The sequence below is a fragment of the Oryctolagus cuniculus genome, chromosome 3 (assembly GCF_051225735.1).
Source record: "Oryctolagus cuniculus isolate XC-2025 breed Fujian yellow rabbit chromosome 3, ASM5122573v1, whole genome shotgun sequence".
In the NCBI taxonomy this organism is placed as follows: domain Eukaryota; kingdom Metazoa; phylum Chordata; class Mammalia; order Lagomorpha; family Leporidae; genus Oryctolagus; species Oryctolagus cuniculus.
In genome coordinates this window covers 120,742,629-120,986,421 of record NC_142869.1, presented here as the reverse complement: position 1 = coordinate 120,986,421, position 243,793 = coordinate 120,742,629, and the positions used below count along the sequence as shown (strand labels likewise).

General features: G+C 55.7%; 1 protein-coding gene across 2 annotated transcripts; it reads left to right on the top strand.

The window, feature by feature from the left end:
* The first annotated feature begins 15,368 nt into the window (after positions 1–15,368).
* On the top strand, positions 15,369–234,364 carry GLI2 (GLI family zinc finger 2). 2 transcript variants are annotated; one of them, XM_051848775.3, is made up of 14 exons: positions 15,369–15,597; positions 71,427–71,590; positions 186,700–186,805; positions 203,554–203,756; positions 206,310–206,495; positions 213,991–214,192; positions 215,842–216,052; positions 216,401–216,523; positions 219,195–219,329; positions 224,091–224,240; positions 225,746–225,910; positions 226,730–227,011; positions 228,757–229,096; positions 230,182–234,364. In XM_051848775.3, the coding sequence occupies exons 2-14, from the start codon at positions 71,455–71,457 to the stop codon at positions 232,668–232,670; spliced, it is 4,728 nt and encodes a 1,575-aa protein (XP_051704735.3). In that variant the 5' UTR covers positions 15,369–15,597; positions 71,427–71,454; the 3' UTR covers positions 232,671–234,364. The 2 variants fall into 2 exon arrangements, with proteins under 2 accessions (XP_051704735.3, XP_051704734.3); XM_051848774.3 differs by having other exon boundaries at positions 15,369–15,797.
* Positions 234,365–243,793: the final 9,429 nt, after the last annotated feature.

Sequence of the window (243,793 nt, the reverse complement as noted above, 5' to 3'; positions counted from 1 at the left end):
AATGGCTTCAATGGCCAGAGCTGAGCTGATCCAAAGTCAGGAGCCAGGAGCTCCTTCTGGGTCTCCCACGTGGGTGCAGGGGCCCAAGGACTTTGGACATCTTCCACTGCTTTCCCAGGCAATAGCAGAGAGCTGGATTGGAAGAGGAGCAGAAGGGACTTGAACTTGCGCCCATATGGGATGCCAGCACTGTGGGCTGTGGATTTACCTGCAAGGCCATGGTGCTGGCCTCTTTTCACTGCCTTTAAAATACACTTTAAAAGATTAATACTCAAAAATGTATTTATTTATTTGAAAGGCAGAATTACTGAGAGAGAGACAGAGACAGAGACAGAAGGTGAAGAGTCTCATCCACTAATTTATGCTCCAAATGCCCACAACAACCTGGGTTGAACAGATCCCAACCTGGGATTCCAGGCTCAATCCTGGTCTCCCATATGGGAGGTAGGAACCTAATTATTTGAGCTATCACTGCTGTTCCCAGGGTTTGCCTTAGCAGCCAGTTAGGGTAAGAAGCTGGGGCCAGGTACAGAGCCATGTCACTCTGACGTGGTCTGGGGATCTTAACCAGAGTCTTAACCACCAGGCTAAACACCTGCCCCCAGGACCTCATTTTAACTTTAGCTAATTACCTCTGCAACAACCCGATTTCCAGACCAGACTACATCCTGAGAGATAGGGTATCAGGACTTTGTCCTATAGAATTTGGGGGACACGATCCAACCCATAATGGGAGAGAACCAGAGGCAGGGAAGGGAGCGAGGCCTGTGAAGAACGTACTACCAAACAGGTCTCTGTGTGGGCAGCTGGAATCCCATGGGAACCTCTGAATAAAGTGAGGGTGCAAGAGATAAGGGGGCAGATGCATTACCGGAGTGGCCAAGGCCCTCATTCCCTGGGGTTGCTGGCTGGCGTGCAGGCCGGGTGGCCTCCAGTGTCCTGGGGTCCCCAGACAGACATAGGTGCTGGCAGTTGGAAGTTGGGCCTAGGCCAGGGTGCACAAGATGGAAAGAAATGAATGACGGGATATGGACAGGGCACCGATACATCACGCTTGTCCTTTGCCTCACCTCCCAGCTCCTTCCTGGTCACCCACATCTATGCGTGTGATGGCAGCTGGCCTGTCACGTGTCACCCGTCTTCAGTGACGATGGGTCTCAGGGTCCCCACCAGCTCTGTCTGGATTTGATAGATATTCACCATCTACTAGGTCACACCTGGGAAGATGCACCTCCGTGCTGTTTGCATTCCCCGTCTCCACGGCGAGCTGCCCTCTTGCTATGATATGATACGTACTGTTTGAAACCTACCTTTCTTTTTGGATATGTTTCCATATCGCCAGGTAGATGGCTACCATTTGTTCTAAGAGCTTCCTAATAGCCCAGGATGAGTGTGTGACACGACGTATTTAACTAGTCTTCCACTGAGGAACGTACAGATTGTTCCATTTCCTCTATTGCTAGGAATGCCACAAAGGACACTTGGGTGCACGATAGATTTCTAGAACTAGAGTGGCATGTGCCTACATTTAATTTCTTTTTAAAAAAGATTTTATTGCCGGCGCCGCGCCTCACTAGGCTAATCCTCCGCCTTGTGGCGCCGGCACACCGGGTTCTTGTCCCGGTCGGGGCACCGGATTCTGTCCCGGTTGCCCCTCTTCCAGGCCAGCTCTCTGCTGTGGCCAGGGAAGTGCAGTGGAGGATGGCCTAAAGTCCTTGGGCCCTGCACCCCATGGGAGACCAGGATAAGTACCTGGCTCCTGCCATCGGATCAGCGCGGTGCGCCGGCCGCAGCGCACCGGCCGCGGCAGCCCTTGGAGGGTGAACCAATGGCAAAAAGGAAGACCTTTCTCTCTGTCTCTCTCTCTCACTGTCCACTCTGCCTGTCAAAAAAAATGTAAAAAAAAAAAAAAGATTTTATTTATTTATTTGAGAGTTAGAACTACAGAGAGAGAGAGAATGTTCCATCCACTGGCTTAATCTCCAAATGGCCGCAATGGCTGGAGCTGGGCTGATCTGAAGCCAGGAGCCAGGAGCTTCTTCTAGGTCTCCCACATGGGTGCAGGGGCCCAAGGCCTGGGGCCATCTTCTACTGCTTTCCCAGGCACAATAGCAGGGAGCTGAATTGGAAGTTGAGCAGCTGGGGCTGGCACTGCAGCTCAATAGGCTAATCCTCCGCCTGTGGCACAAGCATGCGGGGTTCTAGCCCTGGTTGGGGCGCTGGATTCTGTCCCGGTTGCCCCTCTTCCAGGCCAGCTCTCTGCTATGGCCCGGGAGTACATTGGAGGATGGCCCAAGTCCTTGGGCCCTGAACCTGCATGGGAGACCAGGATAAGCACCTGGCTCCTGGCTTCGGATCAGCACAGTGCGCCGGCCGCAGCGGCCATTGGAGGGTGAACCAACAGCAAAGGAAGACCTTTCTCTCTCTCTCTCTCTCTCTCTCTCTCTCACTGTCCACTCTGCCTGTCTAAAAAAAAAAAAAGGGAAGTGGAGCAGCCGGGACTTGAACTGGAGCCCATATAAGATGCCAGCACTAGTGATGGTGGCTTCGCCTGCTATGCCACAGCACCAGCCCCTTTAAGTTTTATTTTTGACAGACACATCATAATTGCGCATATTTCTGGAATGCAACGTGATGTTTCAATGTGTGTGTACATTGTATTATGATGAAATCGGGGATAATTAGTGTATCTATCACTCAATCATTTCTTTGTGATGAGAACACTGAAAAACCCTCTCTTCCAACTACCTTCTGTACCATGTGCTCTTGTCAGCTTTAGTCTCCTTGCTATGTAATCAAACCTTGTCAGTCCCATCCAACTTTAACTGTGTACCCACTGACCAGCCTCTCCCACCCCCACTCTAACCCCTCCGCAGCCTCTGGTAACCCTCTTCCACTCTCTGCTTCTATGAGAGTGCACAGATGAGTGAGGTCATATGGAGTTTGTCTCTCTCTGCCTGGTTTATTTTGCTTAGTGTCCCCCAGGTTCATCCATGGTGCCACAAATGACAGGATGTTACCCAACCTAAGTTTTCTGAAGGATGTCCGCTGTGTGTAAACACACATTTTCTCAGCCTGTTTCTGTATCTTGCCTGTTGAGAGTGCTGACATTTCTTGGCCTCATTTCATTTTCTTTGCATATACTCGCTCAGGAGTGAGACTGTTGTATCTTATGGTAGTTTTTTTTTTTTTTTAAAGATTTATTTATTTAGGCCGGCGCCGCGGCTCACTAGGCTAATCCTCCGCCTAGCGGCGCCGGCACACCGGGTTCTAGTCCCGGTCGGGGCGCCGGATTCTGTCCCGGTTGCCCCTCTTCCAGGCCAGCCCTCTGCTGTGGCCAGGGAGTGCAGTGGAGGATGGCCCAGGTGCTTGGGCCCTGCACCCCATGGGAGACCAGGAAAAGCACCTGGCTCCTGCCATCGGATCAGCGCGGTGCGCCGGCCGCAGCGCGCCAGCCGCGGCGGCCATTGGAGGGTGAACCAACGGCAAAGGAAGACCTTTCTCTCTGTCTCTCTCTCTCACTGTCCACTCTGCCTGTCAAAAAAAAAAAAAAAAAAAAAAGATTTATTTATTTATTTGAAAGGCAGAGTTACAGAGAGGCAGAGGCAGAGAGAGAGAGAGAGAGAGAGAGAGAGAGGAGAGAGAGGTCTTCTATCCTTGGTTCACTCCTCAAAAGGCCACAACAGCCAGAGCTGGGCCAGGCTGAAGCCAGGAGCCAGGAGCTTCCTCCCACATGGTTGCAGGAGCTCAAGGACTTGGGCCATCTTCTACTGCTTTCCCAGACCATAGCAGAGATCTGGATCAGAAGTAGAGCAGCAGGGTTTGGAACCAGCACCCATATGGGCAGCTTTGCCCACTATACCACAGTGCCAGCCTCTTGGTAGTTCTATTTTTTAAAATTTTATATATGTATTTGAGAAAGAAAGAGGGGGGGGGGGAGAGAGAGTGCGCTCTCAACCTCTGGCTCACTCCTTAAACACCTGCAACAGCTTGGGACTTGGCCAGGCCAAAAGCAGGAATTTGGAACTCCCAGGACTCCCACACTGGGGGACAGGAACCCATTACTTGAGCCATTACGACTGCCTCCCAGGGTGTGCACTAGCAGGAAGCTGGAGTCAGGAGCTGGAGGTTGGACCTTGAACCCAGACCCTCCTATAAGGGACACTGGCATCCTAATTGCTGTTTTTAGCTTTGTAAGGAAATGCTGCACTGTTTTCCCTCACTGCTGCCTTCATCTCCAGTCCCATATACATGTGTAAGAGCCCCTTCTCCACGGCCGCCAACATTAGTTTTGGTTGTTTTGGTTTTGGCTTTGGGGACGGTTCTCTTATTTGACAAGCACTTCTAGACCTCTACTTTGTGGCAGGCTGTGGGCTAAGTGCTGTGGGTAGGGAGAAAGCAGTGCAGTCAGCAACGCCTCTGAGGAGTTTGCGATCTCAGGGCAAGGTGGGTAAACACAGGGTAAGCTGCCTGGAAGAAGCATCTAATCTTGTCCAGCCAGGGAGGGAGAGTTGGGGAGGGGAGTTCTGGGTGGGGTGCTCCCCAGAGCAGAGCGATGCAGCCAAGGCAAGGTGCATGGTGCGTGGGAGACACAAAGTGTGGAGGCATGGTGCTGTGTTTTGGTGGGTAAGTGTGGAACCAGCAGCAGGGACCGGCTTGGGGCAGGGGTGCAGGGGTTAGCGGGGCTGGGATGGGCTCCCCAGACTTCCTCATTCCTAAGCCGCCACCCTGGCCAAGCCTGCAGGGTGCCTCTGCAGACAGGCAGCAGCAGGCATGGGAGGGTCTAGGATCCTGCCAGCCCCGTTTCTTTTTCAGATTGGGCCCCCCAGGCAGCAGACAGTAGATGGGCACCTTCCCAAGGGCTGCTGGCTCTCACCAGGGTTCCGTCCTGAGCACCAGCCTGGAGAAGGGGGAAACCGAGGCAGCCCAGAGTCTCAGAGAAGCAGGACTTGAGGCACACAAGGTTCAGTTCAAGGCGTCCATGCTAGACTTGGAAACAGGGGTCCAGAGTGAGACATGAATCTTCCAAGTCCGCACAACAACCTGGAGATTTGGGGAACACCGTTGTTACCGATTCAAACTTGACATTTCTCGTACATGTGCTTGTGATACGCCAGACGCTGGCTTATTAAGCCCTCATTGGTAAGATTGTAAAAGCCGGCTCTGAGATAGGCACTGTTTCCTGTCCCTCTCTGCTGGACACAAGAAGTTGAGGCTGCCTTCTGGTGGGGGCGGGGGAGGGGATGCACTACAAGAAGGGGCCCAAGCTGTGACCCTGGCCACACCGGGATGAGGCGCGCAGCTTGGGCGGGGTGGGGGCCGGGAGCCACCCAGGCCTCCCACATCTCGCCTTGGCTAAGGCCCAGAGACAGGAACAGACAGGAGCTCCTGGGAGTTGGTGGGTGGTGGTGGTGGTGGTGGTGCCTGTCTGCGGGGGAAGTGATCAAAGGGCAGGGCAGGAGGCTGCTGAGTGGTGCCGAGTGAGCAAAGGAGCGAGCAGTGGCTTGAAGGCCAGAGAGGCCTGGCAGAGGGCCACCAACCCACACGATGCCCACCTTCTGCCTCAGTGCCCCAGCCAGGACACCAAACCAAGGGCAGTGACTGTCAGCCGGGTCAAACCCACTGGCCCCAAACTTGCCCTTGTCTCCCAGTCCCACACCCAGGGCTGCCCGCAAACCAAGGGGTGGTCTATGAGCACCCAGTGAGTCCCTGCTGACCTCCCCTGGAAGCACAGGTCCATGGCTACCTGAGGCCAGCATGTGGCTTTCCTGGCAGCTCTGGGACAAGGAGGCCTTGGGCCTCAGCATATCCTTGCCTCCACCAGCACCTGAGACTGAGTCTGATAGAGGAGGCTGGGGAGCCTGGGTTCTTCTGTTCTAGATTCCAGGGCCAAGAAAACACATACAAAGACAGAGAGAGTCTAACCCTAACCCTAACCCTAACCCTAACCCTAACCCTACCCCCCCCACCAGCCCCTGTGCCCTCTGGGTGGAAGGAGCCCAAGAACCCAGGGCTTGCTGAGGGTGCCCAGACACCTCATGGTAGAGCCAGCCTGGACCTCCCAGCCAGGGCTTTGTCCACGCTTGTGTTAGTTTTCTGCAGCTGCCATAGCAAACTGCCACAAACTGAGTGACTTACTGTGACACACGTTTGCGCTCTCGCTGTGGAGCAGCAGGGACTGGAACTGGCATCCATTGGGGATGCTGGCACAGCAGGTGGTGGCTTTACCTGCTATGCCATAGTGCTGGTCCCTTGTTTTGATTTTTGTGCTTTATTTCGTTGGTCTTTTCCCTCATTCACCAACACCAAATAGTTTTCACTATAGAGACTTGACATATATTATGTTCGAAAAGTTGACAGACTTGGGACCAGTGTTGTGGTATGGTAGACTAAGCCTCTGCATATGTGCTGGCATCCTGTAGGGGCACTGGTTTGAGTTCCAGTTGCTCCTCTTCTGATCCAGTTCTCTGCTATGGCCTGGAAAAGCAGTAGAAGCTGGCCCATAGTGTTTGGGCCGCTGCATCCATGTGGGAGACCCAGAGGAAGCTCTTGGCTTTGGATCAGCTCAGCTCTGGCTGTTGCAGCCATTTGGGGAGTGAACCAGCAGATGGAAGACCTTTTTCTCTGTCTCTTCCTCTCTCTGTCTACAGTTCTGCCTCTCAAATAAATAAATAAACCTGTTTTATTAAAAGTTGACAGACCTGATTGGGTTCTCTCCCCGAGAAAAGATGCTTCTCTTTTTGAGAGTTTTCCTCACTGTTCTCGAGTCTTTGTTCACCCACATGAGCTAAATAATCATGAGCTTGGGGCCAGTGCCATGGCTCACTTGGTTAATCCTCCGCCTGAGGCGCCGGCATCCCATATGGGGGCCAGTTCTAGTCCCGGTTGTTCCTCTTCCAGTCCAGCTCTCTGCTGTGGCCTGGGAAAGCAGTGGAGGATGACCTGAGTGCTTGGGCCCCTGTACCCACATGGGAGACCAGGAGGAAGCACCTGGCTCCTGGCTTTGGATCGGCACAGTGCTGGCTATAGCGGCCATTTGGGGAGTGAACCAACTTTCTCTCTGTCTCTTTCTCTCTGTCTATAACTCTACCTGGCAAAAAAAAAAATAAAATAAAAAAAATAAAAAAAATAAAAAAAAAATTGTGAGCTTGTGTAGCCCACTCTAAGGTATTTTTATTTTTATTTTAGTAGTAACCATCTATGTATTAACTTGGAAGAACTGTCTTTGTGGTGCTGAATCTTCCTAGGTAAGCACATAATTTCTTTTTTTCAAGACTACTTTTAGGGGTTTCAGTAGAGTTCTTTGGTTTTTCACATCTTCTAATGTGTAAAAGTTTTTATTTATACATTTTCATTTTATCTGAAAGTCAGGAAGAGGTGTGTGTGTGTGTGTGTATGTGTGAGAGAAAGAGAGAGAGAGAGAGAGAGAGAGAGAGAGAGAGAGAGATCTTCCATCTGCTGGTTCACTCTCTAAATGCCTGCAATAGCCAGAGCTGGACCAGACAGAAACCAGGAGCCCAGAACTCCATCCAGGTCTCCTGAGTGGCTGGCAGGTGCTTGAACCATCATCTGTTGCCTCCCAGGATGCACATTAGCAAGAATGCGGGATCAGAAGTGGAGTAGGTGGTACTCCAGCCAGGCACTTCCACATGGGATGCAGATGTCCCAAGCAGTGATGTAGGCTGATTTGCCAAGAGCCCACCCTGAGCCTGCCCTTCATTTAGCATTTAAACCTGGATAGTTTATACTTCCTTTGCTGTTGTAATTGAGGCCTTCTCTTCTATTTCATCTTCTAATTGCTTTCTGCTTATTTACGGGAAAACCTTTGGTTAATATGTTAATTTGGGTGGGGACAGACTTGCTATTCTATACAGCCATGTGGGCTAGCCTCGGCTACTGCTCACCTGCGGCCTCTGTCAGCAGGTTTCCTGCCTCCATTTTGCCATCTGGGAGTCTCCACCATAAGACTTGTCAGGAAACACCTTCAAGCCACCTCTGTCTTAGTTTGAGCAAAGGCTGGGAGACCTGGCACCTCCACAGTTGACTTCTATCAAAACAAGGCCCATCGAGTGACACAGGCACAAAACAAACACCTGACACCAGACATGTAAAAAGACAAGTGGCGAGACAAGGGTTTGGCCTAGGAGTTAAGTCACTGGTAGGGTTGTTCACCTCCTACATCGGAGTGCCTGGATTGGAATTTATTTATTTAAAAGACAGAGTTTCAGAGAGAGAAGCAGAGACACAGAGAGGGCTCTTCCATATGCTGCTTCACTCCTCAAATGGCCACAAGCCAGGAGCCCAGAACCCTATTTGGTCTCCCACATGGACAGCAGGGGCCAAAGTACTAGGGCCACCATCCGCTGCCTTCCCAGGTGCCTTAGCAGGAAACTGAATGGGAAGTGGAGTAGCTTGGACTCGAACCAGTGCTCTGATATGGGATGCCAGCATCATAAGCCATGCTTAACCCATGGCACCACAACACCAGCCCCAAAATGTGCTGTTAATCATGTCCTCAAGTGACTTCTGCTGGAGACAAGGAGTGGAGTGGATGGGATACAAGGCTGAAGATGTCTTAGAAACTGCCTGGCTCCCACTCTGCCTCTGCGTGGCTTACAGAGACCTCCTAAGAGGGACGAGGGATGTGGAATGATGCTTGATGGACCCCGATGGGCAGGGAGGGGCCGGTGCACTCTCTCACCAGTTTCATCACATGCTAACCACATGTCTGCAATCAGTCTTTCTAAATGTCTTGCAAGAATGTCTTTCATGATGATGGGGCTGGTGAGGACTATTGATGTTTCTTGGGCTTGTTCTTGGCCAGGAGATGATGCTGTCTCTTTCTGTTTGGTGATGAAACCCATGTGTCTCTTGTGACAAGTCCTGGCCCTGATGGGAAAGAAAGAACTTCACTGCCACGCAACCACTGGATCTCCGAGCTTGGCTGACTCTGCTGCCTCCTCTCCACCTCCCTTCCCTCCCTTCCTGCACCCTTCCCAGCACCACTGCATTGGGGCCCCATGGTTCCTACCTCCCCAGCCCCTTCCTGTTCCAATCTTTCCTCAAAGTCTTGTCACCCCGTGCTTCTCTTGGACGTGTCACCCCAGCCAGGGGATGAATGGTTATAGGACGGACCAAGATGGTGCCTCATTTATCTTTTTATTTCTGAAGTGAATGGTGCATAGGAGGAGCTCACCAGGGAGGAATGAAGGCAGGCACACATGCATATGCCAATGAAGCAGTTGGCCCAAGAGCTGTGTTCTCCAGGGCACCCCAGCTTCTATGGGAAGAGGCTCTTTTTATTTATTTATTTTTTGAAAAGATTTACTTATTTATTTATTTGAGAGGTGGGCTTGCAGAGAGAGGGAGAGACAGAGAGAGAGAGAGGTCTGCCATCTCCTGGTTCACTCCCCAAATGGCCACAACAGCAAGAGTTGGGCCAATTGCCAGGAGCTTCCTCCGGGTCTCCCACATGGGTGCAGGGACCCAAGTACTTGGGTCACCCTCCACTACTTTCCCAGGTGCATTAGCAGGAGGCTGGATCAGAACGGAGCAGTCGGGACTTGAGTCGGCATCCATTTGGGATGCTGGCACTGTAGGCAGAGGCTTAACCTATTACACCCCAGCGCTGGCCAAGAGGTTCTTAACATCATTCAACTGTACACAGTCCCTGGTGGGCATCTCTGAGCCGCTTGGCTCTACAAGTTGTCTGGGACAGGATTGATGATCTGGGGTAAATCCTCCCTTTGTGCACCTGTCCCTCTGGCCGTGCAGTTCATTCTTGGGAAAAGACCTGGGGAGGAGTCTTGTTATGGAAAGGGTCTGTGTTAACCCTCCCCTAGGGTATATTTGCACTGTAACAACAGACATGGTCTTAAGGCACAGGTGTGACTCCAGAGCCTGTGAGTGAGATGCTGGGGGTAGAGTTGGCGGGGGTGGGTGGTGGTGGCAGCTGGGGTGGTGGTAGCGTGGGGTGGGGGTGGTGGGAGGGCTGAGGGCCCTATCACAAGTCTTGAGAGAACCTCAGATTACAATCTACTTTGGAGACTGACTTTATCTGTTAGACTGATGCCCTCACCATCTCTCCTCTCTGGACACTGCCTGGCTTGTTACTGTCTGCAGTGCAGGTGGGACCTGGGCTCCCAGCCCACTCCTCCCTTAGCGCAAAACATTTTGTATCCTTCAGTTCTGGCCAGATTTGTGTGTGTGTGTGTGTTTCTCTATTTTTTTTTTAAGATTTATTTATTCAAAAGTCAGTTACACAGAGAGAGGAGAGGCAGGGAGAGGCAGAGAGAGAGAGAGAGAGAGAGAGAGGTCTTCCATCCATCCGCTGGTTCACTCCCCAGATGGCCACAATGGCTGGAACTGCGCCGCTCCGAAGCCAGGAGCCAGGAGCTTTTTCTAGGTCTCCCACATGAATGCAGGGGCCCAAGGACTTGGGCCATCTTCTACTGCTTTCCCAGGCCATAGCAGAGAGCTGGATTGGAAGAGGAGCAGCTGGGACTAGAACCGGCACCCATATGGGATGCCGGTGCTTCAGGCCAGGGCTTTAACCCGCTGTGCCACAGTGCTGGCCTCTCTCTTTCTATTTTTAAGTTGATTTATTCATTTGAAGGGCAGGGTGACAGAGAGGGAGAGAAAGAGATAGATTGATAGACAGATATCAGCTGATTTACCTCCAAATGCCTTCAATAGCTTAGGCTGGACCAAACCACAGTCAGGAGCTGGGAGCTCCATTCTGGTCTCCCCAGGTAGTTGCTGGGGCCCAAGTATTTGGGCCATTGCTTGCTGCCTCCCAGGTGCATTAGCAGGAAACTCGATTGGAAGCTGAGGCAGGACTTGGTCCCAGGCTGAATCTGCTGGGCCACAGCCCCGCTCAGGCATCTCTTGATGACATGTAGGGTTGGGTTTGGGCCTCTCTCTTCTTTGCAGTGCACAGAAAGTACCAGCTGTGAGGCAGAAATTGAACCCTCAGCACAGAGCGAATGTGCTGGCTAGTGGATCTGGGCCTTCCCAGCCTCAGGAGCTGTAAGCAAGGCATTTGTGTTGTTTATAAATGACCGCCTACGATGCGTCGTCCCAGCAGCTGGGACAGACTCAGACACAGGCCTTGTGGCCAAGCCACTATAACAGCCTGTGTCCTAGCCTTCCCTGGGCCTCTAGTAAGCTTTGAGTACATTTTCTTTTTGTTTAAAGATTTATTTATTTATTTGAAAGAAAGAGTTAGAGAGAGAGAGAGAGAGAGAGAGATCTTTCATCCATTGGTTCACTTTCTTTTCTTTTCTTTTTTTCATTGGTTCACTTTCCAAATTAGTGCAATGGCTGGGGCTGAGCCAGGAGCCTGGAATTTCATCCAGGTCTCCCATGTGATTGTCAGGGTCCCAAGCACTTGGGTCCTCTTCTGCTGCTTTCCCAGAAGCTTCATCAAGGAGCTGGATGGGAAGCAGAACACCAGTCCTTGAACCAGTGCTGGTGGCTTCACTTTCTGGGTCATAACACTGGCCTCCTGGTTGGCTCTTGTTAAGCTTACCCTTGTTATCCAATTACCACCTTGCCAGGAGAGACCCCAAACCAGCCTATGTAGAGCGGCCACAGGGAGAGCAGACAGCAAGGAACAGAGGTTCCCCCAGCCAACAACCAGCAGGGGCGGCCGCCTGGACATGTGGGGTGCCCGAGTCATCAGACCATCCGAGCCCCAGCCTTGTAGCCTTCCAGCTGAGGGCCCCGGCGCTATGAGCAGAGCCACTCCGTCCCTGTTATGCCTTGTCTCTAATCCTGACCCACGGAAGGCAGCAGCGTTGTTAGTGGTGGTTTCATCTCATTGAATTTGTTCTTAAACCCTTATAACTGGAGCTCGGTGAATGAACAGGCAAGATGCTTCTCTTTGAGCCTGGATTTTCTCATCATTCCAGCCCATTCTACAGAGTGAAGGAAGAACTGGAATACAACCACCACCTCCTCTGGGTCCTCCTTCGCGTCAGTGTCACCTCAGTGCCCCCAGGGGGACTTCTATGCACCTGCTCCTCACCTTGCTCCCTCAGCTCTCCATTCATGGGCTCTCAGCACCTGATTTTTTTTCTTTATCCAGTGTGTGATTATAGTCACGCGCCACTTTAGGGCTGGGACACATTCGGAGAGATGCATTGTGAGGCCATGCCATCGCTATGAGGACCTTGCCAAGTGACTCACACACACCTCGGTGGCATAGACCACTCACTACATGTGGCTACTTGAGGTGGTCAGGAATCCAGGTAAACGTGAGATGGATAAAAGGCTGCTTCCACCCTTGGAGTAACCCAGCATACTGGTCTACCGGGAACTTCCTTCTAAGTAGGAGTCTGCTCTAAAATAATAATAGAAAGCACAGTCCAGTACAACCAGTAACGTAGTCATTTAGTGCCAAGTCCTATACCCAATTGCATGTGCTATAGTTTTACGGCACTGTCAACAAGTAGCTTTCTTCGCACCAGCATCACTCCCAGCTCCTGGGTAATGTGTTGCACTCTGCTGTTGCAATGAAGAGGGATTTTTCAACTTTGTCACAATTTTAAGGGACCACCACAGTAAATGTAAGCAAAGCATTGTTTTTGGGGTGCACGGCTGCTTATGCTCTAGTATGGGGTTATTTGTGAAACGCTGCTGTACGAGCAGTGTTGCCTGGCACGTGGAAAGAAGTTGGACTTGATCAAGGTCACACAGGGAGTTGTAGATCTGGGGTGCGTACCTGCTGTCCCGGTGCTCCATCCAGGGCTTCCTCTGCCACACCACATGCCCCCACTTCAACACAGCTCTTGGATTTTGTGTGTGTGTGTGTGTGTGTGTGTGTGTCCAAACTTCTGTGCTTCTGGAGTAAGGCACAGCGTCTCCAGAACTCCCCTAAACCAAAACCATCCCGCCGTCTTCTCCACCACCACCGTCCTGCCAAAATAAGCCAGGATGGGTTATATGAGTGCCTGGATTCCAGCAGGAGGGGGGCTGGTCTGAGAAGAAAAACAGAGAGAAGGGAAACAGTCCCCAAATGTCGATTTGTTTAAACTCTTCCACCAACTTCACAACACAAGGAAACCAACAGAGACGAGGTGGTAAGAAGCGATCAGTCGGCGGTGCAAATCCGTGCCCGCTACAAGAGCTGATTCCCAAATCCGCGCCCACTACAAGAGCTGATTCCCTGCGTTCCACGCGGCTGATATGAATAGGGTCATTAAAATATGGCCAGCGAAGGGAGGGAGAGTTTACTTTTTCTGTCTCCTTCAAGTCTGTATCCTGAAAGCTCAGCAGGAATTTAAACAAATAGCAGGGAGGAACGGTGACTCTGATCAGATTGAAGGCAAAAGCCCCTGTCACCCTTCTCTTCCTTCTAGTACATTCACTGCCTTCTGCATGTTTTGCTTTTTCAAAGTTTTTTTTTTTTTTTAAGGTTTCACTTTTTAAGAATGCTGCCACTTTTGAATTTCTTCTTCCCGTCTGGACAGCCCACTTGAGGAAAACAAAATTAGCATCAAATTGTTCTCATATTTTTCCACCTTTTTTTTCTCTCTAGGTCAAGAAGACATGGCTGTTTCTCCCATAAAGGAATGTCAGGAGAAGGGACAGAAGGAGGGTAAAAAGGAATCTGGTCATACTGCCTCCATTTTGAGTAAAAAGTAAAATATAGGGCTGGTGCTGTGGTGTGGTGGGCTAAACCTCTCTGCCTGCAGCACTGGCATCCCATATGGGCGCTAGTTTGTGTCCTGCTCCTCTTCTGATCCAGCTCTCTGCTAATGCGCCTGGGAAAGCAGTGGAAGATGGCCCAAGCGCTTGGGCCCCCGCAGTCACGTAGGTGATCCGGAAGAAGTTCCTGGCTCCTGGCTTCTGATAGGCTCAGCTTTGGCTGTTGTAGCCACTTGGGGAGTGAATCATCGGATGGAAGTTTTTTCCCTCTCTCTAACTCTACCTCTCAAAACAAACAAACAAACAAACAAAAAAAACAACCAGTAAAATATAGAGTTAAAGGAAGGTGGAAGGTGGAAGTATCCTGAGAAAGTTATGGATAAAAGGGATCTCATGGGCATGGGTACTTGCTGTCATTTGGGGAGTGAGCCAGCAGATGGAGAATCTCTGTCTCTCTCTCTGTAACTCTGCTTTTCAGATAAAAAAGATTATTTGTTTATTTCAAAGTCAGAGGGAGAAAGAGAGGTCTTCCATCCACTAGTTCACTCCCCAGATGGCTGCAATGGCCAGAGCTGGGCCAGGTTTAAGCCAAGAGCCAGGAATTCCATCTAGGTCTCCCATGTAGGTGCAGGGGCCCAGGGACTTGGGCCATCTTCCACTGTTTTCCCAGGTGCATTAGCAGAGGGCTGGATGGGAAGTGGATCAGTCGGGCTGGAAAGGAGGCAGAGGCTTTACCCCATAAGCCACAGAGTGCCAACTTCCTTTGCCTTTCACAGAACAAGGAGTTGCTGTGGGACGCCTAAGACTCCTGGAGGGTGGCAGCTCGCTGCTCTGATCTCGGGCAGAACTCAGTCTTCCTACCTGAAGAAGGGGGCGAGGGCGCACACACTTTGGGAGCCGCGAAGGTGACGTCACACCAAGGGGCAGCCATCGCTGGGGTCAGGAAAGAAATACACAAAATTCCCCAGCCACTCTTGTGGGAGGCTCCAGTGCCCAGGGGGTGGGGGGAACAGCGGCTGGAGAGCAGGATCCCGCCCGCTGCCCTACCGCTGAGGGGTTGTGCTGGGGACCAAGGACCCAGGGTCCTTCTCTCACAGGCCCCACACACCTCGGCCCCAAGATTCACTGTTTTGTTTTTTCCCCCTTCCTTCTCCCTCTGTTGCTGCTGGGTCCTGATGACTTCCATCTGGCCGCAGGGGCGCGAGTGGAGCCTCTAAAAAAACCAAACCAAACTAAACCCAACCCCTCCCTGAGGAACACATGCACCGGGCCCCCGCGGCTGGGGACGCCGGCAGGACCCCCGGCACCTGCAGGAAGAGTTCCGCGTGGAAGCGGCCCCCGCCCTGCCTCCCTCGGGTCGCAAGCTTCCGCCCCGGAGTCCGTGCACGCGGGGCACGGCGACCTGGGCAGCTGCCGACTGAGGGAAGCGGGCGCGGGTAGCGCGGAGATGGAAAACAGAGCGATTCCCGCGCCTCGGCTCGGCGTTCATCTGACTCGAGTTAGCGTCGTGCCCCACCCCCCAGCCCGGCGCCGGGGAAAAACTTTCCCCGTGGCTGCGCCGCGGCCCTCAGCGCTGGGGGGTGTGGGGGGGAACCCCGCCGCCCCTCCCCTCCCTCCCTTCCCCTCCCCTCGCCCCACCCCCACCCCAACGCCCGGCCCCGGGCGCGGTGCGCTGCGCGGCGCCCGCTGTGCCCAGGCCGAGCGCGCGGGGGCGCTGCGCGGTCCGCGCGGCGCTGCTGGATTGCGCGAGTGCGGGCGCTCGCCAGCCGAGGCAGCACGGCTCCGCGGACTTTTTTTCAAACTCCCATCAATGAGACTTCGAGGAGGAGCGCGAGGCGGCGGCGATCGCCGACGCGGAGGAAGGCGACGAAGCGCGGGAGCAGCCGGAGGGAAGAGCGCGAGCCGCGCGGCGCGCCCGAGCCTTGCGGAGCTGCCCGCTTGCTGGCGGTAGGGGCTACCCGGCCCCCGCGCGTCTCGGCTCGGGCCCCTCCCGGGCGCGGCCCAGCCCGGCGCTGCCCGTCTGAGCCGCGGCGCACGGCAGCCCGCGGCGCGCCCTTGCGCCGGCCGAGTTGGGATGGGGACCCGCAGCCGCCGCCCGGCGCCTGAGAGGCCACCTGCGTGCTAGAGGCAAACTTTTGTCTCCCTCGGTAAAGTTGCGTCGGCCTTCTGTGTGGCTCGCTTGTCTTTGCGGAGCGCCGCCTACCCCGGCCGACTGGGATGCTGCGCCGTCTCGAAGGCTCCCTTGGTCGGGGGCCGGCGCCGTGGCGCGGGGACCGGGTACTGGGCTTAGAGGGACTTGCAGACCAGCGGGGGGCGGCCCCGCTTCCTCCCCTGGGGTGGAAGGGGTTTTGGGTGATGGGACTCGTGGCCGAAAGGCGACTTTCCCTACCCGGGGGCAAGCTTCTGTCTTCTCGGTGTGCGCCCGGGCCGGGGGCTGTTGGTGCGGGTGCGAATGAGCGCGGGGCTGGATGTCCACAGCTCGCGTTAGGTGGGCGGCGGGAGCGTGTCGGTGGCAGCGCTGTGCCCAGGGCCCGCGGCGGCCACTTGTACGAACTTCCAACTGCACTTCTCCGCGGCGCGCGTCCCGCAGCCCGGCCTCTCTTTCTTCCTCGCTCCTTCCTCCCCCTCGCTGGGCCCTGTCGCCCCCTCCCCCTCGGCCGGCCTCTCCTCCTTCTCCTCCTCCTCTCCTGCCCTCGGCCCCGAGATCCGCTTGACTTCCCCAAGAGATCCTCACGTAATCCTTGGCCCGACCCGCAGGTCCCCCCCACCCCTCACTTCCATCCCCGCCCCCACCCCCCCATCCCGGGACAGTCTCTCAACAAGTATATTTGCTGAGGAATTTGAAAAATCCACTACTGCAACTTGATCTGTGTGTGATGGATGGGGAGAGGCGCGGGGAGAGTTGGGCGCCAATCCTATTAAGGGTTTAGAGAGGGGAGCGTTTTTCCCCGACGGGGCGGGGGCGGAGGCCGGTGGGGGGAAGGGCGCTCGCGCTCGCGTGCGGGAGTCGGCGGGAGCCACGCCGCAGAGCTCAAGTCCGGCCCGGCCGTTGTGGGTGTCCTTCCCCGGGAAACGCGGCTTTTAGGGCGCGGGGAGCTGCGGGTGGACCCGCGCCTCACCCCGGGTGACCAGAGCGCGCGGGCCTGGGGTCCGCCTTCCGCCTGGATGCCTCTTTTGTGTAGTTACTGCGCGGCTCCCGGAGTGAACCGCAGCGCTTCCCCGCGCGCCTCCCCTGGCTCCCCATCCCGGGCGTCCCGTGCGGAGAGCGAGGCCCGTGTAGTGGGCTTCGGCGCTCAGCGGCCACCGCAGCGTCCTGGGCCTGGGGCCCCGGCGCCCTTGCCGGGCGTGTGAAGGTTTTAATCCCAACAGCTTCAGATCAAGGCAGAGGTCGTAAAACGCTCACGTGCTGTTTGCGGACGGGGCTCTGGGGGCTGGCGGAGAAGTTGAAAGTAAACGTTTCCCTCGCGAGTGGCATAAAATAGTGTTTAAGCAAATATTGTATTGGCATGCTCCGGTTGGGGGGGGGGCGGTGCCAGAAAGTAAAGGCAATAAACTGTGAAATCCAAAATATACAGCAGGGGATCGCGGCGCAACAGGCGGGCTTCTGAGCAGCTGGCCTGATGCGAGCTGTTTGCTTTGGCCGCCTTGCCTCCCGGCCGCTCCGTGCCCAGCTCCTTACCTTGCTACTGCTCTCCTGTGCTCCTCCCTGGGGCTGGGAGCTGCCCGTCTTGTGGGTATATGGGGTCGGGAGAGCGAGCACCCTGGCCATGCCTGGCTGCTTTTAAGTTTTGAGGCCTTCTAGACTTTTCCCAGCTTCTGGTCTGTCTTGAAGGTGATCATTTGGAAATGTCCAACCCGAGACCCTGAAGATGCCCCGGCCTGGGGTCTCCCTCCAGCCTTCCTACCCCTTCTTAGGTCTCTGTCTTCATCTTGCCTGCTCTTCTTTTCCTAGGAGTGCGCATCTGTCCTGAGCCGGACAGGAAATTGGGTGGGGGGATGACTCTGGTTTTCAGATCCCACTCAGACTCAACAGTCCAGAAAGTTATCACTCCTCTGGTGGGTCTGGAAGTTAATTATATTTTGTAAGATTGAGGGTGGTTTTGTATTTCCCCTCTGCTTCCAGAAACATGCCAGTTTCAGGAGGCTATTTTGCCATTCATGGGGGAGGGGGTAGGTGGGATTTAAATGAATGCCTGGGAGATCCAGCCCACCTGCCCAGGATGAAGAAGAAGCCTTGTGTTGGTCTTGAGTCTGTGTGAGGGTCGGAGCAGTCCCTTGCAAAGTCAGTTGGCGAGAATGAGAGGGAAAACCAGGGCAAGGCAGGGCTTACCGAGGAACAACGTGGGTTTGTTAAGAGATGTTTTTTTAGCCTTCGTGGGAATTGCCAGGGATTGGCATAGGGTTCCCACTGTTTCGGGAGACTTCCAAGGGGCTCCCAAGCTCACAAGGCTTCACCCTGGTGTGCGTGTGGGGCGATCTGTGGTCTTGGGGCTGGTGGCCTTGGGATGGAGTGCCACTTTCTCAGGGATGTGGCCAGTGTGGGCAGAGCACACAGCAGAGAGGAAATCCTCTGAGTTGCTTGGTCACAAGAGGGGGCCCCAGGGCTGCTGGTCAGCGGCTCCTGACCGGTCTGCGGGGGTCTTGGGGGCTGTGTACTGTAGCGGGCTTGTTTGCATTGCAGACTGAAAAATACACAAATACTTCACGCTTTTTGTACTCCCACAAGTGCCCTGTACACAGTGCAGCCCCCGGGGCTGGATTAGCAAGCCAGAGGATTCAGCAGGCAGGCAGACAAAATTGGATCTTTGCCTAATAAACACCCTTCTTCCATGCGTTCCCCCCCCGCCCATCCCCCCCTCAGCCACCCCAAGGGAAAATGTCCCTGCACAGATGCCAGCAATTCCCTTTAAACGAGCCCAGGAGGCTGGCGTGTGCACATTGAAAGCTGATGTGACCCCCTCACACCCAGCTGGCTTGTTAAAGCTCAGAACTGGAGCCCTGCACCCTTACGGGCTCTGGATGGGCAGGGCAGCTGGTGTCTTCCTGGGGAAAGCGTCCAGCCCTGGCGGCCTTTCAACAGCCTGGCAGGCGCTCCAGGAGGTGGGGGCAAGCCAGCCCCTCTTCTCTAGGCTGGGGTGGGGAGGGGGTGGGTAGGGGTGTTCTACCTGTGCCAGAGCCTGTTTCCTCTGTGCACAAGAAGGCAGCCAGGCCAGGTGGACCTGGCTGCAGACAGCTGCAGCTGTTTCTGCCCAGCCGGGGCCCTTTGAAAAGGAACCCCGGGGGCTGCCTTTACCCCTTTCTCCTTTTCAGTAAGTGTCAGAGGCACGGACGCTGGAAACACGTGAAGAATGCCAAAGAGAGAAACGGCATTCTCAGATTCCAGCAAATTCAGGGCGACTGAGTGAGCAGGGGCTTGGCCCAACAACCAGGCCCACCCATTGATTCCAGTGGACAGGGTTCACTTGCTGCTACAGACTTGGGAGGGGGCTCTGCTTCCTCAGGCTGGTGGAAAAGCTTTGGGAAAGAATCACCCACAGGGACATATCTTAGTGCCCTTCTGTGGGCAGTAACGGTGTTGACAGTTTTGGAGATTTTTCAGATCCGCCCGTAGCACCAGATTCGACTTTAATAATTTTTCTCGAACATTCATTAGAGTGTTCGCATAGAATATGTCACGGATTTTAAGAAGGAAGTCACTGTTCATGGCTTTGAGGGATGCATTCACAACTCTGGGATAACCGCAGACTTTGAGCCTGTTTTGTGTCTTCCCCCAACCAGAGAAGTCCCAACCATCCTGTCTGCATTGTGGCTCGGGTTTCTGGAACTCTACCCACAGGGGAGGGAAACACGCACATGTTAACATGGTTTTGAGATTTGGGTGGTTCTGGAGTGTGATTTTGCGTGTGTGTGCGTGCACGCGCGTGCGCATGTTTGTGTGTGTGTGTGTTTTTAAAAATCTACCAGGTTCCTGGGAAGTGCATTTTAGCTGTAAGGGCCGGGTTTCATCCATTAGCATAAGAAAAAAAGTTTTAGTGCGTTTGCTATTGTCCTGCTTGGAGACTTGCAGAAAAGCGGAGACTGGCGGTGAAAGGGTGATGGCCTATTGAGAGTCCTCGCGGCTCCTCAGCTGCCTCCGAAATCTGCCTCAGATATCGCTTTCATCTCGCACGTCCATTCTTCGGCCTGTTTCACACGTTCACTTTGGTCAAGCTTTATCGATTATGTTTTCTTCTCTGCAAATCTGTGGAAAATTTAATGAACCAAAAACAGTCGTGAAATAAGGGGGACTTTTTATTCATTAGCAAGGAATTGGCCTTGATTTCCACCCCCCTCGTCGCCCTCCCCTCCCCCTTCCTCCGGCCCCCCACCTCCCTTGGGGCGGTGAGGGCCCCAGTTCGCTGCCAGGGAGCTGGGGGGCGGAGTGAGGGTGGTCCCGTTGCTTGCCCGGGTGTGTGTGGGGGGCCTGTCGACAGCAAGCGTGGCTAGCGCCTCGGCGGTGGTGGCAGCGGCAGGGCACGCGGGGAAGCCTGCGCCTGGGCACGCTGCAGCCCCCAGCCCCGCGCGTCCTCCAGGATCCCGGCTCCGAGGGCTTGAGCGGCGGGGTGTTGGGGGTGGGTTTCCATTTCCCAGCCTTACAAATCGCTGGAGTGCCTGGGCCTTCCCGGGACCCGGTTAAGTAGCTCCCTTCCTCCAGACCCAGCTCCCAAACCTGCAATTAAGCAAAGCCCCTGGTGTGATTACGCTTTGCTGACTCGGCTGGGTCTGGAGCCGGTTCCCTGGATGAAACGACGACCTCTCGACCTGCGCACCGGCTTCTCCGGGCAGCCGGGAGTCCTTCCTGCCGTACCGGTGTCTGTGCGTCCGGCCGTGCCTCCCTCCCCCTCTCGGTCCCTTCCTTGCCCTCCTTGCTCCCTTTCCTTTCTCTCCTTGCGTCTGCCTCGCTCCCCGCTCTCCTTCTCCCTCTCCTTCCTCTCCCATCTTCCCCGGCCCCCCTCCCCGGCCGCTTTCTGCCCCGCCGGGGCTCGCCCGCCTGCCCGCCTGGGGCGGCAGGGAGGCCGCGTGTCCGGGCGGCGCCCTCCGTGCCCGCGTCCGAGGAACATTCCGTGCCCCGAGCGCCCTCCCACCTGCGCGCCCGCCTGGTTTGCGGCGCCTGAACAATGGCCGCATTGTGGGGGCCCGCGCTCGGTCGCCGCTGGCGAGCATGGCCGGTGGGGACGCAGGCCAGCGGGCCCGAGCCCCCCTCTTCCCTGCCCTGGGCTCCTCGCCCCCCTCCCCCTGTTTAATCAGCCCTGCGCCCTGCAGAGGGGACGCAGAGCCTTGCACGGGAGCCCGTCTCCGAAGTTTTGGTGGTAGCTGGAAGTTTCCTTTGGGCCCTGGCAGGCTCCAGGCAGGAAAGCCCCCTTGGCCCGTGCGCCCTGCTCCGGCCCCGAGCGCCAGGGAAGAAAGTGCTATCGTCTCCTCCTTGGGAGTTGACCTGCAGGGACCCTCTTAACGTGCAGAGAGAGAGAGAGGGCTCCTTGAATGTTAAGGGTGTTAAAAGAGCATCGTCCGCGTCCGCGAGAGCCCAGGATAGTCCGCTTTTCAGCAGATGCTTAGCGCTGCTGCTTTGTGCGGTGGACAATGCAATAAGTCAGGCCGACTCTGAGCCACGTTATAAGGGCCGCTCAAGTACACTTCTGCTAAGTTGAATTGATTGAAATTTAATGGCTGTTAGTGGCGCTGAATGGTAATGATTTTCGGGCGTGTCTTTGGCAGATTTGACATTAATAACCAGAGTGTGTGTTCTTGCAGAGAGCCTGCCACACACGTGAGGCCCTGGTGTTACTCATTTTCCAGAGATGCCAGGCCTTCCTGCTCCTCAAGTCCTTTCCCCTCTTGCCATAATTCAGTTGTTCGGATGATTTAAAAAAAAAAATAACACCAAACAGGAAAGAGAAAAATCTTTCTCAGTTGAGCGCGTACATCATGTCAACATGATTTTGAGCTCGTGTTTTTTTTCAATTCCTACATAAATCAGCTTCTAATGTACAGAATGTGATGAATTTGTTTTAGCTGCCGCTGTGAATTAATGCTATGCAAATAGAAGCTTTGCAGGTGAAATGATTTACTTGATCATTGCAATTTCTAATATTTAAGCTCATTCATTATGTTGGGGGGGGTTCAAAAACATAATCTGTGTTTTTCACGTCTGAGATCCGATGCGAGTATAGAGATAGACCTTGATGGTTGGGAAATAGCTCTTCATGTGTGGATTCTTCGAGAATCCAAAGTTGACAGAGCAGAGGCCCAGGGAGCAAGGGGTGCAAGGCCTTTGCAAGTTCTGTCTGAGTGAGCACCCAGAAATGCATTTAGGAGATTGCAGCAAACCAGTTCTGCTTTGGGAAGTAAGGACCGAGTCCCATTCCGCTGGGAGCTCGGCAGGTGGAGGGAGGAGGGTGCAGGGGCTGTGATGCCTCCTGCCCCCCGCCCCCCATCTTTGTTATCTGCCGATTAAGATCATCCTAAGAGCCCATCATTAAGCACCTGCTTATGCAGGGGACAGTGGTGTAGGAAGTTGGGCCAGACCCCCCTCCCGCTGCAGGGTGACTGCTGGGAAGATTTTCTTACTTAGTTCATCTTTTTCTGGCTACTTCCCTCTGGAGAGCTGAGGGAAAGAGTGAGGGTGGGCTGGTGCTGCGGCTCACTAGGCTAATCCTCCGCCTGTGGCACCGGCACCCCAGCTTCTAGTCACGGTTGGGGCGCCGGATTCTGTCCCGGTTGCTCCTCTTCCAGTCCAGCTCTCTGCTGTGGCCCGGGAGTGCAGTGGAGGATGGCCCAAGTGCTTGGGCCCTGCACCTGCATGGGAGACCAGGAGAAGCATCTGGCTCCTGGCTTCGGATCGGCGCGGTGCACTGGCCACAGCGTGCCGGCCATAGTGGCCATTGGAGGGTGAACCAACGGAAAGGGAAGACCTTTCTCTCTGTCTCTCTCTCTCACTGTCCACTCTGCCTGTCAAAAAAAAAAAAAAAAAAAGAGTGAGGGTGATAAAGTCAACCTGAACTTCTTGGGGTCACCTCGGGGAGAGTGAAGCCCAGCTGGGGGCCCCTGGGTAGGTTGCTTGGGAGGGGTCTCTGTGGAAGGAAGAGTTCCGTATTCGTGACTCCCTCTAGCTTTAGAATCCTGGGAGCCAGCACATCCCACCCCTGGGTGACCCACTCCGAGTCAGACAGGCAGGGCACAAGAGTGGGGTCTTTGGCACTTTCCTGGGGAGACTGAGGCAGGGGGCTTCATAGGCTTGTGTCCCTGCCTTGCCCTGCTGGCCACTCTCCCCAGCCTGCAGTGCCAGGGCCACTCTGGGATGTGGTCCCAGGGTGAGTGTGGGCAGGGTGAACTTGGGGACACTTGTGGGGGTGGGGAGAGCACTCAGCCTGTGGTGGCCTCTTCAGGAGACTGAAGGCAGGGCTGGATCATAAATATGTCTTGGAGCTCAAAAGCGAAGAGTAGAGTTTTGACTTCTCAAAAAATTGAGGTCATGGCGGTCTGGTGACAGGCTGGAGGCTCATCACTCTGATGTTTCTGAGGACAGCGGTGGGCAGGGCTGTCATAATACACTGTGTGCATCCCGACAGTGGCAGGTCACTGTCTGTGGAGGTGAAGGGAAGGGGACGTGTGTGGTGGCCACTGGCCAGGGGTGTGCACATGTCGCCTGGTCTGTGTAGGGGGAGAAGCAGCCAGACTCAGCAGTGGCTCAGCAAGTCAAGAGATAGAAAGGGGGTTAGGAGGGGCTGCCGCTGTGGCTCACTAGGCTAATCCTCCGCCTGCGGCACCGGCACCCCAGCTTCTAGTCCCGGTTGGGGCGCCGGATTCTGTCCCGGTTGCCCCTCTTCCAGTCCAGCTCTCTGCTGTGGCCCGGGAAGACAGTGGAGGATGGCCCAAGTGCTTGGGCCCCTGCACCCGCATGGGAGACCAGGAGGAAGTACCTGGCTCCCGGCTTCGGATCGGCCATAGCGGCCATTTGGGGGGTGAACCAACGGAAGGAAGACCTTTCTCTCTCTCTCTCTCTCACTGTCTATAACTCTACCTGTCAAAAAAAAAAAAAAAAAAAAAAAAAAAGAGGAAAAAGGAGGTAGGAGTTGGGTGCCCCAGTTAAGTTCCAGCTTGGGGTACCTGCAGCCTGTAATGGGAGCCTGGTTCTAGTCTCAGCTTCTCTGCTGCTTCTGACATAGCGTCCTGCTGATGCATTTCCAAGGCTGCAGGTAATGGCCTAAGTATCTGGATCCCTGCCCCCCAACACAGGAGACCTGATTGAGTCTTGGCTTGAGTCTGGCCCAGCCCTGGCTGTTGGCTGGCATTTGGGCAGTGAACCAGAGGATGGGAGATCTCTCTCTCTCTCTCTCTCTCTGCAGCAAATAAAATGAAAATAAATTCATAAGTATGTATAAAAGGAGTCAGAACAGGATGGTAGGGTTGCGATTTGATTCTGATGCAGTCCTTTGGAGAAGATGAGTCACATGTACAAGCCAAGTACAGCACGAGAGCACTTCAGAAAGTTACAGGAAAATGGAATTAAAGTTTATTTCTGTGCAAATAAATTTTGAAAGCCATTACGTATTTTTAAAATAATCCTCGTTTTCCATAAACTTTTTGAAGACTCCTGTGTGCATGGATTTCAAAACGTTTTGCACCAAAATAAACTTATTTCAACTCCATTTTTCCATGAACTGTTTTTTTGGGGGGAGGAATTTATTTATTTGAAAAGTAGAGCAACAGACAGAGGGAGAGAGAGGAGAAGGAGATTTTCCATTTGCTGGTTCTCTCCCCAAATGGCCACAATAGCCAGGTCTAGGCCAGGCTGAAGCCAGGAGCCAGGAAGTTTGAGTCTCCCATGTGGGTAGCAGATGCCCAAGTGTGTAGACCGTCATTTACTGCCTTCCCAGAAGCATTAGCAGGAAGCTGGATTGGAAGTGGAACAACCAGGGCTTGACCATGGGATAAGCAATGACCCAACCCAGTTAGAGAGAAATCTTCCCTCTACTGGTTCACTCCCCAAATGTCTGCAATAGCTGGGCCAGGCAGAAACCAGGAGCCTGGAACTCCATCCTGGCCTCCCACATGGGTGCAGGGTCACAGGTACTTGGGCCATCTTCCAGGCTGCTTTCCCAGGCACATTACCTGGGAGCTGGATAGAAAGTGGAGCAGTCGGCAGGTGGCAGCTTACCTATTAAGCCACAGGGCAGGCAGCTTGAAGCACTTTTTTTTTTGTATTTTTTTTAAGATTTATTTATTTATTTATTTGAAAGGCAGAGGTAACAGAGAGGCAGATGCAGCAACAGCCAGAGCTGAGCTGATCTGGAGCCAGGAGCTTCTTCCAGGTCTCCCCTGTGAGTGCAGGGGCCCAAGCACTTGGAACATCTTCTACTGCTTTTTCAGGCCATAAGCAGAGAGCTGTATTGGAAGAGGAGCAGCTGGGACTGAAACCCGTGGCCACATGGGATGCCAGCAACAGCTTTACTCACTATGCCACAGCACTGGCCCTGCTTGAAGCACTTAAAAAAAAAAAAGATTTATTTATTTATTTATTTGGAAGTTAGAGTTACACAGAGAAGGAGAGGCAGAGAGAGAGAGGGAGGGAGGGAGAAAGATAGATCCTCCATCTACACTGGCTCACTCCCCAGCTGGCTGCAAGGGCCGGAGCTGTGCCAATCCAAAGCCAGGAGCCAGGAGCTTCCTCCTGGCCTCCCACGTGGGTGCAGGGGCTCAAGGACTTGGGCCACCTTCCACTGAGCCTGTATGGGATTCTGGCACTGCAGGCAGCAGCTTTACCCACTATACCATAGCACTGGCCCCTTGAAGCACTTTTAAAGTTAACATTTACTAGGTTTGTGTAGTATCACATGATGAGCTTGGCACTCTTTTACAGTGTAATCCCTTTAAGCAGTTTTAAATGAATCAGCTCTTTCTATTTTCAAAAATGAAAATATTGAAATCAGCAAACTTAAATAAAAACGGATACTCGCTCCTCTTGTCCAAATGGCTGCAACAGCCAGGGCTGCGCCAGGCCCAAGCCAGGAGCCAAGACCTCCATCTGGGCCTCCCACGTGGGTGCAGGGGCCCAAGTACTCCAGGCATCCTCTGCTGCTTTCCCAGGCAGATTAGCAGGGAGCTGCATCAGATGTGGAGCAGCCGGGACTCGACTCTGCACTCATATGGGATGCTGGTGTCACAGGCGCTGGCTTTACCCACTGTACCACAACTGCTGGCCCATCTGGGAGCTTTTTGAAGTACTTGTGTGTAGCGTGTGAGGTCCATCTTCACGCTGTAAAGCATGAACGAAAGATGTGTGACACATGTGTATACGCTGACACACATGTCTATTAGTAAAACTTGAACCATCAGCTTTCTCTGTGAATTCGATTTTCTTCCTCTCAAGGTGAATTTGCACACAAAAGAGAAATAGGGAAAGAGAATGATAGCACCACTGGAAATGACTTAAGTGGGGCAGATCTGGGAACAAGACCTCACCTCAAGTGAGCTTCCTGGGCCTTTGGGATGGTATTCAGTGAGAGACTTGTTCAGTATGCAAGTTCTCAGGCCCTGGGGAGCCTGTTGAATGTGAATTCCTGTGGAGTGGGATCCGGAACCTGCATTTGATCAAGAATTTTTAAGGTTGCATGATAGGGATGTGTGTGTGTGTGTGTGTGTGTGTGGTGTCCCCCCAGTCCTGGGCCTGGAGTGCAGGCACACGGTGAGACTGTCAGCCCCTGGTCAGCTCATGCTGAGGCTAGGCAAGCAAGCTGAGAATCCAGTTGCTTCCGCTCCAAAGCGGGCCCAGAGAAGTGGGCCCCGAGGGGCAGTGGTGGGCCTGGTGACCCTCTGCTTGGGAACGAGAGAGTCTTAAACCAGCACCTTGGTTTGTGTGGTTGTTCCGTCCTCAGGGTCCCTGGGACAGGCTCGCTCTTTCCCTGTGTTGTGACGGCTGTCTCTCAGCTTTGTGGCAGCAGTGGCCGGAAGTCAGATGCTCCCTGGGATCAGTCTGAGTAGATGTTCTGGAAGTGTGAGTCTGGTTAGAGGGACACCCTGGGATTGTGGGTGGGAAGGCAGTGGTAGTGAGCTGGGCGGGCGGTGGGAGGGACCTGCCGCACCCACCCAACCCACGCTGCCATGGGGTCAGGCCTCTGAGTTGCAAGGAGCCTGCCACGAGGGTGAGCAGATCGGCTGGTTGCACTGGGCAGTGCTAAGGAGGCTCCAGGCTGGACCACCATTGCCCTTGGCCCACCCCCCCAACTCTCCTTTGTCCCCCCCACTGCCTCCTGCTACCCACACAACACTAGGCTGCTTGGGTCCTGGAACTTCAGGCCCTGGATGTCGGACTCGGGCCCCTGGCTGAAGCTCTGTTTTCTTGGTGTCTGGTTTTGAAGGAGGGGATAACCTCTCTGTTCAGGGGCCCAGTGAGAGTTCCAGGAGAGAATGTGTTCTGAATCCTGGAGCCTGCGCTGGGCTCCCCGTTCCTCCTCTGGGGGTCCCTCCTCCGGGGGTCCCTCCCAGATCTGAGTCCAGGATCCAGTGGCACAGTCTGAGTCGCAGGTGCAGGGGGTTCTTGCCCGCCATGCCTTTGTTGTCATGTTCTCCCTTGGTTTTTGGTAGCCTTGCCCCAGGCCCAGTCTGGCAAATGGAGTGGGCATGGGGGCCACAGTCCACGCTGTCCTGTCCTCTGTGGAATTGTCCCATTAATTAGGCAACAGGCTGCGGGCAGAAAGGGCTGGTTTGAACCCCAGCCCTGCCATTATTAGCTGTGTGGCCTTAGGCAAGTCACTTGACTTCTCTGAGCCTTAATTCCCGCAGCTATAAATGGAGACACCGCCTTTCGGAGGGAGGTTGTAGAACTGGTAGGTGAGCAGGCTGCTGACACGTGGCTGGCATGCTCCTTGGCACAGAACTGAGAGTTGACTATTTCCTTTAAAAGACTCAGGGGCCAAACAAAAGGTCACACAGCTTGGCAGGCCCCCGCCCCGTGCCACCTGGTGAAGCGTGCTGTTTCTCTGCGGAATTGCAGCTGGCACTGGCTGCAGGCTCCCAGCTCCTTGTCCTGTCGGGTGGGTGACCTCAGCCTCCCTCCCTTCCTTGTGGTTTTGTCGGAGGTTGTGAGAGTCATAGGAGCCACCTGTGGGAGAAGGGGCCGTGGATACTTTTTCTTTTTTTTTAAGTTTATTATTTGAAAGTCAGAGTTAGAGAGGGAGAGACAGAGAGAAAACTTCCATCCACTGGTTCACTCCCCAGATGGCTACAATGACTGGAGCTGTGCTGATCCAAAGCCAGGAGCTAGGAGCCTCTTCCGGGTCTCCCATGTGGGTGCAGGGGCCCAAGGTCTTGGCCGTCTTCCACTGCTTTCCCAGGCCATAACAGAGAGCTGGTTTGGAAGTGGAGAAGCTGGGACTTGAACCTGCGCCATGTGGGATGCTGGTGCTGCAGGCCAGGGCTTTACCTGCTGTGCCACAGCGCTGGCCCCTGTGGATACTTTCCATGCTATTCAGGGGTGACCAGAAGTCCAGAGCCACTTTGCACTTGTCCTGCTGGGCCTGAGTGGTGGAATCTCTCATGTGTCACACACAGGGTTACCAACAGGATCACCCCTAGAAGGGCCAGGGAGACCCAGGCCCTGTGCTGTGGGAGCAGCGCCTCTGCTCAGGTGGCCCTTAGGCTCAGTGTGCGTGGGTGCCTCTCTGTGGGGCCAGGGTGCCATGCCCGCTCCACCCACCCTGCTTCTGGGAGGGAGCACTGTGTGCCTGTCTTCCCGCTGGGTCCTTTCAGCCTCACCGTCTCTGTTTTTCTCTTGTATTTCATGTCCTGGGCATCTGGCATGCTGAGATGGGGGCGGGCCTCCAAACCTCAGTGTCCTGTCCCATAGGCTTACCTGGGGTTGGAGGTCTCACTTCTGATCTGCGCAGTGCCTGCTCTATGGGATACAGCGGGCCAGGTCCTGCTCTTGCAAGGGGAGAAGGAGCCTATGGAACTGCCCCACCCCCTGGCTTTTCCTTGCTCTGTCTGCTTACCAATGTCTTGCTCCTTCCTAGAAGGAGTCTGTTGAGTAACGTACATGAGGTGCTGTAGCGTCAAGACTTGTGCTGTGGCCGGTGCCACGGCTCACTAGGCTAATCCTCCGCCTGCGGCACCGGCACCCTGGGTTCTAGTTCCGGTCGGGGCACCGGATTCTGTCCCGGTTGCCCCTCTTCCAGGCCAGCTCTCTGCTGTGGCCCGGGAGTGCAGTGGAGGATGGCCCCAGTGCTTGGGCCCTGCACCCCATGGGAGACCAGGATAAGCACCTGGCTCCTGCCTTCGGATCAGCGCGGTGCGCCAGCTGCAGCGCGCCGGCTGCGGTGGCCATTGGAGGGTAAACCAATGGCAAAGGAAGACCTTTCTCTCTGTCTCTCTCTCACTGTCCACTCTGCCTGTCAAAAAAAAAAAAAAAAAAAAAAGACTTTTGTTGAGGCGCAGAAGGTAAGACACTGCTTGGGATGCCCGCGGCCCGTATGGGGGTGCCTGGTTTGAGTCCCGGCTACTCTGCTCCTGATCCAGCTTCCGGCTCATGTGCACCCTGAAAAGCAGCAGGTGATGGCTCAAGCACTTGGGAGGCTCCGATTGAGTTGGGGGTTTCTGGTTTCAGCCCTGGCTGTTGTGGGCATTTGGGGGAGTGAACCAGGCGATGGAAAATTACTGTCTCTCTCTCTCTGTCTCCCTGCCTTTCAGATAAAGTGGAAATAAAAGACTTGCACTTGATATTGGTTTCTGTCTTTGGCTCCGGCCTCCCAGCCCATTGTTGGGATCCCCACAGCTGCCTTCCCGGGTGTGTTTTTACACACAGCAGATGGGGCTCTGAGTGGGAGCCCTAGTGGAGACTTCCCCAGGGTCAGAGTGCTGGGAATGGTGGCCTTTGCTTTCCCCATCATCCTGCTGCCTGGGAGACCTGGGTAGACATGGCTGGCTGCATGGCACAGCTTTAGGGGCCTTGGTGATTTGTACCATCCTGAAGATCCAGCATGCTGGAATTGTGACACATGGAGTGGTGTGCATACGGGCAGCTTCTCTACTCGGAGGCAGCCCTGTAAAGTGATCAAAGGCTCTTAGTGGTTCCCAGGGCCTTGCAGGAAGGGAAGCCAGAAGCGGGCTGTGGGCTGCTGGCATTTCCGTCTGCTCTGGGGCTCTGGTATGCAAGTCCTGGGTATCACACTTTTCTGCAGATATAGCCTTGGCCTGCAAGTCCCCAGCACCCAGCCCAGAAAAGGAGCAGCTGAGGCCCTCCCTGTGCTCTAGTAGGAATACTGCTTAAAGGTTTATGTTTTTGAGGGGCTGGTGCTGTGGCATAGTGGATAAAGCCGCTGTCTGCAGTGCCGGCATCCCATGTGGACACCGGTTCGAGTCCCGGCTGCTCCTCTTCCAATCCAGCTCTCTGCTATGGCCTGGGAAAGCAGTAGAAGATGGCCCAATTCCTGCACTCATGTGGGAGACCTGGAAAAAGCTCCTGGCTCCTGGCTTTGGATCGGTGCAGCTCCAGCCGTTGCGGCCATCTGGGGAGTGAATCAGCGGATGGAAGCTCTCCCTCTCTCTGCCTCTCTTCTCTCTGTGTAACTCTGACTTTCAAATAAAAAATGAAAAAAAAAAAAAAGGGATTTATGTATTTGAAAGGCAAAGTGAGAGAGAAAGGGAATCAGCCAGGAACCAGGAACTCCATTTGGGTCTCCCATGTGGGTGGTAGGGACACAAACACTTAGGCCATCTTTCGCTGCTTTTTCAGGTGCATTAGCAGGAAGCTGGATCAGAAGCTGAGCAGCTGGGAGGCACTCGTGGGATGCTGGTGTTGCAGGCGGTGGCGTAACCTGCTGTGCCACCACACTGCTCCAGTGGGGTGCTGCCACTCCCTGTCTTCTAGGATTCACCTTGCATGGGTGGTCAGTGGCCATCAGGAGCCCAGCTTGGCTGGGCTTCTGGGTCCTGACCCTCCCCTGGCGGTGTGGGCTTTTCTCGTGCAGATGGGAGGGAGAATTCCAGATCCCTGAGCAGTGTCTGGCCTTGGGCTTCAGCCAGCCAGCCTTTGGAGCTGGCAGAGTGAGCACTATGTGTCCCCCTGGAGCTAGCTGTGTGACCTCCGTCCCCCTGGGGCAGCTCCATGGTCAGGGCCAGGCCAGCCAACTCCTGTTTTGGGAAACCCTAGCCAAGTTGGGGTTCTAGTACCGGAGCAACTAGCAACCCTGCCTTGTTGGGAAATGAGAGGGAGCTGGCCTTGGGTGTTTACCTAGTGCCTTTGCACAGGGTGCTCCTTTTACAGGGTAGACTAAGGCTTAGTTGTCCAACCTGTGACGGGGGAGGGGAGTTCCTTCCTTGGGGAAACTTGTTGATACTGGCAGTGTGTCCTGTTTCTGCTACCTGACCTGGCACTCGGAGCTGCCCTTGTGTTTTCCCTGCTGTGCCTGGAAAACCTGGCCTGGCGTAGCCCCTGCCTCTGCAGCTGGAAGGTACAAGCTCAATAGACCGGTGCAGTAGGGAGCAGGTGTAGAGATGTGTGACAGGCCTCAGTCTCCAGGAAGGAAGAGTCAGGCTGAGACGGAGGTGGAGTGGGGGAGAAATGTGCAGCTAGCAGTACATAAGGGAATAGGGTGTGGGGCATTTTATATTCTTAGGCAGATGCCTGGATGACCTGTTTAAAGCAAGCAGTGGGGAAGCGGGGAGCTCAGTCTGCTAGGTTGGGAGAGCTCCCAGTAGGCCTCACCCTGGTCACAGGCTTGAGCCCTTGGGTGTGATGCTGTACTTCTAAAATGCAGGCAGCATCCTTGGCTATGTCATCCGGGACACAACCCCCAAACCAGGACCTCCTGCTGAGGCTGGCTCCCAAGGGCTGCCCAGGGAGCAGGTTAGCCGTCACAAGAAAGGGCTGTGGCCCTCACTTTCAAGGGGACGCTTGGCAATAGGGGTGATGACACTGTTGGTTGTTCCAGCATGGCTGTTGCTGTTGTTGGCCTTGGGTAGGAAGAGGCCCAAGAGGCTGCTCAGCGTGCTCTTGTGCACAGGATAGCCCCACGATGAGGGGTTACCCAGGCCCCGTCCCTGGTAGCAACAGTGCAGCCACTGAGAAACTCTGGGTGGAGGGAAGTCACCCACTGCTGTAGGGGTCCCCTCCCCAACTGCCGTGTCACTGGGCATCCTCGGGCAGGCTACACGGGCTGTCACAGCAGGCAGTGGTTCCTTTTTCATGCCTTATACCCACACTGGGCAGCAAACCGTTAGCCACTTTTCTTGTGCCTTGCATTCGAAATGGTGCAGCAGGTGCCATCAAGCATAATTAATTGCTTGTGCAATCCGTCACTCCATCAGCAGCACTTACTGGAGCATCTGTTAAGTGCTGGGCGCTTGTTAAGCTCACTGCCGTGGGTCCCCCATGCTAACTGGCTTTTCCTGAAGTCCCAGCAGGTGCACAGATGCACCGCCTCCTCTGTTATCCTCCGGTGCCCAGGAGGGAGGCCTCTGTAGGCTGGCTGGATAGTGGGCAGCTTGACCTTGAAAGACAGTTCCATGGGAATGGTGGCTGGGAGCAGGCGTTGCCCCAAACTGTTCTCTCAGTGACTCTGGACATGGCTGTGTGCCTGGCCCCAGGCTGACACGTTTCTCACTTGGTGGTGGGTTTTGTGTTGGGTTGTTCCTGGCAGTGCCTGCCCAGGGAACGCAGTCCTGAATTAGAATGATGCAGAGCCCTGGTGTGGGGCCTCCGGCAGCAGCTCCTTCATTAAACCGCAGAGTTGAGCTTCAGCAGCTGGGGAAGCCTTCCTGCTGCCCAGGGCTGGCCTGGGCCTTCCAGGGTGAGGACTTGCCCACTGAGGGGCGGGGGGGGGGGGTAAGGGCTGTCCAGGCAGAGGGGCTCCCAGGGACCAAAGATGGAGCCAGTGTGACATCCTCCGAGCCTCCGGAAGTGGGCCCCCTGGGGATGCCTCAGAGGGGTGGCTCTGTGTGTGACCCCAGGGGTGGTGCCCGCTGACTCAGGGCATGCCTGTGGGTTAGCTTCAGGTAAGCTTGTAGTGGACCTGTGTTCTCTCTGGCCTGGAGCATTCAGAATCCCGATTTGCAGCAAAGCAATTACCAACTTTGCCTTTTCATTCTCTGACTCACGGGTTTGGGCTGACTCAGCTTCCAAGGTTTATTTACCACCTCCCCCCCCCAATGTGGGGTGGGTGTAACTGTGAAAAGGGGAAGGAATTGCTAGCACAGAGGCACATGGCTGCTCTCATGCCCCTCTGTGCCTCCACCTGCTCCTGACCTCCCTGAAGATAACTCCCCATCCCCTGCAGGACAGTCTCCTCTGGGGCCTGTCGGAGGACATGGCTGGTGGCAAGGGGGAGGCTGAGACTGGTTCTTAGAATGCTCTGTGCTGTGATCCTTGGGAACACAATTAGTGCTTTTTTAAGAGTAGTAGTGGATGGGGCTGGCGCCATGGCACATGGGGTTCTAGTCCTGGCTGCTCCTCTTCCAATCCAGCTCTCTGCTATGGCCTGGGAAGGCAGTGGAAGATGGTCCAAGTGCTTGGACCCCTGCACCCGCATGGGAGACCTGGAGGAAGCTTCAGATCAGCGCAGTACTGGCCATTGCAGCCATTTGGGGAGTGAACCAACGGAAGGAAGACCTTTCTCTCTGTCTCTCTTTCTCACTGTCTGTAATTCTACCTGTCAAATAAATAAATAAAATATTTTTTTAAAAAAGAGTAGTAGTGGTGGTTAGACATCCAACCTCCATTCATTTCATGCATCATCATCCATTCATCCACCATCTATCCGTCCATCCATCTTCCCAGCCCACCATCCATTCATCATTCCTTTCTCCTTCCCTCTCCTCCTCCCTCCATGCATCTATCCATCCATCCTCCATACATCTGTCCCTCCACCCTTCTTTCCATCCATCCATCTTCCCTCCCTGCATTCATTCATCAATATATCCATCCCTCCTTCCATTCACATACCCATCCATTTTTCATCCCTCCCTCCCTCCATCCATCCATTAATCCATCCTTTCTTCCTTCCACCATCTATACATCTGTCCTCCATACATCTTTCTTCATTCCATCTGTCCATTTGTCCATCCATCTTCCCTCCCTCCACTCGTTCATTGATATATCCCTCCCTCTCTCCATTCATCCATCCTCCATCTCTCCTACCTTCCCTCCCTCCCTCCCCCCTCCCTCCATCCTCCATCCCTCCTACCTTCCCTCCCTCCCTCTCCCTCCCTCCATCCATATATCCCTCCTCCATCCCTCCCTCCATTCATTCATCCATATATCCACATCCATCCATTCATCCATCTGTCCTTCATCCATCTTCTATCCAGCTATCCTTAGTTCATTGACTACAAGGTTTTCAAAGGCCTTTGCTGTAGGTCTTTGCTGTACCCTCCCTCCCCCATTCATAAAGCCACTACCTCAGTACTTTAAGAATCACCTCCTGTGGAGCCTTCCTGCCCCAGCCCTAGGCTCTCACTTGTCTGTAGGGCTGCCCTTGCTTGTAGCATTCATTACTACTGCCTTGCCATTGTCTGTACTTAGTAAATGTTTGTTGGTAAGTGACTTTCAGGAACTTTTTCAGTGGGAGAAAAATGGCTTTGTTCATTTTTGTTTGGTGTCCCTCTTAAGAAATAGGATCCAATCAGGTAATCTCCAGATTGGTGACAGTGATTTGGGAGAGCAAGAGCGATGGTTAATGATTAATTTCAATGTAGCAGAGTTGTATTTTCATAGTTGTATAATAAGAGAGTGTTATAGTTCATTTGGACCCTACACATAGTCTCTGTGTACAATGTATTTATACCCACTTTGGGATGGGGGCTAGGTTGGAGGCAGGAAGTTAGGTGGATATGGCATTGAAACATGATGGAATTGGCTTTGCCTGTTACTTAACGTGAGACCTCAGCCAGGCCATTTTCCCTCTGAGCCTCCTGGTTTATTTCTTGGAACAGATTACGCCAGCACTCCACCCCCCCTTTTTAAAAATTATTTGCATATTTGAGAGGCAGATAGAGAGACAGAAAGAACAAGAGAGAGCTGTCTTCTGCTGCTTCACTCCCCACATGCCTCAATCAATAGCCAGGCTGAAGCAAGAGCCGGGCTTGTGATCCAGGTCTCCCAAGCGGGTGGTGGCAGGAACCCAATTATTTGAGCCATCAACCACTGCCTTCCAGGTTCTGCAGACAGCACATTCAGCTCATGGGGGAGAGCAGGGTGTGCGTCAGCTACCTGGTGCCTAAGTAAGCTTGTTACTGATGAGACAGACCACGGGAGCACAAGGTGTTGGGCAGAACCCTCACCCCTGTGACTTGCTGTCCCTCTGTGCATGCTGCACCCAGTCCCCTTTGTGCTGGGCCTTGAGGACTCAGTTTCTGCTGCGAGACCTTGGCAGATAGTGGGGCCTGTGCATCCCAGAACCCGCAAACTCTGTGCCCTAGCCCTGGCCACAAGAGGAAGGTGATTTTTTTTAAAGTCAGAGTTCCACAGAAAGAGAAAGAGAGACAGGGGTCTTCCATCCACTGGTTCACTCCCCAGTTGGCTGCAATGACCCGAGCTGAGCTGATCTGAAGCCAGGAGCCAGAAGTTTCCTCTGGGTCTCCCATGTGGGTGCAGGGGCCCAAGGGCTTGGGCTATCTTCCACTGCTTTCCCAGGCCATAACAGAGAGCCAGACAACTTTCACGTGGCTAATGATTTCAAAAAGCATCAAGATGATGTGTGCATTAGCAAGTCTCTACCCCTGTTGTAGCCCAGTCACCCACACAGCTCTCCCCAGAACCAGCCAGTGGTATTTGGATTTGTATAACCCTCCAGAGATAAGCTATGTGCAAGTAGCATGGAAATGAATATATAATACTCATAATATACAATATATATCATAATAATACTCCTTTTTTCCCCTCCTTTTTATAACAAAATGGAAGCCTTGTTACACGGCCTGTGTCACAACTTGTCTTTTTCACTTACCGGTCCATGTGAGCACATAAAAAGATTCCCCATCTGTTTTATTTTTTTAATTTAATTTATTTGAGAGGCAGAGAGAGCAGGCGAGAGAGGGTTTCCATCTGCAAGTTCATTCCTCAAGTGTCTGCAACTGCGCCAGGCTTGGCTGGAGGCAGGAGCCAGGAGCTCCATCCAAGTCTCCCACGTGGGTGGCAGAGACACAAGGACTTGGGCCCTCCTTCCTCTGTTTCCCAGGGGCGTTAACTGGAACCTGCCTCAGAAGCAGAGGAACTGGGACTCGCGGTGGCTTGACACACCTTGTCACAAAGCCTGCCCCTCAGTGACCTTTTTAAAAAGGTACCCTTCGTTCAGGTTTGACTTGGGGATGCAAAATGTTTGCCACAAACCAGGTAGTGGGGCTTACAGGTCATTTCTTGCTGTCCCCAGGTGACTGTGGATCAGCGTTCTGTCTCTGTAAGGTAGCTTGCATTTTCTGAAGTTTCATGTAAATAGGGCTATGCAAGATATGTTCCTTTTTTTTGGGGGGGGGGAGGGTGTGACTATTTCCGGCAGGGGTGTGACTTCACTCCTGTGGTTGTGCATATCAATTGCCCTTTCTCTTGCTGAGTAGTATTCCTGAGTAGATACTCTGATTGGTTTGTGCCAATGCTTGCCTTTAGGTTATTTCTGGTTTGGGGCTGATACAAATAAGGCTGCTAGGAACATTTCTGCACAAGTCGGTGGTGGTGGTGGTGGGGGTGGGGGTGGGGTGTGTGCTTTATTTTCACTTGGGTAAATCCTGAGGCATGGACTATCTGTCTCACACGGGAGACACGTGGGTAATTTTAAAATTCCCGCTGGTATTTTAACTTTTTAAGAAACTCCACATGCTTGAACACAGCGGTTGCCATTTTGTATTTCCAGCAACAAAAGAAGAGAACTCTGCCTCCGCCTTGGAGACACTTGGAAAGGTCTTGACTTTGAATTGCATCCATCTAAATAGGCCGGGTGGTGCTATCTCTTTGTGGTTTTAATTTGCATTTTCCTAATTGGTGTTGTGGTGTGGCTTTGGGAGTGCCTCAATGCCTTATGTGTCTCTCTGAAGGATCTGATGGGATCTGCTGCCCGTTTTTTTTTTTTTAATTTTGGTTGTGTCGGCTCACTAGGCTAATCCTCCGCCTTGCGGCGCTGGCACACCGGGTTCTAGTCCCGGTCGGGGCGCCGGATTCTGTCCCGGTTGCCCCTCTTCCAGGCCAGCTCTCTGCTGTGGCCAGGGAGTGCAGTGGAGGATGGCCCAAGTGCTTGGGCCCTGCACCCCATGGGAAACCAGGAGAAGCACCTGGCTCCTGCCATCAGATCAGCGCGGTATGCCGGCTGCAGCGCGCGGGCCGCGGCGGCCATTGGAGGGTGAACCAACAGCAAAGGAAGACCTTTCTCTCTGTCTCTCTCTCTCACTGTCCACTCCACCTGTCAAAAAAAAAATTTTTTTTTTGGTTGGGCCATCCTGCACTGCACACCCTGGCCACAGCAGAGAGCTGGACTGGAAGAGGGGCAACCGGGATAGAATCCGGCGCCCCGACCGGGACTAGAACCTGGTGTGCTAGCACCGGCCGTCAATTCAATTTTGAGGGTTTTTTACATATTCTGGACACTGGTTCGCTGTCAGTTATATACTTGGCTGTCTAAGGCTTGTCCTTTTTCATTCTCTTAACAATGTCTTTTATAGTATGACATATTTTAATTAAAAAAAGATTAATTTTTATTTGAAAGGGGGAGAGAGAGAGAGAGAGAGAGAGAGAGAGAGAGAGAGGCAGAGAGGCCTTCCATCTGCTAGTTCACTCCCCAAATGCCCACAACAGCCAAGGCTGGGTCAGGCTGAAGCCAGGAGCCAGGAGCTCCATCCAGGTCTCCCACATGGGTGGCTGGAACTCACATACTTGAACCATCTGCTGCTTCTCAGGCACGGAGTAGATGGGACCCGGGTGCTGCTGATATGGGATGGCAGCATTCATTGCAAGCTGCAGTTTAACCTGCTGAGCCACAATGCTGGCTCCCATTGATTGGCTTTCTTTCTTTCTTTTTTTTTTTGGACGGGCAGAGTAGACAGAAAGGTCTTCCTTTTTTCTGTTGGTTCACCCTCCAGTGACTGCTGCGGCTGGCATACCTCGCTGATCTGAAGCCAGGAGCCAGGTGCTTATCTTGGTCTCCCATGCAGGTGCAGGGCCCAAGCACTTGGGCCATCCTCCACTGCCTTCCCGGGCCACAGCAGAGAGCTGGCCTGGAAGAGGAGCAACCGGGACTAGAACCCTGCATCCATATGGGATGCCGGCACTGCGGGCGGAGGATTAACCAAGTGAGCCACAGCGCCGGCCCCTTATGTTCTTTTAAATATTTGTTTATTTGAAAGGCAGAGTTACAGAGAGAGGGGGAGAGGTCTTCCACTTACTGGTTCACTCCCCAAATGGCCACAACAGCTAGGGCCAGGCTAGGCCAAAGCCAGGAGCCAGGAGCTTCTTCCCTGTCTCCTACATGGGTGGCAAGGGTTCTAAGCACTGGGGCCATCTCCCGCTGCTTTCCCAGGTGCATTAGCAGGGGGCTGGATCGAAAGTGGAGCAGCCAGCCCCCACTTTTTGAACACATGGACAACATTTGTAGTAACTGCATCAGTGCTCAGATCTGCCGATTCTAACCTCCGGGTCTTTTCTGGCTCATTTTTGATTTATTATTTTTCTCATTATGGTTTATAGTTCCTGTTTGGTAATCTGTGATGGATGCTAAGTATTATAAATTCTATCTTGTTGAATATTTTTGTTTCCCTATAAATATTTTCATGTTTTCTCTGGGCCATGGTTGCTTTACTTGGAAGGTTTAAGCATTCTTTTGAGGTTTGTTACCTGGGTGGTGGGGGGTAGGCATTGAGCCCAGCAGCTGAGACACCTCTTAAGATGCTGCGACCCTCGTGGGAGTACCTGGGTTCCATGCCAGGCTCCACTCCTGATTCCAGTTTCCTGCTAATGCAGACCCTTTCGCTGGGGGGCAGTGATGGTGGCCCAAGTAGCTGGGTTCCTGCCACCCGTGTGGGAGACTTGGATTGAGTTGCTGGCTCTTGTCTTAAGCCCTGCTAAAGCCATTTGCTGTGGGCTTTTGGTGTGTAAACCTCTGGACAGAAGATCTCTCTCACTTTGTGTCTAGGTCTCTCTCTCTCTCTCTCTCTCTCTCTCTCTCTGAAACTTTAAAAAACCAACCAACCTGGGGCTTGCGTTGGGCATAGGAGGTAAAAACTTACCACCCAGTTGCTCCGCTTCCAGTCCAGCTCTCTGCTATGGCCTGGGAAAGCAGAGGAAGATGGCCCAAGTCCTTGGGCCCCTGCACCCATGTGGGAGACTCAGATGACGCTCCTGGCTCCTGGCTTCTGCCTGGTCCAGCCCGGGCTGTTGTGGTCATTTGGGGAGTGAACCAGCAGATGGAAGGCCTCTCTCTCTCTCTCTCTTCCTTTCTCTGTATCTCTTTCAAATAAGCAAATAAATCTTGAAAAAAATTTTTTGATGGAAGATTTTTCTCTTTGTATAGCTCGTCTCTCTCTCTCTCTTTGAAACTTAAAAAAAAAAAAAAAAATCTCCCAAACCAAAAACACAACATAAAAATTTTGGCACCAGAGCCTCAGGCTAACTCTCACTGGCAGTGGAGGGAGACTCCTTCCGGCTTCTCCCCAGTGCTCCGTGAGGTTCTGCAGCCTGGCCTGGTGGCCACAGGCCCTAGCCCTGTGGGCGCCAGGCACTGTTGATGCCTCCTCCTTTTGACTGGTTCTTCACTGTGCGCTGATTCTACACTGCAGCGCCCCAGGGTCCTCTGTGGGTCTCAGATGGGTTCCCCTCTGCTCAGCTGCCCTCTCTCCGGGACTCTTTCTTGCAAACGCCAGCCACCTACCCGAGTCTCCCTGCCTCTGGAATCCACCATTTCTGCTGGGTGCTCCCCCACGCCATGCCATGCCACGCCAGCCACGCCACCCAGGGTCTGAGCTGGGGTGGGCTCCAATTCACCTTGTGTGTTTCATCGTCTGGGGCAGGGTCCCAAGAACCCAGCGTTTCAAATGTGTTTTGTCTGGAATTTTTGGTGGTTTCATGGAGGGGCGGGGGAGAGAGAGGAGCAGCCTGAATCTGGTCCCTGTTTTTTCATCTTGGCGGGAAGAACTGAGTTTCCTTGACTTTTTCTTTTTTCTCTCACTCCCGAGGACTTTTCCAGTTTTCAATGGTTCGAAGTATCCCGCAGCACGGGTAGGCCTCAGCCTGAGTGTGTCCCTGGGGTGTGTGATGCTGGGTTCCACTGTGGCCAGGGTGAGTGGCCAGGGGAGAGGGGCCTGAGGACCCTGGGGGGTGGAGCACAGGGGCCAGACCCCAGGGCCCAGCCGTGCACCACACACGCTCTCAGCTGTGTGCATAGCCTGAGCGTGGGAGCTGCATCAGGACAGAAAACCCCAGAGTGCTCGGGCTTGCCAGCAAAGGCACTCGTTCAAGATGTTGTCATGGGGAGAGAAGGGGGGAAGCGGAAGTGGGAAGGGCCTGGTGTGAAAGCCGCTGGCCGGGAGGCCTGGCTCCCGCCCCGACCAGGCCTCTCCTGCCTGGCCGCAAGGCCCTGGGCTTTGTCTCACCCTCCCCCTGTGCCGGGGTGCGGGGTCCTGGGCACAGATGTATGGCCTGGGCTCTGTGCCTGCCTGTGTGCTCAGGAGCGGAAGCCAGTGGCCTAGGCCCCAGACCCCAGACCCCAGGCCCCAGGCCCCCAGCCCCAGGCCCCAGGCCCCAGACCCCAGACCCCAGGCCCCAGGCCCCCGGCCCCAGACCCCAGGCCCCAGGCCCCCGGCCCCAGGCCCCAGGCCCCAGGTCCCAGGCCCCAGGCCCCCGGCCCCAGACCCCAGGCCCCCGGCCCCCGGCCCCAGGCCCCAGACCCCAGACCCCAGGCCCCAGGCCCCAGACCCCAGGCCCCCGGCCCCAGGCCCCAGGCCCCAGGCCCCCGGCCCCAGGCCCCAGAACCCAGGCCCCAGGCCCCAGGCCCCAGGCCCCCGGCCCCCGGCCCGGATCTGGGGCTCCCTGGACCATGTGAGCTGGGCTGCAGCTGTGGAAAGTGCTGGGCCTGCAGCCTTGGGAAGGGCTCCTGAGATGATCATAAATCACCCTGCCGGCTGGGAGGGCTGCCTCCGGCCTCCTTGGCCTGCGGAGATGACTGTGGGCGGGCCCCTGGGGAGCCCACCCTTCAGAAGCCAGGTCAGGCCAGGCCAGGCCAGGCCAGCCGTGGCTGCTCCATGGAGCCAGAAACCCAGAGGGAGAGCTGAGCGAGGGTCAGTGGGCCCTGGATTACCACAGTCGGGGCCTCTGGCTGTGCTGGAAGGGGCTGTGCATTGGTGGCCACTTAGGCAAGGTCAGGCAGCCTGAACTAAGGCTGAGGCCCACTGTGGGAGGGCGGGAGGACAGGGACATGATGGGGGCCAGGCCCTTTCTCCCCCCCTGAATTTCCCCATGCTGCACATCCCGCAGGTCTCCCTCCTCACTCCACGGCACTGGCAGACTGGGCAACTCTGCCTGTGAATCCTCTGCTGAGTCCCGATGGAGAGCCCTTGGACAGGCGAGGGGGCCCAGTCCTTGGTGGCGGGGGCTGCCCTTTGTGGCTTGGATGTCTGCCGGTGGCATTTCTCCCTGGGCTGGGCCACCTCGGGTGAGGCCCCCATCTCCCTGGGCCTCCTTTGTTGCACCTGTCAGTGAAAAGGATCCCGTGCCCAATGGCCCAAGAAGCTGTCTGGTGTCACAGGGCCTTTGAAGGGATCCCTAGGAGAATGTGAATGTTCACAGGATCCCAGGGGAACCCCAGAGGTGATTGTGTTGGAGTTGGGGCACCTGTGTGTGGCAGTGTGTCTTCAGGTTCTTTTGGAGTGAGGTGGCTGACTTGTCTCTTGGGAAGCCCCTAAGGGCACCTGCTGGCCAGGCCTGGGATGAAGCCTCCCCTACCCAGGCCTCAGCCCCATGTGCCCTGTGCTCCTGTGCTCGGCGCTGCTGAGCCTGGCCCAGCTCTTGGGCCCCAGTGGTCAAGCTTTTCCCCTTGCCAGTCTCTCAGACTTCACCCCCCATCCCTATTGGCTTTGCGCTCACATCCCGAATTTCCTGCATCTGCCTTCTTGCAAAAACCAAAACCAAAAGACTCTCAGGTCTCTCTGGAATGGCTCCTGTTCATTCCTCCTCGCCGGACACGCTATCCTCCTCCTCCAAGCCTGTCTGGGAAGGTCCTCCTGACCCTGAGTGCCCTCTTTTGCAATCCAGACAGGGCGGCCGTGAGGTCTGTTAGGCGGGCCTTGTCCTGCAGGGAGAGCCGGGCAGACGGGGAGGAGGGAGAGCGCCTTGGCCTGAACCACCTTTTGGGGCTGCTGTGAGGAAGGCTGTGGGTGGAAGCTCCTTCCCATCCACGGCTGGCTTGGAAGCTTGGTCACATTTCTCTGGTTTGCAAAATACAGGAGAATGCAGGGAGCACTGGAGAGGTGCAGGTCACCTTGTCTGCTGGACTCCACCAGCTTCCTGCAGGCTGGGGTGTGGCCGAGGTGGGGGAGCATTTCTGCGATGGCCCCGGGGAGGGGGTGGGATGTTAGTGGAGGGAAAAATCCGAGGAGCAGCCCCCAGAGCAGGGAGGCAAGAGCCCAGAGTGTGCCCATGGCCAGGCATGTCCGCGCCAGCCATGTGGCCCAGCCAGGGCTGGCTGCTCCGATCACCTCTTTTTCCCCTTTCTCAGGTGAGCTGTGGCCAGGGCAGACCGGGAGGTTGCTGCACCCCAGAGCCGGTGTGAGTGCAGAGCTGCAGTGGGGTCGTGGAAGCGGGGTGGTCAGCAGCAGAGGAGCCTGGGACCCCTGTGGAGCACTGGAGCTGCAGGGGTGTGGGGAGGAGGGGCTTAGACGCCAAGGTTGGGGTTTGATAGGATGGAGAGGAAGGAAGTGGGGCATTCCAGATGGAGAAGCTGCATGGGCAGAAGGTTCTAGAGAGCTTGGCACAGCAGGCCTGGGGCTCTGGCCTTGCTGCTTTCTCTAGCTTTGTTGTCCACTGTGTCAACCTCTCACTCCAACTGGACAGGTCTCAGTTCCCAGAGTGTTCTATCCTCACCCCTGCACCCTCACCCTGCTTTGGGTGCAGCTGGCCATGCCTCTCCCTCCCGGAGCGCGGGGTCCTGTTACTCTGCTGTCATACGCTGGGGCTCGGGGCTCTGTGCCCCCTTGATCCACAAGAGCATCTGGTGCCCATGTTTGCTCAATGAATGAATGAATGAATGCATGGACGGATGTCTCTGTTGGCTTGAGGGGATCCACCGTGCCTGGCTGCTGGGTAGAGGAGGTTCCAAGAGGGGACTTCTCACCTGTCTGCTGGTGGGAATCCAGTTTATGAAGAGCTGTGGATGGATGGCCACAGCCAAGGCCAAGGCCAAGGCCAGGCGTGCTCTGGGTGCTGGGGTCTGGCTGCCATCTGGTCCTCTGCGGAAGCTTGCAGGAAGGGGCTGGTGCAGTGGGGCAGTGGGTCAGCGGGGGACCCGTCTCCCGGGATGGGCAGGCATGCATCCGTGCTGGCGTGTGCCATCTTGTCTGCCCCTCGCCCTGAGGAGGTTGGGATGGACTTTGAGCTCTGCCTTTTTTCCAGGAGCAGAGCGTGGCTTTTGACGTGTTGGAAACATGTCTGCGAGGTGGGGCTGTGGAAGGCAAGTCGGGGCCAAAACCCCAGATCATCTTTTTCCAACGGTTTTGCAGGAGGCAGGTTCTGTCGGTGTTGTGTGGGTTTTGTCCATGAGGGCGCCTTGCAGGCTCTCCTCCGCCTTTGTCCTGGGGGAGAATCGCATTGCCCCAGGAAAACGTCTTTTCTCCCAGGTCCCAGGAAGAGCCACCCTAGTGACTGGCCCCTGGGCACTCCTGGGGCCTGTGTGGTCACCTGAATGTGTCTCCTGATCCCCAGGGACTCAGAGAGGACATTCCCTGCTCCGATGGTGCTAAGCCCAGAAAAGGAGTGAAAACACAGCACCAGAGCTGGCTGTGGTCTCCTGGTGCAGCCATGTTCCTGTCACGCCTTTGGCCACGGGTTGCAGTGGATACCTCCCGTGGGGCCACATAAAGTCAGGCAGGGATGGAGTGGCACAGGTGTGGGAGCCTGCGGCCCAAGCTGCCAGGGCTGGGCTTCTCAGCATCAGGATCTTGACCTCTTTGGGAAGTGTGTCCCCTGCAATTTGCTAACTACGCTTGGTATGCCACAGGTGTTTATTTCAACTTTTTTTTTTTTTTTAAAGAACTGATTGTTTCCTGTCCAGCTTTTTCAGAATGTCCCCCTCACTGGTACCCTCTGCCTGAGTAGGAGCAAGGGGCTGCATCATAGCTGGGGCATGGGGTGCAGGTCAGGTTGCAGGGAAGCCTGGCCTAGCATCACTGTGTCGTGTGTGGGAAGCTCCACAGGCTGCAGCAGGCAGGCAGGACTGGTGCCCGAGTGAGCAGGGAGAAGTCCCATGCGCTGTGACTTTCCTGCATCTCAGAAGTGCGTGTTGCCCTTTGGAAGGCGGCTCTGAGAAGGGCTACGCCGAGGAAGTTTGCTTTGTGTTGACCCAGTCTTTTGAAAGCTCACTGGAGGTGGAGCATCTGACTCACAGCAGGAGCTGTTGTTTCCCAAGCGGGTGTGGGTGTGTGTTGGGGGGGTGTTCCGTGCAGGCTTCTGTGCCAGCTCTCTGCTGGATTTACCTTTGTCTCTGGGGAAATGGAGAATTGATGCATTTTGCATCTTGTGCACGTTCATTCCTGCAGCCAGCGTCCAGTAGAAGCCGCTGTGCTGGGCGCTGTGTTGCTGCAGTCAGTATGTGGTGAGCACCTTCTGGCTTCCAGACTCCGTGGCTCCTCCCCTCCTGAAACCTGGGCCAGTCCAGTCCCTCAAGCCAAGGGCTCCTCTCTGCCAGTCCCTCCCTTCCTCCTCCCCTCCCTCCCTCCCAGCCTGGGACCACAGGCCCCTGGCACATGCTGCCAGGATGCACCTCCCCCCCCAGCCCTGCACCCCATTCTCATCATGACCCCAGTCCTGTGTGCCACCGGGGGACGGTGTTCAGCAGGTGACCTCGGCTGTTCTCTGCACCTTGGGGCTCACAGCTTCCATTGAGTGATGACCGATCCCACTGTGGATGAACAAATGGCTTAAAGAGAGTGGCTGTGTACAGACCAGGGCTGCTGAACACAGAAGCAGGGCTGAGGCGGGAAGGGAACTGGAGGCTCGCAGGAGAGGCAGGTGTCAGGTGAGGGGAGCAGAGGCGTGGGCAGCGCTGGGAGGACCCTTAGCAGCTGCAGGCCCCTGAGCACAGGGACATCTGTCAGTGATACCGTGGCACTGACTCCTCTCCACTGGAGCCCATCAGCACCTGTCTGGGTGACAGGATTCGGGGAGACATGGGTGCAGCGTCTCCACTGAAGCCAGGTGGCTCAGAGACCTCTGCCTCCCGAAGGTTCTGGAGCTCACCGCCTGATTTCTTCTTGGCGTGTATTTCTCGTTGTTGCCAGAGGAGACTCGGGGTCCCGAGAGAGGAGATGGTGATATGGCAGGAGAATTTGGAATTTGTAGATCAGCAGAAAAATACCCCTGTGGATATGCAGTGATAACACTTGTTCCTGGACAGAAGGCCCTCTGTGGCAAGCTCTTGGGGATGTCCTGGTGCCCACCTGGCTCCAAGTGCTCACGGCTGGATAGTTTCCTTAGCTCATGGCGGCCAGGCTGGGCTGGGCTGAGTGCTTCCTGGAGCTGGCTGACCCTTGGTGACCTCGTCGTTTGCCGGTCCAGCCACAGCGCCTCGGTCTGGACACAGCGGTGTGGTGTGGGCACTGACCCCAGCTTCTCACCGGGGGCAGGAGGATGGTCCCCTGAACCATCTTTGCTGAACCACAGAGAGCAGAGTCAGGGGGACCCTGGGGTCGGAGGGCAAGGAGGCTGCCCTCAGCAGAGAGGAGCTGACATCTTCTGACCTGGCACCGCTGAGGAGGTGGCTGCAGCGTGGCTGCCTCTGAGCACCGGGCGCTTTTCTGAGGTCGGAGCAGAGTGAGAGGCCAGGACCTGGGAGAGGGCTGAGCAGGGTGCAGCGCTGCCTGGGTGAGCACGTTCAGCCTGAGGAGGGGGTGTTTTGCTTCTATTCCGGCTTGGCCTCTGTGGAGCCAGCCCCTTCCCCGCCTGCGGCTGGTGAGAGGGTCAAATAATTACGGGGCTCCTCATTTCCCAGCCAATTGGGAAATTAAATCGCATCTCCATCCGAGCGCTATTAGTGACTTTCAAGATGTGGTAATTGAAAAGAAACTTTTTTAATCCACTTACCAAATTGGCATGGGGGGGGGCTCGGGAGCGGCAGGGGGCTTCTCAGCACCTTCCCCGTGGCTCCTGGCCTTGAAAGGCCGTGCCCCTCTCCCCCTCATCCCTGCCCCAGCAGGCTGCAGCACACACACACCCCCCTTGCCCACAAAGCAAGGCCTACCTCCATCTGTTGGATCACTACCCCCCCCCCCCCCCGCCCTGGTTCTAGCAAAGCCAGGGCTGAGCCAGGTTGAAGCCAGGAGCCCAGGACTCCATCCAGGTCTCCTGTGTTGGGGTGGCAGGGGCCCAAGTACTCGAACCATCATCTGCTGCCTCCCCTCCCAGGATGCGTTAGCAAGAAGCTGGATCTGAAGTGGGGGAGCTGGGACTCACACTGGCACTTCGATATTGGATGCGGGCATCCCTAGTGACAGCTTAGCTCCCTGTGCCACAACGAATGCAGTGTTCTAAGGGACTTCAGGGCACAGGTGAAGGAGAGCTGGTCTCAGTGATGGGGTGAGGGCGTTGGTGTGCTGGACGGTGGTGACAACCTGAGATTGCTTTTCTGGAGGAAGAAAGTCAAGGCCTGTGGCCCGTGCATTGCCTGTGGCAGCGGGTGGCAGCTTGGGCAGGGTGCTGTATGGCTGGGAGAGCCATCGGGGCTCCCCATTCAGGCTGCTCAGCCTGACATGCCACATGCTGCTGGGTGCCCCCTTCACAAGAGAGAAGACAGATGTCACGTGTCCCTTGGGTGTCGTGTGGGAGTCTCCTGGGCCCAGCCTGTAGTAGCTCCCAGTTGGGTTAGCGCAGGTGGCATGGCCTGGGAGGTGCAGCTGGACAGGATGGAGACTTTCACAGAGACAGAGGAGCTTTTAGGGTGGTGCTGGGGGACCTTGGGGAGCTGGCTGGGCTGAGTCTTTTGAACAAAGGGACTTCACTTCCCCCTCTCACTTCCCACTGTGGCCTTAGAAGTATCCAAATTTGGAAGTGAGGAGCAGCCTCCTCCCCGAGACCCCATAACAGTTTAGGAGAGCATCACAGGCAACCTGACTGTGCCCCCTGCTCCCTGCCTGCACCAGGCCCTCGCTGCACAGCTGCTTTGCAAGAAATCTGGCAGCTGCTGGTGCCTTGGAGGGAAAGACCGTGCCTTTTTTTTTTTTTTTTGGAGGTATTTTATTGAACTATAGAACACAAACCATAACATTCACTTTAAAAAAAAAAAAAAGACTTATTTTGGCCGGCGCCGCGGCTCACTAGGCTAATCCTCCACCTTGCGGCGCTGGCACACCGGGTTCTAGTCCCGGTCGGGGCGCCGGATTCTGTCCCGGTTGCCCCTCTTCCAGGCCAGCTCTCTGCTGTGGCCAGGGAGTGCAGTGGAGGATGGCCCAAGTGCTTGGGTCCTGCACCCCATGGGAGACCAGGAGAAGTACCTGGCTCCTGCCTTCGGATCAGTGCGGTGTGCTGGCCGCAGCGCGCCAGCCGCGGTGGCCATTGGAGGGTGAACCAACGGCAAAAAGGAAGACCTTTCTCTCTGTCTCTCTCTCACTGTCCACTCTGCCTGTCAAAAAAAAAAAAAAAAGACTTATTTATTTGAAAGTCAGTGTTACAGACAGATAATCTTCCATCCATTGGTTCACTCTCCAAATAGCCACTATGATGCGTGAGGCCAGGCTGAAGCCAGGAGCCAGGAACTTCCACTCCCATGTGGGTGGCAAGGGCCCACGTACTTGCGCTATCCTCCACTGCTTTCCCCAGGCAAGCTAGCAAGGAGCTGGATTGGAAGTGGAGCAGCTGGGACTTGAACTGATGTAGCGTTGCAGGTGACTTAACCAGGTATACCATGATGCCAGTCCTAACATTCACTTTTTAAACTACGCAAGTCAGTGATTTATAGAATATTTACAAGTTGTACAACCATCACCACCATCACATTTTAGGACATTTTTAACACCCTCAAAAGAAACTCTGCACCCATTAAGAATTGCTCTCATTCCCTGGCAACCCTTAATCTGCTAAGTTGACACTGTTTGGTGTGTGTATTTGCACAAATTCCTGAATAAAAGGTCCAAAAGTGATAGCCCTGTTAGCCACAGTCCACACCACTCCTTATTGCCCCAGGCCTGACCCGCTCCCACTGTGTGACCCTATGGGCCTGGGAACTGGCAGTCTTTTGCTTCCTCCAGCGGATGGTGGGTTGTCAGCCACTCCAGACGCTGTTCTGACTGCAGTCCAGGTCCCGTGAGAGCTCACCTGACTTGCGCCAGGCTTCAGCTCTCTTTTCCCAAGTCTGCATCTGTGGGGAAGGTCGGTGAACCAGCCTCCACGTCCTGGTCTGCGCCTGCCAGTGCTGCCCCACGCGAGGACTGGCAGACACTGGGATGGGGGTGGGCCAGGACCTCACCGCCGTGCTGCCCACTTCCCTGCCCGCCACCTCCCCCTCCACAACAGCTTCTGCATGCCACGCTCATTTCGGCACTGTGTCGACATGAGCCGGCTCAGTATTTCAAACCGTTTAACCCGCTGCGATGGAAGCCGTAGCAATTAAATTTTAATTGAGATGCACGCTGCTCAAGCAGACACAAGACAGCTACAGCTATTGCTAATTAATTTTCTTCCGAAATGACAACATTTAATAATTATGCTCCGTGACGCTCGTGTTATTTACGTGCGTTGGTTGTGGTGGTGGTGTGTGCGCCCTCTGTGAGCTGTGATGGCCTCACAGGCTGTGCCGGGAAGGTGGGACAAGATGCCCCTCGAGACCTTAGAAGGAGCCTGGCTCCTGGCTCCCCTCACCACACACCCACCCCATGCACTTCTCTGCACAATTCTCAGGGCTGGTCACTGGGGGGCTTCCCCTCCCCTCCACGGCGTGAGAGCCCCTGGTTCGCTTAGCCAGGGATTCGCTTAACAGATCTGCCCTGAAGAGGCAGGAGAGCAAAGTGGTGGCGTGCCTGGGAGGTGGAGCATCCTGCAGGCATGGATTTTCCGGGAGAACTTGGGGCCGGCCATGTCTGCCTGCTCACCTGGGAGGCGGGAAAAGCAGGACCTCCCATCTGGGGACTTCCTGATTGCCCACCCCCAAACGCCCAGGACATCACCCCTTTCCAACTCAGGTATAGGTGAGCCCACCAGGGACCTCTGCCACCCCACATAGGGCCAGGGAACATGGCCCCAGCATAGCAGGTGTCTCAGGAGAAAGACAAGGGGCCCAGAACTGGACACGAGGCATGCCCACTGCCGTCAGATGGTTCCAGCAATGGGGCTCCAGTTTCTGCAGCATCTCCATGTCCTATTGCCACAGAGACTGTCCTGGACCAGTGCCCTGGGTTCTAGAAACTTGTCTGACCCTCTCAACAGCAGGGCTCCCCCCGCCCTCGACCCTGCCTGAGCCTTAGGCTGCAGGCTGCCTCCGCTGCCCACCGAGCTCCCTGGAAGGACGCAGCCTGGGAATCTGAAAGGGCTGGATTCCAAGGTTGCCAGTGCCTCATACAAGTTGCGTCCCCCAACCTCTCTGGGCCTCAGTTTTCCCCATCTGGAAAGTGGGAATAATGTAGCCTGCAGGGGGAAGATGGAATACGTCCACGTGGACCCGAGGGAGGAGCAACTGGGAGCCAAGGTGCATTTCATGGTACACGTAGGCCTGTGCATTAACAGGAAGTTGGGATGGAGAGTGGAACTGGGGCTCTAAGCTGAGGTCCCAAGCATCTGCTTAAACCCCGCGCCAAACACTCACCCCCGCAATGAGCTCAGGATGGAAGGCGGGGTTGTGTGCGTGGGAAAGGGAGAGGCAGGAAGCCCAGACCCAGGCCTTGTCCCTCGGCTCCGACTCCAGTGCAGCCGGGTCCTCCGTGAGGTCCAGAGGAAATGGCAGAGACATAGAAAGGGCAGCGGAGGCCTGGGGCTGAGCCGGGCTGGAAGCGTCCTGACAGTTATTCTCTCCCCAGGGACCGAAGGGTGAGCAGGCCAGGACCGGAGGGTTCAGCTGCTTGGGGGTGGCCTCTGGGCCAGCCTGGGTTACTGCCTGGGGAGCCGGGAGCCAAGGCTTGTTTTCATGGTTGGGTGCAACCCACCCCCAGCACTGAGAGGATGGTGAGCATGGGTTGGGGGGCAGTGATGTTTGTCACTGGGGGTGTGTGAGCGAGTGTGCGACTTTATGAGCTGGCGTAATCATGTGCAGTTTGTGTGAGTGTGTGCACGAGTGTGTGTCGTTTCTGGGTAATGTGTGGCTGTGCAATGAGTGTGAACATGCAAGTCTGGGATGGAGTGTGTGAGGGAGGAGTGCCCCAATGACATGAGTGACGGGGGTGGGGGCATGAGTCCCGTGTGGGCTCCTCTGAATGTCTTTCCTGCTCTGGGGGACCACAGACCCGAGACCTGTGCTTGGCAGAGCCTAGTGGGGAGGGAGTGGTGGCAGCAGCTGCACATGGAGCCTGGGGGTCCTGGCAAGGCCTCCCTGTCGGTGTGTGATGGGGGACCATGGTGAGTGGCTGGGTCCACGTGCTGCCTGAGCCTTGGGTGTAGATGTGAGGCTTGGATCCCCATATGGTTGGCTGGGGAGGACAGAGGCTCTGGGGTGCAAAAGTTGCTGGGTGGGGGACCTTTCGGGGTGGTAGCTCCCAGCAGGCAGGACCTGGGCTGCCCAGCCAGGCTGAATGTCCGGCGCAGGAGTAGCGCAGCACAGGCCTAGGTTTGTGTGGAGGAGGGAAGGGGGCTGAGTTGGGGAGTTCTCCTCCCCGGGGTCTCCTGAGCTGGTGGCCATAAGCCTGGGGGTTGTTCTGGCCCCTCTTTTCCGGGGCCCGCTTCTCAGCATCCCTCCCCTCTCCTGTGACTCAGAATGCAAGCCTTGCCTGTCCTGATTCAGTCGCCACACCCACACAGCCAGAGAAAATAATTAGGGGAGCGCATCGTGTTCTCTGCCAGGTTCCCAGGGCTGGGCCGGGGGCGTGTGAAGCCGCAGGCTGGGGTGTCCCAGAGGCAGGCTGGTGGGTGGAGCTTCATACTCTTCCCGCGTGGCCGGTGGGGGAGAAGGCCCCTGTGGGTCTGTGTTGGTGGGATCTGCAGCAGGCTGGGGGCATGAGCTGCGGGTGTGTGTGTGTGTGTGTGTGTGTGGCATGACAGGGAAGGTGACCGCGTGGCCAGGTCAAGTGCTGGGTGGGGGACCTGGCCTCTGGTTGCTTGCTCGGCTCGTGGGAGGCATTTCCAGACTGACATGGACTGCTGCCCGCCCTGTGAAGTCAGCACTGCAGTCATCCAGCTCCTGGGGTGGGCGTATGGCTGAAGGGTTAAGTGTCTGTCTTTGGTCCCTGATTCTGGCTCCTGCTAGTTGAGACCCTGGGAGGCAGCAGTGGGGGCTTACGTAGTTCATGTGAGAGACCTGGATGGAGTTCCCTGCTCCCAGCATTGGCCTGGCCTACCCCTTGCCATTGCAAGCAGGCAGGCATTTGGAAAGTGAATCAAGGGGCCGGCTGGCACTGTGGTGTAGAAGGTTAAGCTGCCGCCTGCAACGTGGGTTTCCCGTAAGGGCCCCGGTTCGAGTCCTGGCTGCTGCATTTCCAATCCAGTTCCCTGCTACTGAGAAAGCAGTGGAGGATGACCCAAGTGCTTGGGCCCCTGCCATCCACATAGGAGACCCGGATGGAGTTCCAGGTTCCTGACCATTGCAGCCATATGGGGAGTGGACCAATGGATGGAATCTCTCTCACTCTCTCTCTCTGTGACTCTGCTTGTCAAATAAATAAATCTTTAAGTAAAAGGCCATAAAAAAGAGAAAGTCAATCAAATAAATAAGTTAAAAAAGAAGAGCTGGCTGGCTCCAATGCTGCTCGTGACTGGTTACAGCCTTTGAAATCCTTGCACAGAGTGTGCGTGTGTGTGAGAGCCCAGCCAGGACCTCCTTCAGCGAGTGCCTGGCCTACCTGCTGCAGGTGTTAAGGAGGAAAAGTGCCACAAAGTCCACACACCTGACCTGGGCTGGACCAGCCTGCACTTCACCGTGGCCTGGAGCTCAGAGCTGCTGCCCACACAGGTCTGGCCTAATGCACACTCTTTCTCCAGCAAGGGGACTATTATATTTTATGATGAAAAAGTTTTACTTACTTGTTTATTTCAAAGACAGTCAGGGTGGTGGGGGGCGGGGTCTAGACACACAGAAAGAGATTGGCTTCTATCAGCTGGTTTACTCCTGAAATGGTTGCAGCAGCTGGGGCTGGGCCAGGCTGAAGCCAGGGGCTAGGAACTCCATCTGGGTTTCCCATGTGGGTGGCAGGGGTCCATGCACTTGAGCCATCACCTGCTGCCTTCGCAGCATGTGTGTTAGCAGGAAGGGGAGCTGGGACCACAACCCAGGTGCTTTAATAAGGGATGCGGTGACTTTAACTGCTCAACGCCGGCCTCAGCCTGGGGATTTACTCTCATTGCTCAGTACTAACAGCGGCTGACATCGACCGAGAGCTTTCTCTGCTAACCATGCCTGTCCATTCTCCACCTTACCCTTTAGAGAAGGAAATGAAGAACTTTTACTTATTTATTTATTTAAAAGGGAGGTGGGGTAGAGCCATAGAGAGAGACTTCTCTGTCTGCTGGGGGAACAGTAGGTAAGCGCTAAGGTGGTCTTTCTACTGAACCCTATGCCTTACCCACCGAACTTCCCTGTCTCCAGCCCAGGCCCGGCTGCCCCAGGCTCCCTTCCCATTTCCAAACCTGGGAGTCAGTGCAGGTTTGAGCTGTCTGGGCTCACAGAGCGTGTGCAGGAGTGCATGCGTGCGTGTCATGGGTGTGTTTGTGTTTGGGCAAGTGGAGAAAGCAAACAGCTCACGCATCCTGTTCCAGCCCAGCAGACATCACTGCATGGGGAAGGAATGTGGATTCGGCATGCAGTTTTTTTTTTTTCCCTCTTTGTAGAATGTAAATACCTTTGAGTTTCTGCAGGCTCCGGAAGGCTTCTGCTCCTCACAGCTCACTTGGAGGCTGTTGTGCAAAAGAGAAGGCTGGTGCGATGCAGGCTCGCGCATGCGCACGCACGGGCACACTCTGACAGCTGGGGAGCAGGCGCGCCTTAAGTATTGAGATCAGGAAAGCCGAGTGCTGGGGTGGGGGAGGCTGAAGCTGCACCCTGAGCAGGGCCATCTTCTGTTCATGCTGCTGCTGCCTTTTTTTTTTTTTTTTAAGATTTTATTTATTTGAAAGGCAGAGTGACAGAGAGAGAGAGAGAAGAGAAAGAATCTTCCAACCGCTGGTTCACTCCCCAAGTGACTACAACAGCTTGATGCTTGGAACTCCATCTGGGTCTCCCACATGGGTGGCAGAGACCATCCTCCAATAACTTTCCAGGTGCATTAGCAGGGAGTTGGATGGGAAGTGGAACAGCCGGGACTGCAACTGGTGCTGGTGTCACAAATGTCACAAGTGGTGGCCTAACCTGCTGTGCCACAATGCTGGCCCTAAGGAGGAAAGGAGAGCTGCAGGAACAAGACCCTGCCCCATGCAGGGCAGAACCTGGGGAGACTGTGGGGAGGCCTGGCCATGTGTGGTGCTGCCCACTGCTCTCAAAGAGGTTGAGCCTCCTGCCAGGGTTCCTGGGTGGTGAGTGGCGGAACAGAGCCTGGGTGCTTTTGCACTTCCGTTAAAGATGTCAGGGCTGTAAGCTGGCCACAGCTTTGGGAACCCCAGCTGTCTTCCCAGCCTGCAGTGGGCCCCCCACCCTGTGTGCCTGTGGGGTGTCAGTGACTCTTCAGAAGAATGGGCTGGGGATTTGCAGCCAAAGTGAGGTGGGCTAGAGGCAAGCATGTCCCTGCCATGTCCTGCAGGAATCAGGGTGGGAAGCAACACTCGTCCCCTTGTCCCCCATTCAGGGTCCCAGGGGGCTCCCCGGGGACTAGAGGAGCACAGGGTCTCACACACACTTTTCCTTCAGGGTCAGAAGGAACGCTGGCTAGGTGCGGCCACGTTTTCATGTTTTCTCTGTGTTTATCAATGCATAGAGCTTTTCATGCAAAAGCAGAAGGACCTATTGTTTAAAGATTATGACCCCAAGAGGATGGTGTTGTGGCAGAACAGGTTAAGCCACTGCCTGTGATGCTAGCAACCATTTGGGTCCCAGCTGCTCCACTTCTGATCCAGCTCCCTGCTAATGCACCTAGGAAACTGGAGGAAGATGGCCCAAGTGCTTGGGCACCTGCACCCATCTAGGAGACCGGGGATGAGATTTTTGGTTCCTGGTCCAGCCCCAGTTAGGGAGTGAACCAGTGGATGAAAGACACTGCAATTCTGGGACAGAGGATCCCACTCCCTGTCCTGGCTGTGGCTGCAGCCCTCGGGCTAGAGGGTCCCTTCAACCTGTTACTGTGCTCTGTGGCTGCTTGCAGAGTTTGTCAGCTTCCTGTGGCGTGGCATCCTGGCCTCTCCTTAGGCTGGGAGCACTTGGGGATGGCTTTCTCGGGACGGTCCTGGGCAGGGATCCCAGAGCTGAGCCTACCTGGGGCATTTGGCTCAGGAACCCCCGGCCCCAGAGACGGATTTGCAGGGCTCCGTGTAGCTGGGCTGTAAGGCATAGAGAACAAAAGGGACTTGATTGTGGGCACCTTGGAGAGCATGAACCGCAAGAGAGGCTGGCAGATGGCGGCAGGTTGGGAATGGCGGAAGTGCAAGTACAGGCTGGGGCCAGGCTGCTCTTATCTGGGGGGTGCGGCCTGCCGCCAGGGACAGCCAAGGACAGCCAGCAGCAAGCTGATGCAGGGTTTTTAGCAACTCTCTCCTTACCTCCCTCCAGCCCTCTGAGTACCTCATCCCCCATCTGAGCTTTTTGTATGAAGACTACTCAAGGTCTGAGTTTGCATTTTAATAGACTATTCTTGAAAAGCTTCCAACAAGTGACTCTCTTAATGGTAGAATTTCAGGTAGAGTCCGGGTGGTTTTATTTTTATTTTTTAAGCCAATGGAAGACTTATTTGTTTGAAAGGCAGAGATACAGAGAGAGGGAGAGAGAGAGAGAGAGAGAGAGAGAGGTCTTCCATCTGCTGGTTCACTCCCCAAATGGCCGTAACGGCCAGAGCTGAGCCAATCTGAAGCCAGGAGCCAGGAGCTTCATCAAAGTCTCCCATGCAGGTGAAGGGTCTAAGGACTTGGGCCATCTTCCACTGCTTTCCCAGGCCACAGCAGAGAGCTGGATTGGAAGTGGAGCAGCCAGGACTTGGACCGGAGCCCTTATAGGATGCTGATGATGCAGGCGGATGCTTAACCTACTACGCCACGGTGCCGGCCCCATATCTAGCACTTTCCAAGGTGGGCTGCAGCTTCCTGGCAGGCTCTCTGGGGTCGGGTAGCCCTCATCACAGGCTGTCTGCCGTGCTGCAGCCACCAGTAGGCACACAGGATGCAGCATTAACAAGGTGACCCCACTGTGTCCTGGGGATGTGTCAGGGGCTGGCGGTGACTGTCAGAGAGCTGACGGATCCTGGCTGTGGGCAGGCAGAGTGCGGGGCCGTGTGGGAGCACACGGGGCTGGCAGACGACTCTGGCTTTTGCTCTGGGTGCTTCAGTGCAAAGAGCGAGGCCTGAATTGGTGGGAAATGAGGCCTGGGAGATAGGGGCAGGGAATGGCACAGGCCCGACAGGCTCCATAGGGGCAGTGGCCACCTGTTGCCCAGGAGTCTCCGGCGTACTTTGCCTCTCTGCTCCAGTTCTTTTGCAAATGCTTATTTACCTCTTCCTCCTGGAAGCCTTCCCTGACCTCCCCCTCAGGCCGACTGAGGCCTCCTGGCAGCCCCCTGAGCTTGTCTCTGTTAGGAGTTTCAGTCTGGGTTGGCGTTGCCAGTTTCTCTTGATGCTGTTGCATGGGACAGGACTGCCCATGCTGTTCTGTAGGCATGGCTCACATGTAGGGGGCCCTCAGGAGAGCCGTGTGGCCCCGGATGAAGGAAGGATCTTGTGCTCACCCCAGTCCTGGAGACGTTAGGTGCCCAGGCTGCAGCTGACCCACAGAAGGCTGGGATGGGCGTGTGGTCACCAGGCCAAGGGGTCCAGGCACCTAGCTCAGGCTGGGATATGGACTCCAGGAGAGGTGTGTTGGCTCCTGGGGATGCAGGGGGGAGGTGGGGCTGGGAGAGCCTGGACCCAGCTTGGCAGGTGAGCCTGGGGTGCCTGCCTCCTCCCACCTGAGGTGCCAAGATCCTGGCTGATCGATCCTGTTGGCGTCCCTGCAAGACAGAGATGGTGTTGGCACCCATCAGGGTGGTGCTGGCTTGGCTGCTGGCAGAGGGTGAGGAAATCCAGTGGCTGAGGCTGGCACGGGCAGCACCCACAGAAGAGTCGGGGGCAGGCACTGCTTAGGAGGTGGAGGACAACCACGGCTCAGCAAGTCGGAGCAGGGGGCCCAGCCAGATGGTACCAGGGCCACACACCGGCCCGGTTCTCCCTGGAGCCACCCCTGCCCTGCACCCCTGTCCCAAGCCTAGCGCCACCCATGGAGACAATGGCCTCAGGCTGGGGAGACTGTTGGTGCCTGGGGTGCAGTTCCCCGGTGCAGGTGGCTTGGGTACCGCCTGAAGCCCCACACACCCAGCATTCCAGCTTTTCTTCCCAGTCGGGGCCCCACACTGTCCTCCCTGGGGGTCCAGCCTGCCCGGCTCCTGGCTGAGGCACCAAGCCCAGAGATGGGGGACACTAGCCCAGGGTGGCACAGCCAGTGTTGGCTGGAGTAGGGATGTGTATCTGTCCTGCTGGCTGTGGTTTATACTGCGCTCTGGGCTTGGCTCGGGGCTCGGGGCTGGGGGATAGACTGTTTTCCTCATTGACAAGGGACTGTCTTGTGTCAGCTGCCTGGGCAGGGGACTGGATGAGATGACCCCTGAGATTCCCTGGGGTCAGAGGGAGAAACCCTGCAAGAATTGGGGGTGGAGGCATAGGAGTGACTCCCCACAGGCCCTGGGAAAGGCTAAAGTAGGGGAATCTTAGCACCATTCTTTCTGTCCACCGCCTGGGGCAGCTCAGCAGATGCCCGAGTCCACCCCTAAGGTTCCGAGGAACCAAGGTGGGGAATGGGGGGCACCCTCCTCCCGGCAGCCTGACCAGGACTCCTGGCACCCAGGCGGGGACCCAGAGCAGCCTTTGTGACTTGGTGTCATCATCTGTAATCGCCTCTCCCCCACTCCGCCCCCAAGAGGGTGTGGGAAGGTCACCAGCACCATGCCCTTGACCCTGCAGAACCACCCCTAGCCACTTTGAGTGTGTGATGGCTCAGCCAGCCTTGGGAGCACTAGGCTGTCACTTTTTTGTTGATCCTGGATGGGTTGTGTGCCTTGGAAAGCCGATATGTGTAGACTTCCCTCCTATGTCTGAAAGCCTTTGCTCGCTGGGAGCTTAGAATTTGAGGCAAGGAGTGCTTCCTGCCAGCAGCACTTTTCCCTGAAGGCCTTAATTGGCAGTGCTGGCCGGCACTGCCCAGGGCAGACATTACAAGTTGATTACTGCACCTCTCCTGACCTAAGAGATAGCCTGATGCTGTCCAACCCAGCCCTACCCCAGAGTGCTGATGGTCACAGTGGCTGAAGCCTGCTTGCCCCGACTCTGACCTCATGGGTATTGACGCCTGCAAATATTTAGGCTGTTAGTCTGTGAGTCAGTCATCAAACACTAAGTGACGCTGGGGTGCACATCAAGGGGTACAGACAAATAAGCAAATATTTAAAATACAAGTCGAGCAGAGCAGAAGTCTTGACCTCAGGGGGCATGGAGATGGGACTGAGCCCTGCCCTGGCCTGCTGTTGGCAGCGTCCCAGGGAGCCTTCCTGGAGGAGGTGATGCTAGTAGGTGTCGGGGAATTAGGGTTCCGGACAGCGGGGTTGGGCTGGGGAGGAGGGGAAGATAAGTGACCAGAGTCACCAACTGCACCAGCCGGTGGGGGACTGAGGTCAGCTGATGATGGGGTAGAGCAGGGGCCCTGCAGGGCTTGGTGCCAGGGTGGGACTCAGCCTTCATCCTGTGGGCACTTTGCTGCCTTGCTGGCCTTTGTTCCTCTAGTTTGGGGGGTTCCCCACTTGGTCCTTGCCTACCCCAGCCCTGAATGAAGGGGTCTTGGCCGGGAGCAGTGCCTGGCCCGCATGCCCGTGCCGCCCTGGCCCCTGCCCGCAGCTTGCCCTGGCCGGTCGGTCCATGGCCCCTCATCGGGACAGAGGCCAAGCTTGTTTTTGCTCCCCGATTCCTGGGGAGTCGCGCCTCAGCGGTACACAATGCAGCTGTGAAAATATCTGGGTCTGGCGTGCAGACTGCACACTGGGCCCCTTGTTTGCTCTGCAGATGGTGCAGCCTGGGAGCTCACCCCAGCCCTTGGCTGGGAGGGTGTGTTGGTGGGGGGAGGTATCAGGGAGAGACCCCAGCCCTCCGGCCTTCTGGGCTGACCAGGGAGGAAGGTGACGATGGGAGTTTGGAATTGAGCAGCCCAAGACCATTCGCATCAGAGGCACAGACTCTGGGGGTTGGGGCCGTCCTGCCTGGCCCCAGGGCTCCAGGTTCTTGTTGGTGGAGTGGCCTCCAGCACTGCCTGGGGGCAAGCCCTGTTGCTCCTGTGGCCAGTGGGCAGGCTGTTTGGCTGTAGTGATGACGCCAGGCCCCTGTGTATGTGCACGCGCCAGGCCCTGTTCAGTCCCATTTTCCAGATGAGCAAACCGAGGCCCAGGGAGAGCTTGGTTTTTGTTGACAGCTCCCAGTGGAGCTCTGAGACAAACCTAGAGGCTCCCTGGAGCCCGCAGGGCAGGTGTCCGGGTTTTAGAGCAGGGCCTGCTCAGTAGAGAAAGGAGGAGACAGGGAAGGGGGGGTGCAAACCACGGGGTGCAGGCAGCCTGGTTTTCCCATGAGGAATAAGTAGATGGTGTGACGTCATCTCAAGTGTGGACCATGACATGCATGGGTCTTAGCCGGGGCCTCGCAGGAGCCAGAGCCGTACCCATCTCTTCTGGAGGGAGGCTGGCTGCCGCAGGAGGGGCCTGCCTTTCCCATCAAGGGCCCTGCCTGGCCCCTGTTCCAGGCCCGTAAGTCAGGGAATTAGGGTTAATTATCTGTTTACCTGAGCACCAGGAAGCCCAGGGGCTGGGCAAATTAGGGAGCTTTCATGCTTGGGAAAATAAATTCAAGGAGCGGTAAAGAAGCAGGTGCACCTGTTAGGAGGCGGATTTTTGTGTGACACCTGTTTCTAGCCACAGTGCAAGGCCAGGGCTTTGCTCCTCCTTTGCCTTGCAGGCCCCTGGGCTGAAGCTCCTGGGAGAGGTGGGTCAGTGGGCGCCAGGCTGGGGATGCTGTGTGGCTATGTCAGAAACCAGGGGGCTGAGGCGTGCCCTTATCCTTTCTATACCTCTCTCCTCCTTACCTAGATGGCCCCCACTGTTCCTCTTCCTCCTGCTGGTTCCTTCTCTGCTTTTTCTCCCTGCCCCGGCCCTGGGATGTGCCAAGAGCCTCCGCTCCCTTGGCTCATGCCTTCCTAGCCCCCGCAGTGCCCTGCAGGTCAAGTTTCAGGCCCTTCTGTTCCCTGTCTTGAGCCACAGGCCTGGTGCCGGGTGATGGGGAGCCTCCCCGGATCTCCCTAATTGGCCGCCCTCCCTTGCAGAGCGCCAGCTCTCTGCTGCTTGTCTGACGCGTGGCATATGCTACTGCATGCACTGATGCTTTCCCTGCCGACCTGTCTGCCTCCGTGAGGGCAGCAACTGGGCTCCGATCCCTGATCCCCAGAGACAGCTCCTGCATGCGGCAGGCATCTGCAGACCGAAAGAGCTCAGCCGAGATGGAAAAGGAAAAAGGAGATGCCTGCGCACCTGCCCTGGTCCACTGGTGCGGCTGCATCTTAGCTGTGTGGCTTTGGTGAGGGTGCTGACCCTCTCTGGGCCACTGGTTGTAAAGCCAAGGTCATGATTTGGGCCTGGGAGGAATCTCCTTTCATGATCCCAGGCCACGTGCCACGTCCATGCAGAGACGGGGCAGGATGGTGGTGGTGGTGGTTCTGTGTCTGATAAGCAGCAACTGCTGTTGCTGTGGAGTCTGCCGCCAAGGTCAATGTCAGGGAGCCCTAGGGGTCAACCCCACCGTGCAGGGGCCCAGACATGGATTGTGGCAGCTGGATTCCCCTTCTGAGGTCACCCTTTCACCCCGGGAGCCAAGGTTGAGGCCAGGGGCTCTTGGAGACCCTGCTTGGGGCAGGGGAAGAGGGTCCTGCCCAGGAGGAACTGTGTGGTTCCCCCTTCCCCATGCGGAGTTTTCCGGGGAACTGAGCAACCATGGGGCCAGGCTTCGACCAGCAGCCTCCCCTTCCCCACCTCTGGGAGGCCACATGTTCCTGAGTGCTGCCTTTGTCCTGCCTGGGCCCTGTTGGAGCTGTGACAAGGCTCTGGTTTCTAGTACAGAGCCAGGCAGGTGGTAGGAACAGGTGAAGGCCCGCCAGACCCCCCCTCCCTGACCTGAGGGCCAGGCCAGACCCCACGTGGGCCAGCGGCCATGATAGGTGTCACTGACTGTGCTGGGAAGGCCACTGTCTTCTCAGTCACCCCGGGATGGGTGCAATGTCCTAGAAGAGCAAACTGAAGTTCAGAGAGGGCAAGCAAGACAGCCAGGGACACACAGCAGGTGTGGACTGTGCTGGTCTGAGCATATATGTGCTTTTTCACCTGGGAGAATTCAGATGTATTTGTGTGTGTGTGTGTGTATGTGTATGTGTAAGATTTATTTATTTGAAAGAGTTACAGAGGCCGAGGCTGAGAGAGAGAGAGAGAGGTCTTCATCCGCTGGTTCACTCCCCAAATGGCTGTAACAGCTGGAGCTGTGCCGATCTGAAGCCAGGAGCCAGGAGCTTCTTTCAGGTCTCCCACATGGATGGAGGGGCCCAAGGACTTGGGCCATCTTCTACTTCTTCCCTAGGCCACAGTAGAGAGCTGGATTGGAAAACTTCCCTAGGCCACAGCGGAGAGCTGGATTGGAAGTGGAGCAGCCAGGACTTGAACCAGCACCCATATGGGATGCCGGCACTGCAGGTGGTGGCTTTACTCACCGCTACACCACTGCACTGGCCCCCAGGAGAATTTTTAAACTGGATTATTTTGCTACTAGCTATTAAGAGTGAGCCCAGGGGCCGGTGTGGTGGCATAGTGGGCTAAACCCCCGCCTGTGGTGCTGGCATCCCATATGGGCTCCGGTTTGAGTCCTGGCTGTTTCACTTCTGATCCAGCTATGATCTCTGCTATGGCCTGGGAAAGCAGTGGAAGATGGCCCAAGTGCTTGGGTCCTTGCACTCATGTGGGAGACCCAGAAGAAGCTCCTGGTTCCTGGCTTTGTATTGGCTTAGCTCCAGCCCTTGCAGGCATTTGGGGAGTGAACCAGTGGATGGAAGACTTCTCTCTCTCTGCCTCTGCCTCTCTGTAACTCTGCCTTTCAAATAAATAAATAAATCTTAAAAGAAAAAAAAAGTGAGCCCAGCTCAATGTTGTCCTTGGAGGAGTGGCAGCGTCGCGGCAGTGCCCTCTCTCCAGTATTCTCCTGCGGGGAGCCAGAGTCCCACCTTGGCTGCCCACTTCATACTGTGGTGCTGTGCAGGTGTCTGCCGGGGGTGGGGGTGGGGCGCCCATTTTCCAGATGAAGGCACTGAGCCACTGGCCACTCGGGCTGAGTATGATGGGATGAGTCCTCGGGCCTTTGGGGCCCCAGGTTGGCTGCTGTGTGTTTAGCGATAATGAGGCTGTAATTATTATCACCCTGCATCTGTGTGTGTTGGCACCGTGTGCTTCATGGCTGCAGTGTTCATGGATTTGATCTCATCTCATCTCAACAGCAAGTCTGCGATCAGGGCAGGAAGTGTTGATTATTTATCTCCAGTGTCTGTGGGTTTGGATCCATGTGTATCTCTCTCTCTTTTTTTAATGATTTATTTGTTTATGTAAAATGGGAAGTGACAGAGAAAGCGGGGTGGGGGGATCTTCCATCCACTGATTCACTCTCCAAATGACTGCAACAACCAGGGCTCGGCCAGGCTGAAGCCAGGAGCCAGGAGTTCCATCTGGGTTTCCCATGTGGTGCAGGGGCCCAAGGACTGCGATCATTTTCTGGTGCTTTCCCAGGCGCGTTAGCAGGGAGCTGGATCAGAAGTGGAGCAGCCAGGCACTCCGATACAGGATGGGGGCATTCCAAGCGGCAGCTTAACCTGCTCTGCCACAACGCCAAGCCCCTGGTGCATGGGCGTGTGTGACTGTGAGTGTGCACACACGCGTGGCTGTGTGTGTATGGTATGTGACCATGTTTGCACATCTTGGTTTTCTACTGCTAATGTGTGCATGTGTGACCATGTGTAGTTTGTGTGTGTGCACATGCCTGTGCGTGCCCCTGCGTGTGGTTCCCGGGCAGGCATGCCACATGGCTGAGATCAGAGAGGAGGTGAGAGCGCGGGGCCCTGCGGTGGCGGCGATGGCTGCGAGGCGAAGTTTCGTCTCTCTTCCCCGAGATTGATTTTGCCCCGGGAAGAATGCTCTAATTCCTGTGACTCACTCGTTAGCAGAGTTCAAAGCAGCCAGGTGGCGGGAGGGTGTCTGGGATTCCGGGTTTCAGGGTGATTCGCTCATTCTGCTCTGATTATGAATTTATCCTCCAAGGCGGGCCTTTAACGCAGAGCTGTTAACCTTTTCTGTGCCAGGGACCCCTTGGCCATGGTCTCCTGCTCCGGACAGCACGGGAAAGACCTGGAATGAAATACAAAAGGATTGTGAAAGATGCCAGCTACACTGAGTGTCTGGGATAGAGCAGTGCCCGGGCTTCCTGGCTGACCCAGCAGGTGACAGGGTCGTATGTGGGAAGCTTGGTGTGTCTCTGACACCACCAGAGGCAGCCTCCCAGGCCCTGGAGGGTATGGCACAGGTTCGTGCCTGAGGGAGACACCCTCTTCCAATGCCAAGTTTGTGAAGATAAAAGTTACCGTTTCCATTCAAGTTCCAGTGGTCTTGTTGTAACCGGAGCTTATAAATTGTTTGGAAGCCAGAAGGGAACTTGTCGGCACCTCGTTCTGTTTTTCCTGCACTGGCTTGTGTGACAGAGACCCCTGTGTACGGGACAGGTGTTTGGTGCAGTGGGTAAGGTGACGCTTGGGATTCCTGCTTCCCATCTCAGAGAGCCTGGGTTCCAATCCTGCCTCTGCTTCCGACTCCAACTTTCTGCTAATGCACACCCTGGGTGGCAGCAGGTGATGGCTCAAGAACTTGGGTCCCTGCCACCCACTTGGGGGACCTGGAAGGAGTTCTGGGCTCCTGGCTTTGACTTGGCCACACCCTGGCTGTTGTGAAAATTAGAGGAGTGAACCAGCCGACCGAAGACCTCTCTCCCTTTCTCTCTGCCTTTCAAATAAGAACTTTTTTTTTTTTTTTTTAATAAAAATGAAGGCTTCGGATCGGCACAGCGCGCCGGCCGTGGCAGCCATTTGGGGGGTGAACCAATGGAAAAAGGAAGACTTTTCTCTCTGTCTCTCTCACTGTCTAACTCTGCCTGTCAAAAAAAAAAAAAAAAAAAAAAAAAAAGCAGCTATCTTGTCCCCTACCTCCTCCTCAGAGCCCAGACCTACAACATAAGCCCGGGGGGAGGGCCCAGGAATGCTGCCTGTGCTTCTTGGTGCCACCTTTCGCTCCTCCTGAGATCCCAGAGGGTGCAGCTCCTTAATGCGGGGGGGGGGAGGAAGGGGTGTCCCCTGGGCCTTGCTAAGGCTCCGCCTCCCCTTAGCAGAATCCTGGACCGGAGATGAGTTGATTAGGAGCTGAAGCTATGCGAGTTTCGGGGTAAAGTGTGGCTGTTAACTCTGCTCTGTGACTCCTGGAACCTGTGGCAGGCAGCCCCCCAGCTGAAGTCTGGAAGCCAGGAGCCAGCCTCTCCCTGCTGCCCCAGGTGGCCTCTGGGGGGACCAGGGGAGGCCGTGGTAGAACAGCTTCAAGGAGTGAAAGTGGCTGCCTGGGACCCTGAGCGCCTGTGTTTACCCAGAAATTGTGCTAATCCCGCTAATTCCCAGATTTACGCAGACTTTTGGCTCTGTCTCCTACCTTTCTCTCCGAGAAGAGGAGGAGGCAGCTGATCTGCAGAGGGTGGGACCAGGGGCATGATGGGCACTGCCTGGGAACCTGCCAAGCCCATCCCCTCCAATCCCCAGGCCCGATCAGTCCCCCACAGGCATTCAAGGAGCTCTGGTGCTTCCACGTGTGTATCTGTTTCCTGAGCCCCAGGAGCGAGGGCTGTAGTCTGGACAGTGGGAATCTGCACAGATCCAGACCCCCTTCTGCCCCCAGCAAGCTGCAGTGACTGTCCCCGCAGGCCTGGCGGGCTTGGGCCATTCACCTCCCTGTGGGACCCAGGGCTGCTGCTTCTTCCCCGTGTCAGGATCCAGGGGTGACGTCTGCTCTGCCAGTGTAACTGGGTGGACCGTTGGCAGGAGGGACCTGCAGCTGCTAAAACCAGCACCACGGACCCGGCCACTTCTCAGCAGCACAGCTCTGCTGCTCACAGTTCTGGAGGCTGCCAAGTCCAAGGTCACGGCTCCGGCAGCTTCGGTGTCTGCGAGGGCCTGTTCCCCCTAGATGGAGACTTTTTTTTTTTTTTTTTTTTTTGACAGGCAGAGTGGACAGTGAGAGAGAGAGACAGAGAGAAAGGTCTTCCTTTTGCCGTTGGTTCACCCTCCAATGGCCGCCGCAGCCGGCGCGCTGAGGCCGGCGCACCGCGCTGACCCGAAGCCAGGAGCCAGGTGCTTCTCCTGGTCTCCCATGGGGTGCAGGGCCCAAGGACTTGGGCCATCCTCCACTGCACTCCCGGGCCAGAGCAGAGAGCTGGCCTGGAAGAGGGGCAACCGGCACAGAATCCGGCGCCCCGACCGGGACTAGAACCCGGTGTGCTGGCGCTGCAAGGTGGAGGATTAGCCTAGTGAGCCGTGGCGCTGGCTTTAGATGGAGACTTAGCAGCTGCGTCTTCACCTGGAGAAGGGGCTCCCCCAGCCTCTTTTTAATTTTTTTAAAGATTTATTTGAAAGGTAGAGTTACAGAGAGAGAGAGAGAGAGAGAGAGAGGAAAGGAGGGAAGGAGGGAGGGAGAGAGGGAGGGAGAGACAGAGAATCTGTCTCCAAATGGCTGCAATGCCAGGGCTGGGCCAGGCCAAAGGCAGGAGCCAGGAGCTCCATCTGGGTCTCCCGTGTAGGTGGCAGGAATACAAGTATGTGGCTGTCTGCTCCTTTCCCAGGCACATTAACAGGGAGCTGGATCAGAAGTGGAGCTGTCAGGAGTCAAACCGGTGCTCATATTGGTATGCCTGTGTCATAGGTGGCGGCTTTACCCACTACACGTGATGCCGGCCCCACCGGCACTTCTAAGGAGTGGGACTTTGGGCATGTTACCCAAGCCTCTCTAAGCTTTGGTTTCCTTCTATATCAGGTGTTTGGAGGATTTAAATGAGCTCACCGCTGTGTAGTGCAGGGCACACAGGAAATGCTTGGGCAAGCTTTCTTGTTCCAGCTGTTAGTTTGATTTTTGTTCTTGTTCAAATTCAAGGTCTGTTTCAAAGTTAGGCCTAAGCGTCCTCCCCTGAGTCTGCTGGGAGGCAAGCCCAGGCTATCCACGAAATCACTTGCATTTTAAAGAGCCGTGATTGGCGCCTGTGTTATGACGCAGACATCCTGTGTGAACGCCAGTTGGAGGCCCAGCTGCTCCCCTTCTGATCCAGCTCCGTGCTAATGGCCTGGGAAAGCAGCAGAAGATGGCCCAAATGCTTGGAGCCCTGCCACCCATATTGGAGACCTGGATAGAGTTCCAAGCTTCTGACTTTAGCTTGGCTCAGGTCTGACCATCACAGCCATTTGGAAGTGAACGAGTGGATGGAGGATCTCTCTCTCTGTCTCTCTTTCCCTGCCTCTGTCTCTGTCACTTGCTTTCAAATAAGTTTATAAAAACAAAGAGAGCTGTGATTTTCTGCCTCAGAAGTCCACTCATGGCCTTTTTTTTTTTTTTTTAAGAATTATTTTTGTTTATTTGAAAGACAGGGTTACAGAGTGAGGTAGAGCCAGAGAGAGAGAGAGAGAGAGAGAGAGAGAGAGAGAGAGAGAGATTCCATTCTGCTAGTTCACTCCCCAAATGATTGCAATGGCCAGAGCTGAGCTGATCTGAAGCCAGGAGCCAGGAGCTTCTTCCAGGTCTCCCACGCGGGTGCAGGGGCCCAAGGAGTTGGGCCATCTTTTGCTGCTTTCCCAGGCCACAGCAGAGAGCTGAATCAGAAGAGGAGCAGCTGGGACTTGAACTGGTGCTTTCCCAGGCCACAGCAGAGAGCTGAATCAGAAGAGGAGCAGCTGGGACTTGAACTGGTGGCCATATGGGATGCCAGAGCTGCAGGCTGGGGCTTTAACCTGCTGTGCCATGGTGCTGTCCCCCACTCATGGCCTTTTTAAAATTTTACATTTTTTTCTTTCTTCCCAAAGATGTATTTAGTTATTAGTTTGAAAGGCAGAGTGATAAGGGAGAAGAGAAAAATCTTCCATCCACAAATTTACTCCTCAAATGGTTGCAACAGCCAGGGCTGGGCCAGGCTGAAGTCAGGAGCCTGGAACTTTGTCTGGGTCTCCCACATGGGTGCAGGGGTCCAGGTACTTGAGCCATCATCTGCAGCTTCCCAGGTGCATTTGCAGGGAGCTGGGTGGGGAGGGGAGTAACTGGGACTCAGTCCAGCGCTGTGATATGGAATGTGGGCATGCCAAATGGAGGCTTAACCTGCTGTGCCACAATGTGCCCCTCATGGTCTTTTTTGATGGCTTCTCTGAGCAGCTGCTGGTGGCGGCTGGACCAGGCGATGGGGCTGCTGCGGGCGAAGCTCCTCACCTGGAGCGCTTGGGACACAACGTGACTGCTTGCAGGGCTCTGACTGGGAGCGGGAGGGACGGTGTGAAGGAAAAGTTTTTCAGATACAGAAGGGGCAGGTGGGCGGCATGGCTTATGGCCTGACAGTGTGCAAGGGTGGAGGCCTGCTGTGCTGGGTCTGCAGATAGACACAGGAAGGCTTTCCCTGAAGGCCTGGAGGTGGGGTGGGGTTGAAGGGCGGCTGGTGAGCCACGCAGGGAGACTTGGTTTGGGGGAAGTGCCTGGCCGTGGGGTAGGGAGTGATCTGGTGGGCACCAGTGACGTGAAAGGTGCCCAGATCGTAAGGAAGGCCTGGTGGACGGAGCCAGCAGGGAGAGAGACACTGCTGGTGAGGTGTCTTGGGGACCAGAGCATGGTGATCGCAGCTAAGTGTGCATGTGTGCGGGTGATAGCAGAGGAAGTCGGGGACCCCAGGGTGTGGCACAGGTGGCTGTGTGGGTGGGTGCCCGTGGCCAGGCTAAGGGAGCAGTGCAGGAGGGGCCAGCCTGGGCCGTTCCCAGAGCCAGGGTCTGAAGGAACAGACTGAAAAATGGGCTGAAAAGAACTTGCAAAAAGCACAGGGTGATCCCTATATCTCTTGATCAAGTCTGGAACCCTGCAACTCCCCAGAACCCTCAAGGAGACTTTTCTCTCCCCCATCTGCCCGACTTGCTTGGGCTTTCTGGATGGGGAGTGTGGGGAGATTGTGGCACAGGGCAGAGTGGGGTGTGCAGGCAAAAGCTGGAGCTAGTGGGGGCTGCGGAGCTGTGGAGCGTCCTCCCTGTGGTCATTCACACCATCATTCAGCGTGTTCCAACTACCTACTTGGACATGAGGGCCTACATTTGTGGGCTTGGCTTTGAGGCCCCCGGAGTGGAGCTGAGCATTGCCTTTGCTGTTCCCCACGCTGCTACCCCCATGCTGCTGTCCCCAAGCTTTCCGTGTCCCTTTTCCATAGGCCTGCAGTCCTGACCCCGCCTCCTTTCCTGCCCTGCAGCCATGAACCTTCTGAATTGCATGCCCCTGTCCAGTTGTGGTCCCATCTTTCTGCTTCTTTGATAGCGCAACTTTCTGATAAAAAGGTTGGACATTCGGTGCAGGGTTTTAGATGCTGTGTGGGCCACCTGCATCCCATGCTGGAGTGCCTGGGTGCCAGCCCCGGCTCTACTTCTGATTCCAACTTTGAGCCAGTGCACAGCCTGGGAGGTAGGAGGTGATGGCTCAAGTAGTTGGACCCCTGCCACCAGTGTGGGAGACCTGGGCTGAGTTTCTGTCTCCCAGCTTTGCCTGGCTCAGTGCTGGCTGTGGTGGGGTTGAGGGCATTTGGGGAGTGAATCAGTGAATTCTCTCTCTCTCGCTCGCTCTCTAATAAATAAATGAACATAAAATTAAAAAAGATGTGATACAATTGTGTGTGCCTTGGTTTCCCACTCCTCCCACCTCTCCCTGACCCCACCCAGGCCCTGGTAGCCACCATGTGGCTGAAAGTAACAGCCTAACCCATCGGGCTGTTCTCCATTCTGGGCAGACTGTGATGGAGCTGATCGGTCTGCTCCCTAGAGTGTTTCTGTCTGTTGGTTTGGCTTCCAGGGTCCCATGCTCTCTTTGGCTTCCCAGCTCCTCCTTCCTCCCCCGTAGCCGTCCCTGCTTCCTGTCCTTGGCTGCCTCTGGCTTGTTTACCCGTGTCTCGGCATTGGAAAGTTCTCATCTTCTCCACCTTCACTCTGTGCCCTGGGGTTCTCGCCCAGCAGCCGTGATGCTGCTTCAAGCCTGTAGCATCTCCAGTGTCACGTGGTCCAAGCCTAACTCCTGATTTCTGTCCCAAGTCTGTTCCCTCTTGGTCAACAGACAGCGCCCCCCACCCCAATCATTCCTCTGGGTTCCCCAAAATATCACTCCCACCCTCCTCTTAAAATATTGTACTTTTTGGGGATAGTGCTGTGGCACAGTGGGTTAAAGCCTGAACTGCAGCACTGGCATCCCATATGGGTACCTCTTTGTGTCCTGGCTGCTCCTCTTGCGATCCAGCTCCCTGCTAATGCACCTGTGCAAGTAGCGGAGGATGACTGAAGTCCTTGGGCCCCTGCACCCACGTGGGAGACCTGGAAGAATTACAGAGGGCTCTTCCTCTCACTTCACTACCCAGAAGAAGCTCCTGGTTCCTGGCTTCAGATCGGCTCAGCTCCGATTGTTGCAGTAATTTGGGGGGTGAACTAGCAGGTGGAAAGACCTCTTTCTCTGTGACTCTACCTCTCTGTAACTCTTTCAAATAAATTAATCTTGAAAAATGACATTTTAAAATATATTGTACTTTGAAATTTCTGTTCTGCAATGTTGGATACAAGCACTCTCTTCCTTTTTTGTTTTAAAGATTTATTTTTTAAAAAATTTATTTGAGGGGCTGGTGCTGTGGCGTAGTGGGTAAAGCTGCCACCTGCAGTATCAGCATCCCATGTGGGCACTGGTTTAAATCCTGGCTGCTCCACTTCCAATCCAGCTCTGCTTATGGCCTGGGAAAGCAATATGATGATCCAAGTCCTTGGATCCTTGCACCTGCGTGGGGGACCTGGAAGAAGTTCCTGGTTCCTGGCTTTGGATCTGTGCAGCTCCAGCCGTTGCAGCCATTTGAAAATGAACCAGCAGATGAAAAACCTCTCTCTCTCTCTCTCTAGCTCTGCCTTTCAAATAAATAAATAAATACATCTTTTAAAAAAATTACTTGAAAGGCAGAGCTAGAGAGAGATCTTCCATCTGCTGGTTCACTCCCCATATGGCCAGGGCTGGACCAGGTGGAAACCAGGAGCCAGGAGCTTCTTCCAGGTCTCCCACACGGGTGCAGGGGCCCAAGGACTTCGGCCATCCTTCACTGCTTTCCCAGGCCGTAGCAGAGAGCTGGAGTGGAAGTGGAGTAGCCGGGACTTGAACTGGCACCTTTATGGGATTCCAGCATTGCAGGCAGAGGCTTAACCTGCCACGCCACAGTGCCAACCCCAACATTATCTTTCTTAGCTGTGTCTGAAACATACTGGAAAACTGGCGGCTTCTGACCCATCGCTCAGCTGGTGCCCTGCATCCTGCTGGGCACTGCTGCAGCCTCCACCCCATCTGCAGCGAGGTCTGTGGCCTCTGTCTTCAGAAAGCTCCACATCCTCCCGGTTCCAGTGCCCGCAGTCCCAGCCACCACCATGGCTTCCTGGGTTTAGGGCTGCGCTCTGCAAGCCTGCCTCCCTGCAGCAACACAGGGAGCCTTTTCCCCTGGAGCCGCGGCCTGGCCTCCTCTCTGAGGACCCCTGGATGCCCCTTCTTGCTCTCCTCTCCCCTGCCCTTGCTCCCAGCCTCCACCTTCTGCCAGCAGCTCCACCCCTCCCAGCTCCCCCAGCTGCCACTCCATCTTTCCTTGCTACCTCCCACTCACTGAACTTAAATGCACATTTATTTTGCCTCTGGTTTGTCTCCCAGGTAGAGTGGCGACTTCCAGGTTTATTTATTTATTTTTTTAAGATTTATTTTTATTTGAAAGTTACAGAGAGAGAGAGAGAGAAAGAGGTCTTCCATTCTGTTGGTTCACTCCCAAAATGACCACAACGGCCAGAGCTGAGCTGATCTGAAGCCAGGAGCTAGAAGCTTCCACCGGGTCTCCCATGTGGGTACAGGGGCCCAAGAACTTGGGCTATCTTCTACTGCTTTTCCAGGCCATTAGTAGAGAGCTAGATTGTAAGTGGAGCCCATATGGGATGCTGGCACTGCAGGCTGGGGCTTTAACCTGCTGCGTCACAGCACTGCTCCCCCTCTCCCTTTAAGATTTATTTATTTATTTGGAAGTAGGAGTTGCAGAGAGAGGGGGGAGGGGGAGAGAGAGAGAGAGTTTCCTGCTGCTGGTTCATTCCCCATATGGCTATAATGGCCAGGGCTGGGCCTGGCTAAATCCAGGAGCCAAGAGCCAGGAGCTTCATCCGGGTTTCCCACTTGGGTTGGCAGGGGCCCAAGCACTTGAGCCATTTTACACTGCTTTTCTCAGCCATTATCAGGGAGCTGGATAGCAAGTGGAGCAGCCGGGACATGAACTGGTGCCCATATGGGATGCTGGCAGTGCAGGTGGTGGCTTTACTTGCCACAGCACTGGCCCTCGACTCTAAGTTTTATACCTTCAGCAGCAGGTGTCATGCTGGATGCCTCATAGGGGCTTGGCATGTGTGGCCTGAGTGTATGTGAGCTGGCACATGTGGAAAACTTGTGAATGGGTGGGTGAATGAATGAATGAGCAAGCGAATGAATGAAGGATGGGTTCTAGCCAGCAGGGAAAGGCTGTGTGGGTTTTCCCTCCTGATTTCCTTTCCTCTGTGGCTTCTTTCTGCTGCTTACCCATCTCGTAGGTGACAACTTGTTGCTCCGATTTTAAAACTCCGGGTAAAGGGCGGCGGTGGTGCACAGCTGCCGTCTGTGCGGCCGTTCAGAAGCGCAGAAGGCTCTCAGGACGCGCGCTTTTCCAAATTAATTAAACCCTGCTTCCCTGGCGATAAGAGGCCGAGAAGGAAGTCGGTGGCTGCGGGAGCGAGCGGCGCGAGAATCTGGGTCGGTGTGTCCCGGCTGGCTTGGGTGCCGCGCCGCTGAGTCTTTGTTTTCTCCTGTAGGTCGCACCCAGGACGATGAGCGGCTGAGATGGAGGCGCCCGCCCCTGCCACTGGCCCGGAGAAGAAGGAAGCCAAAGGAGGGACCCTAGAGGCCAGCGGTCTCGCCGACCTCGGCACAAAGACTTCTCCACTGGCGGTGGCCGCGGCCGTTGCCGCCCACGGAGGTACTTTGCGCGAGCTGTACGCCCAGAGAGTGGCAGGATTTAATGAGAAATGAGAGTGCCAGGGGTGGCCCGCGGCACCGGGGAGTTGTGCGGGGTCTGTGGAGGGCGCCCTGCCCCAGGGAGCACCATGCACACGGAAGGTCGCCTGCGGGATTGCCCGGCACAGCCAAGGGTCAGGGGCCTGGGCTTCCCTAGACTGCGGCTCCCTGCTGCTGGGTGCGTTCAGCTGGCACATTTGCCCTGTGCCCGGACCCCCTCTTCACGCCCCTGCCCGCGAGAACTATTTTGGAGCGTTAATTGTCTCCCGATGCCTCTGGCTGTAATTAGAGGGTCAGGTACAGAATTGGAGTGTCTTCGGCGAATTTCTGGCCAAACTTAATTATAACAGAAGGGACCACGCCAGCCGCAGCCTCTCATTTCACTACCCCGGAGAGAAACGCTCTCTGGTTTCCGCTGGTCCGTGCCAGCCTCCCGCGGGGAGGGTTTGGCGGGAAGGCGAGACCTCCCCTTGTGTCTGCGCCGTCCATCTGGAGGCCACAGGACTATTTCTGTCTCAGAGGAGTGCAGAGCCTGAGATTTCTTTTCTGTGCCTTTTTATTCAAGTGCATTTAGTCATGCCCTGTTGCTCTCGCTGCTGCTCAGCCCGGAGGGGTAGCAGGGAAGGGGCTGAGGCTGAGCCTGGCGCTCCCTTCGGTGCGCGCGCGCGCGCGCGTGCTCCCAGCCGGTGTGGGGTCTCCAGCAGGGGCTGTGTTTGCGCATTTTTGTTCCTCGCTGCGGGGCTGGAGCCCAGGGAAACGGAGTGTGTGTGTAGGGCACAGGGGCCAGTGTTGCTAAGAGTGTACTTGGGGACCTCTAGGTCGCTGTCGTCATATTTATTTTCATTTTCCCCGTGGTTCCGGGTTGAAGGTTGCCATTGCTGCGTGTGGCCCAAATGAGGAGACAGAGATTGGAGGCTCCCTTTGGGATCCCTCGGGGAGGAGGAGTGTTTGATCTCCTGATCTGTTTTCCTGGGACCTGGGCTCTGCCACGGGGATCTGTGGAGGGGGTGGGGTGGGGTGGAGTGGGAGGAGCCAAAGCTGAGTACCCCTCCCCCCCCACTCAGGGAGGAGTGGAGGACTCTGAGAGGGTTTTAGTCACATGGTGTCCCAGGGTCAAGGCCTGACCTGGGGTGTGCCTTTAGATGCTGCTGAACTCCAAGGAGCCTGACCTCCCTCTAGCTACCACCTTGCCATGCTGGCCTTGCTGAAGCTGCCCATCAGAGCAGCAACCAAGAGCAGACTTGGGTAGTCCCTTGGCCATACCTGAGGGTGGGGACCCTCCTGAAATGGAGCTGATGGTCCCTGTTGGCAAGAGCATCTAGCACTGGAGGGAGTCTTGACTTGGAGGCAAAGTGGTGGGCCCATGTTCCTAGCTTGGAGCATAGCCGCTCCCAGGGAGGTAGCCACTACCCCGGCAGGCCCTCTGTCCCCTTGGTGGCTGGCCCAGGGGAGCTTGGCTGATGAGGCTCCAGCAGATGGTGGACTCAAGTGAGCCTGGCTGCTGCAGGGTGGCTGGCTGTTGCCTGCAGAGCGGTCTCAGCCAGGTGCCCCTGCTTCTGGAGATCACCTGGGATCCCAGAGCCTCTTCGCCCATCACTGCTGCCTGTACCTCTCTCTGAGCAGCTTGTTGGGGGAGGGTCTTCCTGGAGTCAGGGAGGAGCAGCTGTTCCCGCGTGGAGCAGAGCAGCGTGTTGTGGGGTGGGGCTCCCCGTGCTGGTGGACCATGGTGGTTGCATTCGTGGCAGCCCAGAGGGGCATGGCCTGGACCCTGGCTTTTGAGATCTGTGCTATGAGGGGGTTTCACAGATGTTATCTGGTCTCCCTGATCTCAGGACATTGGATTGTCCTTAAGTCTTACTGAGCCGTGGCAGATCGTACTGTGGATGAGAGTCCTCGTGTACTCAGCACTCTGAATCCCAGGAGTCTCCCAGGAGCCTCTGCCCTGGGCCTGCCTGTCAGCAGGTGAAACTTTCCGTGGAGCTACTGGGCTGGGGGATGCCCTTTCCCTCAGCTGTGGGTCTCAGTGTGGGGTGCTGGGCCTGGCGAGAAGGCAAGCAGGGGTCTCCTGGGGACCTGAATGGGGCAGGAGAAAGTGTGAGTTGGGAGTTCCAGAGCAGTTGCATGGAGCCAGCAGCATTTGCCTGGGACCCCTGGGGAGCTGGGTGCTCAGCCAGCAAGGGTGGGGCTGAGAGTGGACAGCGGGGGCTACACAGAGGCCTGGGAGGGGGACAGTGCTGCAGGACCCTGTCTTTTGCACGGGAGAGTCTCAGCCACAGCCTCTCTATCCACAGGGCATGGGTGCCAGGACCCTTCCTCATACCAAAGTCCACAGATGCTCAGGACCCTTTTATCAAATGGCATAGTATTTGCATAGAACCTATGTGCTATTGCTTTTTCTTTTTTTTAAAGATTTCTGCATGGGTAGAAGATGGCCCAAGTCCTTGGGCCCCTGCACCCGCGTGGGAGACCTGGAAGAAGCTCCTGGCTCCTGGCTTCTGGCTTTGGATCAGCACAGCTCTGGCTGTGGCCAACTGGGGAGTGAACCATTGGATGGAACACCTCTCTCTCTCTCTCTCTCTCTCTCTCTCTGCCTCTGTCTCTCCCTCTCCCTCTTTCTGTGTAACTCTTTTAATTAAATAAATAAATCTTCAAGAAAAAAAAAAGATTTCTGCATGTATTTTGAAAGCATTACAGAGAGAGAGAGAGAGAGAGACATCTTCCATCTGCTGGTTCACTCTCCACATGGCTGCAATGGCCATTACTGGGCCAGGCTGAAGCCAAGAGCCAGGAGCTTCTTCTAGGTCTCCCATGTGGGTGGTAGGGACCCAAACACTTGGGCCATTTTCCGCGACCTTTCCCAGGCGCATTAGCAGAGAGCGGATCAGAACTGGAGCAGGCGATATGAAGCAGCACCCATATGGGATGCCGGCTCACAGGCAGTGGCTTAACCCACTATACCACAAGGCCCGCTTCTGTGCCTCTTATCTACTTTGAATCATGTCTGGGTTATTTGTCATACATAATACAATGCAAATGTTATGAAAATAGCTGTCATACTGTATTGTGTAGGGAATAATGACAAGAAAAGTCTATACAGAGGGACACACTGTGATTAAAATGTATTTTTGGTTCATGGTTGGTTGGGGACATAGAAGGCTGATTATATTTGCTTTTAAGTTGTTATTTTACGTGGTTTGGGAGTAATTATTTTTCAAAGATTTATTCTATTTGAAAGGCAGAGTTACAGAGAGAGCAAGATCTTCCAATTGCTGGTTTACTCCACAAATGGCCACAATGGCTGGAGTGGGCCAGGCCAAAGCCAGGACCCAGGAACTTCTTCTGGGTGTCCTACATGGGTGCAGGGGGCCATGACACCAGCCCCTTGATTGGGTGTTAATTTGAACCCAGCTGTTCTGGTACTCTGGGGAAGCCTTGGAAGGAGCCCCACGTGTGGCTCCATGCCTCAGTTCCCTCCTGGGGACCAGGGGCTGGCAGCACCTGCTCTGGTCCAGACAGGCAGGCAGACAGTCTTGAAGTCACCTGGCTGGGCCGGCCTTCGTGTTGTGTGACTCCGCTTAGGACTCCACCTGAGGCCGGCCTGGCAGGGGTAGGTGTTTCCACTCCACTGCATGTGCCGGTGCCGAGACGGGCGTCAGAAACCCCTTTCGCCCAGCGGAGCAGCCAGGACCGGCGGGACTGCAGGAAAAACCAGCGCTGTGGTCAGACTGGGGCAAGGTTCCTTTCACCCTTGGGCGGGAGCCGCTGTGGGCGACGCGGACCCTGCTGCCAGTGGTTCTTGCCCAGCCTCTTTAGCTGTTGTGCTAACACTTTGGAGGCCGTAAATCTTCCAGAAACATATTTTAGCCCGAGTTCCCCCCGCCCCCTCATTTTTGAAGCGGTGTAATTTGAAAGGCAATTTGATTCAGATGTTTCTTATTGCTGTGCACCCAAGCCGCCCAGAATGCTGTGTCTTTTCCTCCGCTGCCGCCGCCGCCCATGAGTTTTCTTTCCAAAAATATTTCTGCACCTCCCTGTGGTGTGTCTCCATGGAGCATCAGTGGCCCTGCCACTCCGATCCTCCGGGACACCCGGAAGGGCTGGACCTGGGACACTTGGAGCCGGGTCTGGGAGGCGGGGGTGTTCCTGGCTTCTGAAATCTGGCTGTCACACAGGCGCACGCTGAGTGGCCACTGTGGCCAGGCTGGGAGCCTTCCCAGCCTGGACCCCGCCAGCAACTTCATCTTCCCCCACTCCTGGCTCTGGGATGAAGCCCACCCCTAGACCTGCTAAGTCTGAGTCTGTGGGGTGGGGCCCAGACAGCTGTGGTTAAGTAAAAAACTTCTGGGTGATGCCGATAGAGTCTTTTTTGAAAACAAAACGAAATAAACCCTTAACTTTATTTCTTTATTATTTTCATTTTCTTTGAAAGGCAGAGAGACAGAGACACAGACTGAGTTTTCTTCTTTCTTCTGGTTCATTCCTCAAATGCCCACAACAGCCAGGATTGGGATAGGTTGAAGCATGTGGGTGGCAGGGACCCAAGTACTTGAGACATAGTCTCCTGCCTCCCTGGAGGTGCATTAGCAGGAAGCTGGATGGGAAGCAGTGGAGTCAGGATTCGAACCAGGCACTCCCATACTGACTGACTTAAGCTCCTGTGCCAAATGCCCAACCTCAAATCGGTCTATTTATTTATTTATTTATTTTTAAAGATTTATTTATTTATTTGAAAGTCAGAGTTACAGAGAGAGAGAAGGAGAGAGAGAGAGAGAGGTCTTCCATCCACTGGTTCACTCCCCAATTGACTGCAGTGGCTGGAGCTGCGCTGATCCGGAGCCAGGAGCCAGGAGCCAGGAGCCAGGAGCTTCCTCCGATTCTCCCACACAGGTGCAGGAACCCATGGACTTGGGCCTTCTACTGTTTTCCCAGGCCATAGCAGAGAGCTGGATCGGAAGTGAAGTAGCCAGGTCTCAAATCAGTGCCCATATGGGATGCTGGCACTGCAGGCGGCAGCTTTATCCGCTACACCACAGCACCGACCCCGGTTTATTTATTTATTTTTATTGATTTATTTGAGAGGTATAGGGAAAGAGAGATACATAGAATGACAGACAGAGCTCCTATCCACTCGATCACACCTTAAATGCCTGTAATGGCTAAGGCTGGTTGGGGCCAAAGCTGGGAGCCAGGAAATCAACCCAGGTCTCCCCTGTGGGTGGCAGGAGTCTGGTTATTGAGCCATTCTCACTGCTCTCCAAAGTCTGCATTCGCAGGAAGCTGAAGTTAGGAGTGGAGCCATGAGTTAAACCTAGGCACTCTGATATGGATAAGAGGCATTTTAAGTGCCAGGTGCATGTTGGAGTTAGGGTTAGGGTTTTGTGTGCTTTGGCTCCATGAGGGAAGGGGAATGTTTTCTTCTGTGAAATGGGAGTCCTACACAGCTGCTGAGGTCTGCTCATACAGACCTGACACTGGGAGCTACTTCACTGCCCCTCTTACCGCAGGCAGTGCAGCGTGCAGTAAGGCTTGTCCTCGATTCTGGAGCTAGACTGCTGGATGACGTCCCAGCTCTGCTGACCTCCGGCTGGTCTGTGCCTGTTTCCCCTTCTGTAAAATGGGTGGAACAGTGGTGCGTGCTTTGTAATGCTGTGAGAATTACCTGAGTCAGCAGGTGGAAAGTAGTTGGTAAATAAATATTTTTTTAAAAAAGAAAGGGGGCTTGAGCTGTGGTGTAGTGGGCAAAGCCACCGCCTGCATATGGGTGCTGATTCAAGTCCCGGCTGCTCCACTTCCGATCCAGCTCTCTGGTATGGCCTGGGAAAGCAGTAGAAGATGAGCCAAGTCCTTGGGTCCCTGCACTGGCTTGGGAGACCCAGAAGAAGCTCCTGGTTCCTGGCTTCGGCCAACTGGGGAGTGAACCAGTGGATGGAAGACCTCTCTCTCTCTCTCCTTCTCTCTCTGTGTAACTCTTTCAAATAAATAAATAAATATTTAACAAAAAAATAAGAAAGTAGTTGGAAGAGAGCGCTGGGTACTGAGTTGACTGTGAGGTCTGGGTAAAGTATTTGCTTTAGTAACTCTTGCTGTTCTTCCTATCAAGTTTTCTTTTTCTGGGCTTAAGTTGGTCTCTCTTTCCCTGGTCACCCTTACTTGACGGCTTGGTGAGAAGCCCAAGATTCTGATGTCTTCCTGCTCCAGTGGTGCAGGAGTGTGGGCTGTGAATCAGGACTGGTTTCCTGCCCTGCTTGGCTTTGCTCAGCCGAGCAGGAGCCTGACGGGTCTCAGCCTTCTCAGCTGGAGGGTGGTGCCAGATCAGAGGTTGCTAAGGCCGCCCAGCCTTAGAGTCTCATGAGAGGACTGTGATAAATGCAGACTCCCGGGGCCCGGTTGTGTGGACCTCAAACAAATTTCCCAGGTCATTGGGTGCAGGTGGTCTTGGGGGCCCCTGTGTCCCACCAGCTACCCTTTTCTCTTGTCCACTGGCCTTGCTGGCTTCTCGGCAGGGTTCTGGGTGGCCCAGTTTGCTTAGTGGTGAGGCCTCCACCTATGTGGTAGAATGCAGATCCCAGAATATTCCCACGACCCAGACTGCGAGCGTTCCCAGCAAGTCACCCAGGGTTAGAAAATCGTCCTTACCCACAACCCCATCCACCTTAGCATACCTAAAGATCTGATACCCTTCCGTGGATAAAGACCCCAAAGTGCCCTGTGTCTTTGCCCTCTGCCTGCTCCCATGCCTACTACCTCCCATGCAGGGTGCTCACGTGGGCATGGTGCTGTTGGCTCCTCCCTGTCCCCAGCAGACCTCCCATACGGGACTAGAGAGTGAGCCTGTGCCGTGTGTGCCCTCAGAGCTGGTGTGCTCAGTCACCTTTGCTGGTCTGGGGTCCCCTGGGCATGAGGCTCAGTTGGGGCTGGGCCTGCTCCTTGAGTCCGGCTGTGCTCCGGCCCCCGGCCCCTGTGAATAGCAGGGGACTTGCCAAGTGGCCTATCCTGGCCAGCTCACTTGAGTTTCACTGCTGGGCCACAGACTTCCACGGCAAGCTGGGGATGCACTGGGGTGTGACTCAGTGGGCGGTTAATCCTGGGGAAGTCGTCCCAGGCTTGCTGTGGACCCTGCTGCTTGGCTGGATTCATGCCCCAGCCACCCTGAGCTCCCTGTCGATTCAGCAGAGCCCAGGGCTTGGCAGCCTGGCTGTGACAGGCTTAGGGTGTCTGGGGCAGAGCGGGGAGGTTCCAGGCTCTTCCCTTTCCACCGTGGAGTGTTCTTGGGAAGAGTGGGGCTCTTTCTGGAGCTGTGCATATCAGCCATGTGCTGTGGGCAAGTCTCTGGACCTCTGTGACAGATGGAGAGAATGCAGTCTTCCCTCACCCGGTTATCTTATTTATTTATTTTAAAGATTTATTTTTTTATTTACTTGAAAGTCAGTTACACAGAGAGAGAAGGAGAGGCAGAGAGAGAGGGAGGGGGGGTCTTCCATCTGCTGGTTCACTCCCCAGTTGGCTTCAGCCAGATCTGCGCTGATCTGAAGGTAGGAGCCAGGAGCTTCTTTTGGGTCTCCCACATGGATGACGGGGCCTGAGCACTTGGGCCATCTTCCATCGCTTTCCTAGGCCGTAGCAGAGAGCTGGATCGGAAGTGGAGCAGCCTGGACTCGAGCCAGCGCCTGTATGGGATGCTGGCACTGCAGGCATGGCTTTACCTACTCCACAGCACCAGCCCCCAGCACACAATCTTGTTGTGCTTTCACTTTTTTGCTTAAAGGAAGCCCTTTGTGGCATCTTTTTGGCACATCCAAATTACGAGCAGCACTGCCTTTGTGCTTTGGAGCCGTTTTTAAGACAATAATGATGGGCCGGCACTGTGGCTCACTTGGCTAATCCTCCCCCTCCAGCGCCGGCATCCTATATGGGTGCCAGTTTCTAGTCCCGGTTGCTCCTCTTCCAGTCCAGCTCTCTGCTGTAGCCGGGGAAGGCAGTGGAGGATGTCCCAAGTGCTTGGGCCCTGCACCTGCATGGGAGAACAGGAGGAGGCACCTGGCTCCTGGCTTCGGATCGGCACAGCACGCCGGCCGTGGCGGCCATTTCGGGGGTGAGCCAACAGAAGGAAGACCTCTCTGTCTCTCTCTCTCTCTCTCTCTCTCTCACTGTCTAACTCTGCCTATCCTATATATAATGGTTACGTGAACACAGTCATCGCTATACAGTGACAGTTTGGTAATACCGTCGGCTACCAGGTGCCTAACAGGCTTATACAGCATCGACACGCTGGACGTAGGGTTGATTCATGTCCCAGGTGGGACTCATTTTTGAACTCTTGACATTTATTTCTGGAATTTTCTGTGTCACATTTGCAGATCTTGGTTGGCATGAAAAGCAAAGCTTCAGATATGACTGCCATATAGTTGTGATAGTAACTGTTTCTGGCTACTGCAAGTTTATGTGGAAAAAAGTTTGCAAAGTGGCTTGCAGAGTGTCTGGACACAGGTGGTGTTAAGTGTTAATGTGACATATATCAGCATTTGTGAGCATTCCTGCCTGTCTTGACCTTCTACTCGATGGTACAACCGGCTCAAAAGGTGGCCATCTGAAATCAGACTGGACCCGCTTGCATCCCGCAGAGCGGGTTGACTTGCTACCCCTGCCTGCTCGCTCCCCTGGGTCGCAAGTCATGTCTGTGTGGCTCCATGTTCTGCCTGGCATTCCTGAGTTGGCGCGCTCTGCCTGCCCTATAAGAGAGCCCAGCAGGACTGTGCGTGTCTCCTGGCTTGCTGCGGATGTCTGAGGCAGAGCTGGGGAGAGCTTCAGAGTCACGAAGCTTCTGCCACCCAAAGGGCAGAAGCCACGAGGTGCCACTGTGTGACACCGTCCGGACCAGAAACTGGGTTCCCATCAGGTGGAGCACAATTGTCCCCGAATGCAGCCCCCGTCCCGGCCCAAAACCCGGCTCCCCAAATTGACGGTGCTTATGTTGGAAACATTTTTCTGATGTTTGGTTCTGTCAGAAGTAATTTTAGCATTTCTAAAGCTCAGTGAAAATACTGCCTCATTACTTTGATGTCAGCGCCTAGTTTACTATTAGTATATTCTGGGGTTTATCATTTTAGTCATGTTTAACACGGCTGCAGCAGGCATGCACTATTAAATCTGGCTTATTTTACATTCCTGTCCGGAATTATTTATTTGGAACAATTTCCTCTCTATCAAAAGACACGGCTAATGCTGTGTTTTAATGTGTTATTTACACACAAAATAACCTATTTACAGCTCAGTGTGTGCCGCAGGCAGAATGGATGGGCCCCAGTTCTCAGTTCTCCGTTATATCGGAGTTTAACAATCTGGATTGCTAATAGAACCATTTGTCATGGCTGGGGTGGGGGGTGGGGGATGATTTATTTTATGTCTGTGGCCGGGTCTCACCGCCTCTGAACTTGGGAACATTTTGAGGATAATGAAGTGAAGCCCAGTGTTTGGGATGCATGGGGAGTGCCCACGGTGCCGGGGCGCTTCTGGGCTCCCCGTGTTCATGCGTGAGTCCCGCAGATGCTTCTGGAAAGTGATCACAGGTGTGGTGATGGCGGAGACCCTGCCTCTGCCCTCTAGGCATGTCTTGTTGGGGGTGACACCCAGCAAGTCCTGCTCAGGGAACTTTGTGAGGAGCTGTGTCTGAGCTGGCCTCAGGAGCAGCAGGGTTTGCCCAGGTCGGGGGAGGAGCAGCAGAGTGACTGCTGGGAGTCTGGGGCCTGGTGGGGGTGTGTGGGCTTGGGGCTCAAGGCCTCTTGGGCTGCCCTGAAGAGAGGCCTGGTGTGGCTGGGGTGCCAAGGTGGGTGCGTGGCCACTGGGCCGTGTAGGTTGGGGTCCTGAGAACTCCTTGGAGCCTCTCTTTTCAGGGTAAGGAGGGAACACAGTTCATCTGGAGCCCTGTGGCCACGTGGAGAGTGCAGGAGGCTCGGGGGAGACATCCAAGAAAAGCAGGATCCATGGACCCTGTCCCTGAGATCTGGTGCCCACCCCCGGAGACAAACCAGACACACCCAGGGGAGATGCTGGCCTGGGTGGTGCCTGCTGCATGGGGTGGCTCAGGAAGGCAGCAGGAAAGGGGCGGGGTCTGAACAGGGCCCTGACAATGCGTCCTGCAGCCCTGTGCCCTTGAACCCAGTCAGGGCCCCTCTGGAAGCCACTGCTCCCTCGGGTCAGGTGGCTGGGAGGAGTAACCAGAGCAGACCTCATAGAGCCTGGCTTGGGGCAGGCCACAGGGGGACAATGCATGGGGCCCCAGCCCCCTGGTTGCCCAGCGTTGGGCAGGCACAGGTAAGGTGTGAACTCTTGCCCTGCCCCTTCCTGGTTGGGTTTCCTTGGCCAGGGCTGCACCCCACCCAGGGCCCTCACTCAGCCTGGCCGTGGTGCTGAGCTTCCGCAGGCAGGGATTGGCAGCCTCAGCGGGAAGTGCCTCCTGGCCCCGGCACACACAGGCAGCCTTATGGAGTTCACAGAGGTGCGTATTGTAAGAAACTGCATGCATTTCAAAAAGTCCTGCACTCAAATAAAACTTAACCTTTTCATTTCATTTTCTATGAACCTAGAAACTTTTTTTTTAAAGATTTATTTATTTATTTATTATTTGAGAAGTAGAGTTACAGAGCCAGAGTTACAGAGAGAGGGGGAGAGAGAGAGAGGTCTTCCATCCACTGGTTCACTCCCCACGTGGCTGCAATGGCCGGAGCTGGGCCAATCTGAAGCCAGGAGCCAGGAGCTTCTTCCTGGTTTCCCATGCAGGTGCAGGGGCCCAAGGACTTGGGTCATACTCTGCTGCCTTCCCAGGAGCATTAACAAGGAGCTGGATCAGAAGTGGAGCAGCCAAGACATGAACCAGAGACCATATGGGATGCCAACATTGCAGGCGGTAGCTTAGAGCACTCTGCCACAATGCTGGGTCCCCCCAAATTTTTTTTTTGATTAAAAATTTCTTTCTTTTCTTTTCTTTTCTTTTCTTTTTTGACAGGCAGAGTTAGACAGTGAGAGAGAGAGACAGAGAGAGAGGTCTTCCTTTTTCCTTTGGTTCACCCCTCAAGTGGCCGCTACGGCCGGCATGTTGCAGCCATCGCGCTGCGCTGATCCGAAGCCAGGAGCCAGGTGCTTCCTCCTGGTCTCCCATGCGGGTGCAGGGCCCAAGGACCTGGGCCATCCTCCACTGCATTCCCGGGCTACAGCAGAGAGCTGGACTGGAAGAGGAGCAACCGGGACAGAATCTGGCGCCCTGACTGGGACTAGAACCTGGTGTGCCGGCGCCGCAGGCGGAGGATTAGCCTAGTGAGCCGCGGTGCCGGCCAAAAATTTCAACTTATTTATCTGAAAGACAGACAGAGAAGGACAGATAGAGTTGTTCTCATCTGCTGGTTCACTCCCCAGATGCCCACCTCTGCTGGGACTGGGCCAGGCTGGAGCTGGAAGCCAGAATCTCAATGTAGATCTCCCTAAGGGGTCAGCAGGCACCCAATTACTTGAGCCATCACTGCTGCCTCCCCGGGTCTGCATTATCCAGGCATTGGACCCACAGTACTCCAGTGTGGGAAGTGGACATCTTAAATGCTAGGCTAAACACTCTGTGACTTGATTTTTAATTTTAATTGTATTTATTTGAAAAGGAGAGAGAGAGAGACAGAGAGACATCTTCTATCAGCTGCTTCACTCCCCAAATGCCTGCAATAGCCAGGGCTGGGCCAGGCTGAAGTCAGGAGCCTGGAACTCCATCTGGGTCTTGCATGGGGGTAATAGACCAAGTACTTGAGCCATCATCTGCTGTCTCCCAGGGTGGGCGTTAGCAGGGACATGGACCAGAAGCAGAGGTGGAACTCAATCCCGGGCACTCCAATAGGGGTTGCAGGTATCCAAGGGGCAGCGTAACCCACTGCCTCACAGCCTCCCCTGCTTCCTGAACTTTGGGATGCTTTCTGGCATTCTGTAAACAATTGGTACTGTCTTGCTATTGCTGTCCTTGCGATGAGTGTGAATATTACTCTAAGAACCGTTTGCTGCGAGTGGCACGTTTGTTTCCAGTAAATGTTTGAGAGAGTGAGTGGAGGAGCTGAGATTTCAGGGTGAGCAGCAGGGTACCTGGGACAGGCAGGGCACAGCATGGACCCAGGAACTGAGTGCTGAGAACAGTGCAGAGGGCTGGGGCTGCAGGGCTGCATGGCACGGCTGACAGGGCAGGAGGCTTCCTCACTTCCCCTGTGCTGGTACAAGCTCGTGGCTCAGGCCACGTCTGGTGTCCCCTGGGGGCTGTGTGCCCTGCCCCAACATCGATGCCCGGTGTGTGCTGTCGGCCCTCAGCCCCTTCCCTGCGCGTGTGTCCCCGCCGGAGCAGTTCACGGAGGGTGTGCACCTGAAGCGAAGCCAATCTGAAATGCGGGCTGCAGCCTGCTAATCTTCCGCCTGCCCGGCTGTTCTGCTTTCAGCAGTGTTACTGAGATCTGGTGAGGGTTTGGGCGGTGGGTAGTGGACAGCATTCTCGCACTTTCTCCAAGCCCCGTGATTATGGAAGTGGAGGAAGGGCCCGGGGAAGGCTCGGGCAGGGCGGCGTGTGGTCACTGCTGCTGTGTTGGTGGCCTTATGTACCCTTTCCCTGCCGATGCCTTTTGTCCTTTACCCTCCTGGGACACCCCCCCCCCCACTTGCACCCCTGCTGTGACCCCTGGTACTGAGGTGTCTGGGCTAGGGGAGCCGCCTGGGGGCAGAGAGGGAAGCTGACTTTTTGTTAAGGCACCCCTTGCTGCCTCTGGGGACCTTGTTCTGTTTCCGGTCCCCACACTGTGAGGTTGGCACCCTGGCCACGCCCCTCTGCAGCGTGTTTGCCATGAGCAAAGGAACAAGACGGGCAGCTGCTAATTGGCCCAGCTCGGGGAACGGGCGGCCCCTTGCCTCCTCTGTGAAATGGGGGTCCCGAGGTTGACCTCGGCCCACTGTGCAGGGCAGGGCAACAGGGCTGCCCCCCGTCCTTCTCCCTGGACACTGGGGAGCCCATGGCACCTCCTGGTGACAGCTAGAGCAGTTCGGAGCGTTGCACCTGACACATGCTGGGTCCCCAGCTCGGCTGGCTCAGGGCTGCACTGCTGGATAGTTGAAAATGAACATTCTGACAAAAACTGCTCCGTGAGTGTTTATAGTTCATAACTCCCCCTGTGTGAAATTATCCAAATGGCATCAGCTGCTGGACATGGTGCAGCCCCATATTGCTTAACCATGGGGTGTTTTGTTCCTTGTGTTGGCATCCCAGAGAGCCCTTGCGCCAACCCAGAGGCTGCAGCCTGCTGCCCATGTGGCTGTCAGGTATCACTGGTCGTAGATGTGTTCTGTTGTTGGCTGAGACCTCGTTATGCGGTGCCTGCCTGTATAGCTGCAGTGGAATATTACTTGGCCATAAAAAGGAATGAAATTCTGGAAAATGCTGTGCGCAGAGAGCCTGACAAATGTGACGCTAAGGGGGCAGACATACAAGAGCCAAATGCTGAGTGGCTGTACTGTAAGAACCATCTGGAAGAGGCAGAACCCTAGAGACAGGAAGGGCTGAGGCGGGGCAGGCAGCTGGAGGGAGAGGGGGGTGAGGCGTGGTGGCTCCGAGTATGGGATTCCTTTTCGCGGTCAAGGAAACATTCTGTAATTAGACAGCAGTGAGGGTGGCACAACCCTGTGGTACACTGGAAACCACTGGATTGTGGACTCAAAAATGGTGAGTTTTACTGTGTGTGAGTTGCATGTCCATTTTCAAAAGGAAGGGAGGGGGCAGGAGGGAGGCTGTTAGCCTTGTCACCGTCCCCATGGCCCCCTGTATTCCCCCCCCAACCCCAGGCTGCCTGGAGCATCCTTCCTGGTTGCTACTATAGGCTGCAGGAGCTCTAAAAATAACTGGAGTGGAAGGAGACTGTTTAATGACAGAGTAAATAATTACATTAAGGGTGCGAGTACGGAGGGGAGCTGAGTAAATCACTTTAGAGGGAGCTGCAGCCTGCAGCCCACTCCAGCCCTTTATCAGCCGATTACATCCTCCCATGGACTTGCGGTAATTGATGGCAGGCAGAAGGCCCCCGTGGCGGCGGGGGCTTCGGGGCGCGGAGGGGCTAGGCTCTCCTGGGTTCAGGGCTCAGGGCTTCCCTCTCTACCTTGCCATCTGGGTCTAGTGGGTCTGATGCTTCTGGGAGGAAGGGGCTTCCTGGGGCTGCCTGGGCTCCTGAGGGCACCCTGTGAGCATGTGATAGATCCTGGTAAGGAGCAGATCTGGGACAGTGACTGGGGACAGAGGGCATCAGGTGCTCAGTGGTGGTCTTTGCGGGGTGCGGGTAGTGTCCTGGTATCTGTTTGGGGGCCAGCACCAGGCAGATCCCAGCTCCCAGGAAGTGGCAACTCTGGTGCAGGAGGGCTGTTTGGTGCACCACCCCCCTTCCCCGAACCCTGGCAAGAAGCCCCTTGTTACTCCCTTCCTTCTAGCTGGGGCCCCACCCTGTCCTCAGTGAGGCCTGGCTGGCCGCCAGCTGCTGCCTGGGTGCCCTCGCTCCTGTCCCCAGGCCTGTGCCCGCCCATCAGTCCTGGAGGCTGGACAGGCACCACACTTTGCAGGGCGCCCTGCTGGGGCCACTCATCATGCATCAGGACGCAGGAAGGTGGCAGCCCCTGGCCTGAAGAGCAGCTGTCCTCCAAGGGAGCATAGTCAGGATGCTGGGTTGGGAGGGGACAGAAACCCACCCAGCCTCTCCGAGCTGCGTGGAGGTCCCGGCCTCCGTAATGGAGAAACTCAGGGTAGGATTTGCCTTTAGGGCAAGACCACATGTGAGGGCTGCGGTGATGTTGCTGGTGCATGGTTTCTGTCTGTGCCCTGGGCTGGTGTCCAGGTGGGGCCAAGTCGCTGCAGGTGCATGTGGCCCTGGGTTCATTGCAGGTGACGTGAGCAGAAGGGTGAGGAGCTGCTCAGTGTCCGGGTGTGGTCCCGGGAACCCAATGACCCCAGCTGCTGTGACCAGGCCAATGCTGAATTCTCGCAGTCCTGTGACGTGGTGGGCATTCAGCCTCTGCTCCTCGGGGGCTGTGCATGGGACGCTGAGCAGACCAAGTCCAGACGTGCCCCGCTCCTGGGTGACCAGTCTGCAGGAGGAGTGGGCACCACACTGCGAACATTTGCTGGTGGCTACTGGGTCAGAGCTTTCAGAAGCAGTGAGGACTCTGGTCACTCGGTCCCTGGGCCTTGTGCTTTGCGCTTAGCCTGCAGTGACCAAGCCTGCTGCCCTTCCGTAGTTGGTCTTTTGAGCTCCCCGGCAAGGAACATAAAGTACCCCTGAGAGGGGCCAGATGAGAGGACATGCCAGAAGGGTCCAGGGTGGCACAGCTGAGAAGCGGGTTCCCTGTAGGGCACAAGCAGAGGCCTGTGGGTGGGGTGAGAGGGGACGCTGAGGGCAGGGCAGAGGCCTGGTACGAAGCGGAAGGAGCACAGAGGCAGTTGGATGCCCTGCAGAGGAACCTGAGCTGTGGGTCATGGGGAGCCTCGGACAGGCATTGAACAAGGGAAGTCCCTTAGGAGGGACTCGTCTTTTTGCTGATGGGCTTGAAGACTCAGACACAAGGAATGCAGGTGATTCTTGCTGGATTCCTTTGTTTTTCAGGTTATTTTTTTTCCTGTGGCCTACTTTCTCTACTTTCCTACTTTCTCTCTCTCTCTTAAAGATTTATTTATTTGAAAGGCAGAGTTATAGAGAGAGACACAGAGAGAGGTCTTCCATCCGCAGTTCACTCCCCAGTTGGCCACAACAGCTGGAGCTGGGCCAATCTGAAGCAGGGAGCCAGGCGCTTCCTCTGGGTCTCCAATGTGGATGTAGGGGCCCAAGGACTTGGGCCATCTTCCACTGCTTTCTCAGGCCATAGCAGAGACTGGATTGGAAATGGAGCAGCTGGGACTCGAACTGGCGCCCCTATGGGATGCTCACACTGCAGGGGCAGCTTTACCTGCTTTGCCACAGCGCCGGCCCCTGCTTCTTTCTCTTTCTTCCACAAATATTTGCTGAAGGCCTCCTGTGCCTTGGACGACGTGCTAGCTACCAGCTGCAGCAGGGAATACGCAGGCCAGGTCCCCTGCTCCTGGCACTGATGTCATAGTCAGGGAGACGCAGGTGAGCCCTCATCTCAGCGTCCGTGGAGAGAAGAGTTCTGTGACGTGGGCCTTCTCACGGGAGACACTGGTGCTGGCAGCCTGGCCTTCCCCAAGACAGGCACGCGGCTCCCGGGGATGTGACGTCACCGCCTCACCCAGTGCTGGCTCCACACCATGGGAAACGGCTTCCCCAGCTGAGCAGAGAGCGGAGACTCATCCCTGAGCCGGCTGCAGCAGAAGACCGAGCCCAGGATGGCCTGGGGCAGGGCTGCAGAGCCCCGTGCCTGTGCCATGCACTGGAAGCCAGCCCCTCCTGTCCTTGACCTTCACCTGGGAGCAGCCACGACTTCCTCCTAGGGCTGTGCTTAAGGCTGAAGCTGGGACGCAGGCAGGGCCATCCTCACAGGGGCTTCTGCGGGACCGACTTTGGCGCCAGTGGGAGGGGGACCACGCTGTCCTCAGGGGCTGTCTCTGGCTCTCTCACCATCCTCCACAGCCTTGGGGAATCGTTGCGGACCCCGTGGTCTCTGTCTGGGGACATTGCCCTTGCTGGTGCCTCAGGCTCCTGGGAGCTCCCGTCTCCTGTCCTCACCACGATATGTAGGCCTTGTGCCCTGTGTTGGTGGAATTTGCCCTGCTAAGGCATATTGTTCAGAGCTTTGCACCTCTGTGGCTGCCCAGGTGAATGCTCACCTGTCTGTGAGTTCTGGTCTCCCCTTTTTAAAGATTTATTTTGAAAAGCAGAGTTACAGAGAGGGAGAGAGATAGAGATCTTCCATCTGCTGATCCACTACCCAGATGGCCACAATGACCTGGGCTGATCCTGGCTGAAGCCAGGAGCCAGGAGCTTCTTCTGGGACTCCATGTGGGTGCAGGGTCCCAAGCACCTGGGCAGTCCTCTGCTGCGCTTCCCAGGCCTCAGCAAGGAGTTGGATCAGAAGAGGAACCGGTGTCCCCGTGGAATGCCAGCCCTGCAGGTGTTGGCTTTACCCGCTATGCCACAGCACCGGCCTCTTGTTCTCCACTCTTAACACCCGGGGAATAAAGTGCAGTTAAGATGACAGTCCTGTGTGTGTCAGTGTGTCACCAGGTCCCGATAAGGCGTGGGGCCCTGGCTATGAGTGGAGGCTTTATCGGGCAGGGCCGTGGGTTCAGCCAGCCTGGGATGCCCTGGAGCGTGGTGACACCCTGGGGACAGCTGTGGAAGGCTCCCGTGGAGCTCCCAGTGTGACCGTAGGGTGCCTGAACATCACCAGCGCTGACAGAGTGTCCTGGCGGGGCTGCGGGCAGTCCCAGATGTTCCTGTGCCCGTCCCCTGGGAGGAATCAGAAACTTCTGGGAACTTAAAAAGGCAAAACCAAACCAGAAAGCCCGAGTGCCTGCTTCCCTGGCTGTGATTCCAGGCGCTCCTCTGTTGCTTTGGGGCTGGGAGGAGGGCATGAACAGCCTTTGAAGGCTCTTCCCAGAGGAAGTGGGGGTGGGGTGGGTGCCGTGTGGACACCCCCTCCACCCCCTCTTGATTCCGTGTGTGGCTGCCACATGTCCTCAAACACTCTCATCCCAGAAGCACACAGTGGAGCAGTCTGACTCCCCCGGCTGCCTGTTCTCAGCAGGGAGAGGGCCACGCCCTGCCTGTGCAAGAATCTTCCAGCTGGGTGGCTGCCGTGCGCAGGGGGCGCCACCCGCCAGGCTGCTGCACCCTGGAGGTGGCTTTGCTCTTGTAGCTACGCCTGGTCCTCCCTCTGCAGGTGCCCTCTCCGTTCTGGCCCCCCGTACTGCCCACTTTGCCTCCGCCTCCTGCCTTCCTTCTGTGCTGCCTCGTCCCCACCAGCCCGACGCCCATCCCAGGTGCACATAAAAAAAAAAAAAAAATTGGGGGCCAGCGCCGCGGCTCACTAGGCTAATCCTCCGCCTTGCGGCGCCGGCACACTGGGTTCTAGTCCCGGTCGGGGTGCCGGATTCTGTCCCGGTTGCCTCTCTTCCAGGCCAGCTCTCTGCTGTGGCCAGGGAGTGCAGTGGAGGATGGCCCAGGTGCTTGGGCCCTGCGCCCCATGGGAGACCAGGAAAAGCACCTGGCTCCTGGCTCCTGGCTCCTGCCATCGGATCAGTGCGGTGCACCGGCCGCAGCGTGCCGGCCGCGGCGGCCATTGGAGGGTGAACCAACGGCAAAAGGAAGACCTTTCTTTCTGTCTCTCTCTCTCACTGTCCACTCTGCCTGTCAAAAAAAAATTAAAAAAAAAAAAAAAAATTGGGGCCAGCATTATGGCTTGCTGGGCTAAGCCACCACTTGCAATGCTGGCGTCCCCTATCAGAATGCTGATTGCGATCCCAGCTGTGGATGTGGATTCAAGTACTTGAACCCCTGCCACCCCCGGGGTGGGGGGACCCTGGAGGGGGTTCTTGGCTCCTGGCTTTGGCTAGGTCCAGCCTTGGCCATTGTGGCTATTTGGGGAGTGAACCAGCCAAGGGAAGATTGCTCTCTCTCTCTCTGATGCTCTGCCTTTCAAGTGAATAAATAAATCATTTTTTTCCACATCTCTGATCCACACAGGATCTGATTAGCTTATTCCCAGTGATATCAGATATAAACTGCTCTGACTGTAGCCAGGCAGGTGGATCCCTGCTGGGGGCATCCGCTGACATTTCTGAGCCATCAGAATTCATCCTGATTGATGGAACCATCCACAGGGACACAGGGAAGGAGGTACAGACCTCTCTGGTCTCTGAGTGGCAGCCGCTGCGGGTTCCTGCTCAGATCTCGGGCCTGTGTAGTACACACAGCCCACTTCCAGTCACCAGCACCGGGGTTCAGATCTGAGGATCTTCCCTTCCCATCCCCTCCAGCTACCTCTCCAGCCATTCTGGGCGTTTGGATATTGAACCAGCAGATGGAATGTTTTGTGTGTGTGTATCTGTCTCTCAAATGAATACTTTAAGGATTGATTGATTTGAAGGCCCACAGAGAGAGATGGAGTGAACCATCTACTGGTTCACTCTTCAAATGGCCACAGCAGCCAAGGAGCCAAAACCAGGAGCTCTGGACTCCCATCTGGGTTTCCCATGTGGGTTGCAGGGGCCCAAGCACTTGGGCTGTCCTCTGCTGCTTTCCCAAGTGCAAGCAGGGTGCTGGATTGGAAATGGAGCAGCCAGGACTCCAGCCAACTTTCCTGCTGTGCCACAATGCTGGCTCCAAGTTTTAAGAAATTTTATGCATTTGGGGCCAGTGCTGTGGTGTAGAGGGTAAAGCTGCTGCCTGCAGTGCCGGCATCCCATATGGGCGCCCGTTCGAGATCAGGCTGCTCCACTTCTGATCCAGCTCTCTGCTATGGACTGGGAAAGCAGTAGATGATGGCCCAAGTTGTTGGGCCCCTGCGCCTGCGTGGGAGTCCCGGAGGAAGCTCCTGGCTCCTGGCTTCGAATCCGTGCAGCTCCAGCCGTTGCAGCCAATTGGAGAGTGAACCAGTGGATGGAAGACCTCTCCCTCTCTGTCTCTCCTTTTCTCTGTGTGTAAATCTGACTTTCAAATAAATAAATAAATCTTTTAAAAAAAATTTTACACATTTATGGTTAGAGGGTGATACGAGAGAGATAGACAGGCAGAGCTGTCATCTGCCAGCTCACTACCCCCAAATGCCCACATCTGCTCCAGGCCTGGGCCGAGGAATGTAACCCAAGTCTCTCACGTGGGTGACAGGAAACCAATCCTTGCCATCCTTGCTGTCCCTGGGAGAACCGGAAACGGAAGTCAGGTGGTGAGATGGCACATGCAGGTGTCTTCACTGCTTGGTTCGGTGCCCTCTCCCAAGGTCAGGGTTTGTTGAGGTGGAGAGTACAGGCTCAGAGGTTGCTTCCTGGGCCTGCAGGTCGTGGAGACCCCACATGGGACAAGTTGAGACAAGGGCGTGCGGCCTGCTTTTCTGAAGACTGTCCAGTGCCAGAGCCCAGGGGCCCGGCACAGGGGGACCGTGATGGCTCTCCCAGCTGGCTCTTGGAACATGGAAGCGACCTCAGCGCCTGAGGCTCAGGGATGAGCCTGATTTATGAGTAGTCACTGGAAATATATACAGTGGAATGAAAGCCTCGCCATCCGGCGGGCGCTCCCAGGCCGTTGTAAAGATAAAAGTAACAGCAGTTTGCAGGCCACTTAAACCTTTACCTTTGGGGTATAGATGGGTCCATGCAGACAGTAAGTCTTTAGTGGAAATGTTTATTCGTAAAAAAACACGACAAAACCCTGGAGAGAAAACGCCCTGGACTTGTGGTCCAACCAGCCGCTGACAGACCTGGTCCAAAAATTGGGGTGGGGTGAGACGTGAACCTGACCTGCTGCCTTCCAGACAGCATTGCTGTCCCACCCGCGCCCTTCCTCCACCTGCCCCATCCATCAAGGGAGGCCCGTGCTGCTCCCTGTCTGGCTTTGCTGCCTGCTGTGGCTCCCAGGTCCCTGGGAACAGATACATAGGGCTTCCCCCGTGCACCTGGGCTTGCCCTGGCCCCCAGAGCTCTGGGGTGCTGGGAGAGCTGCCTGCAGCCTCCACCCCACAGACCAACGGGGGCCTGATGCCAGTGGTTCCCAAAGGTTTTGGTTCCTGGACTCCTGTACGTTTAAACGTTGCCAAGGAAACCCCAAACTCTTTAGCTTACACGGTTCTATCTGTTGTTCTTTACCTACAGGAGAAAATTTGTAAGTATTTTCTTTTAAAGTTCATTTGAAATTAACAACGATCAACCCAGTTTTTTAAGTGAAAAAAAAAAAAAGGTTAATGAGAAGAGTGGGAATGTGCTGGAACTCTGTAGACCTCTTTAAATGTCTGGTTTTAGGGGTGGGGACCCTTTTTTCTGCCAAGGGCCACTTGGAGATTTAGAGCATCACTCGCAGGCCACACAAAATTACCAACTTGAAAATTAGCCTTGGGGCCAGCACTGTGGCTTAGTGGGTAAAGCTTCTGCCTGGGGTGCCGGCATCCCATATGGGTGCCGGTTCGAGACCCAGCTGCTCCACTTCTGCTCCAGCTCTCTGCTATGGCCTGGGAAAGCAATGGAAGATGGTCCAAGTCCTTGGGCCCCTGCACGCCAAGCGCGAGACCCAGAAGAAGCTCCTGGCTCCTGGCTTCGGATTGGCTGTTGCGGCCATCTGGGGAATAAACCATCAGATGGGAGACCTTCCTCTCTCTCTCTCTCTCTCTCTCTCTTTCTGCTTCTCCTTCTCTCTCTGTGTAACCCTTTTAAATAAATAAATAATAAAATATTAAAAAATAAAAAAATTAGCCTTTTCCCATTCTGTCTGCAGCTGGCTGAGCAAGGCCAGAGCAGATGATTCCTCAGCTGCACGCTCCCCACTGCTGGGATTCTCCTATCTACTTCTGCCCTTAATCCCTTGCACTATGCTGTACATTTTAGTTTTTAAAGAAAGATTGATTTATTTGTTCAAAAGGCAAAGTGACAGTGGAGGAGAAGCAGAGAGGGGGAGAGAGAGACAGAGAGAGAGAGAGAGGGAGAGACGTTTTCTATTTGCAGGCTTACTCTTCAAAGTGAGCAACAGCCAGGGCTGAACAAGGCCAAATCCAGGAGCCTGGAACTCCATCCGGATCTCCCATGGGGGTGGCAGGAACCCAAGCCTTTGAGCCACCATCTGCTGCCTCCCGGGCACATTAGCAGGAAGCTGGGTGGGAAGCAGAGTAGCCAGGATTTGAACCGGCTCCCTGACAGTGAGCTATGGGTGTCCTAGGCAAGCTGCTGCTCCCCAATGCCAGCCCTGCGTTTTTTTTTTTTTTTTTTGGATGAGGTCCTTGTGGTGGTGGTTGCTGCTGCCCTGGTGTTGTTAGTGCCCGCCCCATGGGCGGCAGGTGGCTCGGAGGGGTCTCAGGCTGCAGATCAGGCTGTCCCGCCTTTCCAGCCCTATGAGCACCAAATGGCCACAGGCTTTTGTGTAGCTTTCCCTCCTTTTTTTTTTTTAAAGATTTTAAAAATGTTTTATTTATTTGAAAGGTAGAGTTACAGAGAGGCAGAGGCAGAAAGAGAGAAATCTTCCATCCGCTGGTTCACTCCCCAATTGGCTGCAATGGCTGGAGCCAGGCTGATCCAAAGCCAGGAGCCAGGAGCTTCTTCCGGGTCTCTCATGCAGGTGCAGGGGCCCAAAGACTTGGACCATCTTCTACTGCTTTCCCAGGCCATAGCAGAGAGCTGGATCAGAACCAGCACCCATATGGGATACCAGCACAGCAGGTGATGGTTTTACTTGCTACGCCACAGCGCCAGCCCTAAAGACTTGGGTTTAATGGGGTCCTGGGTCCAAGTCCCTGCTTCTCTCCTCTGTCCCTTCCTGGAGGAAGTGACCCTTGGCCCTGAGCTTGCATCTGGTGGAGATCAGAGTGCTTGAACCCTGGCAGACAGTTGATGAGAAGAGCCAGAAGCCCCCCGGGGCTCCAGCCTGCATCCCCAGCACTGCCCTGTGCCCGCAGGCTTGAGTCTGCTACCACGAGGCCAATGGGTCTGTGCAGGACTTTGGTCTTCCATGTTAGAAGAAATGTCCAGGGAGAAAGCAGCTTCTGCCTCTCCGAGCCGTGCCTGGGAGGCAGAGTGGCCGAGCCAGTGGCCTGCAGCAGCACTTAAATGGTGTGTGCTGACCCGTTCCACTGGCCGGGCCCAGACTGCTATGCGTGCTGAGCAGACAAAGCCCAGAGCCAGGGCGGCCAGAGCCGGGCCAGGCCCTGGCCTCTGCCAAGTGCGTCCAGGGTGGGGGCTGGGCGCCACGGGGAGGAAGCACGGAGTGTTTTGCTGCAGAATCTGGTAACACACTCTCACTATCTGCTCCTCTGCCTGCTCCCCACACCCTACCCCGAGCAGCCAGCCTTGTGAGTTCCTCTGAGTCCCCCTGGAGGGACCCTGGGACCCCCCCCGCCACCTGCCCCCACCAGGCCCCAGTGCTGGCTCCCCATCAGGCTCTCTGCCTCTCCAAATCCCAAGGCTCCTTCAAGGCCAAATTCAATCAGTCGGTTCTGTTTAATTCAAAAAGCATTTCGATGTTTATGGAAGGCCTGCTGGTTCACGTGTTGCCAAGGCCACCCGGCTATTAAGTGGCTTAGGCAGGATCTGAACTCGAGTCTGTCTGGCCCCTAAGCTCAGGCACCTCTTCCTTCCCACCTCCCCCAAAGCCCCTCCCTCCTCTCACCTGCTGATAACCCGAGTGACCACACCCCCTGCCTTCAGAAACTCACGCCCACTTTGGGTCTCTTTGTCAGAATCAACCTAGTGCTGGGCCCCTGTGGGTTTTGGGGCACGGGTTTCTTGGCTGAAGTTGGTGGGCGAGGTGCCTGCCTTTTAGGGATGAGTAGCTTCCGGTGGGTGTGGTTTGTGGTGCACTTTGGAAGTCCTGGTAGGAGAAGATTCCGGTTGATGGAGTGCTGGTGACAGTGCGTCTGTGTTCTCTGTCCCTTTCCCCCCTGCCGTCCTGCCATCAGCTGCTGGCCCCAAAGGCAGGCCCAGAGAATTCCAGAACATGAACCTCCTTCTCAAGAATAGGAGACTTGAGGACTTTGCAGTAGGCCTTCGCCAGTTCCTAGGCCAGTCACCCTACTGGGGAAAATACGCCACCCTCCAACTCGCCAGGGAGAGGCATCGACGAGCCCAGGAACAGCATCTCAGTGTGGTGTCCATTCCAGGAGGGGTCATTTCCAGATGCTGCTTCCTGTCCCTGGGCGTAGAGAGGCAAGGAAGTCTTCCGGGAAGAGGCGTGTCTGAGCTGGGTGTTGAGGGATGAATAGGAGTTCACAGGGCAGCAAGGTGGGGGCATACAGAACAGAACAGGGACCCTGGCAGAGGAGTGGGCGGCAGCTATTCCTGAAGTCTCTGTGCCAGGAAGGCTGGGGACGCAAGGCCCTGGTGGATCCCTTCTGCCCTCTGTTTGACTTCCTTTTGGCTGAGCCGGGCTGTCTCTGGCTGCCTGGGATTCAGGACAGTGGCGTGAGGGGTGGGCTCTGGGGTCAACATCTCTTCCCCACACCCACTCCGCTAGCGCTTGCATCTGTTCCAACCTCTCAGCTGCTGCCCTTGCCTTAGCTGTCTTCCCCTGGGCCTCCGCTCCGGGGGCCCTGTTCCGGGGGCTGTGCGTGCGCGTCTCCGTGGGCCGCTGGAGTTGTCCGGAAGCCGGAGAGGGTTAAAGCCCCACACCAGCTGGTGAGCATTAGTTCCCCGTCTCCGGCGACAACATCAGAGACTGATGCAGGAGGCAAAGGGAAGCTGGTGGCAGGAGGAGGCGGGGAGCGGCCGCGGGCTCTCCGGGGTGGGCTCTGGCCTGGGGCCCTGCCCTGGCACCCCCAGGTAGGCTGGTTGCAGGCAGGGGTGTCCCAGAGACTACCAGGGACAATGGGTGCGTGTGTGTTTGGGGCACCCCATCTCTTTGAGAGTTTGCTTTAGGGGCCCAAACTTGAGTGCAAAAGAAGGGGTTGGGGGTGGGGTGCTGTTTTCTTCAACAGACTCTCGGGAGGCCCCAGGGCGGTGGCAGGAGGCAGGGCAGCCTTGGGGTCTCTAAGGAGGTGCCCTGGTCTGCCCGGAAGCTCCAGTCTCCAGTGCATGTTTGCCCAGCGTGTGCCCAGCAGGCGTGCAAAGGGGATGCTGCGTGCCGACTCGGTGGCCGGCGTGTGGCTTCCCCATGGTTTCAGAGGCTTCACCCTTGGTGCGGCCACCACCACGAGGTGGGGGACAGCATCTCTGGAGGATGAGGGTACCAGGGTGGGGCTTGTGGGTGGCAAGGTGCAGACCGGCCTGGGAGGAGGAATCCAGCCGTGGGGGCTTCCCCGGCAGAGTTTTTGGGGACGGAGAAGGCTCGCAGGCGATGTGTTTGTCTATTTTGATTGAGTATTGGTAGGGAAACAGTATCCAAGTTAGGCATGGGCTGGTGGTCAGCTGACAGCCCTGAGGGGGGTGATTGGCCTCAGCCCCTGCTGGGTGATGGGGATGGGGAGGGAGGACTGGGGGGGGGGCCTGTGGCGGGACCACTCGCGCTGTCTGGGACGTGTAGCCTGCTCACCCTCCTTGCCCTTCCTCCTTTCCAGGGGAGGGCCTGTGCGGCTGCCGGCTATAAAAGACTCCATCGTCTACTTTGTGCCCACCAGCCCTTTGTAAGATTGCCCAAGCCTGTGCTGCCACCAGCAATCCCATTTTACAGACGGGCAAGCTGAGGCTGTTTCCCATGAGGTGGCCCAGCTGGTCTCGCCGGGCCTTTCCTATCTTTGAATCCATGTGGTATTGGAAATGGTGCTGGTGGTTCCAGGCCTGGTTGTGTCTCATGCCTCTGACTTGGGCCTTGGTGGCTGAGACCCCAACCGGTGGGCTATGTTCAGGTTCCTGCTCGGCCAATGAGTGACTTGGCTTCTGGAATGAGTGACTTGGCTTCTCATTGCCTGTAAACACGAGAGAGTGCAGGGTTTATGGCAGGGGTTAGAAAAGCAGTTATCAGCCAAGTGCCTGGCACCGGGCCTCGCAGAGGACAAAGTCAGAGCGTGCCCGTGGGTGGGACTGGGGCTGCCTAGCCCCTGTGTCCCCCTGATCCTGACCCTGCAGAGGACTCCCTGGCACACGTGTCATAGTTACTGCCAAGTGAGTGAGAGAGCGAGAGCTCACCCACCTGCCGCTTGTCCAATGCTGATGCCCATAAGGACGGCAAACGGAGGTGCTGGTGCAAATGACAGGCTTGCTTTTCTTATTTGAATCATTCATGTGGTCAAAGATTTGGTGCATGCAGAAAAGCACAATCAATAGGATTGTGTTCTGGGGATAATTGTCATTCCTGTTAGCGTAGATCTTTTTCTCAAGATTTACTTTATTTGTGTGCAAAGCAAAGTCAAACACACACACACACACACACACAGAAAGAGACTTCCCATCTTCTGGTTCATGTTCCAGATGGTCATAATGACCGGGGCTGGGCCAGGCTGAAGCCAGGAGCCTGGGGACTCCATCCGGGACTCCCACGTGGGTGCAGGAGCCCAAGCACTTGGGCCTTCCTCCACTGCTTTCCCGGGTGCCTTAGCAGGGAGCTGGACGAGAAGTGGAGCAGCCAGGACTGAAACCGGCACACAGATGGGATGAGGGTGCCGCAGGCAGTGGTTTCACCCTCTGTGCAGCGTGTATTTCTGCATGCCTTCTTTTCCTTTTCCAATGATAGTTCAGTTAAGGGAATTAGAAGCTAAACAAAACGAAGAAATAACTCCCAGGGCTTTTGGAATTCAGTGTCAGAGGAAATGGTATGCACAGAACGAATGTGATGTTAAGCCTGCGTCTGATTCTGTTTTAAATACATTCTCAACCCATCTTCCGCCTCTTGCCTTGCCCTGGAGTTCCTTCTCGTCCCTCGGTGGGGCATCTCCATGGAACGGTGGAGGGGAGTGGCAGGCGCTGAGGATGTCGGGGAGACACTGGGGCAGGTGCACGCTGCATCTGAGCACAGAGGTGGGCTTCCCAGGGGCGCTCTGCTCCTGCCCCCGCCGGTGCCCCATGCTTCCCAGGCGAGCCAGGCTATGTTTGACATGCAGCGGGCGCGCGCCGTCTTTGGTATGCCGTTTGGTCCCTGGACTTAATGAGTTCTTCAGGGACGCTGCACTGTAGCTAAAGATCATTTACCTGAATTGCTTTTTAATTTCTGCCATGGGAAGCTGCCCCGGTGCAGGATAATTACATTGTAATTTACAGCAATCCCAAATCTATAAATTTCACTGTGGGGGGGAGGGGCTGCAATTGTATGGGAGCTGGGAGAAGGGCACCCCGCCCTCCCCCTACATCCACCCCAGGCATTGTGAAATTAACCTGCATTTCTGAGTGCGAGTCACAGTCACCGGGCAGGCGTGGGAGAGGCCGAGGGAGGGCCGCTTCTTGCCCCGTAGGTGCCACTGTGTGTTTAATGCCAGGGAGTGTTTGGTTCTTGGGAAGGGGGAATGGGTGATGTCACAGCCTCTGATCTGCGGGCTTACAGCACTTGTGCTGTGGGACACGGGGAGCCTCCTGGAGCAGGTGGCCTGGGTGTGGGATGCCTGGCGTTGGAGGGCAGTGCTCCCTGGAGCTGTCGCTGGGCCGGCTCACAGGGCGTTGCTGGGTTGATGAGAAACAGACGCCTTGGGGGAGGATCCCAACAAGAAGGGGACAGAGGGGCAGTACCTCTGAGGGTGGGAGGGGCCTCCCCTCATACCGCCACCACAGGATGCCCTTGGTTTTCCCGCTTGCCCTGCCGCTCACCCAATTCCCTGAAAAACCACGCAGAGGGCAGAGTCATCCGTACCCTAACCAATGCTGAGGCTGTTCGTGGAATTCTGGGGTGAATGCCGTTTACTTCACAAAGAAGAAAAAAAATTGGCTTTTCTGATTAGTTGGCTTCTAGGAATCTAACTGTTCGTATCTGGGTCAGTTTCCTTTGGGAAAGTTTCCTTTAGGAAGCGGGGTGAGGCATAAATTTGCAGCAAGCTTAGGAACCTAGGTTCAGAGAGGTTAAGCCACTGACTGTACCTCACACAGCAAGGTGGGAGATGAGGTACACAGGTAAACTCTGAGTGGAGGGCAGTCAGGTGGGGGCGCTGACCAGAGTGACAGGGAGGCAGCGGCGGGGGGCAGTGTGTCATCGTGATTGCTGCCGTGGCTGTGTGCGGTGGCGCCCCTGGCCCGGGCCCCTCCCTCACACACCTGGTCCCCCGGGCTCCTTGTGCCCTGATGCCTGTTCCCTGTCCTTTGCCACCATCTCCAGGAAGCCCTCCTTGATCACAGCCCCCCCTTCCACAGCCAGCAGAGCCCAGCGTGGCTCGTGTCTGATGACTTGTCCGCCCCACGAGTGGGTGGTGTGCTGTCCCCTGGGCCGAGTCCTGCTGGCCAGATGTTTGGAGAACTGGGTGAGAGATCACAGGGATGCTTCTTCCTGTGTCTGCTGCTGCACAGATAGGCTCAGAGCTGTGCGCACCAGCTGTGGCCCAGCGGTGTCCCAGGGAAGACCAGGATGCAGGGGTGGGGGGAAAGGGGTGCTCTCACTGCTGGGCATGGTGGGGGGGCCGCCTTTGTTATGACACAGGGGAGCCTGGGGCAGCAGCCAGGCCTTGTCCAGAGATAGCCATGGTCAGGCCGGCTGGCCGTGGGTGGGAGCTGCAGCCGGCATCTAGCATATTTGCATGGACTCAGTCTAGCCTTCAGCTCAGGGCTGCGGACTGGGACCGAGGGAGAGGGAATGCATCTCCGTGGAGAGGAGATCCCTGGCTCCCAAGGAAGTGTCCTGGACCCGGCTAGCCTGTCGCCGCCAGCAGCTGGGATTCCCTCATGTCCCTGTTTTCCAGAACCAGAACCTAGAGACCCAGGGAGAGCAGCTGTGGTCACGCAGATGGGGAAAGCGGATCGAGACCCAGGCCCACTGGGTTCCACAGCCCATGCTTCCATTTGAGGGGGTGCCATTTGAGAGGCAGGCAGTTCAGTCCCTCCGCCTTTGCATTGGACACCTGCACCCCACGTCCCGGCCACAGGGTGCCGCAGTGACTCCCAGGACCAGTGACAATGCCAGGGTGTCCTCTAGGCATGGCTGTGTCCACAGCTCCTAGGACATGCCCCTGTTGGGAGTCAGGGATAGATGAGTGGCCTCCTAGGAGGTGAGCCAGCATTCCCTGGCTAGGACCTTGGTGAGGGCTCAGTGGGGATTCACACCCACCAGGATGGCTGCTGTCAGAACAGCTGCAGAGAATACAAGAGAGCCGCTGAGGATGGGGAGGCGTGGGTCCAGGGCAGTGCTGCTGGGAGCGCACACAGCAGTGCGATGCTTCCTCAGGCGGTGACGTGGGGCTCGTGCCATGGCATAGCACGCTAAGCTGATGCTTGTTGTGCTGCATCCCGTGTGGGCGCTGGTTCGAGTCCTGGCTGTTCTACTTCTGATCCAGCTCCTTGCTAATGCACCTGGGAAAGCAGTAGAAGATGGCCCAAGTGCTTGAGCCCCTGTACCCACATGGGAGACCCAGATGGAGTTCCTGGCTCCTCCTGGCTTTGGTCTGGCCCAGCCTTGGCTGTCAGGGCCATCTGGGGGAGTGAACCAGCAGAAGGAAGATCTCGTTCTCTGTTGCTTCCTCTCTTTCTGTGACTCAGCATGGCATAAAGTTGCCATGGGACCCAGCAATTTTTTTTTAAAGATTTATTTATTTATTTGAAAAGTAGAGTTACAGAGAGGCAGAGGCAGAGAGAGAGGGAGAGAGAGAGAGAAAGAGAGAGAGCAAGGTCTCCCATCTGCTGGTTGACTCCCCAAATGGCCACAATGGCTGGAGCTGCACCTATCCCAAACCAGGAGCCAGGAGCTTCTTCCGGGTCTCTCACGCAGGTGCAGGGGCCCAAGGACTTGGGCCATCTTCCATTGCTTTCCCAGGCCACAGCAGAGAGTTGGGTCAAAAGTGGAGCAGCTGGGACTCAAACTGGTGACCATATGGGATGCCGGCACTGCAGGCGACGGCTTTTCCGGCCACACCATAGCACCGGCCCCCTGCCCCCAGCAATTCTGTGTGTGGGTGTTCAGTCCTCCGCCTTGTCTGTTGAATGAGTTCCAAGTCTGCCAACGGATACCTGCAATGGTGGATGGTCTGAGCCCTACCTGCGTTGTGTTTTCTTAAACAGATGCACCTATCGTAAAGTCTAACTTACAAGTTAGGCCCAGGAAGGGATTACGGTAACTACTAAGGAAATAGAACAGCTGAAATCATATACTATACAGATATTTCCAACCAATGGGATTTTGATTTTGATTTCTGGAATTTTCCATCACTTCTTCCTGGACAGTAGTTGACTGTGGGTCACTGAGGCCCTACCTTCAGGGAGACTTCTATAAAGAAAGGCACACAGGGACTTGGAGAGACCTTGGTGCACCCCAGGTCATTGCAGCGTGGCTCACAGGAGCCACAGAAGTGGGAGCAGGCCAGGTGTGTGCGGTGGATGAGTGACTCCCCAGGGGTTGGCCCAGCTGACTCAGGGACAGCACTCAGCATGGAGTGGGGGGGCACAGAGTGGAGGACCCCTGAAGATGCTGTGCTCAGCGAAAGAAGCGAGACCCGAAGGTCCAGGTGCTGATTCCGCTCCTCATGTGGTCAGTCACCTGCATGGAGAGTGGAATCGCGCTTGCCAAGGACCAGAGGGAGGAAGGAACCGGGTGCAGAGCTGGGACAGAGATCCAGGTTGTGCGGTGTGCAGAGATGGAGCAGTTCTGGAAGTGGATGGTGGTGGTGGCCGCACAGCCGTGTGCGTGTTTTGCAGGGGTGGGGGACGGCTGACTTGCAGGCCATTGGAGGCCCACAGAATCATTTGGTTTGGGCCTGCCCAGTAATGCTGGGACTGGCGCTGTGGTGTAGTGGGTAGAGCTACCACCTGTGATGCTGGCATCCCATATGGGCACTGGTTCAAGTCCCAGCTGCTCCATTTCCAATCCAGCTCCCTGCTGGTGGCTTGGAAAAGAAGCAGAAGATGGCCCAAAGGCCCCTGTACCCACATGGGAGACCTGGATGAAGCTCCCGGCTCCTTGCTTTGCCCTGGCCCAGCCCTGGCTGTTGCAGTCAACTGGGGAGTGAACCAGAGGATGGAAGATATCTCTCTGTGGAGCAACTGGGAATCGAACCAGTGCCCATATGGGATGCTGGCACTGCAGGTGGCAGCTTTATGCACTAAGCCATAGCACTGGCCCCAGCAGGCTAATTCTTAAGTTAATAATTTTGTGTGGTTTGTAAATGATTTTATAAATATGCACATGGCCTCAGGCAGAAAAAAGGGTTTCTACCCCTGGTAATGCTATGGCATGATAACAGTGACAGATGATTAAGAGGATGCATTTTATGTTTTGTGTATTTACTGCAATTTTATTAAATGAAATGATTGAAAGCGAGTCTGTAGGGAGCAGGTCCCAAGACCCAGGGACTTTCAAAAGTCTCACAAACCTCAGGGCTCCCCGCTAGTGCCACCCCAGTATTTCTACAGCAGGAGAACCTGCTGGGGTGCAGCTCTTGGCCACTGGCTGTTCTCAGGAAATGTGCTCTGAGATCTGAGGCTCCTGCGCCCCTACTCCTCCCTCTCTCTCCCTCTCTCCCCCTCTCTTCTTCCTTCCCTCCACAAGAAAGCCACTTGGAGGCCAGCCTCTTGGCACCGTCCCTTGCCCCGGGGGGACATCTGATTTTTGAGCCCTCCACCCTAGTCACTGAGGGCAGAACCTTGGAAAATAGCTTGGCCTCAGAAATTTAAATCTGATTTTTTCCCCTCCCTCTTGTGAAAAGGTTTGAAATCCAGCGTAAGCTTATTCCAGGCGGACCGAGGTTATTTTGGGAAGCAGCAATTAAAGGTTTTATATTTTTCCTCTCCCTTTTGCCCTTGTCGCTTGCACAGGTCTGGGAGGCTGCTTAGCCGGCCCCCAGCCCGCAGCCCACAGGACTCGGCCCTGTCTGTTTCTCCTCTCGTTCCGTGCCTTTGGAAGGGAAAGAAGTTAAATTCCTATTAATTACCGCCAAAGCCGCTCCGTAAGCACTTGCTGAGTAGGCTCAGAGATGAGGTGGGGAGTTTTCCTCCCAAGAAAATGACGAGATGCAAGGAAGCCTTGATTTGGCCAGACGCTGTAATTTGCCACGTCATCCGATTCTTCTCTCTGACTAAAGTGGATCCTCTGCTGAGGCCGTGCCCTCTTCCACCTCCCCAAGATCCATCTCCCCGGTCACTGCTGTTCATACCTTCTCTGCATGCTCTATCTTGGCCCAGGGCTCTCGGAGGAAGCACAGGGTACCTGCTGCTCACACACTGTCACCCGCAGTGTCACACACTCTGACACGCTTGCACAGATCCTTCATACACTGTCACACCTGCACACACACACATGCACACACTATCACACAACCATCACGTATGTGCACATTCGCACACTGTCACCTGCAGTGTCACACCCTGACACACTTACACATGTCCCTCGCAGTCACACCACACACACCACCATGCCACCATCACATGCATGCACACCCGTACACATGTGCACACACAGTCATACATATGTATGCTGGAGATCCCACAGAGATAAGGTGGGAGAGCAGGCTTGCGCTTCTCCTCTCTCTCTTTCTCTCTACCCCCCCCCCCCAGCATCTTTGGCAGAACAACATGTTGTGGGCGCCTGGTTCTGAGCAAGTCAGTGCCTTGTGGGTGCTGACCGAGCTCCCGGGGGAATTTGGTGACTAGGATCTTGGACGTGGGAGTTGGACACTGCTAGGGTTGAGCGGTGTGCAGTTGGGTGAGTCAAATCTCTGGATGGAGACAGCAGGGGTGCACCAAGGACAGCAGGGGTGCACCAAGGAGTGAGTGTGTGCATGCAGCCATCCCACTGGGGGTGAGGGTCTCATCATCCGAGCTGGCTGATGGCACTGTCATCACCATCCCGTGACGCTGGTGTCCCTCCCCACCCCCCACTTCTCCCTGTGCAAGGGTGGCTGCAGCTGTGGCTCAGGGCTTCGGAGGAGACTGTGTGAGCCTGGAGATCCCGTGCAAGTTTGCTGTGCCCCTTTGCTTTGGGGGCTCCACCCCGGTTACTGCAGGGAGTTCCTGGGGCTTTGGGGAACTTGGAGGTGAATCCCTGGGAGTCTCTCAGGCAGGCAGTGACCTCGGAGCTGCAGCCCCTTGGAGTCAGCCACTCAGATGCAAGGGGGCGTGGCCAGTGTGTGTGTGTGCACATGAGTGGGGTGATTGCTTAGAAGAGGTGTTTTTGAGTGTTAAGCGCTCTGGCTGAAAATTGTGGCAGGTGTGGAGGTTGGTGTTTTCTGTCCAGAAGTGGTTGGCGGGTGGTCTTTCTCACTGGCCCCAAGATGGGCAGACTGTGTGCCTGTCTCTGCCTCTCTGTGCACCTGCCATCCTGTTGGGCGGGGTGCTGGGTGGGCTCCTGGGGGGCGGCCATCTGGCCCCACAGTGCCATCATCGGGTCCCTGAGTCCCTCCTTGTCATCTTGTTTCAGGGACTTAGCTCTCCCTGACTTTGAAGGGTCTTGCCGTGCCCCCTGCACTGGGCACTGTGCCCCAGCTCTCAGCAGGCCCGGGATCTGGCACAGGGAGGCGCCTGTGAATGAAGAGCAGGTTGGGCTTGTTCAGGGGCAAGTGTGTTGTGATCCATGTGGGTGCGAGCATGGACAGGCGGGTGGACATCACCATGCACAGATGCACAAGGGTGCCCACCGTGGGGAGAGCTAATGCTCGTTAACATGTTCCCTGGGGGACAGGGGCCCTCGTGGAGCTGCAGGGTGAGGCTGATTGAGCTCAGGGCGGAGGGGACAAGAGGCCTATGAGGGCATGGGGTGGTGGGGTGTGTGAGACTCCTCTGTCCCAGCACACTGTCTGCTCTCCAGGTGGCTGTCACTACCTCCCCTCTGGTCCTCTCTGCCCCACTCACCCTGCCCCCATGTGGTCTCTGTCACTCTCATTCAGTCCTGGCCCCTGTATCTCTCTCTCTCTGTGTCCCCAGTGTACTCTCTTTCTCTCTTTGTCTGCTGGGTCTCATTGCTTTGGGGTCCCCAATTCTCTGTCCTGGCCTCTCCACGCGTCTCTCTTCCTCTTCTATCTCTCTCGCTCCCTGTTTGTCTCTCGGAGCCCTGCCCTGTTTGTCTCTGTACACTGAGGTTGGCCCATCTTGGAGCCTGCCCCCCTGCCAAGGGCTGCTGGACAGACCTGAAGCTTTCCCAGGGCACTCAGTCTGGCCCCTGGTTAATGGCACTAAATGGGCAACTGGTTGGTGTCCCCCATCCTCCCCCAACTCCCCCCAAACACTTGTGGCACAGTGGCCTCCGCTGTGGGACAAGACCTCCCTGGAGGTTGGCAGGGCTTGTGGTATAGGGACAGGTGTCGGTGGGAAAGGGGGCTGGGGCGCCTGCTAGGCTGCTGACGTCAGATTGGGGGACAGCTGTGTTTTCCTGGGGAACCACAGGCATTGGGATGGCTCATACCCTGGTAAATGAAATGAGGCTCCGAGTATTTTTATTCCTTTTTTTTCCCCATTGAGGGGATTGTTCAGTGCAAACAGAGTCTTCATTTTGCTAGCATTTTCAGCATTCTGGAGCCTTTGAAGAGAGCTTCCCTTGTGCTCTTTTTCTCTTCTTTAAAAATGAATTTGTTTATTTGAAAGAGTTAAAGAGAGAGAGAGAGAATCTTCCAACCGCTGGTTTACTCCCCAAATGGCTGCAATGGCCAGAGCCGGGCCATGTTGAAGTCAGCAGCCTGGAAATCCGTCCTATCTTCCCTGTGGGTGCAGGGGCCTAAGCACGTGGGCCATCTCCTGCTGCTTTTCCCAGGCACATTAGCAGGGAGCTGGGTGGGAAATGGAGCAGCCTGGACAGGAACCGGTGCCTATATGGGATGCTGGCGTCCCAGGTGGTAGCTTAACCCGCTACGCTGTTACAGCGCTGGTACCCCTGCCCTGTCCTGTTTCTGATCATCCCATAGCCCCAGTGCTGCGCCCTTCCTGTCCTATTGTCCCATGGCAGGCAGGAGCAGGAACAGAGGTTGGTGCCTGCTCTGGTGGCCTGCTCTGGAGGGTGGGTTTGCACCTGCTCTAATACTTACCAAGTCACCTAACCCTGCAGGCTCTGTTTTCTGCACCGTAATCCTGCCTCCTGGAGTGATTGAAGCTGGCAGGAGGCCGGGCTCATAAAGGCTCTCAGGGAGGAGGAAGGATCGAACTGATGCTGCTGGTGTCAGGGGTGTCCCCACCCAGGGCTAGTGCCCAGAGCCACAGCCGTCCAAGTGGCCAGTGAGGTCTGGGGCTGTGGAGCGGCATCACCCTGCCCCGTCCAGCGCCGCGGTGAGTTTCTTAGCTGGTTCCTGCAACCAGCAGTGAGAGCCAGGTACACAAGTGTGGTGTTTGCTTGGTGGAGAGGCGTTGGTGTGGCTTAGGGCCCAGGCTCCCGCTCCGGGGGTGTGTCGACTCGAGCCACAGGGAGTGCTGAGCCCTCGGTCTCTGAATCTTAGGAGCCCAGCATCCCAGGCTTGCTCCGCCAAGTGTCAGGGCTGGCGCTGCGGACACTTGGGGCTCCATGGGATGAATAGGAATTCCCCCTTCAGACTCAGGATTTCAGCGACTTGGCCCAGAAAGGAGGGAGGGGTGGCAGAGGCTGCCTGAGGCAGGAGAGCTATGGGGCTGAGGCTCAAGCTGTGCCTTGCCCGCGTGGCGAGAGCCTGTGATCCTTCTCAGTCTGCCCCGCCCCCACCATGTGAGCCTGGTGGTGGGGGTGGGGGCTCTGCTGGAGCAAGTGTGGGCATTTGGAAAAGCATGACTGTCTGCTCTGAGGGGTGGTTCTGCCGCTGCTGAGCAGGTGGCCTGGGCTGGACATCTCACTCCTGGAGCACTCGGGCTGCTGGATCTGTAGGTGGACTGCCGGGTCGTGTTAGGTAGTGGCAGGCCAGGAAACAGACTGGTCCCCAGGGGCAGCAGCAGGCAGTGTAGGGGCCCTGCCTGTCCCTTTCCTCTCGGAGATGCTTCTTCTTCAGCTGAGTGGGTCTCCTCCTATCCTGATGCTCTGTGCTATACCACCCCTGGAGGTGCTGGCCGTGGGCAGTGGAAAGACTCCTTGCTAAGGAGGGGCTCAGTGGTGGTGTGGGTAGCATTAGGGAAGTGGTGGCCCATTGGGTCTTTTTTTATTACAACATTTTTTTTTTTTTATTTTAAAAGGCAGAGTTACAGAGAGGCAGAGAGAGAGAGAGAGAGAGAGAGAGAGAGACAGAGGTCTTCCATCCGCTGGTTCATTCCCCAGGGCCACAATGGCCGGAGCTGTGCCGATCCAAAGCCAGGAGCCAGGAGCTTCCTTTGGATTTCCCACACGGGTGCAGGGGCCCAAGCACTTGGGCCATCTTCCACTGCTTTCCCAGGCCATAGCAGAGAGTTGGGTCGAGAATGAAGCAGCTGGGATTTGAACCGGCGCCCATCCTTGCTGCTGCAGTCAGGACGCACGGAGGCCATTCGGGGACACCCGACATCCAAATGTCCGGTTCTCTTTCAAACAGACTCTGCAGAGCAAGGTTGAGGATGCAGCTGGGAGCCAGTGGCCAGGCCATCCTGAGGCATCTCAGCGCTGTTACTGCATCTGCCATCGGCTTGGCTGGCTCAGCTGAAGTCTGAGCTCGCGGTACGTGGGCCTGATGCAGTGAATTTCAAAGGCGCCATCTTGCCCCGATCCTCTGCGCGCTGTAGAGCGGTGCTTTTTGCTGCATGGTTCCTGCTGTTCAGCTATGGAGAGGCCTTGCTGTGCCATGCTAGCCTCAGAAGGCAGAGAGACCAGGGGAACTGGGAAGGGAACTTGATTGTGGCTTTTGGGGAAGGAACAGGTGAGGTAGGGTCCACAGGCTTAGGCTTGGGCTGGTTAGAATTGCTGCTGCAGTTTCTGGGGTATCGGAGCTGTTGTCTGGTTCATGGCCGCGTGCTGATGGGGCAGAGGAATGGTACATTGTGGAGGCTATAAGAGCTGGAGACAGAACCGCGTGGGTGGAGTGGCCTGCACAGGAAAAAGCTCACTCCTGGGTGAGTCCTTTGCTGCCTGGCCCTGCGAGGGGCCGGGGTGTCCTGGCAACCAGAGCACTGAGCATACGGAGAAGTAGGAGAATATGGTTAACACAGATAATCGGCAGTGAGGAGATGGGATCCAGGCCCCTGTAGACCTTTCCCTGGGCTTCTTTGGCAGGCTGTTTCTGATGTCTGTTCCAGGAGGCAGTTTCCCACCACGTGGCACAGGTCCACGCCAGCTTCCTGCAGGAAGTGGTACATTAAGTATGGTCCTGGTGCTGGCCTGGTGTCCGAGGCTTGGTGGGTGACGCGTAAGGAATGACCCTGCCTCCCACACCCCTTAGGGGTGCATTTCAGTGGCTCTGCACCCCTGGGCTTCCTGGCTCAGCCCACGTGGGCTCCCACTCTGCAGCTAGCTTTCCACTCTGCTTGTGACCAGGCAGGGAAGCCTTTGTGGGTTTGGAGGGAACATTATTATTTTGCTATATTGACTGTGCTTTTGGATCAGCATATCAAACGGATGAGAAGGAGGTCCCTCTGAAGCAAGGAAGGTGGTTGTGAGCTGGGGGAGTCCAGGATTCAGGAGGTGGACTTGTAGGCATAGGTAGCTCAGACAGAGTGAATGAGCGCTGGTGATTCCGATGGTGGCGCTGAGGGGTGTGAGCCGGGTGAGTGTCGGGGAGGGACTGTAGCATTAGTTTCCTCATCCGCAATGCATGCAGTGTGCACACGCCTGGGTGTAGAGTCCACTGGTACCACTTTGTTGGGTGTCGGCCTGGCCCTAGCATGAGGACACTCTTCCACCCACAGCCAGGCCCTGCTTCTTCTCGGCAGTCACTGCTGGGCCCCCATATGCCTGTGTGGTTTCCTTCTCTGGTCTGTTGTCCATTTGATCTGCTTCCTGCTTCTGAGATAGAAGGAATGTTGCTGTACCCATTTGACAGACAAAGAAGCTGAGGCAGAGCCTCAAGTGCTGCCCAACCCATGTGAGGCTTCGGTGGGAGCTGAGCAGGTGTAACCCTAGGGAGACGGGGACCTGAGCATTGTCGCAACGCTCAGGTCATTGTTTTGGGCCTACATCGCCTCCCAGGTGACATGTTGCTGAGCCTTTCTGAGTCCCAGCCAACAACAAATACCACACTGTGTTTGACTTACATAGAATTCAGCCCTGGAAGTACCTTACCTTGACACATCTGGTGTTTGGAAAACACCACACACACACACACACACACACACACACAGACTTAAATATTTGATTTTTTAAAAAATAATCTATTTATTTGAGAGGTAGAGTGACAAACAAAGAGAAAATTCTTCCATCCACTGGTTCTCTCCCCAAATGGCCGCAACAGCTGCAGCTGGGCTGATCTGAAGCTAGGAGCCGGGAGCTTCTTCCACCTGGGTGCAGGGGTCCAAGCAGTTGGGCATCTTCCACTGCTTTCCCAGGCCATAGCAGAGAGCTGGATCGGAAGTGGAGCAGCCGGGACTTGAACCGTCACCCATATATGGGATGCTGGCTCCACAGGCCAAGGCGCAGCCTACTATGCCACAGCGCCAGCCCCAAATATCCTCTTGGTAGCACAGTTTATATTTCTATTATGGCAATGAATTGATTCTTGGGAGACTCCTGATTGAGTTCCCGTGGTTGAATTTAGTTGATAATATTTTCACGAAGACTTTTTGGATCCCTGTTCAATAGTAGGATTGACTTATACATTTCCTTTAATTCTGTCTTTATTCAGTTGATGTTTCAACCAAATTGTAGATTTGTGTCATGTGCTAGAACATTCCAAGTATTCAAATACTGGCATATGTTGAGGATTATCTGAAGTTATTTGTCTGTGTCTACATATTTGTATATGTTCACATTTGTGGATGTCCAATATATGTTAAGGATTGTCTTAAAAATACTTGTGTATATTTAGGATTATTCATTCCTTGAAGGTTTGGAGAGATCCAGATTTCTCAACTGCCTCAGCCTGGTTGCTTGGGTTTGGTTTTTTTTTTTTTTTTTTTTAATCCTTTCAAGATTTATTTGATTTATTTGAAAGGCAGAGTTGCAGAGAGAGAGAGAGTTGGAGATTAATCTTCCATCTGCTGGTTGACTTCCCAAATGGCTGCAACAGCTAGGGCTGGGCCAGACTAAAACCAGGAGCCTGGAACTTCATCAGGTCTCCCACATGGGTGGGAGGGGCCAAGCACTTGGACCATCTTTCATCTGCTGCTTTCCCAGGTGCACAAGCAGGGAGCTGGAGGGGAAGTAGAGCAGCCAGGGCATGAACAACTGCTCCCATATAGGATGCAAACATCGCGGGTAGCGCCTTAAACTACTGCACCACAATGCTGGCCCCGAGTTTTATTTTATTTATTTATTTTTTTTTGGTAATTACTAATTCAGTGTATTTAGTGTTTATAGGTAATTCCAGCTTTCTCTTCTCTTTGAGCTGTGTTTCATTAAATCAATCTCTTTCTCCTGTTTTCAAACCTATTGTCAGTGTTTAACTTGAGTTCCCGTCTCAATTCTTAATCTTACCTGTTGGTGTCTTCTCTGTTCTGGATTGTTCTGATCAGAAGTTTATAAATCCTTGCAGATGGGTTCAGCACTGTGGTGTAGCAGGTTAAGCCAACACCTGCAGCACCAGCATCCCATATGGGCGCTGGTTGCAGTCCTGGCTGGTCCACAGTGATTTTCTGTACACCTGCCAGGTTTTTCATAAATCACACAGATTTGGGATCAGTTTTCTGTTCTTTTCATAGCTTGCTGGGTGACTGGTGGTGGTGGTGGTGGTGTTCTAGGCCACATCAGGGAACCATTTGACCGCTGGTCTGCAATGCACGTGGGGCTTCCTACCACCATCTCCCATGGGTTCAAGGCCTCGGGTCTTCTCCCTGTGTGGTCACCAAGGACCAGAGATGTACACTCACGGGCTGCCTAGCCTAGCCTCGTGCCTGGCCCCTGCCCTGGTCTTCAGAATCCCTCTGTTTTCTGTTCCTAGTTAGTCTCTCTTTGCTTTTTGGTCTAAATGTGCATCTGAAGAGATGTTCCTTATTTTGATGGAACCTTGTCAATTGGCTTGGAAGTCACAAAGCTGCACCACTGAAAGCAGAAAGCAAGGTTGTTGGTGAAGGAACCTCCCCTTTGGGGAAAGAACTGTAATCATTATCTACTCCTGGCAAAAGACCCATGAAGTGGTCGGTTTTCCGGGGAGGTAATCTTTGGCGTCTGCCTTCTTCTAGCATCCATGGGCGAGGTCATTCCCTGGCTGAGCTGTGTTGGAGCAAGACCAAGGCACATGCCCTTTGCACTAAAGACACAGAGTTTGGGGGTTATGAGGAGGGCCTGGTGAGCGGGGAGAGGAGGCCTGTGCTGTCAGATTGAACCTGGAGCCTTTGGGTCCTTGGTGCTGCCTGGCTGGGTCATCTTTGCAGGCCACCTGACCCTTCTGCGAAGATGTCTTTAACCTGGCAACCAATGTCTGTGGTGGTGACACCCCACCCCCGGTTCAGAGGCTTAAGGGAACCTTAACTGCTTGATTCTTTTTTTTTTAATTTTTATTATTATTATTATTTTTTTTTGACAGGCAGAGTGGACAGTGAGAGAGAGAGACAGAGAGAAAGGTCTTCCTTTGCCGTTGGTTCACCCTCCAATGGCCGCCGCGGCCAGCGCACTGCGGCCGGCGCACCGCGCTGATCCGATGGCAGGAGCCAGGAGCCAGGTGCTTTTCCTGGTCTCCCATGGGGTGCAGGGCCCAAGCACCTGGGCCATCCTCCGCTGCACTCCCTGGCCACAGCAGAGAGCTGGCCTGGAAGAGGGGCAACCGGGACAGAATCCGGCGCCCCAACCAGGACTAGAACCCGGTGTGCCGGCGCTACTAGGTGGAGGATTAGCCTAGTGAGCCGCGGCGCCGGCCAACTGCTTGATTCTTTCTTGCTGGATTTCCTCTTTGTCTTCATTCATTCAGACAGCGTGTACTGAGGGGCTGCTGTGCGCCTGGCACAGTTGCAGATGCCTCTTCATTGCCTTTGTTCCATTTGAATCTTTCAGGCAAACTATTGGAAATATTGGCCTTTTGGTTTTGCTTTCATTTCTAGTGAAACTTTAAGTAGAGGGACTTGTGTGATCCCACGGTCCCCAGTCTGAGATTCTCCCAAACTGGAAATTTTGAGTACCGATATGATGCCACATGTGGAAAATTGCATGCTCTCAAATTTTGTTTCAGGCAAAAATTTATTTTTTCTGTGCTTTCAAGTGTATTTTAAAATTTAACAAATTTCAATATTTCATCATATCTACTTCCTATGTCGATATTTTATGCATATGCATATATGCTCTTTGTTCTTGAAAACAGGAATATTTATCACATAATGTGGGATTCGTAATGATGATCTTGAATTGAGGAAAGGGGCGTATGCTGTGACGTAGATGGTATAGTTAAATGTACACAATAGTCATGGTATAGTTAAGTGTAGACAATATGTGTAACCATGTATATGTGACATAACGTGACAGCCACATAATTTTTTAAAGATTTATTTATTTATTTAAAAGTCAGAGTTACACAGAAAGAGGAGAGGCAGAGAGAGAGTCTTCCATCCGTTGATTCACTCCCCAATTGGCTGCAACGGGCAGAGCTGGGCCTATCCAAAGCCAGGAGCCAGGAGCTTCTTCCAGGTCTCCCACACAAGTGCAGGGGCCCAAGCACTTGGGCTATCTTGTACTGCTTTCCCAGGCCACAGCAGAGAGCTGGATGGGAAATGGAGCAGCCGGGACTTGAACTGGTGCCCATATGGGATGCCAGCACTGAGGGTGGCGGCTTTACCCACTACACCACAGCGCCAGCCCTGAGCCACATGATTTTTATGCTCACTTCCACATTTGAGAGAAAGCAGGTGATATTTGTCTTTTTGTCTAGCTGGCTTATTTCACTTAGCTTTATGATGTCCAATTCCATCCATTTTGTTGCAGATGTCAGGATTTCATTTTTTTAATGGCTGAGTAATATTCCACGGTGTCTTGCACAAATGTATTTTAAAAACATTGGTAAGGTGCCTGCGTGCTACCTGTATAAGGTGTATGTGAAACATAAATGAATTTCATGTTTAGACTTGGGTCTCATGCCCAGCATGTCTCATTACGAATGGGTGAATCTTCCAAAATCCAAAAAAAATTTTCTGAATTCCAGAACACTTCTGCTCCCAAGCATTTTGGATCAGATAATCAACCTATAGCTTCATGGTTGTGAGTTTAAAGCACAAAACTAACCTCTTTGCTTATAGTTGCTGAGATTGAAAAAAAAAAATTGAACAGGGAGAAAAGGGTATTTGATGAAAAATCTCCCTCGCATTCCTGCCTCCAGTGGTTCCTCTCCCGGGAGGCAGACACTGTTGCGAGATTTCCTAGATGTGCATACATAAATAATACAGATGGTGGTGAGTATTTATATATGTGTGCTTATCTATAAATTCACATGCATGCATACATACATATGCTTGTTAATGCGATTGTCAACCTCCGGCTGGCTCTGCTTGACAATGCGTCTTGGAAATTGGTCCCCATCAGAGCCGAAGTGCTTCTTCACGCGTGTTTATGGCTGTCTGGTATTCCATTAGAGGGACACACTGTGATTTATTTAAGGGGTCCCCCTCTGATGGATATTTCAAGTTCCAATCTTCTGCCATTTTCAAACAGAGCTGCAAGAAATCGTCTTGCGTGCCCGTGTTGCTTTGCGTATTTGATTGCATGTTTGCAGTGTACAGAATGCAGCTCACGGTGAGTCCCAGTCTCTTGAATAAGAACCAATGCTTCATTATCAAGGGTGCCCATCATGGGATGGGCTGGCCTGGGCCTTCTGGACTTCCTGTGGGTTCCTCCTAAAAGACAGAGTCACAGAGAGAGGTAGAACCAGAGAGAGAGGTCTTCCATTCACTGACTGGTTCACTCCCCAGATGACTGCAACTGCCAGAGATGAACTAATCTGAAGCTAGGAGCCAGGAACCTCTTCTGGGTGTCCCACATGGGTGCAGGGGCCCAAGCACTGAGCCATCTTCTACTGCCCTCCTAGACCATAACAGAGAGCTGGATCGGAAGAGGAGCAGCTGGGACTCAAACTGGCGCCCATGTGGGATGCTGGCACTGCAAGTTGGGGATTTAACCTGCTGTGCCACAGCACCTGCCCCACAATAGATACTTTCTGAAGGAATGGAAATACCTAGACTTCAAGTTAGTGGCAGCTAGCAGAGGCGTGAGAGATAGTTTTGTTACTTTTATAGGCCATCTGGAAATGAATTCAAAGAAGGGCTTTCTAATTGTGCTTGAAATGAGTGCCTTCCTTGAGAGCTGCTTCCCAGGCCTGCGGTGGTCCAGGTGGAAGGCTGGTTAAGGAAGCCTTCTGTGCAGTGGAAGCTCACTCAGTACATGCACGGAATTCAGGGTGACACTGGAGCCACGTGAGCAGCACGCTCGCTGGAGATGACTTCTTCGATGGCCCCAAGGCAAGTCGTTTGGGTTCTAAGTGGCTGGGACGGACCTTTAAGTACAGATCTGGTTTTTGGTCCTTGTATTCCAGAACGCCGGTGACAATGAATGCTAGGAGCCAGCTTTTACTGGGTTTGTATCATGGGCTAGCCCAGTGCTTCCCCACAAGCCTGTTGCTGTCACTGATGCCCCGACACCTGTGGTCCGGGTTGTGCTGTGTGCCGCCCGAGCTGCTTGCTGCAGCCACACTTCACACCCCACTTGTGCTGGAGGGAACTGGGTTCGTCAGTGTGGCACTGAGAGCACAGGACCAGCCTGAACCCACAGCGGCAAGCTCTGGCTCAGATCTCCTATCTTCACAATGGGTTGACTTAATGCTTTGATGACCTTGCAAAGATGGGAAAGCAATACGCATTCAGTAGAAACCATACTTGAACATTTTAAAACAAGTGAAAATCTTTTTATATTTGTTCATGTTTTATTTATTTGAAAGGCAGAGGCAGAGACACAGAGAGATCTCTTCCAACCCCTGGGTCTTTCCCCAAATGCCGACAATAGCCACACCTGGGCTGGGTTGAAGCCAGGAGCCTGGAATGCAAACGGGGCCCCTGTGTGGGTGGTAGGAATTCAAGGACTTGAAGCATACCTGTTGCCTCTCAGGGTGCGCATTATCAGGAAGCAGGAGTTGGGAGCAGAGCTGGGACTTGAACCCAGGCCGTCTGATATGAGATAAAGGTGTTGTCCCAAGTGGCATCTTCACCCTGACACCAAATGCCTGGCTTTGTCCTTTGTAACAATTTTTTTTAAAGATTCACTTATTTATTTACTTGACAGTCAGAGTTACACAGAGAGAAGGAGAGGCGGAGAAAGAGAAGTCTTCCATCCACTGGTTCACTCCCCAGTTGGCCGCAACGGCTGGAGCTGCGCCAATCCGAAGCCAGGAGCCAGGAAATTCTTCCGGGTCTCCCACGCAGGTGCAGGGGTCCAAGGACTTGGGCCATCTTTCACTGCTTTCCCAGGCCATAGCAGAGAGCTGGATGGGAAGTGGAGCAGCTGGGACTCGAACCGGCACCCATATAGGATGCCGGCAGTGCAGTCAGCAGCTTTACCCGCTATGCCATAGTGCCGGCCCTGGCCTTGTCCTTTGAATTTTGAACTTTTTCTTGTAGTGATGCCAGGGTCTGATTGTCTCTTGAGAGCTTGGGCAGTGGCTACCTCCTGATTCCCAGGGAGAAGAGCGGACACCGTGTCGTGTGCCGGGGTGTACCGTGGTGTAGCGTTGTTTCACCAACTTCTGATGGTGCCCTTTTTGGAGTGAGCAAAGTAAGGCTGCAGGGCTGTTGTGACTCTCTCTGGCCCTTGGACTGTAGTTTGCTGCATCTCACTCTGATTGGCTGATGGCGTTAGACTGAATCTGCATATGATTAGTGAATCCAGACCTACTGGTGCAAGCCTCAGTTTGGATGTCTTCAGACGGCCAAGAGCAGCGGTAGAGTGATGGTTGGGTAACTGATTGTGCAACCTGGAGCAGCCTTTGTTGCTCTGAGCCTCACTTGGCCCATCTGCAAAATGGCAAGGTTGGACTGTGTTTTCTCAAAAGCTCTTCCCAGCGTTTAACCCATTTTTGGTTAGAAAGGAGATTCATAGTTTTTCCTTGGAGGTTGTGGTTTCAGTTTGTGTCTGTGGTTACCAAAGCAAATGGGAGATGGAGATTGCAATGTGGGCCCCGAGTGGCACGTACCTGTGGGGGCACCCTAGACCCTCAGGAGCCAGTCGGGCAGCGGCAGGCCTGCACAGCGTCGGGAGAGGAAGCCTGCCCTTGGGAGGTGATCCCAGGTGTGGGACATGTTAGCAACCCTGGCTTCCTGCTCTCCTCCTGGCCTTGTGCCCAGCAGGAGAAAGAGCTGCTTGGGAAATGTGAGGGCCAGGGCGCTCACAGGGGTTTCCTGTCTTTTGGGTGTTCCCTGGGGAAGGACTGCAGTAAGGGCAGGAAACTCTGCACTTGGATTCCAGAAGCCAGAAAGAGATGAGACCTGGGCCGCTCAGCCGAGGCCCAGACACGCCCACATCGGTCTGGCCCTCCTGCCTGTGCTCACAATATAGCTGCCAGTGGCCTCTCCAGTCTCCTTCTCAGACTTCCCGCCCAGCCTTGGGTGGCCTGGGCGCTCCCTGGGAGAGCTGGAAAGGAAATGCACGGCAGTAGGGTGCCCCAGCCGGCTCCCTTCTGCCACCCATGAGCTGTAGGCATTGGTTTCCGTGGTGAGTCATGCCCTTAGTCAATTTTCCTTGTCTTGGGTGCCAGGCATGGCGTTTGGAATATGCGATCATGTTCTTGATAGTAACATAACTCAGGTTTTCCTCGCTGCCAGGCATCAGGTTGAATATTGCACGGATGAGCTCATTTGAGCCTTACACTGAGTAGCTCCACTTTACAGAGAGGAAAACTGAGGCTAAGGGTGATTACCCAGCTGTGGTGCTGTAGCTGCTGAGAGACAGAGCCAGCATTCAAGGTCTAGGGGACCTTTTCCCAGGCCAGTGGCGGGGGTGTCCTAGGTGGGGCCCTGAGCAGGGACGACCCTGTCTGTGTGTTGTCACTGGGGGAACATACATGAGGTGGATGGGCCCAGGCAGCCATTCTGCTTCCTTGCTGTGGATGGAGCCAGCCAACTGGTTTCCTGGTCCCCGTCCCCTCCAGGTGTGTGCATATATAGAAGGAAAGGTGGAATCTGGGCTCTCTGTGGCTTTGCAGGCCTCAGCTGTGAGTGGCTGCCTGTGGGAGGGCTCTGAGATGCGTGTGGTTAGAGAGAGCTCTCCAAGGCACTGCTCCCAGCTGCTGGGGCTCTGGTGCCTGGGGGGTTAGGTGCAGGCTGGGTCATGGGTCGTGGCACTATCCCCTCCTGTCCCCCTGGTCATGCCAAAGCTCCCTTCCTGCCCTCCTGGGTCAGGTCAAGAGGCTCCCTCTCCTAAAGCATCCGGTCCCAGCAAAGCCACAGTCGCAGCCCTGATTCCTCGGTTCTCCCTCTTCAAAGCTGGTGACCTTGGGTGAGCTCCTTGAGGTCTGTGAAGTCCCTGTGCTCACCTGTAAAATCCATGTTCCCAGCTGCATCTCAGACTTGCTGTGTGGACGAAGGGTCCGTGTGCTCCCACACGGCCGTGTCTTCCTCCCAGCCCTGCTGTGTGTTTCTAACTCCCATCCATAGGCTCCCTGGAGGAGGCAGGGGTTCAGCTGCGCCTCCTGCTCCTGGTGGGATCCTGGCTCCTGGTGGGAGCTCAGCAGCTCTGGTTTGTCTCCGGGTTTGGTGCTTTTGATGGGTGCTCCGTCTTGGCTGCGCATGCTTTTGGGGTTCTCTGAGCCTGGAACAGGATGGAGGGTCGCCAGCTGGCCTGGATTGCCCAGGAATAAGGGTCCAGGCCTGTCTGAGAGCTCAGTGGAGAGAACACTGGCCGGTGCTGAAGCTCAATAGGCTAATCCTCCGCCTACGGCGCCGGCACACCGGGTTCTAGTCCCAGTCAGGGCATCGGACTCTGTCCCGGTTGCCCCTCTTCCAGGCCAGCTCTTTGCTGTGGCCCGGGAGTGCAGTGGAGGATGGCCCAAGTCCTTGGGCCCTGCACCCGCATGGGAGACCAGGAGAAGTACCTGGCTCCTGGCTTCAGATCAGCGTGATGCGCCGGCCGCAGCGGCGGCCATTGGAGGGTGAACCAACGGCAAAGGAAGACCTTTCTGTCTGTCTGTCTCTCTCTCACTGTCCACTCTGCCTATCAAAAAAAAAAAAAAAAAGAGAGAGAGAGAGAGAACACTGTGGATTCCTTAGCTCAGTGAGTGGGCGCGGTGCTGAGGACACCCCAAAAATTAAAGGGGGTGCATGAATGTTTTAGCTTCTTTTTTCAAAGGGAAGAAAACAAGTGAGTAGAATCCGGCTCAGAAGTCTGAGTCTGGTTTATCTTTACACCGCTGCCTTCGTGCAGGGTCGTTTCTGATGGTTCTTATGATGGGGGTCCCAATGACAGAGTGATTAGGGAGTGGTGATGTGGCTTAGGGGAAGTCGCTGCTCCAGGTGTCTGGCTGAGGGCAAGACAAAGGGGAGATAGAAGGAGAAGGGGACGTGGGGCCAGCAGGCATTAGAGGCCCCTCCTAGGCTCCCTCGATGGACAGGAGGTGGAGTCTTGGCTGCTGGGCGACTGCCAAGTGCAGAACTTTGGTTGGGAGTCAGTGCAGAGCGGGCAGAATTTTGTCCTTGGATGTGCCTGCTCGCTTGCCCTCCCAGAGAGAGCTGGGAGAGCCCAGCCTTCTGATGCCCCGCCCCACCACCTGGGGGGCAGGGCTGGGGGGTCCTGTTTGGAGCCAGGGAGTTGATTTAACACAGCTGAAGCCAGCCCTCCCTCTCCCCCAACCCCTCTCTCCATGTGGCTGCCAAGCCCAGGAAAGGGGGAGGAGACCCGGCAGTGGTCTGGGAGAGGAGGGGGAGGGGATGGGAGGAGGGGGCAGGGTGGAGGAGGGGAGGAGCAGATGTTGCTGTCCCTACACTGCACCAATGCTTCTTGTTTATCTTCTGTGGAAGGCAGACGCCAAGGCGGACCAGACCCTGGGGAGGAGGGAGAAGGTTGCTTGGTGGTGGTGCCTGGTACGCTGCTCAGGACAGCAAGGCGCACACCTGAATGCAGGCTTCCAGTGCTTCTGAACTTGCCATGATGGCTGTGCCCGGCTCCCTGGAGGAGTGGGAATGGCAGGCCCCTGCCCCCCCATCAGCTGGGATTTGGGGCTCCTCCACTTAGCTCAGCGTTGTGGGGTGTGGGGTCCTGTGTCCCGCCCCTCGTCTCGGCACACCGGGACACCCCGTGTCCAGGGCAGGAGTGCGACTCCTGACTCAGGCTGGGTTGGTCTCCCCCTCCCCAGCCGTTCTCTCTGGATCTGGGGCGGAGGCAGGGTGTTCAGGTCGGGGAGGGAGACTTAGGTCTGGTTCTCATTGTTCGTCCTATTCTTGGTGACATTTGCAGAGCCTGGCAGGAAGGGGACAGTGGGGAGGGAGGGGCTGGGGGAGGAAGACGTTTCTTTGGCTCCTTTGCTCTTCTGCTAGAAATGGTGACGGCGCCATGTTTCCACTAAAAATAGCTGGGGCCTGCTGTCAGCAAGGCCACCCACGCCGATGCATGGAGACTGAGGGGACGCAGGGTGTGGGTCTTTGGGCCACACCATCACGGGAGAGGCCTGGGAGTACATAGCCAGGCGCTTTCCCTGGGAGAGAGGAAAGGAGAGAGAAGGGGCTGGTCGCTGTCTCTGTGTTGCAACCTTGCCTTTGTGACTCCGGTAGGCCTGAAGTCTTGCTCAGGTATTAGCCACTGTTAAGAAGAAATGGGTGCTGGAGTATAGCCATCCAGTAGAACACAACTGAGCTCTGAAAAAGGAGATTCTGACCCCAGTCTGCAGTGTGGGACTTCTGGCTAGGTTCCCTGTCGTGTCTCTCGTTTCCGCATGAAGGCACGTCCCTAGGTCTGGCTGTCTGAAGACAGGCTGCCACCTTGCAGCGTCAGCACAAACACCTGGGGAAATGGAGCCCCCGAAACAGCAGAATTCAAGAGAGGATGAAATCACAAATGGACAAACACGATCTCCTTGGCATCCTCAGGTTTCAGAACAGTGTTTGCTTCCATGAAGCAAGAACAGGATGCTATGAAATAAGAGTATTCAGGGGGGCCGGCGCCGCGGCTCACTAGGCTAATCCTCCGCCTAGCGGCGCCGGCACACCGGGTTCTAGTCCCGGTCGGGGCGCCGGATTCTGTCCCGGTTGCCCCTCTTCCAGGCCAGCCCTCTGCTGTGGCCAGGGAGTGCAGTGGAGGATGGCCCAGGTGCTTGGGCCCTGCACCCCATGGGAGACCAGGAAAAGCACCTGGCTCCTGGCTCCTGCCATCGGATCAGCGCGGTGCGCCGGCCGCAGCGCGCCGGCCGCGGCGGCCATTGGAGGGTGAACCAACGGCAAAGGAAGACCTTTCTCTCTGTCTCTCTCTCTCACTGTCCACTCTGCCTGTCAAAAAAAAAAAAAAAAAAAAAAAAAAGAGTATTCAGGGGGCCAGCATTGTGGTGCACTGGGTTAAACCACTGCTTGCAACACCAGAATCCCATACGGGCACCAGTTTGAGTCCTGGCTGCTCCACTTCCGATTCAGCTCCCTGCTAATGGCCTGGGAAAGCAGTAGAGGATGGCCCAAGTGCTTGGACCCCTGCACCCACGTGGGAAACCTGGAGTTCCAGGCTCCTGGTTTTGGCCTGGCCCATCCCAGGCTGTTGTAGCCATTTGGAGAGTGAACCAGTGGAAGGAAGTGTGTGCGATCTCTCTCTCTTTGCCTTTCAAACAAATCTTACCAATAGAAATAAGAGTATTCAGAGAAAAAAAAAAACCACAAAGCTTTAGATTAAGAATATAAGTGAAAGTAAAAAAAAAATCCAGCCAAGGAATGAAAGGTGAAATTTCACCTTTCATTAATAAATCTCACAGAAAGAATAAAAATGCAAACCCAGCAGCATCTGAGAGGAAAGTTGAAAAAGCTGGGTGATGAAGGCAGGTGAGGGGGGGGTGTGTGGCCAGCGGGGGTTCTGGAAACAGACGAAAGATTTCCTGGATCAGGAGGGAAAAACACCCTCACATTAAAACGGTCCTCTGTGTGTCCCGCACTTGAAGAGAAAAATCCGATTCAGACACACGGTTGTGAAATTCCAGATAACCAGGCATAAAATAACATTTCCAGATCATTCCAGAGAAATGGAAAACATACAGAAAGTCCAGGTGCTTCCCCCAGGGGAGGAGACTCTGAGGATCCCGCCCTCTGTGGTCAGCAGCAGCCGGCACATTTGCCTTTGGAGCTGTCAGTCACCTCTCTGCCACTCTCCGTCAGTTGTGAGCTGGAGAGAGGACGTTGTCAGCCCCGCAGCAGAGACTCAAAGCTTTCCCCTTCCACACACCTTTCTTAGGCAGTGATTCCAAGATTCTCTCTTGTGAAGTCATGGTGTCCAAGAATGCACAGAGACCTCAGCTCCCAGAGGGGGCCGCAATGGCCAGGTTCCGCAGCTGTATAGCTGGCCCCTGCAGTTGAGCCACCGGGACACCAGGGGAGTGCTGGGAAGAAGCGTTGGCAGGTGTGACTCGGGAGCTGGCCGTGGCGCCACGCCTGCCTGGTGCACCTTGTTGCGTGTGTGGTGGGTGGGAGTGGTCTGAGTGGCTGGAAGTGTCCTCCTTATAAATAACTGATAAATCAGGAACACTGCTCTCGGAGGGTTAAAGGATCAAAGCATGCTATTTTAATATATTCCTTATATAGATCAGATAGCTTCCAGAGGAATTAAAAACAGAATATATTTTTTTAAAGTTAGAAGTGGTTGCCTTGAGGGCATGGGGAGGAGACCATTGCTTTTCATTATAAGTCTTTCTGTGCTGTGTGATTTGGTTTTAATCACAGGCAAGGTTGCTTAGATTGGGGGGAAAAACAGTAAAAAAAAAAAAAAGCATCATGAAAATGAAGCCGCTGGAAGAGAAGCCTCAGCTGGCAACCAGAGTGTGCTGGGAGTGAACTCAGGGACATTCAGGATGGGCCCAGGGACTGTCCCCTGGAATCCAGCATTGCTCCTGGGAGTGCAGGGCGGGCCACTGTTAAAAGGGACGCGGGACAGCCAGACTGGGCTAGAACTGGGGTGGCAATTCTCCGTTCTGTTCCTTTGCTCCGTTTTGAGTTTCAGTTTTGGAAAACAAATAGGTTCCCAGGCAAGTGCAGAGCTGGTGGCTGGTTGTGGCCTTGTTCCGGCCACCTGTGGCCCCTGCACTTGCTTTTCTGACCTGGAGTGCTGTGCCGGAAGCCTTTGGCCTGACTGCCATGTGTCCAGGGGTCGTGAGGTCCAAGCCTGTGTCCCGCAGGCAGCTTAGGCCTGGTCCCTGCTGTGGCACGTGTCTCGTACTGGTTCAAGGTGGGGTGAGAGAGCTGCCTGTGGAGGTCTCCACGCTGTGCCCTGGAGGATGGAGGAAGGTTGCGAGTGCCAGCCCAGCCGTGGTATGAGAGCCCCATGTGTGGGGACAGCGTTGTGCTAGCCACAGCTGGGGCCGCTTGAGGCCAGAGAACGTTCTGGAACACTGAACCCTCCTGGCAACCACTCTGCTTCCCACTGACAACATGAGGTATGGGTGCCAGAGAAATGGAGGCAGGCCTGAGGGGTGAGTGTGTGTGTGTGTTTGTGTGTGTGTGTGTGGGGGGGCATTCGGCCTGCTGCCAGTGCTCCTCCAAGCACAGACAGAGGAGGCAGCTGTTTACGTGGTGGAATGGAGGTCTCTCTGCCCGCAGACACCCGTCTCCTGCCTCCCCAGCCCACTTGAGGCCGATGCCTGGAATTCCACCATTATGGATTCATTCCTTTGGCTTGGAATACAGAGCTCAGTGAAGAGGCCCTTGAGCCGTCACTGGTCCCGAGCACTCCGTGTGCCTCTCTGAGCCTTTGCCCTGCCACAGAACCGGTGGTGCTCCTATGCGCTGTGTTCTGGGTATGCCCAGCCATGCTCTGGGGAGTGGGGGAGGGGCAGGCACGGGGTGAGGTCCCAGGGGGTCCTGTGATGAGTGCTGTGGGGAAAGAGTGGCTGGAAGTGCAGGAACACAGCCGTGTTCTGGGCACCATGCAGATCCCACCATGCTCTGTGGCCCCCATGGAGTCCCCCAGGAGTTGGCTGGTAGTGCCATCTCTGCACAGAGGGTATGGACCAACAGTGGGCTGACCCGTGTAGGGTGCTGGGTAGAGGCATTTGGAGGGCAATTGTGAGCTCAGCTGGGCTGAAATGATGGCCAGGAGACCCTCAAGGGGACAGAGAAGGCACGGGTGGGCCAGGCCAGGGAGCAAGCAGGCATGGGGTTGCAGTCCAGGACAGGAGCTGGAGGGAGGTTGGAGTTCAGAGAGCGCCACCATCTGCCTGGCAGCCAGCACCACAGTCCTGGGCTGAGAGGAGGTGGGCGGCGAGGTGGGGGCCCGGAGGAGCGGCCATGTGACTGCTTCCCCCAACCACGGGATCCGGGTGGAAAAGGCCTGTGCAGCCTAGGGCCCATCCTTGTGCCTGGCTCAGGCCTCAGGCAGGTGGAGACCAGCGGGGCGCTGAGGGTGGGAGGGACTATGGGGCCTGGTGTGGGGCTGGCCAGAGACTGCCATGCCGGGGCTGTCTTGACTCTGGGGGTTTGTTTGTGTTGCAGGAGAGAGAGGCAAGGCGGGGGTTGGTGGGGCTTGGCGTGGTGTTTCTCCTTTGTTTGGCCTCCCTTTGCTTGATAGCAGGAGGCAGAGGCACCCTGTGTGCTGAGCCCCTGAAACTGGGGACCCCTCCTGGGCAGCTGGCCCAGGTGGGTCTGGGGGCTGCCAAGGGCTGCCATGCACAGTGGGATATCTATGTGTGGCCCCCAGCCAGGCTCTTCTTGGGCCGTGGTGGCCCAGGGCTCTCCCTGAACCTATTTTTATCTTCTTCATTGTTCTTGAGCACCTGCTGTGTACCAGGAGCTACACCTGCCTACAGGCTGCTCACCTTCTGGTAGAAAAATCCACCTCTGCACCTGTAGAGGGAGTTACAGTAGGGGGATGGGACCAGCCCCATCATGTGCTGGGAAGAACAATGCTCACCATCTACATGGAGCAGGATCTCCTTAGGGCTGTCAGATTTCCTCCTGTGGTTTCAGAGGAAAGTGTGGAAGGTGCCGAAGGGAGGAGCTTGTATAGACTCCGCTGCTGTGAAGCCCGAGGGTCCCTGGGACCTGACTCCATGCTGACACGGGAGACGTGTCTCAGCTCGATGCATTGTGGCTGGCCCCCACCTGGGAGTTACCATCAATGCCCGAAGCTGTCCCCTCCCGCAGACTGGTCAGCCACACCCGGCTTTGGACTGCTGGGCCGTCCCCTGGCAAGTGTCGCAGGGGAGGGACTGGGCGGTCAGTGTCCTTGTCTGACCCCACGCCTGTGCCCCGGGTCTCTGTGCTGGCCCCCTGTGAGGCACACGTGTGTTCTGTGAAGGCCCTGCAGGAGAGAATCAGCCACGCTGTCCCGCACGCTGACCACGCTGTGTGTGCCGTGCCCACCCTGCCTCCGGCCCTCGTGACAGCAGCTGTGACGTCATGCTCATGCCCCACTTGCAAGCATTCGTGGGGAGGCAGCTTTGGGAGCCCCGGGGCAGGGGGCTGAGCTGCACACCATCCTCCTTTCTCTGCCTCTGCAGGTCGGGAAGCTCCACCCATGCCCCCTCCCCATTTTCCACTCTCCTTGCTTCCCTGGGGGCTGCTCCCATGCTGCTACCCAGAGTGCTAGGGGGCGGGGGGTGGTGGTGCTCCCCATTTTGCTGCCCGTGATCGTCCCTTCCAGCTCCTCCTGGAGGGGGTTCAAGGTTGGGATTTAGACCATCTGTTTGGTCGACTGTGATGGGCCAGGAGGGAGAGATTGGGCTGGGGTTCCTGGCAATCATAGTGGGACCGCCCCTGCCCCTGGAGCTCTGTCTGCAGCCTGAAAGCTTTCCAGGGTGCAGGCCTGGCGCAGTGGCCCATGGACACCCCACGGGCCCTCTGAGCCCCAGGAGCCTGAAGCCCTGAGCCCTATGTCCTTCCACTTACCTGACCTGCCCTTACCCTTGTTCTGTGGACCCGAGTGAGTTTTCCTGGGCCTCTGCTGTTGGCTGTCTCTCAGTGCATTCCTCAGGGGCGTCTGAGGGGGCCTCGTGGGGCTGGGATGGAGATAAAGACAAGACAGAGGGGCCCCTGCTGGATAACCCTGTCCTCAGTTGGCGGGCCTGGCTCCTGTTCAGGCTGGAGGGAAACAGGCACTCTCTTAGAGGCCTTGAACTGGGCCCAGAGGCCTTGATTTCTATCTTGTCTGGAGCTGCCTAGGCAGGCAGAGGTGTGGAGGTGTGGGGGTTGGTGGCTTAGGAAGATGAGGTTGGGAGAAGCCAGGAGCAGAAGCCCCTCATGTGTGCCTCTGGCTGTGCTAGTCCATGACCGGGGGAGGCTGCGGGTGCGCACCCAGGCACACAGGCCTGTGGCTGTTAGTGTGTGAACCACTGCCTGACCTGTGGGGCTGTCTGCCAGAGAGGCAGATCTGAGCCAAAATGCAACAGAGAGGCAAGGGGGCGGGGTGGGGATGAGGGGAAGACACAGAGAGGTGAGAGGAGGGAACATCCTGACCAGAGATCCTCTGCCCACCCACGCACCCACACATCCATCTACCCACCTACCCATGTATCCACATTCCTGTCCAGTCATCCACCCATCTTTCCATCCACCTAACCCACCCATATACCCATCCATCTGCCTACTCACCTACCTGTGTACCCATGTACACTTCCATCTATCCATCCATCCACCATTCATCCATCCACCATTCACCCACCCACCTTACCCATATACCCTTCCATCCTTCCATCCATCCATCCACCCACTGTTCATCCACCCACCTACAATATACCCTTCCATCCATCCATCCACCATTCATCCATCCACCTTACCCATATACCCTTCCATCCTTCCATGCATCCATCTACCATTCATCTATCCACCAACTAATTTACCCATCTACCCAGGTACCCTTCCTTCCTTCTACCCTCTATCCACTCATCCACCCACCTACCCACTCACCTACCCATCTACCTGTGTATCCATCCATCCATCCACACATCCATCTATCTATATTCTCATCCAGTCCTCCATCCAGCATTCCACCTAACCCACCCATTTACCCATCCATCCACCTGCCCACTCAGCTACCCATCTTCCCATCTACCCTTCCTTCCTTCCATCCACTAACCCACCTACCCATCCACCTAATTCATTTTTTATTGATCAACTGCTGTGTTCTAGCCATTTCTATCCAGGTCTCACCACAATATATTCGTCAATAGACCACCCTGCCACACTGCCAATCTTTCTGGTCTCTTCACGTTCCATTTCGATCCTGACTGTTGGCCCTTGCAAAGCCCCCCTCACCACTTCCTTATGATGTGGCTGGTTTTCCTTGCTGACCTACTCAGTCAACGTGAGCACCTTCATTCAGAGTCTTGCTTGCTCCTCGTTGTTTTGCACCTCCCTTAGACTTCTCCTTGGGTCCATGACCTGGTTGCTGTGAAACCTCAGATCCTTGAGATTGAGCTTGCCTGGCCTCTGTCTAGGGTGGTGAGGTCGGTGGGGGAAGGGAAGGGAGTTCATATTGGATGTACACTTGCCAAATGCTTGTAGGATCAGAGAGAGCCACAGAGCATAGAGCAAGAGTGGTGCTGATACTGGCTGTGTGACCTTGGACATGTCATTTAGCTTCTCTGAGCTTGTAGCTTTCAAGAAACAAGATATAAACACATACTTGTGCACTGGTGATACCCCTTGTGGCACTTGGCACAACAATGCAAGTGGCCTCCCCACCCCGTGTCCAGGGACTTGAAGGCTGATTGAGGCCTCTTTATTGAGTTGGAACGGACAGAGGCTGAGGAAACAGGACGCCCCTGGGCCAGGGCCAGGCAAGTGAGCAGCAAAGGGCCCTTGAGTTTCCTGGCCACTGCCTGCTCCTGGCTCCATCCTTGTCATGTACATCCTGTTTTCCCTCTTGGCTGCTGGTGCCCTGGTTTCCAGGGCAAGATAAGGGTGGAGATACCTGCTGAGTTGCTGGGCTTGGGGGCGGGCAGGATGGCCTGGGTTCATCCTGCTGCCTCTGTGTTGTGTAGCCCAGTGTTGAGAGAGTTATCAGCATGCAGGAAAAAGTGAAGAAAGCTGAGTGTGAGAAGATGTTAGGAGGTGAGGGTTGGAGGCTGGGCTCTGGGGAGGTCATGCAGTGCTGGGGGCCACAGCATTTAATCAATTGAATTCCCTCTCCCCTTTCCCTATCTCCATTATTACTTATTAAATAATTATCTCATTTGGAGGGTGTTCCTTAATGTAGGGCAGACTCCCGCCCGGGGGCCATGGCTTTTGCACTGAGTTGTCTCCCGCGTGCGTGCGTGCGTGTGTGCGTGCAGGGGTGAGAGAGTACGTGTTCCAGGCTCGGGCAGGGCCAGCTCGCACGTTCCTGCCCTGGCTGTGCCCCCGTCTGAGCCCCACTTGGCCCAGGCACAGCAGAGCCAGGCGCCACCTCCCCGTACCCTGAGAAGTCCTGGCTGGTAGCTGCATTACAAGGATTTCTTGAGGCCGTCTTCTAAAGAGGCTTGCTGAGGGCTGGGCTTCGAAGCTATAATCTGGAGCCCCCTGCCTCAGGACGCCCATGACATCTGAGAATGTCAGAAACATGAGCACCTTTGTCGTGGTGTTTTTTTTTTTTAACAGCTGAAGCTGTCAGGCCCGCAGGCCATACGCTGAGTTGGTTGCAGAAGCCGAAGTCCAGGCCCCTTCTGCCTGCAAGCACAGAGCTCTCTCCACTGCCTTCTTCCTTTGGCTGGGAAGGCACTGCCACCCCAAAGCGGCCCCTTCCCCTCACTGTTCCTGGAAGCCGGAGCAGGGAAGCTGTGTTGAGTGAAGGCAGTTACGCCTCGTACCTACCCTACAGATTCTTTTACTTTTTTTAATATTTATTTATTTATTTGAAAGTCATAGTTACACACAGAGAGAAGGAGAGGCAAAGAGAGAGAGAGAGAGATCTTTCATCTTGCTGGTTCACTCCCCAATTGACCGCAATGGTCAATTGCTACAATGTGCCAAAGCCAGGAGCCAGGAAAAAGGAGCTTCTTCCAGGTCTCCCACATGGGTGCAGGGGCCCAAGGACTTGGCCTGTCTTCTGCTTTCCCAGGCCACAGCAGAGAGCTGGATCAGAATTGGAGCAGCCAGGACTTGAACCAGCGCCCATATGGGATGCTGACACTGCAGGCAGTGGCTTTACCCACTGTGTCACAGCACTGGCCCCACCCTATAGATTCTTACCTTGATTGTTGTTGAGCAGTTTTGCAAACTTTCTAGAATCTGTGCCAACTGTCCTGAATCCCCCCCCCCCCCTCCCCCAGCACTGCAAGCCTTGGCTCAGCCCTTCTGCTCTCGAGGATCCTCATGCTGGCCAGGGTGGGTGTGTGCCCTCCTGTCCTGTTTTACCTTACCTGGCTTCCCTGCCTGCACCGTGAGGCTCGGCATCCTTGTCCTGCCTTGGTCACAGGTCCTGAGATGTGTGCAGGTCCCTGACCCAGGCTCCGGAGCTGCCTGTGCTCAGGCCATGATCGCTATCCGTTTCAGCAGCTCGGAGATGGTGGGAGCCCATTCAGCCAGCAGCAGGGGCTATAACCTGGAATCTCCTTTGGGGAGGTGGCTGGGTTGAAGGATGAGTGGCTGAGTGACATGGAGAGACCCCAGATGGGTCCGCAGTCCTGGTGGGCCAAAGATGAATGAGAGGCCCACCTAGGGCAACCTGTTTGTTTGGGAGAAGGACAAGAGGCGTGTGTAGGGGCTGGCACTGTGGTATAGTAGGCTAAGCCTCCGCTGGCATCCCATATGGGTACCAGTTTGTGTCCCAGCTGCTCCTCTTCCGATCCAGCTCTCTGCTAATGGCCGAGGAAAGTAGTGGGAGATGGCTCTGGTGCTTGGGCCCTTGCACCTGCGTGGGAGACCAGGAGGAACCTCCTGGCTCCTGATGGGCCCAGCTTCGGCTGTTGTGGCCAATTGCAGAGTGAACCAGTGGAAGGAAGACCTCTCTCTGTGTCTCACCCTCTCTCTGTCTGTGGCTCTGCCTCTCAAATAAATAAATAAATCTTGTTTAAAAAATAAACATACGTAGGCATGGCTCATTATGGAGCCAGAGCCTGGCATCCTTGTTCATCGGGAGCCATGGAAGGCGCTAGAGCAGGGCAGGAGCAGCACAGGTGTGGAACATGTGGCGGTGAGGCAGGGGTCTTGACTCTACCCCTGGTACTTAAGGCCCTGGATGAACTTACCTGACTCCTACTACAGCAGGGTTTCCTGTCCCTGCCTGACAGGATTGTGGGTAATTCATTCAATGTCTGGTGTGCAGTGGGGGTGCAGGTGATAGAGAGAGTTATCAGGGGGGCTGAGGTCCTTGACATCCTGGACCCTAGGACCCCATCACCGTCATCTGGGCTTTCACCCATGGTGCACCAACTGGATGGGGGATGGGTTAAGACTGAAGCAGCGACTTTGTAGACAATGTCCCCGCAGCCACATGACCTATGACGGGTGGGGCCTGAAGTCCATCCCACAGTGGCCTGGCTCTGGTGCTGCCCCTGCCTGCCACCTTTGTATGCCACCAATGCCAAGGACAGGTGCACAGGCTGAAGGCCGGGAGGCCCCCGGCAGGCTTCCCGGCAGTGTCCTCAGCAGCTCTGGGCTGCTGCCCTGGGATTCAGCTCCAGGGGAGACCAAGCTGGGCAGGGGGTCTCAGAGCTGGGCTTGGCGTCTGGGGGGCCCATGCAGCCTCCTCCTGTCAAGGCCTTTTGCTCATTTGCCTGCTTTTGAAAACAAAAACGTCTGCAAAGCCGTTCAGTCCCCCAGTCTGGGCTGTGCCCGGCCCCTTTGGGGAATTTGGATGCAGCAGTTTGCCACGGCAGGATCAGTACTCCCGTGCTTCACGGCCAGTGACATTCTGTGGCCTCTGACCCTGGTGGGTGCTGGGGCCTGCTGCGCTGAGCCCCTTTGTTAGTACAGATGAGAAAGGCATTAGCCTGCGGGTCCTGCGGCCACCTGCTGTGGTCGGTGACTTCCCCGCCTGTGTGTTAAGCGCCGAGACCCTCCCACGCTGGCCCGTCCACCCCACAGACTCATTACTGCTTGACCACAGAATTGCCGAGCCAGGCAGGGGCCGTGTCTGCAGGCGCTGGCAGCTCGGCGGATTTCAATGAGATGATCGCTTGTCATTTTTTATTAATGAGCGAGTGCCTGATTCATTATACATCTGAGGGGTGAGCCACCCCGGCTGGGGGAGGAGGTACACGGAGACGTGCAGCTGCCACCGAAGGGGTGACGTGGCCCCATGTGTGCCAGTCTTGTCTTTCTCTCTCTTCCCGAAGGGAGATGAGGAAGGCAAGGTGCAGGCGAGGCCCCGGGTGACCGCCTGTGTGATGGTGACGGGGCAGATGGCCCGGTGGCAAAGAAGGCATCATATAGACAGCCGACATCGGTACCCAAGGGCTTCAGCACACCTGGAATGAACTTGGGGGAAGCCCTGGCCAAGCTGTTTTTGAGGAATGCACGGGATCTTCCTCTCGCTGCTTCACCACTGCCCTGCAGAGCGGAGCTTCCGGGTGAGAAGGGAGGTGCTGGTGGCTGGTGGAATTGTGGGCCCATCAGAGCGGGGCCCCATTCAGCCCACGAGGGCAGCCTACGCGGGCTCCCAGGTGGCACGGCACAGTGGAAATCGTGTTTTATGCTTCTTGGTAGCAGGAGGCTGTAGCTCAGTTCCATCCTTCCTCTCCCGGACCTGAAGGCAGAGGCGCTCCCTAGCGCCCCCTGTGGGCAGGAAGTTTGCGAGAGCGTGCTACAAGGGAGACCAAGTGGCTGTGTGTGTGGGGCGGTAGCGGCGGTGGGAGGGGATGGGGGGGCTTGTAACTTGAGCACCTTCTGAGATGGTGGGAGGTCCTAGAAGTGGCCTTTGCTGGGTTGGGCGTTTGGAGGACATGGCTTAGACCACTTATAACATGACCTCATAGAAGGGGAGCGGCTGTTCTGCCTCAGTCAACGGGACAGTGAGAAATTAGCGTAGTCGCCCCTGGATTCCCAGGAGCCCTGGGGAGCATAAGATCTGCTTTGAATCCCTGTGAGAAGAGCTAGCACAGGTGTTTCTCGGGCATCCCCCCACCCCTACTGCCCCCAGTGTCCCCAGGCTGACTGAGCTAGGGCCCACGTTGCCCCTGGCCAAGAACTTGGCCAACCCCATGGGTGCCTGCTTCTTCCTCCTCACTGCAGTAGCTGCCCTGGCCCTTGGGAGGACGCAGCCCACCGTGGGCTGTCACCGCTCTGATAATGAGTACGCACAGTGCTTCCTTCTGTTGAGACAAGGGCGTAATGGCCCTCCGTCTGTGCGTGGGCACCAGAAGCTGGAGCTGCAGACTCGTAGCCGCGATGTGGCTCACCTCTCCCGCCCGCCTCCTAGTCCTTGCATGTTAAGTTCCAACTCATCGATCTGTAATATGCCTGGCTTTAAGAATGTAGCTCACTTGCCAGTGGGAGTGGTCTGTGTTCAGAATAAAATAAAAGGCCTGAGATGTCCCAGAAGGGCACAGGTGGCCAGAGCCATGGGAGGCCGAGGCCCTCTGGCCCAACCAGGAGGGCTCAAGCCTGGAGGAGGCAGCGATGGTGGGGCCAGGGACAGGAAGGAGCCTGGTGTTTTGCACACCTGTAGTCAGAGGAGGCCAGCGATCGGGGTGGGCAGTGGCAGATTTTGTTTTCTTTCTTTCTTTCTTTCTTTTTTTTTTTTTTTAATGTGCCGTGGTTTTCCTTTTTTAAAAATATTTATTTGAGGGGGCTTGTGTTGTGGCACCTGTTCATTGTCCCGGCTGCTCCACTTCTGATCAGGCTCCCTGCTGATGAGCCTGGGAAAAGCAATGGAAGATGGCCCAAATGTTTGGGCCCCTACCACCCATGTGGGAGGCCCAGATGAAACTTCTGGCTCTCAGATCAGTTCAGCCCAGCCCCAGCTGTTGTGGCCATCTAGGGAGCGAGTCAGCGGATGGAAGATCTCTCTCTCTCTCTTTCTCTGTAACTCTTCCAAATCAATAAATAAAAATCTTCAAGAAAAAAGTGGCAGAGTTACAGACAGAGATCTTCCATCCACTGGTTCACTTCCCAAATGGCTACAACAGCCAGGGCTGGGCCAGGCCAAAGCTTGAGCTCCATCCCGGTCTCAGTGGCAGGGGCCCAAGTGCCTGGACCCTCTCCGGCTGCTTTCCCTGACACATCAGCAGTGAGCTGCGATTAGAATTGGAGCAGCCCGCACCTGGTCTCAGAGGAAGGACAGAGCTGATGAACAGACAGGTGGTTTCAGCCTGGTCCCCATGGACAGCACTGCCTAGACTCTGAGCTGGGGGTACCCCAGGACTTCAGGGGATGAGCTACTCATGCTGAGACAGATCCCAGGGAGGACCGCGGTGCCCTGGGGCAGACTCCTTCCTGCCGCTTTGTTGTGCTCCCCAGGGAGTTTGTCAGAGGGGATTGGGGTTTCCCAATCAGAGGGTCTCATTTGGAGACACAGGGTCAGAGGCCTTGAAGAGGAGTGGGACAGGACGGGTCTGGATGTGGGAAGGGGGCTGTGGACTCTGGAGCCTTCTTCCTGGTCTGGGCTCCTCTTCCCTCTGCCTGGCCTGGGGTGAGTCTCTAGCACGTTGAACTTAAGCTGATCCCATTATGTAAGACAGGATCTGCCCTGTGTTTCTTTTTTTGAAGATTTATTTATTTGAAAGTCAGAGTTACACACACACACACACACACACACACACACAGAGCGAGAGCAAGAGAGAGAGAGAGAGGGGTCTTTCATCCGCTGGTTCACTCCCCAATTGGCCACAATGGTCGGAGCTGTGCCAATCGGAAGCCAGGAGCCAGGAGCTTCTTCCGGGTCTCCCACGCAGTTACAGGGGGCCAGGAATTGAACCATCTTCTACTGCTTTCCAAGGCCATAGCAGAGAGGTGGATCAGAAGAGGAGCAGCCAGGTCTCGAACTGGCGCTACAGGTGGCACCTTTACCCGCTATGCCACAGCGCTGGCCCCTCCCCCTGTGTTTCTTGTGCGTGGGGCCCTGGGATTCAATGGGAAGGAAGAACATGATGTCCTTGGGTCGGGAAGGGGTGGAGGTGACAATGGCAGTGACCCTGTGCCACCCATCAGGACAAAGTCCAGCCTTCCTACACCCACCCGTCAGCTGTCTGGTCGCTGCCCCCTGTGGAAGAGAAGGAATGGATGGTCTATGCTTCCTACCCCAAACTGACTTCCTGAAATCCTTCTGCGTCTGAAGACTCAGTACTGACAGTTCAGGCTGGGGGGGGGTGCCTGCGGGGACTCCACTCCCCTCACTACTGTGTTTCCTGGAGCTGAAGTCCGATCTCTTACATGACCTTGCTTCCCGGGCCTCAGTTTCCCCTTCTTCCCCAGCAGGCCCCGTGGCCAGATGGTCCCCAAGGTCTCATCCAGTTCCCTCTACGTCTCTTGTGCTCCTCAGCTCCTGGACTCTGATCCTGGGACAGTCCCTACCCCTGCAGGAGTTTGTGTGGGTCCTATCCTGGGAGAAGTCCCTGCAGGGAAGGCAGCAGGCAGCTGCAGACCCACCCAGGTCCTAAAGCCTGGCGCCCCCCCCCCCCCCCCCCCCCGCCGCTCCCGCGCGCAGCTCCCCTGCAGCCCCTCCCTGCCTGAGCTGGAGGAGGGGGGCGACTTTTCCTGCTGCCCTTCTAGGGAAGTGAGGAGGAGGCAGCTCTGGGGAGCTCCTGCTGGGGTGCTCCCAGGTTGAACCCAGGAGGCCTCAGGGAGCAGGAGCTGGAGGGAGGGAGGCTGGGCGGACAGAGAATGGGACGGAGGCCAAGCAGCCCAGCATCTTCTGGGCTTGGGCGTGGTTGTCAGAGAGTGGCAGAGAGGCAATTGCTCCCCATGGTAGCCCCCCCGCCCCTGCCTATGCTCTGAGCCCCTCACGCAAGGTACAGTGTCAGCCGCAACTGAGTTTCTTCTGAGAGCGGGGACTGCAGTGGTGCAACTCCCTCGCGGTGGGCGCAGCCAGGAGGCTTCCAGACAAGCGTCTTTATTGTCTGCCTTAGACAAACACGTGTGCGCTCCAGCTCAGCCTCCCGGGGGACGCTGCTGTTTCCGCAGGAGGAATCAGTTGGGGGAAGGTTTGAGTTTTAGGAGAGAAGGAAACGAAGTCCTGTTGGAAAGGAATGTTCTAGAGACTCGGCAAAACCTCCGAGACACTTTCTTTTGTTGTCCCTTTTCTTTTTAACATCTTTTTGAATTTCTTCTTCTGCTGCTTCTTTTTTTTTTTTTGCTTCCCAGGAGGCCCCTGCCCCCAGCTGCCCCTAAGGCCTATGAGCTGCTCCGCCATAGAGGAAACCACACGTGCAGGGGAGGCGTGGGGAGGTGCATAGGGTCCCCCCCACCCCTCCTTATTTGTGCTGGGCCCCCTTGGCCACTCAGAAACAAAGTTAGGTAAGGCAGGGTGTGGCCTTTAGGGAAATGGTAGCCGTGAGAACTGAGTGTGACCGTGGAGGAACAGAGGAAGGGGACAGTGTGGCTGCATCCCCACTGGTGGCCGACAACAGGGCGGTGCTGGCTGACTGGCGGCTGGGAAAAGCCCCACTCTGCATGACTGAGGGGACAGATACCTGTGCAGGCAGAGGTTGCAGGCAGAGAGCCGGTGGGCATGCAGGGAGCAGGAAAGCCAGGAGAGTTGGAGTCGGGCAGTGGGAAGACCTTGAGACCAGGCTGCTGTCACAGGAGGACATCGCGCAGCTGCTGTGCAGGGACAGGGCTGGAGGAGGGGCAGGGAGGTCTTGAGTTGCTGCTGATGGTGGTCCTGTGCAGAGTGGGGGCGGGGCCAGGAGAGACGCTGTGGCCTGGGCTGGCAGCCTGGGCTGGCGCTTCCTCCCTGGCCACCCCGCTGTTTGTTGAGAGACAGCGCCCCTGCATTTGAGTACCAAGTGTTGGACCCTGCTCCGCCTCAGCTCTTGGTAGCTTTTAAACAAATCATAATCGGTGCCTGCCAAACAATCAAGATTTTTTTTCCCCCTTCGCCAGCCCCATCGCAAACTTTTGAAGCATGAAATGAATTTTGCGGGCCCCCGCCACCAGGACCCTTTCCCCAGATGATGGGTTTTATGAAATGGCTATAATCCGCCCAGGTAATGAGCGAGAGCTACACTCTCCACATGGGCCCGGCATTCCTCTCGCTGATTTATGATAGATTGGTTAAAATAGTAAACTGATAGCACTTGCAAAATAGTCATCCATCACCAGGCGGTGCGGCTTTAACCAATAGGAAGGCTTCCAGAAGTGAGGTGCACTGTGGCAGTCCCCAAGGCCCCTGCACCAGGGAAAGCAAAGCTGGGGATTTGCATTCTGAAGTCAGAGCAGAGGCAGGAGATGCAAGCAGACCCAGTCGCCTCCCCCAAGGTCAAAGGACTTCCCCTCCTGGGCCCAAGGCTGCAGGGACCCCCCCCCCCCGCACACTACTTTACTTCTTCTAGAATGTTCTAGAAAGTTGTCCAGTTCCTAGCGTGTTGTGGGGTATGTCCAGCTAAGGTGTAGGGAGAAGTTTTAAAGCTGAGTTTAAAATGTAACAGGGTTGGAGCACAAAAGCACCAAGTTTTTGCTGGTACAAATACACATACTAATACAAAAAAACAGTGAGATCTCCGGCATTGCTTTTTTTTTTTTTTTTTTTTTTTTTTTTGACAGGCAGAGTGGACAGTGAGAGAGAGAGACAGAGAGAAAGGTCTTCCTTTTGCCGTTGGTTCACCCTCCAATGGCCGCCGCGGCCGGCGTGCTGCGGCCGGCGCACCGCGCTGATCCGATGGCAGGAGCCAGGAGCCAGGTGCTTTTCCTGGTCTCCCATGGGGTGCAGGGCCCAAGCACCTGGGCCATCCTCCACTGCACTCCCTGGCCACAGCAGAGGGCTGGCCTGGAAGAGGGGCAACCGGGACAGAATCCGGCGCCCCGACCGGGACTAGAACCCGGTGTGCCGGCGCCGCTAGGCGGAGGATTAGCCTAGTGAGCCGCGGCGCCGGCCTCCGGCATTGCTTTTATGGGGCTGCTTTGGCCTGGGTAAGTTGTTGCATAGCTGTAGGTTTTCTTGTAGGAATGAATGTCTCATTCCTTGGATGGGTGGACGCCCCTGAAGCAGAACATGGGCAGGGCTTCAACCCTAACCCACCTGCGGCAGACATTCATAGGCATCCCCAGCCAAGGCTGGCCCCTGACGTGGGTGCCTGAGGGGAGCCTCCTTACCCCAGGGCCATTCTTCCTTCTCTCAAAGACGGGGCTGCATCCCTGAGGCAGAGGGGAGGTGTGCAGCCTGGAGAGTATGGGCTGGAACCTGATTCTGCAGGTGCACAGCCCCCCCCCCCCCCCAACACCTGGCCAGCCCCGCCCCGCCCAGGACAGACAGAACTTTTCTCTCCTCCCGTGCTCCCTGGGCTAATCACAAGCCCATCTGTGTTCTTCTCAGTGTGGGATTGCAAAGGACGTCTTTTGTTCTTGTTAGAGTAGCTAACCTCTAAATCTATTTAATACCCCTTCCCTGGTTGTCCATCATTATGACACATGATTTTCCAAAGGATTTACTATTAGTTAGCAGCACAGGCCTTTCTCCCTGGGGTAGCAGCTACTTGCAGTGAAGAAAATGCATGTTCAATGTAGCAATTTGTCTTTTTTTATATATTTATTATAAGAGTAAATGAGTTATTGTTGGAGACTTCAATATTATTGCAAATTAGGTGCTGTGAGTGGAGTCGGGCCCATTTATTATGTTTCTCAACTCCCGCAGCAAGCAATACCAGTTCAGACGTCAGCGAAGAGTTCCCACCTTCCCAGGGTGAGGGTGGAGGGATTGGTAGGGCTGGCTGGGACCGTGATGACTTTACATCATGCTGGTGGCAAGGGGAAGTGGGGGGCCACCTGCACAGGTGGGCAGGGGGCCTTGGATGAGAAGCACAACTTTTGCCTTTGGGCCAGGGGGTCTGTGGTGGGGTCCGGGGCGGTGGGACCCCAGGCTGTAACGCCTGCCTCTGTGACCTGCTCTAAGCTGATAGCTGTGTCCCCAGCAACCCCTTAGGCATGACCTCACGGCTCGAAGCACAGAGGCGGTGTCTGGACTCTGATGTGGGGTGTGCCCTGTAAGAGAGAGAGGCAGCCTACAAAGGGTTTCCTGGGGCCCAGGTCCCACCCTGGAGTCACCTACCCAGACCAACCGTTGGTACAGGTGCTGCAGGATGCGTGTGATACTGTGCATGGGAGGAACGGTGTGCTGCAGACTGAGCGAATGCAGGCAGTGCCGAGCCCCCGCCATACAACCACTCTCCGAGGCCACCAGGTCTATGCCTACGTAGGGTCAGGACCATGTGCTTGTGGTAACAGAGCAGCTCACATTGCAGTGGCAGTCTGTGTCACCTGCTGGTCGCCTGCTCATGGCTAAGATCCTCCTCCTTGTTCTCAGCCCAGCGTCTCTTCTGTGAAATGGGGCTGAGAATCAACCCATAGGTAGTACTTGGTTTCAGTGAGCCCCCTGTGTGTTTGAAACACTCAGCAGTGTCCCTAGCCTGTAGCAAAGGCCCAGGAGTGTCACTTGTTCAGTTGCTGCGCTGCACACCTCTCTGAACATGATGGGCTAAACTGCAAGCATTCATTAGTCACCTCATCTGCTTGCACTAGTAATGGATGTGAATGACAGGTAGGAACGCCACCTGTGCCACCCAGAGAGGGCCAGCATTGAGATTTTGGACTGTACACTTGCAGTCTTGTTCTGTGGTGTATACATTATACATGCAAGGTTACACACCCATGTCTATTTCCTGTTTACAAAATGGGCTCCTGCTGTGTTTGCTACTTTGCAATCTGTCCTTCTGTCCACTCACTGACCCCTTATCACCAGAGTTCTTCTTTTTTTTTAAACATTTATTTTCTTTATTTGAAAGACAGACTTACAGAGAGAGACAGAGAGATCTTCCATTTACAGGTCACTCCCCAGATGGCTGCAACAGCTGGAGGTGGGCTGGTCTGAAGCCAGGAGTTTCTTCTGGGTCTCCCACGCAGGTGCAGGGACCCAAGCACTTTGGCCATCTTCCACTGCTTTCAGGCCATAAGCAGAGGGCTGGGTTGGAAGTGGAGCAGCCAGGGCTCAAACTGGCACCCATGTCGGATGCTGGTGCTGCAGGCAGGCAGCTTAACCCTCTAGGCCACAGTGCTGGCCCCCAGAGTTCTGTTGCTACCACAGTTCTCAAACTTTTAGATCTCAAGACCCCATTACACCCTGAAAAATTTTGGGAGCTGCAAAGAGCTTGTGTTTTGATGCTGTTATTTGTCACTGTAGAAATTAAAGCTGAGAAATATAAAAGAAATTTTAAGCTACTTTAAAAATAGCAATAAGCCCATTTCATGCTAATGATGCAAAATATATTTTTAAAAGATCTATTTTATTTATTTGAAAGGCAAAGTAGCATGGAGACAAAGCTATCTTCTACCTGACCGTTCAGTCCCCAAATGGCTGCAATGGCTAAGGCTGGACCAGGCCAAAGCCAGCAGCCAGCAACTCCATCCGGGTCTCCTACCTCCGCATTAGCAGGGAGCTTGATCAGAAGTGGAGCAGCTGGGACTTGAACCACTGCTCTAATATGGGCTGCCAGCAGTGCAGGTGGCAGCTTTGCCTGCTACGCCACAACAGCAGTATTGAAAACTGCCACAAAAGAACCAGAGAATGGCATTAGTTTTCAATTTCACAGATCTTTGCACTGTCTGGCCTACAAGGAGGTGGCCTCTGCCTACCTTTGCTGCATCGGAGCTGAGGCATGGTAGCTTCTAGAAGCCTACGCTGTTTTCAAGAGAGTAGGACAGTGCAAAGGACAAATCAACAAATTGGTAAGAAGGTGGTTTCCATGTGCACTTGCCCCAGAAGGGTCTTGGGGAGCCCCGGGGTTCCTCTGCCTCCACAACTGCCTAATGTTTAGAATTTCCCACTTGAGGCTCCCGGGCCCCCTCATTTGGCCACACCTGTGTCCACAGAGCACCTGCTCAGGGCACAGAGGGCGTCCTTGCTGGACACTCAGATCTGGTGGTCTGCTCCCTCGGACATAGCTCATCCTGCAAGGGAGCAGCCCCGCTTCCGCCTCGGCCTCCCCGACCGACCCTGCTGGCCATGGCCCCAGCTGACCAGAGTGACATGTTGGGCGACATGAGTGCTTCATTTCCAGAAGCATCCCTCACAGCCAATACAGCCCGGTATGTGCCGGCTCAGCGGGCGGCTGCGCCAGAGCCCCTGTTTGCCTTGGCTATGGCTTGGCTTTTCCCGATCGGCTGGCCAGCCCTCTCCACACCACTGGCTGTTATGTCTCAAGAACTTTGATTTTTCAAAGAGAAAAATTCCCAGCTTTAGCAGAGGGGGAAAAGAAAGTGTTCATGCAACTCAGAAGAAGCAGCAGTCGTCTAAGTAGAAAGGGGCAGGAAGTCTTCACGAACCAGGGGCAGCTCAGCCATCAGCTGAGGGGTTGATGGAACTGGCGGGTGTGGGGAGGCCCTCGCTCACCACCCCGTGCGCTGAGCCCAGGCTGAGCCGACGTCTCCCTGCGTCAGCATTTGGGGAAAGACAGATGGGCAGGGCAGCGGGCCTCGCGCCTGTCTGTGTGAGCGGGGGTCTGCAGAGCCCGGCTGCGGGGGGGCACATTTATCATCTGTGACCTGTGGCGTTTGGGCTTGTTGTTTATGGTCTCTTGGCGGGCATTGTTTTCTCGAGACTGAAATATAGTGCGCTAATGAGGGATCTCTGCGCGGGAGCAGGCAGACAGCTCCGAAGGATGCCCCGGCAGCTCTCGGACTAGTTTGTCAACAGCTGCGCGCTGTGGCAGCTGCTGTCCTGGCCAAGGAGGACAAGGAGTGGGCGATGTGGCAGCTGGGGGTGGGGGCGGTGTGTGCCCAGGGCCCTCCGCTCAGTCAAGGGTCTGTGTGTGGCACATCCCCTATCAGCCAGCCCCTGGCGTTCAACTCTTGGCTGCTGTGCTTCTGATCCAGCTCCCTGCTAATGTGCCTGGGAAGGCAGCACGAGATGTTTGGGCCCTTGCACCCATGTGGAAGACCCGGATGGCACTGGCTCCTGGCTTCAGCCAGGCTCCTGGCTTCGGCCTGGCCTAGCCCTGACCATTGAAGTTGTTTGGGAAGTGAACTAGTGGAAGGAAATCTCAATCTCTCTCTCTCTCTCTACCTTTCAAATAAATAAATAAATCCTTAAAAAAAAAAAAAGAAAGAAATGGGAGGTAACCCCCACCTCTGAGTAGTTGTGAGACCACGTGGCAGCCTGTGCTCTGTGCTAGGCAAATCGGGGAAAGAGGGCTTGTTGGTGGTGCCCATGCCTGGCATGGGGCTCCCTTTGTATCATGAAGTCCCTTCACCAGCTGGGGGCCAGGAGCAGGCCTGGGCTGCACCTGCCACTTGGTATCTTCAGTTGGCTCTCAGTGCTAACAGGAACCTGGGAAAGCAGACCAGACTGAGAGGAATGGCCAAAGAATGCCCTCAGGCTGGCTGCCTTGGCTGGGGACTTGTGCTGCTGCCTTGGAGGAGGGCTTATGGGAAAGGAGTTCCAGGAACGGAGTGTGTGTGTGTGTGTGTGTGTGTGTGTGCGCTGGGTGAGGGGAGGTGGCCCATGAGGGGACAAGCAAGGAAGCGTTTTCAAGAAGATGCAGCCGGTCCTGGGGGCCCGCCCTGCTTGTCACAGTAACAGCAGTGACCGTGGCTGCTCCTGGCTGTGGCCCAGACCGTCTGCAGACTCTATCCCTCTTCTTTTTCTTCTTCATATTTATTTATTTTTATTTTATTTGAAGTGGGGGGGGGCGAGCGAGCGAGGGAGAGAGAGAGAGTCAGTCTTCCATTCACTGGTTCACTCTCCAAATGCATGCAACAGCCAGGGCTGGGCCAGGCTGAAGCCAGGAGCCAGGAACTCAGTCTGGGTCTCCCACGTGAGTGGCAAGGACCCAATGCATTTGAGCCGTCACCTGCTGTATTGCAGGGTCTGTGTGAGCCAGAAGCTGGATGGGAAGTGGAGTAGCCAGCCCTCTGCTATGGGATGTGGGCGTCCCAAGCAGAGACTTAACCACTGTGCCTAACACCCACCCATCTGTCTGGCTTCCTGCGCTCAAGATTCCCCTACACGTGCTCTTACCTGGAAATGCCACACGGTCAGTCATGTTCCAAATCCCAGGCGGATTCTGGTGGACCTCTCCAAGCTCATTGTCAAGTTCAAGTTCACACGGAGGACAGAGTAACCCCACAGAGTCATGGCTGTTTTGCAGTGATGGGGTTCACGGATGTGTGTGGGGTTACACTGCAAAGCTGCAGTGAGGGCAGCCGAGCATCAGAACAGGGCGGAGAGTCCAGAAAGAGGTGAGAGACCTGGTGGGGGGAGTTTAGCCTGTTTCTAGCAAGGCTGGCTGTTCAGCTTGGGAGGGAAGGAACAGGCTGTTTTGTGGTGGTGTTAAGACACCAGGGGGGATGTAAAGGCCATGCCACAAATGCCTTCCGGAGAGAGCAGTTCAAAATGGATTCAAGCCTAAACTTTTTTTTAAAGAGCCAAAAACAAATTTATTTTTTAGTTTATTTTAAAGTCAGAGTTTCAGAGAGGGAGAGAAGGAGAGGTGGAGAGAGGTCTTCCATCCGCTGGTTCACTCCCCAAATGGCCGCAATGGCTGGAGCTCCGAAGCCAGGAGCCAGCAGCTTCCTCTGGGTCTCCTGTATGGGTGCAGGGGCCCAGGGACTTGGGCCATCTTCCACTGCTTTCCCATGCCATAGCAGAGAGCTGGATGAGAAGAGGAGCAACTGGGACTCCAACTGGCTTTAGTATATTTTTAAACATTTCTTATTTCATTTGAGAGAGAACAAGGGAGAGAGCACTACCATCCACTGGCTCACTCCTCACCCAATACCCACAATGGCTGAGGCTGGGCTAAGGTCAAAGCCAGAAGCTGGGAACTCAAGCCAGGTGCCCCATGTGGGTGGCAGGGACCCAACTCCTGGAGCCGTCACCACTGCCTCCCGGGTCTTCATTAGCAGGAAGCTGGGGTTAGCGGCTAAAGCTGGGGCTCAAACCCAGGCACCAACACATAGCAGGATGTGTCTCCACTGGGGTCTTGACTGGCAGGCCCCTGCAGAATGTAAACTTGATAGTGGATCTATGATAAATGAGATCACATCTTTCCAGGAACTCAGGTGTTAAAAAAAAGAAAAAAAACAGTTACTCTGGCTTCCAGCAGTCACTGAAGAAATGAGGCGAATGGGGAGCAGTGGAGAGGGCTTTGATTTCCAAGGGTTTGAGGCTGGGCCACAGAGAGGGGCAGGTGGGAGAGGCGGGCCCTCTTCCTGGGCCCCCTGAGTACAACCACCTTGAGGTGGCTTAAATGCATCCTTCCAAAAAATGTATCACAATATAACATACAAGAATAAACTTCAGAAAGTTCTTGGGAAATGGAATCCAAAGATGAGTATATTTTGGTGCCCCCTTCCAAATGTGAGGGACCAGTGCTGTGATGTAGGGGGTTAAAGCCCCAGCCTATAGTGCTGGCATCCCATATGGGTGCCTGCTCAAGTCCCAGCTGCTCCACTTCCGATCCAGCTCCCTGTTAATGCTCCTGGGAAAGCACTGCTTTCCCAAGTCCTTGGGCCCCTGCACCTGAGTGGGAGACCCGGAAGACGCTCCTGGCTCCTGGCTTTGGATCAGCACAGCTCCAGCCATTTCGGCCATCTAGGGAGTAGGGAGTGAACCACCCCCCCCCCCCCCGCCTCTGTAACTCTGCCTTTCAAATAAATAAATAAATCTTTTTAAAAAATGTGAAACCTACTTTTTCATAATGCACATTTTCCACGAATTTTTTGAAGACTCCTTGTACATAAAGACAAGTCCATGTATTTTTTTTTTTTTTTTTTTGAAAGGCAGAGTAATGAGGGCGGGGCTGGGGGCAGAGAGTCTCCCATCCACTGATTCATTCATTCCCCAAAGGGCTGCAGTGGAGCCAGGAGCTTCACCCTGGTCTCGCCTGTGGGTGGCAGGAGCCCAGGTACTTGAGCCAGCTCCTGCTGCTTTCCCAGGGGAATTAGCGGGGAACTGGATCAGGAGGGGAGCAACTGGGATGCTGGTGTCCCAGGCGGCGACTCAACCTGCTACACCACCACACCAGCCCCTCCTCACAGGTCTTATATGTGGAGCCTCATGCACTTGTGTCGTTTGGATGTACCCAGGTATCCAGTACCCAGATCCAGAGACCATGGACACGCGCCCAAGTGTCCCAGTCACTGGCCACCCCTCTCCTAGCCAAGGAAGGCAGGCCCCTGCCTTCAGAGAGCACAGTTTAGTGTTGTTTGTATCAGTGGGGTCATGGCTTCCTTCTCAGTGTTCCTCCCTTGTCATTTCCTCTGCGCTTGGCCCTGTGCCTCCTTATGGCAGACTGTGGCCAGACTAGAGGAGTTCGCAGGTTCCCAGGGGGACTGGAGGCTCTTAGTGGCAGTGCTAGGGAGTCAGCGGCATCCCACTCTGGAGGGGGCGTGGGGCTCCCACTGGGGAGTTTGCACTTTGCCTGTTGCCAGTCTCACTCTGGTGGATAGGAGGGACACCTGGGCAGCCACGTGGCCACGTGTTAGGAAGCCCTTGTGGGCTGTCTCCAGGCAGAGCTAAGGGCTCATCCAGGGCATGGTTCCCCCGGCAGTGCATGGGATGAGACACATAGGTAGGGGGAGAGGAGGAAGGCAGTGTAGACGGCGGAGGGATGACTGCCCAGCAGAGCCATGGCTGCTGGACAGCACGATCAGGTGGGTGTGTGACCACCTGCCTGCCCCTGGCTGCAGACCTGTCCCGTGCCGGACCTCTGGCTGGAGTCACTTAACGGCTCGGCTGTCAGCTCGCAGCAACCTGTAATTACTGCTTCTTAGCTTTTGGGTGCAAACCGGTCCATTCCAATTCCTTGTGCTAAGCTCTGTGCACATCGGTCCTGATGCGAGCCTTGTCCTTGCCCGTGGGAGGCTGAGCCCTGGTGCAGCAGAACAAGCCCGTGTGTTTCATCCAGCACCCCGCTGAGCCTCCTTGCCGGCTGTATCTCTGCATTTAGGATCTTAAACGCAGTGTGTATTTGCAGATTGATCAGCGTGTTGTGCTGGAGACCAGGGCAGGGAGAAGCTTGCCTCGCTCGCCTTGTGCACTGCACTGAGCTGGCGGCGGGTCTGACTTCTCACTCTTGGTTCTACCGGGGTTGGGGTGGGGGGCTTTTCCCCCGGCACTGGTGGGCAGGAAAGCGTTGAGGACCCCGGGGTGAGAGGCCTGGGACTGCAGAGTTTGTTTTTCTGCAGGCGGGCGGCACGGAGCAGTTGCCAGCTCGCTCCCTGCCACCCAGGCTCTTGTCCTCTCTCTGTGTTTTTGGTGAATTTCGAGTGCTCAGACCTCAGCGTTCTGCTCGTGGGGAATTTTAGTTAGAGAGCAGGGCACACGTGATCACTTTGCACTCAGGCCTGGAGCAGGGGGCTGATTAAGTTCCCCAGCCTGCTTGTCCCCTGCCCGCCGTGCTCCAGGCGTCTGAGGTCTCCATCCCGCCCCAGCCTCCTCCTGGCCCGTCCTCACAGACCTGGCTCTTGATCCAACTGCTGCCAGCCATCACCATCACCGCCACCACCCTGTCCCAACCCCCCACCGCACCCCCCCAGCTCTGCCCTCAGCAGGGGAAACCAGGTCACAGTCGCGGTCTTTAGCAAACAAACACGGAGCTCTGACTCCAGGAGAGAGTTGCCTCCTCCAAGGCAGAGCCTGTGGTGTGTCTGCAGGTCCTGGGGCTCCCTAGACCTGGAGGGGCAAAAAAGGGAAAAAACAAAAACAAAACCAGCCAGAGGCTAGGCTGGGACTGCTGAGATATTTGTATGTCAGAGACTATAAAGCGTTCCCCTGGCTACATGAGGTCTTTCCCGAGCAGAGTGATGATTCCGACTGCTTTTGGAAATTGAAGCTTTTGTATGCAAGGGGCCCGTGAGTTTAGTTTGGGGGTGAGTGATTGTACACAAGATTCACAGCCACATCTGCCCACTGAGTGGCTGAAAATGCAAATTTTTCTCCCCACCGCTCTGCCCCTGCAAAACAGAAAACTCGCTGTCCTGTTACCATGGTAACAACATGACCTCAGTTTCCAGTTCTGTAAAATGGGCACGAATCACATTAACCCTTTGGGATGGTTGTTGGTATCAACTAAGCAAAGTCGTATGAAACATCTGGTACCCTGTCGGGCACGCAGGGGATCCCGAGATCTTGAAAGTGACTTTTTTTTTTTTTTTTTTTTTTTTTAATTTAAGAGGTAGAGTTAGAGACAAGGAAAGGGAGAGAGAGGGAGAGAGATCTTCCACCTACTGGTTCACTCTCCAAATGGCGGAATGGCCAGAGCTGGACCCATCTGTAGCCAGGAACCAGGAGCTCCCTGTGGGTCTCCCACCTGCTGATTCCGGGATGGGTGCTGCTTACCCATGCCAGCTAAGGGAGGCAGGTGGCGGAGGTGGGAGGAGGCCCCTGGATCCACGCTGCTGCCAGTCCCTAAGGGGCTTCCCTTCCGAGTCAGAGAATCTGTGCTTGGGACTCTCCATTGGAGATCAACGTGTTGAGGCGTGAGTTTCAGGAACAGAGAACCCAAAGCTTCTGAGGCCACCCTGGGTGGCCTCTGCTTCAGGGGGCATCCCCGCCCTGGCCTTGCAGCCACAGACCGTGGGCTTTCGTGTCCTGGGCCCCCCTCTGCCCCACACGCTCCACATCAGGGGCCGGGGCCTTATGGGCCCCCCAGCTGGGCTGCAGGGAGAGCAAGGCTGGCGTGAAACCAATGGCGGTGTGGACAGGAGCATGCCGGCAGAGCGGCGAGCCCGGCTAGAGGACAAGAGTGCAGTCTGGGGAACCACGTGGCACTAAACCTTATGGGTAATGGGTTTTTCATCCCCTGGGTAATAGGAGACACCAAAAAATGAGGACATTACTTAGCGAGTCCCTCACCTCCCTGGCCCCATTCGGCAGAGTCGGAGGAAGGACATTGCCGGGCACCGAGCCGCGTGCGGATTTAATGGGGTTTCCAGCCGAACCTTCCATCAAGTTTACGGCCGTGCCTGTCTCCTGACCTTCCCCCTCCCTCCCACCCCCATTCTTTTCGGAAATGAAGCCGGTGTGCAGGCTGGGCCGTGTCACTTCCCCTGTGTTGTAGATATACAGCTCGGCCCGGCCCGACTCACTCCGTGCATTTCGGCAGGCTGGGTGCCCGCGGCCCACCTGCCCCTGACTCTGTGGCATGAGGACAGCCGGCGAGGTTGTGGGGGTGGGCGGTGCACAGCCAGTGGGAGGCCCACGGTCGGCTCACACTGACACGGGTTCACCCCTATGGCCTGCAGGGGCCCAGCGCACTGACTTCTCCCCTGGCCCTCCTGCCCTGCTTGCCTGGGCTCCTGGGGTCGCTTCCGGCTTCCTCCTCCATTCGGGCTGCTGTGCTGCCTGCCAGCTCTCACCGCCCCCTCTTCTCTGCCTTCTTCCTTGGAGGTGTTCAGCACCTTCCCTTGAATCCTCTACCCTTCCCTACCTTTCTGTCCATCCAAACCATGCTGCCTTTCATGGAGCCACTGAAATGTCACAGCCTCCAGGAAGCCTGCCCTGATTGACCTCACTCCCAGAGGGAAAGACTGCCCTTCTGGAAATTGCAGGCCCTGGGAAGTGGATGTCGCAGCTCTGCCCTCACGGAGCCTGCCGTCTGTCCGCGGCCCTGAGCGGACCCCGGGGGTTCTCGAGGGGAAGCCTCTCTCTGCATATCTAGTTGCTCCTGAGAAGGCTTGCAATGTCTCCGTCACAGAGTGAGAGCTAGTTAGGGTGCCCACCCTGTGATCTCAGTTGGCGCAGGCTGCAGCCAGGGTGCGGGCCTCTGTGTGAGGGGGGCTGTAGGAGCCTGAGGTGGCTCTCCTGCCCCCGGCCTCGCTCCCTTCCCTGCCCCTGTGCTGGACAGGTGCCCTGGGCTTCTCCTGGGGTGGGGGATGTGGTTTTGCGGCCCTTCCCTTCTGACTGCATTTGTGTCACCACCAGGGCCCTGTAAGGCAGCAACAGCCAGCGGCTAGTGGCCACTAGGCCAATCAGGACGTTCAAGGTGGCCACGGGCACAGTTAGCATCCAGCAGGTGGGCAGCTGGCTCAGCCCGAAGGCTTGGGAAACAGCCGCCCCTGCTCCTGGAAGGCAAAGCCGCTGCGCTTTGCCTTGGCGGGCGACAGGCAGGCGTGCAGGGAGGAGGCAGCTGAGGGCACCCCGTGTGGGAGGAGGTGCTTCCCACAGGGCCGCCATCCTCTGCCTTCAGGTGGTTCTCAGTTTCACTGGGGGCCATGAGCTGAAACCAGGCTTTTCTCACTCTGCGGGTCCGAGAAAGCAGCGAAGGACTACCTCTGCTTCCTGGCGCCTGTTCTCTGAGCTCTTTCTGCACCAGTCTCCCCTTATCCTAGGTTTCTTAACTGCTGTCAACCGAGGCCTGAGGATACTAAATGGAAAATTCCGGAAATAACTCTGGAATTTTCTGCCAGTTTCAGTCGCACGCCGTTCCGAGGAGCGTGGTGAGATCTTGCACTGTCCCCGCCCGCTCTGTCCAGGGTATCCATGCTGTACGCGCTGCCTGATCATTGGTCACTCCATAGCCGTCTTGCTTAGGAGACTGACCGCTTGGCGTTGTTCATAGTGGCCCCAAAGCATAGGAGTAGTGATGCTGCGAAGTCACTGCTTCAGATAAGCCAAAGAGACAGAAGCTGGAGAGAGAGAGGAGAGACACACACAGAGAAAGAGATCTTCCATCCTCTAGTTCACTCCCCAAATGACTACAATGGCTAGGGTGGAGGCCTGGGCCAGGCTGAAGTCAGGAGCCAGAAACTCCATCCAGGTCTCCCCTCATGGGTGGCAGGGACCCAAGCACTTGGGTCATCTTCTGCTGCTTTCCCCAGGTGCAGTAGCAGGGAGCTGGGTCAGAAATGGAACAGGGGTTAGCGCTGTGGTGTAGTGAGCTAAGCCTCCGCCTGTGGTGCCAGTATCCCATATAGCCACCTGTTTGAATCCTGGGTGCTCCTCTTCCGATCCAGCTCTCTGCTATGGCCTGGGAAAGCAGTGGAAGATGGCCCAAGTGCTTGGGCCCCTGTACCTACGTGGGAGACCTGGAAAAAGTTAGGCTCCTGGCTTTGTATCTGCCCAGCTTCGGACATTTGCAGCCATCTGGGGAGTGAACCAGTGGATGCAAGATCTTTCTGTCTCTCCTATTCTCTTCCTCTGTAACTCTACCTCTGAAATAAATAAATAAAAATCTTAAAAAAAAAAAAAGTGGAACAGTCAGGACTTAAATCAGCGCCAATATGGGATTCTGGCATTGCAGGTGCTTAACCTGACTCCCACTTAACTTTTAATATTGTACATTATTATAATTCTCTTACTGTGCCTCATGTATCAATTAAATTTGATCATAGGTCTGTACGTTTAGGAAAAAGGGTTCAGCCCCATCCACCGTGGCCAGCATCCATTGGGTATCTTGGGAAGCATCAGATAAGGGGGACAGCTGTGCACCTGTTGGGCGGAGGTCCTGGTATTGCTGACATCGGCTTTAGGGAGGGTTGTGGTAGCATCAGACCTGGCTGTGCAATGCTTGCTTTGAACTTCCCGAGGGGTAGGGGGATGCCTAGGACCAGGGGCACAGGTGGCAAGGCCAGGAGGCTGCTTGGGCTGAGGCCAGTGAAGGAAGGGGCCGGAGGAGGCCCGAGGTGGCCTCCATACTGGCTGTGGGCTGCATTTGGCCATTTGATCCGACAGCATGGAGAATTCCAAGGTGGCTCTTGGATCAGGCCCCCCCACCCCCACCCCAAGGAGAAGCAGGTGCAAGACGTGGGGCATGAGGAATCCTCAGTGCCTGGGGCTCATGCAGGGAGGGGGCAGACAGGGAGCTGTGACGCTCAGAAGAGGTATGTGTGCCTGAGAGGAGAGGCAGAATCCCACGGTGACACCTGCGTCCCTGGTGGGGCTCTGTGGGCCCCTGCTGACACTGTGGGAAGATGCATAAGCCCAGCGCAGAGGCTGGCCCTGCCAGATGCCTGGGGTGTTGACAGCAGGTGGCCGGACATCCTGTCTAAAAAGCGCCCCCCCCCCCAGGTGAGGGACCCCTTCCTGTAAGCACTCAATGACCCCAGGGCTGGTCCCCCACAGTGATCGTGAATGGAAAACTCTGCAGATTGGATCCGTCCTGGCCTGAGCTCCCAGCCTACGATTGCCTCCTCCCTCCCTGTGTGGGATTCCCTGCGGACTTGTCCCCAGCGGCAGCCGGAGCTGTGTATTGCCAGCTCACCCCGCGGCACCCGCCAAAGCCCAGAGAGGCCACTGTTTGAGGTTAGCCTTGAGTCAACTTGTAACTTGTCCCCGAGTGCTTGCGAGCGGCTCGAGAGGTGGGCGCGCGCTCTAATCAGAAGTTGGGGTATTCAGCGGCTGTGTACACAGGGATCATTGTTGCCAGCCCCTTGCTCCTGGAGGAAGCCTTTCTCCCGGAGCCCGGTGCTGTTTGCCTGGTTTTGTCCGGGCCACGATTTGCATTCACTTGATGGATTGTCAGGGTCGGGGGTCTCCTCCTCAGGACAGAGTCGAGTGGCTGCTCAGGAAGCTCAAGAGGAAAGCAGAGTGCTAATACCAGCGTTTGCCCAGCTCCTTGAAGGGCTCCCCCCCTGGAATCCCAGCGCCGTGAGACTAGATCAACATGACAGGCGCCTGGGAAGCCGGGACCACGCATTCACAGCCCTTTCATTGCCAGCAAGTGCTCTCAGGGGCCCGCAGCCGCCGGGCACAGCTAGCGGGACTCGGCCCTGTTGACTCCTGTGTTTGCTTTGCCAGCCATGGTGGCCTACGGTTCAGTTCAAGTTTGCCAAAGTGATTTGGAGTGGCCATCCCCTCGTCCAGCCCTGCGTGGGCCCTCTTAAGCCCTGGCCCTGTCCCCTGCCTGTTTTCTGTCTGGCTGGATGCTGAAGAGGACCCTCCAGGGGGCGAGGGGCGGGGGGTGGGGTGGTAGGGGGGGAGTGGCATTGTGTGCTTACACGTGTGATGGCCGGAAGCCCCTGGAGCCTGGAGTGGCTGCTGCCTTTTGAGGCCTGTGATGTTTTTGGTTTTCTTTCTGGTGTTTTCCTGGGACGTCTGTGACACTGGTTGACTCTGTGGATTCCCTTGATGAGAATTTGATGCTGAACACTGAGAGCTAAATCCATGTTTCCCACATCCTCTCCTTTTGAACAGTACGCCAGCACTTTTTGGGGGGGGGGGTAAAGATTTACTTATTTATTTATTTGCTAGGCAAAGCGATGCAGAGGGAGAGACAGAGAATCTTCCATTCATTGGTTTACTCCCAGATAGCTGCAGCAGCCAGGGGGATGGGCCAGGCTGAAGCCAGGAACCAGGAACTGCATCCTGGGTCTCCCACATGGGTGGCTGGAACCCAAGCATTTGAGCCAGCAGTTGCTGCTTTCCCAGGTGCGCATTAGCAGGGACCTGGATCGGAAGCAGAGGTGGGACTCGAACCCAGGCACTCCGATATAGCATGCAGACATCCCAAGTTGCAGCTTAGCCTCCGATGCCACAGTGTCGGTCGGCCACATCGCCATCACTTCTACTTTTTTTTTAAAAAAAGATTTATTTATTTATTTGAAAGGCAGAGTAACAGAGAAGTGCAGACTGAGAGGTCTTCCATCCACTGGTTCACTCCCCAATGGTTGCAACGGCCAGAGCTGTGCCAATCGGAAACCAGGAGCCAGCAGCTTCTTCTGGGTCTCTGTTGTGGGTGCAGGGGCCCAAGCACTTGGGCCATCTTCCACTGCTTTCCCAGGCCATAGCAGAGAGCTGGATCAGAAGTGGAGCTGCTGGGACTCGAACTTGTGCCCATATGGGATGCCAGCACTGCAGGTGACAGCTTTACCCACTATGCCACAGTGCCAGCCCCTTGTCATCACTTGTATCTTTTAAAACTCTCATAGATTGTTTTTTCTTCAGACTCAGAAGACCCCGTGCTGTGCAGAGTAGATGAGCAGAGGAGTGGGCACCAGTTGGAGCTGTGAAACCCACATGGGCTGAGACCCTTGTGGGCCTGGCATTTGGTAGCGATGCAGGCTCGCTAGTTGGTGTTCAGTCTGGGTGTAGGAGGTGGTGATATGTTGTTATTTTAAAAAAATTACAGTCCTTATTCAAAATCATCAGGCATTTTCTTTAGCTACAATCAGAAATGTGTGATGAAAGTGAACCTTTGGGGCCAGCATTGTGGTGCAGTGGGCTAAGCCACTCACCTATGATGGTGGTGCACGCTGGTTCGAGTCCCAGCTGCTCCACTTCTGATCCAACTCCCTGCTAAGGTGCCTGTGGGAGACCAAGATGGAGTTCCTGGCTCCTGACCTCAGCCTGGCCCTGCTGTTGTGGCTATTTGGGGAGTGTAACTCTGCCCTTGAAATAAATAGAAATAAATCAATAATTATTAAGGAAAAGAAAAAAGGTACACTCTTGCAGGCACCAGTTTTCCCCCAATGGGCCTCTATGCAGAGACTCCTTCTGTGGGACTCTGGTGTAGGGCAGGACTCACCGCTGGCTGCGGGCTGCCAAGGCTGTGTCAGTGGAAACCTCAGCAGCGACTTCCTGTGGCCGGGGAGAGCCCAGCGAATCACAGGCCTGCCAGGTGGTGGGGACCTGACGCTCTTCCTCGCTGCGCGGTTCAAGTGCAGGAGGTTGTGTGCTCCCCACAAGGGGGACTCGCAAGCATGGGGAGGGTAGAATGGAGGGACTCATGCTATGTGGCTGTGAGGACTGGGTCCAGAAATGGGCCTTCCTTAGTGAGGTCAGTGGGCCTGAGGGGACCCAGGGAAACAAGAATGCTTTTTTTTCTTTTTAAGATTTATCTATTTGTTTGAGAGGCTGAGTTACATACAGGGAGAGGAGAGACAGAGAGAGAGAAACAGAGGAAGGCAAGGGAGGGAGGGAGGGAGAGAGAGAGAGGCAGAGAGAGAGAGGCAGAGAGAGAGAGAGAGTGTTCCATCTGCTGGTTCACTCCCCAAATGGCTGTAATGGCTGGAGTGGGCTGATCCAAAGCCAGGAGCCAGGAGCTTCTTCCCAGTCTCCCATTGAGTGCAGGGGCCCAAGAACTTGGGCCATCTTCCACTGCTTTTCCCAGGCCATTAGCAGGGAGCTGGATCACAAGTGGAGCTTGCAGGACTCGAACCAGTGTCTGTGTGGGATGCCGGCACCACAGATGGAGGCTTAGCTTACTATGTTCAGTGCCAGTGCCAGGAATGCATTTTGTACGTGGTCCATGGAAGTAGGAGCCACAGAGAGAGTCTTTTTTTCTGTGCTTGCCTCTAATAAAAGGCATGGAAAAGACTGGGAGGTGTGGGGTAGTTTTAGTCTGTAACCGTGTTCCAAGGAAGCTGACATGGCTCTTTCTTTTCATCTCCATTTTGCTGCAATTCATCCTCTACCTTGAAGCAGGCCCCAAAGGGAGGTCACAAGGTGCAACGTGGCAGGAAAAGGTGCAGAGAGGACCTTGTCCACCTGGGAGAGTGCAGGTTCCCTCACTCAAGGAGAGAATGAGAACCCACGGGTTTCAGGGTCTAGCACCAAACACAGGATTCATGGACTTGACACCCAAAGTCTGATCTTTAGACAGAACAACTGGTCAGCTGGTCTTCACCAGTAATAAGAATGTTGCTGGGGTGTAGTGGGTTAAGCTGCATGCCGGCATTCCACATTGAAGCCCCCGTTCAACTCCTGGCTGCTCCGCTTCTGATGCAGCTCCCTGCTCATGCACCTGGGACACCTACAAAAGATGTACCCATGTGGGAGACCAGTTCTGAATGCCTGACTTTGGCCTGGCCCAGCCCTGGTTGTTGCAGCCATCTGGGGAGTGAAGCGGACAGTGGTAGCTCTCTCTCTCTCTCTCTTTCTGCCACTCTGCTCAAATCAATACATCTTGAGAGATGAAGAACAAGAAGAAGTTGCTGTTCAGAAGACTCTGTTGAGTGGATGGGGAGTTCAGCTGTAGACCAAGAGCAGCTGTTGGCCGATGACATACTGACAGAGGGCTCATGTCCAGAATATTGAAAGCACCCTGGGCAATCCACAATCAAAAAGGAAACCGTGCTATTAGACACGAAGAGACACTTCCCCAAAGAGACATCTGTAAATGGCCAATACAGTGACAACAGCAGATGCTGGGGAGGATGCAGAGACACCAGATCACGGGGATACTGCTGGTGGGAATGGAAGATGGGGCAGTCCCCTCTGGACAATTTGGGCAGTTTTTCTTTTTTAAAGATTTATTTATTTTTACTTGAAAGGCAGAGTAGCAGAGAGGCAGAGGCAGAGAGAGAGAAAGGTCTTCCATCCCCTGGTTCACTCCCCAGATGGCTGCATTGTCTGGAGCTGCGCCGATCCAAAGCCAGGAGCCAGGAGCTTCTTCCGTGTCTCCCATGCGGGTGCAGGGGCCCAAGGACTTGGGCCATCTTCTACTGCTTTCCCAGGCCACAGCAGAGAGCTGGATGGGATGAGGAGCAACTGGGACTCAAACCAGTGCCCCTATGGGATGCTGGCACTGCAGGCAGAAGCTTAACCTAACAATGCCACAGCGCCGGCCCTGGTCTTCAGCAGTCTTGCCCCTCCTCCCCACCCCTAGCAACTCCATTCCTGTCCCCCCGGTACCAGGGAAGATTTGGTTTTCTTGCTCTCACCTTCTTGGTTTTGAGCTCTTGAAGGTGTGCTGGGCCATGAGGCATTGCTGCAGGTGGGAGAACTGAGGACCCGGCTGAGGAGCTACAGGTCCGTTCAGTGATGGTGCTTGGGAAGCCTTGTGGGACCCTTGGCAGGGCATGGGCCTCTGTTTGCCTCTCCGGAAAGTGGGTGCATGAATCCCACTTGGTGCCTCCCAGAGTCCTGGTGCCAGTCTCAGTGTCTGCAGCAGAAGCTGTCTCGGCCTGCACTGCTGCCTTCAGACCACGTCCATGGATCCTGGCACCTGCCTGGCTTGTGCCAGAGGCCTGGTGGCCGGCCTGGGTGCCAGGAAATCAGCATACCAAGTCAACAACTGTAATGAACAAACGGCTATGGCAGCGCTGGTCTGTAAGTAGCCCCGCTCCCCGGCCGCTTGGCCCGGAGGTCCACACTGGCTCCCGAGTTTCAATGCAGAATTACCTTCACTCGCCCCAAGTGGTAGGAAGTGCACCAATTAGTCACCCTTAATTACTTGTCCTTGATTGGTGTCACTTTCCCAGAATTCCTTCTGGACAAAGTGTCCCCAAAATATACCCCTTGAGGGGGAGTCTTCGGCACAGCTGTTAAGCTGCACCTTGGGTCACCCATGTCTCTTATTGGAGTGCTGGCTGCAGTCCCAGCTCCTCTGCTCTCCGCCCAGCTTCCTGCTGATGCACAGCCCGGGAGGCAGCAGGCGAAGGCTCACATGCTTGGGGTCCTGCCTCCTACAAAGGAGGCCTGAATGGAGTTCAGGGCTCCCAGCCTCCGGCCTGGCTCAGCTCCTGGCTTTTGCAGGCAACTTGGAAGTGAACCAGCTTTAGGGTTTCTTCCGGCTGTTGGACCGGTGTGGTGGGGGAGGGGAGGAGGAGAGAAGAGTGGGCTTCGGGCGAAGAACCAGGCCTGACCTCCACCCCAAAGGGAGAGTTATGTTCCGGAACCCAGTTGTGCCCCCCAACCCCATCCTGGGTGCCCCCCACCCGGGTACAATTAGGATTCTTTCTTTTTTTTTTTTTTTTTTTTTTGGACAGGCAGAGTGGACAGTGAGACAGAGAGAAAGGTCTTCCTTTGCCGTTGGTTCACCCTCCAATGGCCACCGTGGCCGGCACGCTGCGGCCGGCGCACCACACTGATCCAATGGCAGGAGCCAGGTACTTATCCTGGTCTCCCATGGGGTGCAGGGCCCAAGCACCTGGGCCATCCTCCACTGCACTCTCTGGCCACAGCAGAGAGCTGGCCTGGAAGAGGGGCAACCGGGACAGAATCCGGCGCCCCGACCGGGACTAGAACCTGGTGTGCCGGAGCCGCAAGGCGGAAGATTAGCCTAGTGAGCCACGGCACCGGCTAGGAGTCTTGTTGAGCCGGTCTTGAAGGAGCTTCTGAGAACCGGGTCCGATCGGGGAAGCATTTGTAAGAGATTTCTCACGGCTCTGTTCTGTAGAAAAGTGGGGATTGTAAAAGTCTTGTGCCATGGGTCTGGCGCTGTGGCACAGTAGGTTAAGGTGTTGCCTATGGCGCTAGCATCTCATGTAGGTGCTGGTTCGAGTCCCGGCTGCTCCTCTTCCAATCCAGCTCTCAGCTAATGGCCTGGGAAAGCAGTAGAAGATGGCCCAAGTGCTTGGGTCCCTGCACCCACGGGGGAGACCTTGAAGAAGCTTCCTGGTTCCTGGCCTTGGATTGGCTTAGCTCTGGTCATTTTGGCCATCTGGGGAGTGAACCAGCAGATGGAAGACCTTTCTATCTCTCCTTCTCACTGTCTGTAACTCCACCTCTCAGACAAATAAATAAAAATCTAAAAAAAAAAAGTCTGTGGCGCCTGGGATGGGCGAGAAGGGTATGAGTCAGAGACAGGCTAGAAGAAGGCAGCGACTGGGGAGGAATTAAAAAAAAAAAAGGAAAGAAAAAAAATCTTTGAGCATGAACAAATTAGCAGAAGATGGACAGGCATTATGCTCACTGCCCTGGGCTGCTGAGCCCAGAGGTGGGTGGGTTTCTGGCCTGTTAGGACTTCACCCTCCTGGGTCCCAGCCTTTGAGGACTGGGGCTAGGGGAATATTGGGCAAAGCTGTTTATTTTGCATAAACCCAAGTACTCACCCCACCCCAGGGGAGGGGACTGCGGTGATTTAAGGAGGAACCACCTGACCCCCTGCACCTCCTGGCCTCCTCTGCAGAATAAGCTGGACATCCTCCCGGCCGGTGCATGCTAATCTCTGCCCAGGGCTGAGGCCCCAAGAGGCCCATTGTGGGGACAGCAGGTCCTCTGGGGGCCTTGTGGCAGCTGGGTTGGGTTGGGGTAGGGATGGCGGTGGCCGTACCATGTGTCTTTCCTTTCTCTACATGCTGGCTTGAAGACCCGTATGGGAATCCCATTCAAGAGCTTAACTTTGCTTCCTGTGTCTTCCCAAGCCTTTGCCCACCTCTCAGATCTGTGCACTGTTTATTTATTTTAAAAGATTTATTTGTTTACTTGAAAGGCAGAGAGAGGGAGAGAGAGAGATCGATCTTCCATCTGGTTCACTCCCCAGATGCTGCAAGGACTGGGGCTGGGTCAGGAGCTCCATCCTGCTGTTGCATACGAGTGGCAGGAGCCCCAGGGTTTGGGCCATCCTCTGCTGTCTCCCAGGTGCGGTAGCAGGAAGCTGGATTGGAAGCAGAGCAGCTGGGACCGGAATTGGGCTTCCAGTATGAGATGTGTGTGTTGGAAGCAGTGGTTTAACCTGTGTCACCACGCCGGGACCAGTTTTTGTATTTTTCACTGTTAGTGTTGTGACCCGTGCCCAGGGCCCACACACGTGTCCCAAGGACACAGGCTGGGGTTTTACTGTGCCCCCGGGGAACTGTAAGTGCTGGCTCTCAGGAGCACCTGCTCTGTTCCCTTCTTGCTCTCTGCAAAGCGCCCATGCTGGTCAGTCCTTCTGCGAGGGTGGGGGCCGGGGGCTCCCCTTCTATCCATTCAGTGATGCTGAGTCAGCTCTTTGGGGACCCTGGAGGGCAGGAATGTTGGTGCTGGTGAAAGGACTGCAAGTGCTCTGCAGAGGCCAGCCACTAAGTGGCTTCAAGGCCACACATACCCTTGCCCACAGCGTGCCTTTACCTTCCAGAATAAATACAGTTTTCTTTTCTTTATTTTTTATTTGTTTGAAAGATGGAGCAACAGGACATGATAGAAGAAGAGATAGAGATAGAGGTCTTCCATCCCCTGGTTCACTCCTCAAATGGCCACAGCATCCAGGGCTGGGCCAGGTGAAGCTAGGAGCCCGAAACTCCATCCAGGTCTCCCATGTGGTGGTAGGGGCCCAGGTACTTGGGCCATCCTCTGCTGCTTTCCCAGGTACATTAGCAGGGAGCTGGATTGGAAGTGGAGCAGCAGGACTGGAACCAGTGCTGCTGTATGGGATGCCAGCATTGTGGTTTTCTTTGCCTTTTTTTTTTTTAATTTAATTAATTTATTTGAAAGACAGGGTTACAGATAGAGGTAGAGCCAGAGATAGAGAGAGGTCTTCCATCTTATGGTTCACTCCCCAAATGGCCACAATGGGCAGAGCTGAGCTGATCTGAAGCCAGGAGCCAGGAGCTCCTTCTAGGTCTCCCACGTGGGTGCAGGGGCCCAAGCACTTGGACCAACTTCTACTGTTTTCCCAGACCATATCAGAGAGCTGGATTGGAAACGGAGCAGCTGGGACTCCAACCGGTGCCCACATGGGATGCCAGCGCTGCAGGCCAGGGCTTTAACCCGCTGCGCCACAGCGTGAGCCCTGCGGTTTTCTTTCTAGCTCTCAGTGGGTGTCTCTTTAAGGGGCTGGTTGTGGGAGACAGCAGGGACTCCCCAGCTGTGGATGAATTTCACCCCACAGGCCGGCCTGGTCTTCCCTCTGCTGGGTCCCATCCAGCAATTGCAGGCAGCAATTCTCTCTTCCAGAAACTGGGCCGGGGTGGGGGGAAGCGGAGAAAGCAATTGAAAACAGCAACAAACCTTAAGATGTGAACTTAGCTGTAACCAGGGAGCAGAAAAGCTTGGCTTGGATTTGAATGAACAGTGGAAGCAATGGTTGGTTACAGACTAGGAGAGGAAGGGGAAGTTTGGGGTTCCCTCTTGTCTGAATTGGGATGACAGGGGATCTGCTTCCTGCTCTGCCCTGGGTCTCAGAACCCCTCTCTTCCTCTCCTCTTTGAAAAGGAATGATGTGGGCCCCTGGCAGCAGCTAACGGTTTCCAGTGGACACCTTGATATTTGCAGAGGGTGCTGACGTTCTTGATTCCAGGCTTCTGCCTGGCTCAGATCCCAAAACTGCAGGCATTTGGGAAGTAAACCAGCAGATAGGAGAGCTCTCTCTCTCTCTGCCTCTCAAATGAATAATTTTTTTTTGACAAGCAGAGTGGACAGTTAGAGAGACAGAGAGAAAGGTCTTCCTTTTCCATTGGTTCACCCCCCAATCGCTGTTGTGGCCGATGTGCTGCGGCCAGCACACTGCGCTGATCCGAAGCCAGGAGCCAGGTGCTTCTCCTGGTCTCCCATGTGGGTGCAGGGCCCAAGGGCTTGGGCCATCCTCCACTGCCTTCCCAGGCCACAGCAAAGAGCTGGACTGGAAGAGGAGCAACTGGGACAGAATCCGGTGCCCCAACCGGGACTAGAACCCAGGGTACTGGCACCACAGGTGGAGGATTAGCCTAATGAGCCGTGGCGCTGGCTCAAATGAATAATTTTTAAAAGGAGGGTAAACTTCTAAAAGGTGCTGATGTTGGCATCATGGTAACCACTGGCAAGTTTCCAGGGCAACCCGTACCATGGACAGTTGGTATTTTGTTTTCAAGGTGTGTCCTCCCCTACACACACACACACACACACACGCATACACACATGCACGAGTTGAGGCTTTGTCCCCTTTTCTTCCTTGAAAATCCCAGCTTGGCTATGAATCACCCAGGAATCATCAAGGATTAATCCGTGATGAACTTTGTTAATTTTTACCCTAGGTGTTCCAGAGACGGCCTCTGGAAATGCATACTGGTTTATAGAACCCAATAAAATGTGGAGAAGATCAGGGTGGGGGTAAAAAAAAAGGATCCTAAATTTAAAATGAGCACGTTGGGGCTGGTGCTGTGGTGTAGCGGGTAAAGCTGCCGCCTGCGATGCCTGCATCTCATATGGGTGCTGGTTTATGTCCCTGATGCTCCACTTCTGATCCAACTCCCTGCTAATGCGGCTGGGAACACAGTGGAAGATGGCCCAAGTGTTTGGGCCCCTGCATCCACCTGGGAGACCCAGATGAAGCTCTTGGCTCCTGGCTGCAGCCTGGTTCAGTCCTGGGCGTTGCATCTACCTAGGGAGTGAACCAGAGGATGGAAGATCTCTTTCTGTGTCTCTGCCTTTCCAATAGAGAATGTGACCGTGTGGAAGTTGAGGCCGGGCTTGCCTGGGGGTGGAGGAGGAAGGTGTCCCTTGGTCCTCAGTGGCCTGTGAGAGGCAGCGAAGGCAGAAGGTGGGGAAGAAGCCCCCTCCTCTGTGTGGATGCTGCGTCCCCAGCACCCCGTCCGTCGCAGCTGTGTCCAGGCCCACCTTGTCCCAGGGAGCAAAGCCCTGATGTCATTTAGGACTTGTCTGTGGGGTGCTCAGTTCGTCTTGCCATCCTGTGGTGGTGCAGGCACCTGCTCCCTCACTCTGCCAGGCTGGAGATGTGGAGAATCAAGTTCTGTGTCAGCCTGGACTTTGTGTGCAGATGAACCTGTGGACTTGTGCTTTCCTCTTCCAGGGTAAAAATTAAAAAAAAAAAAAAGTATAATCACAGTATTCCTCTTGTTGGGACAATGCAGATGGCAGGCACAGGGTCTCTGTGCTGGGTCTTAGTCCAACCAAACGAGGATGGACTGGGTCCAAAGAAAGGTAAGTGCGCCGCTCGCCCGTTCCCCAGCCTCCCTATCCTGGAGACAGACGAAGCGGGGAGTCAAGTCAAGCAAGCAAGCAAGAACTCTGTTTATTGCACGTGTAGCAAAGCTTTTTAAAGCACAAGACCACAGGATTACTGGGGCAGGGCATAAGGACCAACCAATTACTTAAAAGGTCATTTTACGGGGTGACTTTTTACAGGACCAGCCATATGTCTGTACACTCATCATCAGTTGTCACTTCCCCTGATGCTGCGTGGCCAATCAGCTTTGGTGGTAAACTACTTTGCGTACTGCCCACCTTACTTCCTTTGGGCGCCATCTGTGAATTGCGACGTGTGCCTAATTTCCGCACATCTCTGGTGCGGGGTTGGTGGGAGGGTGGCTCCCAGGCCTCCCTGGATGATGTCACCAGCCTGAAGTCCCTTCACCTGTGTCAGAACTCAGAACACTTTACGTTATTTTCCCAGATACCACAAAATTGTCTGCATTTGGGGGCAGGAACAAGGAAAGTATTCTAGACTCCTCCTTTAACATGTGTGATCTCCCAGAGGCTTGCAGAGCTCTGCCCTTAGTTTTCCTGTCCATAGAATGAGTGGGTTTGACTGAAAATCTCTTAGGTGAACTGAGATCTTTTTTTTTTTTTTTGACAGGCAGAGTGGACAGAGAGAGAGACAGAGAGAAAGGTCTTCCTTCCGTTGGTTCACCCCCCAAATGGCTGCTACGGCTGGCGCACTGTGCCGATCTGAAGCCAGGAGCCAGGTGCTTCCTCCCGGTCTCCCATGCAGGTGCAGGGCCCAAGGACTAGGCCACCTCCACTGCTTTCCTGGGCCACAGCAGAGAGCTGGACTGGAAGAGGAGCAACTGGGACAGAATCCAGCGCCCCAACCGGGACTAGAACCCAGGGTGCTGGAACTGCAGGCGGAGGATTAGCCTAGTGAGCCATGGCACCGGCCTTTTTTCTTTAAAGATTGTTTGAAAGGCAGAGAGAGAGAGATCTTCCATCTGCCCGTTCACTCCCCCAAATGATTGCAATGGCTGGGGCTGGGCTAGGCCAAAGCCAAGAGTCAGGAGCTTCCTCTGGGTCTCCCACATGGGTGCAGTGGTCCCAAGCATTTGGGCCTTCCTCTACTGCTTTCCCAGGTGCCATTAGCAGGGAGCTGCATCAGAAGTGGATCAGCCAGGACTCAAACCAGTGCTCATATGGGATGCTGGCGTGGCTGATAGCTTAACTTGCTGTGCCATGACACCAGTCCCAGTCATCTCTGTAAGTGGCTAAAATTTTACAAGACTTTCTGCACTCAGTCTCATGTTATCATTCCATAACTCTGCTCCGTGGAGTGACGGTTATGATCCATCAGCTGTCTTGGCACGCACCATCCCAGTTTCTGCCAATTCAAGGAGTAAACACAGAATCATTTTCCCAACGAGGACCTCCCCTCTTTCCGTCTTTCTTGCTGCTGTTGGGTGAGCTGTTCCTCCGTCCATACACTCCACGATGTGCTGATGTGTCCATTCACACACACACACACACACACACACACACACACACGATTGTCATAACGAAACGATTCCAATCCTCTGATTGTGAGCTTCTATTTTCCCCAGGCATTTGCTGTGTTTATGGAGAAAAAGAAATACTTCTGTAAACATGTGTTGTATTTACAGGGAAAAATAAATATCTAAATAAATTCCGAGCTTTGAAAATGGGGGCCCCTGCAGCAGCAAGGGCTTCATGACTCGGGGCATGCATTGCCATCTTTGCTGTCAACCTGGGCTTGCGGGAGGGGTAGTGAACGCTGATGGAGCAGCTGCTGTGGGCGCCACAGTTTGCATTAGGAGCCTCGCTGCCCAAGCGAGCGTGGGTGGCGCGGATTATTCCCACCAGCTTTTAGATGAGTCAGCGGAGGCTCAGAGAGGTTGAGTAACCTGTGGCAGAGGACACAGCTCCCGCCCCCTGGGGTAGCTGGTTCTTGCCCTTGCCCTGATGTTGCTGAATAGATGCGTGTTGGCATGCACGCATGCCGGTGTGTGTGTGCATTTCTCTAAGAGGCGGGCTTACAACAAGTCAGGAGCAGGGTCCCCATCTTGCTCCAGGCACCTCCCGTCTACAGGGAGAAACAAAAGGGTGTTCAGGGAAGAGAGCAAGAGCCCTTCTTCCGCCTCTCCCTCCGGAAGGGTGCCTGGAAGCTCACCCAACTGCACCTCTCCCCCAAATACTGGGGCCTCAACTGGCAACCCCCTCCCCTGCCCAGGGCTGGCAGGGACGCCCCCCCCCCCCCGACAGCTCTCTGGCGTAGCTCTTTCTGTAGGGAGTGGGCTCCGTGGGAGCCAGGCTGCAGCTGGGCCTCATCTGTGCGTTTGTGTTTTACAAGCAGACGGCTCGCTGGGAGTTGGATCTTTGCAGAGCCCTGCGATAGAGAAGCAAACACTGGGGTCGGAGGGAGAACACATTTTTCACTTGTCCCAGGACTTCCTTTTTTGGAAGGAAGTGTCTTCCTCTGGCCCCTCCTTCCCTCTCCCGCATTTAACCCCACAGCGTAGCTGCAGCTGCAGGAGGATGTGTGCCCACCCCACAGGACCAGGCTGCACCCACTGGGGTCTGGACAGCCTCGCTGGCTGTGGGGTGCAGCTGGCCATGCCCTGGGGTGAGCTGTAGCAGCACCCGGGGACCCACCATCTGTTCAATCCTGGGGTCCCCAATAGCTTGGTATCCCTTCTCCTGAGCACCAGTGACGGTGCCCATCTTGGCTCTCTTTTGTAGCCCCAGTGGGGGTTACTTGAGGCCACCGATGAACATAACGCTCTAGAAATGAGGCCTGCACAGCCAGGACAGACGCCGGCTGTTTCCTTCCCAGGAGTCCACAGGTGTGGACCTGCAGAAAATGTAAATGGCTCCGGGGTGGACAGTGGCCCTTTGTGGGAGCGCGCGTCCTCAGGGGCGCGCCACACAGCACCACAGGCCTGGCAAGCACCACTGCGGAGCTGGGAGCTCCAGCCTGGGTTTGGGGTGGTGCCAAGCATTTGCGTTTGGAACGGAGCTGAGCGAAGTTGGTTTGCTTGTTGACTTCTGCCTCTGGCAAGGCGGGGCCTCCTGGGGCTGCCTGCACGCAGGGGCCCTGGTGTGTTTGCTGTCCCTATGGCCACGGGAAAGCCACCTATGTCCTAGTGCTGTGGTTCTTTTCTAGATCCTTCTATAACAGAATGTAGCCCCTTTGGCCGGTGCTTCTCAGACGTCAGTGAGCCTGAGAATCACAACCCTGGGACCTTGGTACATGAAATGCAGCTCTGTATCTGGGTGTCCAGGGTGGGCGCAGGGAGTCTGTGTGGCAGGGGTGGGGGTGGGGGGAGGGTGAGCTGGAGCTGGTGCTGAGAGCAAGGCCTGAAGTAGGCAGCCTGCTAATCTTACCACCGCTGTTGTATGGCGAACTTTTGTTTTCAAAGGTTTATTTATTTATTTGAAAGGCAAAGTGACAGAGAGAGAGGAGAGAAAGAGAGAAAGGAGAGATATCGTCCATCCACTGGTTCACTCTTCAAATGGCTGCAATAGCTGGAGCTGGCTGAGCTGAAACCTGGAACAAGGAACTCCATCCAGGTCTCCCAAGTGAATGGCAGAGGCTCAAGCACTCAGGTCGTCTTCTACTACTTTCCTATTAGCAGGGAGCTTGATCGGAAGTGGAGCGGCTGACTCAAACCTGCGTCCATATGGGATGCAGGTGGCGACTTAACTCGCTGCACAACGCCAGTCCCTGTTTGGCGAACTTGGCTGGCATATTCTTCACGAAGCTCTCACCAGTTGCCTGCATGATCCTGTGGCTGGGCTCTGAGAGCCCACTGCCTTGGTTTCACCTCTGTGTGGTAGGGATGATAAGCCAGGCCCCAGCAGGCCTGGGAGGACCTAAGGAGCTGGCAGAACCCTGTCTGTCTTCTTACTGTCTTTGGCTTTCTCAACCCCTTGAGTAAAATAGACAAGAGATGTGTGTGCAGTACTTGTATGCAAAAACCAGCGGTCTACAACGTAGAATGGCTCTCTGAGAATGGGGGTGGGGATACCCCGGGGTTGGGGGAGGGACCCCACGTCCCCCAAGCCTCACATCCAAGTTCAGTGCAGAGAATGAAGCCTGGGGACCTCTTCAGAGAATCCATTGCATTGCTCATTTCCTTTGGATTTTTCCAGACCTTGAGATGATTTTTAAGTCAAAAGGGAGCCCAGATGGTTATAAACCTTAAGTTTGGGGCCGTGTGCCTTCTCATACACCCCCATGCTACCTGCCCCCACTCTTGCTCGTAAACATCTCTTGAGTGTGTATTTTCTTTCAAAACAGAGCCACTTAAGGCCTCACCAAAATGGGCAGCTGACATGGAATTCACATTTGGCAGTCCTCAGTCCTTGTGTTTTTCTGAGTGTGGACCTGTTGTAAATTAGGTGAAGTCAGTGTGTGTGTGTGTGTGTGTGTGTGCGCGCGCGCACACATGTGTGCGCGTGCGCATGAATGCGTTTTTCCTTCCACGTGGTTACAGAAGTAGCGCCGTTCCTATGTAAAAGATAAATTATGGTGGGAGCTAAAGAGGCATCATTTCTGAAGTGTCAGGCTACAATTGGGTTCTTAAAAACCACGCAGGGCTGCTGAATTCACATGAAAATTGAGTGGAGCAGGAATGCCCCGGGTGACAGCGTCCTTGGCATTGATTCATCTCATCAGTTTGACCAGCCCGTGACTTCAAGCCTCCGGTGAAGAGGCCGCATCTGCCAGGGAGGGCGCTGCTGGGTGGTCGCTGTGGGTCTTCGGGCTCCCAGACCCCAGCTCCATATCAGGGGAGCAGGCGGAGGTCCAGCAGGCAGCCCAGACCCCCTGGGAGAAAGATGACAACACCTTGGAGTTGGGGGTGCTTCCGGAAGTTCATGGAACATGGATTTCAAAGATAAGTTTATTTCAATGCAGAAAAATTTGGAGCACCACACTTAGGAAGAATTTGAAGAATATAATGGCAAATGGGTATTATTTTTTAAAAAAAACTGTGTATGCCTTTAAAATTTTTTTAATTCCACTTTTCCATGAACTTTTTGAAATACCCTCTGACGTTTATAAAGATGAGAAGTTTATTTGGGCTAATGGTTTTGGGGGCGGACAGGTCCAAGATCAGATGATCACATCTGGCAAGGGCCCTGCACGTGCTCACTGCATCATGGATGACGTCACTTGTTGGCAGTGAGAGAAGGGGAGAGAGAAAGAGAGAGAGAGGGAGGGAGGGAGGGAGAATGAATGGGGGAGGGAGATCACATGGCAGGACAGCAAGCCCAGGAAGCTGAACTGGCTTTGGAGCTGCCCCCTCTGTTGTAGTCAATCCAGTCCCTCAAGGGCAGCGTTAATCCCTCTTAATGACCTCAGCACCTCTTAAAGACACCAGCGCCCAGCACCAGCCCTGTGGAGACCAGGGCTGAACATGAGGTCTGGTGGTGATGTAACATGTTCACGGCAGCTGGGCCGGCTGAGCAAAGTGTGCTTCCTGGCACACCTTGTCAGACCATTTCCGGTACCTTGTATCCCACAGACTGTTTCCAGTATCTGTATCGCACTCTTTTCCATCATTGGATATTCTTGTTGTTTTTTTTTTTTTAAAGTCTCACTTATGGACCAGCGTTGTGAGGCATAGTGGGTTAAGCCACTGCCTGCAATGCCAGCATCCAGTCCTGGCTGTTCCACTTCCAACCCAGCTGCCTGCTAATGCACCTGGGAAAGCAGCAGAAGATGGCCCAAGTGCTTGGGCCCCTGCACCCACATGGGAGACCCGGATGGAGTTCCAGGCTTCTGGCTTTGGCCTGACCCATCCCTGGCCATTGTGGCTATTTGGGGAGTGAATCAGAGGATAGAAGATCTCTGTCTCTGTCTCTGCCTGTCTGTCTCTCTCTCTCTCCTTCTCTCTCTGTGACTCCTTCTTTTAAAGAAGTAAATAAATCTTTGAAAAAAATCACATTAGGGGCTGGCTCCATGGTGCAGTAGGTTAATCCTCCGCCTGCAGCACTGGCATCCCATATGAGCACTGGTTCTAGTCCCGGCTGCCCCTCTTCCAATCTGGCTCTCTGTTATGGCCTGGGGAAGCAGTAGAAGATGGCCCAAGTGCTTGGACCCCTGCACCTGCTTTGGATCGGCGCAGCTCCAGCCATTGCGGTCATCTGAGGAGTGAACGGAAGGAAGACTTTTCTCTCTGAAGACTTTTCCCTCTCACTGTCTGTAACTCTACCTGTCAAATAAATAAATAAAATCTTAAAAAAAAAAAAGAAAAAACTCACATTAAAAAAGACCATTTTTTTTGGTGGGGAGGGAAAATGGTATTATCATTTTGGTAAAGAAAAGAGAATTTGGAGATGGCCGGCGCTGCGGCTCATTTGGCTAATCCTCCGCCTGCGGTTCCAGCACCCCGGGTTCTAGTCCCGGTTGGGGTGCTGGATTCTGTCCCGGTTGCTCCTCTTCCAGTCCAGCTCTCTGCTGTGGCCCTGGGAAGGCAGTGGAGGATGGCCCAAGTGCTTGGGCCCTGCACCCGCATGGGAAACCAGGAGCACCTAGCTCCTGGCTTCGATCGGTGCAGCGTGCCGACTGTAGCAACCATTTGGGGGGGGCAAACCAACGGAATGAAAACCTTTCTCTCTCTCTCTCTCTTTGTCTAACTCTGCCTGTAAAGAGAAAAGAAAAGAAAAGAAAAGAAAAGAAAAGAAAAGAAAAGAAAAGAAAAGAAAAGAAAAGAAAAGAAAAGAGAATTTGGAGAAGGGAGCATGGTGACTGGCATCAGGGAGTTATGGAGACCCGGTGTGTCAGGGCTGTGCTGGAACCAGCTCACGTGAGCCGCTCTTGTATGTCCCTTCTGGACTCCGTTCTCAGGAACCATTGACGTCAGCCGTGGTGAGAGCATTTAACCCATGGAAATTGCTATGTGCTCTAAGCCAGAGCGGGCTCCCTGCCTCCTGTCCAGAGCTGTTCGTTACCATGCACACAACTGGCATGGAGGGTTTGCCAGGGAGACACAAAATAGGAAGGAAGGCCCAGCATCTAGCTGGACAGAAAGCGGTTTGTAGAAGTTGACCCTGTGTGAGCTGGGACTGTCTCTGGGTGGCGCTCCTGGGCCCTGGGTGGCAGAGGGCTGCCTTCCCTTCCCTGCAGCTTTGAGTGCCCCAGGAAGGCTTGGCAGAGACTGGGCTTTGGTGCACAACTCTGAAAGCCATGTAGAGTAAGGTGAAGGCTGGGAGTCGCCCTGGGCTCCTGGGGCTGTTGCAGGGCACGCTCGTTCCATGTCCTAGATGATGGCTACCATTAAAATCCTAGCTGGACTCTGACGTTAGCCAGAGCCTCTCTGGGAGGCACCCTGTCCCTCTTTGCAGTTTCTCCTGGCTGTGGCTGGGGTGGCAGGATGCTGTGCACCTCCAACTGCTGGCATCTGGTTCCCATTCTGCCAGGGGCTGAAGCGGCCCCCCCCCCCAGCAGTCCCCAGCTCACATTGCATTTCAAAGGAAATGCTTAATTGGTCCCCAATGCTGGACTTTTTTTTTTTTTTTTTTCATCTGCCAAGGAGAAGGGAGATTTGTGGCCGTGATGGATAGGAGAGGACAGGTGGAGCTTGGGATATATGAGAAGCTGCAGAAGTTGCTCATTTTGAGACTGCGTGTATAGTAAGTGGTTCAAGCTGAGATGTGGAAGGTGAGTGAGATTCAAGCAGTGAGTAGCCCAGGGGCATTGGCTAAGGCCAGGAGACAGGAACTTCATTCCTGTCTCCCACACGGGTACAGGGGCCCAAGCACTTGGGTCATCCACCACTGCTTTCCCAGGCGCATTAGCAGGGAGCTGGATCGGAAGCAGGGCAGCCAGGACTTGAACCAGTGCTTGGATGTGGGATATTGGCATCACAAGCCTTAGTTTAACCCACTGCTCCACAACACCGACCCCTAAATGGTTTTTTTAAAAGGCAATTCAGTTAGTTTCTTTAAACTGCCCACCAGCCTCTTGATCATGGATCCCTTCCAAGTCCCCAAGGCAAGCCTGGGGTCCCCCCTCTCAGCTCTGGCAGATGGCTTGTTGGCACCTCAGCCTTAGCATCTTTGAGACATTGGCACAGCTGAGAAAAAGGCTGGCTGGGCATGCATGTGAACAACCAGGTTCCGAGACACTGGGCGCTGCTTGCTCCTTTCTTTCATTTCATGGCTGCCCTCTGGAAGTGAGCACTGCACAAGGCAGAGCACTATCCCCGGTCCACCCTGGAGAGGCAGGAGCCCCAAGGCAGATGCCAGCAGAGCTGGGCAGTCATGAGCAGGTGACAAGCAATCATCAAGATCCCTGATTCCCCTGCCTGCTGCTGCTCTGGCCCCTTCGTCCTACTGACCCTAGGTCTGCTCCACCCAGTGGATCCAGGGGACTAAGAAACTGAAGAGCAGTGCAGATGGGAGATGTTTCACAGAGACAGAGTCTGGCCAGGCAATTCCTCACCTGCTGGCCACTGTGTGGGCATCGCTGGGAGGTGAGGGAGGTGCGTGGTGATGTCGGTGTCGGGGTGGGGAGGACGCTGCCCTCCTCGCCTCGCCTCAGACCCAGGTCATTCATGAGGACAGCCAAGGGGCAGTGGGAACAGCGCTCAGGAGGTTGGAGGCCCTGCACACCCTGCGTTCTGGAACATTCTGGAGTTTTCTGGAAAGTAAGTATTTGGGGAGCACCAAGCGCCGTCTTGACTTGTCTGACCCTGAGATGGCTGAGACAGTCGATCCCTGGGGGCCGGAAGCTATTTCTTCCCTCAGTTGTTCACGCCTTTTTCAATCCTCCAGTGGTGGGGCAGCCCTGGACCCGCCTTCCACCCAGGAGCTCATGGCAGACATGCCTGGGGCTCTGACAGTGCCCTCCCTGGCTCTGGGGTGATCCCTCATGATCAAGTAGAGGACATCACAGCTGTGTGGCGCCTCCTGGCAGCACGAGGTGGTGGTAGGGTCTGTGTACGTGTGCATGAGTGGTGGCCCTGTGACCTAGGACTTAACTTCCTGGCACAAGGGCCAGCTGTTCTCAATGCCCACTGCCTTCTGGAAGCTTCTAAAACTGCTGATGTCCTGGAGCCCACCCCAAGGATTCTGCACTTGATCTTCGTGTCTTTCAGTTTCCCGGTGTGTCTAAGTTCAGAAACAGAGGAAGGCTGGGGCGGGGTTGGGGGGGCGTGGGGGGCAGCTGCCCCTCGGTCTGTGTGCCCAGCAGGGAGAGAGGAGGGGCAGGGAGGTGGGAAGGACAGGGAGGCCTGGGCTGCAGGCGTTCCCTGGGCCGTTAAAGTTTATCGTTGCTGCAGACAGTGATTGAAAAAGGCTTTTTGCGAGCCTGAAATGTGAGCAATGAAACTTGCCAGCTGATACTGACACAGGGCACTTATCTCATAAAAATATCCTCGTGTCAAAAGGTTTCAGTAAATGTGCCTGGAAGTATTAGCGGTCGTTTCTGCCAGCCTCCGGCTCCCCCGGGGGCCTGCAGCGAGGGGTCATTAAAGGGGGCTGTAGAGGGGGTGGGGAAGAGGATGGGAGGGGGAGGAGGGAGCCAGACCCCAACCTACTGCTGGTGGGGACAGTGCTGGATCTCAGCACCTGGACGCTGTGGGGGTGAGGGGCTGCTCTGTTGAGCGGCAGGCATGCTTACAGCCCTGATGGCTCCCAGGGGACCTGCAAGGCCAAGCAAAGGGCAAAGGAGGAAGTGGAGATGCAGAGAGGTTAGCATCTGCCAGGGACCACAGCTGTGAGGTGGTGATGCCAGGATGGCAAAGCCGGGAGCCTGGGCTGCAGCCTCTGTGTCCCGGGGATGGGGGATGGGCAGAAGCCCGGGCTGACCCCGGCAGGCATCCGTTCTACCTCCAGGGGGCTCTTTAGCAGGGACACGAGGTCCCCAGGGTCAGCGCAGGGAACTGCCTGCCCTGTAGGTGTGGGCCATCTCCCAGAGCCCATCTGGGAGCAGCTGCACCGTGCTGTGCCCTGCCTTCCTGCTAGTGTGGCCAGGATCCTCAGCCATCCTTCACCTGCCCTTTGCTGGGCTCCTGTGACCACCCCAGCCTGGTCTTGGCTCAGGTGGGAGCTGTATGGACCACCCTCTGCCAAGCATGGCACAGCCTGCCAGCCGTGGAGTTCCCTTGGGAAGCCAGGTCAGGGGCCTCCTCTCAAGCACCACGGTGGGGGAAACAATAGAAAGGATCTGGAACTGAGCAAAACCAGGTCTCTTGCACTCTGATTCTGGGCAGGGGTGAGGCAGGGCATGTGGGGCCAGGGGCCACGACTCCACTGGGGCTGCCCCTTGCCCCATCTATGCCCACGTGTGGATGGCGAAGCTCACCTAAGACGGCAGGTGCTGAGCCCAGGTGAGGACCATGGGGTCGCCCTCTGCTGGGCTGGATACCAGGCAGACACAGAGCTTCAGAAAGCCCAGGGAGCTCCAGACCAAGACCCCGCTGCCCAGCCCCTATCTCCCTCCCTTCCTTGCACAATCGTGCACCCATGCCTCCCAGATCACAGCCTCCCATCCAGAGCTGTCCTCCCAAGTCTGATCTTGTTTCATCCTCCCCACGTTGCACAGCATCGCATACTTAGCATGTAGGAAGCCACCCATTGTACTGCCCTTCAGGGCACTGTCCATCTCCCCTCTCATAGTGGGGGACACCTGCATCGCAGAAGCCCCAGTGAGCCCCCAGGCTGCATGGCCAGCCCTGCTCAATACCAAGTCGCCTGGGCTTGCATCCGGCATTGATCCTGCTACCCTTCATACCCTGTCTGTCCCTTCCTTAAAACCCCATCACCACCGCCGGCGCTGTGGCGTAGCAGGTAAAGCCACTGCCTGCAGTGCTGGCATCCCATATGGGCTCCGGTTCGGGGTCCGGCTGCTTCACTTCCAGTCCAGCTCTCTGTCATGGCCTGGGATAGCAGAAGATGGCCCGAGTCCTTGGCCCCCTGCACCTGTGTGGGAAGACCTGGAGGAAGCTCCTGGCTCCTGGCTTCGGATCAGCTCAGCTCTGGCCATTGCGGCCATCTGGAGAGTGAACCAGTGGATGGAAGACCCCTTTCTCTCTTTCTCTCTCTCTCTCTCTGCCTCTCCTCTCTCTGTGTAACTCTGACTTTCAAATAAATAAATAAATCTAAAAAAAAAAAAAAAAAAGCCATCACCAACAGGCCGAAGTCCAGAGTCTTCCACCATATAGCCATGTCACACCCTATACCTCCCCTCCAACAAAGCCATGGATGACTGACAGTGCAGGGTTGTTGGCCGCCCCCCTGCCCAGACATGTGTAGCCTTTGTGAGTGTGGCTGCACCTGTTAACCTGTGTGTCCTGCTGCTGGCCTGGGCTGTCCTCCAGGCCTGGCCTGGTGTCTTTGTATGCATCATGTGCAGAGCAGAGCTGGGTCCAGGGCCCCATCAGGAGGTGGGTGGATGTGGAGTGACTTCCTGACCTGGGATGCGGGCTGGGAACTGGGAGTCTGGTGACCTCCCAGGGGCTCTGGGTAGGAGTGGCCTCCCTAGGGAGGACTCCTCGGGGTCGATTGAGACATAGCCTTGAGAAGTATATTTTCAGCGGTCAAAGGCTTTGGCTTGGTCTCCTGGCCCACGGGGTGTGTATGTGGCTTCACGTAAGCAGTCAGATGCCTCCTTGGCTGTGGTTTCCGGTTTTGTCCTGTGCAGATCCAGCCTCCATCTTCTCATCTGTAAAATGGGGGTTGATGTGAAGGGCAAAGGACCCGTAGCCGTATCAGGTATCATTTAACAGATTCTCACTGAGTTTTTAATCCCTGGACTGCTGGGTGTTGCCAAACGGTGTTACCGTTTGACCAATACAGACATGGTGGGTGCTGCCGTCACTGGGCACTTATGGATTCTTTTTCATGTTCTTGGGGGAGGGACAGTAGCAGGCTGACAGCCTCCCACCCCCAGCCCCAGAACCCTGGTGGACGGCATTTCACCAGGGGACCTTCCAGGAGTGCCCATGGCTCCCAGTCAGCAGAGCAGTAGTGGGGCTGGAGGTGGGGGTTTGCTGCTCACCACCCGTCATCTGTGGGAGACCCTTTAAGCCCGGGTTGGGTGGTCTATGCACATGGCCTGTGGTGGCTCAGGCCTGTTTGGGGCTGGGTGTGCCCCAGATCATCCAGAATGTGGCAGTGTGGACACCGGTTTGCAAGTGCCCACTTGGGACATTTGGTGGGCTTTCCAGGTCCCTGTCATGTCTGGCCATTATCTTCAGCGCATGTGGAAGCCAGGGCTCCTGGCTGAGGACTGTGAGGAGCAGGACTGTGCGGCCCTTCTAGAAGGTGGAAGAGGCCCCCTGCCTCCTGCCGGGAGGGAATCCATCCATCCTGACCCAGACCTGCCATGGCTTTATTCCTCGCTGCCGCCAGGCCACACATGACATCTGCCCTGAATCTGTGGTTTAGCCGGGGTAAACCAATGTTTTGGGAACGGCTCCCGGCTCTGGCTGGTGTCAGCATAGCCCACAGGCAGATTCGGGGTGGGTGGTTTGGTTTGGGAATCTTATTTTGCCCGGAAAGGAATGGAGGCTCGAGTGCTGGGGAGACAGCGCTGCGTGGCCATGGCTGGCAGGCTTCAAGACCGCCCCAGAAGCCAGACACAGGCGTTGCAGGGCCTTGGGTCCATGCCAGAGCCATCCCTCCTCTGCCTGGAAGGTGCGTGCCTGACCCGTGTCGTCTGCGGCTTGTGCTAGAGACCTGGCTTCAGCAGAATATCTGTGAGGAGCCCCCAGCTCCAGTGCCCTGAGCCGCCAGCTGCATAGCACTGTGCAGCGATCCCCTGAGCCGCCGGCTGCCATAGCACTGTGCAGCGATCCCCTGAGCCGCCGGCTGCCATAGCACTGTGCAGCGATCCCCTGAGCCGCCGGCTGCCATAGCACTGTGCAGCGATCCGGGATCCTGCTTTCTTCTTGGAAGCAAAAGCAGCCTCCACCTTTTGTCTGGCTTGGGGAGGGGCTGCACTTGGCAAAATGTTGTTCCTGGGTGGGTTCCCCAGGGAGATCACCTGGATGCGCCTCCCGGAACAGCAGACCCTCTCTGGTGCTCTAACTGTCACCCTCCACCCCACCCCCCACGCCCCAGGCTCAGCTCCCCTCCCCAGCTGTCCTTCCCACGGCCAAGGTCTCCGGAAAGCCTTGCCTCCTGGCAGCTGCATCGCTGCACGTGGCCGTGAATCATCTTGTGCAAAGTGCCTTTTGGGAGGAAAAGCAAATGGAATGCTCTAGGGACCTGGAGGTAGGAGGTGGACTTCCCAGCCCTAGACCTGGGAAGCCAGTGTTTGCCAGCATAAAAACAGGAGCCTGTGTTACGGCAGGACTGCTGATAGATGGTGCAAAATGCTTCGCTGAGAAACCCATTTTTTTTTTTTTATTTGACAGATAGACAGTGAGAGAGAGAGAGAGAAAGATCTTCCTTCCGTTGGTTCACCCCCCACAAATGGCTGCTACGCCAGAGCTACGCTGGTCCGAAGCCAGGAGCCAGGAGTCTCCTCCTGGTCTCCCATGTGGGTGCAGGGGCCCAAGCATCTGGGCCATCCTCCACTGCCCTCCCGGGCCACAGCAGAGAGCTGGATTGGAAGGGGAGCAACTGGGACTAGAACCAGTGCCCATATGGGATGCCGGCACCGCAGGTGGAGGATAAACCAAGTGAGCCATGGTGCCGGCCCCGAGAAACCCATTTAATTGAGGAAGACCCTTGCTCGACACAGCCACCAACTGGGCCCACAAACCTGGGAAGAGCAGGTCCTTCATTAGCCCTTGTGTGGCTTTATCGCTCAAGTAGGCTGTACTGAGGTCCAGTGAGCCCACTTCCCTCGGGGTCCCTTCCATTTGTCCACACTGTCCATCCCCATGGGACATCTGGTCCACCGGAAGCTTGCCATGCTGACCGGCATTCAGAGTGTCCCAGGCCTGGATGGGGTCTGTTTCATCCCAATCAAGGGGGCTGCATTCTTATTTATGCAAATGGGGAAGGGGGTGGTGGCAGGGAGTTCCCGGACATCCATCACCTTTTTCCCCAGCCCCCGCCATTCGTCAGTGGGGCCTTAAAGATAATACGCTTTTTGTTTAAGGCAATTACTTCATCTTGACAAAGCCCTGTGTTAAGCACGGCTATTAGGCGGGCTGGCCATTAATCAGTGCGAAACCAGGTGTGCTTTTCCTGAACTGCCCTCACTCCTGGGGCCCCAGGGTGAGCCCTTTGCCATCTTCCCCGCCTTAATTACACAGGCAGCACGCTAACCATCGGGCTCCCGTGTGCGCCGGCACGGGGCTGCTGCGGGCCCAGCTTCCGGTAGGGATGGGGCCCGTTTTTAATATCAGGCAGATCGTTTTCTGAGCCAGGCGGAATGATCCATGGGCGTTATTAGCAGAGACCAGGAAACACAGCTGGGGATCACAGATAACTCCTCTCCCCCCGAGTCACTCCTGACCTGGCTTCCCACTCTGCTGGGTGCGTGGGCAGCACCTGGAAGCCGCTGCGTGGATACCCTTCCTGTCTTGCGGGAGGGAGAGGGGTTCTGTTCACTTTTGGAGAGGCCATGCACACAGTGGAAACAGACTATCTAGCCCCGTATTTCCTGCTTCCCCGACACCTTCACGCCATGGTCAGCCCCCTCCTTGTCTGTCACACACCTGTGGCCGAGTCTGCCCTGAGCGAGGGCTGCATCCCCAGAGAGCCAGTCTTTCAGTCTGAGGGGGCAGGCTGGTGAGAGAGGCAGGCTGGGGCTGTGGGCCAGTTCAGCTGCAGCCACAGGACTGGGCAGCCACGGTGCAGCCGTGGGAACCCCCCTCCGGCCCCCCACCCGCCACCCCCACACACAGAGCAAGGCCTTGGCCACGGACACCTCCCCGGAGAGGAAGCAGGCCAGGCTGCCAGTAGTTTCTAGAAGGACAGCTCTGGTTTCTCTAGCCCTGAAACGCACTGTGTGGGGGAGTTTTCCCCTCGATTTTAAACCCTGTTTATTTTAAAGGAAGTGGACTCCGTCTGCTTTTAATTCACACACTTAGCTCATCAAAATATTGTTTTGTAAGAGGTTTTTTTGATGTGCAGGAAGCCTTTGGAGTGTGTCCCCCCCTCCTGGTTCTCGTGCAGTCTTATTCTAGGAAGCACAGCCGTGGGCACTGCACACAGATGCCAGGCTGGGTCATGGGCCCTGCTTTCTTTTTTTTTTTTTTCTTTTAAAGATTTATTTATTTATTTGAGAGAAAGAGAGATGTGTCATCCATCTGCTGGCTTACCCCCCAAATGGCTGCGAGGGTTGGAGCTGGGCCAGGCCAAAGCCAGGAGCCAGGAATTCCATCCGGGTCTCCCATGTGGGTGCAGGGGCCCCAAGCACTTGGGCCATCTTCTACTGCTTTCCCAGGTGCATTAGCAGGGAGCTGGATCAGAAGTGGAGCAGCTGGGACTTGAACTGTGCTCAGATATAGGATGGTGGCACTGCAGGCAGCAGTTCAACCCGCTGTGTCCATGATGCTGGTCCCAAGGCTGTGTTTCTCTGCCAGCAGAATGGGGGATGGGCTTTTCCCTGGGATTTGTGGACTGGTCCCCAGTCCTGTCAGTGAATTTCCACTGTCCACAGCAAAGGGACCCACTGCTACTATCCATGGCTGTGGAGTTGGTACCCTGAGTCAGATGGGGCATGGGAGTGGCGCATGCTGGCTGTGTCTTCCAGGTAATTGGGCTTCGTGGGCATGTCGTCAGCTTCTGCAAGTGTTACCTTCCTGGCCGCTGTGCCTCCATGACCTTGCCCCTTGCCCCTAGGACCCCCTGCATGGGCCCTGCTTTCTGGCACAGTCTATCTGTTTAAAATCTCTGGAGACTGCACACCCTGGCCTGGTTGCAAACATCCCAAGCTTGCAGGGCAGGTGGTGGGCAGGGATCCAGGGCAAGATGGAGGGAAGCTGTTGACCACTGGACCTGAAGGGGCCCCTGGTGTGGCAGGGAGGAGAGGGGCACAGCCCTGACTCCTCCTGGGCGGGGCACCCCACCACCACCCCACCACCAGAATCTCCAATTCCTCTCCTACCAGCCTGTGAACCGAAAGCAGGGAGAGAAGAAATCCTAGCCGTTTGTTCATCAGCTAAGTGACCACACAACAGTTTGCAGGCAGCTAAGATTCACGAGTGAGGAAACACTAAGGTTTGGGGAGAATTCCTGCCGCTGTATTTGATCTATCGCTGGGATTTTTATTTACCTAGACCAGAATCTGTTCCCTGGGCGGGCTCAGATCAGCAGTGTTAGCTTGTTAAGACTGCGCCGTCCGCTGGGGTAGCCGTGAGCTGTGTGTGGCCAGTGAGCACTTGGCGTGCCGCTCCTCCCAGCTGGCTGGGAGTGCATGCTAGACCTCGGGTTTGCCAGAGGTAGTAGGGATACAAGAATGCAGATGATCTGGTAATAACCTTGACCCTGGCTTCATGTTGAAGGTACGGTGTTTTTGATGTACTGGGTCAGTTACATTGTATCATTAAAATAATGACTTGCTTCTCCTTAGTTGTTGATGTTGTTTTTTATTGTGGCTAGCAGCACATTTAAAATAACAGATGTGGCCTGCATGGAATTCTCGCTGCCAGGGCTGGGTCTGACCCGGTGGGCTCCTAGAGGAGAGAGGCTTTTCAAGTAGAGAGCATTTCTAAGCAGAGACTGCCTTTGCATCACCCAGAATTTTCCAGGTCGTCTTGAAAAGCCCCTCCCCCTCCTCCGCCCCGGAAGTGGTCCCTAGGACCTGCTTCCAGGAAGGGATGAAGAGAGATTTATTATGAGCCTGTTGATGGCAGAGGAGATGCTGTATGGCCACTCTGCTGCTCAGAGGTGGTCCCAGGCTGTCTGCTTGGTCAGTGGCAGATTCTGCCGCCAGATTTTGTTGTTGTTATTATTATTAAACATTTATGTATCTATTTGAAAGTCAGAGTTACAGAGAAAGCAAGAGAGACAGAGAGGAGAGAGAGAGATCTTCCTTCTAATAGTTCATTCCCCAGATGGACGCAACGGCCAGTGCTGGGGCCCAAGGCAAAACCAGGAGCAAGGAACTTCTTCTGGGTCTCCCACATGGCTGGCAGGGGTCCCAAACGCTTGGGCCATCTTCTGCTGCTTTCCCAGATGCATTAGCAGGGTGCTGGATCGGAAGTGGAGCAGCCAGGACTCGAACCGGAGCCCACTTGGGATGCTGGTGTTGCAGGCCACCGGGTTTTAAAAGGTCATTGATTGGCTTTAGCAGGCTGTGCCTCAGAAGGCACCCTGGAGAGAAGAGGTGTGTGAGCTCAGCCCAGCACCCGGTGGGGACCAGTGGCTACCCCACTGTCCCGTTAAGCCTCTTGGCCTTGGTCTCTTGATGCTCTGGGCGGGGGGGCTGGAAGCAGGGACCCAAGCACCACACTGGGACCCCTCTTGCCTGAGCTCTGAAGGCAAGGGGCTGGATGCTGGTGCAGGAAGTCGATTGGCAGGTGACAGCCTTGGGATCTGTGGGGGGGCCAGACAGAGGGGGACCGCTGATGTCCTCTGGAGAGAGCCAGATGCCCCTGTGACTCGTGGGCTTCTCACATAAGCACCAGGACAGCCTGGGAGCAGCTGGCTGAGCAGGCCCCTGCAGGGAGAGTTCACTGAGCTTGTAAGGGGGGCAGTGGCAGTGACAAGCAGTGGTCAGACTGAGTGGAATGCCGGAGCCCAGCCCAGCCCTGGGACCCCATCACCCACTTGCTGGTCACTGCTCCCCAGGCAGGTGCTGAATTCCTGCATTCTGCACAGTACTCTACAGGGTCCCTTAAAGGCACAGTGCTTTGGGCTGGAGGTGTAGTATAGGTTTTGGGGCCCTGCACGCTGCATTTTCGGGAACAGAATCTGCAGCAAAGAGAGGTTCCAATCTTCATCAAGCCTGACTGCCCCTAAAAATCAATACGCAGAACCTCACCTGTCTGCTGGTGGACGTCCTGTGCTTTTCTCTATGGGAGTGGGGGTCTCCCCACACCTGCTGTGGCCCTCACCCCAATCTGGCACAGCGGTCAGTGAAGATGGCCCCACCAGCACCCTTGGCGACCCTACTGCATGTCTGCCAGTTCCCCATTTCCCTCAGATGTGGGTGCCGTCACCACCTTCCCTTACAGGACCCTGAGGCCCAGGTAGGCTGCCCGAGTCAGCTGCAGATCACTTGGGCTATCCTCCACTGCTTTCCCAGGTGCATCAGCAGGGAGCTAGATTGGAAGTGGAGCAGCCAGGACTCGAACTGGCACCTATGTGGGATACTAGCACTGCAGGCGGGGCTTTAACCAGCTGTGCCACCATGCCGAGAGCCACACTTGACCATGGTGCCAGCTGCAGCCTCCGCGCTGTCCACTGCAACGTTGTACAGCCTCTGGGTGGCTTGGTGCACTTCTGGTGGCCTGTCCCCTGTTATCATAGGAACCACAGGGACCCCGGCCTCTCCTGGTGACATTTGCTGCGGGAGCTAGAAGCCCTCGGCTGTGCCTTCTCTCTCTATCCCTGACTGCCCCGGCCTGGAGACTAGATTCAGGGTGCTGCCCAGTGTGGCGTGGCTTCACTGTCCCCACCCAGCTCACTCACTCTTTCGGCAGCGACACCTCGGCCTGGCAGGGGGTATAGTGCACAGAGGCAGGGTCTATGGAAACATAGTCCTTACAGGGCTGTGTACAAGGGGTAGGTGGGACGGGGCTTCAGCCCACTGGACTCCAGACTGGCGTAGTGTTAGAATTTCCTGTCTGATGTTTTTAACTTTTCAATTGCATGCTGTGGAGTGGCCATTCAGGATATCATTCTTGTTAAATGCTTCCTGTGGGGCAGTGGCTGGGCGTCAGTTTGGCTTCTGCAAGTGGCCTGTCTTGCAGCTCATTTGCATAAGTCCCTGCAGAAGACTTGCCCTGCCCTGCCCGGGGAACACAGCTTTCTTGGACGCCCTGCTCTGTCTGTGCCTCCCGACTGCTGCTGACTCTGTCCCCACTGGGTCATCTGAGGCCACATGCCTATTGGCTTGGCCTTAGCTACTGTGGGAGTTTTCCAGTGGCCGGAAGCCAGCCAAGCCAGGGGAGGGAGCGTCCCAAAGTGCATCCGACACCTGAATACATCCTGAGGATGCGCAGAACACTCGCAGGGCCACTCGCATGCCCTGGGAAATGGAACCGCATCGTGGTCACCAGGATTTGCTTGTCACTCCCCCACCCCCACCCCCGCCGTCTCCCCTGTTGAGTTTCTCCAGTGAGTCCAATGTGAGAATTGAGTTTCTCAAATTACCGAATGGGAGCGTTGGTGCTGCAGTTGTACAAAGGGTGAGATGGTTTGCGCCCAGATCCACACTTCACATGGCTTTGTCCCAGGCCTGATTCCGTCTACTGGGCTTGTTGTCCCCGCTCAGGAACCTGAAGAACCTGTCACCCTTCCCTTCCTTCTGGCTCTTCCAGTCCTTGTTCAGACCCCAAGTTGGAAACCTCCTCTTCCAGGGAGCTCTCCTGGTTGCCCAGTGTCCCCTTCCAAGACCAGTGCTGTGGGGGCCCTAGGGGTGCCCCTGCTGTACACCCTATCTGGGCAGGTATGGTGACACTTGTTCCTGGCGGCCCACAGGGCACACGTGACCCTTGAAGCGGAGCCTCAGGCAGGCTGTGGTGTGACCACCATGCTCCAGGCTGTGGTTGGCCGGGGTGGAGAGCTGTGCCCTGGGCGATGGGCACTCTACTGTGGATTCCAGAGAAGGCTGTGGAGCTGGCCATGGTGGGCCCTGCAGCTTGTGCAGGTCCGAGTTACATTGTGTCCTTAGCACAGACCCTGAGGAAGGCAGTGTCCCTGTCTGTTCTTGGGCACTGGCGTTGTCATTCTGGCTTCTTCTGAGAGTCTTCAGTTCCCCCTTTCTCGAGCAGTGGGTGGGGACCACTCCCGGAAGAGGAAAGAGCAGAGTCTTGTACCGTGGGCTGTGAGACAAGCCCAGCGTCTACAGCCACACAGATCTTGGCCCTACAGGCCGCCAGCTTCTGGCCAGCCTCAGCCCGAGTACCTGCGGGTTTATTATAGCCGCAATGACGGTGCCATGGGATCTATTTTATTCACAAAGCAACCTCCCTTTCTCCTTCCATGTAGAGTTGGATGGCTGGTATTTTGTTTTAGTTTTTGAGATTTATTTATTTATTAAGAAGGCAGAGCAACAGAGAGAGCAAGAGTGAGAGTGTTAGAGAAAGAGAGATTCCATCTGCTGGTTCACCCTCCGAACGGCCACAACAGCAAGGGCTGGTTACGTTGAAGCCAGGAACTGGGAGCTCCATCCGGGTCTCCCTCCTGGGTGGCAGGGACCCAGGTACTTGGGCTGTCATCTGCTGCCTGCCAGGTGCATTAGCACAGTGCTGGATCAGAAGCAGAGCATCTAAGACTCAAAGCAATGCTGGGATATGGGGCATCACACTGGGAGCTTAAATCCTTGCACCGCAAAGCCAGCCCGTGGATGGTTTGTTTTAATTTACCAAGCAGGGCATGAAGGCTGGAATAACTCTGATTTTCAAATAAATAAATAAATCTTTAAAAAAATGAGTGTATTAGGGTACAAAAAATTGAAATCTGTGCACGGATGTTTTATAATATGCATTTTCCATGGCCTTCGCAGAAGGCCCCCTCGTGTTTATCCCTGCCACCATTGGCATGGCCAACAGGGAGGGAGTCTGGCAGGTCCAGGATGGTGGTGGGCGGGGACGACTTCGCAGAAGCCCTCAAGCCACAACTACGGCCACTTCTGTCCCCGTCCCGTCACATGGCGGGGGGGGGGGGGGAGGGTACAGCGAGTGTGCAGAGAACACACATCTTCCGGGACATGCCGTGTTTGAATTTCTGTCTCAAGTGTTGCAGTGTCCCCCTGCTTCACACTGGCCCTAAGTTGACAGTGTCAGCAATGAGAATGGCCACATGTTAAGTTCTTGGGTGGTGGGCAATCCCCCACTGCTTTCCCAGGTGCATTAGCAGGCACCTGGAGTGGAAGTGGAGCAGCTGGGACTTGAACTGGCACCCATGTGGGATGCTGGCGTCGCAGGTGACTGCTTAACCTGTTACATCACAGCACTGGCCCCCACATCTGCCTTTTTTTTTTTTTTTTTTTTTTGACAGGCAGAGTGGACAGTGAGAGAGAGACAGAGAGAAAGGTCTTCCTTTGCCGTTGGTTCACCCTCCAATGGCCGCCGCAGCCGGCGTGCTGTGACCAGCACACCGCGCTGATCCGAAGGCAGGAGCCAGGTGCTTCTCCTGGTCTCCCATGCGGGTGCAGGGCCTAAGGACCTGGGCCATCCTCGACTGCACTCCCAGGCCACAGCAGAGAGCTGGCCTGGAAGGGGGGCAACCGGGACAGAATCCGGCGCCCCGACCAGGACTAGAACCAGTGTGCCGGCGCTGCAGGCGGAGGATTAGCCTAGTGAGCCGCGGCGCTGGCCTACATCTGCTTTAAAGAAAAAGAGTTGCCATGGGTATCACTTAAGCTGTAAGGCACTCTAAGGTAAAGGAGTGTGGTAAATTAATTATTAGCTCTGGAATTCCGAGCAGGGTCCTCCATAGAAGAGAAATCAGGGGCCCAGAGCCCTCCCCTGGATTCCCAGAGCCATGTCAGCTGGAATGCTTCATTTCAGCAGATCAGAGTCCACATTAGAGACCCCTTGCAGAGCAGGTGCATAGGGAGCTCTTGTTGGGTGATTGATGGTGAGAATCCCCCACGGAGGAGCAGGACTCCTGGCCTAGGGTCTGTGAAGGCGTGCATGGTCACCCAGTGATCACATGGGTGTGGCAGGTGCACATGGCGTGGGCGCCCACAGTGGGCTGTGAGCAGCAGCTCCAAAGCGGTCTCATCTTTGTGGCTCTACCTCTGTCCCTCTGCATTCACACCCATACGTTGTTGCAGATCCTCTTGCTACCAACAGTGATGACACAACGCATTGCCCAGCTTCCCTATCCCAGGGGACCCAGCATTCAGAACCAAGACCTTCTGGCTCCCATGCTGGATTTCAGGTCAAGCCCCCTGCACCGCCTCCCAGGACCATGGGCCAGCTGCTCAACAAGGATAGGGCAGCACCTCTGAGTGGCAGCAACACATGACGTCACGCGGGGAGGATTCCCGGGGCAGCCACCCTGCTGCCGGGTCACGTTGCTGTGACCCGCTTCTCCTGAGTCTCTGTCTGTGCTCTCCGCCCACCCCCACCTGGCTCTCATTCCAGTGACTCACCGGAGTCTTTATTGTTGGCGCGGTAATTTGAGCTGGCTCCCAGGCAAGGACCCTTGTCCCCTTTCAAAGTGCTGTGGAGATCCTTACCCCAGGATCACTCCCAATGTGCATCCCCTTGCCCTGGACCCTCTGCCGAGGAGCACGAGGTGTGTGCAGAAACACCATCATGTCGCCATCCTCCGTGTCCCAGGCTGTAGGTCTTTCTGTGTACGATCAAAACCAAATGTGCGTCTGTTTTCAGAGAGGGGAGGCTAATTGGCTGAAAGTTCCCATTTTTGGATTTTTTCCTCAGAGACTTAAAACGAGAGCCGTGTCTTTGAAATGGCATATGGTGTGTGCGTGTGCCTCCCTTCGGCTGGAAGGGCAGGATTCAGTTTGCATTTTTTTTTTTTTTTTTTTGGACTTAAAGAAGAGCCTGGGTTGAGAACAACATGTGCAGGGTCCCATGCAGGCTGTCACTGCTGAGCGCCTACACTGTTCACATTTATCTGCGAGTTTCTCGGCCGCATCAGGGGCGTCTGCGTGCCCTAATTTCCCCAGGACTTTGGAAGGGGAATTTCTGCCTCCTTGGCCTGGCAGAGCGGCCCTCTAGCAAAGCATCCACTTTGGGAAGTCTCTCACAGGGGTTGTGTAGGGCGTGAGCCAGGGTCAGCCTTCATTTGTCAATGTATCTTGGGTGAAATGTTGCTCCCTAGAGCCTGGGCATGTGTGTGTGTGCCTGCATATGTGCATGTGCATGTATTGTGTGTATGTATACGGTGCGTGTGTGCGCATTTATGTGTGTTCATTTATTTATGTGTGCATGCGTGTGCATATAGGTTCTTGCATGTGTTCGTTTATGTATATATGTGCGTTCATGTGTTCATGCGTGTACATGTGGGTATATGTATGCGCGTGCTTGTGCACATGTGTGCACGTTTGTACATGAATTTATGTGTTTGTGTATGCGTATGCATGTGTTTGCATGTGCATATGTGTTTGCTGGAAATGTTCTAATGCAGCTGGGCTCGGGTGCCTGGTGCTGGTGGACTGTGTGGATTTAAAAGATGGCGCCTGCCAGCAGAAGCCTTGACTGTGCCCTGCTCTGGGGTCCCTCATGAAGCCTCCACTTGTCATGGGCTGGAAGAGATGGGATCAACTGTCAGAGAAGCTGGTGGCCTCTTGAGGACCACAGGACTGTGCCAGAAGGGATTTGAGAACTTCCCTGATGTACCGAGGGGCAGGTGGAACCAGAGTGAGGACGTAACTCTGCTGACGTCCCACAGCTGCCCAGTGCCAGGGCCGGTCTGGGATCTTGGCTGATGCGAGACCCTGCTCCACCATTCTTTGTGTGGCATTTAGAAAAGTTTGCTCAGAGCAGGTGAGTCCTGCTCAGGACCTCCCAGTGGCTTCCCAAATTGTTCAGGAAAAAATTCCAGAGTCCTTCCCTCAGCCTGCCTGGGAGTACCACCTTCTGTGCTGTGTCTCCCACCCCCATCCACCCCTGAGCTCCAAGCAAATTAGGCTTCATGCTGAAATCACCAAGTCCTTCTCCACACCCCTGGACCTTTGCACCTGCCATTCCCTCTGCCCAGCACACCCTCTCTTCCAGAGGGGCCTGACTTCCTCCTGCACTTTATCCCAAGTCTCTGCCCCCTGGTCCTGCGAGGTTTCCTGCTTAGCTGTGCACCTGCTTCCCTGATATTTGTGTAAATGCACCTGTTCCTTCGTTCCTCACATGTCCCCTCCCATGGGGCTGCTCTGTTGTGATGCTATTCCTGGGGCCTAGAATAGTTGCCTGCCACATAGCAAGTGCTGAATGCAAGATGGATGCATCCATGAATGCAGGAACAGCAGAACATTCCTGTGCAGCAAATGCATTGGGCAGAGGGCTCTGGGCTCGGGGTCTCTGGGACTGACTCTTCTTCCCCTGCTTGCTGACCTTGACCTTTGCCTGTGCATCCTGGGCAAGCGCTCAGAGGCCTGGTTGCCGGGGTCTTGCTGTGTACTGGGTGCTGGAATTCCACGCGGGAGGAGGGCCTGCAGCTCAGACCCCACTTCACACTTTGACACCCCGACAGAAGGAGCCACAGCAGGCTCCTCTGGAGGGTCCCAGGAGATGAGGGGGAGAGACGGGCATGGCCTGCACATGTGAGGGGCAGCAGCAGGGCCAGTGGGCAGTGCTGAAGCCCCTCAGCCCACACCCCAGGGCCTGCTGAGAAGCCACAGCACCACTCTGCTGGTGACGTCCACCATGCTGCTTCTCAGGCCTCCAGGACCTGCCCTGGCTCACACACATACAACACACACACACATGCCATATGTGCACATGTGCCACACATGTACATGCCACATGCACACAAACCCTACACACACCACACATGCAACAAATATGCACACAATACTAACATAAACATATGCATGCACATAGCCCACACATACCACACATGCAATACACACACAACACCAACACGTGCATGCATATATCATGCCTGAACATGTGTCACATATACACACACCTCATACACATAGCCCACATATGCACCACACATGCAACACACACCAAACACACATACACATGTGCCACATACATACATGTGTCATGCATACAACCCACATACATCACCCATGCAACACACATACGCACAATACCAACACATACCTGTGCACACTGCACACACGTGTGTATATGCCACATGTGCCACATATATCCATGCCCCATGAAAACACCCCGCCACACATGCAACAAACATACAATACCAACACATACGCCCGTTGCACATATCATGCCTGCACATGTGCCACATACACACACCATACACATAGCCCACACACAATCCACATGTGCAACAACACAACACCAAATACATGTACACATGTCACACATGCCACATACATGCACGTCTCGTGCAACACATACCACATACAATACCAGCACATACACACTGCACACATGCGTGCACATGCATGTGCCATATACATCCCTGCCCCATGTACACAACCCACACACATACCACACATACAACAAACACAATAGCAACACATACACACATGCATGCACATACCACACATGTACGTGGCACATGCATGCACATAGTCCACACATACCACCCATGCAACATACATAGATATGTGTATTTTACTGGAATAGCAGGAAAAAAACTTTATGATGTTTACACTGCAATAACTGGGATCTGTTTGTACAGAAATGGCATTATTAAAAATGTGCTTTTTAAAAAAATTTATTTGTTGAAAGGCAGAGTTAGAGAGAGAGAACGAGAGTGAGAGTGGGAGAGAGAGATCTTCCATCTGCTGGTTCACTCCACAAATGGCTGCAATGGCTGGGTCTGTGCCAGGCCAAAGCCAGCAGCCTGGAACTCTATCTGGGTCTCCCACGTGATTGGCAGGGGCCCAAGCACTTGCACCATCCTCCACCGTTTTTCCCGGCACATTGGGAGGGAGCTGAGCAGAAGTGGAGCAGCTGGCACTCGAACCAGTGTTCCTATGGGATGCTGGCGTTGCCTGCGGTAGTGTAACCTGCTGCACCACAGCAGGGGGCCTGGCAGCCAGTTGTCCTGGCAGCTACTAAAGCCCTGCTTCCCACCCCCACCCTGGCCTGTGACCTTCAGACTGAGAATGGACTGAGAAATCCACACTCCTGAGCCCGGTCCCAGTGGGGCTGCGTTTTCAAGAGCCTCCTTTCCTTAAAGCCTATAATTACGTTTGCCTCCAGGGCACCCAGGCATGTCTTTTTTCTTTTTTTCTTTCTTTTTTTTAAATAAACAAAGAGTATCCTGCAATTATCATGAAGATTTGTTGAGCACCCGCCAAGTGCAGACGGGAGCCTGAGTCAGCGCCATGAGTGACACCCACGTGTTGCTTTTCCCAATTCTGCAGGCGCCCGCTACTGCGCGTGGGGCCCACAGTCATGGTTCTGACCCGGAAGAGGATCCCAGGCCATGCAGATGTCTGCTTGGTGCTGCTTTCCCACGAGGCGGAGCGAGGCAGCGGGGTGGCACTTGGCTTTCCTGAGGCCGATTGCCCCGTCCCAGGGGGCCTGGAGACAACTGCCTGCTGTCGTGTGCAGCAGCAGGGTGCCGTCACCCGGTGCTGCCTTGGCCACTTGAAGCCTTGGCCGGGACGGGCAGAAGCTGGCGGGGTGGGAGCCTATCGGCTCTGTCAGCCGTGATTTGCGGGCTGAGCCGGGTTTCGTGGCCCTGCCTGTTATCTGCCCGAGTTCAAAGAGCTCTGAGCTGCTTGTCTTTGTCAAGAGCGCGGTTGGGGATCTTTTATGTGGAAGATGTAGGCTTCTCAGGCTGACTTTGATTATTTATTCATCCCCCTCCGTGGGTGTGTGATAACGCGGGGCACTCGGAGCCCCTTGTCCCGGCCGCTCTCGCTCTGAAATTCATCGCGCTTTAAAGCCCTTTGAAAATTGCTTGCTGAGGGAGGGGAAGAGTTTTTGAAGTTCTCTTTCTGTCTCTCCATCCACAGTGCCGCAGCACCTCTTGCCGCCGTTCCCCGCGCCCTTGCCGGTTGACATGCGCCACCAGGAGGGACGGTACCATTACGAGCCTCACTCTGTGCACGGCGTGCACGGGTAAGTCCTGCCCTCCTCCGCCCACCCATTCGCCTGCCCACCGCCCCGGACCTGCCTGCAGCCTCAGCCACCTCCATCCTTGTGTCTGGCCTTCCCGATCTGCGTTGTCCCGAGGGGATTGGCCCGGTTGCCACCCATGAGCATGAGCGTGGAAATGGGTGACAGGTGAACAGCTGCCACCTGTCTGGATCCTGGGAAGGAAGCTGGGCTCACCGCCCCCCCCCCCCCCCCGACACACACACCATCGGCACTTGTCAAGTTCCAGCTTTCCTTGGTGGACCCATGTGTGATTCAGGGCTCCTTACCTATCCATGAACTGGCAGTCCCCTCCAGGCCACAGAGCCTGCACAAGGTGCCCTTAGGTATGTGGGTTCCAGTGTTTCCTACTGTCTCAGGGTTCCTGTTATAGAGTGATGGGTCTGTATGGACAAGCTCAAAGGGATGCTTTTCCTGCTCTCTGCCTCAAACTTCCGGATAAAAAGGCTGTGTTCAAGGGCCGGCACTGTGGTGCAGTTGGTTAAGTGGCTATCTGCAGTGCCGGCATCCCATACGGACGCCAGTTCGAGTCCCAGCTGCCCCACTTCTGGTCCAGCTCCTTGCTAATGCACATGGGAAAGCCTCGGAAGATGGCCCAAGTCCTTGGGTTCCTCCCACCCATATAGGAGGCCCAGAGGAAGCTCCTGACTCCTGGCTTTGACCTGGCCCAGCCCCAGGTATTGTGGCCATTTGGGGGGTGAACCAGCAGGTGGAAGATCTCTCTGTGTGTGTCTCTCCTGCTCTCTCTGTAGCTCCACCTTTAGGGAGAGAAAGGTCATGTTCACCAGTGTTGCATCAGGAGGCCTAACCCAGCCTGTCTGGGGCCTCTGAGCCTGTGGCCCATGCCTGTTTTCTTGGTGTTCACGACATGAGGCTTGGCCCCTTTTACTCTTTCTGTTACCCTTCCACAGGCCTCTCCCAGTGCCCACCCTGTTTGCAGCTCCCCACGCTCTCCAGGGGCTCTTTTGCGACCCTCTTGCCCTGGTGCCTTCTATCCCACCTCCCTCCAGCCACTTCACCTGTCCACACCAAGGTGCTGTCTGTGGCTGCAATACACATCACCCTGCCCCGTGTCTCCATGCCTGGCTCTTGCCACCGGCCCAGCATGCCAGGGCAGCTCCTTCCCCTGACATCTCCAAGCCTCAACACAGTACCCGCCTCCTCCTGGGCTTCTGTGATCCCCTGTTCTCAGTGGCAGCTCTGGCTCTGGACTCCCACTGCACCATCAGCCCAGAGTGATCTCTGCCCACGCCTGTATCCTGCTGGCCCTGAGCACACCCTCACTGCTGTGTCTACTGCTGCTGCTGGCCAACAGGTGCACAGTCAATGTTTGCTGGATGGGGAGCCCATTCCTCAGGTTCTGCCTCTGCTACCTCCGTACCTCCTGTTTGAGTGACGTCCGGACGCGCTTGCTAAGTGCTTGCTGTGTTCAAAGCCTTGTGCGGCACAGGTGCCCCAGCCGACCCTCTACCCCAAGACAGAGCAAAGCTGGGACTTTCCTCCTTTTAAGATATTTTTCACTTTCTACCATTTTACTTTGGTATTATTTCAGACATCCACAAGCAATTGCAAAAATCATGAAAGATTTTCTATATATGCTTCCCCCAACTTGTGAAATCTTAACATGTTATATTAGCAAACCCTGATAGAATTCTGTTTGAAATTTTTAAGTTAGTTCTTTATTTGAATGGCAGCAAGACAGAGACAGACAGACACACACATATACACACACTCCCACACAGATTTTTTCTTTTTCTTTTTTATTTATTTGACAGGTAGAGTTATAGACAGTGAGAGAGAGAGAGAGAGACAGAGAGAAAGGTCTTCCTTTCATTGGTTCACTCCCCAAATGGCCGCCACACTTGGCACTGTGCAGATATGAAGCCAGGAGCCAGGTGCCTCTTCCTGGTCTCCCATGTGGATGCAGGGGCCCAAGCACTTGGAGTCACTCCTGTCTGGGTAAGATCAAGCTGTGGGCAGAGCTGGTTCCTTTGGAGACTCTATGGGAGAATCCATTGCTTTGACTTTTCTGGGTTCCTCCTGCATTCCTTGGCTTGGGAGCCCTACCTCACACCACTTTGCCTTCTCTCGGCATCTGTGCTCACACTGCCTTCTCCTTTGGCTCTCCTGGCTTTCTCCCTGTCTCTCTTACAAGGACACCTGCCGTGACTTTGAGGGCCCACCTGTCTGATCCAGGCCAGTGCCCTGCCACACACACACACACCCCCCCCCCCCCCGCCAAGACCATTTTTCACCATAGTGGGACTCACAGGTGCCACGAACTTGGGCTGGGGACTCCTTGCGGACCGTGACGTACGTAGCTCAGCAGGGATTGCCAGGCTGCAGTGGGCTGCATGGCATCACTGCATGGAACACAGTCAAGGCTCAGGTCTGCCATGGGCTGGCCACTGGCATCTGCTGTGCTGTTAGCAAATCTTTCTGATCGCCGTGTGAGGTGGGGTCATGAGCTTCATGGTGTGGAGGCTCAGAGAGGCGCTGGCTTCTCCGTGTGGTCTCTGTGTGGGCTCGGGACCCCGGCAAGGAGAGCCTGTCCTGGTCCCACTCCTGAGAGGCAGCAGCATCCTGTTCCCGGCGCCCCCATCCTGTTGGGGCGGCCTTCCAGTTGCTCTGTGCCATCCCCAGGAGAGTTACTGAAGGAAGACACCACGAGAGCTGCAGGGCTGGCCTTGGGGTCTCAAAAACCACTCCTCCACCTCCAGAGTCCCAGGACACAGAGGAAGACGGCTCCCTGGCTCTGGCTTTGTGATTTGTGTGGTCGGAGCTGGGTGGATCAGCCCATCCGTCAAACCCGCGAGTAACTGGCTCTCCTTGCTGGCGCCCAGTGTGTCTAATCACACGCACGTCACACAGCAAATGAGGTGTGATGTCATCTGTCGGCGGCGAGTCTGAGCCTCTGCCTTCTGCTCCGAGTCACAAGGCCACTTAGCGTGTGGGTGCACCTGCTGCTCTGTCCTGGGCATGCAGGCTCCAGGCCTGGTGCTGCCCCTGCCCCCTGCCCCGCACAAGAGCTGCCATCCTCACTGCAGAGCCTGCTGCTGCTGCTGTGTCTCAGCCCTGCCAGGCACTTGCCCTTGAACCCGGCACCACAATACACATGGGATAGGGGATGCAGGAGCCTTGACAGACCTCAGCATTCTCATCTGCAAGACGGCTAGTCTCCTTGTTATTCTGACAGTGGAGAAGGGTAAAGGAAGGCAGTACTGAGGGCCCTTGAGAAGCGTGCCGTGGACGGTGGTCATTACCGTTATTACTGAGGTCACCTCTGCTTGCTTGTTTGAGAACAGGGCTCATTGGAGGAGAGACGACTGGCCTGTGGCCGTGGCTTGGGGAGGCGGGATGTGGGGCAGAGGCTGTGCTGTCGGGGGAGGAAGGAGGAGGGTTTTTTTTTTTCCCAACTGAAGAATGTGGACATCCACCTTTGGGTGGCCAGGTGGGTGTGGTCGGATCTCCCCACTCCACCCTCCAGAGTAACCATAGGAACTGTTACAGGGTGGACAGATAAAGCGCAGCAAATGTGTCCTGGTGACAGCCAGAGCTGTCCCAGTGGCCCTGGGCGGAAGAGGAGTAGGGTCACAGGCTGCTCATCTTGCTCCAGGCAGGCAGCTGTGCCTCGGGAGAGGCCGGGCCAGCCGTGTGCCTCAGCCCACCTGTATGACTTCCGCCCGGACACCCACACCCCAGCCCGCTGCAGAGCGACCTGCCCCCATCCCCGTGAGGTGCAAACCATGCTTGCTTGGTTCTGGAAGAGGAAATCCTAGTACCCATTCCTCCTGGCATGCTGCTGCATTGTTTTATGTAAAGCATGGGTGACAGGGAGACTCCTAGGGGAAGGACGGTGTGGCTGGCCAAGTGGGGTTCTCTGGGGACCCACATGGGCACACGCTCCTGCCTCTCTCAGAATCCCTACCACAGGGTGAAAGAGCAGTCCAGCTGCAAATGGGGTCCATTGCTCCCTACAGTCTCCCCACAGCCTTAAGTTGCTAAGGGGCAGGGTAGGCATTGTGATGCAGTGGGTTAAGCCATTGCCTGTGATACTGGCATCCCATAATGAGTGCCAGTTCGAGTCCTGGGTGTTCTGCCTCCAATCCAGCTCCCTGTTAATGGCCTGGGAAAAGCAGTGGACGGTGGCCCAAATGCCTGGGCACCTTTACCCTCACGGGGAGACCTGGATGAAGTTCCTGGCTCCTGGCTTTGGCCTGGCTCAGCCCTAGCCATTGTGGCCATCTGGAGAGTGAACCAGCAGATGGATGATCTCTCTCTCTTTCTCTGACTTTCAAATACATCATCTTAAAAAAAAAAAAAAAAAAAAGGATGCTAATGCTAAGCTCCCACCCTCCGTCACCACCCCAGGCCCTGTTTCTTAAAAGTAGGCTTGTCAGGGTGTCATGAGTAATGAGGCAAGGTGTGGTATGGCAGGGTTCTCCCACGAGAGCGCCCCATTTCCCCATGCATGTAGTCACTCTAGCACAGTCTGGGCTAGCTGGGGCCAGAGTTAACCTGTGTGTCCTCTGGGAATGGTAGAAGTTCATGCTTGTGATTCAGGAGGCTGGAGTTGACCTTCAACTTCCTAGGTTGCTTCTGGGGTCCTTGCCCTGCCTTGCCCTGCCCTGCCCTGCCCTGCCCTGCCCTGCTCTGGGGCTTCAGACAGGACCAGTTCCATCTGTCTCGAGCCAGGAAGGGTTTGTGGAGACTGTCTCCTGCTGCAGTTCCCAACCCTGGCTGCAGGTCTGCACAGCTGGGTATGTGTCTCTTAGCGCTGTGATGCTCCCAGGCTAAGGTGAGCCCTGGGAGTCTGCTTATTAAGAGGCGCTGAGGGGTCAGAGTTTGGGGACCTCTTGCTTATGTGACACCCAGGAGAGCAGGCTCACCACTGTTTGTCACCTGTTATCCATGCACAATGAGTCCCCGCAAGCTGACCCAAGCCTGGGACAGTCTCAGCTTGCAGCCAGCCTTTGTAGTGGCACCAGCTGGGACATCTCAGCCATGGGGAGGCCTGCACCTTCCTCTCTCCCCCTTCTGGCTCCATCCCTGACCTCTGTCACCCGTGACCTCCAACCCTCTCCTGGATCCTAGTCATGACCAGAGCTGACAGCTCATAGCACAGCACTGGGCCCTGGGCCATGCTTATTGGGCATCACGTTGGCAGGCCCTGCCCAAGGCCACCTTGCTGGCAGAAGGGGACAAGGGTGGTCGGGACTCTTGCTCAGACCAGGTGACTCTGGGTTGCAGCCTTTAAGTCATGCAACATCAGCACACTGGCCCAGGCAGAACGGGAACGCCCGCTGGTGGGGGAGGGGGCCTCCAGTGCCCCAGTGACTGGCCGCCTGGTTACGCAAGGTGCATATGACCCCAGAGCCCCCTGAGAGAATCCCTGCTTGGTCCTGGTGCCCACTTATGAAAGGGGATGGTCAGCCCCTGGGTGGGTGCACCTTTGCTTCAGAAAGTACTGTTGCTGGTCTGAGCTTGTGAACTTGCCCGTGGCGAGGGGGGTGGGGGGGATGTGATGGTGGCTGTTGCCAAGGTCTCTGCTCCGTAAGGAAGGCCTGACCTGGTGAGTCACTCCATCTCCAGCCATTTGAGGGGGTGGGGTGAGCGGAAAGACATTCGGATTTTTGTTTTCCTTGATTCCTGCACCACACCCAGGGTCCCGATTCACAGGGAGTTGGCTCTGGGTGTGTTTTTGCAACGAAGCTTCTCCTACCTCCACAAATGTGGGCATCCAAGGAGGAGACTTCCGACGGGTAGTCCACTGCCTGCTGGGCCCTCCTTGCCCAGCAGGGGGGTTTCGTGTTTCCCACCCACTTGGGCGCCTGCTGCCCTCCCCTCCCAGGGAGCTCTCTCAGGGACCCCTGCTGTGGCTCATCACTTGACTTCTAAGCAGCAGGAGAGAGGAAGCCTGGAAAATTTGCTCCCTGAGAAGTGAGCGACACTTACCTGTGCGGCCTTGGCCCATTGTGATGGGAACGAGCCTTAGAGACCCCATCAGGCAGGGCCTGCGGGGGATGCTGGGGTCAGGCCAGCTGAGGAGCAGAAGCAGGAGCCTGTGCCCTCCTGCTACGTCCAGGGAAGGCAGAGCCCTCACTCCCCATATTGAGTGGGGAAACTGAGGCATAGGATGGCTGCCTGTCTTTCCAGGGACCCGCCCCAAGCAAGTGGCCCAGTTTAGCCCTAGAGGGTACCCCCTACCCCCGCTACCATCTCCCTTGGCCCTGAGAGCTACAGACCCCCAACGCCAGGCCTGTGTTCATCTGCGTGGGACAGATAGCTCATTCATAATGGAATCGGGTATGTTAAAGTTTAATGAGGAGCGTGTCTGATAAGACGGCCGGTCTTTGATCTCTGCTGAACACCAGCCCCTCGCAGAAGAGAGCTACCTGGCTCCAGGCATCCGAGCGAGCCGTGTGGTCAGCCAGGAGAGGGAGGCAGGGTGTGACATGCAGAAGCCAGGTGGGTCGGCAGCGGGGCTGGAGGAGGGGCAGCTGGCTCAAGGCCCCGTGCAGTCAGGATGTAAGCTTTCTGGTTCTTCCCCCTCTCCCTCTGGGGCCCTTAGTGACTTGGGCATTTCCAGCAGGATGCTGGCAGAACAAGGCAGGACTGGGTGCAAATCCTATGCTGCTTGTTCCTTTTATATTCTGGGGTTGGCTGCTTAACAGCTCTGGGCCTCAGTTTCCCCATCTGTGAAATGGGAACATGAGAGTGCCCCACATGGACCTGTTATTGTCAGGACTGATTAGGTGAGTGAATGTAAAGTGTGCAGACCACACTCTTGCTCCCAAGTGTCACATTCAGTCTTCCCAACACCTGTGCGCTGGGTAACGTCCCTTCAATTCAGAGAGGAATTAATTCCAGAATTAATTCCCAGGGTTTAAGGGCATCCCCTAATCACTCAGCTTGCAAGTAAGACCTGAGAGCCCCGCCCCCCAATCCTGAGCTCTTTCCTGGGCTCTGATTGTCCTCAGAGGGTCCTACTGCAGGTTTTGGAACTTCAGCATGTTACATAAACCCTGCCCCCAAGCTTGGGAACAGAACAGGCATCCACCCAAAGGAATGAATCCCTAACAGTAAAATTTCCGGAGCTGGTGAGGTGAGTGCTTTCAGACTTCCGCTCTGGGTGGAAGCTGAGGCTATGGCTCAGTGTGTGTTCATTCATTCAGCTTAAAGCATGGTTGCTGCGTTTGTCTGTGTCGCAGCTGGTGTCACTTGGGGGCCCTCCTGCCAGCCTCAGTCAACATGTATTAAGGCAAGGTCACCATCGCTGTAGCCAGCATTCAGCCCCTGGGGCATCCCAGGGCCCTGGGGAAGAGAGCTGTGGTCAGGCCTGTTGGGTGCCCCCTGTGGATGGCGTCCTGGGTCTGTCCTGCCCAAGCCAAGCAGAAAAAGGGAAATTGTCACTTCACTTCATCTGAGAACACTCACCCCGAGCCTGTGGTGCCAGGCTGGGCGCTGGGATGCAGGGCTGACGGGGCACAGTCTGGCTGCCTCCTGGGACTCAGGATATGGTCCAGGGGTGCGGGTAGGGGGGTAGGGGGAGTAGACTCTAGGAGAAGGGGTGGTGGCTAAGGGGAGCCCAGTACACCTGGAGCCCTGGAATGGAAAGTATTGATTAGCCAAGGGGGAGGCTGGACCCCAGCCCCGCCCACCAGGAAAGGAGGGGCCCTGTCACAACACCCACTGATGGACGACACGTGCGCAGCGCCCCATCTCTGAGACTGCTCAGGGTGATTGGCTGGTGTGGACAGGCAACCAGGGAGAGGCGTTGCACACCCTGGACTGGGCCCGAGGTAAAGGGCTTTCACTACATCTGGCCCTCCACCCTCCCCCAAGCCTTGTCTTCCGGCTGGTGAAGTCTGACCGAGCCTTCCTTCTTCCAAGGCCTTCGGCTCAATGCCCACTTGCTTGCATGACAGCGTGGCTGACTTCCACCCATGGTGCTGAAGCCTTGGCTTCCACAGGGCTCAGCTCGGGTACAGCTCCTAGGACACCCAAGGTTCCCCAATGTCCCAGCTCACTGGGACAGGCCTGAACCCCAACAGCTCCCCACAGGGCCTCCTCTCCAGCCCCACAGGACCCACGTGCAAGCCCAGGGCTTCCTCCAGGCTCCCTGCACCCACGTGGACCCCTCACATTGCTGGGACGCAAGTCTCCATGAGTCTCCTCTCGTCTCTCTGTCTGCTACCCTTCAGGGTTTTGATGTTTGAAAATGCTGATAACCTTCCCGCCATATTGCTCGATGGAATTAACCGCCATGACCGTGTGGCTAGAGCTTAACCAAGTCCATCTGTGTGGCCTCCTTCGTAGGCACAATTTTATAACCTGATTTCCCTACCCCAACATTAGTGTTTAGTTAGTAAGAAATCTGCTCTTTGTCAGCTGAAAACAGCGATTTCTTTATGATGGTTCTGCGGAGGGAGTGACAGCCTGGGGCTGAATCCAGGGGTGTGTGCCGGGATTGAGATGGGAATGCAGAGAGCCAGCAGAGGGTCCCCCAAATTGGACATGTGTCTGTCACAGAGCAGGCCCCTCAGATGGGGGCCTTGGATGGAGTGTGGGCAGCAGATAGAGGTCATGGTCAGGCTAGTCGGTGGATGATCCGGGAGGGAAAGAAACTGAGCCCTCGACACTTCCCAGCAGCCTCGCTGCTTCCTAGGCTCAGCCTGATTCCCATGGAGCTGCCACCAGCCAGCCATCCTTTGAAAAGAATAACAAAAGCAGGGTTAAGATATACAAGTAGTTTGGCCAGTGCTGCGGGTCAATAGGCTAATCCTCCACCTAGCAGCGCCGGCACACCAGGTTCTAGTCCCGGTCGGGGCGCCAGATTATTTCCTGGTTGCCCCTCTTCCAGTCCAGCTCTCTGCTGTGGCCAGGGAGTGCAGTGGAGGATGGCCCAAGTGCTGAGGCCCTGCACCCCATGGGAGACCAGGAGAAGCACCTGGCTCCTGCCTTCGGATCAGCGCGGTGCGCTGGCTGCAGTGCGCCAGCTGTGGTGGCCATTGGAGGGTGAACCAATGGCAAAAAGGAAGACCTTTCTCTCTGTCTCTCTCTCTCACTATCCACTCTGCCTGTCAAAAAAAAAAAAAAAAAAAAAAAAAAAAAAAAAAAAAAAAAACAAGATATACAAGTAGTAACCACATGGACACAATTGTCCCCTAAATATTTATTTTTATTATTTTTAATGATTTATTTATTTGAAAGACAGAGTTGCAGAGAGGGAGAGGCAGAGAGAGAGAGACATCTTTCATCTGCTGGTTCACTTCCTCAAATGGCCTCAATGGCTGGGGCTGGGCCATGCCAGATTCAAGAGCCCCATTCAGGTTCCCTACATGGGGCAGGGGCCCAAGGACTTGGGCCATCTTCCACTGCTTTCCCAGGTGCATTAGCAAAGAGCTGGATCGGAAGTGGAGCAGCCGGGACTCTAACCAGTGCCGTGTGCTGTGCTGGCATAGCAGGCAGCGGCTTAACCCGCCGTGCCACAGCATCAACTTCACCTTGAAAGTGCTCGGCTGCGACCTATGTGTGTGTGGATTCAGGCTGGCCTGGGAATGTTCATCCCACACTGTTCTGGTGCAGCAAACCTGCCCCACCGCCTGGACGAGGGGTCCTGGCTAAGTCTGCCTCGGACCCTGAGCTCCTCCCACCCAGTGCCACTGGCAGCCCAAGTTCAGGGAACATGGGTTTGTGGAGGGAAAGATGTGTGGCCACAGGAACAGTCCACAAAGGACTGGCTGTCTTGGCCTCAGCATCTTTGAGCAGGGCCTCCCCCCCTAGCAGATGGCTGCCTCGCTGTTGGCACTGAAAATGACCTGGGCTGCAGGCTTGGCTTGGGTGGGGTGGGTCCAGTTCTCTAGAGTTTTCCAGCAGAATTTGCCTTACAGTCCTGGGAAAGGGCAAGCCCTGGGCACGTTTTGGAAAGGACTTGATTTCTGGAGGTTTCTCAATGACTGCGTGGAAAACGTGGCACGCGAGCCTGCCTGGGTTAACAGTTCTGCCTACAACACATAAAAGCTGACAAGTGAAAGCCTTGGAGAGGAGACCAAATTCCATCCAAGGGGGGGGCACTCGGGGTTCTGTCTCCATTTGTTGCCAGAGCCCAGGGCAGCGGGCCTGGCTCTGGAGAGAAGAGACACCCGCTCCACCTGGCACACAGAAGCCGACACCCAAGTGCTATGGGGGCACTCAGCTCCCTTTCCAGCAGGTCAGCGAGCCCCGGAGTTGCTGAAGGGGCGGGCACCCAGCCTCCCTGCTCCGGAGCACCTCTGACCCCACCCGTGGTGCTGTGATCCTGGTGGGTGGTAGGCATCTGGGCTCAGGGGCAGGGCTGGCATGCCGGGGCTTTGTGCTGGGCGGATTCGGCTATGGGGAATCAGTGACCGTGTAATCTGGGCGCCAGCTAGGAAAACAGGCTAGGGAGCCCCGAGAGCATGGGGCTATAATGCAGCGCCCCAACGCCCTCCCCTGCAGTGAGCACCGCAGCGTGGGGCGTGTCCTCTCCCTGCCAGCCCGACACACACACACACACACACACACACACACACAGGGAGAGAGAGCGAGAGAGAGCACCTTTACCCACTAGAAGTCTTCCAGGACTGTTTCCTGGGCATAGATCACATGTCGTCAAGGCCACGCCCCCCGGTGGGAGGGGCCAGGCGGAATCTGTGCTTCTCTCTCCCAGCTTCTGTGTGGCCCCGCTCCTGGCTGCCTCTCTCCCATCTCTGCTCCACGCCCTGTGGCCCCCTTATCTGGGTCTGAACTCTTTCCGCCTGCCTCTTTGCAGGGCCCTGTGATGGCATTTAATGTGTAGTATCCTCGCGTTCCGGTCTTTCTCACATCAGCTGAATCCCTTTGTCCACACAAAGCGGTCCTCAGGTGCTGGGATTAGGAGGTGGATGTGTCTTTTGGGAGACCCTGGTGTCCTGGTTCTCCGCAGATGAGGAATCAGGGGTCAGAGCTGGCTGCAGTCAGGTGGCTTGCAGTGAGCTGAGCTGAGCCGAGGTGGACCGCAGGTCTTCTGCTACCAGAGATGGACCGCAGGTCTTCTGCTTCCAGAGATGGACCGCAGGTCTTCTGCGACCACGCCTGTGCTCCTTGGTCTCACTCTCTGCCTCATTCATATAGTCGCTCATTCAGCAGACACACATGGAGCATGCTGCGTGCCCTCAGTGGGGTGCAGGGCCGGGAGGGGTCCTGTAAGCTGGACACCTGCTCCTGGGGCTGCCCAGCCAGGGAGCCGACTGTCCGTGTGTGAGTTTGCTGGTGCCTGTACACTCATCACCCTCATCGCCGAGGGCTTCCAGACTTCGGCTCAGGTGCCCCAGGGTGGGGCCGAGGGGCTTCTGCAGCAAAGGAAATTGAGCTGCTCCCCCCCAGATGCAGGGATGCAGACATTGGGGTGCAGGCATCTAGGGGTAGAGCCGTGAGGTGCGGTGCAGGGCCCGCATGTGGGCAGGGCGCTGAGAGAGAGAGAGAGGCAGGTGCTGGACCATACAGGGATTTAGGCCCATAGCACCCAGTGACTGCACGTCCCTCTTTCCATGTGAAGACCAGTCAGTGGTCCTGCCTGCTGCTGCTACTGCTGCTGGCCTCACGCTGACTTTGTGTCTCATTGGCAGTCTGTGGAATGGGATTAATGGGGCCCCTTCTTCTCCCTGCAATGCTCCTGACCTTGGCCGGGGTGGGGGGCGCTGAGTCACCATCTGGGCACTGTAGGATGGGTGCAAGGCCCCTATCCCTTGCACTTCCTTCCCATCCTCTCCTGCTTCTGCACCCTGGCTCAGCTCAGCTGTGGGTCTTCTCCACCCCTCTCCATCTGTCAAAGCCTTACTCTGCCTTGCAGCCGGCAGCAGCCCCACGCCCCTTGGCAGCTTCCCCAGTGTTTCAGCCCCTCTGGGCACACTCACTCAGGCCCCTGCGGGTTGGCAATAAGTCCCACAGTGGCCATGTCCATGTAGGAGTCCCATGTGGGCTTCTCCTTTTCTCTGCTGCCAGTCACCTTGGGCCAGCACGTAGGATAGGGGCCTGGATGGTGGTGTTGGAAGGTGTGGGCTGGGCCCCCTCCCGCCTTGAGCTGCTTCCCTGGGCTGACAGTGAGGGGCGCTGGGTCAGCCAGCACCTGTTTCCCGCTGGTCTCACACTGCACACTTGGCCTGTGGCTCATCCAGCCCCACAGCCACCCCAGTCTGAAGGCAGGGGTCACTGAGGCCCGGGGCAGTAGCCCATCCACCCTTGAAGCCTGTCGGTGCAGGCTGCTGCCCCACCCCCGCCGCACCTCTCCCAGCGCCAAGCCGAGCAGGGCCGTGAAGTCAGGGCGAAGTCTCAGTGGACCCCTGCAGATCTCAGTAGTCCCATTTGCTTTCCCCAGCACAGACTGGCCAGGCTTCCATTCAGGCTCTGCCGCTGACAGCTCTGCAAGCTGGTGTGAGTCACTTGACTTCCCCGAGCCTCAGTTTGCTCCTCTTTAAAATAGGAGGGTCCAACCCACCTCCTAGGTGTTCATGGAGCCGAGCACTTGGGGCAGCACCTGGTCAGGCTTCAGTTTGTCTGCCCAGTCTCCCTTTTCTCCTCTCCTGCTTCCTCCCCTGGCCACCACGTCCAGGGGCTTTGCCAGGCATCCCCCTCCCCCCAGCTTGGGAGTGGGGAGCGAGGGAAGAGGTAGGATCGAGTTGAGGCAAGGCCCTCCCTGGCCCTGCCCCCAGCCTCCCAAGCAGCCGGCCCTGGGGTAACACTGTGTGGAAGCGCAGGCGTCCTCTGCAGCCGAGTCGGCCTGGGATGCTGGGCACTGCACAAGCATACCTGCACCCCTAGGGGCATGGAGAGCTTTGATCACGGGTGCCCCCTCCCCGCCCCCGTGCCTAGGTGTCTCTTACAGCACCTGCACCCACAGCGTATGCTCCAGCCTTTCTGTGCACTTGATGCTCCCTTTATTTGCATTGCACTTCCTCATGAGCTCCTATTCATCCCTCAGTACCCATCCCAGTTGTTACCTCCTCTGAGAAGCCTTCCTCCAAGCAGAGTTAGGGGATTTTTTTCCCCCTTTGCAGGGGTCCTCATCGCCCTGCTCTGTGTTTCCCTGATTCTTGCTCTGTTTTTACCTCCTGGGCTCTGAGCGTCCTCCTGGTCCCTGGGCATACAGCAGGTGTTCAGAGAGCCTTGCTGGGTGTCTAAACAAACTTAAGTAAGGACAGCTGGCAGCACTGGGCTCTGAAGAGCTCAGAACTGACCTGAGGGGTCCGGCAGGGTGTGAGAGTGGCAGCCACACCGAGCTGCTTGTGGAAGGGCTGGCTCTCACATATGCTTGACTGTGGCCTGACCCGTGTGAGTTCGTGCACATGTATGTCTATTATGTGGGATTCTGGCGCCATCTTTTTTTTTTTTTTTAAGATTTATTTTATGTATTTGAAAGGAGGATTTACAGAGAGAGGTAGAGTCAGAAAGAGAGAGCGAGATCTTCCATCCACTGGTTCACCCCCCAAATGACTACCATGGCCAGAGCTGAGTTGATCTGAAGCCAAGAATCTGGAGCTTCTTCCAGGTCTCCTATGTGGGTGCAAGGGTCCAAGGACTTGGGCCATCTTCCACTGCTTTTCCAGGGCACAGCAGAGAGCTGGATCGGAAGTGGAGCAGCCGGGACTCGAACTGACGCCCATATGGGATGCGGCACTGCAAGCCAGGGCTTTAACCCGCTGTGCCACAGCGCCGGCCCCATGGCACCACCTTTTAAAGCAGGTTCATGCAGCTACCTCCTCCTCCGGTTCTCAAAGCCACCCCTTTGAATTTCTGCCCAAGTGCCGGAGTTCAAGACCTCCATGTCCCTGGTTCAGCCCAGGCCCCTGTGCCGGTAACACAACTGTGTGGGAATGGAAGGGAGGGAGCTGGCCACTGGGAGCTGGCCTGAAGCAGTGGCTCGGAGCTCCCCAGCCTTCATCAGACTGTACCTTTCGTGGTACAGTCACATGATCAGCAGCTCTGGCAGCTCCCGGTACGCAGAGGGACTCTCCGGTGAGGCGTGGGGGTGGGGCCGAGCATCTGCAAAATAACTGCCCTCACTGCTGAGCTGCTTTCTGTGGCTCAGACAGGGGTCCTGCACTCTCACAGCAGCTCTGTGGGATGGACGCCACTATCCCCATTTTACAGATGGGGAAAACCAAGGCTCGCCGAGGTTGGATGACTAGCCCAGCTCCATGTGATTCAGCTGGGATTCTAATCCAGATGTGTCTGATCCCGGCGTGGGAGAGAGAAAATCATGACAGTCCTTGTTTTCTGAAGTATTGAGAATGAAATCTTGGGAAACGTGGTGCCCAGGGACTTGGCGGTTTTGCAGCTGCTTCCCCACCCGGTGGGACTGTGATGGGCCAGTTTGGGAGTGGATGCCGCTGAAACAGGCCTGCAGCTGCTGAGAACCCGGTATTGAGTGGAGCCAGCGCCTCCTGGTGGGCAGACCCGAGCCACAGCCAGCCCAGGCCACAGGGACCAAGCCCAGAGGCCTCAGTCAGCAGGGGGAACTTATGCAGCTGCCTCCAGAGCCACCCCGCCCATAGGAACCTTCCGGTTAATTGTCCACAGTTTGAAAGGTTTTGGCTTTGAGGCAGGTGAAGCTGTTGTAAAAATACGGATTTTTCAAGGAAGATGCTCAGTGGATTCAGAGGTTCATGAGGCCACAAGCCCCATCCACCCAAGAGAAGGACCTCAGGCCACTCTGAATACAGGGACCTCTGCGAACATTTCACCTGCACTCCTCAAGGTAGTCAAGATAGGGGCCGCTGGCTTAAGCCATCTGCGATGCCAGCAGCCCACATGAGCACCAGTTCAAGTCTCAGCTGCTCCATTTCCAATCCAGCTCCCTGCTAATGCACCTGGGAAAGCAGTGGAAGATGGACCAAGTGCTTGGGCCCCTGTACCCATGTGGGAGACCTGGATGGTGTTCCAGGCTCCTGGATTCGGCCTGGCCCAGACCCAGTCATTATGACCATTTGGGATGTCCACTAGGGATTGAAAGCTCTCAATCTCTCTGTCTCTCCCTCTCTGCAATTCTGCCTTTTAATTAAGTAAATAATTGTTTGATTAGAAAAAATAGATGGTCAGTTTCATCAAAAGCAAGGAAAATCCGAGAAGCTGTCACAGTCAACAGAAGCCTCAGGAGACTGACTAAGCTGTTAGATGGAAATCTGAATAAGCATGGACTTTAGTTGAGCTTGCATCAGTACTGGCTTAGTCGTAACATATTACAAGTGGAAGATGTGAACAGGAGGGGAAGCTGTTATAGATATTTGTGGACTCTGTGATGTCGTTGCACTTTTCAGAATTTCTAAAATCACTCTTTTTTTTTTTTTAAGATTTATTTGTGTATTTGAAAGCAGAGTTACAGAGAGGCAAAGAGAGAGAGAGAGAGAAGTCTTCCATCCACTGGTTCATTCCCCAGATGGCCACAATGGCCAGAGCTGTGCCAATCTGAAGCCAGGAACCAGGAGCTTCTTCTGGGTCTCCCACATGGGTGCAGGGGCCCAAGGACTTGAGCTATCTTCCACTGCTTTTCCTGGCCATAGCATAGCAGTGAGCTGGACTGGAACTAGAGCTGCTGGGACTTGAACCGGTACCCATATGGGCACTGCAGGTCATGGCTTTACCAGCTGTGCCACAGTGCCAGCCCCTAAAACCACTCTTAAAAGGACAGTTGTGGAGCAGGTGGGTTAGTCTGGTGGTTAAGACATCTACATGGGTTTGCACCCTGGCTCTGGCTCCTGACTATAGCTTCCTGCTAATGCACACCCTGAGAGTTAGTGAGGATGGCTTAAATAATTGGGTTCCTGCTACCCATGTGGGGAGACCTGCATTGAGTTCCTGGCTCTGGCCCTGGCCTAGCCCTGGCTATTTCTGGCTTTGGGGAGAGTGAACGCGAGCTCTCTGTCTGTCTCAAATAAGCAACAACCAGGACAGAGGTTGAGGAGGGCACTGATTGAAGCTGGAGTGGGGGAGTAGTGAGCTCCAGCCTCAACCTCAGCCTTGGCAAGTGAGGCAGGGCTAAGAATGTGGTAACGCGAGGGCACACTGGGTGCTGGTTACACAGGGCCCTGCATGCTCTCTGCGTAACTTTGCCACGAATCTAAAATCATTACCAAATAGACAGCATATTTTTCAAGTGAAGGACAATAAAACAAAACAGAAAACTCATCTTGTATCTTGCTTTTTTCCTTCCTCAAGCGCTGTAGCCAAAGGCAGCACCCCCGGGGCCATCAGCTGGAGCCGAAATCCTGCTCTTGCCTCTCTGATCCTGCTCTTTCTCTCCTGTTCTGTTGGGGACATGAGCTCTTTGCAACTTACCCCTGGTATTCAGAACTTCATGTTCTATTCTCCTTTCATGTTCCACGTGCCCAACCCCAAGCAGGCATGGGGGAAGCAACTTGTGTGTGTGTGTGTGTGTGTGTGTGTGTGGCCAGGTGAGCCCGGGGCTCTGGTTGAGCCATCATGTGTGCAAGGAGTTCTGATGGCTGGAGGTGCACATCGGTGTGCACCTTGCAGGCTGCACCCCCACCCCCCGCTAACCCTCCATGTATCCAGACTCTCCTCCGCAGGTGAGCAGGGGACGCCAGCCTATGAGCAGCGTGTGCAGCGTCTTCACAGGAGACCCGAGAGCTGCCTGCGTTGGATGTGGGGGCCCGCGAGTGCTCTCCTGCTGAGAATGCTACCTTCTGTCTCTGCAGGCCTCCCACCCTGAGCGGCAGCCCCGTCATCTCCGACATCTCCTTAATCCGGCTTTCCCCGCACCCCGCCGGGCCCGGGGAGTCCCCCTTCAGCGCCCCGCACGCGTACATGAACCCCCACGTGGAGCACTACCTCCGTTCCGTGCACAGCAGCCCCACACTGTCCATGATCTCTGCAGCCAGGGGCCTCAGCCCTGCTGACGGTGAGTAGGGCCTGGGGACCCAGGAGAGACAGCTGAGGCCTTGGGGCTGGGCAGGGGGTGGGGCTGAGGCCGCCTAGTTCCTCGAGTCACATGGTCAGCTTCGCTCATGGCCGCACTGTGACTCACTCCGCCTCTGTCCCCTCCCCTGATGGGGAAGCCCGTTGGTTTTGGTGCTCATCAGAAAGTCAGCTGCATGCAAAGCATCTGTGATTTATCATAGTATTGATGGCACGGGCCTGTGGATGTGGGTTTTAGCACGAGAGCCATGGTTGCAACACACCGAAGTCTGCAGAAGCTGGTGTGAGATAAAGGTGGTGATGTATAGGGGTGTCTTTTGGGGCTCCTGAGCAGAAGGAAGGCAGAGAAGGGCTGGCTGCTGTCCACATCTCTGTCTGCTCTGTCTGTGGTAGGTCAACCCAGGCCCCGGGGCTCCAGGAATGAACCTGTGGCTTTAGGTCTCTCCATTTAGATCATGAGACAGAGAATTGATTGGTCCTCCTCAGACATCAGATGACTCCCCCCTCCCCGTCTGAGTAGCTTGTGCAGATCTGAAGTGTGCTACTTGTAGTCTCCACCTTACAGATGCACCTGTGCAAAAGCACAGGCACCCTGGGCAGGGGTCAGCACATTGGAGCTGACCCCACCCATGCTGTCGTTGTGGGATATGTACCCCTGTCCCCAGCATGGCCTGGGGTCTTGGAAGCAACCAAGCTGCCTGTCCTTTCAGTATGCCCAGCTGGGACTTAACCTCTCAGGCCAGAGCCACTTCCAGGCCAGAGAGCATTTGCAGTGTACTTGGGAGCCCTCCTCCCGCACTGCCCACACCCCCAGGGCCGAGGCTATGAGAAGCACAGTCTGAGTGGGTCCTTTATCACCACTTCGATCCTGCCCTGCCGGCTCACAGGGGCCTGGCTCTGGGCACCGGCATGCTGGAGTCTCCCAGTGAAGAGCAGGCAGGGCTCCCCTTGCCTGCTTGTAGGGAGTGATTGCAGGCCTGCAAACGTCCATGAGAAAGCGGTGCTGTCTGAAACCCAGCCCCGAGCTCTGCGCAGTCCCCGGGTTGGCCTGGCCCGAGCTGGGGTGCCCTGCGGAGAGGAATGGCGGCCCTGGGCTTCTCCATGTCGCTCCTGGTGCCCCGGCTGGCAGCAAGCTGGCGGGAACGGGCGCATGCTGCTCAGGTTCCTGGCGCTACCCTGGCCTAGAAGCTGGCATGTGTTGGGGGGGGTGGGCTGAGGGGGCCACCCCCAGCAGAGAGAAGTCCTCAGCCTCATCCCCAATCTGTTGAGTGTTGCTGCATTTGGAAAAAATGACTTTGCAGGTGACAGTGAGTTAGGGCTCTGGAGTATAGATCCTTGTGACTATCCTGATGGGCCCTAAATCCAGTGACAAGTGTCCTTCTAAGGGACACCCAGAGGAGACAGCCACATGGAGTCAGTGGCAGAGTTGGAGGATTCTGGCGTGGGAACTGAGTGTTGAGATGGGGCTCCCCTTGGCAGGATGGGCTTGGAATTGATGAAACGGCATGATAGGCTTAATTTCAATATAAGCATCGGTGGTAGCTCCAGTAGCACCCACCTTATTCTGGTCATGCCTCATGAGACAGCAGGGCCAGGTTCAGCATCAGAGGGGACCTGGCTAATTGCATGGCTCCGACTCCTGCATGGGATAGACCAGAAACCCCAATGCCTCCCTGGCTCCGGGTAAGGTTACTGTGGGAGCTGAGAGAGCAGATCGGGCCCACAGAGCAGCTGTGGGAAGAGGGCTGTGCTCCTGGACTTTCTGTGTGCTCCATGTGCACCAGCCTTGAAGCCTTGTTCCTGCAGGAGGCCTGGAAGGTTTGTCAGCCACCGCCAGACGGGGTGCATACGGGGCCCCGATCGGAGCTCCAGGGAAGGCTTCCCGGGAGGGGAAGGGGGACAGGCCAGGACTCTGTGTACAGGAGAGAGCAGGAGGGGGAACAGGAGGACAACAGCTTGTACACGCTGATGCCTCTGTCTGCCAAGCACACCCAAATTTGCACGGGTGTCTGCCGAGACGGGAGCAGAGCCTATGGTGTGCAGTGGGGAGGAGCTCACTGTCTAGATCGAAACCCCGAGTCCCATCCCGGCTATGTCACTTCCCCGCCATGTAGCAGGACCCTCGTCTGCTAAGTGTGGCCGACAGTGGTGTCTCCTGGCTCCCGTGTTGCAGGGACAGTGGGATTTCCCTCGGGGGACACCCAGAAGTCCCTGGCTTCCGTGCCTGGCGGGATCCCGCTGACTTGGGGGTGGGCTTGTGTCTGGGCTTCTGCAGGGCCTGGAGCGGGTGGAGGGAGAGATTGTGTGTGACCCTGAGGAGCGCCGAGGCCGGGTTTCAGGTATCCCATATTGGCAGCACCCTCCCAGCCCCTGCCAGCATGCAGGCTGAGCCCCCAGCTGAGTGTGGACAAGGGAGGCGGTGAGGGGAGACCCTGCCCCAGGCCAGGTGTGTGGGTCTCTTCTCTTTCCCTTTAGCGAGCAGAGGTGCCGCCCTGTGTCACATCCTGATGGCTTCTCTCTCTCTCTCTGCCCACAGTGGCCCACGAGCACCTGAAAGAGAGGGGACTTTTTGGCCTCCCTGCCCCAGGCACCAACCCCTCTGACTATTACCATCAGATGACCCTCATGGCTGGCCACCCTGCGCCCTACGGGGACCTGCTCACGCAGGGCGGGGCTGCCGCTGGCACACCCCATCTCCACGACTACCTCAACCCAGTGGAAGGTGAGTGCCGGGCGGGGTATGAGTGTGACTGCCCAGTGGCGGGATGGGGGTGGGGCGAGAGGAGAAGGGAGGGGTTGGGGTGGGGCTGACTGTTCCTGCTGGGAGGACCCGGCTTAATTCTGTGCTGGCCACAGCTGCTCTCCACAAGGTGACGGAGGCTTTGGGTGACACTTAGATGTCAGTCACCGCACTTGCACCTGTGTGCTCTCTTTCTCGATCCCTCTCTCAGCCACTCGTCCGCCCTTGCCGCAGGGGCTTCCCGTGAGCCTCGGTGGGGTGTCAGTGCATGGAATATCATTGGGTGGTGTGATGAGGGCCTGGTGGAGGGATGCAGTGCACTCCAGGAGCCAGGCCACAGGCATGCAGTGCGAGCTGCTCACCGCTGCCGTGTACAGAGCCTCTCACGGGTTGCCCCAGGCCAGCTGGAGAGTGGACAGAGGCAAAGAAACCCTAGCTGAGAGGGGTCAGGCCAAGCAGGTGTCCAGTGACTGAGCTGCGTGTGTGCCCATGTGTGTTGCATGCATGGTACAGGGAAGGGTAGGGATGAGGTAGAGGGGGAACCGCTCTGTGCCAGGCTATGCCTTCTCCCTCGTCACTCTCAGCCACCTTTTGAGTCAGGAATCACAATACTTTAAGATGACCCAATTCGACCTCAACATCTAGTGGTGTGCCAGGGTCATCTGCTCTCCCTGACCAGCCCATGCAGGGCCAGCTCGGCCAGATGCAGCTGTCCGGGGCAGATGGGGGCTGAGGGGCACAGGGGACAGGCGCTGCAGTGAGCAGACCTGCGTCAGCCCTGAGCCGTGCAGAGTCATTGCTGAGATAACAAAGCCTGGAGCTGGTGGTGAGACCAAAACCAGGACGGGGCAGTGACCCAAGGCCCTTTGTGGCTGTGTAGACTGAACACACTGTATGACACAGCGTGCATGAACATGGCCAAGCCCTGACAGTTGTAGCCATCTGGAGAGTGAACCAGCAGATGGAAGATCTCTCTTTCTGCCTCTGCCTCTCCTTCTCTGTAACTCTTTCAAATAAATAAATCTTAAAAAAAAAAAAAAAAAAAAAAAAAGCCAGGGCTGGAATTTAATCCAGGTCTCGCATATGGATGTCAGGAACCCAACTATATGAGGCATCACCCGCTGCCTCCCAGGGGGCGTGTTAGCAGGAAGCTGGAATCAGGAGTGCAGCGGGGACTTGAACCCAGGTCCTCCAGTATGGGTATGGGCACCGCAAGCAGCATTGTAACCACCGTGCCAAATGCCCAGCCCTGCTGTTTCTTGTATACAGCAAGCTGGAAGTCCCGCTGGGTCCAGGGGCAGGTCTGACCTGGAGCAGGCCCCCTGTCTCTAAGAACCTGAACCCAGAATGGAAATTTGTACATGAACTGGGGGAGGAAAGTACTGGGCTGGGAAAGCAGCTGTTGGCTCCTAGTCAGCCAGGAAGGGTGTGGGGATCAACTGTCCCCTGGGGGTGCTCAGTACTCGTCAGCATCTGAGGAGACCCAGAGGGGTGGGGAGTTGCGCTGGCCAGTGGGCAGGAGACCTCCCAGCTCCCATCAGCTGCTGCTGACCAAGCCATCGCAGCAGCACCCCCAGCCATCTCTGCTGCCAGCATGCGAGCTTTACTGGCTGCAGGGTGCAGCAGGCAGTGATGCCAGGCTCCGGAGCTGCCCGAGCGGGAATGTCAGTTTCCCAGGTGCAGGCATGGACTGGCGGGTGCCGAGTTCCTCTTAACCATGGCTGTCAGGATCTTTCCCTCTGTTTCTGCTCACTTATAACCCCAGGAAATCAGAGTCATTTGGGATTAGCCCCTGTATCTGTCACCACTGAATACGCTTGCTTCAAACCATGTCAAGTCACAGCCAGAACCTTTGCTCCAGTGTTTTAAGATGTTCCAGAAACTTCCACTCGGCTCTGATGCCTTCGTGGGCATGTTACTTCCACGCGGCAAAGAGGATGCCCAGGCCCACGCTCAGCTGGCCTGAGCCTGCCTCTGTGGTGTGCCCAGCCTCCTTCCTCCCGGTACAAGGTGCCAATGGATCTTCCCGTCGGGTTTCTCCTGGCTCACAGAGACAGCGGGGCTGGCTGGCAGCACAGCCTGGGGGAGCACCTGTGGAAAGGTACTGAGTCTCTCTGAGGCCACCAGGAAGCTGCCCATACAAATGACCTTGAACATGCAGGCTCTGCACGTGTGCTAGACCTCGAGAGTTGCTGAGAAGTCGAGAAGCATAGTCCTTCTCTTTCTGTCTCTCTCATACACTCATGCATCCAGCTGTTTTTTATTGAGCACCTAGTCTGTGCGAGGCTCAGGTGCAAGTCCACGGGGGCCCGTTCTCACCTGCCACCCCATCCACCCCAGCCTCCTTTCTCAGCGTCTGCCTTCATGTTCCCCGCAAGGAGGGAGCGCTGTAGACAAGAGAACTTTCTGGAAGCTTTGAATATCAGACTGTGTAGGATACTCCCTGGGTCCTGGCCTGCTTGTTACCAATCAGCAGTATGATTTCACCTTACCCAGTTCCAGCCGCACACTTGTGGAGGTCATCATAACTTTAAAATAGACGTATCTTCTTGCGTAAAGGAATCTGAAAATGGAATTTCTGTATCTTTTCCTGCAATGGAAGGCTGTCCCACCCTCCCTGGCTCCTGGGGTCGCAACAGCCCATTCCCCTTGTTCTTAAAGAGGCCTTTTTTTTTTTTTAAGGTTTATTTATTTGAAAGGCAGAGTTACAGAGAGGCAGAGGGGGATAGAGAGAGAGAGAGACAGAGAGAGTCTTCCATCCACTAGTTCACTCTGGCTGCGCCAATCCCAACTCAGGAGCCAGGAGCTTCTTCCAGGTCTTCCACGTGGGTGCAGGGGCCCAAGGACTTGGGCCATCTTCTACTCCTTTCCCAGACCATAGCAGAGAGCTGGATCGGAAGTGGAGCAGCTGAGCCTCGAACCAGTGCCCATATGGGATGCTAGCACTGCAGGCGGTGGCTTTACCCACTGCGCCATGGCGCCGGCCCCATAAAGGGACCTGATTTGTAGCAGGAAGCAGAAGAGCGATGCCCTCTGGGAGGTTAGTGGAGAACCAGTCAGGCGCTCCCAGGCGCTCCTCCTGCCCTGTGGCTCTCTGGGGAATGGAGAATGCAATGACTGTCCCTGGGTGCTAAAGTGGCCGACGAACATGGGTGATTTAAGTGCAGAACGAGAGCATCCGCGCCCCTCCCTGCACCCGGCGCATTGAGAAGATGGAGATGTTTCCAATTGCAATGTTGGCCGGGTACGCCTGTATTTCCTCCGAGCTGTATATTTTATTGTCATATTGACACTAATTTGACTGCCATGTCACCTCCATTCTGACTCCTGTTCTTTATGCTGCCTGCAGATCCGGGCTTTTTTTTTTTTTTTTTTTTTTCTTTTACACAGAAACCAATTACATTGATCAAAGCACAGAGAGGCAGGAAGAGCTAGGAGTGGAGGGAGGGGGAGGAGCTCAGGCAGCAGGTGGAGGAGGGCAGGGCTGCTGTGGGCAGACTCGGGCTGAAGAGGTGTGGGGTCATCTGGTAAATCCGCACGCACCAGCGTCTGGATTGCCCGCCCCAGGTGGGGAAGCTGAAGCCGGGGCCATTTGTCCGACTTCCTCCCGTGACCAGGAAGTGGTGTTCCCGGGACACTTGGCACTGTGGCCTAGGTTCTTTCTGATCCTCCAAAAGAGAGGCTGAGGGGCTATGGAAAGGAAGTGTGGGGCAGGTGCAGGCTGTCAAAGTGGACGTCCTCTGAGAGTCCGGATGACATTGGCTGTGAAGGGTGGACCGCGCCAGAGATGTGCCTTAGCCACTGAGAACTTGGCCCTGGGGCCCCGCCACACGGCTGTGTCCTGCTGTCCCCAGCCCTGCCATGCCATGTGGAGGAAGGTGCTGGGTGTTGAGATGACTCCTGGGTCCTTGGGCTGGGTCAGAGCTCCCTCCTGCTGGCCCCAAGCCCGGGTAGGTTCCTGGGTGCACAGGCTCCAACCCCAAGGGTGATGCAAGTGCTGTTAGCCCGCATCTGCACCAGAAGCTGAATCAGAGATGTGATAGACATGCCCAGAGTCTCCCAGTTGAGAGTAACCCAGAGGGCCAGAAGCTGGGGCCAGGGCTCAGGGTACCGCCTGCACCTGCTGCTGCCCCAGGGGCAGCCATGACCTCCCTCTTGGCTTCTCAGGGATTCTCCAGGCTGATCCTGCATAGGTGGGCCCTCTACAAGTCCTGCCTGGTGCTGTGGGTACTGTGTTCAGGTCTCACCTGGACGGTGAGCCCCAAGAGGGCAGGGCTTGGTATCATTCTTGCTTCTTTATCCCCACAACGTCAGCCACACTCCCAGCACACATAAGGGACTGGTGGATGAATGAGTGAGAAGCAAGATTTGGAGGGTGACACGGGGTCCCAAGGTAGGTGCCGGCGGGAAAGTGTGGTGTCAGCATCGGCCAGGTGAGGGCGGCAGGTTGCAGGTGGCAGGTGTCCCGGTAGCTGGCTGATGTTGGAACAGGCGCATCCACAGATGAATGGACGCTGTGGCTGTGCCTGTACCTGGTCATAAATCACAGGAGAAACCCCGGGAAATGAGTGCCAGGCTTTTCTTTCTATTTAGTCATTTATCAAGGGAAGAGCACATTAATAAACATATTTCCCAGAGGGGTGGGAGTAACAGAGACGAATACCACTGTCAGATTTGGACTGCTTCCTCTTGTTAGGGGCGCCCGAGAGGGCTGGGATCCAAATAGGAGCAGCCAAGTCTTTTTCAAAAGTGTGTGACAAAGATGTGTGCATTTCTCGGATCCTCACCATTGCCCCTTGTAGCTGCCCATTTGCCACTCAGTTTGTAACTAACAGGAGCCTTTTTGAAGATGCACTTTTGTGTCTTATAGTTTCCTTCAAAGTGAGGCACGAACTCAGTAAATCGAAACTGAGTAATTAACCACAGGCTCTGGGGGCTGGCGCCGTGGCTCACTTGGTTAATCCTCTGCCTGCGGCGCCGGTATCCCATAGAGGCACCAGGTGCTAGTCCCAGCTGCTCCTCTTCCAGTCCAGCTCTCTGCTGTGGCCCAGGAAGGCAGTGGAGGATGGCCAAGTCCTTGGGCCCCTGAACCTGCCTGGGAGACCAGGAGGAAGTACCTGGCTGCTGGATTTGGATCGGCGCAGCGCCAGCTGTTAGCAGCCATTTGGGGGGTGAACCAATGGAAGGAAGACCTTTCTCTCTGACTCTCTCTCTCACTGTCTAACTCTATCTGCCAAATAAATTAAAAAAAAAAAAATACACAGGCTCCCCCTTGCCGATCTCAAGAGACCTTCCGGCCCCCAAAGTAGTATTCACAGCCCCGTTGCTATGGGGTGGCTGCTAGGGCTTAGGCACTTGTCCATGGCGCTCCGCCTGTGTCTTCACAATGTCCCTGCTAAACAAGTCAGCTGCCCGCATTGTACAGACGGGGCAAAGAGAGGCTTGGGGAGGCTTCAGCAACAGGCTTGGTGTGGCCCCGGCATAGGCTGGCTGACTGGCTGTCCACCCCATGGTTGTACCTCACTGAAGGGCCTCTCCTCGTCTCCCTGGGCACAGGCACCGTGGCGGGTGGTTTGGCATCCCGTGCCTGCCCTCCAGTCCCGGTCCCCACCTCCCCTAGCTGTGCGGCCTTGGACAGGGTGCTTACTCCCACACACACCCCCTTTGCTTTGTCTTCTGTGGAGCTAGCAGGAGCCCCTCCTCAGGGAAGTTACTCTGCACTTGAACGCGCTCAGACATCAGCGTCCGTGATGGAGGCGTCGGTGGAAGGGACTTCCGGCAACTGTGGTCCTCCCCTCCCTCAGCACCACGTGGCCAGCCCAGGGCGCCTCCCACCTGCTTGCTCAGCCAGCTCTCTGCATGTTTCTTATTTTTAAAATGTATGTGGAAGTCAATGTGAGAGAGAAAGAGCGAGCTCCCATTTGCCACTTTGACTCTCCAGATCCCCTGCAACAAACCAGGACCTGGGAGCTCAGACCACATGCAGAGCAGGGCTCCTTCCCCTGCTTGCTGCCTCCCAGGGTCAGCATCCGCAGAAAGCTGGAGTCGGGGGCCAGAGCCAGGTGTTGAACCCAGGTACCCCGATATGGAACATAGGCATTTAACTTCTAGGCTGAATGCTCATGCTACCAGTCGCTTTTGTGTGTTGGGGATGTAGTGATCAGATGGGAAAAGATTGGAGATCCTCGTTCATGAAGGTGAGCCACAGAAGCAAGTAGGTAACCCCCACAGGTAGCTGCAAACTCACCTGTGCTACCCTCTTTTGGAGACAGAGACCTGAGCATTGGGTAGATACTGCCCAGCTCAGGTGACCCAGTCAGGGAGGGCTTCCTGGAGGAGATGACGACTCTGAGCACCCAGGATGGAATAGCATGGCAGGCAGAGAAAGCCACATGGGCAAAGGCCCTGTGCAGTGACACGGAGGCAGACCTGTGCGGCTGGAGCAAGGAGAGAGGGGGCAGGAAGGAACGTGAACCCCCATGGGGACCCCAGGTGGGCCTTCGTCAGTGCTTTGAGAAGATTTTGGGAAAGGCAGGGCCGTGGGCCACGTGTTGGAAAGCTCTCACTGGCCCTAGTAAGGGAGGGGGACTGGACAGCAGTGAGCCAGGGCCCCTGGATGGATTTGAGTGAGTGGTGGGCCAGGCTGGGGGGGGTGGACGCTGGGAGACAGAGGGCTTGACCAGGGGTTCTGGAGCCGACCTCAGTGAGCCCAGTGGTGCAGGAGAGGAAGGCGGAGTCGAGAGCCCTGCACGGGGAGCCCGAGACGGCACAGGTCAGGAGAGTGGCTGCTGGGAGGCACTGAAGCCTGTGGAGAGGATGCAGCCCCCTGCCCGCCCCGGCCCTCTCCACCTCTCTGAATACAGACGCCAGGATGCTGAGTCCCTAGAAAAGCCACATCTGGCTTCAAGTCCCCTGCCGCACAGTGACCTTGAGCAGGCCGTTGACCTCCCAGGCTGGTAGCAGAGCATGGGGGGGGGGCAAGAATCCAGGAGCAGACACCTGTCCCAGCACCCCCACAGAGGGCGTCTGGTGCTGTCCTGGGACCTCCTTCAGAGAGGGAGGTCGCACGTTCAGCCTTGGACGCAGCCCGTGCCATGTGGCCCGCAATGGTCCTGGTCCCTGGCCTAGAGCTGAGCTCCTCAGTGGTCCACGGTGTCATAGGCCGCTGAGGTGCTCATGTCAGGTCAGCTGCCTTGATTGCTGTCACGCTCTCAGCATGGCTGGTTTCCAGCTCTGGTCCCTGCACCTCAATAGTAAGGATGCGAGTGGGTGCTCAGTGCTCATGGTCATTTGCACCAAAACCTTGAGTATTCCCCAAATCCTTGCCACTTCCGGTCGGTGCTGATCCATCCCCTTTCACGGATGAATAAACCAAGGCCAAGAGAAACCTTGCCCAAGAGGCCCCCCCCCCCCACCTACCTGTCCCCATTCCCCGAGGCTGGTGATGCTGACACACTTCCTGTTGGCTGTCCCGCAGTGTCTCGCTTCTCCAGTCCACGGGTGACTCCCCGCCTGAGCCGCAAGCGGGCGCTGTCCATCTCCCCGCTCTCAGATGCCAGCCTGGACCTGCAGCGGATGATCCGGACCTCGCCCAACTCGCTGGTGGCCTACATCAACAACTCCCGCAGCAGCTCAGCGGCCAGTGGCTCCTATGGGCACCTATCGGCTGGCACACTCAGGTGAGCTGCGCCGGGACCTGGGAGCCAGCCGGGTGCAGGTGGGCAGGGAGGGGGGAAGAGGTGTGTGTGTGTATGGGTGTGTAAGGAGGGGTTGGCTTTTCAAGATCAGGAGAAAGGCTTGCATTTGTCAATTAGCTTTTTTGCTGCTTCAAAGCCGACAGCGATGAGATGGACAGGTGCCTGTGTTAGAGTGCAGTGGAAGACGAGGGTTCAGTCGTGACATCAAGGGTGTTGCAGGTCAAAGGAGGCTTCTCTAGGGTTTCCCCAGCCAGCTGTTGGGCCGCATCAGAAATGGGCTCACGCCCCAGACAGAGCTCTTGACCAGCAGCCGGACTCCCACTATGGCCAAGGCATGGCACCAGACCTCACTGACACTACTCCTCCTCACTCCCTGCAGAGGGCTCAGACCCCGGAAAGCCACATCCTGCCCCTGCCCCCTCTGATAGAGTGTCCAGAGTTTGGCCCACGGGCCCTGAAATAAAGAGAAGACAGCAAGTATGCAGTGGCGTATCCCGCGGAGTAACAAGTGGCTCCAACACTTACCAGTTTTGAATAGAAAGCCTGTTTTACCCTACCCTGTCACTGAGGGTCAGGCACTGGAGCCTGGCAAAGCCCTGGTCTCTCGGACTCAAAGCTGCAGCTGTTGGGGGAAGGCTGGACTGGGCCCCGGGGCCTCCTTTACAGGGAGCGAGGGTCCCTCATGGAGCTGGCTGCAGGAGCTGTAGTGTTTAGTCAGTCCATGAGCCTGTCCATAGGGCTGTGCGAGTGTGCTCACCACACGGAGGCCGTCTCCCCACCCTTGTGTGATACAAGGAGCCGGGAGGAAGCCCAGATGTCTCCCGCATGTTGGGCTCCTGCTGTGGACCGAGCAGTCCATAGGCAGGTGGCGTCCCTGAGCCTCAAGGTGCAACAGGAGTTAAAGACGGGGTAGTGCGAGCTGAAGGGCTCAGGGCCTCCTTCCTGGTCAAGGAGGCCTTAAAATAGGCTTCGGAAGCTATGAGGGGGTTCAGCTCTTCAGAGAGCAGTGAGACATGGTGCATTTCATGCATCGAGCACTGGGGGTGCAGGACTTGGGGGTGAGCTGGAGCCTGGCACCTGTTGGGGACCAACCTGCCTGAGGGCAAGCCAGAGCCTGGGGCAGCACTTAAGAGTGAAGCATGGGATGTATTTTTTCTTTTTCCCATTTTATTTGAAAGGCAGAGAGAGAGAGAGAGAGAGAGATCTTCCGTCTGCTACTTGATTTCTTAAATGCCTGCAACAGCCAGGGCTGAGCCAGGCTGAAGCCCAAGGCAAGAGCTCCATCCTGGTTTCCCACCTGGGTGGCAGAAGCTCAAGTCCTTGAGGCAATGATCTGTTCTCCTCCCTGAATGTGCATTAGCAGGAAGCTGAATTGGAAGCCGAGTAGCTGAGACTCAAACCAGCACTGCGGTGTGGGGCGGGGGCATCCCAGGTGGTGACTGAAGCCGCTGCACCAAACACCGGCGGCCGCCACCGCTGGTTCCTGAGTGGGAGGAAGCCGTGGTAACAGTGGGACTGGCAGCCCGCTCTCAGCCTGGTCCTCTGGGCATCAGGGTCCTCCCAGCCCAGGAAGCCTCAGCCTGACCCCCCTCCCCCGCGCCTGGCCCCTCCCCGTCTGCTCTCTGTTGCAGCCCAGCCTTCACCTTCCCCCACCCCATCAACCCGGTGGCCTACCAGCAGATCCTGAGCCAGCAGCGGGGCCTGGGCTCGGCCTTTGGACACACGCCCCCCCTGATCCAGCCCTCGCCCACCTTCCTGGCCCAGCAGCCCCTGGCCCTCACCTCCATCAGCACCACTCCATCCCAGCTGAACAGCAGCAACTGTCTGAGCGAGAGCAGCCAGGTAGGCAGGGACAGGGTGTGCAAGGGTGGGGGTCCCCATTCCAGCCCCCAGATTATGCCATCTCACACTGGAAACTGGGGATGGAGCCTGGGCTCAGCCATGGCCAGCTCCCCGCCCCCTATCCCCCACCCCAGCTTCTCATTTTCCTGAAGTCTGGGGGTGAGGGGGAAGGGGGGAGGGGCAGGGGCAGCTGTCTGATGGAGAGGCAATCCTGGCAGCCGGGTTCTCAGCTCTTGCCCCAGGCACGGCCCAGATGGTCTTTGTGGGGAGATGGGTGCACTCAAACAGTCTGGTGTGGGGGGACCCTGGCCCTGTGTGATGGGCCGCCTTCTGCACCCCCACCCCCAGAACAAGCAGAGCAGCGAGTCCGCCGTGAGCAGCACTGTCAACCCCATCACCATCCACAAGCGCAGCAAAGTCAAGGCTGAGGTCGACGGCCTGCGGCCGGCCTCCCCACTGGTGCTGACACAGGTAACCTCAGGCTAGGACTGGCAGGGAAGTGGGGTGTGGGTTGGCCTCTTCTGGGTTGGGAGCCTTGGGGCCTGGGAGGCATGGGTGGCCACCTGCCTGAATGAATGAATGAATGAATGGATCCGGGAGGGTGAGCTGTGATCTTCCAGCTGCCATGTTCCCAGCATCTTACATATTCAACGTGCTCACCTACCTGTGCGAATGAATGAATGAATGAACGAGTGACCGGATGAACTTGAGTGGTGCTGTGGCTGTCTGCCTACGCGAGTCGCAAGTGTCCCCTGAATGGCTCAGGCCTCACGAGTGTTCCCTCTTTGTCTGGAACGCCATCGCCCTCACTGCTGGCTCACCCTCCCATCTGGGTCATAAGACGTACATCTCCTACTTGCCCAGCCTGGCCCCCAGGTCACACCAGGGTATGTGTTGTGGGCACAGCCATGTCCTCTGTGACACTGTGAGCTTTGGAGAGGTGCCACCTCGGGGAGAGGTCGCTGATTGGGCCCCTTGTCCCCAGGGTTTGCACAGAGCCCAGCCTGCAGTCAGTATGATGAATGTCATTTGGAGGGTGTGCAAGACGTAGTGACAAGTGCAGAGGCTGATGGCAGGGGCCAGTGGGGAGCATTGAGGAAGAGAGCAGCCCCCAGCCCCGGGGCAGGCCTTTGCAAAGGTCTCTTTGGAAACCACGACCCTTTTTCTAACTCTGGGGCAGCACCCAGGCAGTCGTGCAGAGGGCGTGGCGTGCCTGCTGACCACACACACACACACACACACACACACACCCGCCCCAGCCTAGCCCGGTCTCATCCGTTGCTGCAGAAGCTCCAGCTTAGATGCCAAGGATGCTTGGGGCCTCCCGGCCTGTGTCCCCTGCAGCTGCCTGACCCATCTTTATCAAAAGTGCCAGCCATCGGGGCATGCCTGGGCGCTTAATTTTCATGAAATATTGGGGCTTGTTGTTGTCAGGCCAACAGAGGGGTCGGTGACACTTTCCTTGGTCTCCACATGATGCATGGTCTCCATGTGGCCGGCCATCATCCAGGGCTGTTGAAATAGATGAGGACAGCACACAGATCCTGGGAAGATAAACACAGTGGAAGCATGAAGACAGGGCCAGAGCAGGCACTGAGCACCTGGGCCCCCACACCCCACGCCCCTGCCCCCCGCCAGGCGGGCCCCCACGCGTCGGCACAAGGAAAGCCGTTTATCCCGAGCAGGTTGTCTCTGCGTCACTCACTGCCCTGATCCCGTGACCAAGGACTCCCGGCCTCTGCTGATGGATGTCCTTTCTGCAGAAGACCCTCTACCCCCTGACCCCTGCGTCGCAGGCTGGGGTGACGACCGGGCCCACGGTCCACAGACGTAGTTCTGCAGCTTCCCGGCCCCCGAGAGGCCCTCTGGTCCTCCCTCCCCAGGCTCTCTCTGCAGCAGCCCCTGCTTTGTAGCTCTGCAAGTCAGGAGGCTTCCACTCCTCTGTTCCTGTGGTCCTGGGCCGCCCATGGAGCTGCTGTCCAATGCATCGTCCTGCTCCTTTGTCAGAACAAGTGGATCAGCAGGGAGATATTCTGAAAATAACCAGGGGACCCTGCTGGAGGAGCCATGGGCAGCTCCAGAGAAATCAGTCGGAGGTGGGGGCGGGGGCGGGGCGAGGGCGCCCAGGTATTCGCTGATTTTACAAAGAGACAAGTGTGTCACCATTCTGGAGGTTCAAGTTCAAGATAGAGGTAGGCATTTGGCCTCGCAGGTGAGATGCCAGCTGGGATGCATGCATACTGTATCCGAGTGCCTGGGTTTGAGTCTGATTAATGTGCACCCTGGGAGGTAGCAGGTGATGGCTTCAGTTCTGGGGTCACAGCCACCCAGGTGGGACTCCTGGACAGAGCTCCCAGCTCCTCGGTGGGTACTTAGGGAGAGAACCAGCAGATGTGAGCACTCAGTCCCCCCACCCCCATTTTTCTCACTCCTCAAATAAATAGACTTTTTCAAATGTAAGTATTTATTTATTGGAAAGAATTACAGAGAGAGAGAGGGGAGATGGAGAGAGGTCTTCCATCTGCTGGTTCACTCCCCATATGGCCACAAGAGCTAGGGCTGGACCAGGCCAAAACCATGAGCCAGGAGCTCCATCCAGGTGTCCCACATGGGTGGCAGGGGCCCAAGCACTTGGGCTGTCTTCTGCTGCTGCTTCTCCAGGTGCATTAGCAGGGAGCTGGATCAGAAGCAGAGCAAGCCAGGACCTGAACTGTCTTCTGGTAATGGGATGCCAGCATTGTAGCTGGCGGCTTACCCCTCTGTGCCACGGCGCCAGCCCCAGGGTCTGTGTTTTAGGGCAGTCGCAGGGGAAATGGTGCTGGGAGGAAGTGCAGAGTGTATTGGCCCAGCAGCGTGTTGAACAGGCTGATGCGTGGTCCTGGGTGTGAATCCGGGAGTGTGGTGCATGCCTGAAGCAGAGGGAACAAAGTGAGAGCCAGGATTCTGAAGACCAAGTGGCCTGCTGGGCTGCATCACACCTGATGTGTGTGAGTGTGTGTGTGCACTGCCTGGCTCTCCATGTGTGTGCAGTGTGTGCACCTGCACCCGTACCAGCCAAGGGGCCCCCAGCACAGCCTGCACAGGTGCCCAGGGCCCGGTGCCCCGACACAGCTCACACGGGCCTGTGCTTCTCCTTCCCCAGGAGCAGCTGGCCGACCTCAAGGAAGACCTGGACAGGGATGACTGTAAGCAGGAGGCCGAGGTGGTCATCTACGAGACCAACTGCCACTGGGAAGACTGCACCAAGGAGTACGACACCCAGGAGCAGCTGGTGCACGTAAGCCTCGGAGCACCTGCGGCCTGCTCACGGGCCTTCCAGGCTTGCTGCTGGGAGAATGTGCCGGAGGAGTAGCCTGGCCCCCCTCCGCATAGTCTGCCCTAAACAGGGACCCCCAAATACAAAAGCACTATAAGCGATTAGAAGAGAAATAGGTTGATGAGAAAATCGGGGACAAGAACAATACACTGAAGCCAGGAATAGAGTTAGTCTTAGAAGCCAAGTGCTTTGAGCAGTAACACACATACACATATCTTTTTTTTTCCTGAGCTTCCTAGCAACCAATGCAAAGAAAGGAGGAAGATGAATTAAAGCATCCAACAGCTATAAGAGGATTTCAAAGCTGAAAGATGTTTTGTCTCATGGATAAAGGAGTTGATTGTTCCCTTTTGGGGACCATTCATGGGTACCCAGTGTGTGTGGGTTACAGGTGGATCGTCACCCCCAGGTTCTGACAGCTCAGGGGATCAGAGCTGGGAGTTGGTGGTGTGCCCGTCCATCGTGGTGTGCCTCTAGGCCCTTTCTGCAAATCCTTACACAGCCACATATTTATAGGGGCAGTCAGGGGCTCTTGTGTGGGTGAGGAGCAGATTCAGCATGGGCGGTCCCCTTGCCACCAGTGGCTGAGCCATTCGGAGCCAGTGACTGGGCCTCTGTGAGCCTGGCTGCTTTCTGCCCCTTCACAGAGGGATCAGGCTTCACTGTCCCCATGCTCCATCTTGCTCATGAGCGCTCAGCAAATGGCAGGTGTTCTGTACCTTCGAGCTCCCTTGCCCCTCCTCCTTCTCCTCCTCCCATCTTCTCCATCCAGGAAGGAAGAGAAATTCAGGAAGCTCCCTGCCAGGCACACCTTGGTGAATGAGTGTCTGGAGAGATGAACCCACTAAATTAGGAGCTGTGTTGCAGGGATGAGCAGACGCGCAAGCACGCGTATGTACATGCACACGCACACACACGCACACATGTGGTCACGTTCAGAGACCACCCCAAAGGTGTTTACTTCTCCTTGGTCTGGGCACTTAGCTTTCACGTCATTGTTGACTCCCTCTCCATTTCTGTGACTTGCACCCTACTGCTGTGGGTTCCTCTTTTTTCTTTTAAAGGTTTATTTATTTGAGAGGTAAAATTACAGACAGTGAGAGAAAGAGAGAGAGAGAAGTGTTCCGTCTGCTGGCTCACTCCCCAAATGGCTGCAGCAGCCAGACCTGGGCCAGGACAAAGCCAGGAGCTTCCTCCTGGTCTCCCACGTGGGCGCAGGGGCCCAAGCACTTGGGCCATCTTCTACTGCTCTCCCAGGCCATAGCAGAGAGCTGGATCAGAAGTGGAGCAGCCAGGACTCGAACCGGCGCCCATATGGGATGCCGGCACTGCAGGCGGAGGCTTAGCCCACTATGCCTCAGCACCAGCCTGTAGGTTTCTTCTGTACTTGGGTTTCTCACCGAGGAAGCCAAAGTCTCCCAGCAAGCCTGGGGCGGCTGATGCCGGAGCTGGGAACAGGGTCTCCCCTCATCCCTGTGACACCCTGTGGACCCGCTCTTTGGGGTCCACAGTGGAGGAGAAGGGAAGGGACAATCAGAGCAGTGAGCTGTGGGACGGATCGTCTCAGATTGAAGGCAGGGAGTGGGCTCAGGCAAAACCATGGCCAGGAGGATGAAAAAGGTGGGCTCTCTGTTAGGTGGCTGCACCCCAAAACAGGCAGGGAGTTTCTCAAAGGCACGGGGGCCCCAGCTTGGGAAGGAGCTCTGGATGTATTTTTAATTTATTTACTCAAGAGGCAGACAGACGGCCAGTGCACAATTCCCTCCCCAAATGGCCAAAGCTGGACACAGGACCAGAGCCAGGAACTAGGAATTCAATGTGTATTTCTTCCCACGTGGGTTGCGAGGACTATAGGAACCATGCCCTGTTGCCTCCCAGCGTCTGTGTTGGCGGGAAGCAGGAGTCAGGGGCCGGAGCTGGGGCTCCAGCCCAGGCACTCTAAGAGACACAGCCGTCCCACCTGACATGTTCACCACTAGGCCAGACACTTGTCCTAGAAGGAGAGCAGCTTAGCTTCTTCCTGCGGCCGGCACTGTCTTAGTGGCTGTGGGTACTCGCCCTGACCTGGCCCTGGAGCGATCATGCTCCTTTGTGGGAGGGGAATGGGGCCCCTTTGCCAGCTCTCTCTCTCTCTCTCTCTCTCTCTCTCTCTCTGCTCTCCGGGAAGATGGATGGAGCAGGCACACAGGTGAGCAGGAGCTCCCTGTGGATTATCAACAAGTTGTAGCTAAGTAAACCCATAAGAAGAACAGACAAAGGCATTGCCAGGAGCCATCTTGATCACTTGGAGGGCTTTTAAGAGGAAAATGGGGCAAAGAGGAGACAGTTTTTCTGGAAGGTGAAAACGCTGTGGACTCTGCCTGTCCTGGTGGTGGTGTCTGTACGTGTGACATTTGGGTGCTGTGGTTTTGTTGTCTTGTGAAGCAGCAGGTGCTGCCAGTGCCTGGCGCTCAGCTCTCAGGACACCTGGCCGGTTGCAAAGGCCCACGGCAGCAGAGTCCAGGAGAAAGACCCCACTAGCCCCAAATGCCAGGCACACGGGCACTTTAAAAAAAAAAAAAAAGAAAACTTATGTATTTGAAAGGCAGAGTGACAGAAAGAGATCTTCTATCTGCTGGTCCACTCCCCAAGTGCCTGCAGCAGCCAGGGCTGGGCCAGGCCAAAACCAGGAGGCGGGAACTTCCACGTGGGTGCCAGAGGGCCCAAGTACCTGAGCCATCTTCTGCTGCCTTCCCAGGTGCATTAGCAGGGAGCTGGATCGGAATGGGGCAGCTGGGGACTAAAAACAGCACTCCCTTATGGGATGTCGGCACCACAAGTGGCAATTTACCTACAGTGCCATAGTGCCAGTTCCTGGAGACGCACGTTTAAAACAATAGAAACAGAAGTTCATTTTAATGTAGTTTGTGTAGGCCAGCTCCGTGGCTCACTAAGCTAATCCTCCGCCTGCGGCGTCAGCACCCCAGGTTCTAGTCCCGGTTGGGATGCTGGATTCTGTCCCGGTTGCTCCTCTTCCAGGCCAGCTCTCTGCTGTGGCCCGGGAAGGCAGTGGAGGATGGCCCAAGTCTTTGGGCCCTGCACCCGCATGGGAGACCAGGAGGAAGCACCTGGCTCCTGGCTTTGGATTGGTGCAGCGCGCCAGCCGTAGCGGCCATTTTGGGGGGTGAACCAACGAAAGGAAGACCTTTCTCTCTGTCTCTCTCTCTCACTGTCTAACTCTGCCTGTCAAAAAAAAAAAAAAAAGAGTAGTTTGTGCCATCCCGTGTATCTGAAATTGAGTCGGCCCTCTGCATTGATAGCTTCCACTTTCAGAGATTGAACCACCTATGGATCAAAAAGATGCAAGACAAAACAAATGCTGCATCTGGACTGAGCCTGTGTGGGCTGTTTCCGTTGCCGTTTGACTGTCAACAGTACAGCTTGACGCCTGTTGACATAGTGTTAGCATTGTATTAGGTATAACAAGGCATGTCAGTATGATGGAGGATGTGCAAATGCCACACCATCTTAGAGAGGGGACTGGAGCTGGCTGGGATGGGGCTGGGGGCCACTCGCCCACAGAAGGCTTCTTGTACTTCTCCACTTGCCCGAGGGGGCTGCACCTGCCCTGGGCGGCAGTACTCGTGAGGTCAGGTGAGCTATCTCTGGCTGTCTTGCCTCCCTCACTGACCCGGGTCATCCCTGGTTACCCCAGGGCCAGCCTCCCACAGTACCCCAAGCCCACCATTAGGTTCAGAACCTGGCTCCATCCACACCCACATGCAGGTCCTGAACTTCCCGAGGGGCTTATGTGAGAAGGAGACAAAGCCACCATCTCATAGGTCAATGACAAACACAGAGGTGAGGATGCATTGGTTTTCCATTATAATAAAAACTTGATTTAAAAATTTCTCTAACAAGAGTAGGTGTTTGGCCTAGTGGCTAAGACACTAGTTAAGCTGCCTGCATCCCGTAACAGATTACCTGGGTTCAAGTGTTAGCTCTGGCTCCTGAATCTCACTTTCTGCTAATGCAGACCCTGGGAGGTGGGGGTGATGGCTCAAGTGGTTGGACCCCTGCCATCCATGTAGGAGACTAGGATTGAATTCCTAGTTTTCAGCTTCAGCCTGGCCCAGCCCTGGCCATTATGGGGAGTGAACCAGCAATGGGAGCTCACACGAGCGCGCGCTCTCTCTCTGTTTCTCTGCCTCTCAAATAAATTTACAAAAAATCAATAGAGCAATAGAGATAAGCTTGGGAGAAACTTCTCATGCACCCACCGTGTGTACATCTGCTTCACTGTAGTTAATTAGTGCCTACTGTTTGCAGCCAGGGGATATTATTGCAACCAGAGCCCAACCCAGGGTGGGTAGGATGCCTTTGACCCTCATAGGTGCTCACTTTGAGTGAGCAATTGGAAAACGCAGGCAAGACAGGGAGCACAGATTCCCATGTAGTGGTGGCTAGCGATCATTCACAGGGAGAGGTGGCAGGCACCCGGAGGTGAGGTTGTTGGATCAGTGGTTTGGACGTAGTAGGTGTCATGGGCAATGAGGAGTGTGGCCTGCACACAGTAGGTGGGAGGTCAGCAGGGTGGTCTACACACAGGTGGGGAGGACCAGCAGGGCAGGAGTCGGGCTCACCACAGGCTATGGCCCAGCCGGGTTGCGGGTGTGTGCCCCGGCCAGGGTCCCAGCACCGGAGCAGCCAGGCTCACCCTCTCCGGGCTTGTCTGTCCCGCAGCACATTAACAATGAGCACATCCACGGGGAGAAGAAGGAGTTCGTGTGCCGCTGGCAGGCCTGCACGCGGGAGCAGAAGCCCTTCAAGGCGCAGTATATGCTGGTGGTGCACATGCGGCGGCACACGGGCGAGAAGCCGCACAAGTGCACGGTGAGTGCCCTCTGCCGGCGGGCGGGGCGGGGCGGGGCAGGGGGACAGGTGTGTGGCCATGGCTGTGCACCGGCGGGCGCGGGTCTTGTCAACGGGTCATCCCCACCCTCTGCGCTTCAGCATCTCGGCAAACGTGGTGAGGGTGTCTGCGGTGTGTGGGTGTGAGTGGTTTGTGCACAGGTGGTTTGTCCGGCCCTGCGAGGTGGCCCCCTGAGGTGCGTTCCCTTCCCTGCAGAAAGACTAGTATCCTTGGTGATCGCTCGTTTCCACAAGGATGGGTAAAACGCGTTGGTTGAGTTTGACTAAGGAAAGATCTGGCCTTGTGTGCAGCCTCACTCATGCCCGACTCAGGGCTGTCGTTGTTGAGGTTTATTTTTAATGCACAGCCGTTGGTTCTCTTTCCAAAGGGAAGATTCTTCTGCCCCCTGGGGTGTCTGCCGCCGGGCCACCTAAGGGGGCTCTCCTTGGCAACTGCTGTATTGCATAGATTCTGAGAAACCGGATTCTGAAATCAGTGGTGTCCAAGAGTCCATGAAATACGCTCTAGTTATAGGCAAGCCTTTTTAAAGATTGAGATGAAATTCACATATCTTGTTCATGTTTAAAAAAAAATACAAATGGGTGGTTTTTAGTGTGTTCCCAAAACAACCTCTAGCTACTTTCAGAACATTTTCGTCACCCAGAGGGAAACTCTGTATGCAATGTGGTCACCCCTCACCCCAATCCTCAACTTCTTGCAGCCCCAAAACCACTCCTCTGCTTTCTGGCCCCTGTAAAATCCCTATTCTGGACATTTTGTAAAAGCAAACTCATAAAATATGTGGTCTTGTGTCTGGCTTCTTTAACACCACGTGTTGGCAAGGTTCCTCCGTGTAACAGCATGAGTCGGTACTGCATAATATTCCATGGCATGCATGGACCGAGCTGGGTTTACCCACGCGTGTGCTGGGTTTCCCACGAGTCCGTGCTTGTTTTCATTCTCTTCCTGCCCATCTCCTCTTCCTCCTCCTTTCATCCTTTTTTTTTCCCCAAAAAAATATTTCTTGAGTGCCTCCTTTTCATCCGGTGCTAAGTATTAGGAAGGCAGAGATGAACACAACCTAAAAAAGTTCCTATCCTGCAGTCTGTATCCGAGGAGCAAGGCCAGTTAACCAATTGTTTAAGATAATTGGCCGGCGCTGCGGCTCACTAGGCTAATCCTCCGCCTTGCAGCGTCGGCACACCGGGTTCTAGTCCCGGTCGGGGCGCCGGATTCTGTCCTGGTTGCCCCTCTTCCAGGCAAGCTCTCTGCTGTGGCCAGGGAAGTGCTATAAAGCAGAGAGGGTACAGTGTTGTGATTAAAAGTACCAGAAAACTCCTTTCAGAGATAGGTGCACCTGTGGGGCGGGGCTAAGGGCGGGAGGGGGCGGGGCTGATGGGGAGGAGTGGGCTGGCCCAGGAGGTTTGGCGTCGGTGCGTCTGATCTGGGGTGTCCCCATGTGACCAATCCCCTTGCTTCCTTCCAGTTCGAAGGCTGCTCCAAGGCCTACTCGCGCCTGGAGAACCTAAAGACGCACCTGCGGTCCCACACTGGGGAGAAGCCGTACGTGTGCGAACACGAGGGCTGCAACAAGGCCTTCTCCAACGCCTCGGACCGTGCCAAGCACCAGAACCGCACCCACTCCAACGAGGTACCGCTCGCGGGCGCGCACCGAACATGCGCACGGCAGCCCTTGGCGGTCACGTGCCACCACCTGTAGCCCAGGAGGGAGCGCGGTGCTCCGGTGGTGGTGCTGAAGGAGCCGCACCTGCCCCCAAATCCCAGCTCAGCCGCACAATTACTGCGGCACAGGCACACTCAAGAGGGACTGTTTCTAAAGGTTCAGACATAGTCTGGACCCCAGAGGGACTTGGCTCCACAGCTTGTAAGAAATGCGGGGAATTCCCCAAGGCTTCTGAGCTCCCAGAGGTCTCTGCAGACAGCAGCCAGCCTCGGAGAGCAGTGTTGGTGTGTGGGGGTGGGGGTGGGGATGGGGGGGGGTTGTGTATGAGCCCAGGACTGAGGATTAGCTCAGTGACTTTGAGCAAGTTCCTTTGCCTTCCCAACCCTCTCTTTCCTAATCAGAGCGCTGGAACACTGGCACCATCTCACCAGGCATCAGTGAGCTCGGTGCACAGCTACTGACCACAGGGAGGCAGTGCTGTGACCACACAAGGCACCCTGTGTCCCCTTTCCCCAGTGAGCTTTCTGGTCTGTGTCCCCAGCTCCCTGTGGCACAGGCTCCCTTGACCGTGCATTTGCCTGGGCTGGGGCCAGGCTTTGCAGGCCTGGAGCTGACCTGGCTCCAGCCTCGGGACACTGGCTGCAGATACAACAAAGCACCCACCAGCTTGGCAGCCGGGCTCTGCCATGGGACACTGGATAGCTTTAGGGGGGAGGAAGACTCCGCCCATTGAGGGGTGTGTCTTCGTGTCCCCATTTGTGACATGTGGCCCGGTTCTCTCCCCAGAAACCCTACATCTGCAAGATCCCAGGCTGCACCAAGCGATACACGGACCCCAGCTCTCTGCGTAAGCACGTGAAAACGGTCCATGGCCCTGACGCTCACGTCACCAAGAAGCAGCGCAATGAGGGCCACCTCCGTGCCCCGCTGCTCAAGGAGAATGGGGACGGCGAGGGCTGCAGCGAGCCTGGCGGCCGGGGGCCCGAGGAGAGCACCGAGGCCAGGAGCGGCGGCCAGGCCGTGGAGGACTGCCTGCATGTCAGAGCCATCAAGAGCGAGGGCTCCGGGGTAAGCAGAGCTGGACGGCCCAGCCCGGCGCCAGGGCAGCCACGTGGGCCCTGCTGGGGGGTGATGAAGTCCCCTGCCCTCTCCAGTTCGGCTTTCCTTCCTTCCCCACCTTGGGCTTCATGTGGAACCTATGCCATTGGGATCCATTCTGCTCTGCCTTGGCGCCTGCTGGGCGGCGGGGATGGGGACACCTCCTCCCCTCCCCCACTATGGGTGGGGCGGTCCTTGTGCACCTGCCCTTCAGCGCCGCTGCTGACCGCCCCCCCCCCCCCGCCCCAGCCCTCTATCCTGTCTCTGCGTCCTTGTCCCTTCCGGCTTCTGTTCCTTGTGTTCTAACCACCTGTTCTTTGTCTCCACCTCTTTTCCCTGACTGTACCTCCCCTAAGGATAGGCGGTACTGAGGTGAGCACAGGAGCTGGGTGGGAGTGTGGTGGGCTGGGGTGTGTGTGTGTGTGTGAGTGAGGGCGGGCTGGGGTGCTTGTCCAGGGCTGCTGCCTGGAGGAGGCTGACCTGCCCGTCCAGGCCTCCTGGGCTGGGAAGGTAGCTTTGGGTCCGCACATAGCTGGGACGGCAGCTGGGACCGGCGGGACAGGTTAAGGGCAGCTGCAGCTGCAGGAGTGGAGCCGTGAGGACCAGGCTGCCAGCAGGACAGGAAGAGGAGGGGCCCCGGCTGCAGGGGGAGGTATGAGTTCAGGCTGCTGAGGAGTGGAGATGGTGCCATGGGCAGCACCTGTCAGGTTCGTGTGCACCTGCTGCATGTGTCCTGGTGGCAAGAATAGTGCAGCTCCCCGAGGAAAAACTGGAATGTGAGGCCGCTTCAGCCTGGCGGGGAGGCCAGAGGTGCTTTCTCTCAGGTGAGCCTCACTGGAGCTCCTGGGTCACAGAGGACGTAGCCCAAGGTCTCTGCCCCAAACAGCCCCCACCCAGAGAGAGGGCTGCTTTGGGGTGGCAGCTCAACCAAGGGTTGTGCCCCCATAGCTCCTCCTTCTCTAGTTTTTTTTTTTTTTTTTTTTTAAGATTTCTTTATTTTGAAAGTCGGAGTTACACAGAGAAGGAGGGCAGAGAGAGAGAAGTCTTCCATCCACTGGTTCACTCTCCAGATGGCCACAATGGCCAGAGCTGTGCCAATCTGAAGCCAGGAGCCAGGAGCTTCTTCTGGGTATCCCACATGGGTACAGGGGCTCAAGAATCTGGGCCATCTTCTACTGCTTTCCCAGGCCATAGCAGAGAGCTGAATTGGAAGTGGAGCAGCCGGGTCTCGAACAGGCGCCCCCATGGGATGCTGGCACTGGAGGCAGTGGCTTTACCCGCTACGCCACAGCACCAGCCCCCCCTAGTCATCTTGTCCCTTTGCAGCCCCTGCCTCTGGCCTGGCCAGATGCCCTGGCCATGCAGAAGGCACTGAGTCTTTGTTGGGGTTCTGTTGCCGTTCACTTGACGGTGCAGGCATTGCTGTCGCCAAGTGTGCGTCAGTGCTCTCCTTTGTGCCACACTGGGTGCCTTCTGCAAGCAGCTGCGTGCTGTCCAGCCACTCACCCGGCACAGGACGCAGTCCAGGGCCTTGTGTCCTGCATCCTGCGGCTGGAGAAGCCAAGGTTAAGAGCAGGGAAGTGACTTCATCATCTCCTCTCTGAAGGGCAGTTCCCTTCCCCCACCTGAGGTGTGCAAGGGCGTGGGCCCCAGGGCAGGCAGGCAGATCGGTGCTCCCTCTCTCAGTCCTCGCCTTCTTCCCTCGTGCCCTGCAGCTGTGTCAGTGCAGCCCCGGGGCCCAGTCGTCCTGCAGCAGCGAGCCCTCCCCGCTGGGCAGTGCCCCCAACAACAACGACAGCGGCGTGGAGATGCCGGGGCCGGGGCCCGGGAGCCTGGGAGACCTGACAGCGCTGGATGACGTGTCCCCGGGGGCCGATGCCTCGGCCCTGGCTGCCCCCTCTGCTGGTGGCCTGCAGCTGCGCAAACACATGACTGCCATGCACCGCTTCGAGCAGCTCAAGAAGGAGAAGCTCAAGTCGCTCAAGGATTCCTGCTCCTGGGCCGGGCCTGCTCCACACACCCGGACCACCAAGCTGCCTCCCCTCCCCGGAAGTGGTAAGAGGAGGCTTGGGGGAGGCTTGGAGCACCAGCTGGGTTCACATCCATGCACTGGCTGCCACAAAATAGAAGAGATCTTACCAACCCATTGCGTGGATATGGAAACTGAGGCTCGGCAGCAGAGAAGTTTAGCCTAGGGGTGTGTGTCTGCAAAGCCCGTGCTTGTTGAACTACAGCATGCCCACGCATCCTCTTCCTGCCAGCTGTTTGGGCATTGACTAGGTACCTGCAGCAGGCACCTCCACAGGGCCAAGGCCCTAGGAAGGAAAGCATCATAATCCTAGCCCCAAAAGAGCCCATGGTTAGAACCCCGTCCCCCAAGATTCCCACCTACTGCAGAATGAGCCCAGTAGCGCTGATGACGGAGCTGAGGGCAGAACTGTGCAGAGAGGTCCAGCTGGGACAAGCAGGGAGGGCTTCACAGAGGCAGCGGCACCCTGTCCAGGGAGACAGAAGGTGGCTGCAGCAAGCGCGTTCCCGGTGCCCAGGGACTCAGTCGTCGGCCCGGCTGCCCACCGTGCTGGATGCTGTGATACGGTGGCCACTCTCTTTGGAAGGGCAGGTTTGCCGCCTAAACTACTCTGGGGATTCCTGAGAGATGGCTTGGAGCTTGCAGCCCTGCTGTGCACACAGCTGCCTCACCACAGTCACCCCTCCCAGGATGGCCCATGGCCAGGGGTGGCTGTTCACTGCAGGAGAGTAAGGGAGCAGCAAAGGCTGTCGGCGGTGACATCAGCAGGGGCCAGCCCAGCAGCCCACCCAGCAAACCGTCTTGCTGCTCACCCCTGCCTCTCAGTAACCCAGTTTTCTGGAAAGGCGCGTTTTGTCTCAGCTGGAGTCACTGAGGGCTGGAGCGATAACCCAGGGCCCGACAGGCAGGAGAAAGCAGATGGGGACTCCAACCGGCTGACTGCCGCTCCCCACCCTTAGCAATGGCTGCCCGCATTTGATCACTTATGCGCCTTCCTTCACTGGGAAGCCATCCATTGTGTGCCCGCTCCGGGGCTGTAGGCTCCATAGACTGACTATGCAGGACCCAGCAAGCAGTGCACCTGTCCCCTGACCTCTCTGTTTGCCCACAGGCTCCCTCCTGGAAAACTTCGGTGGCGGTGGCGGCGGGGGCGGGGGCCCGGCGGGGCTGCTGCCAAACCCTCGGCTGTCCGAGCTGTCGGCCCCCGAGGTGACCATGCTGAACCAGCTGCAGGAGCGCCGCGACAGCTCCACCAGCACAGTCAGCTCGGCCTACACCGTGAGCCGCCGCTCCTCCGGCATCTCCCCCTACTTCTCCAGTCGCCGCTCCAGCGAGGCCTCGCCGCTGGGCGCCGGCCGCCCGCACCACGCCGCCAGCTCCGCGGACTCCTACGATCCCATCTCCACCGACGCGTCGCGGCGCTCCAGCGAGGCCAGCCAGTGCAGCGGGGCGGGCTCGGGGCTGCTCAACCTCACGCCTGCGCAGCAGTACAGCCTGCGCGCCAAGTACGCCGCGGCCACCGGAGGGCCGCCGCCCACACCACTGCCGGGCCTGGAGCGGATGAGCCTGCGGACGAGGCTGGCCCTGCTGGACGGCCCGGAACGCACGCTGCCCGCTGCCACCTGTCCCCGCCTGCTGGGGCCGCGGCGTGGCAGCGACGGGCCGGCCTATGGCCACAGCCAGGGGCACATGGGGGCTGCGCCCGCCTTCCCCCACGAGGTGCCCGGCGCCGCCACCCGCAGAGCCAGCGACCCAGTGCGTCGGCCGGACGCCCTGGCCCTGCCACGGGTGCAGCGCTTCCACAGCGCCCACAACGTGAACCCTGGCGCCCTGCCGCCCTGTGCTGAGCGCCGAGGCCTGCGCCTGGCAAGCCACCCGAACGCCGACGGCAGCCTGGCTCCCAGCGGCGCCTACCCGCCGCGGCCGCCCAGTATCAGTGAGAACGTGGTGATGGAGGCCGTGGCCGCTGGGGTGGATGGCGGCGCAGCGCCCGAGTCCGACCTGGGGCTGCCGGAGGACCTGGTGCTGCCCGATGACGTGGTGCAGTACATCAAGGCGCACACAAGGGGCTCCCTGGAGGAGAGCCCCAGGCAGGTGTACCCCACCGAAAGCCCCGGCTTCTCCGAAAACCCCAAGCAGCCCAGCCCGGGGCTGCACGGCCAACGCAGGCTGGCGGCTGCAGACTCAAATGTGGGTCCCTCGGCGCCTTTGTTGGAAGGCTGCCAGGTGGGCTACGGGGCAGCCTCCAGCCTGAGCAAGAACAACATGCCCGTGCAGTGGAATGAGGTGAGCTCCGGCACCGTGGATGCCCTGGCCAGCCAGGCCAAGCCTCCTCCCTTCCCTCAGAATAACCTGGCCGTGGTACAGCAGAAGCCGGCGTTTGGCCAGTACCCAGGCTACAGTCCACAAGGCCTCCAGCAGAGCCCCGGGGGCCTGGACAGCAGCCAGCCACCCCTCCAGCACCGTGGCGGAGTGCCTGCTGCAGCCAGGGTGAGCTACGTGCAGCAACTGCGACAGCCAGCCGCTGGTGGCCCGTGTCCCGGCCTGACCTCGACCATGAGCCCCCACGCCGGCTACAGCCAGGCCCACCCCCAGCTGAGCCCCGGTACCGTCAGTGGGGTCCTGAACCCGTTCCCCTCATCCTGCAGCAACATGGCCACCAAGCCAGGCCCCCTGGGGCTCCCTCAGCAGATGGAAGTCACCCCAGGGCCTGCCATGATGGGCGGCCACCACAGGGAACTCGGGGTCCCCAACTCATCCCTGGCCGGGATGCCACCCTCTCACCCAGCCCAGGGCTACCCACAGCAGAGCCATCACCTGGGAGCCCCTGGGAGCCAGGAGGGCTACCGCCAGGGCCCCAGCCTCCTGCCTTCCCACCAGCCTGGGTTCCTGGAGTCCCAGCAGGGCACGATGGGAGCAGGTGCAGCAAGCTTTGGCCTCATGCAGCCCCGGCCACCCCCAGAGCCCAGCCCTGCCGGCCGCCACCGTGGAGTGCGCGCTGGACAGCAGCAGCAGTTGGCCTATGCCAGGGCCGCAGGCCAGACCCTGGCTGCCGTGCCAGCTAGCCAGGAAGCAGCAGGGGCTGTGCCAAAGGGAGCGATGGGTGCTGTGGTGCCACTGCCTCCCCAGCCACCTCCGCAGGATGCAGGCGGGGCTCAGGACCACAGCCTGCTCTACTACTATGGCCAGATCCACATGTATGAACAGAACGGAAGCCTGGAGGGCCACGCAGGCAGCGCGGGCCTGCAGCCCCAGCCCGCACAGCCGCAGGCCTGCCCGGACAGTGTGCAGCCCCAGTCCCTGCCTTCGCCGGGGGTCAACCAGGTGTCCAGCACCGTGGACTCGCAGCTCCTGGAGGCCCAACAGATCGACTTCGATGCCATCATGGACGACGGCGATCACTCGAGCTTGTTCTCGGGGCCTCTGAGCCCCAGCCTGCTCCACAGCCTCTCCCAGAGCTCGTCCCGCCTCACCACGCCCCGCAGCTCCCTGACCTTGCCCTCCGTGCCCGCGGGCTTCAGCAACATGGCCGTGGGAGACATGAGCTCCATGCTCACCAGCTTGGCCGAGGAGAGCAAGTTCCTGAACATGATGACGTAAGGCCAGGCCTCCCGCCCCTGACCGTGGCTGGCCAGAGTGGAGTTTCAGATGATCCCACCTCCTTTTTATTTTTTTCCAAAAAAAGTATTAAATTGGCCTGAGGGATGTCCGCCAGGGACTGGGGCGGACGGCACACAGAAGGTTTACAGGCGTTCTCCTGGGTCTTAAGGACGATTATTTTTTTAGAACACTAAAAAAAAGTCTCAACACGCAAGGAAGGAATGAAAACCTCGGTTTCGCTGGTGTTTATGGGCCCACTGTCCTGGCATGTTCGCCTCTGTCATTTGGCTAATGAGGGGTTTCCGAGCTCAAGGGCTTTCCCCGGTGCCTGTGGGAAGCAGAAGGAGCCAGATCGGGGTTTGAGTCAAGGCGATCCTGGAAATTCTGCTCCCGGGAGACGGCGTTTCTCCCCACCCCCACCCCCACCTGCAAGGAAAGCGAACTCCCGGGCCACATGCATGCTTCCGGGGGGCTTGGATCTAGAGGCCTCTGCTTCCCCTGCCACCGAAGCGCAGTGTGCACTCTGCCTGCCCTGTGATGCCGGGTTTAGGTGTAGCGCTAGCCACTGTTGTATCCTGTAACACTGAGTTCGGGGCCCACAGATTGCCCCAGTGTGCGTGAGTGGGTGACATGCGTTAATACAGCCAGGAAAAGGGACCAAGAGCACCCTGTACTCTGCGGGACAAGCCCGGCAGCTGCCCAGGGCCTCCCCACACCGTGTTTACAGCCTTCCTGCATGTGGAATGTAGCCCCTCCTGGTAAGAAGTACCTCGGGACTGCCGGAGCTGCTGCGGGCCAGGAGCGGACCAGCCCGGAGGGCTGCCTGTAGGAAGAGGGAGTCGCATGTTTACCCCATCGTCGTCGTCGTGTTTCTTCCAGCGTGCTAGCTATCTGCCCACTTTGCCATGGGACGTGCCACAGCCTGGCTCCTCCTCCACCCGCGTTCTTCCAGGCCAAGCCACAAGTGCAGTCCCTGTGTCTTCTGGCCTCCTTTGCCTCTGCCCTCCCCTGGTCAGTGAGCAGAGAATGATGGCATGCATGGTGTTTTGGATGGGGTGGGAGGGTGAAGGTTTTAACTCTTGGGACTCTGAGGGACTGGCCCCGAAGGTTCTTGTTCAGTGTGACCAAGCCCCACCCAGAAACGGACTTTGGAAGTGGCTTCAGAAGACATCACTCCTGGACAGGACATAGGATGAGTTGATATGTGTTCCCCTCTCCACACACACACACACACACACACACACACACACCACCTCCTCCTGAGTTCACGGCAACCAGGCCAGACGCACTGCGCCGCCCTGAGCTTGATCCCGACCGTGACCCTGACTTCAGTGAGCACGTCTTAATAGAGTCTGCCAACAGGGAGGGCCAGAAGCGTGTGATCTGGCACACCCAAGTCCTCGTTGAGGTCCAGGCACGAGGCCACTCCCAGGGGGCGGCCCTGAGACAGCGCCAGGGGGCCCGAGGCTCTGGGCTGGTGTCCATCGCTTGCCAAGCTAGGATTGTGGCCGCCCCTCCCCACCTGAATATCCCCTGTACAGCAGCCGTGGTCCCTGAATATACTGCAGGCGAATCAGCCGCCGGATTTCTATCTCCAGAACATTTGTAGCTTTTTCTACATGCTATGAACTGAGATGACATGCTCAACTTGTAAATACGTCTTTTTGTACATTAAAAAAGTAATTTTTTCATAATTTATCTTGTCTGCTCTTCCCTTGACAGTAGTTAATGAGAATGGAGGTGGTAAATTTGGTGCATTTGGACAGAAATTAGACCGTATTTTTTCTCCACTGTGTCAGAAGTGACGACCGTGTCTTAGCCACGGCTGCTGAGGCCTTCCCTGGCTGCTTGATGCTGCTTTGGGGGTGGGGAGGGCAGGATTGAGGATCTGGCTGCTCCTCCAAGGTCTGTGTACCTAAGGTGCTGTGCCGAGCATCGTGGTACCGGATTTGGGTGTAGATACCAGCACTCCATGTGTCGGATCCCCGTAGTCTGATGGAGCTCATTTGGGTCGGGGTGCGGTGGGAGTGCAGGCCAGGCAGCCCCCAAGGCGAGGCAGGGGCTGTGCTCTGGTACGGGCAGAAGCATGAGGGCTGGGGCAGGTAGGTAGCACCTCCAGCAGGCCCCATGGTCAGCAGGATCAGTGGGATCAGCCGTGAGCAGGGGCTCTGAACCCCGGGAGGCTGCCTGGCAGGTGGACAAGGGGAGCCTCGATCTTGCAAACTTCATCGGTCAAGGCCACTGCCGCTAAACCTCAGGGGGAGGCTTGAGGCCCTGCCTGGGGATGGTGGAAAATTCTAGAACTGAGAAGTACAGGGAAGGGAGGGTGCAGGACTGGCTTAGGAGGAGTCGCGCACGCACCTTCTGCAGGGCCAGGTGGGCCAGGCCGCCGCTTCCAGGCTGGCACCGTGGATGGGGCAGTGTGGAAGCCACAGCCCGTGGGACAGCCCCTGGCCAGGAGGATGCACAGTCCAAAGCCAGAATGAGTGCAAGAAATGCCCAAGGGTGATGTGTTTTTTTGTTTTTGTTTATTTTTAAAGATTTATTTATTTGAAAGAGTTACACGGAGAGAGGAGAGAAAGAGAGGTCTTCCATCTGCTGGTTCACTCCCCACATGGCTGCAATGACTAGGGCTGGGCCAATCCAAAGCCAGGAGCCAGGAGCTTCTTCCAGGTCTCCCACATGGGTGCAGGGGCCCAAGCACTTGGGCCATCTTCTACTGCTTTCCCAGGCACATTGGCAGGAAGCTGGATCACAAGTGGAGCAGCCGGGACCCGAAGCAGTACTCCAGGAAAGGCCTGGGTTTCCCTAGGCTGGGCGTGCTGAGGCCAGAGACCAGAAGGCTGCTTGGACATCTCACGGCTGATGGCAGAAGTGCAAAAGATGTGAAGAGAACACAGGGGGCCTCTACAGGCCTAGGCCAAGAACAGGAATCACGCCACTGAGCCCCCATTGATGGAACACGGAAGCACGAGGAAAGCACGAGGTATCAGCACCCTCTAAGCCGGCCTGGCCATCTCCCTCTGTCTCCTGGGCCTGCATCTCGGTCTTGGAGAAAGTGGGGTGGTTCCCTCTGCCAGGGATGTCCCCAGGCCAGCTCCGGAGTCCACTGTGTGCATCCAGAGGCTGCACTTGGGCTGTGTGGGGAGGGTTGACATCCTAAGAGACAGTGCACACTGCAAATCCCAGCTTCCTCCTCCTCCTCACAACCAAAGAAGTGATCGCTGCTGTGTCCGACTGCTCACTCAACAACCGTGAGTTGCCAAGAGCTTGAGAAAGCCAGCGATGTTGCCCAGGTGTGTGCGTCCATGGATCTCATTTTGTGGGGCACCATGTGAGTGCATGGAGCCATGGGCATGGCCACGCGGGCCACGTAGCTTAGTGGTTTCCAAACCAGAAAGTCATGGACACTGTGGTTCATCTGGAATCGGCTCTGTCAGGTGAAGAACACAGTTAAAAGTAGACTTCCTCTGGCGGAAGCCGGGAGCAGGAGCCTTATCACCCACACGCATTTCCTACGCCACCCTCCCCCACCGGCCGGCCCTGCTACCAGAAGCAGCACAGCCAAGGAGTCATAGAGTAGAGTTTGAAACCCTGTATCAACTTCCACCCCAAATGAGCTAAGGCCCAGGAAAGATGTGAGACAACGAGTAAGACGACCTGAACCCCGCTTTCTGGAATCCTGGAAGTAAACTGTGCTGGCCCAGGACACAGGACTCAGTGCTCTGGCAGGATCAGAAGCATTGGGTGGTATTTGCAAGGGGCTGATCTACACATTAGCACATCCTGTCCAGCAGGCAGGAAGTGCAAGGACCACCGGGAGCCCAGGCACAAGGCCTGGGCAAGCACCCAGGGAGGAGCGGCTGTCTACCTGGACGGTGCTGAATTCCGGAGCTACTTCGGGGGTGAGGTCGCAGGACTCACGTGATGAGAAAGAGAGGGGGAGGCAGGAGGGAACCCTCCTAGGTTTCTGATGCCCATGACCTTGAGAGGGTCAGTACCGGATGAGGACCACCATGTGGGCTGGGGACATTGTGAGTTCAGATGTGGACATGGGCATTTGGGGTGTCCGGAGGAAGCCTGGGAGGCACTGGGTTGATGGGTATGGAGCGACTGCTAAGGAGAGCCCGGGGCCACAATGAGGCCTGTGATGCAGGTGAGTGCAGGAGATGCTGAGAGCTGTGCCTGAGCCACTCAGGGCAGCGTGGGCCTCCTAGGAAACAGGCCTTGCTGCTGAGTCTTGAGAAATGTCAGCAGCGGACCAACGTGGTGGAGATGGGTTAAGCCGCCATCCCGATTGGGAGCACTGGTAGGAGTCCCAGCTGCTCTGCTTCCGATCCACCTTCCTGCTAATGCACCTGGGAAGGCAGCAAGTGATGACCCAAGTCCTTGGGCCCCTGCCACCAATATGGGAGACCCAGATGGAGTTCCTGCATCCTGGCTGTGACCTGGCTCAGACTTGGTTGTTGCAGCCAATTGGAGAGTGAACCAGTGGATGGAAGATCTTTGTCTCCCGCTCTCTGATGCCTTACCTTTCAATTAAATAAACCATTTAATAGTAGTAGTAGTAGTAGCAAAGAGAAATGCCAGCAATCAAGAGCCAGCAGGAGGAGAGTGAGGCTGCCAGAGCATGAGGAGCAGTGAGGGAGGCAGAGGGCCAGAGGTGGAAGCCCTGGGCTCCAGGAGAAGAGGGCTTCCAGGAGGCGGCAGCGGCGGCAAACACCTCAGCACTGTGAGACGGAGCCACCACTGCCTCCTGGGCCCTGGTGTTTCTTTCCCATCCCACATCCGATCTTCAGGAAACCCTTTTGGCTCTAACTTGAGGGAATATCCAGGATCTGTTTGCTTTTCAGGGTGAGCTGGAGGTGCCAGTTTGCAAGGACTTTGCTAGTGGCCTGTGAGACCACTGGCAAATGGTGACTCCACCACACAAGCGCCAGATGAGGGCTCTGGCTGCCCCCAGAAGGAGAGCTGGTTGACCAGCACTCTGCTCCTCTGCTGTGTCCACCTGCCCCACCCCAGACCCCTGCAGCTTAGTCTCATTCTTGGTTAGCTCAGTCTCTTCTAATCATCTCCCTCCTCTGCTTAGCACCCGCCCTGTGCTCCTGTCCCACCCAGTCCAAGAGCCACGGCCCACAAGACTCCCTTAGAAATAAATCTTTTAAAAAATGGGGGCAGGGGCGGGGCTGGCGCTGTGGTGTAGTGTGTAGAGCCGCCTGCAGTGCCTGAATCCTATATGGGCTGTTCCACTTCCAATCCAACTCCCTGCTAATGTGCCTGGGAAAGCAGTGGAAGATGGCCCAAGTGCTTGGGCCCCTGCCACCTACACAGGAGACCTGGAGGAAGCTGCTGGCTCCTGGCTTCAGATCAGCCCAGCTCCAGACATTGTGGCCATTTGGGGAGTGAATCAACGAATGAAAGACTCTCTCTCTCTCTCTCTCTCTGCTTCTGCCTCTCTAACTCTGCCTTTCAAATACATACATATATATATATATATATATATATATATATTTAAAAAGGACTCCCTCAGAGCCATCACCTTCCCTCCCCATGTCAGTTATCCACCCTACCCTGATGCGGTTCCAGGTGTACTCTCTCACACTCTGCCTCGGGGCCTTTGCACTGATCATTCCCCCAGATAGCCACATGACTCACGCCTTCCCTCCTTAAAGTCTTTGCTGTTCTAAAAACCCTTCCTCACACTGTAGTAACCACCCCGACCCTGTCTCTTCCCGGCTGTGTGGTTTCCCTGGCCGGTACAAGCGCTTCCCACTCACTGTGGGATTTACACCGGCTGAATGAGCTCACCGGCCACAGGAGCCGGTGCTGCGGCCGCATGTGTTGGAGCAAAAGCTGCAGGGGGAGGGAGCAAACAGACAACTTCTCCCAGAACTTCACGAGGAAGCAGAACAAAAAGAGGGGACAGCAGGGAGAGGTTTTGTTTGTGTTCCTCACCGCCGCAGCGGGAAGGATGCTGCCAGCATGTCTGAGGAGAGGCCGAGTAGATCAATGTGTGTGTCAGGAGCCGTGGCAGGGGGAGGGGATGCCAGGGACAGCTGGCCTTAGCCTGCAGGAGGGTGGGCAGCCCTGTTGGAAAGGACAGGAGAGAGAGGCAGATGGAGCTGGTTTGTAGGTTTGGTGCTGGCATGAACACAGCTCCTGTTCGTTCTCCCGATGTGGGAGTCCAGGTGGTCTCCCCAGGGAGGGAAGATTGGAGGCCCAAGCAAGGTGCTGAGGGCTTGGGACCATTGGCCATTGGGAGTGAGTTGAGAGGCTGGCTGTCCCCAGTGGAGGGGAACCTGTCTGTGCCGCTGGGGCCCTGTGCTGCTCAGGGCTGCGGACAGGGAAAGCCCAGCGGTGGCCTTGGCCTTGGCACTTGGTGAGGTCTGCTGAGCAGCCCTGCCGGGCAGGGGCTGGTGGCAATGGTCCCCAGCTCGCCGCCATGGGCATTTGCCAGGCTGGGATTTTGGGGGGACTGTGCCTCTTTTTGGGAAGCTGCCTCTGGCCCCGAAAGCCATGGCTGTGGGCGGCAGGAGGAGGCGTGCTTTACAAGGTGTGGGGGTGGGGGTAGCCAGGAGGCCCCACGTAGGTGTCCCTGTTGGGCGCCCAGCTGCTGGGGCTGGCGGTAATTCCCCTGTGCCTTTTATTGCCTTCGCACGGCGGGAGCGACACCGGGTCCTGCTTTACGAGCTGGGAGACCCGCTAGGGACGATTTATGGGCCAGCCCAGCATTCTGCAGGCAGCCGCTTGGCCAGGGAGGAAAATGACCTAACACTTAAGAAATTTAGACAGCAGCCAGCACCGTGTGTGTGTGTGTGTGTGTGTGTGTTGCACGCACACATGTGACTATGTCTGTGTCCACTCAACTTCATGTACCTGACTTACTGGGTGTTGGAAAACAGTCCTAGCTCTGTTAAATATGTTGCCTATAAAACAGTGAAATGACTCATTTCCTTCTGCATTAGGCCTTTGCCTTGTGCGCTGACAATGAGGTTTCTGGGGAGAGGCAGGGGACTGGGGGCAGTCAGTTCCCACCAAGTCCACCTGGGTTGCATCCTAGCCGAGGAGGCGTAGTGCTCAGGGGACACAGAAGTTGCATGTTTGCTATGTGGGGCTACGGAGCTGGGCCCTGGAGTGGTTTGCCGAGCCTCTGGTCAGCACTGGACCTGGAGCTTGGAAATGTGTATTGGACTGGGATAGGCTGAAAGAGGCAGAGAACTTGTCGTAGACGTAAACTGGAAACTGGTCAACCCTTGGACATGTTAGCCGGGAGCTGACCATTCCTCTGATATGGGATGCTGGTATTGCAAGTGGCAACTTAACTCGCTGCACCATAATGCCAGCCCTGAGTTCCTTACTTGCTATTTTCTTGCCCTCCGAAGAAATACATTTGAAAATTAGGTTACAGGGACCAGCGCTGTGGTGTAGCAGGTAAAGCCACTGCCTGCAGCGCCAAGCATCCCATATGGGTGACGGTGAGTCCTGGCTGCTGCACTTCTGATCCAGCTCATACGCCTGGGAAAGCAGTGGAGGACGGTTCAACTGTTTGGGCCCCTGCCACCCACGTGGGAAACCTGGAGGAAGAGCCTGGCTTCAGCCTGGCCCAGCTCCAGTCATTGTGGTCATCTGGAGGAGTGAACCAACAGATGCATGACCCCTTTCTCTCTCTCTTCCTCTCTCTCTATAACTCTGCTTTTCAAATAAATAAAATTAATCTTTAAAAAAAAAGAAAATTAGGTTACAACATCTATGCACAATTTTTGTTTTTGTCTTTAGCCTTATGATAAACAAAATGCTCTTTTCTTCTCCTTTCCTTTCCTTTCCTTTCCTTTCAAGATCTTACCTCCGCTGGTTCACTCCCCAGATGGCCGGAGCTGCACCAATCCAAAGCCAGGAGCCAGGAGCTTCTTCCAGGTCTCCCATGCAGGTACAGGGGCCCAAGGACTTGGGCCATCTTCTACTCTTTTCCCAGGCCATAGCAGAGAGCTGGATCAAAAGTGGAGCAGCTGGGACTTGAACTGGAGCCCATATAGGATGCTGGCACTGCTGGCGGCAGCTTTACCCACTACGCCACAGTGTCAGCCCCCAAAGTGCTCTTTGCCATGATTATTTGCAGTTTCTCCTCCCCACGCCCTACCGTTGGTTACACTATTCCTCGGTTGTAATACCGCTCAGTTTGTTCTGTTTGTGTTCTGCATTTTCTTGGCTTTCCTCCCTTCTCCTAGCTGATTTCTGTTGCATGTTTGCTTTTGGGGACTGGGAAACATTAGTATGATTCCAAGAACCAGAGCTAATAAAAAGACCAATGTCATTCATCTTCATATTTGCTACCTTCTCCCCATGTCACTCTTCCATATGTGCCTTTCAAACCCTTTCTTTTCACTGCTCACCAATTTCCTAGCCGTCCCATGTTTATTTTCCATGCTTTCGTATTTTCTTATTTCCCAGCTTTCTTTGTTTCATTTTTGTAAAGATTTGGTGGTGTATTTGAAAGGCAGAATGACACACACACACACACTCACACACACACACACACACACACAGAGAAAGGCAGATCTTCCTTTCACTGATGCAGTCCCTGAATGCCCAAAGAGCCAGGGCTGGGCCAAATCAAAGCCAGGAGCCGGGAGCTCCATCTGGGTCTCCCACTTGAGGGGCAGGGACTCAGGTACTCGAGTTCTCATCTGCTGTGCCTCTCAGCCCATTAACAGGAAGAAGAATGACCAGAATTCTAACCAGCACCCTGATATGGGGTGCGGGCCTCCTAGGTAACTGCTTCACCCACCCACCCCTCCCATCTCACTTAAATGAAAGGTGGCATGCTGTTGATCATTTATACTTCCCTGACAGAAGCCTAGAATACATCCAGGGCCAGAGAATGTTCTGGAAGCGGTACCTTCCCAAAATGACCCCTATCAATCCAGAGACCTTTCTCATTCTTTTTCTTTTTCCTTCTTTATAGCTGCATAGTACTCCACAGTGTGCAGTGCTATGGGCGCTGGTTCAAGTCCCAGCTGTTCCACTTCCAATCCAGCTCTCTGTTTATGGCCTGGGAAGGCAGTAGAAGATGGACCAAGTGCTTGGGTTCTGCATCCATGTGGGAGACCCAGAAGAAGCTCCTGGCTCCTGGCTTCAGCCTGGCCCAGCCCTAGCCATTGCAGCCATCTGGGGAGTGAACAGGTGGATGGAAGACTTCTCTCTCTGTCTCTCCTTGTCTCTGTCTGTAACTCTGCCTCTCAAATAAATAAAGAAATATCTTTTAAAAAACACAATGAATAAGTTTGAAAGATCTATTTCACACCATGATGATCATTATCAATAGTAATATTTACTTGAAAATTGCTAAAAGAGATGCTTCATGTTTTCATCATAGACACACGAATAAGTGTATGTGCTGCTACATTTGTCATTAGAATGCATCATCTCACAATGTGTACCTATAGCAAAACATCAGATTGTACACTGTAAGTATGCATCATTTTTTATTGGTCAGTTATATCATAACAAAAATCTGAAAGTTAAAAAGAAATGCAGGAACTGAGAAGTGCCATAAGTGACTGAAATAAGAAAGTTATTAAAGAGATACAAGAGCAGACTTGAGCAGGTGGAAGCAAGAATCCGGGAACTTAAGACAGGTCCACTGAGATTATCCAGTCCAAGAAGAAGAAAGAACAAACAATGCAGAAAAATGAACAGAGCCTGGTCTTCAAATATATGCATAATGAGGGTCCCAAAAGGAGAGGAAATAGAAGGGTTTGAAGAAATAATGGCCAAAACCTTTCCTAATGTGATAAAAAAAAAAGACCTGAATCTACACAGCCAAGAAGCTCAAAGAACTCCAAGCAGAGTAAGCTCAACGAGATCCGTTACAGCCAAAGTACAAAAGCTAAATCGAGAGGATCTTGAAACCAGCAAAATGGAACTGACTCACCACAGACAAGATTTCTCAGGAAGATTAACAGAAATCATGTGGTCAGAAGGCAACAAACTCCAAGTACTGAGAGAAAAAAAGTCCCGTTGGTAAGGAATGCAGGAGAAGTTGGTACCTTTCCGAATAAACACAACCAGACAGAATGTGGCACTAACAGATCTTTCTTACACAAGTCCCACAGGCAGACCTTTGATGGAAGCTAAAAACAGCTCAGTCACTCAGAGTCAGATGAAGACATAAAGAACACCAATGAGGATGACTATACAGGCGAATATAAAAACTAATAGCATTCAAATTTTTATTTCTAAGTCCTTTTTTTCTACATTATTAAAAAGACAAATGCTCTACTGGCTCTGTAGTGCAGTGGGTTAAAGCCTCAGCCTGTGGCATCAGCATCCCATGGGGCGCCAGTTCGAGTCCCAGCTGCTCCACTTCCGATCCAGCTCTCTGCTGTGGCCTGGGAAAGCAGTGGAAGATGGCCCAAGTCCTGCATCGGCAGGAAGCTGGAATCGGGAGTGGAGCTGGGACTCAACCCCAGGCCATCTGAGCCGAGCCAAGTGTCTGCTCCAGCAGGAGTGACTCTTGAAATCCTTATGCTCAGTGAAGAAGCCAGACTTTTTGAAAGCAGATTAGTGGTTGCCAGGGGCGAGGGGAGGGCCCAAGGAGAGCGATTGCTCAGTGGGTGTGGTTTTCTTTTTTAGGTGATGGAAATATTTTGGAACTAAATAGAGGTGATGTTGAACAACAGTGTGAATGTATAATGTGCACACTTTAAAAGAGTTAACTTTATATTACATGGATTTTACCTCCATAGGAAACCCCCCCCCCCCAAAAAAAAAAAAACATGCTGACTCCTGGTTTCCCACTCATCCCTAGGGAATCAGAGCCTCTAGGGGTGGAGCCCAGCATTATTTGCAAGCTCCCTGTTGATTCTGATGGACAACCAAGGCTCAGATGTGCTAGCTGGGGGCCCAGAGCATGACGGAAAGAGGTGGGGGTCACCCCAGGAAGCTGGGGAGACTCAGGGTGCAGCAAGAGCAGGGCTGTGCCCTCTTCAGCTGTCCCGGCTTCTTGGAAGAAGTCAGATCCGCCTCTTCCCCAAGGCCTGTGTCACTCATAAAAGGCCTGCGTGACAGCCTGGAAACCTACTTCTCTACCCCGCACACCTGCCATGGGCCTGGGGCAGGCCTGG

What these genes read in the sequence shown, in the direction of transcription:
- GLI2 (XM_051848775.3), top strand. Translation starts at nt 71,455, where the DNA reads ATGGAGGCGCCCGCCCCTGCCACTGGCCCGGAGAAGAAGGAAGCCAAA. An exon ending in CCCAGGAGCAGCTGGTGCAC is followed by an intron (nt 219,330 to 224,090) that starts GTAAGCCTCGGA and finishes TCTGTCCCGCAG; the next exon opens with CACATTAACAATGAGCACAT. An exon ending in GCCTCCCCTCCCCGGAAGTG is followed by an intron (nt 229,097 to 230,181) that starts GTAAGAGGAGGC and finishes GTTTGCCCACAG; the next exon opens with GCTCCCTCCTGGAAAACTTC.